The sequence below is a fragment of the Nyctereutes procyonoides genome, unplaced genomic scaffold (genome assembly GCF_905146905.1).
Source record: "Nyctereutes procyonoides isolate TBG_1078 unplaced genomic scaffold, NYPRO_anot_genome, whole genome shotgun sequence".
Lineage (NCBI taxonomy): Eukaryota > Metazoa > Chordata > Mammalia > Carnivora > Canidae > Nyctereutes > Nyctereutes procyonoides.
In genome coordinates, this window is record NW_026575146.1 from 81,438,184 (window position 1) to 81,646,519 (window position 208,336).

Genomic DNA, 208,336 nt, shown 5'->3' on the forward strand with positions numbered 1-208,336 from the left:
GGCATTTGCAAATGTTTTCTCCCATTCTATGGGCTTTTTTTTTAGTTTTGTTAATTGCTTTGCTTTGCAGAAGTTTTATTTTAATGAAGTCCCAAAGTTCACTTTTGTTTTTGTTTCTCTTGCCTCCAGTGATGTATCTAGTAAGAAGTTGCTACGGCCAAGGTCAAAGAGGTTGCTGCCTATGTTCTCTAGGATTTTGATGGTTTCCTGTCTCACATTTATGTCTTTCATCCATTTTTAATATATTTTTGTGTATTGCATAAGAAAGTGGTCCAGTTTCATTCTTTTGCATGTTGCTTTCTAGTTTTCCCAACACCATTTGTTGAAGAGACTTTTTTTTCCATTGAATATTCTTTCCTGCTTTGTTGAAGATTAGTTGACCAGATAGTTGTGGGTCCATTTTTGGGTTCTTTATTCTGTACCATTGATCTAGGTGTTGTTTTTGTGTCAATACTATACGCTCTTGATGACTTTGTAATATAGCCTGAAGTCCAGAATTATGATGCCTCCAGTTTTGTTTTTCTTTTTCAGGATTGCTTTGAGCATTCAGAGTCTTTTGTAGTTCCATACAAATTGTAGGATTGGGGGATCCCTGAGTGGCTCAGCGGTTTGGCGCCTGCCTTCAGCCCAGGGCGTGATCCTGGAAGTCCCTGGATCGGGTCCCATGTCGGGCTCCCTGCATGGAGCCTGCTTTTCCCTGTGTCTCTGCCTCTCTCTCTCTCTCTCTCTCTCTCTCTCTCTCACTGTGTGAGAATAAATGTCTCATGAATGAATAAATACAATCTTTAAAAAAAAATTATAGGATTGTTCTAGCTCTGTGAAAAATGCTGGTGGTATTTAATAGGGGTTACATTAAATGTGTAGATTGCTTTGGGCAGTATAGACATCTTCACGATATTTGTTCTTCCAATCCATGAACATGGAATGTTTTTCCATTTTGTTGTGTCCTCTTCAATTTATTTTTTAAAATATATTTTTAAAAGATTTTATGCATTTATTCATGAGAGACACAGAGACAGAGAGAGAGGCAGAGACACAGGCAGAGGGAGAAGCAGGCCCCATGCAGGGAGCCTGACATGGGACTCGATCCCGGGTCTCCAGGATCACACCCTGGGCTGAAGGCAGCACTAAACCGCTGAGCCACCGGGGGTGCCCTCCTCTTCAATTTCTTTCATAAGTGTTAGTTTTTAGAGTATAGATCTATTACCTCTTCAGTTAGGTTTATTCCTAAGTATCTGATTGTTTTTGGTGCAATTGCCAATGGGACTGATTCCTTTTTCTACTGCTTCATTATCAGTATATAGAAATGCAACAGATTTTTGCATGTTTATTTTATATCCTGAGACTTTGCTGAATTCATGTATTAGTTCTAGCAATTTTTTGGTGGAGTCTTGGGTTTTCTACATAAAATATCATGTATCTGGGAATAGTTAAAGTTTGACTTCTTCCTTGCTGATTTGGATGCCTTTTATTTCTTGTTGTTGTCTGATGGCTGAGGCTAAGACTTTCAGTACTATGTTAAATAGTGATGGTGAGAGTGGACATCCTTGTCTTGTTCCTGACCATAGGGGAAAGGCTCTTAATTCTTCCCCATTGAGGGTGATATTAGCTGTGGGTCTTTCATATATGGCCTTTATGATGTTAAGGTATGTTGCATCTGTCCCTACTTTGTTGAGGGTTTTTCTCAAGAATGGATGCTATGATCCAGAAAAGTATCCAGATGCTTTTTCTGGATCTGTTGACAGGATCATATGGTTCTTTTTTTTTTTAATTTTTATTTATTTATGATAGTTACACAGAGAGAGGAGTGAGAGGCAGAGACACAGGCAGAGGGAGAAGCAGGCTCCATGCACCGGGAGCCCGACGTGGGATTTGATCCCGGGTCTCCAGGATCGCGCCCTGGGCCAAAGGCAGGCGCTAAACCGCTGCGCCACCCAGGGATCCCGGATCATATGGTTCTTATCCTTTCTTTTATTAATGAGATGTATCATGTTGATTGATTTGCAAATACTGAATACCCCTGCAGCCCAGGAATAAATCCCACTTAATCCTGGTGAATAATTCTTTTAATGTACTGTTGAATTTGATTTGCTAGTATTTTGAGAATTTTTGCATCCATGTTTATCAGGCCATGATATTGGCCTGTAATTCTCCTTTTTAAGTAAGGTCTTTGGCTTTAGAATCAAGGTAATGCTGACTTCATAGAATGAATTTGGAAGTTTTCCTTCTGTTTCTATGTTTTAGAATAATGAGAAGAATAGATATTAACTCTTCTTTAAATGTCTGGTAGAATTCCCCTGGGAAGCCATCTGGCTTAAGAATTTTGTTTGTTGGGAGATTTTTGATTACTGATTCAGTTTCTTTGCTGGTTATGAGTCTGCCCAAATTTTCTATTGCTTCCTGTTTCAGTTTTTGTAGTTTTTAAGTTTCTAAGAATGTGTCCATTTTTTCCCATATTGCCCAGTTTGTTGGCATATGATTTTCATAGTATTTTCTTATAATTGTTCATATTTCTATAGTGTTTTGATCTCTTCTCTTTCTTTCTTATTTATTTATTTATTTATATTTATTTATTTTATTTTATTTTTTTGATCTCTTTCATTCATGATTTTATCTCTTTGGGTCCTTTCTCTTTTCTTTTTGTAAGTTGGCTAGGGGTTTATCAATTTTATTAATTCTTTTGAAGAACCAGCTCTTAGTTTTGTTGATCTGTTCTGGCTTTTGTGTTGTTTTTTCTATGTCATTTACTTCTGCTCTAATCTTTATTATTTCCCTTCTTTTGCTGGCTTTAGGCTTTATTTGCTGTTCCTTTTCTAGCTTCTTTAGGTATAAGGTTAGGTTGTGTATTGGAGACGTTTCTCATTTCTTGAGGTAGGCCTGGATTGCAATATACTTCCCTCTTAGGACTGCCTTTGCAGCCCAAAGGTTTTGGAGTGTCATGTATTCATTTTCATTTGCCTCCATGTACTTTTTAATTTCTTCTTTAATTTCCTGGTTAATCAATTGATTCTTCAGTAGATGTTCTTTAACCTCCAGGTATTTGTGGTCTTTCCAAATTTTTTCTTGTGGTTGACTTCAAGTTTCATGGCATTGTGGCCTGAGAATATGCATGGTAAGATCTTGATTTCTTTTTTTTTTTTTTGTACTTGTTGGCAGCTGATTTGTGACCCAGTATGTGATCTATTCTGAAGAATGTTCTGAGTGCACTCGAGAAGAATGTGTATTCTACTGCTTTAGGATAAAATGTTCTGAATATATCTGTTAAGTCCAGTTTGTCATTCACAGCCAGTTTCCTTGTTGATTTTCTGCTAAGGTATCTGTCTACTGCTGTAAGTTGGATGTTAAAGTCCCCTACTCTTATTGTATTATTATCCATGAGTTTCTTTATATTTGTTCATTTATATAGTTAGGTGCTGCCAAGTTGGGGACATAAATATTTACAATAGTTAGATCTCCTTGGATGGATAGACCACTTAGTTATGATATAATGCTCTTCATCTCTTATTATAGTCTTTGTTTTAAAATATAATTTGTCGGGATGCCTAGGTGGCTCAGCAGTTGAGTGTCTGCCTTTGGCTCAGGGTGTGATCCCGGGGTTCCGGGATCAAGTCCCACATTTGGGCTCCCTGCATGGAGCCTGCTTCTCCCTCTGGCCTGGGTATCTGCTTCTCTCTCTTTCTGTGTCTCTCATGAATAAATAAATAAAATCTTAAGAAATATAGTTTGTCTGATATGAATATGACTACTCTGGCTTTCTTTTGATGTCCTTTAGCATGATAGATAGTTTTCCATCTCCTCACTTACAATCTGAAGTTGTCTTTAGGTCTAAAATGAGTCTCTTATAGGCAGCATATAGTTAGTTTGGTCATTGTGTTACCTGTAGAGTTGGTGTTTCTTCTGATGTTCTCTGGTCCTTTCTAGTTTCTGTTGCTTTTCTTTTTTTTCTTACTCAGAATCTCCCTTAATATTTCTTGTGGGGCTGGTTTAGTGGTCTGAACTCCTTTAATTTTTGTTTGAGAAATTCTTTATCTCTCTATTCTGAATGACAGTCCTGTTGGAGAAAGTATTGTTGGCTGCATATTTTTCCCATTTAGCACACTGAATATATCCTGTCACTCTCTTCTGCCCAGCCAGGTTTCTGTGTACAGATCAGCTATGAACCTGATTGGTCTTCCCTTGTAGGTTAAAGACTACCCCCCCTTCCTGCTTTCAGGATTCTTTCCTTGTCTGTGTATTTTGTGAATTTGACTATGATATGCTTTGATGATGGTTGGCTTTTTCTGAATTTAATGTGAGTTCTCTGTACTTCTGGATTTTGATGTCTGTGTCCCTTCCCAGATTAGGGAAGTTTTCAGATATAATTTGGTCAAGTAAACCTACTGTCCTGTTTTCTCTCTCTTCTTTTTCTGGGACTCCTGTGATATGAATGTTATTCTATTTTAATAAGCTGCTGGGTTCCCTAAGTCTGCCTGCATGATCTATTACCTCTTTTCAGCTTTATTGTTTTGATAATTTTATCTTCGATATCACTGATTTATTCCTCTCCTTTGCCCATCCTCATTTTTATGGCATCCACTTGAATGCCAAAAATTTTCATCTCAGTTATAGCATTTTTAATTTTAGCCCGACTAGGTTTTAGTTCTTTTATCTTGGTGTCACTAGGGATTCTCTAGTGTCTTCTATGCTTTTTTCAAGCCCACCTAGTATCCTTATAATTGTTGTTTTAAATTATCGTTCAGGCATCTTACATGCATCTGTTTTAATTAAATCTCTGGCTATTATTTCTTCCTGTTCTTTGTTTTGGGCTAAATTCCCTATCTTGTCATTTTTTTTGGGGGGGGGGAAGCAAAATTAAAAAGGAAGCTAGATTCTAGGTGTGTTTTGGTCTGCTTGTTACAAGAAACTTGATAGAAAAAAGGTAGAAGGGGCAAGAGGGTGGCTCAGTGGTTGAGCATCTGCCTTTGGCTTAGGTCATGATCCTGAGGTCCTGGGATCGAGTCCCATATCAGACTCCCCAGAGGGAGCCTGCTTCTCCCTCTGCCTGTGTCTCTGCCTCTCTCTGTGTCTCTCATGAATAAATAAATAAAATCTTTTAAAAAAGGTAGAAAAAGAAAAACAAGTAAGCATTTTAAAATATGTAAAATAAAATTAAAAAATAAAAAACTGCTCTTTCTTTATAAAAACAAAGACAAAAATAAAACGAAACAAGCCCTTTATCTGATAGGTCATTTGCAAATATCTTCTCCCATTCTGTAGGTTGTCTTTTAGTTTTGTTGACTGTTTCTTTTGCTGTGTATAAGCTTTTTATCTTAATGAAGTCCCAATAATTCATTTTTGCTTTTGTTTCCCTTGCCTTCATGGATGTATCTTGCAAGAAGTTGCTGTGGCCAAGTTCAAAAAGGGTGTTGCCTGTGTTCTCTAGGATTTTGATGGATTCTTGACTCACATTTAGATCTTTCATCCATTTTGAGTTTATCTTTGTGTATGGTGTAAGAGAATCGTCTAGTTTCATTCTTCTGCATGTGGATTTCCAATTTTCCCAGCACCATTTATTGAAGAGACTGTCCTTTTTCCAGAGGATAGTCTTTCCTGCTTTGTCGAATATTAGTTGACCAGTGAGAATGGTGAAAATTAATAAGACAGGAAACAATAAGTGTTGGAGAGGATGTGGAGAAAGGGGAACCCTCTTGCACTGTTGGTGGGAATGTGAACTGGTGCAGCCACTCTGGAAAACTGTGTGGCAGTTCCTCAAAGAGTTAAAAATAGACCTGCCCTACGACCCAGCAATTGCACTGCTGGAGATTTACCCAAAGATATAGATGCAGTGAGACACCGGAACACCTGCACCCCAATGTTTATAGCAGCAATGTCCATAATAGCCAAACTGTGGAAAGAGCCTTGGTGTCCATTGAAAGATAAATGGATAAAGATGTGGTACATGTATACAATGGAATATTACTCAGCCATTAGAAATGACAAATACCCACCATTTGCTTCGACGTGGATGGAACTGGAGGGTATTATGCTGAGTGAGTAAGTCAGTCGGAGAAGGACAAACATTATATGGTCTCATTCATTTGGGGAATATAAAAATTAGTGGAAGGGAATAAAGGGGAAAGGAGAGAAAATGAGTGAAAATATCAGTGAGGGTGACAAAACATGAGACACACATAACTCTGGGAAACGAACAAGGGGTAGTGGACAGGCAGGTGGGTGGGGGCTGGGGTGACTGGGTGATGGGCACTGAGGGGGAGGCACTTGGTGGGATGAACACTGGGTGTTATGCTATATGTTGGCAAATTGAACTCCAATTAAAAAAAACTAAAAAGAAAAGAAACAGGCCAACCCAAAGGAAGCTAGATCCTGTTTCCCCTAGAGCTGAAGCTTTGTAGCCTTCTATGATCAGTAGACTTGATGTGGGTGAAGGGTTTGTACTCTTCTGGGGGAGACACCCTTTTCTCTGATTCTAAGGTGGAATTGCCCTAGTGGAAATCTGACTGCAGGGGGCGGGCGGGGGGGGGGGGGTCGTGGTGGTGGCACACGACCTTTGTGTAGCAGCTCTGTTCTCCACTTGGTGGTGCTGTTTAGCTCACTGAGGTCGTTCAAGCTGGTGGGTGCTGGGAGAAAATGACTGCCCAATTCTCTCCAGAGTGGGAAATGCCTGCCACCCTCCTCAGGAAGCCCTCACAGAAGTGCAAACAGTGACCTCTCCTGTGTCCCTGGTTTCTGTCAGATTCCTGCTTCCACCCTGTGTCCTAGCTGTCTGCCTGCCAAATGGCACAGCACTCCTATGTTTTATCTTAGGCACAGTTGTGTTTCAAAACCCCAGAGTTCAGAGACCCCTGTGGTGTGGACTGGTATGATCCTCTGGGGTAGGATCTCCCTGTGCTGTGGCCAGTGCTGGCTTGTCCCAGAAAACAGTTGCACCACCATGCAGCAGTTCAGTTTCTGGTAAATCACAACTTAGACCTGACACCAGGGATTGACGCCTTCAGCAGGTGTCTTTGTTCCTATACTGGTGAGCGGGGGTGGGGCCCGCAGGGTCCTTTGCCTGTGGAGAGGCCATATCTTCTCTCCCAAATCCACTCCAAACAGTAGAACCACTTCTCCCCATGTGATCTGGGGATCCTCAGGCTGCCCACCCTGGGGCTCCACCCTGCTTCCTCACTGGAGCACGACTCAGCTCCCCAGGACTGGTGCTGGCGACGTCACAGACCTCCAGAAACTCAGACTTGGCACTCTATAAAAAACTGGCGTTGTAACCATCACCTTTTTTCCCTGGCAATGGTTTGGGGGATAGTCTTCTTGAGCAGTCCCATGCATGTGTTTTCACTTTTTTTCCCCCTTTTCCACACTTTCTCTCCCTCTCCTCCTCTTTTGCTACTCCCTCCCTGATCATGGCTCCGTCCCCTGTGCAGCAGTCACGCTTTTATCCCCTGAATCAACTCTACAGTTCCTATCTTCCACAGATCGTTTTTCTAGTTTATTGAGATGTGCAGTTTTATTCTCTAAGACTTCCCATGGATTTCTTGGGTGTTCAGAATGACTTGATATTTATCTAGCTGTGTTCAAGGGAGGAGGCAAGCTTAGGGTCGCCCTACTCCTCTACCATCTTGACTCTTTCCCCATATACATCTTCTTTATCCATTCATCAGTCAATGGACACTTGGGCTTTTTCCATAATTTGACTATTGAAAATAATGTTGCTATAATCATCAGGGTACATGTATCCCTTTGAATTAATATTTTTGTATTCTTTGTATACTGCATCTTTTTTATCCATTCATCTGTTGGTGGACATTGAGGTTGCTTCCATATCTTGGCTATTGTAAATAATGCTGCAATAAACATAGGGGTTCATATATCTTTTTGAATTAATGTTTTTGTTTTCTTCAGGTAAATATCCAGAAATGGAATTACTAGGTCATATGGTATTTCTCTTTTTAATTTTTTGAAGAACCTCCACACCATTTTCCATAGTGGCCAAACCAATTTACATTCCCACCAACAATGTACAAGGGCACCTCCTTTTCCTCCACATTCTCACCAACACTTGATATTTCTTGTCTTTTTGATAAATTTTAAAGAATTTATTTATTATATTAAAATATTTTATTATATTAAAATATTTTATTAAATATTATATTTATATTATATTAAAATATTTTATTATATTAAAAATATTTTATTATATTAAAATATTTTATTGGGACACCTGGGTGGCTCAGCACCTGAGCCTTTGGCTCAGGGCGTGATTCCAGTTCTGGGATCAAGTCCCACATCAGGCTTCCTGTGAGGAGCCTGCTTCTCCCTCTGCCTATGTCTCTGCCTCTCTGTGTCTTTCATGAATGTATCTGTGAAGAGACACAGAGAGGCAGAGACATAGGCAGAGGGAGAAGCAGGCTCTCTGTGGGGAGCCCCTGTGGGATGCAGTCTCAGGACCCCGGGATCATGACCTGAGGCAAAGTCAGATGCTCAACCACTAAGCCACCAGGTGCTCCAAAGATGTATTTATTTATTTTAGAGAAAGAGATAAAGAGAGAAAGCATGCAGGAGCAGAGGGGAGCAGCAGAATGAGAGGGAGTATCTCAGGCAGACTCCCCACTGTGCATAGAGGCTGTCATGGAGCTCTGATTAAAATCAGATTCTTTTTGGTGTTAAAACTTTTTTTCACCCAGGAAAACCATGTCTTGTTCTTTTATTTTAACTGCTCCATAATATTCCATCTTTATTTGCTCATTACCTGAGTGACAGATAGTAGATTGCCTCTTAACCCACCACCAAACACCACTCCTTCAACAACACAACAAAGAAGACTCTGATTAAAATTCTTATATATCTCTCTTACGGAAATGTAAAAATTTCTCTCGGTTATTTACTTGGGAATGGGATTGCTCTCTCATAGGGTTCACTTGTACTTAATTTGACTACGAATTGTCAGGTTACCCTCCAGAAGGGTTGTATGTTCCTGCTAGTAGTGTAAATGAGTTCCTTTTATCCACACTATTACTAACATCTGGCCTTATCTAGCTTTCTAACTTTTCACAATCAGGCTGGTATAATTGGTATCTTGTTTAAATTTTATTTATCTGACTACTGAAAAGTTTGAATATTGTTTGTTTAACTTGTTAACTGGTTTCTCATCATGCAAATTGACTTTTCATATCTTATATTTTTTATTTTTATTTTTTTAAAGATTTTATTTATTTATTCATGAGATACACAGAGAGAGGGAGAGAGAGGCAGAGACACAGGCAGAGGGAGAAGCAGGCTCCACCCAGGGAGCCTGATGTGGGACTCGATCCTGGGACTCCAGGATCACGCCCTGGGCCGAAGGGAGGCTCTAAACCACTGAGCCACTCAGGGATTCCCCCGTATACCTTTTTTTTTTTTTAAGATTTTATTTATTTATTCATGAGAGACACAGGGCGGGGCGGGGGGGCGGGCAGAAACAGGCAGAGGGAGACACAGGCTCCATGCAGGAAGCCCGATATGGGACTCGATCCCAGGACTCCAGGATCATGCCCCCCGCCAAAGGCAGGCACCAAACTGCTGAGCCACTCAGGGATCCCCCGTATATCTTATATTTTTTAACTGGTATATTTATCTTTTTCTTTTTGGTTTGCATGACTTAGTTGTGTATTCTACTTGATAGTCTAGGTGATAGTTATATTAGTATTAGATGTTACAAATATCTTCTCTCAGCCTGTCATTTTTTTTTTCTGGTAATTTTAGGGTCCTTTGCTTAATAAACGTTAATTTTGGTGTAGTAAAAACCATTGATTTCTTTATTACTTATTTTTTAGCCTTCTTGGATCTGTTTTAAGGTCTCCCCAATTTATTTATTAATTTGTTATTATTATTTTTAAAAACTTTATTTATATGAGAGAGAGAACATAGGAGGAGGAGGGGCAGAGGGAGAAGCAGACTCCCCACTAAGCAGGGAGTCTGACGTGAGGATGAGCCAAAGGTAGATGCTTAACTGTCTGAGCCACGCAGGTGCCCTTCCTGATACTATTTTCTAAAAGTTTATTATTTCCTCACTACTAAAGAGTGTGTATATATTTATTCCATTCCACTGGTTTATGTTAAAGTATTGGTTCTCAACCTTTGTAGTTCCTCAGGTGAAATTCGAAACTGGCTCCCATATGCACAGGGCAAGGAGGGACTGAAGAAAGAGGCAGACCACTCCAGATTGGGTAGGTGGCAGTTTCAGTAAGCAAGCGAACTTACATTTGAGGCTTGTCTTGTACACCATCCAGATGGTCTCAGAAACACATTATTCTCTCACTTGTCTTTGAAGTGGTTTCTAATATGGGAAGAGTGGTGGAACATACATTACAAGGGCAGGGAGGAGGTAAGGAGCCTTCAGTTATCTGGGTCCACTCATGGGTCAGCTGGCAGTCACACTGTCTCCATTGATTGTGCATGTGGTAGATCTCCATTTCTTGTCTCCATCCCCTCCAGAGACAGACTAACACCACATGCTCAGAACTCCCACTCTCAATCACACCTATCCTAAGTTATCTAAAGCCCCTAAACATGTCCTACCATGCATGACATTTAAAGGTATGTTGAGAAGCTGGAACTAGTGTATTGAATGAAGAACATGTAGATTATGACCTGATGAATGAGGGGGCATAAGCTACCCACATGAGATCAGTAGGTAGTTCTCTAGGCACTCAAGTTCCTCCTTTGGGGAAATGAGACCCATGGGGTCATTTGATTGAAGGTATAGTTTCAGTACCCCCACATAAAGGTTTATTATCAAGTCACAAGGTTTATTATCAGAGTCACAAGGTTTATTATCACTTATGGATCCCAGAAGTGAAGGAGTGAAATTGAGCCAGGGGGAAGGGCAGTCCTCTACTTCAGGTTACAAGCAAACAGGAGATCATGAACAGAGTAGCAAGCACTTATTACTTAAAAGGTGGTTGGGGAGGAGGTCCCTGACTTTTCACAGGCTTATCTCGAAGTGGCTATATAAAAAAGTGCCACAGAAAAGTAAAGTGGGAACTTCTGTTTGGCTTCCTAATCTCAAATCCTTATCTAAATATTTAGACTCTGGATGTGAGCAGGATTATCATAGTGTAAAATGCATAGGCAACACTGTAGAAAAACAAAGGTGTTTTCCTCAAAGGTTTTCTTATTACACAAAGTCCTAGAGACTAACTCCTAGAAGCCAAGAGAAAAGGCCACAACTTTTTTGGGGCAAGGTTAAATTCTTTACTACACAGTCTGTTTGTCTGATCTTGTGCCTGCACAATGTCATTTTCATTACTTCAGCTTTGTAGTTTGTTTTTAATCTGGTAAGGCAAGTCACTTTTTTAAAAAAGATTTTTAAAATTTATTTATTCATGAAAGACACACAGAGAAAAAGGCAGAGACATAGGCAGAGGGAGAAGCAGGCTCCAGGCAGGGAGCCCAGTGTGGGACTCGTTCCTGAAACTGTGGATCATGCCCTGAGCCAACTGCTGAGCCACCAGGCGTCCTGGCAAGTCACTTCTTGATATTCTTTTCCACAGCTGACTTAACTTTTCATGGATTTTATTCTTCTAAATAGATTTTAGAATAAGATTTTAAGATAGATCAAAAAATTCCATTGGAATCTTACTGAATTTACGTATTAATTTGGAGAGAATTGGTATCTTTATTTTGTTAAGTCATCTCATTCAAGAACATAGAATATCTTTATTATTATATTTATTCAAAATTTCTCCTTTAACAGTTAAAAAGCTTTCCCATAGAAGTTTGTGTGTTCTGTGTTAGTTCCTAGATACTGATTGCTCATGTAGGGAAACGCCATTGTTTCTAATAAATAATCTTGAATCTAGCAAACTAGCTAAATTCTCTTGTCAAATAGTTTGCATGTTGACTTAGTTGGATTTTCTAGGTAGATGATCTTAATTTCTTCAAACATTGACAGTTTTCTCCCTTCTTTCTAGTCCTTCCACACCTTACTGTCTTAGAGCATTGTTCAGGAATTCTAGTAATGTCGCAGTACTAGTAGTAGTGGTCATTCTTGTGCTGTATTTATGTTTAAAAGAACTGGCTCCAAAGTTTCTTCATTACAAACTACAATTTGCCATGGGATTTTGGTGTGTAAGTTGCATTTACGTTATCAAAGATCTCTTTTAGCTATAATTTGTTAGAGGTTGTTTTGTTTTCATTTTCAGTGACTTGTTTTTGAATGAAATCAATTCAGTGTTCACCTATTGAGATAATTACATTTTTACCCTTTTACCCCACTAATGTGGGGGAATTATTGGGGTTGACTTTTGATATGCTGAACCATTCTTACAGTCCTAGAACAAAATTTACCTGAATGGGAAATAGGCTTTGATTATTGTTTAAATTCCTTTAAAGGTTATTGATACATTCTAGTGTTCTATTTCCTCTTGTGCATAGCTTGTTTTTTTTTAATGGGTAATACATTAAATATTACAATAAATATGGTGATTTACCTTGAGAAAGACCTGAAGTTTTCTTGTGGGTGTGGGCATCTATGCTTCCAGTGGCCAGCCATTTCAGCTTTCACTCCTGCCACTGCTTGTGCAAGAAGTAAATCAAAGAGAGAATAACAGTAAGAGAAAAGACAGAAAGGACACAGAGGGAAATAGATTGAGAGTAAAGAAGGGGAAATGAAAGGGAGGTATGAGGCTAAAGGCCAGGAGGACCATCTTGTGAGTTATTGTGAAGTGGCGGGAGGATGGTTATCTGAAATGGGACAGAAAAGTTTAACACGTGAATGGGTGTGGCTCATTGTTCTTATGAGGTGTGTGTCTATATGTGGTTATTATTTTCCTACATAGCTTGATTCAGCTGAGTGGATTTTTTTGCATTCACTTAGTGTTTCTCAAATGAAATTACACTTAAGCAAATCAAAATCCATCTTATGTTCAAGTTATTTCTAATGTATAATCATGTTAATTCATACTCACTTTTAAAAGCGAGGTAGGGGCACATTGGTGGCTCAGTTGGTTGAACGTCTGCCTTTGGCTCAGGTCATGATCCCCAGGGTCCTCGAATGAAGCCCTGCATTGGGCTCCCTGATCAGCAGGGAGTCTGCTTCCCCCTCTCCTCCCTACTTGTACTCTCTCTCTCAAATCATCAATCTTAAAAAAATAATAAAAGCAAGGATTATTACAGAACTGACTATATTTGAAATATTTGCCCATTTTTTCTCCTTACTTGTTCTCCTTATCCATGTGAGTTAATTCCTACGGTTACTTTATGTGGTTTCAGGAGGAAGACATGGTCAACTTATTATGCTTAACCAGAAATCCTAAAATCACTGTTCTTAAAATCCTAGTTTTGTATCTTGCTAGCTGAGGTATGGAATTAACACCCATTGATCTTTGGTTCTTTATTTGTAAAAGGAAGGCAGTAACTTAATCTAATTATATACTTTTGAGATTAAAATGCACGTATCTGATGTAGAATACTAGGAGGAACTGAAAAGTTACAGATGCTATTTTTATTTTTTAAGAAGATTTTACTCATTTATTTGAGAGAGAGTGAGAGTGCCCAAACGGGAGGAGAGGCAGTAGGAGAAGCTGACTCCCCGCTGAGCAGGGAGCGTGATGCAGAGCTCATCTCAGGACTCTGGGATCATGACCTGAGCTGAAGGCAGACACTTAACCTACGGAGCCACCCAGGACTCCCACAGATGCTATTTTTATAATTGTCAATTTCTTTATGGAAAATGTAGAACTTATAGCCATTCAGTAAGAATTATGTTTTTTATAGTTTTGAAATATCTTTATTGTAGTATAATTAACAAATATTAAACTACACATATTTAAATTGTACAGGTTGATATATCTTGACATATATATACACATGTGAAACTATCATCACAATCAAGATTGCTAATATGAGGCACCTGGGTACCTTGGTTAAGTGTCAGACTCTTGGTTTTGCCTCAGGTCATGATCTCAGGGTCATGAGATCAAGCCCTACATCAGGCTCTGTGTTAGGCAGGGAGTCTGCTTGAGACTCTCTTTCTCCCTCTTCCCCTCCCCCCTTTCTTGCACTCATGCACTCTCTCTCAAATCTTTTTTTTAAAAAGGATTGCTAACATATCTGTCATCCCCCAAAGTTTTCTCATGCTCTTTTGTAATCCTGTACCTCCTCCCAGATCTTCACTCTCTCCCTATAGATTAGTTTGCATTTCCTAAAGTTGTCTATAAATGGACTCATAATATATACTCTCCTTTTATCTGGCTTCTTTTACTAAGCATGATTATTCTGAGATCCATCCATGTGGCAATAATCCATTCTTTTTTATTGATGAATAGAATTCCACTGTGTGGATACTACAGTTTATCCATTTACCTATTGATGCAATTTTTTTTTTTTCTGAGGACCTGGCTATTATAAATATAGCTGTTTTGCACATTTGTAGAGGTCTTGGTATGGACATCTGCTTTCATTTCTCTTGGTAAAGATTTAGGAGTAGAATGCTTCAGTCATGATAGTTATATGTTTAAAAATATTTTACAAACTAAACTGTTTTCCAAGGTGGTCATATCATTTTATATTCCCAAAAGTAGTGCATGAGAGAACCAGTTCCTCCATGTCCTTGCTAACATATGGTATGGTCATTCTTTTTAATTGTACATTATAGTAGGTATATAGTGTATCTCATGTGGTTCTAATTTGCACTTCCCTAATAGCTGATGATATTATGATGTTGAGCATCTTTTTACGCTTATTTGACATGTGTATATATTCTTTGATAAAATATCTGCTCAAATATTTTGATTTTTTGTGTTTACATTAAATTTATAGTTGACATGTAATGTTAGAGTGTACAATATAGTGATTCAACAACTCTGTTATGCTATGAGTGTACCATCTGTCACCACAGAACGCTATTACAGTACCATTGACTGTACCTTTTGCTGTACTGTCCTGATGCTGTACCTTTTATTCCTGTGACTAATTCATTCCACAGTTGGAAGCCTGTATCTCCTACTCCCCTTCAATTACTTTGCCCCTCCATCCTTCCTTCCCCCTCCCCTCTGGCAATCATCGTTTCGTTCTTTGTTATTTAATCTATCCATTGATGTAAGTGGAGTATTAAAGTCCCCTCCTATTCTAGTACTACCAATATATATCCCTTTACATCTGTTAATCTTTGCTTTATATATTTAGTGTTCCAATGTTGGATTTTTTGTTGGATTGATCCTTTTACTATTACGCTTTGTTTTAAAGTCTATTTTATCTGATAATAATTATTACTACCTTAGTTTTTGTTTTGCCTCCATTTGCATGGTAGATGTTTTTCCATCCCTTTACTTTTTTTTTTTAATTTATGATAGTCACAGAGAGAGAGAGAGAGAGAGCCAGAGACACAGGCAGAGAGAGAAGCAGGCTCCATGCACCGGGAGCCCGACGTGGGATTCGATCCCGGGTCTCCAGGATCGCGCCCTGGGCCAAAGGCAGGCGCCAAACCGCTGCGCCACCCAGGGATCCCCTCTCTTTACTTTTAGTGTGGATGTTTCTTTATGTCTGAAGTGATTCTCTTATAGATAGCATATAGATGGGTCTTTTTTTTCCTTTTTTTTTTTAAAGATTTTATTTATTCATGATAGAGACACAGGCAGAGGGAGAAGCAGGCTCCATGCAGGGAGCCTGACACGGGAATTGATTCCGGGTCTCCAGGATCACACACTGGGTCAAAGGCAGGCGCTAAACCGCTGAGCCACCCAGGGATCCTTTTTTTTTTTTTTCCTTTTAATGCATTCTGCCACCCTGTGTCTTTTGAGTGGAACATTTAGGCCGTCTACATTTACAGTAATTATTGAGAAGTATGTGCTTATTGCTGTTTTTTTTTTTAAATTTTTATTTATTTATGATAGTCACACACAGGCAGAGACATAGGCAGAGGGAGAAGCAGGCTCCATGCACCGGGAGCCCGATGTGGGATTCGATCCCGGGTCTCCAGGATCGCGCCCTGGGCCAAAGGCAGGCGCTAAACCACTGCGCCACCCAGGGATCCCCTGCTTATTGCTGTTTTGTTGATTGTTTTCTTGTGTTTGTAGTTATTCCGTGTTCCTTTCTTTTTTCTCTCTTTCTTTGTAATGAGTTTCTGTAGTATTATTTTTGGCTTTCTTTTTGTTTTTTTGTATCACAAGTTTTTGAGTTTGTAGTTATCACAAGATTCATATATAACATTCTTGGCAGCATATGCTAAGTTGATGGTCATTTTTTTTTAAGATTTTATTTATTTATTCATGAGAGACACAGAGAGGGGTGGGCAGAGACACAGGCAGAGGGAGATGCAGGCTCCATGCAGGGAGCCTGATGTGGGACTCGATCCCAGGTCTTCCGGATCACGCCCTGGACTGAAGGTGGCGCTAAACTGCTGAACCACCCAGGCCACCCAGTTGATGGTCATTTAATGTTGAACACATTCTTTAAAATCAACATTTTAAAATTATTTATTTTTTTTAAAAGATTTTATTTATTCATGAGAGAGAGAGAGAGAGACAGACAGACAGGCAGAGGGAGAAGCAGGCTCCACGCAGGGAGCCCGACATGGGACTTGATCCCCGGTCTCCAGGATCAGGCCCTGGGCTGGGAAGGTGGCACTAAACCGCTGAGCCACTGGGCTGCCCTCAAATTTTTTTTTTAAAAAGATTTATTTATTCATGAGAAAGAGAGAGACAAAGACAGGCAGAGGGAGAAGCAGGCTCCATGCAGGGAGCCTGATGTGGGACTCGATCCCGGGTCTCCAGGACCACGCCCTGGGCTGAAGGCGGCACTAAACTGCTGAGCCACCGGGCTGCCCAACATTTTTTTTTAAATCAACATTTTTTATTTCCTCCTCCAGGTTTTATGTATATGCTGTCATATTTTATACTTTTTGTTCATAATTTTCTTATCTATAATTATGGCCATTTCTTTTCCCCTTAAAAAAGTCCCTTTAAGCGGACCTGGGTAGCTCAGTTAAGCATCTGCCTTCAGCTCAGGTCATAATCCCAATGTCCTGAGATTGAGTCCCACGTCAGGCTCCCTGCTTTGTGGGGAGCCTACATCTCCCTCTCCCTCTGTCTGCCACTCCCCCTGCTTGTGCTCTCTTTCTGTCAAATAAATAAATAAAATCTTTTTTTGTTTTTGTTTTTTAAAGAAGTCCCTTATCTGTAAGGACAGTTTGGCTGTGATAAACTCCTTTAATGTCTTATCTGTCTGGTAAACTATCTCTCCTTCAAAAATGAATGATAATTTTCCTGGGTAGGAGTTATTAGTTGTAGGTTTTTTCCTTTTAGCACTTTGAATATATCACACCATTCAATTCTTGTCTGCAAAGTTCCTACTGAAAAATCAGCTGATGCCCTTAGAAGGTTTCCCTTCTTACATAATGTTTTGCTTTAACCTTTTGACTATTACGGTGTGGACTTCCTTGGTTGGGTTCATCTTATTTGGAACTCTGTGCTTCACAAACCCAGTTATAAATTTCTTTTCCTAGGTTAGGGAAGTTTTCAGCTATTATTTCTTCAAATACGTTTTCTAACCCTTTCTCTCTTCTAGGACTACTATAATGTGAATTTTTTTTTTTATTTGATGTTGTTCAAGAGATCTCTTAACCTACCCTCATTTTTAAAAATTCTTTTTTCTTTTTGCTGTTCAGCTTTGGTGATTCTCATTATCCTGTCTTCCAGATTGCTGATCCGTTCTTCTGCATCCTCTCTCTAATCTACTGTTGATTCCCTTTAGTGTATTTTTCATTTTAGTTACTGTATTCTTCAACTGTGATTGGTTCTTTTTTGTTTTCTCTTTTTTGAATGTAATTACAAAAAAAAGGACTTTATTTTTTAAGAAAGATTTTATCCATTCACGAAACACACAGAGGCAGAGACATAGGCAGAAGGAGAAGCAGGCTCCTTGCGGGGAGACCAACGTGGGACTTGATCCCAGGACCACGCCCTGAACCAAAAGCAGACCCTCAACTGCTGAGAGACCTAGGCATCCCAAAAGATTTCATTTATGAGAGAGAAAGCACAAGCAGGGGAGGGGGCAGAGGGAGAGCAGCTGAGCAGGGAGTCTGATGCAGGTCTTGATCCCAGGACCCTGGGACCTATGACCCCAGCCAAAGGCATAGCCTTTACCAACTGAGCCACCAAGGCATCCCTTTTTTGAAAGTCTCATTAAGTTCTTTTATTCTTCTCTCCAGCCCAGTGAACATCTTCACAATCATTACTTTAAATTCTGTCAGGCATATTGCTCATCTCTGATTCATTTAGTTCTTTTTCTAAGGTTTTATCATATTGTTTCTTTTGGAATTCCTCTGGCTCCACTCTGCTTGACTGTTTGCTTGTTTCTACGAATTAGGCAGCATAGCCACTTCTGAACTTGAAGGAATGGTCTCATGTATAGTCATCCCCTGTGTAGACTTTGTGTCTGTCTGTCTGGAGCTGTGGCTTGCATGGGCTGGGGGTTGTGAGGTACTCTGTGCTGGGACTGCCCAGCAGGATGGCTGGGGTTGAAGTGGACACACACTGGGGTGGCCCTGAGGCATTGCATGTAGAGGGTTCCCTGGCAGGAATGCTGATGCTGATATAAGTGCCAGGTGAGGTTCCTGATATATTTAGACACTCCACCCAACAGATACACATTCTTCTTGAGTGCACATGAAGATTCTCCAGTATAGCTAAAGCAATCGAGACTACAAAGTATCTTCTCTGACCACTAGAATGAATCTCAGCATCAATAATAGAAGGAAAACTAAATTTCACAAATATGTGGGAATTAACACACTCTTAACTGGTTAGTCAAAGAAACCACTGTGTTTACTAGAAAATACTTTGAGATGAAGTATAATAAAAACACAATATACCGAAATTTATGAGGCAATGAAAGCAAAGCTCAGAAGGAAATTTCCAGCAGTAAATGCCTACTTAAGAAAACAAAATCTCAATCTAACTTTACATCTTCATGAATTAGAAAATCAGAAGCAAACTAAACCCACAACTGAAGGAAGGAAGAAAATGGATTATAACAGAAATAAACAATATACAGAATTTAAAAATGTAGAGAATCAATGGAACCAAAGTTGGTTCTTTGAAATGATCAACAAAACTGACAACTTTAGATAAACTGTTTAAGAAAAAGAGACGATGCAAATAATTAAAATCGGATGTGAAAGTGAGAACATTACCATCCTTACAAAAACTTAAAAGGACTTTAGTTGAATAATAAACAATTGTACATCAACAAACAATGTAGATTAAATGTATACAACTCTACATACACAGAAATTACCAAAATTGACTAAAAAACCCCAGAAAATCCAAAGTGACCTATAACAAAAGAGTGAATCAGTAGCTCAAGACCTCCAAAAGTCAAGAACTAGATGGAATCCTCAGTGAATTTAAACATTTTAGGAAAATTTAACAGCAGTCCTGCTTAACTCTTCCAAAAGAAGAGGGATTGCTTTCTAACATTCTGTGAGGCCAGCATTATCCTGATACCAAAGTCAGACAAAAATACTACTAGAAATGAAAACTACAGGGCAGCCCTAGTGGTGCAGCAGTTTAGCGCCGCCTGAAGCCCGGGGTGTCCTGGAGACCCGGGATCGAGTCCCACGTCGGGCTCCCTGCATGGAGCCTGCTTCTCCCTCTGCCTGTGTCTCTGCCCCTCTCTCTCTCTCTCTCTCTCTCTCTCTCTCTCTCATAAATAAATAAATAAATAAATAAATAAATAAATAAATAAATAAATAAATAAATAAATTATCTTTAAAAAAAGAAAGAAATGAAAACTACAGATGAATATCTCTCATGGCCATATATACAAAAATCTGAACAAAATTAGCAAATCATGTCCAATAACACATTAAAGGGATTATATGGCATGATCAAGTGGGATTTATGCCGGAATGCAAGGTGGTTCAACATATGAAAATAAATCTACATAACACATTACATTAATAGAACAATGGGGGAAAAAACCTCGCATCATCCTCTAACTTGATATAGAAGAAACAGTTGAAAAAAGTCAACACCTTTTCAGGATAACTGCTCAGTAGACTATGAATAGAAGGGAATTTCCTTAACATATATGCATTTATGAAAAAGTCACAGCTAACATCATCCCCAAGAGTAAATGACTGAAATATTTCTCCCTAACATCAGGATCAAAACAAGAATGTCAGCTTTTACCACTCAGACTCAATTTGGTATTGAAAGTCATAGCCAGAAAAAATTAGTCAAGAAAAATAAATAAAAAGCATCCCATTTGGAAAGGATGAGGGAAAACTACTTGTAGATGACATGATTCTAAATATAGAAAAGCCTAAGATATCCACACAAGAAAACTACTAGAGTTAATAAACTGAGCAAAATTATAGCATACAGAATCAGCACATAAAAATAAATGGTGGGGGAATCCCTGGGTGGCTCAGTGGTTTAGTGCTTGCCTTCGGCCCAGGGCATGATCCTGGGGTCCCAGGATCGAGTCCCACATCAGGCTCCCTGCATGGAGCCTGCTTCTCCCTCTGCCCGTGTCTCTGCCTCTCTCTGTCTGTCTCTAATGAATAAATAAATTTTTAAAATCTTAAAAAAATTGTGCTGAGACCACTGGCTAAGTACATGTACAAGAATTAAAGTGGACCCTTAACTGACTCCATATACAAAAATCAACTTGAAATTAATCAATGACTCAAATTTAAGAGCTAAAAGTAGGATGGTTCAAGATGGCAGCATGGGAAGATCCTGACCTTATTTCTTCCAATGAACACAACAAATTTAATGACTATAGATGGAAATAACTCATTCTGAATTAGGAACTTGATAAGCTGAGATGGGGAGAATAAACACAAATATAGTCCTGCTAAGGGAGAAAAAATACATCCCAAGTGTGGTGTTCCATGGTTTGGAGGTATCTCAAAGGTACAGAACTTTTATCTGAGAAACAAGAGATTCAGGAGAGATAAGCCCCCAAAGACCTTGTTTTGAAAACCAATATGAATATGTCCAGGAAAACTATAGAAAATGTAGAGGAAGGAAAACTTGCTCCTAAATAAGAGCTTACACAGATTCACTTGGCCTGGAAACCAGTAGAAAAACACCTGCTTGCCAGCATGCCTACAGCAGTTTCAGCCAGACTGAGGGCCAGCCTACCTACCAGCACATATACAGTAACACCCCATCAGAACAAGAGGGTGCACACAGCCCACACACTAGATACCCCTGGAGCACTTGGCACTAGTGACCAGAGAGGATTGCACTTTAGGGCCCCACAGGGCATCTCTGTGGAAGGCCATTCCTTCAAGTCTGGGAGATGTAGCTGAACTACCTATTAAATAGAAACAAAGAGGCAAAGTGAGGAGATAGAAAAATATGTTTCAAATGAAAGAATAAGAGAAAACCTCATAAAAATAGCTGAATGAAATGGAGATAAACAGTCAACTTAATGAGTTCAAAGTACTAGTCATAAAGATGGTTTTTGTACATGGGAGAAGAATTGGTGAGAACACAGTGAGGACTTCAAGAGATAGAAAATATAAGGAAGTACCAATCAGAGTTAAAGAATACAATAAAAAATTGAAAATAGAAGGAATAAACAGCAGATGATACAGGATAGATCAGCAATCTGGAAGACAGGATAGAGGAAATCATGCAAACTGAACAGCAAAGAGAAAAAAATAATTTTTTAAATTGAGGATTATTTAAGGAACCTATAGGACAGTATCAAATATAGCATTATATGGGTCCCAGGAGAAGAGAGAGAGAAAGGGCAGAAACCATATTTGAAGAAATAATAGCTGAAAACTAACCTGGCAAATGAAACAGATATCTGAGTCCAGGAAGCATAAAAAGTTTCAAACAAGATGAATGCAAAGAGATCCACTCCAGGACACATAATTAAAATGTCAAAAATGGAAGATAAAGAGAATCTTAAAAACAGCAAGAGAACAGCAGCTAATTATGTATAGGAGTAGATTATCAACTTTTTTTTCAGGCCAGAGGAATAGGACAATGTATTTGAAGTGCTGAAAGGAAAAAAAAGTACAACCAACTATACAATACCTAGCAAGTTTATCATTCAAAACTGAAGGGGAGGGTTCTGGTCCAAGAGGTGAGGTAAGACCTTGACCTCCCCCTCCTCCATAGAACACACCAAATTACACTTTTTATAGAGATGTTCCAACTAAAGAAGAACTGAGGGCTGACTGAACAGCTTCTACACAACAAAATATAAAATGGCAAAACAGAAGAGCAAGAGAGATGGAGACATGGTAATATATGAAACCCCTACCCCTACTGCTGTGATTTGCAGTGGGGAGGGATAGTATTGAAGGAGTGGGAACAGATTCATCTGTCCTTAGGCGCAGGGAAAAAAAAAACAACAACAGATTTAAGAGAGCAACTAGTTTATAAAAGAGTCAGTCCCAGAACTCTGTCAAATGGCAGAAAAAGCTGTCAGAACAGTTGGGGGGTACAGGGTCGAGGCACTGGAGGGTGTCATGGCTTACACTCCTTCCTCCACCTTGAAAGTGCAGATAGGAGCCAAGTTTGGACACCATAGCTGGCCTGCAACTTCAGGCCAGGTCCCTTAGCTCACACTAGCCCTGGATGCACTGTGTTACATAAAAAAAAACCCACACAGTTTGAAAGAGCAACTAGTATATAAAAGAGCCCTAGAACTTACCAAATGCTGGTGGTGGTGGTGGAACTGCTGGAAAACTCTAAAGGTGGGAGGGACTTGGGGACTTGGTTTATACTTCTCCTCCAGCTTAATTTCATAAACAGGAGTAGAGCCTGTGCACCCTAACTGGCATGCTGCTTCAGTGAACACTGAGAATCCCTAGCCCACAACAGCCCTGGGTGCACTGAGGCACAGATAAAAAAAATCTCTGGCTTGAAAGAATAAGCAGCATAGGACAGAGCCACCTCTAGAACTCCACCAAATAACAAGGGAGCTGCTGGAACTTTCTCCAGGTGGGAGGGGCTGACAGACATGGTCTGTGCTCCCCCTCCACACTGAAAGCACAGACCAGTCAATGCTCCACGTATATTAACCAGCCTGTACCCTGATGCCTCAGTAAGCCATAGGCTCCTGGCCCACAATGGTCCAAGTCATCCCACCAAGGCAGCCACAGGGTAGTGCACACCAGGATACCCCTGGTTAGCTTGCACTGAAGCCCCAGCCTTGCACTGGATGATGTAGATGGCCTAAATGTTCCACTCAAAAGATATATGGTGATGGAATGCATTAAAAAAAGACCCATCTATATACTATTTGCAAGAGACTCACTTCAGACATAAACACACAGGCTAAAAAGTAAAGGAATGGAAAAACATACCATGCAAATAGAAGTGAAACAAAAACAAAAATTAAAAAATAGACTTTAAAACAAAGCATACTGATAAAGGGATCAATCCAACAAAAAACTGGAGCACTAAATATATAAAGCAAATATTAACAGACACAGAGTGAGACATTGATAGTATATCATTCCATCCAAAAAGAAGAGAGTACACAATGTTTTTCAACTGCACATGAAATATGCTCCTTGAGAGATTACATGTTAGTTCACAATCAACACTATAGGAACTCAGCAGTCACAAAAAGAACAAGAGAGGAAGGAAAGAGTAGAGAAGAACTACAAAAACAAGAAAAAAAATTAAGAAAATGGCAATAAGCACATATCTATCAATAATTACTTTAAATGTGAATGGCCTAAGTACTCCACTCAAAAGACATAGGATGGCAGAATGGATTAAAATAAAACAAGTACTACTTATGTAATGCTTACAAGATGCTCAGCTCAGATCTTAAAGACACCTCCCAATTGAAAATGAAGGGATGGAAAAACATTTACCATGTGAACAGAAATTTAAAAATCCATAATATGATACTAATATCAGACAAAATAAACTTTAAAACAAAGACTGTAACAAAAGGAAGGTCATGACATAATGATAAAGGGATGAGTCCAATAAGAGGATATAAGAATTGTAAATATGTATACATCTAACATTTGAGCACTTAAGTACATAAAGCAAATATTAATGGACATAAAGAGAAATTGCTGGTAATTCGATAATAGGAGGGGACTTTAATACCTCCTCCACTTACATCAATGAATAGGTCATCCATGCAGAAAATTAATTACAATATCAGTGTCTGACACATTCCACCCCAAAAAACAATACATATTCTTTTCAAGTGCATATGGAACATTCTCCAGAGTACATTTGCATGTTAGGCCAAAACACAAGTATCAAGAAATTTAAGAATATTGAAATCATACCATACATCTTTTCTGATCACAATGTTATGAACTAGAAATCACAAGAAAAAACAAAACTGGAAAAAACTTGAACGCATGGAGGCTAAACAACATGCCATTTAACAACCAACTGGCCAAGGAAGAAATTTTAAAAATACATGAAAACAAGTAAAAATGAAAACACAGTGATTCAAAATCTTTGGGATACAGTGAATGCAGTTTGGAGATATACAGGGATACAGGCCTACTTCAAGAAACAAGAAAAATCTCAAATAAGGAATCTAATCTAACACCTAAAGGAATAAGAAAAAGAATAAGCAAAGCCCAGGTGAGTAGAGGGGAGGGAATAAATAAAGATAGAACAGAAATAAAGGATGTAGAAACTAAAAAGAAAAAAAAATCAATTAAACCAAGAGCTGGTTCTTTGAAATGAAACAAAATTGATAAACTTTAGCCAGACTCATCAAGACAAAAAGAGAAAGTACTCAAATACCCCAAAGAAACCAAAACCAAACAAATCCCAAAACAAGAGTCAAGATCTCTGATGAACATAGATGCACAAAAATCCTCAGTGAAATATTAGTAAACCACATTCAACAATACATTAAAAGGATCATTCTCCATGAAGTGGGAGTTATTCCAGGGATGCAAGGATGGTTCAATGTTTGCCAGTTAATCAATGTGATACACCATATCAACAAAATGAAGGATGAAAATCATATGATCATTACAATAGATGCAGAAAATATATTTGGCAAAATTGAACATGCATGATAAAAATGCTCAAGAAAGTAGGTTTATAGGGAACATACCACAACATGGTGAAGGCCATATATGAAAAATCCACAGCTAACATCATATGCAATGGTGAAAATAGAGCTTTCCTTCTAGGGTTAGGTACAAGACAAGGATGTCCACTCTCACCACTTTTATTCTACATAGTACTGGAACTCAAAGCAATGAAAGAAGAATAAGAAATAAAAGACATACATTTTGGAAAGAATTTAAGCTATCACTACTTGCAAATGATGTGATAGTGTACATGAAAACCCTAAGGATGCTCCCACACACACACACAACTACTAGAATAAATGAATTCAGTGAAGTTTAATACAAAGTTTATTTTTTTTAATACAAAGTTTAATACCTGGAAATTGGTTGTGTGTCTATATGGTCATAACAAAATAGCAGAATGAAAAATTAAGACAATAATCTTGTCTACAATTGTACCAAAAAGGGACACCTGGGTGACTCAGTGGTTGAGTGTCTGCCTTTGGCTCAGGTCGTGGTCCTGGGGTCAAGTCCTACATTGGGCTCACCACGGGGAGCCTGCTTCTCACTCTGCCTATGTCTCTGCCTCTCTCTGTGTGTCTCTCATGAATAAATAAATAAAATCTTTTAAAAAACCATGGTTATACCAAAAAGAATAAAATACCTAGGAATAAACTTAACTAGGAAGGTCAAAGACCTATACTCTGAAAACTCTAAAACACTGATAAAATAATTTGAAAATGACACAAACGGAAAACTATTCTATGCTCAAGGGTTGGAAGAATATTGTTACAAAGCAATCTACAGATTCAATGTCATCCCTATAAAAATACCAACAGCATTTTTCACAGATCTAGGACAAATGCTAAAATTTGCATGGAACCACAAAAGACAGAATAGTCAAAGCAATCTTGAAAAGGAAGAACAAAGCTGAAGATATTACAATCCCAGATTTCAAGATATACTACAAAGCTATAATAATCAAACAGCATGAAACTGGCACAGAAATTGATCACTGGAACAAAGAGCCCAGAAATAAACTGACACTTAAATGGCCAACTAATCTATGATGAAGGAGGCAAGAATTTACAATGGGGGAAAAGATAGTCTCTTCAATAAATGATGCTGGTAAAACTGGACAACTATTGTAAAAGAATGTACCTGGACCACTTTCTAAAACCATAAACAAAAATAAACTCAAAATGGGTTAAGGACCTAAATGTAAGACTGTGAACCACAAAAATTCTAGAAAAGTATATAGGCAGTAATTTCTCTGATATTGGGTACAGTACAAATTCTCTAGATATATCTAAGAGATATATAAGGCAAGGGAAAGAAAAAGCAAACATTTGGGAGCACACTAAATAAAAGTTTTGAGGGATCCCTGGGTGGCGCAGCGGTTTGGCGCCTGCCTTTGGCCCAGGGTGCGATCCTGGAGACCCGGGATCGAATCCCACGTCGGGCTCCCGGTGCATGGGGCCTGCTTCTCCCTCTGCCTATGTCTCTGCCTCTCTCTCTCTCTCTCTGTGTGACTATCATAAATAAATAAAAAAAATTAAAAAAAATAAGTAAAAGTTTTGAACAGCAAAGTAAATCATTAACAAGAGAAAAGGCAACATAATGAATTGGAGAAGGTATTTGCAAATGATATATCTGATAAGGGGTTTATACCCAAAACATATAAAAAAACTTACAAAACTCAACAACCTAATAAAAATGTAATCTGATGAAAAAATGGGCAAATTACCTGAAAGATATTTTTCAAAAGAATACACAGATGGCCAACAGACACATGAGAAGATGCTCATCATCACTAATTATCAAAACTCAAACTCACAATAAGCTATCATCTTACACCTGTCAGGATGGCTAAAATAAAAAAGACAAAAAATAACAAGTATTGGTAAAGATGTGGAGAAAAATGAACCCTCATGCACTGCTGGTGGGAATGGAAATTAGTACAGCTGCTGTGGAAAACAATATCAGGGTTCCTTGAAAAATTAAAAATTTTTGATCCAATATTTCCACTATTGAGTATTTACTGAAAGAAAATGAAAACACTAATTTGAAAAGATATATTCATCCCTATATTTATGGCAGCACATTATTTAGAACAGCTAAAACATGGAAGCAAGTGTTTATCAATAGATAGATAAGGAAGATATGGTACAATGCAATAATACAATGGAATATTATGTGGTCACAAAAGGTTAGATCTTGCCACTTACAACAACACAGATGGACCTAAAAGGTATTATGATGTGAAATAAATCAACGAACTAACATAAATATCATATGATTTCTCACATGTGGAATCTAAAAAAAAGAAATAAAAATGGAATCATACCTATAAATAGAGAACAAGGTGTTGGGTTGCCAGAGGGGAGATGGGTACAGTGGGTGAAGGGGAGTGGTGGAAGATACAGGGTTTCACTTATGGAATGAATAAATCATGGGATTAAAAAACATAGTATAGGCAATCTAGTCAGTGATCATGTAATACCATTGTATGGTGCCAGATGGTAGCTCTGTTTGTGGTGAGCATAGCATAACACAGAGAAGTTGAATCACTATGTTGTACACCTAAACACAATGTAACATTGTGTGTCAACTATAGTTAATAAGAAAAGTATAAAAGCAATTGTAGAGGCAATAATGAGTTTCCCAGATATGTAAAAGCTAAAGGAATTGTCTGCCACTGAATGAGCTTCATAAAAAATATTAAAGGGACTTTTTAATTAGGAAAGGCCATAACTGGATATAAGAAAATATATGAAAAAGAAAATCTCATTGTCAAAGGTGATCATATAGGTGAACCATCCATTTATAAAGCTGCTATTGAAGTTAAAAGACAAAAGTGGTAATATGGATCATATCTACAATTATTTAAGGGACACACACATGTCAAATATGACCAAAAAAACCCTATGACATGGGGGGTGGGGTACAGTGGTGAAAAAAATGTGCTTTTAGAAGGTGTTTGAACTTAAGGGATCACCAAGCTAAAACAGATTCAAATATACAAAGATTGCTATATATGAACCTCATGGTAATCACAAACCAAAAATATATGCTAGATCTACAAAAATAGAGAGAAAGGAATCCAAACATGACACTAAAAAAGTCATTAAATCACAGGGGAAAGAGGGAGAAGAAATGATCTATAACAATAAAAAGCAAAATGGCAATAAATACATATATAACTACTTTAAATGTAAATAGAATAAATGCTCCAATCAAAAGATAGCATGGCTGAATGGATTACAAATTAAGAACCTATAGCCTACAAGAGATTCATTCCAGATCTAAAGATACAGAATAAGGCAGAATGGATGGGAAAAGATTCTATGCAAATAGAAACAAAAATAATATGGGATAGCAATACTTACCTAACAAAATAATTTTTAAAACCAAGGTGTAACAAGAGACAAATGCATTACATAATACAACAAGATATAATACTTGTGTATATTTGTGTTCAACATTGTAGTACCTAAATATATAAAGCTAGTATTAACAGACACAATGGAAGAAATTGACAGTCATACAATAATAGTAGGGGTCTTTCCTTGTATCAGTGGGTAGGTCATCCATACAGAAAATTAATTAAAAAAGCTTTGGCCTTAAACACATTAGAACAGATGGATTTAACAGAGATATACAGAACATTCCATTCCAGAATAAACATTCTTCTCAAGTAGACATGGAATTTTCTCCAGGATAAATAATGTGTTAGGGCAGAAAACAAGTCTCAATAAATTTAAAGGATTGAAGTCATATCAAGCATCTTTACCAACCACAATGTATGCAACTAGGAATCAGGTGTAAGAAGAAAGCTAGAAAAACACAAATATGTCTCCACAAAACAACATGCCACCAACCAACGGATTAATGAAGAAATCAAAGAGGAAATTAAAATCTTGAATCAAATAAAAATGAACACAATATTCAAAATCTATAGGATGCAGCAAAAATTGTTCTGGGAAGTTTATACCAATACAGTCTCATGTCAAGAAACAAAAATAAAAGCTTCCAAACTCATTCTGAGGCTAGCATTACACTGATACCTAAACCAGACATACACAAAAGAAGGGGAGGGAGGAATGGTGGGGGGGGGGAGGAAGGAAGAAAAGAAGGAAGATGATAGATGATAGATAGATAGATGATAAATAGATAGATAGATAGATAGATAGATAGATAGATAGATAGATAGAAGCAGTTATCCCTAATGAAATGAATGCTAAAATCTTCAACAAAATGCTGGCAAACTGAAGTTAAAAATCAGTTAAAAGTCTTATACTGGGGCACCTGGATGGCTCAGTGGTTGAGCATCTGCCTTTGGCTCAGGTCGTGATCCTGGGGTCCTGGATCGAGTCCAGCATCAGGCTGCCCACAGGGAGCCTGCTTCTCCTTCTGCCTATGTCTCTGCCTCTGTCTCTCTCATTAATAAAATCTTTTTTAAAATTTTTATTTACTTATGATAGTCACAGAGAGAGAGAGGGGCAGAGACATAGGCAGAGGGAGAAGCAGGCTCCATGCACCGGGAGCCCGACGTGGGATTCGATCCCGGGTCTCCAGGATCACACCCTGGGCCAAAGGCAGGCGCTAAACTGCTGCGCCACCCAGGGATCCCTCATTAATAAAATCTTTAAAAAAAAAAAAAAAGATGCTCAAGATCACTTAACCATCAGGGAAATGCAAATAAAAACCACAATGTGATATTACCTCCTATCTATCAGAATGGATTTTATAAAAACATATGTTGGTGAGGATGTGGAGAAAGGGGAGGCCTCGTGCAGTTGGTGGGACTATAAATTAGTATAATCACTATGGGAAATAGTGTGTAGGTACTCTAAAAATTTAAAATAGAACTACCATAGAATCCAGTAATTCTACTTCTAAGTATTTATCTGAAGAAAATGAAAATACAATTCAAAGACATATGCAACCCTAGGCTCATCACAGAATTATTTATCCATGATATGGAAGCAAACGAAATATCTGGATAGATGAATGGACAAAGACGACAGGACATGTATACAATAGAATATTACTCAGCCATAAAAAAAGAACAAAATGTTGCCAATTGCAACAACATGGATGAACCTAGAGGATATTATACTAAGTGAAGTCAGACAAAAAGACAAATACTGTATAATTTCACTTATATGTGACATCTAAACAGATGAGAAAACAGAAATAGACACTCAGATACAGAGAACAAATGGATGGTTGAGGGGGAGCAGGTGGTTTGGACAAAATAGTGAAGGGTCTTAAGAGGTACAATCTTTCAGTTGTAAGATACAGGATGTAATGTATAGCATAGGGAATATAGTCAATATACTGTAAGCATTTTGTTGTTTTTCTTTCTTGTTGTTTTAAATTTTTATTTATTTATGATAGTCAGAGAGAGAGAGAGAGAGAGAGAGAGAGAGGCAGAGACATAGGCAGATGGAGAAGCAGGCTCCATGCACCGGGAGCCCGACATGGGATTCGATCCCGGGTCTCCAGGATCGTGCCCTGGACCAAAGGCAGGCGCCAAACCGCTGCGCCACCCAGGGATCCCACTGTAAGCATTTTGTATAGTGTCAGTAACTGCATTATTGTGACTACTTTGGTATGTATATAAATATTGAATCACTATGTTGTATATCTACAACTAATATTGTATGTCATGTTTTCTTCAATTTATTAAGAAGGAAAAAAGTGAACGTGTAAAACTTAGAAAACACAGGGGTAAATCTTTCTGACGTTGGATTTGTTCAAGGACAAATCCTTGGATTTTTAGATTTCACACTAAAGCAAGAGAAAAATAAAGACAAAATGGAGCTTATAAAAATCATAATCTATTCTCTATGAAAGGAGCTTATCAAAAAAGTGAAAAGACAACTCACAGAATGGGGAGAAAATGTTTGCAAATCATATATTTTTTATTCTGGTTGGCTTTTTATTTGATTTTGGTAAAGAAAGAATAGGGAAGTGAAGTTGATTTAAAAATATCTACTGCTTCAAAAAAAAAAAAATCTACTGAGGGGATCCCTGGGTGGTTCAGTGGTTTAGCGCCTGCCTTCGGCCCAGGGTGTGATCCTGGAGTCCTGGGATCAAGTCCCATATCGAGCTCCCAGCATGGAGCCTGCTTCTCCTTCTGCCTGTGTCTCTGCCTCTCTCTCTCTCTCACGAATAAATAAATAAAAATCTTTAAAAAAATCTACTGAAAATATTTACATTTACCCAGAAATTAACTAGAAAACTAGAATTCTTACCTCTCCCATATTTATTGAAATATAATAAACACATTTCACTGCGTCTTTATTTTTTTTTTAAATGTTTTTAATTTTTATTTATTTATGATAGTCACACAGAGAGAGAGAGAGAGGCAGAGACACAGGCAGAGGGAGAAGCAGGCTCCATGCACCGGGAGCCCGACGTGGGATTCGATCCCGGGTCTCCAGGATCGCGCCCTGGGCCAAAGGCAGGCGCCAAACCGCTGCGCCACCCAGGGATCCCTTCACTGCGTCTTTAGGGTGTAAAACATAACAATCTGACTTAAATATATTGTGAAATCCAAAACTGTATAGATACACACAAAAAAACTTGTGATGAGAACTTTTAGGATCTACTCTTTAAAATACACCATATAGCGAGTTAACCATGGTCATCGGATGCACATTACATCCCTAGCACTTATAATTGTAAATTTGTACCTTTTGGCCATCTTTATTCAATTCCACCTCCACTTGTCTCTGGTAACCATAAAACTGATCTTTTTCTGAGTCAGTTGTTTTTATTTTTTAGATTCCACATATAAGTAAGATCATATGGTACTTGTCTTCTCATTTGACTTCACTTAGCATAATGCCCTCAAGGTACATCCATGTTGTCATAAATGGTGGGATTTCCTTTTTTTATGGCTGAATTGTGTGTATGTGTGCACATGACACAAATTATCCATTCATCCATTGATAGACAGCTTGCTCCCTTTATCTTAGCTATTGTAAATTATCTTGCCATGAACATGAAAGGGCAGATACCTCTTAAACATAGTGTTTTTGTTTCCTTTGGATATATTCCCAGAAATAGAATTGCTGGATTATATGATATTTTGTTTTTTGTTTGTTTTAGGAATCTTCATACTACTTTCCAGAGTGGCTTGCACCAATTTACAGTACCTCCAACGATGCACAAGTGCTCCCCTTTCTCCACATCCTTACTAGCATTTATCTTTTGTCTTTTTGATGATAGCAATTTTAACAAGAGTGAAGTGTTAGCTCATTGTGGTTTTGATTTGATCTAGAGTCTCAGCACACGATACACAAAATGTCCATGATAGGAATGAAAATCACTCATCATATCAAAAACAGGAAAAGCTCAAACTTAATGAGTAGATAATCAAGAGACATCAACACCCAAGTGATTGGAGTTATTTGGCAAGGAATTTAAAGCATCAATCATAAAAAATAAAAATAAAAGTGCTCTAGTGAAAAAATTATGTACATACTTGAACCAAATGAAGAAAAAAACTAAGAAAAATATAAAGAACATGAGATATTCTGAAATGAAAAATACTGTAACTAAAACAAAAGACTCAGTGGATGTACTCAAGAGCTGAATGGAGAATAGAGAGGACAGGGTCAATGAAATTCAAGACAGAACAAGATAAACTGTTCAATATGAACAACAGAGAGGGAAAGTATGCTAAATCTTACAAGGGAAGAATGAAAAGTGTGAGGCTGAAAAAGCATTCAAAGAAATAATGACAGAAAATTCCCCAAGTGTGGCAATAAATAGAAGCCTACAGACTCATGAAGCAGAGCAAAACCCTAAACAGTGGAAACCCAAAGGAATTCATGCCAAAATACTTGATAATCAGACAAGAAAACTAAAGATATAAACAATTCTTGAAAGCAGCTAGAGAGGAACAACTCATTACCTATAGAAGAATGCTTCAAATGAGAGTTCTTTGCAGAAAACGTAGAGGCCAAAATGAAATGGCACTTTTATCCAGTGCTGAAACAATGGTCAACCAGAATTTTTCACCAGCAAAAAAATATTCTTTGGTAATGAAGGTGAAATGAAAACATATTCATATGATGGAAGACTACGATAATTTGTTGCCAGGAGACCTCCACTAAAGAGTGGCTACAAGAAGTTATTTCAGCAGAAAAGAAATGAAGGAAACATGGAACATGTGGAATAAGGAAAGAACAGAAAAAGTAAAGACATGAGTACACTTAATAGACTATCTTTCTCTTGTGGAGCTTCCTAAATTATGCTAGACAGTTAAAGCAAAAATGGTAATACTGTCTCATATAGTTGTTAACTTGTTCAGAGGAAATATTTGATACAATTATATAATAAAGCAGGCAATTAAAGAATCTCAGTTAAGATTTTGAACTGGTTAAATGTTTACACACATGGAGTATGGAAATTATGTATGTATGATGTAATACCTAGAGCAACTACTAAAAAATCTATAATCAAGAACTCTAAAGTAGAATTCTAAAAAATACTAAAGTAACCCACAGTAAGGCATGAAAAGTGACGGGAACAAAACCACCAATAAAATGGCAGATGAATGTTCACAGCAGATTTGTGTATTAACCAAAATTTTTAAACTCAAATGTCTTTCAAAGGCTCAATGGTTAGAGAAACTATGGTATATCCATAAAGGGAAAACTGAGAAATTTAAAAAACAAAAATTATTGTCTCTGGAACAGCTGGGATTTATCTCAAGGGAATCATGTTGAATGAAAGACACCAATCTCAAAAGGTTATATAGTGTATGATTCCATTTATTTTTTAAGATTTGAGGCAGAACGTGAGTGGGGGGAGAAGCAGAAGGGGAGGGACAGGGGGGAAAGAATCTTAAGCAGACTCTGCACTCAGCATAGAGTCTGATGTGGGGCCTAATCTCAAGACTCTGAGATCGTGACCTGAGCTGAGATCAAGAGTCAGATGCTTAACTGATTGAGCCATCCAGGTGCCCGATTCCACTTATATTTTTAAAAGGGGGAGCATGTGTGTGCAGGGCAGGAGGGGCAGAGAGAGAAGGAGAGATGCCCAAGCAGGCTCCATGCCCAGTGTGGAGCCCAACACAAGGCTCAATTTTACAACCCCTGGGCTCATGACCTGAGAAAATCAAGAGTCAGATTCTTAACTGACTGAGCCACTCAGGAGCTCCTATAAAATACTCTTGATATGACAAGATTATAGGAGAGATTACTGTTGCCAAAGATTAGGAGTGGGAAGCAGGGAGAGGAAGGGGTTACAGGTGTGACAACAAAGGGACAGAGCAAGGGATCCTTGTGATGGTGGAAGTTCTGTATTTGATTGTGGTGGTAGAGAAATCTACACAAGATAAAACTGTATGTAATAACTACATGGACAACACACAAGCCCATGTACAACCAGTGAAATCTGATAACATGTACAGATTCTGCCAGTGTCAGTTTTGATATTGTACTATAATTATGTAAGATGTTAATTTTAGGGGAAACAGGATGTAGGGTACACAAACTACTCAGCACTACAGGGTATTATTCTTGCAACCTCCTATAAATCTGCAATTATTTCTAAATAAAAACTTTTAAAAACTATTTGAGAGTGGGGTAGGGGTGGAGGGGCAAAGGGAGAATCTCAAGCAGACTCCCCACTGACTACAGAGCACACTGCAGAGCTCGATCCCAGGACCAAGGGATCACGATCTGAGCTGAAGTGAAACCAAGAGTCAGATGCTCAACCAACTGCACCTCAGAGGTACGCCAATAAAAACATCTTTTGAAAGTCCCAGTAGAAAACAAAAAGACAAAATATATGAATGAGCTTTTCAAAAGAAAAGGAAATTTGAGTTCTGTAAGTATTTGAAGGGTTTAAATATAAAACATTTTAGATGTGGTACAAGGAAGTGAGATTTCACATCCACTGGGCACATACCTCACACGTCTAAAATCGTCAGCATCTGCATCCTCACTTAAGGATTTGGAAACCATATAAAGCTTTGTTGAGATATGCTAAAATTCCTTCTGCTCTGATGCAGGCATCTATCCTTGGCTTGACATTAATCACGTTTTATAGTAGGTATGAATGGTCTCTCCTCTGAAACCAAGCCAAATGTTGGTGGATTTTTTTTTTTTTTTAACAAATAGCCAATTATCTCAAGAACTGACTATTTCTTTAGTTTCTTCACTGCTTCCAGTTAGAGGAAAATTTGTGTTTGAAATAAAGATAAATTTTTTAATTGGTATCAAGTAAATGCTATGTATATACTGATGATTTTTATTATCTGAATTAACTTCAGATAATAATTCATCTTAATTCAGTTTGTGTATTAGCAAAGATAATTTTCTATAAATGTATTTGATAATACACAACTTTTAAGTTGTTTCTATAGGTCATGTCCTTCACCCATTTGATTATTATGTTAGAGAAACAGGAAAATAAGGCAAGAAAGAATACAAAAGATAGCAACATAATCTTAACCAGATTTGTTGGCACCATTATTTTTGCTTTCATTCTTTTATTAAAAAAATGTTACAGATAAATATAACAATTCCATCTAACCCTCTCCCACTTCCTGAAAGGCAACCAATGTCATATATGGATCTATAAGCAATACACAGTAGTGTTCTTTGCATTATTTTTATTAAACTTATACAAATGTTACATTTTTTCATTGTACATTTTGCTTTTTTCCTCTCAGTATTATATATTGTGATCTGTGTAACTATACGTCAAATTTGTATCTTCTTTCTAAATACTGTATTCTATCATAGCAATAACATGGTAATAATCTATCCTACTAATGAAAATTTGTTATGTCCAATTTAGTGTCATACAAACCACAATGCAGTGATGAACATAGAGATGTGTATCTGTGTGCCCATATGTGCATGCCTCCGAAGGCAATACACCAAAATAGAAATGACTATAACATATTTGTGTTCTTAGAGTTATCCTGTTACTCTAAAGTAATAAATCTAGTTTATTTTCATCATAGTTTCAGACATTTGCTTTTTGTATTCTGATCTTCAGTCTTTCTAGATTTTATTGTTGTATATGGAATAAAATAGAGACATCATTTTTTGTTCATATGACTCTTCCATTTACTGAATGGGCCATTCTTTGTCCAATGACTTCAAGAGCAACATAATTCACAAAATTCCCATATCTCCTTTCTTCATCCTTGTTTCCCCTGATTTATCAAGAATACATTGTTTAGACACAGCTTTATTTTATTATTTTTTTTTAGACACAGCTTTAAATAAATTATGTGATACTATCTGCTATACTGTTTCTACTCTTTTGTCTTCTACTTGTTTCAGCTATTTGTGGTCCTTTATATTCCCATATAAAATTTTATATCAGTTTGTGACATTCTTAGAATTTAGTGAAAACTTTGAATGGAAGTTCCTTAGAGGTTTATGAATTTATATGTTTAAAAATGTGTTTTCAGACTCATTTTCCTCAAAATTTCAGGTGTTCTTTTGTGCCCTTCAAAATGTTTTGTAACTTTATAAATGTGAGTCTTACAATTAATGTGTTTATCCTTAGACATTTTATATCAACACATTTTCAAATTAACTAATTCTTGTATAAGAGAACATTTTTATAGTTTCTCTCTTTTCCCCCAATCTTCTTTTTCTTGCTTAATACATTGGCCAGGCTAGGAGCTCAAATATATTGTTGATATGCTGGTAGCAGGAATCATTTCATATTTAATAAGAATGCTAAATAAATAATAGAGGTCTATGAAGGTTTTACAATTTATTCGTTTTGCAATTTATCATACTTGTAAGAATTGTTACACAATTGTGTGACTTCTTTAAAAGGCTTTCCACATCATAGTTTTCTGTTCTAGAAATGTAAAAGGAGGTGCTAATTCTTTCTGAAGGTGTCTCCATCTTCACGATATACATAGTGTTTCTATTTCTATTGAGTATGAATCCTCTGGTGTCTAACAAGGTGTGACTTTTGGCTGAAAGCCTTACCACACTCATTACAATGATAAGGCTTCTCACCTGTATGTTTTCTCATATGAAGTGTAAGAGATGAGATTTGAGAGAAGGCTTTCCCACATTTACTACAATCAAAGGGTTTCTCACCTGTATGACCTCGTATATGTATAGTAAGGGATGAGCTTTGGGAGAAGGCTTTTCCACATTTATTACATTCATAGGGTTTCTCACCTGTATGACCTCTCATGTGCACAATAAGAGAAGTTCTTTGAGAGAAAGCTTTTCCACATTCATTACATACATAGGGCTTCTCACCAGTATGACTTCTCATATGTAAATTGAGCAATGAGCACTGAGAGAAGGCTTTCCCACATTTATCACATTCATAAGGCTTTTCTCCTGTGTGACTTCTCAGATGAAGAGTAAGGGATGCAATTTGAGAAAAGGCTTTACCACATTCATTACAATCATAAGGTTTCTCTCCAGTGTGAACTTTCTGATGTGTAATAAAGTTTTGCTTTTGGCTGAAGGCTTTACCACATTCATTACATTCATAGGGCTTTTCTCCAGAATGAATTTTTTCATGGGCAATGAGATTTGATTTCTGGCTAAAGGCTTTGCCACATTCCTTACATATGTAGGGTTTTTCTCCAGTGTGAATTCTCTGGTGTCTAACAAGATTTGACATCTGAATGAAAGCTTTCCCACATTCATTACATTCATAAGGTTTCTCTCTAGTATGAATCTTCTGGTGTGTAATGAAGTTTTTCTTGTGGCTGAAGGCTTTTCTACATTCCTTACATTCATAAGGTTTTTCACCAGTATGACTTCTCATATGTACAGTAAGAGCTGAACTTTGAGAGAAGGATTTTCCGCATTCATTACATTCATAGGGCTTCTCACCCGTATGAATTCTTACATGTATAATAAGCATGGAAAACTGAGAGAAGGCTTTTCCACATTTATCACATTTATAAGGTTTTTCTCCTGTATGACTTCTCATATGAAGAGCAAGGGATGCAATTCGAGGGAAGGCTTTACCACATTCATTACATGCATAAGGTTTCTCCCCGGTATGAACTTTCTGATGTGCAGTGAGGCTTTGCTTCTGGCTGAATGCTTTCCCACACTCATTACATTCATAAGGTTTCTCTCCAGTATGAATTTTTTCATGATCAATGAGATTTGATTTCTGGCTGAAGGATTTCCCACATTCCTTACATGCATAGGGTTTCTCCCCAGTATGAATTCTTTGATGTCTAATGAGATTTGACATTTTAATGAAAGCTTTCCCACATTCATTACATTCATAAGACTGCTCCCTACTATGAATTTTATGATGTTTAATGAGTTTTTCCTTGTGGCTGAAAGCTTTTCTACATTTTTTACATTCGTAAGGTTTCTCTCCAGTATGAATTCTCAGGTGTCTGATGAGGTCCAAGGTTTGACTGAATCCTTTCCCACAGTGATTACACTTGAAGGGGGTTACTACAAGATGGGATGGGCTAATGCAAAATGATTTCATAGCTTCATTATATTCAGAATGTTCCTTTCTTAAAAGAATTCTATCATTATTATGACAGTTAAAATTATTATATTCTAAACACTTTCCAAATAAGTCATATTCATAGAAATTGTGACTGGAAGGAAAAAAGTCCGGGTTAAGAGGAAATGCATTTGCAAATTTCTTACGACATTCATTGACTTTTTCTTCAGTCAGTGTTTTTGTGAATTTATCTTCAAAATGTGTCAAAAGTCTGTCCTGGATTTTCTGATGCTCATCAATTCCCCACATATCTCCTAAAACAGATTGCAAATAAATATCACTTGAACAATTTTCCAAATTGTAAAATGAAGAAAATTTCAGAAAGTATGCCATCATGGGATTGATTCTTGGCTTACAGCCTAGTTTCCCATTATAAAGTAAATTTCATGTGCATAGATTTCCTATTTTCTTTTCTTTCTTTCTTTTTTTATCTCCTATTTTCTAAGCTTAAGGAGAGTCCAGGAAAAAATATTAGTAGAGGAAGATAGGAATACAAGTAGCTTTGTGTTTAAAAATGGGATCTGAAAGAAAAAGATAAACTGTGGGGTAAATAAAAGGGAGAATACAGAATGTACAAATAAAGTAAGAAGAAATGATGGAGAAACAAAAATAGGAAGTTAAAAAAATCATAAAGCTATTTTGTAGGACTCTTAAAATAAGCTTTTATAAACTGCTTGACATAAACAATTTTCTGGAAATTGAAAATTACCAAAATTGAACCTGTAAGAGGTAGAAAACCCTTATGAACCAACTTCTACAAAATAACAGAAAAATATGAAAAAGCAATTCTCAAATCAAAAAGGTTAAGAGAGATTCACATGGGAATTTGAACATTTAGGGGACATTTGCTTTCAGGATCTGCAAAATGTTATATAAGAAAAAAAAAGAATTAAAAAAAAAGAAAAAAAGAATTTTTAATTTATTGTGTGAAACGAAGATAATATTAAAACCAAAATCTCAAGAAAGATGACAACCAAAAAAGCAAACTATATACCAATTTTACTTATGAATATCAATGTAAAAATTCTACCTAAAATATCAAAATAATCCAGAAGGAAAGAAAAGTGATCTAGAGCACTTTAAATACAAGACATATCATACTTAAGTAGATTTTTTCCAAGTATATTTTACTATTAGAAAAATCTACTTCTATAAGCAAATACATTAAAAGGTCAAAATAAAAAATCAAGTAATTATTTTCAAAGCTATTTTTAAAAATTATAAAACCAAACATTTTCCATAAATAAACCTTCATAAAAAGGGAATACAATATTTAACTTGAGAAAAAAAGTACAGTACAACTTAAGCATTAATTTAATATTTAATAAGAAAAATTCCTCCCCCTTCCATGGCCAAAGAAAAAGAAAAGAAAAATCCCAAAGCACTGACATAGTAAGTACTATCACTATTATTATTATAGTTCTGGATAGTGCATTAAGTAAGAGAAAGAAATCAGAGGTATAAACACTTGGAAAGGAAAGATAAGGTTAACATTTTTGTCAACAATAAAACAATTTACCTGGAAAATCAAAAGTGAAAATTATAAAAACATTAAATTCACTATACGTTGGAAGTTAATAGTTTTAATAACATTTATATATGCAAACAACTATTTAGAAAAGAACAGAAGACTATACTGTCACAACAAAAATATGAAAAATATGGGAATTTAATATGTCCCAAGATTTTCAGAAAACTAAAATGCACACAGATTTGACCAAATGGGAAGGTGCTATGGGTTGAGTTGCCTGTACTGCAAAAAAGACATGTTGAAATCCTAATTACCAGTATTCAGAATGTGAAGTTACTTGGAAAATGGGTCACTGCAGATGCAATTAGTTAAAATGAGGTCATACGGAGTAGGGTAACTCCTAATCTAACTGGTCTTCTTATAAAAAGTATGCAACATGAACAGACAGAAACACACAGGAGACCACCATATGAAAATAAAGACAAGATCGGATTACAAGCCAAGGAATGTCTAGGGCTATTAGAAACTGAAAGAGGGATAGAAGGGTCCTTCTACAGGTTTCAGAGGGAGTATGGCCTGCCAACACCTTGCTTTAGTATTTATAGTCTCCAGAACTGTGAGAATAAATTCCTGTTATTCTAAGCCACCCAGTTTGTGGTATTTTGTTACAGTAGCCCTAGGCAACTAAAAAAGAAGGCATATCACATTGCTGGAAAAGAATGTTTGACAGCAAAAATGACACAAGCTAATCTATTAAAGTAATTTTAATAAAAATGTTTGAAAACACAGGTAATAGCTCAAAGGAAAACAATGCTAGGGGTTGCCACCTTCAATAGGAAATGTGTGAAAGAAGAGCTACTTTTCAGTATGTATCCTTTTTTACTTTAGAGGTTTTATACCATCAGCGTGTATTGTGTATTTTAAAAAGTAAATAAAATTGTTCTGAATACTGCAGTAATAAAATGAGAACAAACAATGGGCAGGTAAAAATTGGATCAAAACTGGAACACAAAATTGGAAGAGCCTACTTAGCATATCTGGATAGGGAGTAAGTACTGTGATCAGGAGAGAAAACAAAAAGGGAGAAATTTAGCGTAAATATGGTATAATAAATACATGAATTTATTTCATCCCACCCAAAATCACACCAATCTGAGATAAAGAAAAAATACATAAACTAACAAAGACTACTTTAGAGGAGATGGAAGATCACTCTCTTAAGAAATAGAAGCAGAAATGCTGTTGAGTCATGTCGAGACATGAGGTAGAGTATACAAAATAAGGGACACCTGGCTCAAGCATAGAGTAAGTGCAAGCCTACATACTAAAGGATAACATTCAGTTCCCTGTTGCTGCTTAGCTCCAAAACTGGAAATGGAGATTTTTCTCCCTCTCTGCCAGACAGATAATAAAGAAAGGGAAAATTCCTATGCAACTGTAAAGCAGGTACAGAGACTTGGTTGCAGATTACAAACATAGAAATGGTGGCAGTGTACTAACTTCCTGGGTCACTTAGAGTAAAAAGAGAAGATCCATTAAGCAAATGATGTTGAAGAAGCTAAGATTAGCTTGCCAAAGTACCATCAAAACAGAAGTGAAAAAGAATTTCCAGGGCAAGATTAAATTGTCAGATGTGACACAAGACTCCATGTTTTAAAATGGTGGAATGGAAAAGGCTCTGATCTCTTTTTGTCTCTACAAACAATGGGAATGAATTTTCACTAATTCTTGAATGATCCTAGGGGTGGCTGTAACCCCAATTATAATAAATGAGTTAGTGTTGACAAATACAGTGAAGGCTAGAACAGGGGAAGAAGGATTCTAAAGGACAGGTATTCATGCTGATCTTGGGTAGTCCAAGAAGAGCAAGAAGCTGAGAGTCAAATGGATATTACACCCTGAAGGGCAGAGTTAATTATCCTATGGTTACAACAACGAAATTTGGGAATGCAGACTGGTTACAGAAGACTTGTTATCCCCACATATCCCAGCAGGACTTAACACGGAAGCATTGAAACATTTACTTTTTTAGGAAGAAGTCTGTTGGGGTGAGACTGTAATATTAAGAGTTATGAGAAATCTTTTAGATGGAAAAAAAAAAAGCCTAAACATACTTCTACACATACAACCTTGTAGAATAAAGGGCTTCAAAATAAAGCACAGATGCATTCATGTCCATCAAGAATTGGTAAACTTTTTCTTAAAGTGTCAGATAGTAATTAGTGGGTCACACAATCTTTGAGGCAAATGTGAAAGCAATCAAACACAAGACATAAATTACTGGGTGTGGCTATGTTTTAATAAAACTTTATTTTCAAAAATAAGTGGCAGGCCTATAAGCCATAGTTTACTAATGACCCCTGTTCTAGATCAGAGTACTCATTTTATTTCCCCAACATTAACTTTTCTTAAAAAGCATGTCAAGGAAGAACTAGCCTACTCCTAAAAAGGAGAAGGTGCTGGAACCAGATCTATAAAAAGTATTAGAGCTAGAACAATTATGGCACAAAGTAAATAAAATTGAATTATCACATAAAGTAAATGAAAATGTTGACTATTTCCATGAATGAAAAAGCTTAATGAAAATAAATCTTTAAATCAAGAGCTCAAAATATAAATGTAATTTGTATGGGATGGTGAAAAAAAATGGCAGAACCAAGGAAAGAAATGGAAGAGAAAAATAAAACCAGGCAAAATGAAGAATATCATGCAAGTGGGGTTGAAAAGAGACTAGATAGTAATTTTAGTATTGAAATTATGGTAGAGTAATTAGGTAATTAGGTAACTGAAAAATAAGATAATGGGTTATACAAATTTTTGATGCATCACTGGACTTATAGAAGGCATGTATTTCCAAGAACATAGTACTCTCCACCAACCATACCTGAACACCACACAATAAAAAATGAATAAAACAAAAATAAAGTGTTAGCTGAAATCATGCCTGTGGGTGGGATTTAGAAAGCAAGCTGGAAGATGGATCTGACTTGACTACCTATGCAAATGAAAGCTCTATTAACTGAAGCATAAGCCCTGGGACAGGAATAAGAGAAAGAAGCTCAACTGAGGTTCCTACAAAAACCCAAGACATTCTAAAAATGCTCAACTGGTCTTCACTTGGTAACGCTTGTTGGCACCTACCAGAAGCACACGCAAATTATCTTAAGAATGCAACCCCGATTTAAGACAATAAGATTATTGCAATAAGGTTTAAAAATGCTAAACTCAAAAAAAAAATGCTAAACTCACAATCAGCAGTCATCAAGCATGTGAAGAATCAAGTACAATAAATAATCAAAAACAAGATATTTAAACCTAAGGACTTAAAATATTAGAATTGTCAGATACAAAAAACAGAAGAGTGGGACACCTGGGTGGCTCAGCAGTTGAGCATCTGCCTTTGGTTCAAGGCATGATCCTGGAGTCCAGGGATCGAGTCCTACATTGGGCTCCCTGCATGGAGCCTACTTCTCCCTCTGCCTATGTCTCTGCCTCTCTCTCTGTGTGTCTCTCATGAATAAATAAATAAAATATTAAAAAAGAAAAGAAGTGCTACATAGAGTATTTTTAAAGAAGCAAAGAATAAAAACACAGACTTGAAGCAGCCACAGAAATCAATAGAGTCAGAAAGACATAGGGGGTAAAAGGCCAAAAAACCAAAAAGAAAAAAAAATTTTTTTCTAGAAATACCAAATAGTATTGAATTTTTTTAAGCATATGAGATAAAAGATCAATAAACACAGCTGAAGAGAGAATGAGTAAACTTGATGATATACTTGAGAAGTCAACATAGAAAGATAGAAAATAGTAAAGGAAATGAAAACACAATATAGTGGAAAAAAGATTTAGCCTCTACCTTTAGGAGTCTCAGAAGGAGAGTGTAAAGAAAATGAAGGAAGCCAATATCTGATGATGTTGGCTGAGAAATCTGCAGAATTAATGACAAAAGTAAGAGACAAAAGTAATGACCTACAGATTAGAAAATACAGATGAAACAAGTTTTTAAACATAAAAGACTACCCTGGAACATCAGTGTATGGTAAACCTTTACAGATACAAGAGCAAACAAATATTTATGGAAATTACATTGTACAACTCTGTGAAAATTAATTTGAAAAACAGAATTAAGAGGGTAGTTTTTTAGAACATTATAACCTATTACCAAAAACAAATGCCAAAAGAGACAAAATATCTGCACAGAATAGTTGTAATGATAAAAGATATCAAAGCACTTTCCTTCGATAATCCACAAAGTCCAAATAGGTGAACAGGTAAGATAAACCAGAATTTTAAGGGAGTTATATGCCAATGCTATATTGTAAGTATTTCAGAAGAAGAAATGGTTCGCCAGGACACCTGCACCCCAATGTTTATAGCAGCAATGTCCACAATAGCCAAACTGTGGAAGGAGCCTTGGTGTCCATCGAAGGATGAATGGATAAAGAAGATGTGGTTTATGTATACAATGGAATATTCCTCAGCCATTAGAAACGACAAATACCCACCATTTGCTTCATCGTGGATGGAATTGGAGTGTATTATGCTGAGTGAAGTAAGTCAATCGGAGAAGGACAAAGTGTATGTTCTCATTCATTTGGGGAATATAAACAATAGTGAAAGGGAATATAAGGGAAGGGAGAAGAAATGTGTGGGAAATATCAGAAAGGGAGACAGAACATAAAGACTCCTAACTCTGGGAAACGAACTAGGGGTGGTGGAAGGGGAGGAGGGTGGGGGGTGGGGGGGAATGGGTGACAGGCACTGAGGGGGGCACTTGACAGGATGAGCACTGGGTGTTATTCTGTATGTTGGTAAATTGAACACCAATAAAAAATAAATTTATTTTTTTTAAAAAAAGAAGAAGAAATGGTTCCAAATTCTATTTATGAAACTAGAGTAACAATGACTTCAAAACCTGAAAAAAGTGGAACAATCATTTAAATTTATGATGAAATTGTGAGGATGAGTAATAGTACTAAGAAATACATAGACATAATTCAACTATATACTACATAAAGGAAAAAATAATATGATCTCTTGTAAGAAAAGATTATTTTAACTACATAAGCATTAAAAAAACTTAAGGTGGCAAAAAGTACTTCAAAGAGGAATAACCAACTATGAAAAAATACTGGAAAAACATACAACAGATAAAAGACTAATCACATCAATACATTCACATTAAAAATTCAATAGAAAAAAGGGCTAAAGATGTAAACCATTTACAGAGAAATATAGACAGAATTTAAACATGTGAAAATATCCTTGACTTCACTCATAATAAAGGAAATACAAACTCAAAACAAAATGAATTGCTTTTCACCTATCAAATTGGCAAAGTTTTTAAAACTGCGAAGACTATGCTGGCAGAAATAGCTGATAGAAGTAAAAATGTTATAGTTGCTTTGGAGGGCAAAAAAATCTTGGCAATATCTACCAAGTTAGAAATATATGTGAATGTATACATGTATATATATGTTATCTATATGTATATAAATGTATATATATGTATATAGGTATAAATGTATGTATAAATACCTGTGCAGACAACTGTGTGCACAAATACATGACAAATGTAGCAGAAAATGGAAGCTACCAGAGAAATATCACTGACTTTAAAACTTATTGAGTAAAACAGCTGTAGTCATTACTGAAGTATGAGAGTAAAGCTAAAAATACAGTGGGAAATATGACTATGAGTACAAAATAAAATGCTAAGGCATTTATAATGGAAGGAAAAAGAGAAAGTAGAAAGAACTATAAATGTCAACAGTTTATTTGAACAATGCGAATTATGTGAATATCTGAATGTAAAAGGAAGGGATCCTATGTAACAAGGTGGGAAGAGAGGCTGAAGATACTAGTAATAGAATGATTGTCAAAGTAAAGCTGGAAATGAATTAGGAAATGTTGGTATCTAGCACACAGGTAAAAAGGCCAACTAGTCCTTTAAGTTCTGTGGAAAGAAGAATGTTATCTAGAAAAGACATCTTAGGTTAATAAAGAATTCACACAAATTATCACTTAAAAGTCTCCAGTCTTTAGGAAAATATCTTTGAAGAACATTTCACAGGGGTCAACGAGTCAGGGATTAACCATTAAAGAGTCCTGGCCCCTCCTCACCTGTCTGTTCCCTCCCTAACTAACCTGGACAGTGTCTCCTTAACACTTCTTCCTCCACCACCCAAGGTTCTTCTTCTTGCTCCAACTTGAAAATCACATCAGGTTTGGTGAATGGACAGCCTGTCAAAGGAAAGTAACATAAGATTTGGGCATAAATTATCAGGAACAAAAAAAAATCATTCAAGAATTGATGTTGGCTCAGGGAAACCAGGCTTTCTGAGGACAAGGACTTGGTTTCTGGGGATGCTGCCCCTGAAACATAAGCAAAAATGACCTTTTGTTTTGAAAGCTACAGCATGCACATTCATGTTAGCAGAGGCACTGACAGGTCAAACTCATTCTAACATTAAAAGGTTCTGCACATTTCAGAAATTTTGGGGAAAAAAGGTACTTTACTTCCAGAATTTGAGTTATACAAGAAACTACCCTTACCCACTGTGATTAAGTTGTTATAGTTTTCTAGCATCACATTCCGGTACAGATTCCTTTGAGCAGGATCCAACTGCTGCCACTCTTCCTGGGTGAAGTCAATAGCCACATCTTTGAATGTCACTGTTCCCTGTAACAACATACTCCTACTCAATCTGAAGTCATCCATTTTAAATGATGTGGACAAAACATACTGAATCATGTTCTCATAGTATCCAAAGGTAAGAAGTTATTTAAAAATTTACCCGGTTTTGTTATTTTCTAAAAACAAAACAAAACAAACCCAAAACATTAGCAACATTCTGTCAGCTTATGTTCATTCACAGAATTAGCAAGCACATATCTTTAATACCTACCATGGATTAAAGAGATCTTGGGCACCAATTTATACTGAGTGTGGAAAATGGGGGGGGGGATATAAAACTTTACTCAACTGGTTTGGGAACTCACTAGATGCCTGTGACTCACTGAAGCAGGAGTAAATGAAAAATGGATTTGGATGGAAGCAGAAGCAGGGAGAGAATGATATACACAATTTGAATCAGTGGCAGTTAGATGTATTGTTCATTAGATCAGGAGAAATCTAGAAAAATGAGGATGTATTGTTCATAAGCCCTATGTCTGCAGCCATGAAAATGGGATATGACTGCTAACAAAGTTCGCATATATTGAAGAAAGAGAATAACAAACAGCACTATAGAAATAACAGATAAAAAAGATTCATTAACAAAGTTTTTAAAGTGGTCTGAATTAGAATTATAACTAGAACCATGAGAAGAGAGTATCAAGAAAGCTCTAGAATAAGTTCCAGAAATAAGATGCTGGTGATAAGTATCATGACAGCAATATGATTTGTATGTAGAAATATAATGCAATATTCCTAGTTAAACTAAAATGTTCAAAAGAGTATAGACATAAGAAAAAATCTTCAACAGAAAAAGAACAAAGAGAGCTGTCCAAATTTTCTGCCTTTTGAGGAATTTCTATGAGAGACTGGGTGAGATAAAAAGAAATCACAATCCATGTTTCTAATAATTTACTTCTAGGTCTATGAATATGAACATCTACTAACACAAAGGGTTCAGAGTAGGCTGTGGGCTTGATAGGAGATCCTCTTTTGGAATCCTTTCTGATAAAGATTAAGGCCATTGAAATAAACTGGTTTAAGAAACCAAAGTTCATATGCCTTAATAAGACATCCTTCATTTGTTTCCCTGCCTCAACAATTTGGTTTCCATCTATGGGCAAAAGTGCCTTTGTGGGAACTATCGGACAAAAGCATCATACATCAAGAGACTCAGAGGGAGACTAGCCTACTCATGCCTTAGGTAAAAGGCATATAAGACCTCAACCCCAGGTGTAGACTCTGTAGTGATCCATGAACCAACTCTACTCCTCTTAGTTGTGGTCCAGGACCCTTAGAAAAAAACTGTCTTAGACAATCACCCATGGACAAGAGAACTTTTATGGAAATCCAGTCTATAGAAAAGAAGTTCCAGAACACTGCTGGGAGCAAAAAATATGAGTTTAGACTTATCACAGAGGGTAAGAGGAACAGTTTGACTACTTACATCACCTATTCCCCAAGGCAGCACAACTTAGGACCATGGGGAATGTTCTTGGCCAATGAATTTATCTATGGAGGAAAGTGAGAGTGTATGAGTGAGCACTCAGTTTCCTAGCTATGTGGGACAGTGTCAAAGTGGCTCATTTCTCTCTGCAGTTCTGAGCTGCATGACTGGAGGGGAGAAAGACTTTGAGAGAATAGCAGATAGGAGTCTTATAAGGCATTAAAGGGATACAGATTTTACTGTATTGCAAACCCCACTAAGAACTTGCTCACGAGCTGCTCCATGTACTTTGCCTACAGATCCCCCTACCTCATGGGCAGCCTCAGAGTTCTGCAGGCCTCACCCCCACACCATCCCACCCTGCAGCAGAGAGCCAGTCTGAATGCAGGCCAGGGAGAGGCCATAACATAAGCTTCAGTGCTGCCTTTGGAAAAACAAAAAGAGGCTGTCAGCAAGCAGCCTGATGTGCTGCAGGACCAAGAGAAGGCATACAAGCTTAAGAATTCTGTCACAAGAGAGGGCAGGAATAGTGGGGCAGGTAATTAATAGAAGTTCTGAGAAAGCCTCAGAATCCCTAGCAGTACAGATGAAAGTTACTTCTGTCCTGAAGTAGTTAATGACTGGAGGAGGTGACTGCTACTTTAAATATGAAGATAGCAATGCAAAACTTCAAGGAACATGAAAAAAATCATGGAAACATGATCTTACAAAAGATCATAATAATCTACCAGTACCTGATCTCAAAGACATGGAAATGTAATTTTCCCAATAAAGAACTTAAAATAGCTGTTTTAAGGATATTCAAGAGCTGTAAAAAAACACAGAAACATAATTTGATGATATCCGGAAACATACATGAACGAAATGTTAAATTTCACAGAGAAATCATAAAAAAGAAATTCTGGAGAAGAATACAATAAATGAAAATGCATTGAAAAGCATCAACAGCACAATGGATTAGATAGAAGAAAGAATGTGAGTTAGAAGACAGGCATTGTAAATTATCTACTCAGAGGACAGAAAGAGTAAATAAAGTCTATATGAATTATGGTGCATTACCAAATGAATCAATATCCACCTTATGAGAATCTCAGAATGTGAAGAGTAAGAAAAAGGGCAGAAAGCCTATTTAAAGAAATAATGTCTAAAAACTTCCAAGTCTGAAGAGATTTTTGATATCCAAGTTCATGAAGCTCAAAGGTCACCAAACAAACTCAATTCTAAAAAATCCTCTCCAAGACATATTAAAAAAAAAACTGTCAGAAATCAAAAACAAATAGAATCTTAAAAATATCAAGAAAAAGAAGCTTGTAAATTACAGAGAACCCCCATGAGACTAACAGATTTTTCATCAGAAATCTTACAGGCCAGGAGAGAAGAGGATGATGTACTCAAAGAACTGGAGGAAAAAGCCACAAACCAAGAATACACTATCCACCAAAGTTGTCCTTCAGAAATGAAGGAAAAAGAAAGACTTTTCTCCATTAAACAAGAGTTGAGGGAGTTCATCACCACAAGAACTACTTCCCAAGAAATGCTAAAAGAAGTTCTTCAAGTTGAAATGAGACACTAATTAGTAATATGAAGACAAAGGTATATAATACACTGGTAGAAGTAAATATATAGATGAATTCAGAAAACTTTAATACTGTAACATAGTAGTGTGTTAAACATTTAACTCTAGTATAAAGGACAAGAACGTCAAAAATAACTATAGCTATAATAGCTTGTATATGAATACAAAACTGTGACATCAAAAAAATTAAAAAGGGGAGTAAAAAGTAGAGTATTTTTGTCTCTGATCAAAGTTAAGTTGTCAAAAAAAAAAAAAAACCAACAAAGTTGTCACCAGCAAAAAACAGAATATCAATAAAGTGTTTTATGTAAGCTTCATGGTAACCATAAAGCAAAACCTACAGCAGATAAAGATAAAAAGAAGGGAACCAGAGCATACCATTACATAAAATCATTCACAAAAGTGGCAAGAGATGAAGAAAACAACAGTGGAACCACAGAACAGCCAGAAAACTATGAATGCAATTACATAAGTCCTTACCTATATAATAATTAATGCAAATGTGTATGAACTTTTCAGATGTCACAGTGTTTGGATGGATAAAAAATAAGACCCGAGGATCCCTGGGTGGTTTGGCGGTTTGGCGCCTGTCTTTGGCCCATGGTGTGATCCTGGAGTCCCGGGATCAAATCCCACATCGGGCTCCTTGCATGAAGCCTGCTTCTCCCTCTGCCTGCCTGCCTGCCTGCCTGTCTCTCTCTCTCATGAATAAATGAATAAAATCCTTAAAAAAAATAAGACCCAACTACATGCTGTGTATAAGAGACCTACTTAAGTTTTAAGGACATACATGGCTTCAAAGAAAAGGTATGATAAAAGATATACCACACATGTGGAAACCTAGAGAGCAGAGGTAGCTATACTTGTATCAGACAAAACAGACTTTAAGCCAAAAACTGTAATAAGAGCACAGAAGGTCATAAAATGATTAAAAAGTCAAGTCAGCAAGAGGATCTAGCAATCATAAATACATATATACACAATGTTGGCGCACCAAAACATTAAGCAAATATTAACATCTGAAGAGGGAACTAGAAAATAATGTAAGAATTGTACGGGGCTTCACTTTTAATCATGGATATATCATCCAGACAAAAAAATCAAATAACGGCAGCCCTCGTGGCCCAGCAATTTAGCGCTGTCTTAGGCCTGGGGTGTGATCCTGGAGACCTGGGATCAAGTCCCATGTCAGGTTCCCTGCATGGAGCCTGCTTCTCCCTCTACCCCCCCCCTCTCTCTTGCTCGCTCTCGCTCTATCTCTATCTCTGTCATGAATAAATAAAATCTTAAAAAAAATCAAATAAGGAAAACACTGAATTTCAACTATACTTTAAACCAAATGGACCTAAAAGACATATACAGAATATTCCATCCAAAAGCACCAGAATACATATTCTTTTCAAGTGTACACTTAACATTCTCTAGGACAGATCTTTTAATTTTTTCTTTTTATTTATTTTATGATAGTCACAGAGAGAGAGAGAGAGAGAGAGAGAGAGAGGCAGAGACATAGGCAGAGGGAGAAGCAGGCTCCATGCACCGGGAGCCCGACGTGGGATTCGATCCGGGGTCTCCAGAATCGTGCCCTGGGCCAAAGGCAGGCGCCAAACCGCTGCGCCACCCAGGGATCCCAAGGACAGATCTTTTGATAGGTTAGAAAATAAGTCTTAGTAAATCAAAGAAGAGTGAAATCATATGAGGCATCTTTTCTGACCAAAACAGAATGAAACTAGGAAACAATAGCAGGAGGAGAGCTGGAAAAATCACAAATATGTAGAAATTAAACATCACACTCCAACAATCATTGAGTTAAGAAAGAAATCAGAAGGAAAATTAAAATATATCTGAAATGAAAATGGAAACACAACATATCAAAACCTATGGGATACAGTAAATTAGTACTAAAAGAAAGTAAATAGGAATAAATACCCACATTAAGAAAAAAAGATCACAAATAAACATAACTGTTCTCTTGAAGGAACTACGGAAAAGAACAAACCAAGTAAAAAGTTAGCAGAAGTAAAGAAATAAAGACTAGGGCAGAAACAAATTAAACATAAACCAGGAAAACAATAGAAAAGAAATAGAAAAACTAAGGGCTAGTATTTTTCTGACAAACATAAAAAAAAATTAGAAGAGTCAAATAAAATCAGAACTGAAAGAGGAGACATTACAATTCCTACCACAGAAATACAAAGGATAATCAGAGACTACTATGAACAATTAATAAAACACCAACAGATTGGATAACTAGAAGAAATGGATAAATTCCTTAAAACACCATTTACCAAGATTGAATCATGAAGAAACAACATCTGAATGGACTCATAACAAGAAAAGAGATTAAATCAGTAATCAAAAATCTCCCAAAAGAGAAGAGCCCAGGATTAGATGGTTTTCCTGCTGAATTCCAACAAACATTTAAGAACTGGCAAAATTTTTTTCTGAAATTCTTCTAAAAATTGAAGAACAGGGCAGCCCCAGTGGTGCAGCGGTTTGGTGCCGCCTGCAGCCCAGGGTGTGATCCTGGAGACCCGGGATCGAGTCCCGCGACGGGCTTCCTGCATGGAGTCTGCTTCTCCCTCTGCCTGTGTCTCTGCCTCTCTCTCTTGCTCTCTCTGAATGAATAAATAAATCTTTAAAAAAATAAAATAAATAAAAATTGAAGAACAGTCCCAACCTCATTTTTTGAGACCAGCCATACCCTGTTACCAAAGCATATAAGGACATTAGAAGAGAAAACTACAGGCCAATATAATAGCAAACCAAATATATTACCACTGTACTAACAAACCAATATATTAACAAACAAAATTCAACAGCTAAAAGGATCATACGTTGTCATCAAGTTGGACTCTTATTCCTAGGATGCAAGAATGGATCAACATATGCAAATCAATAAATGGGATATATATATTATCAGAATAAATGATAAAACCATATGATCATCTCAACAGATACAGGAAAAAGAAGATAGAGAAAAACAGCATTTTACAATAATTCTCAAGAAAGTGAGTATGGAAATAAAATATCTCAACATAATAAATGACATAAATGACAAGCCTACAGGTAACATCATATTTAATGGTAAAAGGTCAATAACAAGATGAAGGTGTCCATTCTCACCACTCCTATCCAACATAGTCCTGGAAGTCCTAGCAGGACTTAGGCAAGAAAAAGAAATAGAAGGTACCCAAATAGAAAAGAAAGCAGTAAAAACAGTCTTTGTTTACAGATGATATGATCTTACATATAAAAAAATATCCTAAAGACACCACCAAAAATTGTTAAAACTAATCAGTGAATTCAGTGAAGTTGCAGGATATGAAATCAAAATATAGATATCAGTTAAATCTATACACTACCAACAAATTATCTGTAAAAATAGAAAATAGGGAAAATCCCATTCATAATACCATCACAAACAATAAAATACTTTGGAATAAATTTAACCAAGGACATGAAAGAGCTGTACAGTATTACACTTTGATGAAAGAAGCGGGAGAGAAGACACAATCAAATGCAAAGATACCCTGTATTCATGGATCAGAAGAATTAATATTGTTAAAATGTCCATACTTCCCAAAACCATCTATTGATTCAATGAAATCCCTATCAAAATTCCAATGGTTTTTTTCCCCATAGAAATAGGGAAAAAAACCCAAACATTAAAATCTGTATGGACCACACAAGATCCCACATACCTTAAGCAATCCTGAGAAAGAACAAAGTTGGAGGCATCACCTTTTCTGGTTTCAAACTATAATACCAAGTTACAATAATCAAAATAGTATGGTACTGGCATAAAAATAGATGTAAAGGCTAATCAATGTCAAGAGTACAGAAATAAACCCATACACACAAGGTCATTTAATATATATTAAGATTTTATTTATTTATTCATGACAGACACAGAGAGAGAGAGAAAGAGGCAGAGACACAGGCAGAGGGAGAAGCAGGCTCCATGCAGGGAACCCTATGTGGGACTCGATCCCGGGTCTCCAGGATCACGCCCAAGGCTGAAGGTGGCACTAAACTGCTGAGCCACCGGGGCTGCCTGGTCAATTAATATTTAATAAGGGAATCAAAAATACTCATGGGGAAAAGATAGTCTGTTCAATAAATGGTGCTGGGAAAACTGGATAATCGCATGTAGAAGAATGAAATTGAATCCCTAGTACAACATTCACTAAAATTGACTCAAAATGGGTTACTAACTTAAACATAATACTTGAAATTGTAAATCTCCTAAAAGAAAACACAGGGGAAAAGCTCCTTGACATTAGTTTTGGCAATGATTTTTTGGATATGATATCAAAAGCATAAAAAACAAAAAGCAAAAATAAAGGGGGACAACAGCAAACTAAGGCTTCTACACAACAAAGCAAACAATAAAGTATAAACGTGATCAATATAGAGAAATTATTTGCAAAATATGTATCTGACATGGGGTTAATATCCAAAATATACTATCAACTCATACAACTCAATAGTAAAACATCAGTCTCATTAAAAACTGACTGGAAAAAAAAAAAACTGACTGGAGACCTGAGCAGACTTTTTCCAAAGAAAACCTACAAATGGCCAAAAGGTATATAAAAAGATATATGACATCACTAGTCATAAGGGAAATAATGATTTCCTCAACTAGAAGGAGGTATCAAATCTGTTACAATGGCTGTCATCAAAAAGACAACAGATAAGAGTTGATGAGGACGTGGAGAAAAGGGAACCCTTGTGCACTGTCAGTGATATAGCTGCTATGGAAAAGAGTATGGAGGTTCCTTAAAAAAGTAAAACTAGAATTGCTGGGGATCCCTGGGTGGCACAGCGGTTTGGCGCCTGCCTTTGGCCCAGGGCGCGATCCTGGAGACCCGGGATCGAATCCCACATCAGGCTCCCGTGCACGGAGCCTGCTTCTCCTTCTGCCTGTGTCTCTGCCTCTCTCTCTCTCTCTCTGTGTGACTATCATAAATAAATAAAAATTAAAAAAAAAACTAGAATTGCTGTATGATCCAGCAATTCTGTTCTGGGTATATATCCAAAGGAAGTGAAATCATCTTGAAAAAATATCTGCACTCCCACGTTCACTGTAGCATTATTTACAATAGCCAAGATATGGAAACAACCTAAATGTCTATGATTGAATAAATAAAAAGAAGATATGGTATGTACACACACAGAAGCACACACATACACACAATAGAGTATTATTCAGCCATGAGGAAAGGAAATCCTGCCATCTGCAATATGGGTAGACCCTGAGGATATTATGCTAAGTGAAATAAGTGAGAGAGAGAAAGACAAATACCCTATGATCTCACTTGTGTGAAATCTTAGAAAGCCAAATTCTTAGAGTAGAGTGGTGGTACCAGGGTTTGGGAAGTGGGGGAAACGGGGAGATGTCAGTCAATGGGTATAAACTTCTAATTATAAGGTGAATAATTTCTAGGGATTTAACTTACGGAACAAGGTGATTACAGTTAAGAATACTGTATTATATACTTGGAATTTGCTAAGAGAGTAGGTCTTAAATGTTCTGAACATAAAAAAAAAAGATGGAAATTATGTGACAAGATGGAGATGTTAGCTGATCCTGTGGAGGTAATGATTTTGTAATATACAAGTATCTCAAATCAAAACCTTTTATTATTTTTTTAAGTAAGCTCTATGTCCAATGTGAAGGTCAAACTCACAACTCTGAGAACAAGAGTTGCATGTTCTACTGATTCAGACAACGAGGTACCCCACCACTGTACATTTTAAACTAACACAGTATTCTATGTAAAGTATCTCAATAAAGCTAAAGAAAAAAATTTGTTAAAAAAGAAAGCAAAGTGTCATATTTTTAAGACCCTGAAATTCTGGGAGTTGTTGAAAATTCCCCTTAACTGGGATAAAGACCAAACTAAGCTTGGACAAAGCACTTAGTTAAGAAGTAGAGCTGAGGGGGGAAAAAAAAAGTAGAGCTGAGGAGAAAACATAATGGAGAAAGCTGGTCCTTGTATAATGGTTTCACTAATCACAGTGAAGGACAGGAACATATAAGATGAATTCTTGGGGTGCCTGGGTGGCTCAGTCAGTTGAGCATCTGCCTTTGGCTCAGGTCACGGTCCCAGGGTTCTGGGATTGAGCCCCATGTTGGGCTCCCTACTCAGCAGGGAGCCTAGCTTCTCCCTCTCCCTCTGCTATTTCCCCTGCTTGTGCTCTTTCACTCTCTCTGTGTCAAATAAGTAAAATCTTTTTAAAAAAATAGATGAATTCTCTTCATAATACTGCCTCAGCCTCAGATTTCTCCTCAGAAAGATGGACCAATAAACTAGTAAATAAAACTTAAAAACCAACACGGCAGATTTGGTAAGAAAATCCTAACTGCACCCAGGCTCAAGACTGAGAGAATTCAAAAAGAAAATGAATAATTTCAAAGGTAATATGGGAAGAAGGAGGAAAGATGGCAGAGTAGGGTGATCCTGAGCTCACCACCTCATCCTACTGAGGAAACAGCTACATCTAAGCCACTAAGTGAAAATAATGTGAAGACTGGTAGAACAGGCCTTCCACGGCCAATTATAGAGAGAAGGCCTTTGAAAGGGTAAGAGAAACGGACATGTGGTTGAGAACCAAACCCCTGGTATGAATGACTAACCATAAACTTGAGGGACATCACAAGCATGGAGAAGTGATAGGATCAGACCCCATACCAAGCACCCCAGGTACTGGAGATCTGCACTGGGAAGAGTCCCCATAAATCCTAGCCTTGAAAACCAGCAGGGCTTAACTTCAGGAGCTTTAAAAATCAGTGGGATTAGCTCCAGGAGAGATGGAGGGCAGTAGGAAGCTGCCCTTGAAAGAGCCAGAATACTAATTGGCCTGAGACATAGCACAGAAACAGTAGTGCTTGGAGTATATGTGAAGATTATTGACTAATCTTAGAAAGTGTGCTGGAGGGACAGGGAACAAAAATGCTGGTAAGAGCCATTTCTCTTCCCCTCCCCCAACCCAGATAACCAGAGGCTTGTGAAAGCCAACACTAACCCTCTCTATCTACCCTGCTAGTACTGCGCCCCAACCTGAGGTCCCCCTGTCAACCTTCCCCATCCACCTCATCCACCTCAGTAGGCATCCCTCTGAAACAGCTCCTACCTCCTCACCCTGGGAGACAGCTCTGGACAGACTTGTGCCACTCCTAACTGACTCTTGCCCTGGGGAGGAGGACCAATAACCCCACACACCAGTGCACATGCAGTTCCTGCAGAAGGATCTCTTAGCTGTTGTGCAGGCAGCAAACCCTGCCCTTCAGTTTACCTGCAGATGTGACAGGCTAATTGTAGACAGGCAGGCTAAAAGTTTGCCCTACTCAGCAACAAGCCCATGTTGGTGGCAGCCAGGTCCCTCAACAATTCAGGGAGAAAATCCTGCTCAGTGTGCCCACAAGCAAAGCAGGTCATTGCAAATAGCTTGGCTGAAGGCAAATACAGCTCAGGCACAAGAGGAGGGAGCATGAAGCCTACAGAGAGGACACCACTGGAGCACCTTGGTCCTGCTCACCAGTAAGGGTTGCATTATAGGGAACCAGACTACTTCTTTTTTTTTTTTTAACATTTTATTTATTTATTCATAGAGACACACACAGAGAGAGAGGCAGAGACACAGGCAGAGGGAGAAGCAGGCTCCATGCAGGGAGCCTGACGTGGGATTCGATCCCCAGTCTCCGGGATCATGCCCTGAAGGCAGTGCTAAACCGCTGAGCCACAAGGGCTGCCCGGAACCAGACTACTTCTACAGTAGTCCTCAACTTTCAAGACCAAGAGATGTAGCTGACCTACTTAATATATACACAAAAAGTACACAGAAAGTTAGAAATGAGACAGAAGAATATGTCCCAAATGAAAGTACAAGACAAAATCAGAGTAAAAAAGTGAAACTAAATGGAGATAAGCAATAAACTTGATAAAGAATCCAAAGTAATGATCATAAAGATTCTGACTGGACATGAGAAAAGGGTGGATGATCTCAGAAGTCAATGAAGGGATAAAAAGTATGAAAAAGAACCAGTCAGGGCAGCCTGGGTGGCTCAGCAGTTTGGCACCTGCCTTCAGTCCAGGGCTTGATCCCGGAGTCCCGGGATCTAGTCCTGTGTCGTGTTCCCTGCATGGAGCCTGCTTCTCCCTCTGCCTTTGTCTTTGTCTCTCTCTCTCTCTCTCTCTCTCTCTCTCTCTCTCTGCCTCTCATGAATAAATGGATACAATCTTTTTTTAAAAAAAGGGAAAAATGGATAAATAATACAATAGTAGTAAAAGGTTTAAATCCACTTACAACAATGGACAGATCATTCAGAGAGAATCAACTAGGAAACAGCGGCTCCGAATGACACATTAGACAAAATGGACCTAACAGATATATACAACATGACTTTCAAAAACAGCAGAGTAGGGGATCCCTGAGTGGCTCAGTGGTTAAGCACCTGCCTTTGGCCCAGGGCGTGATCCTGGAGTCCCAGGATCGAGTCCCGCGTCGGGCTCCCGGCATGGAGCCTGCTTCTCCCTCCTCCTGTGTCTCTGCCTCTCTCTCTCTCTCTCTCTCTCTCTCTCTCTCTTTCTCATAAATAAATAAATAAATAAATAAATAAATAAATCTATCTTAAAAAAAACCAGCAGAGTACATCTTATGTTGAAGTGCACATGGAAAATTCTCTAGGACAGATCACATTTAGGCTTCAAAAGAAGTCTCAATAAATTTAAGAAGACTGAAATCATATTAAGCATATTTTCCAACTCAACAGTATGAAAATAGAAAAAAAGCTGAGAAAAAGAAAACTGAGAAAAAGAAACAGATGTATGCTAAACAACAAACATGTTTACAACAACCATGTTAAAACAACCAATGGGTCCACAAAGAAATCAGTGAGGAAATTAAAAAATATTTGAAGACAAATGAAGATGAAAACACAACAGTCCAAAATTTGGGGAAATGTTGCAAAAGCTGTTAGAAGAGAGAAGTTTATAGTGATTCAGGCCTACCTCAAGAATCAAGAAAAATCTCAAATAAACAACCTAATCTTACACTTCAAGGAGTTAGAAAAAGAACAAATGAAGCCTAAAGCCAGCAGAAGAAAGGAAATGATAAAGATAAGAAAAATAAAAAGGAAAAAAAAAGAAAAATAAAAAGGATATAGAAACTAAAAAAAAAACAGCAGAAAAGATCACTAAAACTAGGAGTTATATCTTTGAAAAAAATTAATAGAATTGATAAACCTTTAGCCAGACTTATCAAAAAGAGATTTCCCAAATAAATAAAATCACAAATGAGAGAGAAGTAACAACCAATACCACAGAAATACAAATAATTATGAGTATTATGAAAAATTATATGCCAAAAAATTGGAGAACCTGTAAGAATTGGATAAATTCCTCCAACATATAAACAACCAAAACTGAAACAAGAATAGAAAATCTGAACAGATTAAAAAAAAATCCAGCAAAGAAATGGAATCAGTAATCAAAAAACTCCCAACAAACAAAAATCCGGACCACATGGCTTCATGGTGAATTTTACCAGACATTTAAAGAAGAGTTAATACTTATTCTTCTCAAACGATTCCAAAAAGTAGAAAAGGAAGGAAACTTTCAAATTCACTCTATGAGACCAGATTACCCTGATACCAAAATCAGATAAAGACATTACTAAAAAAAGAGAACTACAGGCCAATATCCCTGATGAACATAGATACAAAAAATCTCAATAAAATACTAACCGAATCCAATAATACATTTAAAATATTCATCACAGTCAATTGGGATTTATTACTGTGTTGCAAGGGTGGTTCAATATTCACAAATCAATCAACATGATACTTTACATTAATAAAAGAACAGATAACATGATCTGTTAAGAACTTATCTTATCTGTAAGATAAGAACATGATCATTTCAGTAGATGCAGAAAAAGCATCTGACAAGTACAACATCCATTCACTCTACAAACCCTCAAAAAAGTAGGATTAGAGGGAACGTATCAACATAATAAAGGCCAAATATGAAAAACCCACAACAAATATTCTATATGAGGAAAAACAGAGCTTTTCCTCTACTGTCAGGAACAAGACAGGAATGTCCACTCTCAACAGTTTTATTTAACATAGTACTGGAAATCTTACCCACAGCAATCAGACAACAAAAAGAAATAAAAGGCATTCAAATCAGCAAAGAGAAAGTAAAACTTTTACTATTTACAGATAACATGATATTATATATAGAAAACCCAAAAGACTACACAAAAAAAACCCCTGCTAGAACTGATAAACTAATTCAGTAAAGCCACAGGATACAAAAATCAATCTACAGAACTCTGTTGCATTTCTATATTCCAATAATGAAGCAGCAGAAAGAGAAATCAAGTCATCAATCCCACTTAAAACTGTCCCCAAAACAGTAAGATGCCTAGGAATAAACCTATCCAAAGAGGCAGAAGACATGTACTCTGAAAACTATAAAACACTGATAAAAGAAATTAAAGATGACACAAAGAAATAGAAAGATATTCCATGCTCATGGATTGGAAGAACAAATATTGCTAAAATGTCTGTGCTACTCAAAGCAATCTACACATTTAATACAATTGCTAGCAAAAAATATCAACAGCATTTTTCATAGAAATAGAGCAAACAATCCTAAAATTTGTATGGAACCACAAAAGACTCAGAATAGAAAAGCAACTGAAAAAAAAAGTTGGAGGCATCATATTCTGGACTTCAAGTTGCATATTATAAAGATGCAATAATCAAAACAGTATAGTTAGTACTGCACAAAAACATATAGATCAGAGGAAAAGAAAACCCAGAAACGAACCCTCAACTATATGGTCAATTAATCTTTGACAAAGCAGAAAAGAATATCTAAATGGGAAAAATATCTTTTCAACAAATGGTGTTGGGACGGCAAAACATAAAATGAAAACACTAATTCAAAAAGATACATACACCCCTATGTCTACTGTAGCCTTCTTTATAATAGCCAAGATATGGAAGCAACCCTAGTGTCTACTGATAGATGAATGGATAAGGAAAACATGATATACATACATATATATACACATTATACACACATACATATATATACACACACATATATATGTGATGGAATATTACTCAGCCATAAAAAATGAGATCTTTTTAAAAAATGAGATCTTGCCATTTCAACTGATGGATCCAGAGGGTATTATGCTTAGTGAAATAAGCCAGAGAAGGAAAGACAAATATCAGCTGATTTCACTTCTATGTGAAATCTGAAATACAGGGACTCCTGGGTGGCTCAGTGGTTGAGCATCTGCGCTTGGCTCAGGGTGTGACCTGGGGTCCCAGGATCAAGCTCTGCATCAGGCTCCCCATGGGGAACCTGCTTCTCCCTCTGCCTGTGTCTCTGCCTCTCTCTCTGGGTCTCTCATGAATAAATAAAATCTTTAAACAAAAAAAGAAATCTAAAAGATCAAATACAGAGAACTGTTGGTTGCCAGAGGGTAGGCAGGTGGGTAGAATGAGCAAAATAAAGAGGACTAAGAGGTATAACCTTCCAGTTATAATAAAATAAATAAATAAAAGGAAATATGAAATCTACATGATCTAAAATGAAAAAAAGAAATCTGTAACAGTATGCTACTGTATCACAGAATATTGCTCTTGCATCCCAGTATATATACTCTATCCCTTTTCCAAATTTTGGCTAGGCTCATGGGCTCCTGGATTATTCTTCAATTCCCTGGAATCTAGGTATTTTTATATAAGCATATTCTGGATCATGAGATGAAAGTAGAAATATAATGTGCAACTACTGGAGAGGTTAAAGGAATGAGGTCATACTTTTTCTGTCTTCCTCCTTCCTGTGGAACAGTAAGGAAATGAGATAGCCAGGCAAATCTAGTCATTTGGGTTAATGAAGCAGAAGCCAACTATTAGAGGATAAGACAGAGCAATGAATACAAGGATTCTGGTTCCCTATTCCTTGGAGATAGAGGACTAGATCTGTTTGTTGGTACCTGAACTTCTACATAAGGGACAAATAAAATTCTGTCCTGTTTAAGCATCTGTTATCTAGGATTGCTGCCACAAGCCGTCAATAGGGTGAATCTCTAGAGACATAAAAATGCTCATGCCAGGAAGAGAGCAGTTCAAAGTACTATTTTTGCAGCAACCACGTAGGTATGTTCTTAGATCCCCTTCAAGAGAACTAGTTTTGATAAGCATAGTTGGTGAACATCCTCTAGCTATTCCATCCTTGCTTCCACTATTGAGTTCATGCTGAGACCATGATCTATCTTCCCAAGCTATTCCCAGCCAAGACTAACAGTGAGGGTATTAGAGTCTAGATCATTTCTACCTGATGTGAGACTCATGGGAAAGCTCTGGTCAGCTGGCTAAGTCTTTGAAACTGTTGTATGGTGATCTGAGTTAGCAGAAGAATCAATGAGCTTAAAGAGAAACAGATCAATAGAAACTATGCAATCTGAAGAAGAGAAAGAAAAAATTTTTTAAATAAACACACACTTAGAGAAATGTGAAACAGCAATAAGCATATCAACATCTGCATATATGAACATCAGGAGAGAAAAAGACAGAAAAATATTGAAAGAAATGGCTAAAAAAATGCCTAGATTTGATTTTTAAAACCACCCTAATACACAAATCCAAGACACTCAATGAACCCTAAGCAGGATAAAATATGGAGATACAAACCTAAACACATAACTAAAATGCTGAAAGTAGACTTCCAGGGAAGATGGTGGAGCAGGAGAACCTAAGCTCACCTGTCCCACAAATACAACTAGATAATATTCACATCAGTGTAAGTAACCCAGAAAATTACCTTAAGACTGTCAGAACAACTCTCCACAGCTAAATAAAGGGAAGAGGCACCATCAAAGAAGGCAGGAAGGGTGGAGATATGGTCAGGAACTAAACAGACTCAAGGGACCATATTTGGGAGGGAAGGGTGCTGCTGGCACAGAGAGGGGAGAGAAACAGATTTTCTCACTGGGGAGCCCAGTGAAATGAATCCCCAGAACATTGGCTTTGAAAACCAGAGTGGGGGATCCCTGGGTGGCTCAGTGGTTGGGCGCCTGCCTTCAGCCCAGGCCGTGATCCTGAAGTCCCGGGATCGAGTCCCACGTTGGGCTCCCTGCATGGAGCCTGCTTCTCCCTCTGCCTGTGTCTCTGCTTCTCTCTCTCTCTCTGTAGCTCTCATGAATAAATAAATAAAATCTTTAGAAAAAAAAAAAAGAAAGAAAACCAGAGGGGTTGAGATTCATGAGTTCTTACAATAAGTGGGACTCAAATCCTGGAACTTTAAAAATCAGCAGGTTCAGCTCTGGGAGAGCTAGGAGGTTGAGAGGAAACTGAGCCACCCCACAAAAAGCACAAAAAAGCCCCACAGAAGTACAACACAGAAACGGCAGTTTGAAAAACTCCAGGGGGATATGGGAGGGACATTTGTTTACTAATCTCAGAGCGTGTACTAGAGGGGCAGGGATCCTTAGAAGAACTTCTCCAGGATTAGCAATATCCAGTATAGTGCCTACCTAACTTGCTAACAGTATGTCCTGCTCCTTAAATTCCTCTGTGGACACACCCCTTCCATCCAGGCCTCAGCTCTAGGTTTCCTTACACAGCGGAACTTGCTTACAGCATACATCCTGTACGGCCCCCACCTGCTCTGGTGGATTTGGCCCCTGCTCAGGGCATAATCCTGGAGTCCTGGGATGGAGTCCCACATCGGGCTCCCTGCATGGAGCCTGCTTCTCTCTCTGCCTGTGTCTCTGTCTCTGTGTGTGTCCCTCATGAATAAATAAAATCTTTTAAAAAAATAAGAAAAGTGTTTGATGAAACTTAACACCAATTTATGACACTCTTAGCAGGCTAGGAATAAAAGGAAATTCCCCTTCAATAAGAAGAGTATTTACAAAAATACCTACACCAAATTATCATACTTACTCATGTATTACTGAATCTATACCTCTAAGGCGAAAATGGCACAAAGATAACTTTCACATATCTAGTTAACATTATACTCTGTTTAGCAATCAAAATTAGGCAAGAAAAAAGGGGGCATGAGGATTTAAAATGAAGAAAACTTTTCATTTGCAGATAATATATTTGTAAACATAATTTAATTCAATGTCAAAATCTCAGCAGTTTTAATTGTGGAAATAGAATAATTCTAAGATTTATAAGGAAATAGAAATAGCTACACATGGCTTAGGAAATGATAAAGAACAAAGATGGAGGATTCATTTATATTATCAGATCAAGATTTATTATAATATAGATATGGTAAGTGAGATAGAGTGGGATTGACCCTGGAAATCAAAACAACGGAAAAGGGCATAAAGCCAGAAATACATATATTAACATGAATAGTTCTGAAAACACAATGTGGAGTAAAAAAAAGGTGAGTTGCAGGACTGTAGGTCCATTAGGTTCCCTGTTATTTAAAAATCTAAAACAAAGAGCAACATTCGGTAGTGTTCACATATACAAATTTATGCAGTAAAAATATAAACACATAAACTCTATGGATATAGATGATATTTATGAAAGTGACTGCCTCTGGGACAAAGTATAATATTCTAATTATTTTGTTGAAAAAATCCTGAGGCAAAAATGACAAAATATTAAAACATGCTAATTCAGGGAGCTGGGTATGTTGGCTGCTTATTCTACTTCTCCCTCCCTCTTCCTAGATTTTAAAATAATGAAGAAAAGAAAAAAAAAAGACAGAAGAAGCAGCAGCTCTTTGTTAGTTCCACTATCTGGGCTTTTTCTAACTCACTGACTTGAATTTTATTCTTACCAATTCCTTTTAAAATTTTCTCATTTTGTTTCTAATTACTAGAACTGTGTTATTTTGTTCATTTACTTTATGTTTATTAACATTTTTTCAGCCTAAAGGTTTTCTTTTGTGCATTATTTTATTTTTAAGATGTTCTATAACATAAATTTTTATGTCCATATTGATCTGGGTTGCTTATGCTAGTTTAAAAATTCCCATGTGAATGTTTTTCTTTTTGAATTTTTTATTATTAGCTTCATATTTAATTGCATTGTGGAACTATCACATGTATAGTTTCTACTTTAGAAATTTACTGAATTTTATTCATGCCTAATACATGTTGAGTTTTTAGGTTATTTCATATCCAAATAAGGGATAGTAACTGCAGGCTATAAGCTATCTTAATCTATTAGCTCTATCAAATTATTATTGGTAGATACTTTTTTTTTTTTTGTCTAGCTCATCTAGCATGAGCTAAGACAAATCAATGAAAGTTTCCTACTGATATGTGTCTTCTTATTTTCAGTGTTCCTTATAATAACTTTGCTGCAGGTTATTTGATAAGGAAGCAGTCCTAAACCACTCATCTTTATTATCTATTGCACTCACTTTAAAACACTGGTTTTTTGTTTGTTTAAAGCTTATTGTTTTGACTTTTGACCTGATATTAACATATAGACTTTTCCATTATTTATTTATTTATTTATTTATTTATTCATTCATTCATTCATTCATTCATTCATTCATGAAAGACACGCAGAGACATAGGCAGAGGGAGAAGCAGGCTCCATGCAAGGAACCCGATGTGGGACTTGATCCCGGATTCAGGGATCACACCCTGAGCCAAAGGCAGACGCCCAACCACTGAGCCACCCAGGCGTCCCACTATCCTTTCTTTCAAAGTGAAATTTTGGACAACCACTTTGGAAAACTTGTTTGGCAGTATCAATAAAAGGTAACCTATATACATGACCTATAACTCAGCAATTCTACTTTTGGTTTATATACAAAAGAATATGTATATGTGTGCAACAAAAGATATCTATAAGAAAGTTTATAGGAACAATATTTGTAATTGTCCTCAAAATCTACCTAAATGGCAATCAATAATAGAATGGATAAATAAAACTGTAGTTTATTCATATAATTGAATAATATAGAGCAATGAAATTAACCAAACTAGAACTACATGCAATAATTCAACATGAATCTGACAAACACAGTATTAGGCGAAAGAAGCCAGACACAGAGTATATATATTAATATGGTTCAAACTTTGGCAAAAAATAATCTATAGTGATAGAAGCTGAATAGTGGTTATCCCTGGGGTAGGGGTGATGACCTTGGAAAGGTGCAGAAGGAATCTCATGGTTATTAGAGTAATATTCTAATTCCTGATCTATTGCTTTTGCAGGTTACATAGTGTGTTCACTTTGAAAACTGAGTTTGAAGAAAAAACTGGATATATAGAGAAGCTGCCAGATAGGGACACACAAAGAAAAGTATATCTCAATATTTCTCAGGTATAGGCAAGCTATGAGCTGAGGGTGAAAGGGCAGTAAAGTAAGATATGCTAATAGCTAAGAGTGCAGGATAAATCTGAAAGAGAAGGGTTCCAAAGGAAGTATGAAGGCTGAAGTTCTGAGGAAAAGGAATTATCCTTGAAGAGGAGGCAGACATCACTTATTCTAAGAGTAAAATAAAGAACAAGGAACCATGGATTCAATTCATTAAAACCACAAATATTCACAAAAATTATGTATATCAGGCATCAGTAAACCAAATGAAACATATTCTCTGTTCACATTTCAGTGGACTAAAATTATAATAATTTACCAGAAATTACTAGACTGTAGTCCAATCTATACCAACTACCCATTGAAAAATATAATTATGTAGGGTCATTTGAGAGACACACCTCATCTACCTCATCTATTTCTTCAGATATTCTAGTGTTAATTAGAATTATGTATGACACATATACAATAAATGGTAAAATGCACTAACATTTTTTTAAGATTTTATTTTTAAGTAATCTCTGCACCCAATGTTGTCGGACTTGAACTCAAAACTCTGAGATCAAGTGCCACCTGCTCTACTGACTGAGCCAGCCAAGCATCCCTAAAATGCACTAATCTTAGGAGTACAAACTGATGTATTTTTATACATTTATATATTTGTGTAATCAGGTCAAAATAAGAATATTTTCAGCACTCCAAAAGATACTCTCATATCCTAGGTAATATCCTCTTAGGAGTAACTACCATTCTGATATCTATCACAAGAGATTAGTTTTCCCAGCTTTCAAACTGCATATAAATGGAAACATATCTTTTGTTTCTGGCTTCTCTCACTCCAATGTTTGTAAAATTTATTTATATTGTTGTGAGTAACAAGTATCTGCCATTTTTTAAAATTGTTGTGTGGTCTTTCATTGTATGAAAATACTAATTTATCCCTTTTTCTGACAGTCTTCATTTGCATTCTTTTCAATGCTAGCTATTTTAATATACGTTCTTTGTTTTATCCTTTATCAAAACAGACCATCAAAATAGCTGGCTTTATCAACTACAAAAGATCACACTATAAATATATTCATTGACCTAGGTGCCTTGAAAAGCTTGCTTCTCCTAAGAAATGTTCATTTTAATCTTTATTTACAATGCAAATTGTGTAATGAATTTTTGCTCTGGTTTGTTTCACCTATAATAATGAAATTAAAAACTGAAGCCCAACTTTTAATCTCTCTGAATGAATACTCTTCTGCGTTACCGTATTTTAACTCTTCCCTGGTCTTAATCTTCGAACTCTACTTCCTCTGAAAATGCTTCATCTGTATAGGATTTTCCAAACTACTGTATGGATTGCTGTAATCCTTTTGAACTACACTGTAGAATAAAGCAGAGAACAAATATAATGCTTAAAATTTACCTGGGACTCGGTCATTTTCTCTTCTTTCTGGTAATGGGCAGGGCTTGAGAAGGCAGAGCTGGGAAAGAGAAGAAAAGTCCTTAGACCAGTCATGCTTTGTGGTATTAGGAATTTGCATCCATAAGGTGGACTAAAGGCTACCCAATAGTAAAATGATTCTTGGATCCATTAGAAAGGCCAAGAATATTCACATCAGAGGAGCTGACAGGTATAAGGATGACTGGTATGGTCGTGTATGGCTTAGGCATAAGGTGGATAAGAATGGGAGTTCAGGGCAGCCCCGGTGGTGCAGCGGTTTAGTGCCGCCTGCAGCCCAGGGTGTGATCCTGGAGACCCAGGATCGAGTCCCACATCAGGCTTCCGGCATGGAGCCTGCTTCTCCCTCTGCCTCTCTCTTTGCTCTCTCTGAATGAATAAATAAATAAATCTTTTTTTTAAAAAAAAAAGAACATGCGACTCTTGATCTTGGTGTCATGAGTTTGAGCCCCATATTAAAAAAAAAAAAAAAGAATGGGAGTTCATATGTGGGAGATGTCCCATGAATTTTTTAATAGCTCTGTATCAGAAAAAAAAAAGTTAGCAAGGAACAGGAAGATACATAGTTCATGAGAGAACATAACCAAGAAAATTATGAAATTGATAAAACACCTAAGGTATTTTAATGTACTGAGAGATTACCAACTAAATCGGAATTTAACCAAAATGGTAATAAAATTATATTTCAAGAAAGGAGTAATTATCACTCACTTCCTTTCAAGGAGTGAGTGATATGTATCAGAGATATAGGTGGTGGTAAGACAGTTAAATTCTTATTTGCCACAGTAATATATATATATTATATATATAATACATATATATAATATACATATACAAATCTGAAGTGTCAAATAATAGCAAGGTTATAGCAAGATAAATATGTGATTTGGAAAAACTTAAATATAAGAAATAACAAGAGCTGAAAGTGGTTCTCTTTGGGAACAGGAATTAGGGATGGGGGAAAAAAGAAACGGTATTGTTTTTCATATTAAACTAATAGCACCATTTGATTTTTTAAAATAAAATTGATATTCTAGGGCAGCCCTGTGGCTCAGCAGTTTAGAGCCACCTTGGCCCAGGGAGTGATCCTGGAGACCTGGGGTCGAGTCCCACATTGGGCTCCCTGCATGAAGCCTGCTTCTCCCTCCTCCCTCTGCCTGTGTCTCTACCTCTCTGTCTCTCTGTTTCTCATGAATAAATAAATAAAATATTTTTTTTAAAAATTGACATACTATTTTCCCCCAAATAAAATTTAATCAAAAATACCACTGCAATCAATTCAAGCACTACTACAGGGTATAATGAAGACCACAGATGTCCTCCCCCATTCCCATGCACACTCCCTTTCCCAGTTTTAGTTTGATTAAGGAAAATTAATCTATTATTTTATTCAGTAAAATTTTTTTGGTTGCTGTTGGCTTGTAATTTATTTTGTCACTCATTTGCAGGTTTTTTAAAGGATCTTTTATTTTCTTTTAAACTTTTTTTTTTTAAGATTTTATTTATTTATTCATGAGAGACACAGAGAGAAAGAGAGGCAGAGACACAGGCAGAGGGAGAAGCAGGCTCCATGCAGGGAGCCCAAAACTCGATCCTGGGTCTCCAGGATCAGGCCCTGGGCTGAAGGCAGCACTAAACCGCTGAGCCACCTGGGCTGCCCTTTAAAGGATCTTTTAAAACTTTACGACAGATGAATTATAGTAGGAAAGAACAGTGTCCTGGGGGCACAGTGGTCTCTCTGCCACTAATAAGCACTGTGACCCTGGAATCCCACATTCTTAGAACCATTATAATCAACCTTTAAAAGAGGATAGCTGAATAAGAGGGGTGTCTCAGTAGTTCCCCAGCACCAACAGTGCAAAATTCTGTAAAGAAAACTTGATACCTTGTTAAGGATAGAAAACCAGTATAGGGATCCCTGGGTGGCGCAGCGGTTTGGCGCCTGCCTTTGGCCCGGGGCGCGATCCTGGAGACCCGGGATCGAATCCCACATCGAGCTCCCGGTGCATGGAGCCTGCTTCTCCCTCTGCCTATGCCTCTCTCTCTCTCTCTTTCTCTTTCTCTCTCTCTGTGACTATCATAAATAAAAAAAAAAATTTAAAAAAAAAAAGAAAACCGGTATATTCCAAAAGGCCATATGTGGTAGATAATGTTACTAACAACATCCAATGCCCTCATCTTATTTCTTGAAAACTAAACCTTAATTTTTTCACATGACAATATACCTTCTCCCAAGGATGAATCATGATTGGTCTAGCCAAGGAAGGTAATCCTATTCCCCTTTTCCACTTATTCACATTGCCAGCATCTCTTGCAGCTATGAGTTACTTTGTGACACAATACTGGCTAACAGGAGTTAAGATATTTACTAGGGAAGAAGGGTTACAGAAAAATGTATGATATTTTATTTATTTATTTTCTGCATATTATCTCCTACACATAGCAGCCCCTTGGGCCTGGGGGTGCACACAAGCAGATTCTGTTGTCAGTATTTCAGCTGTAGTAGTGGGCAAGAGTCTATGTGGGCACAGATTAAAACAGGAATTATATTAAAAGCAATTGCTTAAGGTGAACTGAAGTCCTCAACTAGCTGAAGAGTGGACACCAAACAAGACTCCCCCTACCTACTCTCTTTCCTCTTTCCCTGAATCATCAAATTTCTCAAGGCAAGAAATAGAAAGTGGGGGAAAAATGACTCCATAATTTCCTTGAGGCACCTAATGATGGGTTTTATCACAAGATTGCTAATGTAGCTCAGTTGGTTAAGCGTGTGACTTCAACTCAGGTCATAATCTCAGGGTCCTGGGACTGAGCCCTCCATTGGGCTCACACTCAGTGGGGAGTCTGCTTGGGATTTTCTCTCTCCGTCTCTGCCCCTCAACCTTCCTCCTCCTTTCCCTCTCCTTTCCGTGCTCATGCTCTGTCTCTCTCTCTCAAATAAATATTTTTTTTTAAAAAAAGATTTACTTATTTATTCATTCATTCATTCATTCATTCATTCATGACAGAGAGAGAAAGAGAGATTTTGAGGCAGAAACACAGGCAGAGACATAGGCAGAGGGAGAAGCAAGCTCCATGCAGGGAGCCCAATGTGGGACTCAATCCCAGGACTCCAGGATCACGCCCTGGGCTGAAGGCAGGCGCTAAACCACTGAGCCACCCAGGGATCCCCCAAAAAAGAATTTCTAATAGCAGCATTGGATGGATGGTTCAACAAAAATGACTTTATATTTTGTTAAGGACTTACAAATGATGAAAATAAACGAGAGCTCTTATTTAAAGAGTTTCTTCCCTGTCACTTTCAATGCAGTTATGTTACACATTTACATAATATTACAGGTAAATAAATTTGTCTCATTGTGCCTTCCATTTTGGGTTCCACCTCCATTCTCACTGATACCTATAAAAAAGTTTGCTAGGAATGTGATTGGTAATGCATTAATCTATAGATCAAATTATTTTTTAATTTTTTTATTCATTTATGATAGTCACACAGAGAGAGAGAGAGAGAGAGGCACAGAGACACAGGCAGAGGGAGAAGTAGGCTCCATGCACCGGGAGCCCGACGTGGGATTCGATCCCGGGTCTCCAGGATCGCGCCCTGGGCCAAAGGCAGGCGCCAAACCGCTGCGCCACCCAGGGATCCCTATAGATCCAATTAAAGAGAAATGAAAACATGAGTCTTCCAATCCATGAAAATAGTATATTTCTCCACTTATTTTTTATTTCTTTCAGTTTTTTTCACTTTCAGCATACAGTACCTATATGTATTCTATGAGATTTCTTAAGTACTTTATTTTGGGGCATGCTAGTAAATTTATTTCAAACTCCACTTGTTCATTTCTGGAATATAAAAATGATTTAACTTTATATACTGATTATGTATCCTACAACCACACTAAATTCATTTAAGAGGCCTAGGAGCTTTTTTATAGATTATTTGAGGTTTTCTATCTAGATAATCATGTTGTCTGCAATAGAAACAGTTTTATTTCTTCCTTTATGATTTGTATGTCCTTGTCTTTCTCTTGCTTCTTTGCACTGGCTAAGACTTTCAATAAAATGCTGAATAATGGTGACAGAGGACATCTTCACTTTGTAGCCAATCTTAGAGGTAAAGCATTATCTCACCACTAAGTATGTTTTTTTTTTTTTTAGATTTTATTTTATTTATTTATTCATGAGAGATACAACAAAGAGAGAGAGGCAGAGACACAGGCAGAGGTTGAGAGGCGGGCTCCATGCAGGGAGCCTGATGTGGGACTTGATCCCAGATCTCTGGGATCATGCCCTGGGCTGAAGGCAGTGCTAAATCACTAAAGCCACCCCGGGCTACCCTTTTGTTCTTTTTAAGATTTTATTTATTTACTCATGAGAAACACAGAAAGAGAGAGGCAGAGACACAGGCAGAGGGAGAAGCAGGCTCCATGCAGGGAGCCCCATGTGGGACTCAATCCTGAGACTCCAGGATCACACCCTGAGCCAAAGGCAGACACTCAACTGCTGAGCCACCCAGGCCTCCCTGTTTTTGTATTTTAATGACCTTTAGTAAAGAACATTCCCTTCTGCTCTTAATTTGCTGAGAATTATTTTTTCATGAGTAAATGTTGAATTTTGTCAAGTGCTTTTTCTGCATCTATCAAGATGATCATACGATTCTTCTTCAGTCTCTTCTGGTGAATTACAGAAAATAATTTTCAAATAACTTAAAATTTATCTTGGGGCGCCTGCATGCCTTAGTTGGTTAAGTGGCCAACTCTTGATTTTAGCTCAGGTCACGTTCTCAGGGTCCTGGGTCTGAGCCCCAAGTTGGGCTCTCCACTTAGTGGGGAGTCTCCTTGAGGATTCTCTCTCCCTCTGCCCCTCCCCGTGCTCTCTCTCTCTAAAATAAATAAACAAATCTTTTAAAAAATTATCTTGTATTTCCAAAATAAGCCCCTTTGGTCATGTTATAGTTATCATTTTTATATTGCTACATTCAATTTTTCTTTTTTTTTTTTAATATATCTTTTTTTTTTCTTTTTTTTATGAGTATTTTTTTAATTTTTTTTGTTTTTTATTTATTTATGATAGTCACAGTGAGAGAGAGAGAGGCAGAGACACAGGCAGAGGGAGAAGCAGGCTCCATACACCAGGAGCCCGACGTGGGATTCGATCCCGGGTCTCCAGGATCGCGCCCTGGGCCAAAGGCAGGCGCCAAACCGCTGCGCCACCCAGGGATCCCTACATTCAATTTTTCAATTCAATGTTGAAGATTTTTATTTCTAAGTACATGAAAAATACTGGTCTACAGTTTTCTTGTAATGTCTCTATCTAGTTTTGGTATCAGGATAAGGGTGGTCTCATAAAATGAATTGGAAAGTGTTCCACTTCTATTTCTGGAAAAGTTTACATATAATTGTTATGATATCTCCCTTAGACGTTTGCTGTTTCATTTGAGAAATTATCTGGGTGTGTGTAGTTTCCTTTTTAGAAAGTTTGTTTTTATTAAGGTATAACTGACATATGGCATTATATAGGTTTCAGATGTACAATATAATGATTCAATATTTGAGTACATTGTGAAAGGATCACCAAAATAATTCTAGTTAACATCTATCACCTTACACAGTTACAAGAATTTTTGTATTGCGATAAAAACTTTTAAAATCTACTCTCTTAGCAACTTTCACATATGCAATACAGTACTGTTACTATAACCACCATGCTGTACCTTACATCCCCAGGTCTTATAACCAGAAGTTTGTACCTTTTGAACACTTTCACCCCTTTCTCCCATCCCCTACCCTACCCCCTGTCTCTGGCAACTGCCTATCTGTTCTCTCTTTATCTATAAGCTTGGTATTTTGGGGTGGCATTTGTTTTTTCATTTTTTTAGATTTCACATATGAGCGAGATCATATAGTACTTCTCTCTGTCTGATTTATTTCACTGAGCATAATGCCCTTGATGTCCGTCCATGTTGTCATAAATGGCAAAATTTCATTCTTTCTTACGGCTGAATAATGTCCCATAGTACATATCTATGTATGCACACGTGCGTGCACGTGCACACACACACACACGTTTTCTTTACCTATTTATCAATGGGACACTTAAGTTACACCCGTATCTTGGCTATTGTAAATAATGCTGCAACGAACACAGGGGTACATATATCTTTCTAAATTAGTGTTTTTGTTTCCTTCAGATAAATACCAAGAAGTGATACTGCTGGATCATATGGTATTTTTATTTTTAATTTATTGAGGAACCTCTATACTATTTTCCATAGTGGTTCTACCAGTTTACATTCCAATCAACAATGTATAAGTGTTTCCTTTTCTCCCCATCCTTGCCAACATTTGTTATTTCAATAATAGCTATTCTAAGAGGTATGACAGGATACCTCATTGTGGCTTTGATTTGCATTTCTCTGATGATTAGTGATGACATCACTAATCTCTGAAGATCACTTTATCTTTTTATGTATCTGTTGGCCATATGTAATGTCTTTTTTGGAAAAAAATGCCTATTCAGATCTCCTGCCCATTTTAAAAATTGGATTGTTTGGGGTTTTTTGCTATTGCGTTATTTGAGTTCTTTATATATTTTTGAATATCAACTCCTTATCAGGTATGTGATTTGCAAATATTTTCTTCCATTTAGTAGATTGCCTTTTCATTTTGTTGGTTTCCTTCCTTTTAATTTTGTTGCTTTTGCTTTTGGTATTATAGATTTTTAAACATAAATTCAATTTCATTAATAAATATACAATTCAGGGATCCCTGGGTGGCACAGCGGTTTGGCGCCTGCCTTTGGCCCAGGGCGCGATCCTGGAGACCCGGGATCGAATCCCATGTCGGGCTCCCGGTGCATGGAGCCTGCTTCTCCCTCTGCCTGTGTCTCTGCCCCCCCCCTCTGTGTGACTATCATAAATAAATAAAATTTAAAAATATATATACAATTCAGGTTATTCCTTATTGAGTAGTTTGTGTCTTTCAAAAAAAGTACTAATTTATCTAACACAGTTGTTGAAAAGACTTTCTTTTTTCCATTGGATATTCTTTCCTGCTTTGTTGAAGAGTAGTTTTCCATATAGTTGTGGGTCCACTAGAGGATTTACGGATTTTGAGTATTTGTAGTATTTCTTTACTGTCTTTTCAAGGTCTTTTGGGTGAGTGTGATAACCCTGTCTTGCAATTCTAATATTGGCAATTTGTGTTTTGTCTCTTTTTATTCATGGTCATACAATCCAAAGGTTTAATGATTTTATTGATCTTTTCAAAGGACTAGTTTTGGTTCACTGATTTTTTCCCATTATTTGGGTTTTATTTTTTTCAATTTTATTGCATTCTGCTCTTGTCTTTAATATCCATTTCTTCTAATTTGCTATGGGCTTAATTTGCTCCTTTTCTCCCATAGTTTTTCAAGTGGAGGTAAGTATTAATTTCAGCTTTTTAAAATTACTTACAGCATGTTAGTGCTATGAATTTCCCTGTAAGTCATGAGTTAGCTGTCCCACGTTATAATATGTTGCATTTTCATTCAAAATATTTTAGTTTCTTGTGAGATTTCCTCTTTGAGTCATGAGCTATTTAGAAGTATATTGTTTAATTTCCAAGTGTTTGAAGATTACCCGGATAGCTTTCTGTTCTTGACTTCTAGTTTTATTCTGGTATGGTCTGAGAACATACTTGAAATGACTTCAATTGCTCTGAAATTGTTAAAGTTTGTTTTATGCCCCAGAGTATGATCTACTTTGGTGAATGTTCACGTGTATTTAAGGAAGACACGATTTTGCTCTTGTTGGGGACAGTGCTCTATAAATATCACTAACATTTGAACACCAAAAAATTGACTAAATACTTGAATGTTGGCTGATAAATGTTTTCAGGTCTTCTATAACCTTATTGACCTTTTGCCTACTTTTTTCATTAATTACTGAGATAGGAACTTTAAAGTCCCCAATTATAACTGTGTATTTGTCTATTTCTCCTTTTAGCTCAAGTTTTGCTTCATTTGTTAGCTACACCTACATTTTGTAACTGTTATGTCCTTTTGGAAAACTGACCCTTTTATCATGATATAATGTCTCTCTTTATTCCTGATAATATTGTTTTGAAGTATACTTGTCTAATATTAAAATTGCTACTCTGTTTTCCTTTTGGTTTATATATCTGTGATATATTTTTTTCTATCATTTCCTCTCAATGCATCAATCTTTATATTTAAAATGGGTTTCTTGTAAACAGCATTTAAGAGATCTTTTATCCAATTTTGCTAAACATCTTTATCTTTTAACTAGTGTGTTTAGATCCATGATATTTAATAAGATCTATCATCTTCTAGCTATTTTCTGTTTGTTCCACTTGTTCTGTTTCTTTGATCCCACCTTTTCTGCTTTGGCTTGGTTTAATTGAGCACTTTTTATTATTCCATTTTTTCCTCCTATACTGAATTATTATTTGTACCTCTTTTAAAAAAATATTAGTGGTTTCCCTAGGTTTTACAATATACTACACTGCTTTACTTGTACTAGAGGAAATTTATAATAACCCATTCCAAATTCCTCACTCCCATCCTCTGTGCTATAGTTATCATAACATCTTAGACTAGATGTTCTATTCATTGCAAACATTATCTTTCTTCCCCTTTTAGAAAGAACTTACTTTGATATATACCAATTTATTCAATTTCTGAAATATTGTGCATTATGACCTCCTAAAATGAGCTCCAATACAGTTAAAATACACACAACAACTTAGGCATCTCCACCACCGCCATCACCATTATCATCTACGCCTGCGTGAATCCAAATTTTGCCAGATACCCCAAAATTGAGAGCCCTACCCCTGGCTACATTTACACAGCAGTTCTCTAGATAACCTGAGCTGACTTACACACTGGAGATACGGCTTCATGGTGAATAACTGAGTATTTTCTTTCCACCACCAACCCAACTCTTTCCCAGTCTTCTCTTCACTACTTTCATGTGTCTATGGATTCTAGATCCTACTACCTCATTTGTCAACAAATGTTTAAATCACATGCAGGATGTGCCATTTATAATTATGTGTCTTTCTTTAAAAGCAGAGAGAACTTGTCAACTATACTCACATTAAAAAAAAATTTTTTTAAGCCAAAAGAAAGAGCACTTGGGGATCCCTGGGTGGCTCAGCGGTTTGGCACCTGCCTTTGGCCCAGGGCGCAATCCTGGAGTCCCGGGATCGAGTCCCATGTCGGGCTCCTGGCACGGAGCCTGCTTCTCCCTCTGCCTGTGTCTCTCCCTGACTCTCTCTCTCTCTCTCTCTCTCTATCATAAATAAATAAATAAATCTTAAAAAAAAGAATTCATTTAAAAAAGAAAGAGCACTTGTTCTCTTGAAAGCCACTGTATATCATTTCCCAGATGAAAACCATCTCTTTATTACGATCAGCTCCATCATTATTAGACCAATTCCTTTTGGCCTTAAGTCAAATTAGGAACTACTTTATCCCTTGACTGAGATATTCCTCTATCTGAACCTATTTTACTCCCATATTCAGGATGCTCACAAAACACCAAGCAGGGTAAATACCAAAAATCCACACATAGGTATATTATACCGAAATTAAAGAAAACCAAAGAGAGAGAGGGAGAGAGAATGAAAGAGAGTCTTCAAAAAAAAAAAAAGCCAGAGAAAAAGAACAACTTATGGACAAAGGCACAAGGATAAGAATTACAGCAGAATTATCATCAGAAACCATATAAATAAAACAAGGGTGGGGGACACCTGGGTGGCTCAGTGGTTGAGCATCTGCCTTTGGCTCTCAGGGTGTGATCTCAGAGTCCCACAACAGGCTCCTTGCATGGAGCTTGCTTCTCCTCCCTGTGCCTCTCCATCTCTCATGAATAAAGAAATCTTTTTAAAAAATTATTTAAAAAAGTGAAAGAGAAATAAAGACTTTCTCAAATGAACAAAAACTGAAGGAATTCCATCATCAGTAGACCTACCTTGCAAAAAATGTTACAAGTTCTTCAGGCAGAAGAAAAATGATATAGGTCAGAAACTTGGACCTACATAAAGAAAAGCAGCACATCAGAGAAGGGATAATGAAAATAAAAGATTTTCTGGTTCTTTCATTCTTAATTTATCTAAAAGATAATATTTATGGGGTGGCTTGGGGAGACTCAGTCAGTTAAGTGTCTGCCGTTAGCTCAGGTCATGATCCCAGGATCCTAGGACTGAGCCCTGCATCAGACTCCCTGAATATGGAAATTATAAGCTAAAATTTATCTGAGAGGGATGGCATGAATATATATACATTAAGCATATTTGCTCATATTAAAAAATGGATTATAACCCTCCAAATACTAAAAAATTTTTAAAAGTTACTAGTAAGAGTAAAGAGAAACAAGATGGTAGAGGCACAAATAGAATATAAACAAGACTCCTCTGCCTTTTATGACCACAATACTATGAAACTAGAAGTCGATTACAAGAAAAAATTCTGGAAAGACCAAAAATACATGGAGGTTAAACAACATGCTACTAAACAATGAATGGGTCAACCAGGAAATCAAAGAATAAATTTAAAAAAACACATGGAAACAAATGGAAATGAAAACATGACAGTTCAAAACCTCTGGGATGCAGCAAAAACAATCCTAAGAGGGAAGTATATAGCAATACAGGCCTACCTTAAGAGGCAAGAAAAATCTCAAACAACCAACCTAATCTTATACCTAAAGGAGCTAGAAAAAGAACAACACGAAGCTTAAAAGCAGTAGAAGGAAGGAAATACTAAAGAGCAGAGCAAAAATAAGTGACACAGAAACTAAAAAAGCAATAGAAGAGATCAATGAAGCCAGGAGCTATTTCTTTGAAAAAAATAAAAAAATTGATACTCCTCTAGCCAGACTTATTGGGGGGGAAAGAGAAACAACTTGAATAAATAAAATCACAAATAAGAGAGGAGAAATAACAACTACACAAATTAAAACATGGATAGATAGATGAGCAAATAAAATATTCAAAAATTAAATCAAAGTAAACTGGGTATGTCTAAATTTTTAAAATTGGAAATAGCAATATGAACTCATGAAGTCCATTCTGTTAAGAATAGATATCTTGCTACAAAATTAACGAACACCGAAAACATGCCAAGTAAAGGAAGCCAGTCACAAAAGACGACATATTCTATGATTTCATTTATATGAAATGTCTGGAATGGGCAAGTTTGTAGAGACAGAAAGTTGATTAGTGGTTGATTAAATTGGGATGAGGGAGGGGAATAGAAGATTGACTGTTAATGGGTATTTCTTTTAGTAGGGACAAAAATGCTCTAAAATTGTATTATGGTAATGGGTATATTTGTGAATATTTTTTTAAACATTGAATTGTACAACTTAAATGAATAAAATATAACAAGCTGTTAATAAATAAAGAGGGGGTACCTGGGTGATTCAGTTGGTTGCGTGTCCAACTCTTGCTTTCAGCTCAGGTCATGATCTCAGGGTGGTGGAATCAAGCTCTAAGGCTCTATGCTCAGCAGAGTCTGCTTATCCTTCTCCCTCTGTTCCTCCCCCACCCTCTCTAAAGTAAATAAATAAAATCTTGAAAAAAATCCTTAAAAAAGAATAAGAAGAACATATTTCCTAGCTTGGTCCACCAAGAAAAAAAAAGTCTAGAAACAATGACCATGTCAGTAACAATAAGCACTATAACTGTGGTCTCAAAATATCATTTCCCAATAAAAGGAATCAGGGCACCATAAAGAAATGCTTGATACCATGCCTAGGGGCAGGAAATGTTCAAAATGATCTTGGGCCAATACCAAAAATGTAGGACGCTCTCAAAGACTTCTAGAGATGTGTTAAGACTTAGAAGGCATCTCAAAGAGGTAACTAAAGATGGGAAAATTTGAGCTTCACAAAGTAAATAACCACAATGGTTTGAATCATACCAAATATGTTAAAATCTATGCGTATAACAGTAAAATAATAACTCACTGGGAAATCCTAAAGTACCAATTCAGTAGCCTGAAAATCTATGAAGGAAAAGAATTAATTTATTCTGCCTTTCCTGTAAAAACTTTCCTCAAGGTAACCAAAGAGTTAATGACAGAAATTTTTTCTTTGGAAAAATATTCCAGTTGGTAAATGAAGAAGGAATGTAGAACTCAAATACCATCATTTTGTAACCTCTACTGAAATACAGCTGATAATCTTCTATGTTTTCTTAAACTGGTATGATGGTAAAAAGAGGGATTTTTCTATTTTGAAAACATTTGACAACTAAAGGGAAAAATATCCTCCGATCTCTCCACCTTACTTCCTCTAGTATTTCAACCCAACAATTCTTCAACCCTATCAGGAACTTCCATTCCTTCATTCTACCAATTTTCCACTGTCACTCACCTCTTTCTTATCCTGACTTTTCTACTTACTGGCCTAAAATTCACAATCAATATAATTAATTCCTGCCAACTTAGATACCTTTGCCTCTCACATTATTCTTAATTAGTTCATGAAACCAACACTCTGGTTAAATTTAACTCCATCTTCCCCTCCATTTCCCTCCTTCTTCCATTTTTTTTTAAATTTTTATTTATTTATGATAGAGAGAGAGAGAGAGAGAGAAAGAGAGAGAGAGAGAGAGGCAGAGACATAGGCAGAGGGAGAAGCAGGCTCCATGCACCGGGAGCCCGACATGGGATTCGATCCTGGGTCTCCAGGATCGTGCCCTGGGCCAAAGGCAGGCGCTAAACTGCTGCGCCACCCAGGGATCCCCTTCCTTTTTTTTTTTTTTTTAAAGATTTTATTCATTTCACGGGAGACACAGAGAGAGCCAGAGACACAGGCAGAGGGAGAAACAGGCCCCATGCAGGGAGCCCGATGTCCCAGGACTCCAAGACCATGCCCTTGGCCAAAGGCAGGCACTAAACTGCTGAGCCACCTAGGGATCCCCTCTCTTTCATTTAAAGAAAAACTTGAAAAGTTGTCTATACTTGATATCTCCAATGTTTTTCCTTCATTTCTCTCTTTAGCCCATATTCCACTGAAACTGCTCTTCAGGGTCACCAATGACTTTCACGTTGCAAGTCACCATTTCTTTCTCAGTCCTCATTTTGTCTGGCCTATCAGCAGCACTGACACAGTTCTTATTAACACATATTTTTCCTTTGGTTTCCAGAATATCAAACTCACCTAGCTTCCCTCCCGCCATTCTAGTTAGTCCCTGTCAGTCCTTTTTGCTGGTTCCTCATTTCCCAGACTTTGTTGGAGTGACCCAGAGGTTAAGTCCTTTACCTCTATCTTTTTCTATTTACCCTACCCTCTAACTGATTTCCTTCAGTCCATTTGCTTTATTTTTTTTAAATATATATATATTTTTTTTTTATTTATGATAGTCACAGAGAGAGAGAGAGAGAGGCAGAGACACAGGCAGAGGGAGAAGCAGGCTCCATGCACCGGGAGCCTGATGTGGGATTCGATCCCGGGTCTCCAGGGTCGCGCCCTGGGCCAAAGGCAGGCGCCAAACCGCTGCGCCACCCAGGGATCCCTCCATTTGCTTTAAATATCATCTATATACTGATAATTCTCAAATTTATGTCTTCAGCCTAGATCTTAGATCCTTCTTTTGAACTTCAGACCCATATATCCCACTGCCAACTTAATTATCTTCACTTGAATGTCTAATGGGCATCTCATGCCCTTCATATACTATATTCATATACTATATTCCAAACTGAAATCTCACCATCTCCCTATCCCCCAAGTGAGTTTTTCCTACTTTCTTTCCTTTCTCAGTTAACAGTAACTTCATTCTTCAAGTTGCTCAGATTAAAAAATACTGCATCATCTTATCACACATGTCTACTCCACATCAGTCTGTCAGCGAACTATACTAGTTTTATCTTTAAATTATATCTAACACATGATGACTTCTCACTATTTTTACTACTCTGGTCCATGTCACTGACATCTTTTCCCTAGATTACTGTAATGGTTTCCTAATTGGTCTCTCTGCTTCTGCATTTGACCCTTATTCCATCTTTTCTCCTCCTGTAGTTCTCTTATCAGAGCCGGCAAAGTGATCCTCTTACACTGTAAGCAGGTAATATCACTCCCATGATCAAAAGTCTCCAACAGCTTCCCACCTCTTTCATAGTGAAAACCAAAATTATAATATGGCTCATAAGATCCAACCTGATCTGCCCTCCTTTCCTCCATCTACCTTCTCTCATTTCTCACTAGTCTTCTTCTCATTTGCTCTATTTCGGCCACACCAGCCTCTTTGCTATAACAGGAATATTCCCACTTCAGGGCTTTTGTAACTGTTGTTCACACTGCCTGGAATAACTTTTCCTCAATTATATGCATAAATAGCTCCTTTACCTCCTCCAAATCTTTATTATTATCTTTTCAGGATGCCTTCTCTGGCTACCGTATCTAAAATTCTAATTCCCTTCTCTAATTCTACATGTCCTTCTGTTTTATTTTTTCTCTTAACATTTTCACTACTGAATATATGTTATATCTCACTCACTCACCTCATTTATTATCTCATCCACGACAATATAAGTACCATGACAGCAGTTTCTCCTGTTTTCAACACTATATCTGAAACATCTAGAGTTGTTCCTATCACACAGACAGCATTCAACAAGTGATGTGTTGATAAATGAATACCTGAAGAATCTAGAAAATAAATGTGAAAATGGAATCCCGCTTTAGAAAAATATTTTAGAAAATACATAGTTCACACACAAAATATATTTTTTAAATGCATGACCAGTAGTTACCAAACAACTGCAAATTAAAGAAATTTTACATCTATGAAGTTACAAAGATTACAAATAGTAGATAACCACTGTTATCAAGGGTGTATGAAAACAGGCAACCTTATACTATGCCGATAATACTGTAAATTATTGGAACCTTACAGGAGAATAATTGGATAAACTTAGGGAGTCTTTAATAAGCACACATTTTGACCTAACCATTCCACCTTTAGGAGCTTGCCCCACCCCCCCGCAAAATTAGGAAAGTGTCCTATAACACGACACCTAGTTGCTGATAAACACACTGCTTATAATGGCAAGAAGTTGGAAAAAACAAATTACCCATCAACAGGGGTAAATATATGAAAATGTATATAGCATGAAAAACTTTAAAATGATGATATAAATCTACAATTGTTTAAATAGAAAAATGTTGTGTATTGTTATATGACAAAGGTAGGTGACAGAACTGTATTTTTGGTACCAATTTCCAAGCCATCATGTACCTATGTATTCATATATGAGTGCATGCGTATGTATTCACAGGAAGGTGAAAAGATGGGAAGTAAATTTTGATAGTTGCTGGCAAAATTATGAACGATTTTTGTTTTCTTTGAGCTTCTCCGTATTTTGCGATTTGGGGTGGGTAGTCGGGAGGGGCAAGGAGCATGAAGTTAGTATGCACACAAAACAACGTGGCCAATTACACAAAAATAAAATTCAAGATAAATAAATAAATACTAAAGTATTGGGGCTATTGTATCTCTCATTAAAACCTATTTCCAATCACCACAAAGCAAAGAAACGAAGCCCTCGTACAAACAGTCGCACAAATCTACACACACACAACCGTGCTCTACCTTCTATCCACGGAGTTTCTCATTCACTCGCGATCCCACACCACGCACGTTCGCATCCACGTTCCTCCCGAGACATAAAAGGAAAAGCACATCCACACAATCGGCTTGCACACACGTCCTCACGGCCACACTCAGTCACAGACACACGTCCGGCACACGTCCCATCGCGCCACACGCACAGTCCTCCACGCGCCGCTCCCCCGGCCTCAGGGAAGCTCCGGCACCGACACAGCCCTGCGGGCATCCTCCCCCAACAACACAGGCACCGGGTCCGCAGGCCCCTACTCCCAAGCAGCACAAAGGGTCCCAGACTCAGAGCTCGCGGCCTCCCGAAGACTCACCCGCGAGCCCGCGGACACAGGCCCAGTTCCACACCTCAACGCCGCCCAAGTGGCGCAGCGGGTGCGGGCCGAGTCTGAGGAACCTCTAAGGTCAGCGCCGGCAGCGGCTGAGGGCAGCACGAGCCTCGGTCCGTTAGACGCCGGACAACACTTCCCAGAGGCCCCCGCGGCTGGCGGGGGCGGGTCGGCTTTCCTGCGGGCGAGTAGCGGGAATCGTCCGCCGCTGCGTGCAAGGGCTCCCAGGGCTGCCGAGGAGGTTCAGCTGCGTTCTGCTGGAGCTGCTTCAGGTGAGCCCGGCACTCCCCACGGAAACCAGGAGTACAACTTGGTGTTGAGAAGAATCTGAAAAGGTTCGCAACTTTTCGGCTACAGACTACATTTCCCAGAGGCCTTCACGGCCGAGTCTATTTTTCTGCAAAAAGAATCTTCCTCGGTGTGGGTTGGTTGGGTCTCCCGGGGTTATGGTACATGATCCGTGAAGGAAGCACTGCTGAGTCGGTTTAGTTCCGTCTGGTCCGAGGCCCACCCGGATTTCAGGGTGAAAGTGGGGGAAAAAATCAGGGGTCCGGGGGCGGCAGGACCGGCCCGGCTAGCTTGAGCCTCAGGCTCCTGGCGGCAGTCAGAAAAGAGGAGTGGCGTTGTGTGACCGTGTGTGGGAGATACCGGCCGTGGAACTTGGGGTAGGGTGTCTATGGAGTCGGGAGACTTTGAGGTCCAGGGACTTTGGGGGTCGTGCGAGTTCGCGACCCCTTGTGTGAGACTAGGGTCACGTTGTATGTTCTATGTGACCCTTTGATTCCGACCCTGCAAGTTTTTTTCAGAGACAGTGTGCTTGTGTTAATTCTTTGTGTGTTTCTGATTTTCTGAGTGGCCCCTGTTACAATACTGAAACGTAAAGGTGACGCCAATAAACCACAGTCACCAAGACATGAAATGGGAGGAATTTGGGAGGTTTATGAATCCATATGACAGAAAAACCCATGCTTTTTAAATCTGTGTTACTTCACAGTGGGTGTGTGTCATATGGACAGAGGTGATACTCGTAATATAGAAGAGTATTGTAAAAGAGGGCAAAGACAGTTGAGCCGTCAAATGCAAGGTCATGTCTGGAATCCTAAGCAGCCACGACATTGGGAGTGAAAAGTGTACGGGAGAAAATAGAGAAATAACCAGGAGCAAAAACCTAAAAATCTAGCAAACCAGACTATGTCACTTCTGCCCTAAAGATCTCATTCTTTTTTTTCCAGCATTTCATGTGGGTTTGGCTCTGACTTCAGAAGAATTAAACAATCAACAATGACAGTTGAATTCTCTGCCATAATTTTGCAGTAGAGACAAAAATGGAGAAAATGTCTGTGAAAACACTAGCCCAATGCTTTTCTGCTATGGTATGTTGACAAAGAACAAAATGCTGCAAACTAGGGCACCCCTGGTGGCTCAGCGGTTTAGCGCCGCCTTCGACGCAGGGCCTGATCCTCAACACCTGGGATCGAGTCCTGCGTTGGGCTCCCTGCGTGGAGCCTGCTTCTCCCTCCGCCTGTGTCTCTGCCTCTCTCTCTCTCTCTCTCTCTCTCTCTCTGTCTCTCATGAATAAATAAATAAAATATTTTTTTTTAAATGCTGCAGACTACAGCATGCTAAATATCAGGAACTTGTGGTTTTTGAAGGTGTCAGAGAGGCTTCTGACTCATAACCTTACCATGAAACTATGTGAAGGCCACATGACTAGGTTACGATTAGGATGCAGTAGAAGAGAGTCTATTTTTCACTAGATGATAATGGGCACTATTTCAGAGTAGTGTGAATCTATGTTTGGGAAAGGACAAGGGATTCCCAAACACTACATAAGAAAGAACATATCCTCCAAATAAATTTTTTAAAAGATTCATTCATTCATTCATTCTTGAGACACACAGAGAGGCCGGCAGAGACAGGCAGAGGGAGAAGCAGGCTCTGTGTGGGGAGCCAACTGCTGGACTCAATCCCAGGACCCCTGGATGAGCCCTGAGCCAAAGGCAGACGCTCAACCACTTGAGCCACCCAGGCATCCCTCCTCCAAATAAGTTTTGTTTGTCTTTTGTCTCTACCAATAGTAATTTTTTTCTGTCTACTGTAAGAATTACTTTTGTTTATCATTTTGTTAAGAGATGGTAAAAGAACAGAGTTGGTTGTTCTATGTACAGCTTCCTGATTTTTTTATACTTGTAAATTTGTCTATTTCTCCTTGTATTTTCTGTGAAGTTTGTTTTACATATTTTGAAGTTATCCTATTGGATGATACATATATCTTAAGTTGTGATAACTTTCTGTTGGATTAATCCAAGAAGCTATTATGGAATTTACTCTATATTTATAATTGCTTTCTTGTCTTAGTCTATTCTGATATTATTACTGTAGTTTCACCATCCTTCTTTTGGTTAGTGCATGGTTTATCTCTTTCCACCTGTTTGTTTTTAACCTGTTTTATTTTTAAAGTGTGTCTGTTATTAAACAGCATTATTTTAAATATAAATAATGACAATCTTACTCTTTATTTTGACATATTTAGTAAACTTATATTTAATGTAGTTGGGTTTTGGTCTGCCACTTTAGAATTTTTTTTGGCCTAGCTTTTTTTTAATTTGATATAATTCTAGATATGCATGCAGTTGTAAGAAATAATTCAAGAGATCCTGTGTGCCCTTTACCCAGTTTCTCCCAATGGTAACATCTTCCAAAACTGTATATAATATCACAACCTGGATATTGACATTCATACAGTCATGATTTAGAATATTTCAGTCATCACAAAGATAATGTGTCCTTTTGTAGCCACACCCACTTCCTTTTTACTCACAGCCCCTTCTTTAAGGCCAGGTAACCCTAATCTGTTCTCCCATCTCCATAATTTTACCTTTCAAGAATATTTGATAAACGGAATGATAAAATATGTAAGTTAGGCATTGGTTTTTCATGTAGCTTAGTTCCCTGGAGATTCATATATGTTATTACATGTGTAAGTAATTCATTACTTTTTATTGCTGAATAGTATTCCATGTGGATGTACTATGTTTAGTCAGTCACTCATTGAAGGACATGAGATGTTTCCAAGTTTTGGCCATTATAACTAAGCTGCTGTATACATTCATGTATAGTTTTGTATGTGAACATAAATTTTCATTTCTTTTAGGTAAACACCTAGGAAAGGTTTTAGAGGGAATTTGTCAATTTATACCAAAAACAGAAATGAAAAAAAAGAAACCTATCTGGAATTTTGATTGAGATTGTGTTGAAAATACTGATGAAAAAAAAAAAAGAAAATACAGATGAATTTGGGAAGAACTGACATCTCAGAATGGTGAATCTTGTAACCCATGAACACAATATATACCCATTTATTTAGTTCTTCTTTTTTCTCAGTAATATTTTGTAGTTTTTGACAGAAAGGTAATGAAATCTTTTGTTAGATTTACCCCTAAGTATTTCAGTTTTTGATGCTGTTTTAAAGTACATTATAAAAATTTCAATTTTCAGTTGTTCCTTGCCAGTTATAGAAATACAGTTGATTTTTGTACATTGATCTTGTAGTCTGTCACTTTGCTAAAGCCACTTAGTGTGTCTACTAGAATTTTGGACGTTCCATTGGATTTCCTACAGAGATGATCATGTCACTTGTGAAAAAAGACATTGGTACCTATTCCTAGCTGCTAAGAATAGTGATACCCATTTCTTTTCCAATCTGCAGGTACCACCCACAAAATTATGGTTGGGATGTTGAGATTGATGATGGCACACACACACATACACCAAGAGGGTATGAAAAGTTTTATCACTCACATAATGAAGCTTCCTAGAAAAGCAAGGCAGGCTTCCCAGGAAAGTCTGTAATTGGTTTGGAAAAGCAAGGAAAGGAAATTGGCAGGAAGATTTTATGGTGGAGGCTTGTGTGGTTTAAATCTGCAAGTGTCACAGGAGGGAACACCTGAGCTTGTGGGGCACAAGAGAAAAGAGGAGGAGTGAGGCTTAAAAGCCAGGAGGAGGCAGCCCGGGTGGCTCAGTGGTTTAGCACCGCCTTTAACCCAGGGTGTGGTCCTGGAGACCCAGGATTGAGTCCCACGTTGGGCTCCCTGCATGGAGCCTGCTTCTCTTTCTCTTTCTCTCTCTCTCATGAATAAATAAAATCTTAAAAAAAAAAAAAAAAGCCAGAAGGTTCCACCACTCCTGGTGCTGCTTGTGTGCTCTTGTGGTGCACACCTGGTGAAGCAGCAGCTGAGGAGGCTCCAGACCTCACCGCAGCTGGCAAACAGCCCACGGAAGGAGTCAAGACTGAGAACAATGATCCTATTCATTTGGAGGTGGCAGAACAGGATGGTCCTGTGGTGCAGATTTGAGATTAAGAGGGCATACAATACTTAGTAATCTAACAAAAGCCTGTTGTGAACAATAGAATTTGTTAATGAGGTGAATTAGATTCTGATTTGACAGGAAGCCAATGAAACAGACTCATCTGTACAGCTGAAAATGGGGGATTAAGATACAGTTGATGTGTTCAAGCCACAGACAGGAGGTACCTACTAAAAAGGGATCTGCTACATTACTCCAGAACTCTGCTCCTCCAGACAAAGAAGACCTTCTCAATTAGAAAAATGCAATTTGGTTCCACCCCACCACATCTTAACTATCACAGTATGGTTTTCTCTAGTCTTTCCTTTTCCTCTTCCCCATTCTTTTACCGTACATAAAGTAACTGGTGTATGTGCATGAGCATACTGCTTTAAAAAAAAAAAAAAACCTAAATGACTGGTGGTATGTTTTCATTAACATCAAATGGAGTTGGAATGGGGAAAAATATTGGTTCTGTGAAACCCTCTTTCCATTAGTGGTATACTCATTCAGCTTTTATCTTTATATTCTCTAAGTTATTTTGCTCTGTTTAACAAAAACAAAAATCCTTGTGTACTGTGTTTGGATAATTTTATTGTTTTTCATTTATCATTGTTAAACCAACAATTTTACAACTTCTTTATACATAGCTGTTACATGTAAGGCAATCTGTCTTTAAGTTAGGGTAAATTACTCTAAAAGAAATGAATCCTAGATAGTTTTCTCCCATATCAAGTGTCTTGTTTAAATTGGTAGGTTTTTTTTTTTTAGAGCTATGAGCAGTCAAACATCAAAAAATGGAATTAGACTCATTACCTTGTCAAATATGTATGCTGTTTATTTTCTTTTCACGATTTCACTGGCAAAAACTTTTAATACAACATTGTATCTGATCTTAGAGGGAAAGTATTCAATTGTTTTGTTAGGTGAAATGGTAGCTGAAAGGTTTTTGCTAGATGGCCTTCATTTTGAAAGGTTACTTCATATTCTCATAAGTGTATTTATTCGAGAATGGATGCTGATTTTTGTCAAATGCTTTTTCTGCATCTATTGAGATGATAATATTGATTTTTTTCTTTTAGTTCATTAATATGCTGAATTACACTGGGCATCAAATCTTTTTTTTTAAGATTTTATTTATTTATTCATGAGAGATACAGAGAGAGAGAGAGAGGCAGAGACACAGGCAGAGGGAGAAGCAGGCTCCATGCAGGGAGCCCGACATGGGACTCGATCCTGGGTCTCCAGGATCATGCCCTGGACCAAAGGCAGCACCACACAGCTGGGCCACCCAGGCTGCCCTGGGCTTCAAATCTTAAAACAATCTTAGATTCCTGGGATAGACACCACCTGGCCATTGTGCATTATCATTCTAACAAATCGTTGGATTCAGTTTGCTAAAGTTTTATTAACAAGTTTATGAGGAATGTTGGTCTGTAGTTTTTTGGGGGTAATATTTTGACTAGATAACTCCTAGAGTGGGAAGATTTTCCCTCTTTTTTAGTATCCTGAAGGAGTATACATAGAATTATCATTTTTTCCTTGAATGCTTAAGAGAATTTTAAATGTTTACTAGAAATTAAAATGAAATAGAAATGTGTAATAGAATTTTTCAGTGAAGCTACCTGGGACTGGTATTTCTTTTTCTTTCTTTTTTTTTTTTTTAGGAAGGTTTTTAATTACAAATACAATTTATTTAAATAGATAGAAGGCTATTCAGGTTAACTACTTTCTTTAATAATGTTTCTATTTCATCTAAATTGTTTATTGGATTAAAGTTGCTATGAGGGGCACCTGGGTGGCTAATTCCATTAAGTGTCTGTCTTCTACTTAGGTCACACGATCCCAGGGTCCTAGGCCACACATCATCTGACTCCCTGCTCAGTGGGGAGCCTGCTTCTCTCTCTCCCACTGCTGCTCCCCCTTCTAGTGCTCTCTCTCTGTCAAATAAATAAATAAAATCTTAAAAAAATAAAGTTGCTATTATATACTGCGCTGTCCTTTTAATAGTTGTAGAATCTGTAGTGATGTCACCTCTCTCATTCCTGGTATGGGTAGCTTGCTATTTCCTTCTTTCCTGATTAGTCTGGCTAGTTTTATCACATTTATTACTCAAAGAATTATCTTTTAGTTCTATTGATTTATTTTTTTTCAGTTTTCTATCTCATTGATTTCTGCTCTGATCTTTATTATTTCCTTTTACCTACATTGTGTTTAATTTGTTCTTCTTTTTCTAGTATGTTAAAATAGAAAATGAAGTCATTGAGATTAATTTCTCTGCTAATACAGTATTTGGTTCTATAAATTTCCTTCTGAATACTGCTTCAGTGGCATCCCATAATTTTTATATTTTTTCACTTTCAGGCTAAACTACTTTCTAATTTCTTCTTTAATCCATGAGTTATTTAGAAATGTATATGTTTCCAAATATCAGAGAATTATCCATGTATTTCTCAGTTTTTGATTTCTAATTCAGTTTCATTGTGGAAAGAGGCTTGTTTTTTGGTCCAGAATATGTTCTGTCTTTGTAGATGCTCCATGTGCACTTGAAACTTTTTTTTTTTTTTTGCTGCTGTTGGTTGTAGTGCTCTGTAAATATCAATTAGCTCAAATGACAGTGTTTTTCAAATTTTATGTTTTAGCTTATTTTCTGTCTACTTGCTCTATCAATTACTGACAGTGGTATTGGAATATCTGACATTGTGGAATATCTGACATTGTGGATTTTTCTTTCTTCCAGTTTAATCAGTTGTTTCATGTATTTTGAAACTATTGTTAGGTGAATAAACATTTTTGATTGTTATTTCCCCCTGATGAACTGACCATATTATTATTAGAAATTATTTTTGTTTTGTTCTGAAATCTACTTTGTAGACATTAATACAGTTAGTCCAGTTTTCTTTTTTTTGACAGCTTTATTGAGCTATAACTCACATGTCCTACAATTCACCTATTTAAAGTGTACAATTCAATTTTTGGTGTATTACATTATTTAAATTTTATGTTACTATAAAATGTGTAACAAAACTTGCCATTTTAACAATTTTTAAGTCTATAATTCAATGGCATTAAGTGCATTTGGAGTATTACACAATCACCAACATTATCTATTTTCAAAGTTTTTGTCACCCAAAATGGAAACTGTAATCACTAAGCATGCTGGGCAATCAACTCTCAATTTCTTTCCAAAGCCCCTGGTAACCTCTATTTTCTTTCTCTATGAATTTGCCTAATCCAAATATTTCATATAAGCAGAATACAATATTTGTTCTCTGTGTATACGACTTATTTTAGTTTGCTAATTTTTTCGAGGTTTATCCATGTAGTAGCATATTATCAGAACTTTATTCCTTTTTATGGCTGAATAGCATTTTATTCTATGTACATACCACATTTTATTTATAATGCTATACTGAACACTGGAATACAAGTATCTGTTCAAGTCCTTGCTTTCAATTACTTTGGGAGTAGAATTGCTGGGTCATGTGGTAAATCTATGTTAAACTTTTGAAGAATTACGAAACTGTTTTCCATAGCATCTGCACCATTTTATATTCTCACCATCATTGTACAAAGATTTCAAGTTCTACATGTCCTCATCAACATTTGTTATTTTGATACCAATCCTAGTAGGTGTATAAAGTGGTATTTCATAGTTTTATTTGCATTTCCTTAACTGCTAATAATATTAAGCATCTTTGTATATGTTTATTGGTCATTTTTGTCTTCTTTAGAGAAATATATATTCAAGTATTTTGCTCATCTTTTAATTGGGTTGTCTTGTTAAGCTTTAGGAGTTATTTTTCTGATATTAAATGCTTGTCAAACACATGCTTTACAAATATTTATACCCATTCTGTAGGCTGTCTTTTCACATTCTTGATAATGTCCTTTCCTGATAATGTTTTTAGTTTTGATGAAGTCCAATATATCTATTTTTTTTCTTGGTTGCTTGTGCTTTTGGTGTCATATCTAAGAATCCATTGCCAAATCCAAGGTCATTCTGGCTTTCTCTACACAGCATTAGCATGATTATCTTTTTCCATCCTTGTACTTTTAACATATTGATAGAGTTATATTTAATTTCTCGTAGGCACCATATAGTTGAGTCATGCTTTATGCCATCTGAAATGCTGTTTCTCTTAATTGAATGTTCAGATAAATTATATTTAATCTGATTATTGGTATAATCAGATTCTCCCATCTTGCAATTTGTTTCCCATCTGTTTTTTTTCCCTTCTTTTTCTGACTTATTTTGGATTGCATAATTTATGTAATTTGATTCCATTGTATCTCCCTTGTTGGATTATTAGCTATAACTTTTTATTTTGTTAGGTTAGTGGTTGCTATAGGGCTTCGAGTGTACATCTTTCACTTATTATAGTGTTTATTCAAGTGATATTATATTACTTCACATAGAATGTAGGAGCCTTAGGGGCACCTGGAATGGCTCAGCTGGTTAAGCATCTCACTCTTGATTTCACTCAGCTGAGTTCAAGACGCACATTGGGCTCCACACTCAGCGGAAGTCTGCTTATCCTTCTCCCTCTGCTCTTCCCTCCTGCTCCTGCATATGCTCTCTCTGTCAAGTGAATAAATCTTAAAAAAAAAAAAAAAGAATGTAGGAAACTTACTGTAGTTTATTTCCATTTACTTCTCCTGGCCTTTGTGCTATTGTTGTCATAAGATTTGCATATATATCCAAAGCTACATTGTTTTGTTTAAACAGTAATTTAGGGATCCCTGGGTGGCGCAGCAGTTTAGCTCCGCCTTTGGCCCAGGGAGCGATCCTGGAGACCCAGGATCGAATCCCACTTCGGGCTCCCGGTGCATGGAGCCTGCTTCTCCCTCTGCCTATGTCTCTGCCTCTCTCCCTCTCTCTCTCTCTGTGTGTGTGTGTGACTATCATAAATAAATAAATAAATTAAAAAAATAAACAGTAATTTATCCTTTAGTGAGATTTACTTAATAAAAAGGTCTTACATATTTACCCTGTTGTTACCATGTCTGATGCTCTTTATTCCCTTGTGTAGGTCCAGACTTCTATTTGTTATTCAATTATACATATATTTAGCCTCTAGAGGTTTCCTTTCTGCTCAGTAGTATTCTATTTGCGATTTTTAAAAGTTTATTTTGTCTGTGTATATCCCAGCACCCTGAAGAGCATCTGGCACACAGTAGGTTCTTTCTAATCAGATATCACAAGCCATCCACATGCATTAGATTAGTTCTCAGAATCTGTCACACACACTATCCTATTACACTCCTACTCCACTCTTACCAGTGTCTTTTCTATTATAACACATTTTCACAGGTAACATCACAAATGTCACACAATAACATTCTTACACATGGTCAAAGAAAACCAGCATGCCCACCCTAACACCCATAGTTTTACAGAGAAACAATGACAGAATCATGCACCAACTCACAAAATTACAGTCGGGACAGAACTTGTGGGGAGACAATAAATAAAAACTTAAGAGCAGACCTGGTGGCGCAGCGGTTTGGCGCCGCCTGCAGCCTGGGGTGTGGTCCTGGAGACCTGGGATCGAGTCCCACGTCTGGCTCCCTGCGTGGAGCCTCCTTCTCTCTCTGCCTCTCTCTCTCTCTCTGTGTGTGTCTCTATGAATAAGCAAATAAAATCTTTAAGAAAAAAAAACTTAAAATATAAACACTGTTGTTCCAAGGGAGTATAGATCAGATGAAGGCGGTCAGAGAGGTGTGATAGAAGGCCTTTTTGGAGATGTGACATTTGTATCTGAAAGGACAGGATAAAGGAACTTTGCAGATACCCAGCAGAAGAGCTATTTTAGGAAGGGGGCACACATTCACAGCCACAATCACCAAATCAGAAATACAAGAACCGTATGCAAAGGGTGACTCTCTACGCTGACTCCTCCTCTCGGCTCTTCAAGGTAACTCACTCCCCAAGCAAAAAAAAAAAAAAAAAAAAAAAACGCTCTAGGGAAGGCGGGACTGGGTGGAAGTATAATGCACCTGCGCACTCCCCTCTCTGTTCCACACTTTTTCGGGTACCCCAGCTCAATTGTAGGAGCTCGCCTCTCGCCCCGTTTGTGTGGACGCACAAACACGAACCGCTCCCCCTGCGGCTACTCGGTGCCCTAAATTCTCTGCCCCGTTACAAAGGGAGGTGGACCAAGCACTTGTGCCCGAGCACTTCAATCTCAATCCGTCTAGTTGACGCTCGACCTCCTTTCTCTGGCGGACCCTGTCTCGGAGGTGAGATTGGGGCTTCCTCTGTAAGGCCGGCGTGGGAGGACCTTGGGCGGAGGGGGCGGTGTTACGAGCCCCCAGCGGAGTCGCGCCAGTGCAGTCGGACTCTGCGGCGCCGCTTTTTCTGATCAGGACTACATTTCCCAGTGGCCCCCGCGAGCACTGGGCCGGCGGCCCCTTTGTGTCCTCCGGAGGCCCAGTCGCTCCATTCCCGGCCCGCAGGGGTGGGTTCCCATTAGACTCTTAGGGCAGGAGGTGGGCCGGAGTAGATTGCCCGAGCCTTCGGGGCGGGGACGGGATCTTCCCGCAGTTCACTTCTGCAGGTAGGGAAAGGGCTGAGGAATGGCCTGTGGGTCCCCCGGACGTCGGTTCGGTTCTCGGGGCCCTCGGTGTGACTCCAGGTGCGAGACGGTGGTTGGTTGTCACAGAGTGTGAGACTGTCATTCGAGGTGCCTGTGCACGTCCTGTCTGTGACTGGGTGCGAGCGAGTCGATGGTTGGTGCTACAGTGTGAGACGGAGTGGGGGTGGGAGGGTATTGTGTCCCCGTTGTTCCAGTACGCTCGGCCTCTTTGTGCCTGGGGTTGTGTGCGTAAATGTGGGTTGTGATACCCTCGTGTTTGAGACTTGGGGCTACGGAAGAGTGTGACGGTGTGAAACTGCCCACACACCCGGGGCCGCGGATTGTTGTGTGTGTGAGAGTGGTTGGTACTGTAGTTTTTAAGAGTATGTGGGGGACTAGTGAGACTGTGTGCCACCAATATCTTTTGAAGCTGCTGATGCCAAGTTTCAGAACCACTAGTCTGTTGGAGAGGAGAAAGACTGTGGAGTCAGGAAGACCTTTATTTGATCTTGGTACTGTTATTCATTGATTGTGTCTTTATGCAAATGATCACATTCCTTGGAGTCCTTATTTGTAAAAATCTATTGCTAAAATAATAAATTAGGAAGTGATTTAGGCATGGGTTAAATTGTATGCAAACAAATTTCTTAGGTCTCCAGTATGCTTTCTCTCTGTTGGAAGGAAGGGTGCAACAGGAGGGAAGAGAAACTGAAAAATTATAGGCTGGTGTTTCTAGATGCTGCAAGAAAATCCTAGTTTTTCATCTCAGTCATCTAAGGACACTGCCATTTCCCACGAGAAGAGCCAAGAGGAGGAAAGAATGGCTGTTGGACTTCTTAAAGCCATGTACCAGGTGAGTTGATGTGTCTATTTCCTGAAATATTTTCAAACCAAGCAGACATTAACTTTGCTTTTGCTGATACTTTTCTGGGTCGCTAATCATGTCACTTAAAACACTCCAGTAGTCGATTCCTACCTCATTCAGAATAAATTCTGAAGTCCTTGCCTTAGCCTACAAGGCCAAACATATTCTGGTCCCTGCCTATCTTTCTGAGCTCACCTAATCACTCTGTTTGTAACCACTCACTCAGTTCTAGGCACACTAGCTTCCTTCTAGTGAGCTGAGTACATTCTTTTTTTTTTTTTTTTTTAATTTTTATTTATTTATGATAGTCACAGAGAGAGAGAGAGAGAGGCAGAGACACAGGCAGAGGGAGAAGCAGGCTCCATGCACCGGGAGCCCGACGTGGGATTCGATCCCGGGTCTCCAGGATCGCGCCCTGGGCCAAAGGCAGGCGCCAAACCGCTGCGCCACCCAGGGATCCCAGCTGAGTACATTCTTAACTCATAGCCTTGCCCTTGCTGTTCCCTCTGTCTGGAATGCTGTTCCCCAAGATACAGACTAACTTTTTCATTATAATCTCTATCCAAATGTTCAGATACTCAACAAATTTTTATTGAATACCTGTCAAGAAAGAAGGCTTAGTCCTTGATCCTCTTCTCTATCTGTACTCCCTCGTTTGGTCATCTCATTCTTTCTCCTGACTTTAAATGCCATCTGTGTGCCAGCAACCACTAAATTATATATAGTCCCAGCCTCTCTCCTGAAATTCAAACTTGTACATCCAATTCTCTGCTTAGCATCTTCATTCAGTTGTATAATGATACCTCAAACTCAAACATCTCAAACTTAGTGAAACAAGCCATTGGAAGTTTAGGAGCATAGAAATGACATGATCTAATTCTCATTTAATAGAATCACTCTGGCTGCTATTGAGAATAAACTGAATGGGACAAGGATAGAAACAGGGAAACCAATTAGGAAACTTACATATTTCCCTGTCTCAGATGCTCAAGCTAAAAGTCTTCCATCATGAAGTTCTATTTGTTCTACATTCAAAGTATATCCAGAAGTTGACCACTTATACTACCAACACGGCATCCATTCTGGTTCAAACTGTCATCTCTCACCTACATTATTGCTATACTTTCCTAACTTTTCGGTCTACTTGCATCCTTCCTCTCTTTTAGTCTATTCTCAACAGAGCAGTCAAAGTGATTCTGTTACACATGTCATATTATATGATTCTTCATAGCAGGAATATAAATAATAGAAAGTATAAACAACTGTTTCAAATAATTTAGCTATAAGGGAATAAGAGAAAGGGTGGTGACTGAAGGATAAACTGTGGTCAGCAAGGTTTTTTAAAGATGGATGATCTAACAGTTCCATACATTACTCAGTGTTCATCAAGACATGCGCATTCCTAATCACCTGTTTCATCTATCTGCCCCCCATCTCCCCTCTGGGAACCATCTGTTTGTTCTCTACAGTTAAGAATCTGTTTTTTGGTTTATCTCTCTTTCCCCCACCCTTTGTTCATTTGCTTTGTTTCTTAAATTCCACATATGAATGAAATCACATGGTATTTGTTTTTCTCTGACTGGCTTATTTTGCTTAGCATAATACCCTCTAGTTTCGTCCACGTTGTTGCAAATGGCAAGATTTCACTCTTTTTTTTTTTTATTTCACTCTTTTTGATGACTAATATGTCATTGTATGTGTGTGTGTGTGTGTGTGTGTGTATATATATATATATATATAGAGAGAGAGAGGTGTCAGATATTTTAAGAGACCATTTGTTAGAAGTCAGATATTTTAAAGTAATAATTTAAGCTCATTATCTTGACATTGTCATTATTTTAATTAACTTTCATTAAAAGAATCATTGAAAAATGTGTGCCATATGTTAAAAATATTTATACATTTATTATATATATTTACATAAGTTAAGGAAAACATTTTTGGAAGCATATATGGTATATGAACCAAACTCTTAACAGGAACATTTCTACAACATATAAGGGACATTATTGGTAGGACAGAGATGAAACTCAAAAACTACATCATATAATTAAATAAGAAAAATTTACTGAGTGTTGTAAAACACTTTAATAATTTTTATTCTGTAGACAGTTTAACTATGACAAAATTGTATCAAGTGCCCAGTAAATGTTTTCTTGCCTTGACAGATTCACCTCTTCTAATTTTGTAAAAAAATTTACACACATATGTATGTGTGTGTATGTATATATAAATATATACACACACATAAACATGTATGTTAGTTTTCATCAGCATGTGGTCACATTATAGAAACCTAGAACCCAGCTGAATCACAGTTAGCTCCAAGTTTTTAAGAACTTTGCCTAGCCCCTATAGGCAGAAGCAATATTCTAAGCAGAACACCCATTTCTTTACACAAAACTTTAAGTACTCTGGATTAAAGTTTTAATAGAATTGATGATTTTCTCTCTTTGGTCTAGCACAATTTTCAGAGATATAGCAAGCACTGTCTGGTCTCATTTTTCTTTAAGGATTTATTTGAGGGATCCCTGGGTGGCGCAGCGGTTTGGCGCCTGCCTTTGGCCCAGGGCGCGATCCTGGAGACCCGGGATCGAATCCCACGTCGGGCTCCCAGTGCATGGAGCCCGCTTCTCCCTCTGCCTATGTCTCTGCCTCTCTCTCTCTCTCTGTGTGTGTGTGACTATCATAAATAATAAAATAAAATAAAATAAAATAAAATAAAATAAAATAAAATAAAATAAAATAAGGATTTATTTGAGAGAGCGCATGCGAGTGTGTGAATACAGGGAAAGGAGCAAAGGGAAAGGGAGAGAGACTCCCAAGCAGACTATGCACTGAGTGCAGAGCCTGAGTTGGGGGGCCCTGTCTCAGGACCCTGAAATCACAACCTGAGTATAAACCAATAGTGGGACACTTAATTGACTGTGCCACTCAAGCACCTCAGCACCTTCTGGTCCCATTTTTTATCCTCTCATAGTTTCTTGAGCTTGTCAAACCATTCATTCATTAATTCAATTTATTCAGCAAATACCTGAATGCCTCATGTGTGCCACATACTATGTGCCACATAGTTCTATAACTAGGGATGTAGCAGTGAGCAAATCAAAAACATACTCTGCCCTCATGAACTTCACAGTTTAGTGAAGGTTGGGAGCAGATGATAATAAAATAATTAAGTGCCATGGAGAAAAATAAAGGAGGGTTAGGGAAATAGGGAACAGAGGAAGAGCTTGCTATTTTTATACAGAATAATCTGACAAGTATAAAAGGCTTGAGGGGGAACATACTTGACATATTTGATTTGAGGATGTAATATCAGGGAAAGCCCAGTATGCCTGGGGTATAACAAGGTGAATATGTTAAGAGATGAAATTATTTCATTCACTTATTTATTTCATTTCAGGAGTTGGTGACCTTCAGAGATGTGGCTGTAGACTTCTCCCAAGAGGAATGGGATTGTCTAAATTCTTCTCAAAGGCATCTGTACAGTAATGTGATGTTGGAGAATTATAGAATCTTGGTGTCCTTAGGTAAGAATATCTTGAGTCCTCACAAAATTGAGCTCCTATTCATAAAGACCTCTTTGCTACCACTGTTGTGAATCTTTGGATAGCGTCTTCAGTGCGTGGCCAAATGTCTTTTGCTGTGCAAAGTAATGGTTTAATATTTGTGGAGTTGCTGGGCGACAGATCTCTTACTAATCTGTGTTGCAAGCTTTAGCTTTCCTATATTTTGAATATACATCCTTTACACTTTTATCTCTGGCTTACTGTAAATTCCCTCTTCCTTGTTGATCAAAGGATTATGAGTTCTGGGGTATCCACAGCATGACCAAATTGTTTCTTTTCATACATGCAGGACTCTGCTTTTCCAAGCCAAGTGTGATATTATTGTTGGAACAAGGGAAAGAGCCCTGGATGGTGAAGAGAGAGCTGGCAAAAGGTTTGTGCTCAGGTGAGTGAAGAGGAAATAGGCAGGCAAAAACCTCTGGAGGTGAAGGCTCAGCTTGTCCTAGAGGTATCACCTCCTTACTCTTCTTTGTTGGCATGTTCTAGGTCTTATTAGAAATGTGGGGTCTTTTAGAGTGTTCCCCCAAATTTGTTATTCTTCACTGTGTCTCCCTTAATACTTTGCTCCCTCCTTTCTAAGAACTCATTTATCTATTCTCTGAGTCGCATTCCTTCCCACGTTCATAAGTTTCTTCTAGTCTTTTAAAAAATCTTTTCCTGATCTGATAAACTTTTGAGCTGTACAGACAGCTACAACTAAAGTGTCAGGTTCAAGTCTTGACTCTTATATGCAGTAAAATTTGGGGCAAATTACTTAACTTCTCTGTACTTTTATTGTCTGTAAAATGGGATATACTTTTAAAGTGCTTTAACAGTTTCTTTTTCATATTGTGAACTCAGACTGTTAGTTACTATTATTGTAGTAGTAGATCTCCAAATGCCTCATTTTTCTCTTGGTCAGTTCATTCATTCTTTCATTCCTTTCATAAACATTTACTGAATTTTTAAATAGTACATGAAAGATGCTAAGGCGCTACATATTTGTAGAAGTTATCAAACAATTGATGGGCTAGTAGCAGAGATATAGTATTAGCTATAAATGGCATATGTGAAAAGAAAGCTGACACAAGGAAGTGCAGAGAAAGAGGTGAGAGGCCAAGGAGTCCAGGTAACTGAGAAGGTGATGGTCTCTAACAAAAACACAGGTGAGAAGCTAAAAAATATTTGAGAGAAAAGAAATTAAGAGTTTAGGTTTGTGGCATAGGAAGGATTTTTAGATAGACATAGGAAGCACTGGGCAGCCCAGGTGGCTCAGCAGTTTAGCGCCACTTTCAGCCCAGGGCATGATCCTGGAGACCTGGGATCGAGTCCCATGTCTGGCTCCCTGCATGAAGTCTGCTTCTCCCTTGGCCTGTGTCTCTGCCTCTCTCTCTCTCTCTCATGTCTTTCATGAATAAATAAATAAAATCTTTAAAAAAAAAAAAGACATAGGAAGCATTGAGGTAAAATGGAAGACTAAAGTTCAAAAGAAAATGCGAGTCACTGTAAATAGCTCTGTTGATACCACTCTGCAACTCACCCACCCCCAGTGCTTTTCTCCAGTATTTTATGTCCTTGTTCAGCTTTTTAAGAACAGTGTTTGATGTGGGACTATAGTGTCAAAGAATATATGGTTAAATTTTATTTATTAATTATTATTAATCACACACATGAATGTATATTAGCATATATACATCATTTAAATAATAATAGAACAAAACCCATGTACCTATCTCTTAGCTTAAGATATAGAATATTGTAAGGTGCCTGGCTGGCCCACCTGGTAGAACATGCTCCATGTTGGGTATATAGATTACTTAAAAAAAAAAAAGGCGCAGCCTTGGTGGCTCAGCGGTTTAGTGCTGCCTTTGGCCCAGGGTGTGATCCTGGAGACCCGGGATTGAGTCCCATGTCAGGCTCCCTGCGTGGAGCCTGTTTCTCCCTCTGCCTGTGTCTCTGCCTCTCTGTGTGTGTGTGTGTGTGTGTGTCTCTTGTGGATAAAGAAATAAAATCTTAAAAGAAAAAAAAGAAAGAATAGAAAATTGTCTATGCCATTATGGGCCTTTGAGGGCCCCACCTAAAGATGCACCATTCCCCACCCATGGCTTGTCCCCACTCATTTTTTTTTTAGTCTCCACCCATTATTGAGGATACCATTATTCTACAAATTCTGCTTATTTTTTCTTGACTTTTCTTAATAGTTGTGCCATATACCCTTTAAAAATATTATATTTGTGTATTTTCAACTTTTTACATGTGAAAATATATGGTGCATGTAATTCTGACTTTTTCTCATCTCAAAATTATATTTCTGAGGGGCACCTGGGTGGCTCAGTTGGTTAAGCATCTGACTCTTGATTTTGGCTCAGTCATGACCTCAAGGTTGTGAGATCGAGCCCTAAGTCCGGCCCTATGATGGGTGTGGTGCCTGCTTGAGATTCTCTCCCTCTGTCCTTCCCCTTGCCCTACTCTCTCCCTCTCTCTCTCTAAAAAGAATTATATTCCTGAGATTCATCCATGTTAATTTTAGTAGCTATTTTTTATCTGCTGAAATGTAATGTATTCCACAAACCACAGTTTGCCTATTGAAGGTCATTTGAGTTGTTTCCATTTTGTGCTATTATAAATGTTAACTGCTGTGAACCTTAAACATGACTGTAGGTGCACATGCTTATATATGGAATATAGCCAGAAATTCACTAGATAATGTTATTTACTTTCCAAAGTGCTTGTATTAACTTACATTTCTTTTTTTCTTTATTAACTTAACATTTCCAGCAGCTGTGTATGAGAGTACTCATTGCTCTACACTCAGAATTGACAAGTTTAAAAATTTTTTTGCCAATTTGGTGGGTGTGAAATATTATCTTATACTGCCATCACTTGATTACAAAATAAATTAGATATCTTATTTTGTATTTATAATGGCCATTTGGATTTCCTCCTTTGTGAAATGCCTGCTCACAATCTTTTGCTCATTTTGGGGAAGGTTGTCTTCTGTATATATGTTTGTAATTTATATTTTTGATTTGACATTTTGTTTAAAATTTTTTTTTGTATTCTAAAGTCATATAGATATTCTCAAATTGTTTTCTAAAGATTTTCCTTTTGTATTTAGGGCTATAATCCAATCGAAATTGATTTTTGAGATTGAAGTAAAAATTTAATTTCTGTGCCTTATGGAAAACCAAATGTCCTAGACTTTTTGAAGAAATGAGCTCTTTTTGCTCAATGTTCAGAATGTTATATCTTAATATATTAAGTTATAGTATATATGGGGGTCTGATTTTGAGCTCCATGTCATTGATCTCTTTTTTTCTTATGCCGGCACCACACTGTCTTAATTAAAATACTTCATTGTAAGACAGAGTGTCTGTTAGGGCAAGTCCCTTACACCTTGTTTATTTCTTCATAATTTCTTGTTTGCTTATTAGCCATCTGAATAAAGTTTAGAGCCAGCTTATTAGTTTCCACCAGAAAACAACAAAAAAAGCGGTTGGCTTTTGATTGAAATTTACTTATTCTGTATATCAATTTTATAAATTTTTCTCTTTTTTTAAAAAGATTTATTTATTTATTCATGAGAGACACAGACTGAGAGAGAGAGGCAGAGACATAGGCAGAAGGAGAAGCCGGCTCCCCGCAGGGAGCCGGATGCAGGACTCAATCCCAGATCCCGGGATAATGACCTGAGACAAAGGCAGGTGCTCAACCACTGAGCCACCCAGGCGTCCCTATACATTTTTCTTTTTATAATTTTTTTTATTCTGTGGTTCCTCTCTGCATTTACTGAGCTTATAAAACTTTCCTTTAGTATGTTTTATAATTTTCTCCATAAAGGCCACATACATCTTCTGTTAGATTCATTCCTGGGCATCATAGTTTTATTACTTTGTTAAATGTTGTGTATATTTTCTATTTGCTACTCATGTATTGAAATGAACTTAACTTTTATACATTGACCTTATATCCAGTAATGTTGCCATGCTCTCCCATTAATGCTAATAGTTTTTAGATTTCTTTGGATTTTTTTCTCTGGGCAGGCGTATCTGTGAATAATGGTGGTTTCATTTTAAATTCTTAAACCTTTAATTTCTTTTTTCTGTTGCCCTTAGATATTCAGTACAATAGGAACTGAAGTAGTGATAGCAGGCATTCTTTTTTTTTTTAAGTTTTAATTTTAATTCCAGTTAGTTAAGGTGTATTATGTTATATTAGTTTCAGGTATACTATAGTGATTCAGCAATTCCATACATCACCCACTGCACATCACAAGTGTACTCCTTAATTTCCATCATGTATTTAACCCATCCCCCTTGATAACTCCCTTCCTCTCTGATAACCCTCAGATTTCTGTAATTAAATCTGTTTCTTGGTTTGTCTTTATCTCTTTTCCCCTTTGCTTGTTTGTTTCTTAAATTCCACATACGAGTGCAATCATATGTTGTCTTTCTCTGACATTTTTCACTTAGCATAATACTCTCTAATTCTATCCATCTCATTGCAAATGGCAAAATTTCATTCTTTTTTATGGCTGAATAATATTTAGTGTGTGTATATATATGTGTATATCAATTTAGTGTATTTACGCTGCTTCCATAATTTGGCAATTGTAAATAATGCTGCTATAAACATAGGGTGGCATGTATCCCTTTGAATGAGTGTTTTTGTATTTTTTAGGTAAATATCCAGTACTGCAATTACTGGATCGTAGGGTAGTTCTGTTTTTAACTTTTTGAGTAACCTCCATACTCTTTTCCACAGTGGCTGCACAGTTTGTATTCCTAACAGTTCACGAAGGTTTCTTTTTCTCCACATCTTTGCCAACACCTGTTCTTTCTTGTGCTATTTATTTTAACCATCCTGACAAGTTTGAGAGGTGATATTTCATTGTAATTTCGATTGCCATTTCCCTAATCATGAGTGATGATGAGTATCTTTTTATGTATCTGTTGGTCATCTGTATGTCTTCTTTAGATAAATGTCTGTTCATGTCTTCTGCCCATTTTTTAATCGGATTATTTGTTTTCTGGCTGTTGAATTGTATAAGTTCTTTATATATTTTGGATATTAACTCTTTATCAGATATGTCATTTGCAGATATCTTCTCCCATTCTATAGGTTGCCTTTTAGTTTTCTTGATTGTTTCCTTTGCTGTGCAGAAGCTTTTTATTTTGATGAAGTTCCAATAGTTTATTTTTGTTTTTATTTCCCTTCCCTCAAGGGAGCTATCTAGAAAAATGTTGCTATGGCCAATGTCAGAGAAATTACTATCTGTGTTCTACTCTAGGATTTTTATGGTTTCAAGTCTCACATTTAGGTTTTTAATCTACTTTGAGGATTTTTTTTTTGGTATGTGTATGGTGTAAGAAAGTGGTCCAGTTTCATTCTTTTACATGTTGCTGTCCAGTTTTCCCAACTCCATTTGTTGAAAAGACTTTTTTCCATTGGATAGTCGTCCCTGGTTTGTTGAAGATTAATTGACCATATAATTGTGGTTTTATTTCTGGATTTTCTATTCTGTTCCATTGATCTATGTGTCTATTTTTGTGCCGATACCATACTGTTGTTTTTTTTTTTCATACTGTTTTGTTAAAATTTTATTTTTAAGTAATCTCTATACCCAATCTTGAGATCAAGAGTTGCCCACTCCACCGACTAAGCCAGCTTGGGTGGCCCCTGGTATCATATGTTTTGATTATTACAGCTTTGTAATATCACTCAAATCCAGAATTGTGATGCCTGCAGCTTTGCTTTGTTTTTTCAAGATTGCTTTGGCTATTTGGGGTCTTTTGTGGCTCCATGTACATTTTAGGATTATCTGCTCTATTTCTGTGAAAAATGCTGTTGTCATTTTGATAGGGATTGTATTAAATATGTAGATTGCTTTGGGCAATGTAGACACTTTAACAGTAGTTCTTCCAGCCCATGGGTATGGATGTTTTTCCATTTCTTCATCTCATCTTCAATTTCTTTCATCAGTGTTTTATAGTTTTCAGAGGACAGTTCCTTCACCTCTTTGGTTAAGTTTATTCCTAGGTATCTTATTATTTTTGGTGCAATTATAAATAGGGTTGTTTTCTTAATTTCACTTTCTGCTGTTTCATTATTGGTATATAAAAATGCAACATTTCTGTACATTGATTTTGTATCCTGCAATGTTACCAAATTTATTTGTTTTAGCAATTTTTGATGGAGTCTTTTGCATTTTCTATATATAGTGTCAAGTCATCTAATAGTGAAGATTTTACTTCTTCCTTATTGATTTTGATGCCTTTTATTTCATTTTGTTGTATGATGTATGATTTTTGGTCTTAATGACAGTGCTTTCATATTTTGTTATTAATAATTCTGCTATTTAAATGTTTTGGTAGATACCTTTTTGTTCCTTTTTGCTAGAGTTTCATTGTGGAAAGATATTGAGTTTTACCAAACATTTTTCTGTCTCTATTGATGATTAGATGGTTTTTAGTTTTTCATCTCTTAATGTGGTGATTTACCTATTACATTTTTAATATTGAACCGACTTTGTAGTCCTGAGGCAAAACCATCTTTATATCTTTTTTCATTCATGGCTACTTACTGTTTGCTAATATATTGTTTAGGTTTTTTGTACCTATGTTAATCAATGAAGTTGATGTTCAATTTTCCCTTTGAGTACTCTTGTAAGATTTTGGAATCAAGATACTAGTCTCATAAAATTTATTGATGAGTATTCCTTTTTTTTCTTCCTTAGACTAATTTGTATAAAATCAAAATTCTTTGTTTTTTGAATTTTTTTTTTAATTTTTATTTATATATGATAGTCACACACAGAGAGAGAGAGAGAGGGGCAGAGACACAGGCAGAGGGAGAAGCAGGCTCCATGCACCGGGAGCCCGACGTGGGATTCGATCCCGGGTCTCCAGGATCGCGCCCTGGGCCAAAGGCAGGCACCAAACCGCTGCGCCACCCAGAGATCCCTGTTTTTTGAATTTTTGATAGAAATTTGTTCATCTTGGCTTGTGATTTTTTTGTGTGTGAAAAGAATTTAAACTATTAATTCAATTTGTTATAAGACCCTGTTTTTCCTATAATCATGGAGTTATACTATTTTTTCTAGGAATTTTTACATCCTATGTAAATATTCAATTTATTAAAGTTCTCCATTATTTTCTCTTATCTAAAGTTGGCAATGTATGTTATTATGACCTCTTTTTTCTTCCAAAAAGGGAGAAAGATTTTTTCCATTTTTTTTATCGTCTTTGTATTTTCAGACTTTTTTTTCACTTCACTGATCCTCTCTAATTTATCTTTTTAAAAATTTCACGTATTTCTCTTCTTTATTATTTAATTCTTTCTACATTTGTTTATGCTATTCTTTTTTTAACTTTTAAAGTTAGATAATTCATTGTTTTTGAGGATTTTTCTTTTCTGTTATAAGCACTTGACATATTAAGGAATAGGGGTACCTGACTGGCTCACTTGTTAGAGCATGTGACTCTTGATCTTGGAGTTGTGAGTTCAAGCCCTACCCTGGGTGTAGAGATAACTTAAAAATACAATTTTTTTTTGACGACTGTATTAGGAATGTATTCCACATGTTTTGATAGGTTGTATTTTTGCTATCATATATATCTAAGCATTTTCTAATTTCCATTGATTTTTTTTTTCTGGATCCATGAATTACCTGGAATTTTTAGGTTCCATATTAAAGTTTTTTGTTTCTTTAACTGCACTGTGGTTAGAAAATATGGTCTACTTAATTTAAATTCTTTGAAATTTATTTTATGTCTTAGTAGTTAATTTTGGTAAATAATGTGTCCTAGAAAATATTATGTTTCTGGTTGTGCAGTATACAGCATTTGATATATGTTCATTGGATTAAGCTCATTATTTTTGCTGATCAAATCTGTGTCTTTATTGACTTAAAAAAATCTGAAAAGTCAATTATCAAAGACATGTTTAAAAACTCTGATGGTGTGGGCAGCCCGGGTTGCTCCGCGGTTTAGCGCCACCTACAGCTCAGGGCGTGATCTTGGAGACCTGGGATCAAGTCCCACGTCCTGCTCCCTGCGTGGAACCTGCTTCTCCCCCTGCTTGTGTCTCTGCCTCTCTCTCTCTGTGTCTCTCATGAATAAATAAATAAAATTTTAAAAAAAACTCTGATGGTGAATACATAGATTTTTAAAATTTATGACAACAGGTTTTCTATATTTTGGAAGTATTTTATTAGGTCATATATTTTCAGAATTGTTTTATCTTTCTGGCAAATTCTTCCATATATTATTGTTACCTCTTTAAATGATTGTTACCCTCTTTAAACTAGTGATGATTTTTCCCTTAACTAATATGCTTGATATTAGTATAGCTACATTAGCCTTCTTTTGTTAGTATTTCCTTAGCATAGTTTTTCTATCCCTTTACTCCATTACTTTGGTATCTCTCCTTTGGAAAAAGGTCTATTCAAGTCTTTTGCCTAGTTTTGAATTGTGTTCTTGTTGAATTGTAGGAGTTCTTAATAAACGCTTAATATATATATGCTTTTCAGGTGCATAATTTGCAGATGTTTTCTCCCATTCTGTGGCTTGCCTTTTTACCTTGTTGATTATAATCTTTGATGTATAAAAGTTTTTAATTTTCATGAAATTTAGTTTTTCTTTTCCCTTGATGGCTATGCTTTATGATATCATAACCAAGAAATCATTGTTAAATTCAATGTCATGAGGATTTTTAGTTTGCAACTAAAAGTATTTTATATTTAGGTCTTACATTTAGGTCTTTGATCCACTTGGGGTTAACTTTTGTATTTAATGTAAAGGAAGAACCCAGCTTTATTGTTTTGGATGTGGATATCCAGTTTTCTCAGCACCATTTGTTGTAAAACCTATCCTTTCCCCATGGAATGATCCTGGCACCCTTATCATCTGTATGTCTTCTTTGGGAAAATATCTTTTCCTGTCTTCTGCCCATTTCTTAACTGGATTATTTGGTTTTTGGGTTTGAGTTTGATATATTCTTTATAGATTTTTTTTAAAAAAGATTTTATTTATTCATGAAAGACACAGAGAGAGAGAGAGAGGCAGAGGCACAGGCAGAGGGAGAAACAGGCTCCACTGCAGGGAGCCTGACGTGGGACTTGATCCCGAGTTTCCAGGATGAGGCCCTGGGCTGAAGGCGGCGATAAACCGCTGAGCCACCTGGGCTGCCCTCTTTATAGATTTTTGATATTAACCCTTTACCGGGTAGGTCATTTGAAAATATCTTCTCCGATTCAGTAGGTTGCCTTTTAGTTTTGTTGACTTTACTTCGCTGTGCAGAAGCTTTTTATTTTGATGAAATCCCAGTAATTTTTGCTTTTGTTTCCTTTGCCTCAGGAGACCTTTCTAGTAAGAAGTTGCTATGGCTGATGTCAAAGAGGTTACTGCTTATGTTGTCCTCTAGTATTTTGATGGTTTCCTGTCTCATAATTAGGCCTTTCCTCCATTTTGAATTTATTTTTGTGTATGATATAAGAAGGTGATCCAGTTTTCCCAACACCATTTGTTGAAGAGACTTTTTTCCACTGGATATTCTTTCCTGCATTGTCGAAGATCAATTGACTATATGGTAATGGTTTCATTTCTATATTTTTTATTCTATTTTTGGTATGTCTGTTTTTGTGCCAGTACCATACTTTCTTGATCATTACACTTTGTAATATATCTTGAAATCCAGAATTGTGATGCCTCCAGCATTGCTTTGCTTTTTCAAGATTGCTTTGTCTATTCAGGGTCTTATGTGGTTCCATATAAATTGTAGGATTGTTTGTTCTAGCTCTGTGAAAAATACTGTTGGTATTTTGATAGGTATTGTATTAAATGTGTAGATTGCTCTGAGTAATATAGACATTTTAACGATATTCTTTTAATCCATAAGGATGGAATATTTTTCCATTTCTTTTTTTTTTAAGATTTTATTTACTTATTCATGAGAGAAGAGAAACAGAGGCAGAGACATAGACAGAGGGAGAAGCAGGGAGCCTGACGTGGGACTTGATCCCAGGACCCTGGTATCACAACCTGAACCAAAGGCAGATGCTCCACCATTGAGCCACCCAGGTGCCCCTGTTTTTCCATTTATTTGTGTCATCTTCATTTTCCTTTATCAGTGCTGTATAGTTTTCAGAGTACAGGTCTTTCACCTCTTTGGTTAGGTTTATTCCTAGATATCTTCTGGGTTTTGGTACAATTGTAAAAGGGATTGAGTCCTTGATTTCTCTTTCTGTTGCTTCATTATAGGTGTATAGAAATGGAACATATTTTTTTTTCTTCCAAGATTCTACTTAAATTTGAGTTAGTTAACATATAGTGTAGTATTACTTTTAGGAGTAGAATTTAATGATTCATCACTTATATATAACATTCAGTGCTCGTCACAGCAAGTGTCTTCCTTAATGACCATCACCCATTAGCCCATCGCTCCCCTCTCTGATCTTCCTTCTAGCAAACCTCAATGCTCAATGTGTTCTCTATAGTTAAGAGTCTCCTGGTGTACCTAGGTGGATCAATTGTTTGAGCATCTGACTCTTGATCTCAGCTCAGGTCTTGATCTCACAGACGTGGGTTCAAGCCCTACATTGGGTTTCATGCTGGGCATGGAGCCTACTCAAAAGAGAGAGTCTCTTATGGTTTGCCTCCCTTTCTGTTTTTATCTTATTTTACTTTCCCTTCCATTTCCCTTTCTTCATCTTTTTTTCCTTAAATTGTACATTTGAGTAAAATCATATGGTATTTGTCTTTCTCTGACTTATTTCACTTAGCATAATACACTTTAGTTTCATCCTCATCATTGCAAATAGCAAGATTTCATTCTTTTTGATGGCTGAGTAATATTACACACCTTCTTTATCCATTCATTAGTTGACGCACATGTGGTCTCTTTCCATAATTTGGCTATTGTTGATAGTATTGCTATAAACATTGGGGTGCTTGTATTTATCCTTTGGATAAATACCTAATAGTGCAATTGCTGGGTCATAAGGCAGTTCAGTTTTTAACTTTTTGAGGAACCTCCATACTGTTTTCCAGAGTGGCTGTACCAGTTTACATTCCCACAAACAATGAAATTTTCCACATCCTTGCCAACATCTGTTGTTTCCTGAATTGCTAGTTTTAGCCATTCTGACAGTATGAGGTGGTATCTCATTGTGGTTGATTTGTCTTTCCCTGATGATGAGTGATGTTGAACTTTTTTTTTTCATGTGTCTGTTAGCCATTAATGCAACAATTTTCTATACATAGATTTTTGTCCAGAGGCTATACTGAATTCATGTATCAATTTTAGGAAGTTTTTGGAATCTTTTAGATTTTCTATATAGAGTATCATGTCATCTACAAATAGTGAAAGTTTGACTTCTTCCTAATGATTTGGATATCTTTTTTTCCCTTTGTGTTGTCTGATTGCTGTGGCTAGGACTTCCAGTACTATGTTAAATAACAGTGGTGAGAGGGGCATCTGGATGGCACTATCAGTTAGGCTTTTGGTTTTGTCTCAGGTCGTGATCTCAGGGTTGTGAGAGTACTGTGTTGGGCTTAGCATTCATTGCAGAGTCTACTTAAGTTTATCGCTTCTTCTCCCTCTGCTGATCCCATTCATGCTCTCTCTCTCTTTCACTCAAATAAATAAATAAATCTTAAAAAAAACAATAGTGGTGAGAGTGGACATCCCTGTCTTGTTCCTAACTGTAGTGGAAGAGCACTCAGTTTTTCCCTATTGGGGATGATAATAGCTGTGGGTCTTTTATATATGTTGGCACCCTTATCCAAAGTCATTTGATCATATACATGAGGTTTTATTTTGGGGCTTTCAATTTTCTACTCTATTATTTTGTATGTCTGTCTTTATGCCAGTACCACATTGTTTTGATTACTATACTTTGTAGAACGTTCTGAAATCAGGGAGTGTGAGACTTTGTTCTTCCTTTTCTAGATTTGTTCTGGAACTTTGTTCTTCATCTTTAAGATTATTTTCACTATTTGGGGTCCATTGAGATTCCATATGAATTTTAGAATTAATTTTTCTTATTTCTGAAAAAAATCATTGGGATTTGATAGGGATTGCACTGAATCTGTGGATACTTTAAGTAGTATGGACATCTTAGCAATATTAAAGTTATAATCCATGAATTCAGAATATCTCCATTTACTTATATTTTATTTGATTTCTTTCCACAATGTTTTGTAGTTTTCATTGTACAAATCTTTCACCTCCTTGATTAGTTCTTATTTTATTCTTTTTTATGCTATTGTAAATAGAGTGGTTTTCTTAATGTCCTTTTCAGATTGTTCATTGTTCATGTACAGAAATGCAATTAGTGTATTGACTTTGTACCCTGCTACTTTGCTGAACTTGTTTATTAGTTCTTTTTTTTGTTTGTTTTGTTTATTAGTTCTAATGTGGGGGGGGGCATGTGGAGTCTGTATTGTTTTTACATATAAGAGTATGTCATCTACAAACCCATAATTTTACTTCTGTATAATTTGGATTTTTAAAATTTATTTTTCTTAGCTAATCACTCTGGCTAGAATATCCAGTATGTATCACTTTGATTGATTTCAAAATGTTGAACCAACATTGAAGCCCAGGAATAAATGCAACTTGGTCATGGTGAATAATCCTTTTTAATGTACGGGTGGGTCCTATTAGCTAGCATTTTGGTGAATATTTTGGCATCCATGTGCACTATTGACTAGAAGTAGTGAAAGTGGGCATTCTTGTCTTGTTCCTGGAAATTTTAGAGGAAAACTTTCAGTCTTTCACCTTGAATGTGATGTTAGCTGTGGGCTTTTCATATATGGCTTATATTATGTGGAAGTAGTTTCCTTCCATTGCCAGTTTGTTGAGTGTTTTTATCATGAAAGGGTGTTGGATTTTGTCAGATGCTTTTTCTGCACCAATTGGAATGATGCTTTTTCCTTCATTCTGTTAATGTATGTTACATTAATTTTTTTTCTGAACCATCCTTGCATTCCAGAAATAAATTCCACTTGGTCATGGTGTATAATCCTTATAATATGCTGTTGAATTCGGTTTGCTAGTATTTGTTGATGATTTTTATTTACATAAGCTCATAGAGTATATTGATCCCTAGTTTTCTTATAATATTCTTACTCTGGCTTTGGTATCAGAGTAATGCTGGCCTCAAAGAATGAGTTTGGAAGTCTTTACTCCTCTTCATGTCTTTGGAAGAGTTTGAGGAGGAGTTGTGCAAATTCTTTAAATGTTTGGTAGAATTCACCACAGGCACTATCAGGTTCTAGGCCTTTTCTTGTTGGAAGGTTTTGGATGGATTACTGATTTAGTAGACTTATTAGCTATGGGTCTGTTCAGATTTTATATTTCTTTGTTATTCAGTCTGGTAGGTTGTGTATTTCTTAGAATTTGTCCATTTTATCCAGTTTATTAGCCCATTTGTTGGCATGCAGTTGTTCACAGAACTCTCTTATAATCCTTTTTACTCCTGTATACTTGGTAATAATGTGGCACATTTTATTTCTGATTTTAGTTACTGGAGTCTTCTTTTATTTTTCTTAGTCAATCCAAATAAAAGTTTGTCAGTTTTGTTGATCTTTTTCAATGACTCTTGGTTTTGTTGATTCTATTATTTTGTTTATCTCTGCTCTAATCTTTCTTATTTTCTTCTTTCTCCTAGCTTTGGGTTTAGTTTGCTCTTTTTCTAGTTTATTAAGATATAATGTTAGCTTGCTGAACTCTTTCTTCTTTTTTAATGTAAGCATCAATGATATACATTTCCCTTGTAGCACAGCTTTGCTGTATCTTGTAAGTTTTGGAATGTTGTATTTTTATTCCCATGGGTTTCAAGATAACTTGCAATTTCTTCTCTGACCCATTGGTTAAGAAGAAATTTCTTAACTTCCACATATTTGTGGATTTTTTCCAGTTTTCATTTTACTATTGATTTCTAACTTCATTATGATTAGGAAAGATAATTTGTATGATTTCAGTCTTTAAATTTATTAATGCATATTTTATGGACAACGCATAGTCTATCCTAGACACATGTTTACTTTTCTAATATACTTTAGGATTTAAAAAAAATTCTTAAGGTCAGTTTGCCAAACTGCATAATCTAAGAGAGCAGTGCTACACAAGACTGCTTATTTCAGACACCAGCTGAAAGCTTAGGGATCTTCAAGGCCACTCTGTTTTCTGATCAGCCGGGTACAGAGAACAGGATACCTGTAATCACCCTCAGGTTTTATGATACACAACAGTGGCTCACAGAGGTTATATTATGATTACAGTTTTGTTTTTAACAAAAGGTACAAAGAACCAGCCAGAAGTAGAGGGCACAAAGGGCAAGGTCTGGGAGTGCTGCAAACATGAAGGGGCCCTCCAGACATCTTAGTATTCAAAAGAATAAGCTCTCAAGAGAGCATCAGTGTATAGGGTTATTTATTTTTTTGGATTTTGGTTTCATTATGGAGGCATGATTGAGTGAGTCGTTGCCCAGTGCCCAACATGATTCAATCTCCAGCCTCCTTCCCCTCCCAGAAGTCAGACTGATATCATGAGGGTTCAAAGTACCAACCCTTTAGTCACATGGTGGTTCTTTCTGGCATGGCTAGCCTCCATCCTAAATCATCACATTAGCAAAAACTATAAAGGGGCAATTTGTGAGTCATAAACTATAGTTATGAGCTATCAGGTATGGTTCCAAGGGCTCACTATGAATAACAATGACACTCCTTCCAGGAATATAGAGGGTTTAGAGTGTTACCACTTGGTAGCCATAGACAAAGTCCTGCCAAAATCTTTATTACACAATTAAAAAAATTTACAATGAAGTTCTGATTGTGAATTTAGAATTAATGGCTATACATAGTTGGTTCTTCATATAGAAAAGCAAAGTATGCATCTTCTCCCTTTATGCAAATTTATGGGGGGCAGTGGGTCCCTCGTTAGAATTATAAAGCTTTTGCTCATTTCTTGTAAAGTATTTTTAGGATATTTTCCCTCATCATTGTTGTTGTCAATGGTAGTTACCTTCTGAGGTTATTTTTTTGTGCTTTCTTTTTTTTAAAGATTTTATTTATTAATTCATGAGAGAGAGAGAGAGAGAGAGAGGCAGAGATGTAGGGAGAGGGAGAAGCAGGCTCCATGTTAGGAGCTCGATGTGGGACTCAATCCCCGGACCGCCAGATATGACCTGAGCCAAAGGCAGATGCTCAACTGCAGAGCCACCCAGGCGTTCCTCTTTTATTGCTTTTTAAATTGATTCTAAAATTGCAAAATGAGGGGCACCTGGGTGGCTCAGTAGGTTAAGCATCTGCCTTTGGCTCAGGTCATGATCTCAGGGCCCTGGAATTGAGTCCTGCATCAGGCTCCCTGCTCAGCAGAAAGTCTGCTTCTCCCTCTCCCTCTGACCCTCTGCCCTGCTTCGCATGCACACTCTCTGTCTCAAATAAATAAAATCTTCTAAAACATTGCAAAATGATACATTCTTACTTGAAAAAATAAGTATACCAGTAATCTCCTTTCTACATAGCTTCTACATTCTTTTATGCACCTTTTTTAATGTAATGATTCATTTCTGGTGTTTTGCAAGTAACAACATACACATAATTCTTTTTAATGGTCACTATGGTTAGCTGTTATTTTTATTACTTTTGTGACATTTCTTGACTAATTTTCCAGGTTTTTTATTCTTTTATTTTATTCTTTTTCAGCATAAGTATTCTTTTTCAGTATAAATCATTGAACAAGTTGATTTTCATTACAATCTTCAATTTAATATCAGGTTGTATTAATGTTCTCAGACATGATTTTTTTTAACATTTATTCCTTCTTAATCTCTTGGTTCTCTTTTCCCAAATATCTTACTTAATGTTAGAGTGCTCTAGGGTTCATTACTTGCTCCTTTCTCTTATCTTCTCTTTATCTACACTCATTCTCTTGGTAATGTAGTCTCTTTAACTACCATGTATATGCTGTCAATTCCTAATTTAAAATCTCTAGTCCAGACCTCTGTCTTAAACTCAGTCTCATGGGTCCCGTCTGCCTTTTCAACATTTCAATGTCTAAAAAACACTTTATTATTTTCAAAACTGAATTCCAGATCTTCCATGTCTTTCCACTTAAACCTGCTGTGCCCATGGCCTTCCCCATCACTTTTTTTTTTAAAGATTATTTATTTATTTATTTATTTATTTATTTATTTATTTATTTATTCACAAGAGACACAGAGAAAGAGGCAGAGACATAGGCAGAGGGAGAAGCAAGCTCCCCACAGGGAGCCTGATGTGGGGCTTGATTCCAGAACCCTGGGATCATGTCCTGAGTTAGAGGCAGACACTCAACCACTGAGCCACCCAAGTGCCTCCCCCATCACTGTTGATGCTAATCCATCCTGCCATTGCTCAGATCATAAACTTTGAATGCTTCTTTGTCTCATTTTTCTGTTAAGTTTCATAACCAATCTATCAGGATATTGTCCTGGCATTTCCTACAAAACATACCTAGAATCTGACCATCTCAGTATACCTCCATTGCTAGCTTTCTGGTCTAGACCCTCATTGTCTTCACCTGGATTACTACAATCATAGGTCCCCTTGCTTCTTCTCTGTTCGCCACCTTTCAATATTTTTATTAAACTGTAAATGGATATCACTCCTCTACTCCACAAACACTTCAGTAGTTCTCTGTCCCACTCAGGAAATCATATAAAGTTTAAGTATTCTTATCTTTTATCTCTTGACCTCATCTCTTCCTACACTCACCTTCCTGCTATTCCTCAAACATGGAAACATGTTTCTACTTTTAGGCTGTTTCCTTTGCCCAAAATGCTCTTTCTCCATATATCTAAGTGACTAACTTCTTCACTTCCTTCAGATCTTTGCTTAAATGTTAACTTGCTATTTATTCCTACCTCTAACGTTGCCAACATTCCTAATCTCTTTTACCCTGCTTTTCCTTTTCTGTAGCTCTTAGTACTTTCTAATATACAATAAAATTACTCATTTGGCATTTATTTCCTATCTCCCCAAAGAATATAAGGTCCACAAAAGTAAGGGTCTTTGTTTTGTTTACTATAATATTAAAAGCATTTAGAAGAGTATATGGCACAAGGTTCAATGAATATTCTTGAAAAAAGCAACTATAAGAATGGAGGTTATTTCAGTGCCTATATTTATGCATACATACATAAAATTATAGCCACGTCCATCCACCTCCATAATTCTTTATTTACTGGAGATTTACCTTACTGACTTTCTTATAATTCTAGTCATTCCTTCTCAAGTTTCTTTGTGACCTATTTTGTTTCTCACAAACATCAGAACTTAAAAAGCCAATGTTCTTGTGGGTTTTATCTATTAAATTCACATACTCCATTTTTTGAATGCACTTTCATAAATGTTCCTTGTGGTACATGAGAGAGGAGACCGTTTTTTAATTATTATTTTTCAGGCTGGGAATCTATGTGTGAGACTGAAGAACTAACTTCAAAGCAGGACATCTATGAAGCACAATCATCACAAAAGATAATAGAAAAACTTACAAGCTATAGCCTTGAGTATTCTAGTTTAAGAGAAGAATGGAAATGTGAGGGCCATTTTGAGAGACAGCCAGTAAGTGAGAAGGCATGTTTCAAGGAAGAGACAATCACTGATGAAGAAGCCCGTATTAATAGAAGAGCACAAGAATATAACAAATCTTGGGGAAGTTTCCATCCAAACACATTGCTTCATACACAACAGATAATCACCAAAGAGGAGAAAGTACATAAACATAATACACATAAGAAAAGCTTTAAAAGAAATTTAATGGCCGTTAAGCCCAAGAGTATCTATACAGAGAAGAAACTTTTGAAATGTAATGACTGTGAAAAAGTCTTTAGCCAGAGCTCATCTCTTACTCTTCATCAAAGAATTCATACTGGAGAGAAACCATATAAATGTATAGAATGTGGAAAAGCCTTCAGCCAGCGATCAAATCTTGTTCAACATCAGAGGATTCATACTGGAGAGAAACCCTATGAATGTAAGGAATGTAGGAAAGCCTTCAGTCAGAATGCACATCTTGTTCAACATCTGAGAGTTCATACCGGAGAAAAACCTTATGAATGCAAGGTATGTAGGAAAGCCTTTAGCCAGTTTGCTTACCTTGCTCAACATCAGAGAGTTCATACTGGGGAGAAACCTTATGAATGTATTGAATGTGGGAAAGCATTTAGCAATCGATCATCCATTGCTCAACACCAGAGAGTTCATACTGGTGAGAAGCCTTATGAATGTAATGTCTGTGGGAAAGCATTTAGCCTTCGTGCATACCTTACTGTACACCAGAGAATACATACTGGAGAGAGACCCTATGAATGTAAGGAATGTGGAAAGGCTTTCAGCCAGAATTCACATCTTGCTCAACATCAGAGAATTCATACTGGAGAAAAACCTTATAAATGTCAAGAATGTAGGAAAGCATTCAGCCAGATTGCCTACCTTGCCCAACATCAAAGAGTTCATACTGGAGAGAAACCCTATGAATGTATTAAATGTGGGAAGGCTTTTAGCAATGACTCATCCCTTACTCAACATCAGAGAGTTCATACTGGAGAGAAGCCTTATGAATGTAACGTTTGTGGAAAGGCTTTTAGTTACTGTGGATCCCTTGCCCAACATCAGAGAATTCATACTGGAGAGAGACCCTATGAATGTAAGGAATGCAAGAAAACTTTCAGGCAGCATGCACACCTTGCTCATCATCAGAGAATCCATCTTGGGGAGTCACTCTCACCACCCAATCCAGTCAATCACCAAGTCCTCTAGACACTATCTCATAAATATTTCCAGAATTTATACTCTTTTCTCTCTCTCTAATGTTGTTGCCCTAGTCTAAGATTTATCTCATTTGGATCACCATGCTGTAGCTTTCTAACAGGTCTTCCTATATCAACTTTGGTCCCCTTAAATTCATTTCCCACCATACCCCGAACTTATTTTTTTCTTTTTGAGTATAAGAATACATCACTGCCTCCATTTAAAACTTTTTTTTTTTTTTTTGGTTTACTGTTGTTCTTAAGCTAATATCCACAGTCTGAAAATTGTCTATGAGGCACTTCATTATATGATTCTTATATACCTTTTGGCCTTATTTTATTCCAGTCTCCTTATCTGAGCACTAGGCACTTCCCAGGACTAAGAGCTTCGATTCTGGAAAATCATAGCTCTACCACTACTGTGGCATTGTGTGACTTTGAGTAATTTGTTTGACTTGTATAAACCTCAGGGTTTTCTTTAATTCTTAAGATAGGGATAATAAAGGATACTGTATTGTAGAAATGTGATTATTAAATGAAATAGTGTCTGTTGTAGATTGATACATATTAAGTAGTAAATTTGCATGTAAAGTGCTTCACATAGCACATCAAATATAGCAGATATCCAATAAATCGTAATGGCTAACATGTATTGAGTGTGTACTATGCATCAGGCACTGTTCTACATACTCAACATATATTAGCTCACTCCTCTCACAACTAGAAGAAAATTCCTAGGGGGACAAAGTAGAACATCCCTGAGAGGCAGCAGGTCAGAATTGAGAAAAACCCCAAAATTTTAGAAACATAAGTGGAGTCTTCATACTCTAGATAAGTAACCAATATAGACACATGTAATAGAACTATTCACACCCTCAGCCAGTTTCAGGAAGTTTCTAAAGAGAGTTGGATAAACTAATCAACATAAAGAAAATGAGGATTCACTGAGAAGAATACAGAACTCACATTTACATCAAGAAAAAAATAGAGTATCACAACTAACTGCAAAAAAAACAATAAATATAGAAATTCATACTATTCCATAAAAAGGCAGGCAATTGTGGGGTGAATTTAGGTAAATTTAAAAAGCATTTAAATTGCTTCATACCACAGAAAAATTATAAAGTTTGTAAATTTTTAAGTAGTGGTTGTAAAATTGAAACCAAAAGCGAACTGAAGGAAAAAAGTTAGACAAATATATATAGGCTTTCATATATTTTATATATTTCAAATATATATATATATATATATGCTTCCACTCATTCAGTGAATATTGAGTAGCTACTGTTTGTTGGAAACTGTTTTATATATGAGGAGACAATGATCCATACTAAGATTATGTCCTCATAGAGTTAAATTGAAGTTCAAAGGCTGAAATTGTTTATACTTAAATATAAAACAATCGATTTTCTAGACCCAGCAAAATGAAGAATAATAAACTGAGGAGTATCATATAGTCCAGGCTCAAGAGACTCAGGATAATAAAGTTATTACCAATTCACAAATTCACTGCAGTTAGAACCAAAATTCCTCAGGTCTTTTTGCCCTTTAATTTCACAGCTTTGTTCTGAAATTCATGAAGTGTGAATTCTTAAGAGCAAGAAAATTGTTGAATCTGACCTATTTGTAGAAGTTCTGCATATGATAAACATGATTTATCCCTATAGAGAATGGATGGAGTTGGAGCTATTAGAATATTTGTTTATATCCATCACAGTAAGGGATATGCAAATAAAACCACAGTGAACTCTTTCAAAATCATCACTTTGCCAAAAGCATCACAGAGCCAATTACTGGAAACATGTGGAGCAGTAGGAATGTTCATACAGTGCTATTGGAAGTAGTTGTATTTAGGATAATTTAGCAATATCTAGTAAAGTTGAAAATGTGGATACTCTCTGACCCAGCAGTTCCATACTTAAACCTCTTCTAGTCTTTCCTCGTGTGTTTAGGGTGATGTACATGAAAGTCTATTTCAGCATTATTTGAGAATGAAAAGCTTAAAGCAATCAAAATAACCATTAGGGTGGATATAAGCTATAGCCCAAGTTAAAACGAATGAAGTAGAGCTACTTCTATTAACATGGATAAATCTTAATATTAATGAAATTGAACTAGTGAGTATTTTGTATGAGATGGTACCACTTATATCAATTTTAAAAATATGCAAATTGATGATATGTGTATTTTCCATGGCTAAATATCATAGATTTATTGTTACAACAGTCACGGAAATAATAATTAAGTCCAAAACAGTGGTGACATCTGGAGGGGGAGAAAAATGAGACTGAGAAAAGGAGGCAAAAGGGAGATACCTTTTAATCATTTCTTTCTTTAAAAAATAAGCAAATATGGCCAATTCTTATAAATTGATAAAGCTGGTTGTTGGTTTATAGGTAGGTTCTTATTCTCTGTATCAGTTTCATAATAAAAAATAAAGAACAGTTAAATATTTGCTTTTGTCAGGTTATTTCCTTACTATATACTTCAGGCATGCCACTGCTGTTTGCATCCCTATACATCATCCTCTTCAAAGAGAAGCTGACACATAATTGATTTCAGATGCAATCACTGTTAGCAATTTGGTGTATCAGTGTTTTGACAATGACTATATATTGCCTACTTACTACGTGTTTTTCCCACAACAGTGTTTTTCTCCCTCCCCAGCTTTATTGAGGTATGACTGACAGATTAAGATGGTATATATGTCAGGTGTTCAATGTGATGTTTTGACATACACTGTGAAATGATGACCACAACCAAGCTAATTAACTGTCACCTCATATAGTTATTTGTGTGTGTGTGTATGTGTGTGTGTGTGTGTATGTGTGTGTGGTGAGAATACTTGAGCTCTCTGCAAATTTCGAGTACACATTATTATTAACTATAGTTACCAGGTTTTACATTAGGTCTTCAGAATTTACCCTTATAATTGAAAGTTTGTACCTCTTGATGAAAAATCCTTTCCCCCAGTCCCCAGCCTCTTGTCCACCATTCTATGTTACTGTGAGTTAAACTTATTTTTTACAGTCTGTGCATGAGATCATATGGTATTTGTTTTTCTGTGTCTAGCTTATTTCATTTATCATTATGCTCTCCATGTTCATCCATGTTTTTGTAAACAGCAAGATTTCCTTTGTTTTTAAGGCTGAATAATATCCCAGTGTGTGTGTGTGTGTGTGTGTGTGTGTGTTTTCCTTTATCCATCTGTCTGTAGACACTAAGGGTTTTTTTTCCATATCTTGGCTACTGTAAGTAATGCAATGAAGATGGACATGCACATAAGTTTCAGATCCTGACAGCATTTCCTTTGAATATATACCCAGAATCCGTGTTATGTAGTAGTTCTATTTTTAATTTTTTGAGGATCCTACATACTGTATTCCATAATGCCTATACCAATTTACATTCCTACCAAAAGTTTACAAGGGTTGCCTTTTCTCCACATCCTCACCAATAGTTGTTATCTTTTGACTTTTTGATAATAGCCATCTAATAGGTATGAGGTAATACCTCTTTGACATTTCTGTGGGTTTGGTTAGCATTTCCCTTATAATTAGTGATGTTGAGCATCTTTTCATTTACCTATTGGCCATTTGTGTATCTTCTTTTGCAAAACATTTGGGTCCTTTGCCCATTTTTGTTATGCACTTTTTTTTGCCATTAAGTTATATTAGTTCCTTATATATTTTGTATATATGGAATACAGAATCATATTTCACATATCTGTTAAGGGGTTCATGTTTTCTCCTATTTCATAGATTGTCTTTTTATTGATTGATTCCTTTGCTTTGCAGAAACTTTGTAGTTCCATTGGTTTATTTTTACTTTATGTTGCCTGTTCTTTGGGTATCAAATACAAAAAATCATTGCGAAGACAAATTTCAATGAGCTTCTTCCCTATGTTTTCTTATAGGAGTTTTGTGGTTTCAGATCCACATTAAAGTCTAATACATTGGGCATCAATTTTTGTGTATGGTGTAAGAAAAGGTGTAATTTTAATAATTTACATGTGGATAACAAGCTTTCTCAACAACATTTATTAAAGAGATTATCCTGTCCCCATTGTATTCTTGGTGCCTTTGTCAAAAACCAGTTGATTGTATATGCAGAAATAAATCCATCATTTTTAACATTTACAGAGCACTATTTTGTATGCCCCATGATTTACTAATTTCCTGTTGTTTCCAGCTTAAGTGTCTAGAATTTTCATAGGCCAGTTACTATCCTTTCAGAACTTTTTCTCAGATGTGAAAAGGAGATAATTCTACTTTTGTCATAGAGTTGTATGAATTTATCACCACATATATTAAATGCCTAATGTTAGCTCAATGCTTAATGTTAGCTGTTATTATTATTCTATAAAATGTATGGGATCAGCAGAAAGGGAACTGGAAAAGGGAAATGGTGTGAGATCATTACTGTAGAAACAGGAGAGGGATCCCTGGGTGGCGCAGCGGTTTAGCGCCTGCCTTTGGCCCAGGGCGCAGTCCTGGAGACCCGGGATCGAGTCCCACATCAGGCTCCCGGTGCATGGAGCCTGCTTCTCCCTCTGCTTGTGTCTCTGCCTCTCTCTCTGTGACTATCATAAATAAATAAAAATTAAAAAAAAAAGAAACAGGAGACTGAAATTCACTTAAGTTAGTATGTAGCATACAGGAACAAAGACATGTAGTAGCTCCAGATTAAAAGATCTATGCCTAAATTAACTTAGTCATTATGTTTATAATCAATATCCAGCAGAATTTTTATTTCTTAGTTTTTGTAAAGATTTTATTTATTTATTCATAAGAGACAGAGAGAGAGGGAGAGACATAGGCAGAGGAATGAAGCAGGCTCCTCATAGGGAGCCCTATGCAGGACTCAATCCCAGAATCCCGGGATCATGCCCTGAGCCAAAGACAGATGCTCAATGCTGAGCCACTCAGGCATCCCAGAATTTTTATTTTTGATGGTTTACAGTTTTTTTCACTATATTTTTCTTATTTATAAGTCAAATGGAAACAGAAGGAATTAAAATATGAAAGATATTCTTTACCACTGTCAGAACTCTATGCCTGCATGATTGAGAATGTTAACAGTAAACAGGATGGCAAAATGAAGAACTTATCCATCACACTCCAACACAGGGAGCGAAAGTTAGTAAAAACAGTAAAAAAAAGTTATTACCCTCCCCTCATTTCTGTTACCTCATTAACAGCCTTTAGATAGAGATGCATAACTGCATCCCCATATTTTTATTAAAAAATTTTCAGGGGGATCCCTGGGTGGCTCAGCGGTTTAGCGCCTGCCTTTGGCCCAGGGCGCGATCCTGGACTCCCGGGATGGAGTCTGCTTCTCCCTCTGCCTGTGTCTCTGCCTCTCCCTCCTCTCTCTCTCTCTATGTTTATAACGAATGAATGAATGAATGAATCTTTAAAAAAATTTTCATAACTGTATTTTCCAACTTATTAGGGTTTTTCATATATTCTTTTATTGTATATATCTTTACTTTATCTCATTGTGTCTCTAGTTGGCCCTTGACCCTTCTGTGTAGTTGGAAATCTCTTGTATATAATTTTTGACTCTCCAAAAACTTAATTATTAATAGTCCTACTATTGACCAGAAGCCTTACTGATAGCATAATCAACCATTACATATTTTGTATGTTACATATATTACATACTATATTCTTACCATGAAGGAAACTAAAGAGAAAAATGTTAAGAAAATCATAAGAAGGAGAAAGTATATTAACAGTACTCTACTATATTTATCCAAAAAAACTGTAAGTGAACCCATGTAGTTTGAACCCATTTTGTTCAAGGGGCAACTGTGCTTCATTAGTCCCTTAATGAATTAGCTTTTGTCTGGATTAATCTATTCTTGTATATATGCTTTCTTTTTAGTTCATTAATTTTTAAACTTAATTTTATCTCCTTTCTTCTATTTTAAGTTTTCTTTAGCTCTTTGGGAAGGACACTTCTGTCAATTCTGAATGGGCTGTTGTCTATATCTAGGTGTGTTTGTGAACAGATGCATACACTGAGGTCAGCAGGCTTGGACACTGCTGCTGCGCTTTCCAAACTAATCCATCCCTTGATTATGGATTGAGTCATCTCCTACTTCAGCTTCCACTAATTCTGGTTATTGAATACTCTTAAGGGTGTTAATACACTGTGATGGCTGAAAGTCTGAGCTGCCATTTACCTCTTTAATTTTTTTATTAATTCAATCTCTCAAAGATTTGTGAGTAGTGATATTTAGCTTCTTGTTTTTGAGCATAATTCTATTTCCAACCACTGCCCTTCACTTTCTCAATCTAGTTTTACTTTCTGACCAGTTACTATTCTATTTTTCTAACTACTTGTTATTCCACTATTTATTGTACATTATATTTGTTTCCTTCAGAGCACTTCAAAAGTTGTATTTTAGTATCTATTTCTTTATGAGGCAGCTGGTCTGAAATTGAAGCCTTCTCTCTCCCTCTCTTTCTCTCACACAGAAAAAGACGTTTGTGTAATCATTAAATCCATAGGCTTCTCACTCCAAGGTGATTTTTAAATTTTAAATAAGGGTAAATCACAGTTTAAAACTTCCAGTAGGTGGAAGTTGGTTGAGCATCTGCCATCGGCTCAGAGCATGATCTGAGAGTCTTGGGATTGAGTCCTGAGATGGAGCCCTACATCAGGCTCCCCCCTGGGGAGTCTGCTTCTCCCTCTGCCTATGTCTTTGCCTCTTTCTGTGTGTCTCTAATGAATAAAATAAAACCTTAAAAAATATAAATAATAAAAAAATAAAACCTCCAGTAAATGACTATCAATATATTTCTCCTGATCTCAATAGATTCTCATAAAGAACCCATACACTGAAAATTGCCCATACTCGAACACACAGACAATTATATATGGGTTATAATACTAGTCTGATAAACCAGTGGGGCAAAGGAAGGGATGTGCAATTACTAGTCAGATTCCTGAGTTTCAATGGTTTGGTGCCATGAAGAAGAGATAGGCAAATTCATTTTCTTTTTTTTTTTTAATTTTTATTTATTTATGACAGTCACAGAGAGAGAGTGAGAGAGGCAGAGACACAGGCAGAGGGAGAAGCAGGCTCCATGCACCGGGAGCCCGATGTGGGATTCGATCCGAGTCTCCAGGATCGCGCCCCGGGCCAAAGACAGGCGCCAAACCACTGCGCCACCCAGGGATCCCGGCAAATTCATTTTCTCATTTAATATTATAATAATGCTGTGAGAAAGGGATTTCACCTCCCTATGATACAGATAAAGAAAAATCTGAGGCTCAAAGGTGTTCATAAAACTTTAAGATCAATCGTCAAAATGAAATACCAGAAGTCTGGTGGAAAATACAGTAACAAAATTATTTTACTGCTACCATTATTTTTTTTTTTGAGTATGATAGGATTATGTCAAGGATACCAGAGGATATTGGAATAAGGACAAAGAATTATACAATTCTTTGACCTGTATTCTTATAAATGGGTAATCAGCGAACTGGTATAAGATTTGTAAATGATTCACACTGTTTTCTTCTTATCTACTTTTATTAAGATATAATTCACAGGGCAGCCAGGGTGGCTCAGCGGTTTAGCGCCACCTTCAGCCCAGGGCGTGATCCTGGAGACCCGGGATGGAGTCCCATGTCTGGCTCCCTGCATGGAGCCTGCTTCTCCCTATGCCTGTGTCTCTGCCTCTCTCTGTGTGTGTCTCATGAATAAATAAATAAAATCTTAAAAAAAGATATAATTCACATTCCATAAAATTTGCCCTTTAAAGAATCCAATTCAGCATTTTAAACACAGACACACACACACACACACACACACACACACACACACACACAGTTCTGCAACCAGACCTTGGCTATTACTAATCTACTTTCTGCCTCTATGAACTTACCTATTCTGGATATAAGTGGAATCACAGAATATTATCTTTTATGATTAGCTTCTTTCTACTAGTATAATGTATTTATGCTGTACCATGTAGCATGTAAATTCATTTTCCTTTTTTTAAAAAAACAAACTTCGGGATCCCTGGGTGGCGCAGCGGTTTAGCGCCTGCCTTTGGCCCAGGGCGCGATCCTGGAGACCCGGGATCGAATCCCACGTCGGGCTCCCGGTACATGGAGCCTGCTTCTCCCTCTGCCTGTGTCTCTGCCCCCCTCTCTCTCTCTCTCTCTGTGTGTGTGTGTGTGACTATCATAAATAAAAATTTTAAAAAAATCTTAAAAAAATAAAAATAAATTAAAAAAACTTCATTTTTTAGAGAAGTTTTAGGTCCACAGCAAAACTGAAAGGTAAAACTGAGTATCCCATATATCCCCTATCCTCCCACATATGCAGCCTCTCCCATTATCAATATCCCCCCATTACCAATATCCCCCCATTAGAGTGGTACATTTGTTACAGTTAATGAATCTTTACTGACCTATCATCACCCAAAGTACATTAATTTACATTAAGGTTCACATTTGATTTTGTTCTATGTGTTTGAATAAATTTATGATGACATGTTTTTACCATTATAATATTAAAAAGAGTAGTTTCAGTGCCCTAAAAGTTCCCTGTGTTCCCTTTATTTATCCCATGCAAATTCATATATCAAATCCTAATGCTCAATGTGATGGTAGTTGGAAGTGGGGCCTTTGGGAAATGATTAGGTCATGAGGGCAGAGCTTTCAGGAATGAAATTAGTGCCCTTAGAAAGGAGGCTCTAGAGTGATCCCTTGCCTCTTCTGCCATATGAGGACAGAATAAAAAGACATTTTTCTATGAACCAGAAAGTGGGCCCTACTAGACACATACAACCTGCTAACAACTTGATCTTGGATCTCCCAGCCTCCGGAACTACAAGAAACAAATTTCTGTTGTTTATAAGCCACCCAGCTATGGTAATTCTTATAGCAGCCCAAGAGGACTAAGACAAATCTCTTATCAAATGTGTTCTTTGCAAACATCTCCTATTTTATAGGCTGTCTCTTCAATTTCTCGATGATGCTCTTTGAAGCAAAAAAAAAATTAATTTTGAAGAATTCTAATATATCTATTTTTTCTTTTGTTGTGCATTTGGTATTAGATCAAGGAAACCATTAATTAGTCATAAAGATTTACACCTGTTTCATTCTGAGATTTAGAGTTTTTGCTCTGACATATTTCTGTATCAATCGATATGATCATATAGTTTTTGTCTTCATTCTTTTAATGTAGCACATTACATCGATTTTTTTTTAGTAGGTTCCACACCCAGAATGGAACCCAATGCAGGGCTTGAACTCATGACCCTGAGATCAAGACCTGAGCTGAGACCAAGAGTTAGATGTCTTACCAACTGAACCACCCAGATGCCCCAAATTATATTGGTTATTATAGATTGCAACCCTCACAGGACTGGGATAAATTCCATTTGGTCATAGTGTATGACTCTTTTAATAGGTTGCTGAATTCACTAGCATATTAGTATTGCTAGTATTGTGTTGAGGATCTTTGCATCTATATTCATAAGGGATGCTGGCCTGTAGTTTGTTTTTTTTTCCTTGTATTGTCCTTTTTTTTTTTTTTTTTGGCTTTAGTAACCTCATAGAATGTGTTTGTAAGTGATCCATCTAATTCGAGTTTTGGCAAGAGTTTGAAGAGTATTGGTATTCTTTCTATAAATGTTTATGAGAATTCACCAGTGAAACCATCTGAACCCGGGCTTTTCCTTGTTCCGAGGTTTTTGCTCACTGATTTAATTTTCTTTTTTTGTTATAGGTCTGTTTGAATTTTTATATTTCGTCTTCGGTTGTTTTGTAGTTTGTGTATTTCCAGGGGTATATTTCTTTTTGTTTATTAAATATTTTATTTATGTATTCATGAAAGACACACACAGACGGGCAGCCTGGGTGGCTCAGCGGTTTGGCGCCTGCCTTTGGCCCAGGGCGTGATCCTGGAGACCCAGGATCGAGTCCCGCGTTGGGCTCCCTGCATGGAGCCTGCTTCTCTCTCTGTGTGTCTCTCATGAATAAATAAATAAAATCTTAAAAAAAAAAAACAGACACACACAGGCAGAGAGAGAAGCAGGCTCCATGCAGGGAGCCTGACATGGGACTTGATTCCGGGACTCCAGGATCAGGCCCTGGGCTGAAGGTGGCGCTAAACCGCTGAGCCACCCGGGCTGCCCCCCAGGGGTATATTTCTAAGAGTGTTTCCATTTCATCAAGGTTATCAGATTGCTTAGCCTATAATTGTTTATAGTATTCTCTTATAATCCTTTTAATTTCTATAAAATTGGTAAAGTCCCTACTTTCACTTCTGATTTTAGTAATTTTATTTTTCTGTCTCTTGTCTGTTTTAATGGTCAATCTAGCCAAAAGTTTGTCAATTTTGCTGTTATTTTCAAGGAACAAACTCCTGGGTTTGTTTTGTTTTGTTTATCTGTGCTCTAATTGTTATTATTTCCATTCTTCTGACAGCTTTGGGTTTAAATTGCTCTTTTTTTCTGATTCCATATGATGTAAAGTTAGGTTATTGATTTGAGATCTTTCTTTTTTTAATGTAAATGTTTACAGTTATAAATTTCTCTTAGCATGGATTTGGATGCATTCTGTTAAGTGTTGGTACGTTATGTTTTTCAGTTTGTCTCAAGATCTTTGGTGAGTTCCCTTGTGATTTATTCGTTGATGCATTGGTTAAAAGTCTTTAATTTCCACGTATTTGTGGATTTTCCAATTCTCCTCCTGCTATTGATTTCTAGTTTCATTCTAATGGGCTCACTACATCCTATGTTTTGGCATGTTGTGTTTTCATTTTCATTCATCCCAATTTATTTTATAATTTCATTTTTGGATTTCTTATTTAATCTAGTGTTTCTTGTTGTTGTTGTTTTTAAAGAGTGTGTTGTTTCAAAAAACCCCGGGCTCTTACATACAGAAAACAAATGGTGTTTGCTTAGAGGGGAGGTTGGTATAAGGATGGGGAATGGGTGAAATAGATAAAGGGAATTAAAAGGTACAAATTTAAAATAAAAGGTACAAATTTTCAGGTATAAAATAAATAAGTCACAGAAATGAAAAATATAACATAAGGATTATTATTATAGTAATGTTGTATGCTTACTACAGTACTGTGGTGGACATTGATCTAATGTATAGAATTGTTGAATCCATATGTTATACACCTGAAATGAATGCAACTAATTGCATTTTAATTATACTTCAAGAAGTGTGTTGTTTAATTTCCATGTATATGTGAATTTTACCATCATCCTGTTATTTCTAGTTTCATTCCACTCTGATTGGTAAAGATGTGCAGTATATTTTCAGTCTCTTAAAATGTATTGAGACTTGTTTTGTGGCTAATCATATGATCTATCCTGAAGGATGTTTAACATGCACTTAAGACAAGATCAGGGTTCTGCTGTTAATGGGTTGAGTATTCTGTATGTCTGTTGACTTATAGTGTTGTTAAAGTCCTCTATTTCTTTATTGATCTTCTATCTCATTGTTTTATTCATTATTTTGTTTTGTTTTCAAGTTTTTATTTAAATTTCAGTTAGTTAACATAGAGTGTAATATTAGTTTCAGGTATAGAATTTAGTGAGTCATTGTTTTATTCATTATTGAAAGTGCAGTATTCAAGGCTCCAGGTACTATTATATAACTATTTGTATGTTCAATAATGTCATTTTTTTTGCTTCATGTATTCTGTAGGTCTGTTGTTATATACATATAATAGACTGAATGTTTGTCTCCAAAATTCATATGTTGAAGCCTTAACTCTATTGTAATGGTATTTAGAGATGGGGCCTTTGGAAGATAATTAGGGTTGGATAAAGTCATGAGGGACAAACCTTCATGATAATATTAATGCACTTGTAAGAAAAGACACCAGACTGCTTATTCACTCCTTCTCTGCACTAGGACAAAAAAGTGGTCATGTGAGCACACAGCAAAATAGCAGCCATCTGCAATCTAATAAAAGAGCTCTCATTAAAAAAAAAGGAGAGAGCTCCCACCAGAAACTGACCATGTTGGGAACCTGATCTCCAAATTCTAGCCTCTAGCACCATAAGAAAATTAATTTCCTTTGCTTAAGACACCAAGTCTATGGTATTGTTTTACAGAAGTTCAAGCTAAGACAGTGCATATAATTTTTATATTTTCTTATATTGAAGTTTTAATCAATATTTCTGCCAGATCTCAGAGATAATGTAACAGAAACTTCAGTGAGGATACATAACATGGAATACACACTTTGCAAAACTAGTCTAGAGGAGTCACAAAATAAATAGATGGCTGCAGTCTTAAACAAACAAAAATGAGCAATCCCCATGGAGGGAAAGAACCTGATTTCCAGACTTACATTATACTACTCAAAATGTCTACACCTCAACAACAACAACAACAAAAAAAAACAGGAAAGTGTGTCCCATTTACATATAAAAAAGAATCTGATAGAAACTATCACTGAGGAAATGCAGACATTGAAATTACTAGTCAAATACATTAAATGAGCTATCCAAAAATGCTAAATGAACTCAGTAAAACACTGGACAAAAAACTAAAGTAAATCAAGAAAATAATGTATGAACAAAAATGAATATTGATCAAAAGATAGAAAGTATAAAAAGGAACCATAAAGAAATTCTGGAGCTGAAAAAGTACAATAGCTGAAATGAAAAATTCACTAGAGGAATCCAATGGCAGATTTGAGAAGGTAAAAAACATAGTCAACTTAAAGATAAAGCAATTGAAATGATCTAGTCTGAAGAGTAGGAACAAAAATAGTGGGGAAAAAAGAGGGCCTGCGAGAGCTATGTGACACCATCAAGTATATCAATAAATGCATAATAGGAGACCAGAAGGAGGAAGAAAAACTATTTGAAAAAATGACTGCCAAAATCTTCTCAGACTTGATGAAAACATGAAATATACACTTTAAAGACCCTCAATCAACTGCAAACATGATAAACTCAAAAGGAGCAACAGTGAAACATTAAATTACTGAAAAGCTAAGACAGTCTTGAAAGCAGTAGGAGGCAATCAATTTACTACATAGAAAGGTACTTCAATAAAAGTAACAGCTGATTCCTCATCAGAAACTATGGAAGACATAAGAAAATCAAATTATATATTTAACATACCAAGAGAAAAAAACCCTGACAGATGTTCTATATCTAGCAAAACTACCCTCAAATTGAAAGAGAAATTTAGATATTCCAGGTAAACAAAAGCTGAGGGAGTTGTTACTAGCACACCTCTGTTTTAATTTTGTTAAACTAGTATTTGTAAAATAGAGCACCATAATGTTGGATGGTGAGTTGGGGTTCAACAAAATGCCAAAAAGGAAATGAAATAGAGTTTATTACTCACAGGTCCAGGAGGAGGTACACAGCATGCTTCCAGGGGTCACACAGGTAGATCCAGGCAGAATGCAGACAGAAAATGCACCAGGACCTAGGGCACATGCTTTTATTAGGGTCTGTAGGTAGTCTGTTTTAGGATTCTAATACTTAAGGACAGATTGGTTAATTCAAATAAAAAAGAGTGGGGTTAATACAAGCTTCATGGAGGCCACACAGGGGAAGGCTCTGGGAAACAGGGGCAACTGTTTATTACAAGGGCCATTTGGGTATGTCCTATCAGGAACTTACTTGTGAATCTATGGGCTGTGATATAGGGTATGCACCAATGGGAAAGACTCGGGTTACTTTGAGGCCCTGGTTTCACTGATTTCTTCTGTTTGTTTAGTTTCTATTTATTTCTGCTCAAGTATTATTATTTCCTTCCTTCTACGGGTTTGGGGTTTGGTTTGTTCTTTTTTTCCAACTCCTTTAGGTGGAAGGTTAGGGTGTTTGAAACTTTTCTTGCTTCCTGAGGTAGCCTTGTGTTGCTATAATCCTCCCTCTTAGAAAAGCTTTTGATGCATCTCAAAGATTTGGGGCTCTTGTGTTTTCATTTTCACTTGTCTCCATGCATCTTTTTTATTTCCTCTTTAATTTCTTGGTTGGCTCATCCATTGTTCAGTAGCATGTTATTTACCCTTCATGTATCTGTGCTCTTTCCAGATTTTTTTTCTTATGGTTGACTTCTAGTTTCACGGTGGCATAACCAGAAAAGATACATGGTATGACTTCAATGTTTTTTAATTTGTTGAGACTTTTTAAATGGCTTAATATGTGGTTTATTCTGGAGAACGTTCCTTGTGCACTTGAAAAGAATGTGTATTCTGCTGTTTTAGGGCGGAATGTTCTGAATATATCTGTAGAACCTTCTGGTCCAATGTGTCTTTCAGTCACTGTTTCCTTGTTGATTTTCTGTTTGGATTATCTATCCATTGATCTAAGTGCTGTGTTAAAGTCCCCTACTATTAATGTTGTGACTCATTGGTGTCCCAAAGGTTTATTTCCGGCTTGCTTAAAAGTACAGATTAGCTCTAGCCTTGGCACCCCACTAAAATTCCCCACCATTCAGTTGGGCTGAAACCATAGTTCTTTTTTTTTATATTTTATTTATTTATTTATGAGAGAGAGAGAGAGAGAGTGAGAGGGAGAGAGAGAGGCAGAGACACAGGCAGAGGGAGAAGCAGGCTCCATGCAGGGATCCTGATGTGGGACTCGATCCTGGGTCTGCAGGATCACACCTTGAAGCCAAAGGCAGGTGCTTAACCACTGAGCCACCCAGGTGTCCCTGAAACCATATTTCTATGATGAAATCTGAACCCCAGACTTAGAGATGAGGCCTATCTTCAAAACTTATCCTTCCTTGGATACTCTCCTTTAGTCTTTGGGTACTCTTCAGAGTGCTTTTACATCTTATAGTTTGTTTCTCTTTTACTATAGCTTCATATTACTTTATTCTCCATTTTGGTCCAGAACCAGAAGTAAAATATATTCTTAATAACCATATTAAATATGTATACTAACTTACTTAATAATGTATTAGGAGTTATTTCTGTACTCTTATGGAAAATTTTTAAAAATTTGTTTATTGGGGGGGATGGGCAAAAGGAGAGGAACAGACAGAATCTCAAGCAAATTCTGCTGAATGTGGAGCCTGATGTGGGGCTCAGTCTCACAAGCCTGGGATCATTACCTGAGCCAAAATCAAGAGTCAGATGCTTACCTGACTGAGGCACCCAAGTCCCCTACTCTTATGGAAGTTTTTGAGCAAATGAGAGCAAAACTATGTATCACTTATGATAATGTTTCATTTAGTCACAAGGTCACAACTGGCAAGGGAGAATGGGAAATTTGGTACTTAGCAAGGCAGTCAAGAACCCAAGGAAAAAAAAGGAAAATTCTGGCAGTCTGCCAAAATTATGGTAGATCACTAAAAGAATATATTGCTATAACAATAATATGCCACCTTAAAATGAGTTAGTTTCATGTAGGAGATGATCCCTGGAACAGAATATATTTTCCAAAAAGGCCCAGCAAAATATAATCCTACCCCATATGTTCTACTTACAATGTGACACTCTTCCATCAAGATGTAGCTGCCTGAACAAATAGAGAATGGCAGAAGTGAGATTATGTAACTTCCCAGGCCAGATATGGAAGATCTTTATGGCATATTGGGTATTCCAAACAGGGCCACAATATATCCTATCCTATAAGCTCTTCTTACAATGTGACACTTCTTTCATAGAGCAGTAACTGCCTCAACCAATGGAGTATGACACAAGTGAAGTTATGTGATTTCTGAGGCTAGATCACAAAAATAACATGCACGTCTACCTTGTTCTTTAGGGCATTCTCTTGGAACCCAAGACACCATGCTAAGCAGTGACATAGAGATATCACATGCAGGTATTCTGGACCCTATCTAATGTCCAGTTGACAGCTAGAATCAACTGCCAGACATGTGAACATGTGAGTCTTTGAATGATTCCAGCCTTCAGCCATCAAGTTTTCAAGCCACCACATCTGAGGCTATGTTGATCAGAGAGATAAGCTGTTGCTGCCAAGCCCTGTCCAAAATTTTGTAGATGTGTGAGCTAAATAAATTATTATTGTATCTTAAGCCAAGTTTGGAATGGTGGTTATGCAGCAATATCAACTGGAATGACTGCCAAAATACGTAAGTGAAAAAGCAAGGCAGGTTTTAAAACATACAACTTACATATTTTTAAAAAGCAAATGAAAAAACAGAAACTACATTCTAACTACATATAGGTGTATGTATATATAGCTATAAATATACACACACATACAGACATATATTGCTTTTGATCTCTGCTAGTAGCCTATACAGCTAGACATACACAGTTTCATATATATCCTTGGAAAAATTACATAAATGGGTCATTGTTTGGGGGATTTGAGTCATAGGCTGTTGCAACTTAGGATTGGGTTTCATTAACAGTAATACATTTCCCTCAAAAACTCAATAGTTTTTGTTACTGTTTAATTACAATGTCAAAGATCTAGTGTGAATGTAGTTTTAAGTCTTTTTTCTTTTGCTTACTGGCACCTTTTTGCGTTCATTTTTCTATCCCTTTATTGTTGCTAGGCAATCAGAATTTGCATTAAATGCGTTGCTTAAGTGACTATTTCATATCTCTTTCCTTTTGGATCCCAAACTTCTGATTCCTCATATGTTCAGTTTACTACTCATGGAATCACTGAAGGAATCAGAATACTTCCTAAAACTTCTCCCACTTTATCCCCTTCTTCCTAGCACCCCATATTCTGTCATACTATTGTCAGGAATAAACTTTCCATGATTCCCCAAAACCACCCCTCCATCTCCTAAACCATATCCCCTCTCACTGACATAAGGTCATTGCTCCAATAATTCTTATTTGTTATGAATTACTCCCCCATCTGGATTATTCCAACCAGCATACAGAATTGCTATTATTTCTCCAATCCTAGAGGCACATTTTCATTCCTGTTGCCACACTAATTATTGACCACTTTTTTTTTTTTGCTCCAGTTGGCAGCAAAAACCTCCAAGCAGTTGTCTCTATATTATCTCCAATTTCTATTTTTCAACAGGTTCTTAATTCAACCATTCCACAACAAAAAGACCCCTACTGTTCTCAAGATCAACAGTAACATTTATGTTGATAAGTTCAAGTCAATTTGAAAGCCTAGTATTACAGATCTAATAGTATTTATAACCACTGATCATCTTTCCTTTGATTCACTTTCATTTAGCTTCTGTAATGCCACACTATCTTGGTTTTCCTTCCATCTCACTGGTCCTTCTTAGCATCCTTTGCTAGTCTGTCCTTTATCCTTGAACTCTTAATGTTAGAAGGCACTATGGATTAGTCTTTCTGTTCTTTTCTCTATCTAAACCCAAGTCCTTAATGATATTATTCTGCCTCATGGTTTTATGTGTATAGGCAATACTTACCAAATTAATAAATCTCTAGAAGAGTACAAGGTAAAACATCCAAGTGCCTAATCAATATTATCATTTTGTCTAAAAGACATTTCAAACTCAGTAAGTTCAAAATTGAACTCCCAATCTTCCCCAACAAAAACTGCATCTTCCCCCATCTCAGCTGCTGGGAGTATCATCTTTCCATTTGTTTGAGACCAAAATCTGTGAGTCAAAGTCACCCCAGACCCCACTCTCTCTCACTGGACATCTAACCCTTAAACAAGTCTTGTTTGATCACATATACCCTATATCTAGAGTCCAACCACTTCTCACTGTTACGACCATGGTGTGAGCCACCATCATCTTTCATCTAAATTAAGAGACCATAGCCTCTTGCTCACTTTTTTTTTTAACAACACATAGCAGCTTGTCAAATCATATCCTCTGTTCAGAACACTCCAGTGGCTGCAAATTTTCCTCAGAATATAAAATGCCTCCAATGACTTACAAGGCCTTACAAGATGAGGCCCTGTTCTCTCTCCATCCTCCTCTATTTTTTAAAAAAGATATTATTTATTCATGAGAGACAGAGAAAGGCAGAGACATGGACAGAAGGAGAAGCAGGCTCCTCACAGGGAGCCCAATGCAGGGCTCAGTCCCTGGACCAGGATCATGCCCTGAGCCAAAGGCAGACACTCAACTGCTGAGGCACCCAGGCATCCCACCGTCCTCCTCTATTAATCACTCCCTTGCATAAATCTCTAAATAGCTTCCTTGATGTTCCTCAAGTACACCAGCATCACCCCAGTGTAGGGCATATGTTATAGCTTTTTCCTGTCTGCAGTGCTCTTCCCTTAGATAACAACTGACTTAATCATTCATATCTTCAAATCTTGACTTGAGTTTTCCCTTATCTATTGTCTATTTCATAAACTTTCATATTGCTCTTAACTAGTTTTGAATGACCTTTTCTCCACAACACTAATGTTCTAACATACTCTACAATGGTTCTATTATTATCCTATCTCCTCCTGCTAGAGTTGCTCATTGATATATCCCAAACACCTAAAAACAGTGGCTGGAATATAGCAATATATGAATTTACTATCAACTAGGATGGAGTGCCTGTAGGCAGAGATAGTATCTCTTAACAAAGCAGTATCACTTTCAATCTCTGCTAGTAGCCTCTGCAGCTAACTCTACACCAAACTTATCTTTATTGGGACATTACCAACACACATTCTGAATCACTCCTACCATTTCTACTAACATTACAGCCTTAACTGGTGAGAGATCTGCCTTGTAAGATAGACTGGGAGTCTAACCAAATGTCCTGTCTTTTTTTTTTATTTTTTTTAATTTTTATTTATTTATGATAGTCAGAGAGAGAGAAAGAGAGAGAGGCAGAGGCAGAAGCAGGCTCCATGCACAGGGAGCCCAATGTGGGATTCGATCCCGGGTCTCCAGGATCGTGCCCTGGGCCAAAGGCAGGCGCCAAACCGCTGCGCCACCCAGGGATCCCCCAAATGTCCTGTCTAAAAAAGCAAAAACTCCTTAGTTTTCTAGCCTGAAGTGGGTTAATTCTCATTCATGATGGCACAAAGTCAATACCAATTTTATAACTGTAATACATTTTAGCGTCAATAACAAAATGACAACAGCATCAACAAATAAGTTTATTTTAATTTTATATAAAGAAATACAGGAGGCAGGCAGACCAGAATTGGTACAGCTGTTCCATAAAATTAGTACAGGTATACACTCATTCTGTATTTCTACTCCATCATCCTTAGTACCCAGATACCATTTTCAAACTCCCCATAAAATCACCAAAGCTATAAGCTAAATGTCCACATTTTAGGCAAGGAAACAAAGAAATGCAGAGAGAAAAAAGATATTCTTAGATGTCCTACGTGTACAAGTACCACTTCCATCTTCTTGACCTACAAGAGGGGCTGAGATGATTTTTCAGCCAAGAATTATAACGGAAAACTGGATATTGGGTAGGGAAACAGCAGTCTCTGACAGACTGTCATCAGGTTTCACTGAAAAATAGTAATGTCAATTTATTTTTAGTTTAATTCAAAAGCTATACATTCAAGTTTTTAGAAATTTCCCAGTAGGAAAATTTATTTTGGCTATCCATATTTTTCATTTCTAAATAATATTCTTGAATTGTGGTAAAAAAAATGATAGGAAATAGGAGTTTTTGGACTTTGTTACAATTCACTTCACCCCTCTTCAACAGGCCACTGATTAAATCTACAAAGTTTTGTGGGTTTTTTCGACAGTATGAATTTTCTTTTTTTTTAGCATATGGGATGAGATGTGAGTAAAAGCTTTCTCATATTCATTACAGCATACAGTATCCCCTACTTAAATATTCAGGGTCAAGTGTTAATGAAAGATTTCTCAATATTCATTATACTCCTAAGGTCCTCTTCTCATGCAAATTCTCTAAAATAATACTAGTAATAATGATAGCTAATACTTGTGATATGCTATGTTCAAGGCACGCTCTAAGAACTTTACATGAAACGTCTCACATAATACTTCCAAGAATCTTACAAGGAAGGTATTATTCTTAGGCCTATCTTACAAATGATTAAACCAAAGCAGACATTAATTATGATAAATGTCATGAAGGAAAGTAGCTGGTAGAGTCAAGATAAGGTTGAAAAGGACATATTCTATAGCTAAAAGCCTTGATATATTTACTATATTAACAGAATTATTCTCTATTATAATTTGCTAATGTTTAATAGGTTTCCAGTAATGATAGGTTTTTCTACATGGATTACATTAACAATATCTTTCCCTCAACAGAATTCACTGATGCTGAATTTTGTGAGGCAAATATGCTCCCATATTCACATTTTAGGAATTCTTTGATGATAATGGATTAGTTCATATATAAACTTGTGAGCTATGACTGAAGTCTATCTCACATTCCTTATATTCAAAAGATGTATCACTGATGTGAATTCTCTGATGTTGAGTTAGTTGTGAACCACGAGTAAAGGCCTTCCCACATTCCTTACATTGATAGGGTTTCTCACCAGTATGAACTCTCTGATGTCGAGAAAGATGTGAGCTCTGAGTAAATGCTTTTCTGCATTCTTTGCATTCATAGGGCTTTTCACCAGTATGAATTCTCTGATGTAGAGTAAGTTGAGAGCCATGACTAAAGGCCTTCCCACATTCCTTGCATTCATAGGGCTTTTCTCCAGTGTGAATTCGCTGATGTTGGGTAAGCTGTGAACCACGAATAAAGGCCTTCCCACATTCCTTACACTGATATGGTTTCTCACCTGTATGAATTCTCTGATGCTGTATAAGTAGTAAGCCACGGGCAAAGGCCTTCCCACATTCATTACATACATAGGGTTTCTCACCAGTATGAAGTCTCTGATGTTGTGAAAGATGTGAACTTTGAGTAAAGGCCATTCTACATTCTTTACATTCATATGGTTTCTCACCAGTATGAATTCTCTGATGTTGAGTAAGCTGTGAGCCACGAATAAAAGACTTCCCACATTCCTTACATTCATAGGGTTTCTCACCAGTGTGAATCCTCTCATGTTGAGTCAGTTCTGAGCCACGACTAAAAGTCTTTCCACATTCTTTACATTCATAGGGTTTTTCACCTGTATGAATCCTTTGATGTCGAGTAAGGAGTGAGCCACGATTAAAAGCCTTTCCACATTCCTTACATTGATAGGGTTTCTCACCAGTATGAATTCTCTGATGTTGAGTAAGTTGTGAGCCATGACTAAAGGTCTTTCCACATTCCTTACATTCATAGGGCTTCTCATTGGTATGAATTCTCTGGTGTTGAGTAAGTTGTGAGCCACGGATAAAGGCTTTCCCACATTCTTCACATTTATAGGGCTTTTCACCAGTATGAATCCTCTGATGTTGCATAAGCAATGAGCCACGAATAAATGCTTTTCCACATTCCTTACATTCATATGGCTTTTCCCCATTGTGAATTTTCTGATGTTGAGAAAGCTGTGAACCACAAATAAAAGCTTTCCCACATTCCTTACATTCATAGGGTTTTTCACCGGTGTGAATTCTCTTATGCAGAATAAGTTGTGAGAGCTGAGTAAAGACCTTCCTACATTCTTTACATTCATAGAGTTTCTCACCAGTATGAAGTCTCTGGTGTAGAGTAAGTTGTGAATTCTGAGTAAAGGCCTTCCCACATTCTTTACATTCATAAGGCTTCTCACCAGTATGGACTTTTTGATGTCGAGTGAGTTGTGAGCTACGAATAAAGGCTTTCCCACATTCTTCACATTTATATGGTTTTTCACCAGTATGAATTCGATGATGTAAAATAAGTTGTGAGCTCTGAGTAAAGGCCTTCCCACATTCCTTGCATGCATAGGGTTTCTCACCAGTATGAAGTCTCTGATGAAGAATGAGCTGTGAATCACGACTAAAGGCCTTCCCACATTGCTTACATTCATATGGTTTTTCACCAGTATGAATACTATGATGTTGAGTTAGGTGTGAGGCTCGTCTAAAGGCCTTCCCGCATTCCTTACATTTGTAGGGTTTCTCAGTAGAGTGACACCTAGGGTGTTGAGACAGGTAAGTATGCTGGTTGAAAATGGACATTTTTTCATATATAATCATCCCTTGCCTGTAATATTTCTCCTGGTTTTCTTGTTGCTTTTCCAATGTGCCTCTGACTTCCAAATAATCTCTGGAACTGGACTCCTCAAAATCACAGTTTTGATGCCTGGCACTCATTTGCCATTGGGATAATTCTGTTTCATAAATGTCTTTTTTTGGAGATAAGTCCTTATTTACACTCCTCGAAGGCAAGTCTGAAAGATAAGAGAACATCAAAAATTCCTGTCATCATTTCAGGAGAACCCATAGTAGAAAAGACTCTACATGAAAATATATACAGATGGTAACTGATTTATGATGGTTCAACTTAAATTTTTTTTATTTTATGAAAGTACAAAAGCAACATAAATTCAGTAGAAACTGTACTTCAAATTCTGAATTTTGATAACGTCTGAGCTAGCAATATGCAGTACAATACTATATGACCTTGAGCAGTGGCAGCAAGCTACACCTCCCAGTCAGCCACATGTTTATGAGGGTAAACAACTGATATACTTACAACCACTCTGTACACACACAGCCATTGTCTTTTCTGTTTCAGTATAGAATTTAAAAATTTACATGAGTTATTCAATACTTTATTATAAAATAGGCTTTATGTTAGATAATTTTGTTGAACTTTAGCCTAATATAAGTGTTATGAGCATGTTTAAGGCAGGACAGGCTAAGCTATGCTTGGTACGTGTATTAAACTTACAAAAATTTTGACTAGGGATCCCTGGGTGGCGCAGCGGTTTAGCGCCTGCCTTTGGCCCAGGGCGCGATCCTGGAGACCCGGGATCGAATCCCACGTCGGGCTCCTGGTGCATGGAGCCTGCTTCTCCCTCTGCCTGTGTCTCTGCCTCTCTCTCTCTCTCACTGTGTGCCTATCATAAATAAATAAAAATTAAAAAAAATTTTTTTGACTAACAATGGTATTATTAGGACAGGAGTTGTCAGTTGAATAAAATCTGATATAGGTAACTAATACCCACAAGAAATAACTGGCCTACATCAGTGTTTTCAGGTATTATTTACCATGACCTATAGTAAAACTTATCTTTCACATCACAACCTGACCCATACAGTTTCATTAAACAATATCTACCCTGTTTTTTTTTCTATGCTATTCTATCTTCTCTGTCACACACACACATACACACACACACAAATAGTCAAATAGTCAAAACCCACTAAACTGATAGTCAAAACCCACTAAACTGATTTCATGCTGCATAGGGCAATATGATGCTGCCTAGGGTTTCAAAAAAATATTAGCACAGAATGATCTTATATGCTAACATATAAAAACACCAGCGATTAGAGAATAATACAAATCTACTGAGAAAGTAAAAGAAAACATTTTTAAGCCATTGGTTCTCAAACTGGTGGGGATCAAAATCACCCGGGATGTTGGTAAAATTAAAGATGCCCATCTACCACACCAACCAACAAATCTACTGCAAATCTACTGCATCAGAAAAAGAGTGTGGAGATGTCTAGTTTTAATACTCTCTACAAACTGATCCTGATTCAGATCATGATTTGCTATCTCTGCCGAAAACTTTTAAATAGCTTCTAAATTAAACTTAGAATAAAATCCAAATGTGAAGAAATCTGGACTAAAGTAATTTAAGATTGTTTGCCACAAAGCATACTAAAATCTTCACTGAAGATTCACAAGGTTTCAAATTATTTTCGTAATTTTTCTTTACAATGTCTAGCACTCAATAAAAAATAACCAAGTAAATAATGGTACAGGACTTAACTGAAAAGGAGGAGAATGAAGACAAAAGAAATCTATAATGGTTCAAGCTATGTATCTATCACAGAAGTGATAATACAACACTTCTATCACTTCTAAATACTCTTGTGCTGTCCCTGTGTAGTAAATCTCTCCTAACCTTAAGTGTAGATGCCTGGAAACTACTGATCTGTGAATTTCCCAACACCTCCTTACAAACTGAAACAAAAGTACATCTATACTAAATCTAAGATTAAAATGGAAAAAGGATCATACTTCTCCAATTGCTTTCTCTTTCAATACTGCTTCCTAGGTACTAGCCATGGATATCTTCACTAGTTCTTCCTCTCCTTTTCACCCAAGTTACCTTTTTGAAAACAATATTTTATTTATTTATTCTTGAGTGACAGAGACAGAGAGAGAGAGAGAGAGAGAGAGAGAGGCAGAGACACAGGCAGAGGGAGGAGCAGGCTCCATGCAGGGAGCCAGACGTGGGACTTGATACCAGGACTCTAGGATCACGCCCTGGGCCAAAGGTGGTGCTAATTGCTGAGCCACCCAGGCTGCCCCCTTTTTTACTTATCTTTACTTCAGTTTGATTTCATTATGCCCTGCTTTATGTGTTCTCATACTTATTCTTCTATCCAAGGCAAATACCAGAATAATATCTCTATAATTTCTTGGGCATTGATAAAGGTCAAAGACATGATGAAAGATTTCTGTAAACTTATGGGATACTAGGGATTTTGGAGAGAGAAAAAAAAAATATTACTGAATATAAGGAAAGGAGTCTGGAGTAATAAAGTTCCAGGAATTCTACAGATAAATAGTATGCTGCATGGCAATAAGATCCAGAAAAAGGAACACCAAAAAATCTCATACACTGCTAATGAAAATGTAAAACAGCACAACCATGATGAAAGAGTTTGGTTGTTTTATATAACACTAAACATACACTTAGCATATAATCCAGCATTCGTTCTTGTACGTATTTACACTTATGCCCAAACATCTGTACACCGAGGATTATAGCAGCTTTATTCACAATTTCTATAATATCAGAAACCCAAAGATATATTCACACTGGTAAAGAAACAGTTAAACTGTATTTGCAGATGGCATAAAAAGTTTTAAGGACTCCACTAAAAATCTACTAGAAGTAAAAAATGAATCCAGTAAAGTTGTAGGATTAAAAAAAATTATACCCAGAAATCAGTAGTGTTTCTATACTGTCATAATAAAGTAGCAGAAAGACAATCCCATTTACAATTGCATTAAAAGAATAAAATACCTAGGAATAAACTTAACCAAACAGGCAAAAGACCTGCACTCTGAAAACTATAAAACATTGATGAAAGAAACTCAAGATGATATAAACAAGTGGGAAAATAATTCCGTGTTCATAGATCAGAAGAATAAATGTTAAAGTGTCCATACTACCCAGAGCAATCTACAGATAGATTTAATGTAATCCTTATCAAAATACAAAATTTTTCACAGTACTAGAACAGATAATCCTAAAATTTGTACTGTATCACAAAACATCCCAAATAGCCAGAGCAATCATGAGAAAGACAAACAGAGCTGGAGGTATCACAATTACAGATTTCTCGATATGCTACAAAGCTGTAATAATCAAAAACGAGTATGGTACTGGCACAGACACATCTATCAATAAAGCAAATTAAAGAAACCAGAAGTAAACCTATATTTTTATAGTCAATTAATCTATGGCAAAGAAAGTAAGAATATAATATGGGAAAAAGTCTCTTCATCAAATTGCTGGGAAAATTGGACAGCTATATGCAAAAGAATGAAACTGGATGGCCTTTTAACACCATATGCAAAAACAAACTCAAAATGGAATAAAGGACTAAATGTGAGCTCTGAATCCAAAAAAATCCTAGAAGAGAATACAGGCAGTAATTTCTCTGACATTGTCCATGCCAACATTTTTTATCTTTTTTAGATATGCCTCCTAAGGCAAAAGAAACAAAAAGCAAAAATTAACTTTTGAGACTATATCAAAATAGGTTTTTCTCAACAAAGGAAACCATTAATACAAAAAGGCAACCTACTGAATGGGAGAAGATATTTGCAAATAATATACCCAATAAAAGGTTAATATCCAAAACATATAAATTACTTATATAACTCTGCACAAAAAGCAATCTGATTTAAAAAATAGGGAAAGGACTTGAATAGACATTTTTTCCAAAAAAGACATACACATGGCCAACAGACACATGAAAAGATGCCCAACACCATTCACCATCAAGAAAATGCAAACCAAAACAGAACAAGCTATCATCATTGCACCTGCTAGGATGCTAAAATCAAAAAGACATGAAATAACAGTGTTGGCAAACAACCCTCATACACTGCTGATAGGTATGTAAACTGGTGCAACCACTGTGAAAAACAGTATGGAAGTTACTCAAAAAATAAAAATACAGAGTGGGGGAAAATGGCAGCAGAGGAGGAGAACCCTTGGCTCACCTTGTCCCACAAATATAACCAGATAACTATCAAATTATTTTCAGTACCTTTAGATGCTCTACATCTAAAGGTAGAGAAAAGGCCACATCAAAGGAGTCAGAAAGTGTGCAGATGTACCTCTACATCTGGGAGAGAAATGAATTGTGTTCATTGTTGTGGGGAGGGAGATGCAGTCCCAGAGAAGGGCAAGAGAGACTAGTACACAGGAAGCACACAGGGAAAACAAATCTCCATAGCAATTGGCTTGAAAAGTGAGAGGCCCAAATTTAAGAGTTCTTGGAACCAGCAGAGATTAATGCTTGGAGTCTAAAAGGTCAGTATGTGTAGCTCTTGGGGAGCTTAGAGGGCACTGGGGCTGCTGTTGGAGAAAAGGCAGGGCAAAGAGCTGTGTACATACAGCATAGAAAAAGCAATCTGAAGAGCACCTTCACACACAGTGGGGAGGTTAGTTGAAAGGCAGTAAACATAGAGAGCCCCCTCCAGGAACAAAGGAACTAGCAGGTGCTACTCTCCTCCCCCATCCCACAGTATAAACAGAGCCACCTGTGGGAACCAGCAAAGTGATGACACTTGCTACTCAACTTGCTTACACCAAGTCCCAAACCCACCAACCTACAGTGGAACCACTCTTCTCAGGAACACCTGCCTCACTCTCCCTTGGTGGGTTCCCTAGCCCCAGAAGACTGGATCAAACCCCTGCCAACACTACGTCTTCTATCCTGGGAGTTTTGTGAGACCTCAGTCCCAATGACAGTGGTGACAGGTCTCATTTCACAAGCAGACCAAAGCACACCTAGTTAAAATGCACCCTATTCAAGCCAGGGACCAAACACTACCCACAACAGGTCAAGAGAGCCTTTGCAGAGGACTAGCCTGAAGGATAAGCTGGAAGGATATTACAACAAAGCATATGCAGCACATTTTGGAGAAACTCTCTAAAGCACCAGGCCTTGTGGAATAGGGACACTATAGTGCAGGACACAACAGAAACTCTTCTTTGTAAGTCTACTACTCTCAAGAACAGGAGATGTAGCTGAATTTCCTAACACAGAGAAACAGGCATAGAAACATACAAAATTAGAAGACAGAGGAATAAAAAAAAAAAAAAGAAGACAGAGGAATCTGTTCTAAATGAAAGAACAAGACAAGGTCACAGCCAGAGATCCAAGCAAAACAGACGTAAGTAACATGCTTGATGGAGAATTTAAACTCATGATCATAAGGATACTCAATGGAAATAGCAAAAGAGAGGAACACATCACTGAGACCATTAACAGAGATAAGGAGTAACGTAACAAGAAGGGCTCAATAAATGAAATGAGAAACACAGTTAGTTTAATGAACAGGAGGCCAGATGAAGCAGAGGAACAAATTAATGACCTAGATGACAGAATAATGTTAAATAATCAAGCTGAACGAAAGAGAGAAAAAAGAATTATGGAAAATGACAAGAGACTTGGGGAACTCAGTGACTCCATCAAATGTAATAACATTCACATTATAAGAGTCCAAGAAGAAGAGAGAGAAAAATTTATTGAAGAAATTATAGTTGAAAACTTCCCTAATCTGAGGAAGGAAAGATATAGCCAGATCCAAAAGGCATAGAGAACCCCCAACAAAACCAACAAAAGGAGACCCATACCCACACATACTGTAACTAAAATGGCAAAACAGTGAAAAAGAAAAAAAATATCAAAAGCAGCAAGACACAGTTACATACAATGAAATCCTATAAGTCTAGAAGCAGATTTTTCAGCAGAAATTTTCTAAGTCAGAAAGAAGTGGCATGATATATTCAAAGTGCTGAATTGAGAGGAACCTCCAGCTGAGAATACTTTATCCAGGCATACTCAGAATAGGAGATAGAGAGTTTTCTAGACAAAAACTAAAAAATATTAAGGGGGAGCTCTTTGGATAGGAAAGACCAAAAACGACAGTATTAAGGTAGGAAACACAAAAGCAGTAAAAATGAATATTTCTGTAAAACTCAGCCAAAGAACATACAGCATTAAAGGATGTAAAATATACACTATGTACCTAAAACATGAGGAGGAGAGGAGTAAAGGCTGAATTCAAACTTAAAAGACCATCAACTTAATATACACTGCTACATGCAGAAGATGTTATAGACAACCTTAACAGTACCCTGAAACCAAGTCTCTAATAATTATGAAAATAAAAAGAAATTTAAAAAATCACTAAAGAAAACCAGCAAATCATGAAAAAGTGAAAGACCAGAGAAAATCTTCAAAAACACCAAGAAACAATAATAAAATGGCAATAAATGCATATCTATCAACAATCATTTTGAATGTAAATGGACTAAACATTCCAATTAAAAGACAGAGGGTGAAAGAATGGATAAAAAACAAACAAAAAAAAAAACACAAGATCCATCTATATGCCACCTACAAGAGACTTATTTTAGACCTAAAGACACATGGAGTTTGAAATTGAAGGGATGGGGAAACATTTATCATACAAATGGATGATGCCAAAAGAAAGCTGGAGTAGTGGGACACCTGGGGGGCTCAGTGGTTGAGCATCTACCTTTGGCACAGGTGTGATCCCGGGATTATGGAATTGAGTCCCACATCAGGCTCCTGGCGGAAAGGCTGCTTCTCCCTCTGCTTGGGTCTCTGTCTCTCCCATGAATAAATAAATATATTTTTTTAAAAAAAGGAAGATGGAGGGCAGCCCCGGTGGCTTAGCTGTTTAGCGCCACCATCAGCCTAGGGTGTGATCATGGAGACCCAGGATCAGAGTCCGGTGTTGGGCTCCCTGCAAGGAGCCTGCTTCCCCCTCTGCCTCTCTTTCTCTCTGTCTCAAATAAATAAAATCTTAAAAAACAAAAGGAAGATGGAATAGCAATACTTCTATCAGACAAAATAGACTTTAAAACAAAGACTGTAGGGGGCAGGGCAAGATGGTGGAAGAGTAGGGGGGGGTCAACTCACTTGGTCCTGCCAACTTACCTAGATAACTTTCAAATTATCCTGAACACCTACAAATTTGACCTGAGATTTAAAGAGAGAACAGCTGGAATGCTATAGAGAGAAGGGTTTTTGCTTCTAGCAAGGTAGGAAGGCAAAAAAAAAATAAAAAAGAATCAGGTGGGGGAGGGGCACCACAAGGAGCCCGGCTAAAGCTGGACATAGAAAGCCTCAGGGACAGGAAAGTCCAGCCTTGGAGAAGTGAGAACTTCAAAAATCCACACCACATTTTTCCTGGATGGAAAAGTGCTTAGCAGGGAAACCGGGCAGAATCACAGGAGGGGCAATGAAGCCTCCAGTCTCCTGGAGTCACTAATAGAGGAAGTGCACCCAGGGGAAAGTGCACCAAAAACTTTGGACTGATCTCTGTAAAGGGCTGGAATAGTGGGGCATTTGGGAGAAGCAAGTCGGTTAGGCAGGCCAGCTCCAGATGGAGGCATCTATACCATGCTTCCTTTGGGAGCTGCACGCCCCTGGGAGCCTGATTGCAGCAGCTCAGGGCTCTGGATTTTTCACTTTAGTGGCCCTTTTGCTTTATTTTGTTCTGATCTTTGTTTTCATTTTCTGGTCTCTGACCTTGTCAGAATCATCTAGGGTGAAATTTACTTAGGTAATGGTCAATATTCTTGACTCAGCCCGCTAATACAGCCACTCTACACTGAGCAAAATGACTAAAAGGAAGAACTCACCACAAAAGAAAGAAGCAGAAAACAATACTGTCTGCCACAGAGTAACAGAATATGGATTACAATTCAATGTCAGAAAGCCAATATAGAAGCACAATTACAAAGCTATTGGTGGCTCTGGAAAAAAAGCATAAAGGATTCAAAGGACTTCATGACTGCAGAATCTAGATCTAATCAGGCCAAAATTAAAACTCAATTAAATGAGATGCAATCCAAACTGGAGGCCCTAACAATGAGGGTTAATAAAGTAGAAGAAAGAGTGAGCAACATAGAAGACAAGTGGGTGGCAAGGAAGGAAGCTGAGGAAAAAAGAGAAAAACAATTAAAAGACCACGAGGAAAGGTTAAAGGAAATAAATGATAGCCTCAGAAGGGAGAATCTAGGTACAGCTGGGGTTCCAGAAAGCACTGAGAGGGCCAGGGCCAGAGAGCATATTTGAACAAATCATAGCTGAGAACTTCCCTAATTTGGGGAGGGAAACAGGGATTCAGATTCAGGAGGTAGAGAGGTTCCCCCCCCCCAAATCAATAAAAAACGTTCAACACCTCAACTTTTAATAGTGAAACTGCAAATTCCAAAATAAAGAGCAAATCCTTAAAGCAGTGAGAGACAAGAGATTCCTAAATTTTATGGGGAGAATATTAGATTAACAGAAGACCTCTCCGCAGAGACCTGGCAGGCCAGAAAGGGCTGGCAGGATATATTCAGGGTCCTAAATGAGAAGAACATGCAGCCAAGAATACTTTATCCAGCAAGCTCTCATTCAGAATAGAAGAAGAGATAAAGAGCTTCCAAGAGAGGCAGAAATTGAAAGAATATGTGATCACCAAACCAGCTCTGTGAGAAATATTAAGGGGTCCCTGTAAAAGAAAGAGGAAGCCCGGGGATCCCTGGGTGGCGCAGTGGTTTAGCGCCTGCCTTTGGCCCAGGGCGCGATCCTGGCGACCCGGGATCGAGTCCCACGTCGGGCTCCCGATGCATGGAGCCTGCTTCTCCCTCTGCCTGTGTCTCTGCCTCTCTCTCTCTCTCTGTGACTATCATAAATAAATTTAAAAAAATTAAAAAAAAAAAGAAAGAGGAAGCCCAAAGAAATAGTCCACAAAAACAGGAACTGAATAGGTTTTACGATGACGCTAAACTCATATCTTTCAATAGTTACTCTGAACGTGAATGGGCTAAATGATCCCATCAGAAGACACAGGGTTCTCTCTATGTCTATCATAAATAAATAAAAATAAATCTTTAAAAAAAAAGGGTGGGGGATCCCTGGGTGGCTCAGCGGTTTGGCGCCTGCCTTTGGCCCAGGGGGCGATCCTGGAGTCCCGGGATCAAGTCCCACGTCAGGCCCCCAGCATGGAGCCTGCTTCTCTCTCCTCCTGTGTCTCTGTCTCTCTCTCTATGTCTATCATAAATAAATGAATAAAAATAAATCTTAAAAAAAAAGACACAGGGTTTCGGACCAGATTAAAAAGCAAGACCCACCTATTTGCTGTCTACAAGGTACTCATTTTAGACCTAAGGACACCTCCAGCCTGAAAATGAAAGGTTGGAGAACCATTTACTATTCAAATGGTCCTCAAAAGAAAGCTGGGGTAGCAATCCTCATATAAGATAAAGTTTATCCCATGGACTGTATGTAATAAGAGATGAAAAAGGACACTGTATCATACTTAAAGGGTCTATCCAACAAGAAGACCTAACAATCATGAATATTTATGCCCCTACTGTGGGAGCTGCCAAGTATATCAATCAATTAACAACCAAAGTAAAGACATACTTAGATAATAATACACTAATAGGAGGAGACTTCAACACGGCACTTTTCTGCAAATGACAGATGTTCTAAGCACAACATCACCAAAGAAACAAGGGCCTTAAATGATACATTGGACCAGATGATTTCACAGATGTATACAGAACTTTCCATTTGAACACAACTGAATACACGTTCTTCTCAAGGACACATAGAACTTTCTTCAGAATAGACCATAAACTAGGTCACAAATTAGGTCTCAACTGATACCAAAAGATTGGGATTGTCCCCTGCATATTTTCAGACGACAATGCTTTGAAACTAGGACTCAATCACAAGAAGAAATTTGGAAGAAACTCAAACATGTGGAGGTTAATGAGCATCCTACTAAAAGATGAATGAGTCAACCAGGAAATTAAAGAAGAATTAAAAAGATTCATGGAAACTAATGAAAATGAAGATATAACCGTTCAAAATCTTTAGGATATAGCAAAAGCAGTCCTAGGAGGGAAATATATCAGAATACAAGCATTTCTCAAAAAATTGGGAAAAACTCAATTACACAAGTTAACCTCGCACCTAAAGGAACTGCAGAAAGAACAGCAAATAAAACCTACATCAAGCAGAAGAGAGATAATAAAGATTCAAACAGAACACAATGAAATAGAGACCAGAAGAACTGTAGAACAGATCAACAAAACTAGGAGTTGGTTCTTTGAAAGAATTAATAAGATAGATAAACCATTAGCCAGCATTATTAAAAAGAAAAGAGGAAAGACTCAAATTAATTAAATCATGAATGAAAAAAATAAATAAAATCATGAATGGAAGAGGAGAGATCACAACCAATACCAAGGAAATACAAACTATTTAAAAAACGTATTATGAACAGCTACACATCAATAAATTAGGCGATCTAGAAGAAATGGATGCATTTCTGGAAAACCACAAATTACCAAAACTGGAACAGGAAGAAATATGAAACCTGAACAGACGAATAACCAGGGATGAAATTGAAACAGTTATCAAAAACGTCCAAAGACACAAAAGTCCATGACCAGATGGCTTCCCAGGGGAATTCTATCAAACGTTTAAAGAAGAAATAATACCTATTCTACTAAAGCTGTTCGGAAAGATAGAAAGGGACGGAATACGTCCAAACTCGTTCTATGAGGCCAGCATCACCTTAATTCCAAAACCAGATAAAGACCCCACCAAAAAGGAGAATTATAGACCAATATCCCTTAGGAACACATATGCAAAAATTCTCAAAAAGATACTAGCAAATAGGATCCAACAATACATTAAGAAGATTATTCACCATGACCAAGTGGGATTTATCCCCAGAATGCAACGGTGGTTCAAAACTTGTAAAACACTCAACGTGATAGACCACATCAATGAGAAAAAAAACAAGAATCATATGATCCTCTCAATAGATGCAGAGAAAGCATTTGACAAAATACAGCATCCATTCCTGATCAAAACTCTTGAGAGTGTAGGGATAGTGGGAACATTCCTCAACATCTTAAAAGCCATCTATGAAAAGCCCGCAGCAAATATCATTCTCAATGGGGAAACACTGGGACCCTTTCCCTAAGATCAGGAACACGACAGGGATGTCCACTCTCACCAATGCTATCACAATAGTACTAGAAGTCCTAACCTCAGCAATCAGGCAACAAAAATAAATAAAAGGCATTCAAACTGGCAAAGAAGTCAAAATCTCCCTCTTCATGTATGACATGATACTGTAGATAGAAAACCCAAAAGACTTCTACCCCAAAATTGCTAGAACTCCTACAGCCTTTTGGCAATGTGGCATGATAGAAAATCAATGCCCAGAAATCAGTGGCATTTCTATACACTAACAATGCGACTGAAGAAAGAGAAATTAAGGAGTCAATCCATTTACAATTGCACCCAAAAGCATAAGATACCTAGGAATAAACTTGACCAAAGAGGTAAAGGATCTATACCCTAAAAGAAAAAAAGAACACTTCTGAAAGAAATTGAGGAAGACACAAAGAGATGGAAAAATATTCCATGCTCATGGATAGGAAGAATTAATATTGTGAAAATGTCTAGGCTACCCAGGGCAATTTACATGTTCAATGCAATCCCTATCAAAATACCATGGACTTTCTTCAGAGAGTTGGAACAAATCATCTTAAGCTTTGTGTGGAATCAGAAAAGACCCTGAATAGCCAGGGGAATATTGAAAAAGAAAGCCAGAGCTGGGGGCTTCACAATGCCAGATTTCAAGATGTACTACAAAGCTGTGATCATCAAGACAGTGTGGTACTGGCACAAAATCAGATACATGGATCAATGGAACAGACTAGAGAATCCAGAAATGGATCCTCAACTCTATGGTCAACTAATATTCAACAAAGGAGGAAAGACTATCCACTGGAAAAAGGACAGTCTCTTCAATAAATGGTGCTGGGAAAATTGGACAGCCATGTGCAGAAGAATAATACAGGACCATTCTCTTACACCATACACAAAGATAAAGTGGATGAAAGATCTAAATGTGAGACAAGATTCCATCAAAATCATAGAGGAGAACACACCCTTTCTGAACTTGGCCACAGCAACTTCTTGCAAGATACATCTATAAAGGCAAGGGAAACAAAAGCAAAAATGAACTACTGGAACTTAATCAAGATAAAAAGCTTCTGTACAGCAAAAGAAACAGTCAACAAAACTAAAAGACAACCTACAGAACGGGAGAAAATATTTGCAAATATTAGATAAAGGGCTAGTATCCAAGATCTATAAAGAACTTATTAAACTCAACGCCAAAGAAACAAACAATCCAATCATGAAATGGGCAAAAGACATGAACAGAAATTTCAGAGGAAGACACAGACATGGCCAACAAGCACATGAGAAAATGCTCCACATCACTAGCCATCAGGGAAATACAAATTAAAAAACCTGCAATGAGATACCGCCTCACACCAGTGAGAATGGTGAAAATTAACAAGACAGGAAATAACAAATGTTGGAGAGGATGTGGAGAAAGGGGAACCGTCTTACACTATTGGTGGGAGTGTGAACTGGTGAAGCCACTCTGGAAAACGGTGTGGAGGTTCCTCTGAGAGTTAAAAATAGAGCTACCCTACCACCCAGCAATTGTACTACTGGGGATTTACCCCAAAGATACAGATACAGTGGAATGCCGAGACACCTGCACCCCAATGCTTATAGTAGCGATATCTACTATAGCCAAGGTGTGGAAGGAGCCTCGGTGTCCATCGAAAGATGAATGGATAAAGAAGATGTGGTCTATGTATACAGTGGAATATTACTCAGCCATTAGAAAGGACAAATACCCATTATTTGCTTCAATGTGCATGGAACTGAAGGGTAGTATGCTGAGTGAAGTTAAGTGAATCAGAGAAGGACAATCATTATATGGTTTCACTCATAAGGGGAATATGAAAAATAGTGAAAGGGATTATAGGGAAAAGGAGAGAAAATGAGTGGGAAAAATCAGAGAGTGTGACAAAATATGAGACTCCTAACTCTAAGAAATGAACAGGGGTAATGGAAGGGGAGGTGGGCAGAGGGACTGGGTGACTGGGTGATGGGCACTGAGGGGGGCATTTCACGGGATGAGCACTGGGTGTTATAGTATATGTTGGCAAATCGAACTCCAATAAAAAAATACAGAAAAAAATTTAAAAAGTAAGTAAAACAAAGACTGTAATAACAAAGGAGGACACTATATAATAGTAGAGAGGACAAGAAGAGTTTTAAATATACATGTACCAAACACAGGAGCACCCAAATATATTAAACAATTAGTAATAAACATAATGAAAAAATAAACAGAAAGAAGCTAATGAATAATAATACACTAATAGTAGAGGACTTTAACACACTACTTACACCAATGGACATATCACCCAAACTGAAAATCAACAAGGAAACAATGGCTTTGAAAATACACTGGACTAGATGGATTTAAAGATTTTATTTATTTGTTTGTTTGTTTTGTTTATTCATGACAGACAGAGAGACACACACACACAGAGAGGCAGCAACACAGGCAAAGGGAGAAGCAGGCTCCATGCAGGGAGCCCGACATAGGACTTGATCCTAGGTCTCCAGGATCAGGTCCTGGGGTGAAGGCAGCGCTAAACCACTGAGCTACCCGGGCTGCCCTGGACTAGATGGATTTAACAGATACATTCAAAACATTCCATCCTAAAATAGCAGAATACACATTCTTTTCAAGTGCACAAGAAACATTCTCCAGAACAGATCACATATCACATAGTACCACAGGAATAAACCTAAGCAAAGAGGTCAAACACCTGTACTCTGAAAACTATAAAATACTGATGAAAGAAACTGACGACTCAAAGAAATGGAAAGATATTCCATGTTCATGGATTGAAAGAACAAATATTGTTAAAAATGTCTATACTACCCAAAGCAATCTAAACTGTTAATGCAATTCCTATCAAAATACCAAAAGCATTTTTCAGAGGACTAGAGCAGATAATCCTAAAATTTGTATGGAACCACAAAAGATCCTGAATAGCCCCTAAATAGCCAAAGCAACCCTGAGAGAGAAAAGCAAAGCTGGAGGCATCACCATTCCAGAATTCAAGTTATATTACAAAGCTACAGTAATCAAAACAGTATGCAGCCATCAAAACAGACACACAGATCAATAGAATAGAACAAATAATATATAAATAAACCCACAATTATATGGTCAATCAATCTCTGACAAAGCAGGAAAGAATATCTAGTATGAAAAAGACAGTCTCTTCAACGAATGGTGTTGGGAAAACTGGACAGCTGCACCCAAAAGAATGAAACTGGACCACTTTCTTATACCATATGCAAAAATAAATTCAAAAGGATTAAAGATCTAAATGTGAGACCTAAAACCATTAAAATCCTAGAAAAGAGCACAGGCAGTAATTTTTTTGACACTAGCTGTAGCAACTTTCTTCTAGATGAGTCCTCTGTGGCAAGAAGCAAATGCAAAATGAACTATTAGGACCTCATCAAAATAAAAAGCTTCTGCACAGCAAAGGAATCGATTACAAAACTAAAAAGCAGCCTCTGGAATGGGAGAAGATATTTGCAAATGATATATCCAATAAAGAGTTAGTATCCAAAATATGTTAAGAATTTATTTAGTTCAATAACCCAAAACTAAATAATCCAATTAAAAAATGGGCAGAAGACATGAACAGACATTTCTCCAAAGACACAGAGATGGCCAACAGACACAGGAAAAGGTACTCAACATCACTTAACATTAGGGAAATGCAAACCAAAACCATAATAAGATATCACCTAACATTTGTCAGAATGGCTGAAAACAACAACACAAGAAACAATAGGTGTTGGCGAGGACGTGTAGAAAAAGGAATCCTTGTCTGCTGTAGGTAGGAATGCAAACTGGTACAGCCACTGTGTAAAGCAGTATGGAAATTCCTCAAAAAATTAAAAATAGAACTACCTTATGATCCAGAAATCCCACTACTGTGTGTCTACCCAAACAATATAAAAACACTAATTAAAAGGGACATATGCTCCCAATTATAGCAGCATTATTTACAATAGCCAAGATATGGAAGCAGCTGTGTCCATCAAAAAGTGAATGAATAAAGAGGTGATATATATACACACACATATATATATATGTATACACACATATACACACACACGTATATAAACATATATATAATAGAATATCATGCAGCCATTAAAGGAGGAGATTGTGGCATTTGCAACAATCTCGGTGCATGGAATCCTAAGAAAAAAATTAATAAACAAACAAAAAACAGAATCAGACCTATATATACAGAGAACAAACTGATGGTTACCAGAGGTGAGGAAGTGAAGGGTTGGGCAACCTAGGGGAAGGTGAATGGAAGACACAGGCTTCCAGTTAATGGAATAAGTCATGTGACTCAAAAGTACAACATAAGGAATATATTAATGATATCTGTGATAGGGATGCATCAGCTCCCAACTTGTGATGAACAGCATAACATATAAAGTTGTCATATCACTATGTTGTACACCTGAAACCGATAGAACATTGTGCATCAATAATATGCAAATTTAAAAAAAAACTGGAAACCCAGATGTCCCTCAAAAGCAAATAAATCAACAAACTTTGAAATTTCCATACAGGGATCCCTGGGTGGCGCAGCGGTTTGGCGCCTGCCTTTGGCCCAGGGCGCGATCCTGGAGACCCGGGATCGAATCCCACATCGGGCTCCCTGCATGGAGCCTGCTTCTCCCTCTGCCTGTGTCTCTGCCTCTCTCTCTCTCTTTTTGTGACTATCATAAATAAATAAAAATTTTTAAAAAATTTCCATACAATGGAACACTACTCAGAAATAAAAAGTACTCTCACATGGAATAGTATGGATAAATCTCAAATATATTTTAGTAAGTAAAAAAAGCCAGACCTGAAAGGCTATATTTATTCCATTTATATAATATTGTGGAAAAGACAAATTTGTAGGGATAGAAAATAGGTCACTGGTTGTCATAAGGGACATCATGAGGCAATTTTTTTTAAAAGATTTATTTTAGAGAGAGAGCATGAGCTGTGGGAGGAGAGAGGGAAAAGGAAAGGAAGAGAATCTCAAGTAGGCTGTGCATGGAGTGCAGAGCCCCACGCAGGGCCTGATCTCATGACCCTGAGATGACTGAGGTTTTTGGTTTTGCCAAAAGTTGGATGCCTAACTGACTGAGCTGCAGTCACCCCCAGCATGAGGAAATTTGAGGTTGTACGTTATGACTGTGACAGTAAATGGTGAATCAGATTTCCTGAAGAACACCAATACGTATTGAATAAAACATGAGAAACAACCTCCTAAAAGTATGCCAAGCTTAAAAGAAAGTAAAGAAGATCCAAATCCACAGAGTCTACAATGAAGAACCAGAAACTAGAAAGGTAAACATACTTTGAAGCCACAGCTACCTTGGGACATTTGCTGTCCCCAATTGCCTACATATGAAACTTAATAGTCTAAAAAATCTGAGATAGGGCCTTGGATTGACAATGTCAAATTAGTAATAAACCTCTTCAGAAAATTGTAACCATCCAGTGTCCAATTCAAATGGATGGGGAAAAATTCCCTGGCTTCAAAGGAAAATGACAAGGAAATCTTAGCTTTAGCCACTTAATATTGATTTTTATTCTGAGATGGGGAGCCACTGGAGGGTTGTGAGAATCAGCATGACAATATGACTTTTGTTTAAATATGAATAATTCTGGTTGTTTAAACAACAAGATAGTTGGATGCCTGCATGGCTCAGTCAGTTGGTCAGCCATCTCTCGATTCTGGCTCAGGTCATGGTCCTTTGGGTTGTGGGACTGAGCCCCAAGTCGGGCTCCTCAGTGAGTAGTCTGCTTGGGGATCATCTCCCCCTGCCCTTCCCCTCACTCACACTTTCTTCTCACCCTCTCAAGTAAATTTTTAAAAATCTTTAAAAAGAACAGAAAGTTAATGGGAAAATACAGAAGCTGGGTGCATAGAAGCTAAGCGGCTATAGCAATAATCCACATGTCTTGTACCAGATGATTCTGGAGGATGGGGTAGAGAAAGTGAGATGTCATTAGATTCTGGATATATTTTGAAAGTGATGAAGAGGATCTGATGATCAATTGGGCATGTACTATGACAGAAGTCAAAGAAAACTCGTGTTTTTGCTTGGGCATCCAGAACAGCAGAAATGTGATTTACTGAGAACTTCTCATTGTAGTAGGAGCAGGTTTGAGAGAGAATATCAAGATTGGTTTTGAACTATTAGATATTGTAAAGAAGATGTTGAGTAGGAAGGCATATGTACAAGTATGGAGTTCTGGGGAGATATTTATATTAGAAATATAAATTTGAGAATTATCGTTAAGTAGATGAAATTTAAAGCTATGGGAGTTGATGAGATCACCCAGGGAAAGTCTTTGGATATAAAAGATAATGAGAAGGGAAGAGAAGAAAAGAAAAAAAGAAGTTTGAGGATTGAGACCTGGGACACTTGAACATTTAAAGGTCAGGTAGATGAGAAGTAACCAGCAAAGGAGACTAAAAGAAGTAGCCAATGAGGAAAGAAAAAAATTAGGAGTGTGTGGAATCCTAGAAGTGAAGAAAATGTTTTAAATAGGAATAATCAATTTTGTCAAATGTTGAGCAAGAATGTAAATGGTGACTTCTAATTTAACAAAGGCTTTAACAATATAGAGGTTACTACTGATCTTCACAAGATAGTTTTGGTGGAATAATGGGAATAAGTTCTGACTGACGCAGTTTTAAGGGATGACCTAGAAATATGGAGCATGGAAAATTCTTTTGAGTTTTGTTATAAAAAGTAGCAGAGAGGGATCCCTGGGTGGCTCAGGGGTTTAGTGCCTGCCTTCAGCCCAGGGCATGATCCTGGAGTCCAGGGATCAAGTCCCACATCGGGCTCCCTGCATGAAGCCTGCTTCTCCTTCTGCCTGTGTCTCTGCCTCTTTCTCTCTCTGTGTGTCCCTCATGAATAAATAAATAAAATCTTTTTTTAAAAAAAGTAGCAGAGAAATGAGATCATATCAAGAGGAAAAAATATATATGTTGAGACATGTTTCTGTTGTTTATCCATTAAAGATTGAGAAATTACATGTTTGTGTAGATGAAAATGATTATAACATATACTGACACGCTGATGTTGTAAGAGACTAACAGAGAACACTGCTCCAACAATGTCCATAAAGATATGAGGAGTGCCACTTAGTACAAAAGTGGAGGTATTAGCCTTAGATAAAAGCACATAAAGTTTATCTATCATAATAGGAAAAGAGGCAATGAGTATAGAGCAGGGAGATAGATCAATGAGGAAGCAGAAGCTTGTAGAAATTCTCCTCTGATTACTTCTGTTACCTTAGTGAAATCAGCTAAGGGCAATAATCTTAAAGTCATGCAAGAGATATAAGAAGTCATGATTATGCAAGTGACAATTTAGCTCTGAAGTAAATAAACAAGAACTGATAGACATAGAAAAAGGAACTAGTAAATCCAAAATCATAGTAGAGAAATGTGATATTGTGAAACAATAAGAAATAATATATTTGGTCTTTATTCCTGATTTCTGGCACAAAGCTCCAAAAACTCTCAGAATTCTCTGAGTAATAAAGGTAAAAGCAATGTCTTCTGTTATTTAAGTCCCTTTCAAAAAAAAAAAAAAGTCCCTTTCAACCACACCTGAGCTTACACTAAGGAAGTGACTTTTGGAAAGCCTGTAAGGATGGTGGGCTGGTTGCCACAGGAACTAACCATGTTTTCAGTGGGTTGGAAATTTCAGCCAATCTCCCTACCTATGGAGGGCAGAGAGGCTGGACATGTTACTAATGCCCAGTGATTTCATCAATCATGCCTACATAATGAAGCCTCCGTGAAAAACCCTAATTGAGGTTCAGAGAGCTTCTGGTTAATAAACACAAGTGCTGGAGGGTGGTGTGCCAGGAGACAGCATGGAAGCTCCATATCCCTTCTCCATACCTTGCTAGAGTGTACATCCTGACAGGTTTTGGATTTTGTTTGTAATGTGAGTGCCTGACTTAAGCTTTGATTGCTGATGCATCCACTTCAAAGAGGCATCCATTTCAAAGATGACTAGCTCAAATATATTACAAGTCATAGTAGATAAAGAGCCATGCTGCCTCTCCTACTGAGACTCCTAAAGAGCTTGGTTGATTTAGCAACTAACCATTTGGACCACTTGTTGTTTTCTCTTGCCACCCTTTACGCCCTCACTTTTACTTTAAATTCAACAATCAAGAGCCCAGAAACCATAGGCCCTCACTCTCAACCTCAATAGAAGCAGAAACCTAGGCTTGTGCACTCTCTCTCTACCCATGACATGACTGTGTATCCCACAGTATACTGTGTAATTTCCAGGCCTTCTAAGTCATAAATCTTTACTTTTTCAACATGTCCAGATGGTTATTGCTAAAGGGCATCTTGTAATCATAATAAAGAGCCAAAGACCAGGTCCAGCCACAACCAGTGGTTACTGAGGAAGACACCAGCATAAAAACATTTGCACTGCGCATCTCTTCTATTTGGCTGTTCCTGAGTTGTATATTTTGTAATAAACTGATAAATGTTTCTCTTAAGTTCTCTGAGCCATTCTAGCAAATTATTAAACCTGAAGAGGGTGTTGTGGGGTTTCTAATTTACAGCCAGTCATAGAGGTGACAGCTTGTGACTTACAACTGGCCTCTGAGGTAAGAGGCAGTGCTGTAGGACTGAGCCCTTAACCAGTGGAGTCTGTTCTAACTTTGGGTAATTAGTGTCAGAATTAAGTTAAATTGTAGGACACCATGTTGGTTCTACCAAGAACTAGAGAACTGCTTGGTGTGGGAAAATCCACATAACTGGTTTCAGAAGTGTTGTGTGAGTAAAAAGAAATAGTTTTTTTCTTTTCCTTTTTAGGACAGTAATATAAACAAATTGAGAAAAAAATATGGATTGGGAAGACAGAAGCATAATTAATAAGATAGGCAGACAGATAAAGCTAATAACATGTTATCACATTATAACAAAATTAGAAATTGCAAAAACAAAGAAAACCAATATATAATCCTACAATTAACTAATTAAGATACTCCTATATAATGTTTGTCATAAAAGGAATTAAAAATTAAACAATATTTAGAACTAAATTCCAAGACTAACTTAGTGTGAAATCCTGAGATGTGGTTTATATATCCACAGAAAACTTAAATGCTTTAAATGCCTTTATTTAAAAACAAGAAATCATTAAAAACAAAAGAATTAAGATTTCACCAAGAAGAGGGAGGCATAAACAAAACAAAACAAAATTAGCTAGCTAAAAATGAGAAAGTGAGTAAACCAGAATTTAGAAAGAACAGAAAAGAATACAAATCTATTCGTTCTTTTGAAATCAAATAAATGATACAAAAAATATGACATGTTGGGGGAAAAAAATCAGATTGGGCACAAATCCAAAATATTTAAAAGGAAAAAGAACAATATTAATCCCAAAAATAAAAAAAAGTGCTTATGAAAAAAACCTATACATAATTCAACAGTAAATTAGAAAAACTAGATGAAATGTATTACAAAATAATAAAAATATGATCCATGAAAAAATCTGAGAATACATCAATAACCACGTAAGAATTTTAAACTTGTTTTTTTTTTTAAGATTTTATTTATTTATTCATGACAGACACACACACACACACACACAGAGAGGCAGAGACAAAGACAGAGGGAGAAGCAGGCTCCATATAGGGAGCCCAACATGGGACTCGATCCTGGGTCTCCAGGATCACACCCTGGGCTGAAGGTGGCGCTAAATCACTGAGCCACCCGGGCTGCCCAAGAATTTTAAATTTGAGTTAAATCTTTATGCTCCTAAGTTAAGGCCACTGATATCATTGATTGATGGTATTACTGACAAAATTAACCAAACCATTAAAGAATACACAATTCTAATCATATATAATTGTTGTTGAACATAGAAAAGTTTGGAAATCCACCCAAGTCACTTACATAAACTAAAATAACAAACTTAAACAATGAGAAGAACTCATAAAAATTAAGTCAATTTCATGAACCACATTAGGTAAAATTTAAAAATAAACATTAGCAATGTAGAATCTAGCTCTGTATTTAAGGACTAATAATATATCATGATTAAATAAGGTTTATCCTACAAATGCAGGAGTAATTCAACATCAGAAAATCTACTTGAGGGGCCTGGGTGGCTCAGTCAGTTAAGCATCTGCCTCCGGCTCAGGTCATGATCCCAGGGTCCTGGGATTGAGCCCTGCATCAGGCGCTCTACTCAGTGGGGAGTTGGCTTCTCCATCTCCCTCTGCCTTGTGCTCACTCCTTCTTTCTATCTCAAATATATAAAATCTTAAAAAAAAAAAATTCCTGTATTAAAAACTCTCTAAAACCAGACTGGCTCCTTTTTAACCTAATTAATTAAGAGTATTTACCAAAAACCTATAGAATCATATTTAGTAAGCAAACATTAGTACTTCCAAGAAAGTCTGAAAAAAGGTAAGAATTGTTTTAAAATTGTGAAATATCAAATACTCAGCTCCTACTGCTTACAGTTTTTAAAAACTAGTACAAATAGAAAAGGAAGAAATAAGACTTACATAAAACTCAAAATTATCTACCTAGAAATCCAATATTACCCACTGGAAAATTGTTGGATATTTCTGTAAGATAATTATCAATTTACAGAAATCAACACTTTATTATCCGTATGTGTGTGTATTGTGCATGTGTGTATATATAGTTTTATTAAACATTTAGAAAATCCATACAACAAAATATTCCTATGCATAATATCAACATTTATAAAGTACTGAGAAAATTACTTAACAAGAAATACAAAAGACCTTTTAAGAAAAAAAAACAATGAAATTTACAGGACATAAAAAGTAGATATAGCATGTTTAAAGACAGAAGGATCCACAATTATAAATATGTGAATGGTGCATCAGGTTTCCTGAAAACACCTTAAAATACTGGGTAACATCTGACATACATTAAGAAGTATACCATGCTAAAAAAAAAAAAAAAAAAAAAAAAAAAAAAAAAAAAAAGTAAAGAGGATCCAAAGGAGGCACAATTAAGTGAGAAACTAGAGGTAAACATGCCCTGAAGTCACAGCTATCCTCGTGACATTTACTAGCTTTAATTGCCAAACGGTTTGTATCTATCTTAAAGGCCTGATATAATCCAAGAGACGAAGCTATGGACCCAGAAAATGTCAGCGATTAGCACGAACCTCTTCATAAAAACAGAACTAAACAAGGCTTATAGTTCAAGGGGGGGAAAAAGCCATGTGACCTCAAAGGAAATGACAAAAAAAACACTTCAGTCTTTGCCTAGACTCTCAATGAAAAGGAAGAAAAAAATGACAATTCATCATCACACAAAAGCCCACCTGAATGTAAGAAGCTGCAGAATTAGACCTGTTCTCTACAATCGCTAAATGTTGAATGATATATACATGTATATAATATAAATGCTTGAAACATATGAAAATGTAAAATATAAAGTCAAAACCATGAGAAAAGAACTGAATAGAAGTAAAAAAAAAAGTGAGATCTACAGGAGGAAGAAAATATCAAAGTTCTAGAAATAAAACAACATAATCAATTATATAAAATCTTAAGAAAAAAATCTTAAAAGCAGCCAGAGAGAAAATACAGATTACTTACAAAAGGAACAATAATGAGACAGAAGGCAGACTTCTCAAGAGCACAATAGAAGCCAGAAGACAGTGGAATAATTTCTTCAGAGTGCTGAGAAAAAAATAATTGTCAGTATAGAATTCTATACCCAGTTAAGTCATCAGACAGGAATGAAAGTGAAACAACGGTTACTTTGCAACAACAAAAATAAAAACAGAGCATTTACTAACAATAGGACTTGCCTAATATATTTCATGACAAAATGATCTCAGTGGGAAAGTATAATGGAGGAGGAATAATGTGTAAATAAAAAGATAATCATGTGAATAAATCCACAAACACTGTCATCTTAAAACAAAAATAATGCCTATTTGGGGGTTTAAAAAGAAAACAATTGAAACATGCCAGATAACATAATAGATGGGAAAGATTAATCAAAGTTAAAGTATCCTAAGACCTTTCATCTATCCTTTATATTGTTCTGGGATGAAGGAGACATTAACTTTAGCCTTTGTTATGTATTTGTTAAGTGACACAAACAATAATGATTAAAGGACCAAAACAGGCAGCCATATTCCCAAAATATTTTAACTCACCAGTAATCACAGGTATGTAGTGTTGATAAAAGTATAGAAAAAGAGTACACACGGATGGTTTCCTCCTGATAAAAATTTTGACAATGTCATAGGAGATGTCAGTATCTTATCTCTTTATAGAAACAATTCACTGTCACAATAGCTTCCAATTTATTTTGAGGTGGACACAATCCTTACTGTTTTTCAACTGGTTAGCCTTGAAATCCCAGGTGTGAGCCTGGGGCAAATAGTTTATTCAAGACTTCTGTCTTTCTGTGTTGTTAATTTTAGCCATTCTGACTGGTGTGAGGGGATATCTCATTGTAGCTTTGATTTTTATTTGATGATGAGTGATGTTGAGCATCTTTTCATGGGTTTATTACCCATCTGTATGTCTTCTTTGGAAAAATGTCTATTTGTATCTTCTGCCCATATCTTAACAGATTGATTTTTGGGTGTTGATTTTGATAAGTCCTTTAGATATTTTTGGATATTAACCCCCTTATCAGATATGTCATTTGCAAATATCTTCTCCCATTTGTAGGTTGCTTTTTAGTTTTGTTGATTATTTCCTTCACTGTGTAGGTTTTTACTTTGATGAAGTACCAATAGCTTATGTTTTGCTTTTGTTTTCCTTGCTTCAGGGAGCTGCTACAGCTGATGTCAAAGAGGTTATTGCCTATGTTCTCCTCTAGGATTTTGATGGTTTCCTGTCTCACATTTAAGTCTCTAGTTCATTTTGAATTTATTTTTGTGTATAATGTAAGAAAGTGGTCTAGTTTCATTCTTTTGCAATACGGCTGTCCAGTTTTCCCAACAACACGTGTTGGCAAGGATATGGAGAAAGGAGAATCCTTGTGCACTCTTGGCGAGAATGCAAAGTGGTGCAGCCACTCTGGAAAAACCTATGGAAATTCCTCAAAAAGTTAAAAAAAAGAACTAGCCTATGATCCAGTAATTGCACTACTAGGTATTTACCCATAAGATACAGAAATATTAATCAAAGGGAATACATGCACCTGATATTTACAGCAATGTTAGCAACAACAGCCAAATTATGGAAACTGCCCAATGTCCATCAACTGATGAATGGATAAAGATGTGGGGTGTGTGTGTGTATGTATATAGAATATTACTCTGCCATCAAATAGAATGAAATCTTGCCATTTGCAATGATGTGGAAGGAGCTAGAGTGTATTATGCTGAGAAAAGTCAGAGAAAGACAAATGCCATATGATTTCACTCATATGTGGAATTTAAGAAACAAATGAACCAAGAAACAGACACTTAACTATAGAGAACAAACTGATCGTTTCTGGAGGGGAGGTGGGCAGGGGGATGAGTTAAACAGGTGATGGGTATTAAGGAGGGCATTTCTTGTAATGACTCCCAGAGGTATATGTAGGTGATGAATCACTAAATTCTACATGTGAAACTAGTGTTGCACTGTATATTAACTGAAATTTAAATAAAAACTTGGAAAAAAAAAACCACTTCTGCAAAGCAGCATACAAATACTGAATGTGGATTGAATGAGTACCTTAATATTAATATATTTAATAATAAAATATTCCATTTTCATTAAATATGTATATTTTTCAAATATCATTGCAATTAATAAAAACAAAACTGCAGTTGCATTAAAAGAAATACAGTATATGTGATAAAAAAATTAGAGTTAACCACAAAAGGCATATAAATAGTATACATCTTCCAAATTAAACAAAGGGGAAATGGAGTTAAAAAAACAAAAACAAAAAGCTTTATTGATCTTGATTAAGGAAAGGTAAAAAAGGAACACAGAAGAGTAAAAGAATAAACAAAGTAAACATAAAATAGGGGAGAAATAAATCTAGGAATATTGGCAATAACAAGTAACTGGAGTAAACCTTCAAATAAAAAAAATAAATTTTCAGATAATATATTGTAGTGCTTACCAAACACAGGTGAATATTTGAACAACCTAAAAAGCTTCAAAAAATAATATTTGTGTCCTATACCCAGAGATTGTGATTTAATTGATCTGGAGTGTGGCCAGGGATCTGAAATTTTTTAAAGAACCAGCTATGCATATAAATTTGGAAATCATTTCCACTCTTTTTTCAAAGTGGTTACGTCAATTGATAGTGCCATCAGTAAAAAACAAACAGATCTGTTCAAATATAATTCACATACCAACAGTATATTTTAAATACATTCACAGAACTGTGCAACAATCACCACAATTTAGTTTTATATTTTTATCATCTCAAAAAGAAACCTATGCCTATTAGTAGTCCTTTCCAATTTCCCTACTTTCATTCTCCAGTTCACCTTCATCTGCCACCCCAAATGCACTCGGCAACCACTAATTTACTTCCAGTCTCTACAGATCATTATAGACATTTCATATAAATGGAATCATGTAATATTATAGTCTTTGTATCTGGCTTCTTTCATGTACCATGTTTTCAAGGTTGATCTCCAAAGTAGGCATGTATCAGTACTCCTTTTTTTATTGCTAAATAATATTCTACCTTAAACTAAATTTTATTAATCCTTTCACCAGTTGATAAGCATTTGTTGACACATGGGTACTGTATTGCTGAATAACTGTAAAATTATACCAAATTTTATTCATTCATTCATCAGTCAACAGACATTTGGGTCATTTTTCACTTTCTGACTATGGTGAAAATGAGGTATATAGCTCTTCTGCCACCATAAGTTGTGAACACTTAATACTACCACTTAATTTTTGCCCCTCTAGGGTATCTGAAATAATTATCTCACTGTGGTTTAAGTGTGTATTTCCTGATTGCTAATGATGATGAGCACTTTTGCATGTCTATTGGCTATTTGTACTTTTTTTTAAAACAACAGTGATTTTTTTTTTTACAGATTGTATTTATTCATTCATGAGAGACAGAGAGAGGCAAAGACATAGGCAGAGGGAGAAGCAGGCTTCTCGTGGGGTGCCCAATATGGGACTCAATCCCAGGACCCCAGGATCATACCGACCCGAAGGCAGATCCTCAACCACTGAGCCACCCAGGCGTCCCCAACATAGTATTAACCCCTTATCAGATACATCACTTGTAAATATCTTCTCCCATTGAGTAGGTTCTTTTTCATTTTGTTCAATTATTTCCTTTGATGTACAAAAGCATTTAATTTGATCTAGTCCCAATAGTTTATTTTTGCTTTTGTATCCCTTGCCTAAGGAGACATATCCATAAATATGTTGGTAAGAGTGACATCCAAGAGACTACTGCTTATGTATTCTTTTAGTTTTATGATTTCAGGTCTCACATTTAGACCTTAATCCATTTTGAGTTTATTTTTGTGAGGGGTAAGAAAGTGCTGTAGATTTTGTTCTTTTGCATGTACCTGTCGAGTTTTTCTAGAACCATTTATTCAAGAGACTCAATTTTCCTCAACTGGATATTCTTGCCACCTTTGCTGTAGATTAATTGATGATATATGTGTGGGTTTATTTTTATTTTTTTAAAAGAATTTATTTATTCACGAGACAGAGAAAGACAGAGAGAGGCAGAGACACAGGCAGAGGGAGAAGCAGGCTCCATGCAGGGAACCTGACGTGGGACTCGATCCTGGGTCTCCAGATCACGCCCTGGGCTGAAAGCTGCGCTAAACCGCTGAGCCACCCAGGCCGCCCATATGTGTGGGTTTAATTCTGCAATCTATTCCATTGATTTATGTGTCTATTTTGTGCCAGTACATATTTTGTTAACTATAGTTTTGTAGTATAACTTGAAATCTGAAACTGGTATAATACCTCCAGTTTTGTTCTTTCTTGAGATTCTGTTGGCTTCTCAGGGACTTTTGTGGTTCCATACAAATTTTAGGATAATATTTGTTTTAGTTTTGTGAAAAATACTATTGGTATTTTGTTAGGTATTACATTGAATCTGTGGTTTGCTGTGGGTAGTATGGACATTTTAATAATTATTAATTTTTCCAATCCATGAGCAGGGAATATCTTTCCATTTGTGTCATCCTGAACTTCTTTCATCAGTGTTTTATAGTTTTCAGAGTATAAGCTGTTCACCTCCTTGATTTACTATTTCCTTTTCTTTGAACTGCCTATGAATGTCTTTTACCCAATTTTTCAAAAAAATTTATTTATCTTATTTATCTTTTTCTTTACCTATAAATGCCTTTTATATTCATAGTAATTTCACTGTTGTCAATATGAACTGCAAATATATGTACCCAACTCAAGGCCTGTGTTTTACTTTCTCTGTTGTTTTATAAAGAAAACAATTTTATGCCCATTTATCAATCTATTAATGATTATTTTTAAGAAAGATTTAACCAGAACCTTTTGGAATGTCCTATCTGATTCTCCTTCAATACTTCAAATCAGATCCCTTATGAAAATCTCTTATTGCTTATCATTTTTGTGACTTAGCTTATTTCTTAAATATTTCACCACCAACTACATATATGTACACACACACACACACACACACACATACATATATATCACCAACATTTTACATTTAGATCTAATAATATCAATATCTGAAATCATTTGCCTGGTAATCTATTGCTTCTTTAGATTATCTGTTCCTCACCTATGACCTATTTCCTTGTGGGTTTGATGACCTTTGTTACCTCATCTTTTGTTGATCTTAAGTTTTGAGAATTCTAAAGCCTTCTTGCTTTCCTTCAGAGAGGATACTCATTTTCTTTGGCTAGAAGTGAGAGAGCACCACCTCAAAAAATAAAATTTGAACTCCTTTTCTGGAGTTGCTTAACTATATTTATTACTGTATCATTCACTCTTCTTTAATTATATTTTTTCTGTTCCTCCTCCTAAGTAAATACCCACCCTAAAACCTTTATACTTACTACTTCATCTGCCTAGAATAGTGTTCCCCCATAGATCGGTCTAACTCATACCCTTACATCAGTCAAGTCATTGCTCAGATACTGCCTCCTTGGAGGGATTTTAAAAAATCTTCCTATCTCCAGGCACCTGGATGGCTAAGTCAGATAAGCATCCAATTCTTGATTTTGGCTCAGGTCATGATCTCAGGGTTATGAAATTGAGCCCTGTGTCAGGGTCCACAATGGGGGTAGAGCCTGCTTAAGATTCTCTTTCTCCCCCTCTGTTTGTCCCTCCCCCCTGGTGGCTCATACTCTCCCAAAAAAAATTTTTTTAAAGAAATTTACCTATCTAAAATAACCCACCCTTATTCACCAGTTAGTTCATTTGCCTACTCTCCTTTACCTTTATTCATATTCCTTATTACTACTTGCAACTGTCATATTTATTAAATAAATGCATGTATATACATATATATGAATACAAATACACATATATTTTTACTTCCTTATTTACTTTTTATTTCTCCCATGAGAATGTAGCAGAATACAAACCTTATCTACATCATTTCTCCAATGCCTGCTACAGTTGTTGGCAAAGAATTGTCTCTCAGTAAATGTATTTTTAATGAATGAGCACATTTTAAAGAAGAGAAAAAATGATATAAGTCTAAATATTAAAAAAAAAATCTAGAAAGAAATTGACTCCCAAGTTTACATAAAAGAGTTATCACTGGAGAAAAGGAAGAGCCCTCCTTTGAACGTGGGAAGGACTATCCTAAAAGACCAAAAAGGAGAAGTAGTGATTAGGTGGGATTCCTTAGAGAGATTGTACTGAAAAGCCCTTGCTTTTCTTCTCAAATCAGAAGTCTTTTTTTCCACATGAAAGGAAAGTATACCAACCAATAACTTCATAAAACATTCAGAGGAATGGGCAAGAGACAGTTACATTTCAGGGACTTGAAGAGTCCAAAAAAATAAAGTGATCATTTAGGTTGGAAAATCATTTGTTAAAGTTTTAACTGACATAAAGAGTCTCATATTGATACAGGAAAAAAAAAAAAACAAAAACAAAAAAAAAAAAAAACAGGACAGCCCCTGTGGTGCAGCAGTTTGGCGCTGCCTGCAGCCTGGGGTGTGATCCTGGAGACCTAGGATCTAGTCCCACATCGGGCTCCCTGCATGGAGCCTGCTTCTCCCTCTGCCTGTGTCTCTGCCTCTCTCTCTCTCTCTCTGTGTCTATGAATAAACAAATAAAATCTTAAAAAAAAAAATTCTAGAATTCCCCAACTGATGTCACATCCACATTTGGAAATTGGGTTCAGAACACTTTTAAAGTGCCCATGGAATAAATACCAAGATAGGCTACATCCTACACCAAAAACTAAACCTCAACAAATTAAAAACAAAACAAAACAAAACAAAAAAAAAAAAAAACAATAAACTTTCTTAGATAATCACATGTTCTTCCTGAGCTCTTTTCCAATAAAAGATGTTCTGGTGCATTCATTCAATGTAAAATACAAAGTTCTTAAAATGTAATATTCAATTACAAAACACATATAAGAGAATATATTCGTTGTAATGGATTATGTTGACCTGACTTGATCTACCTATTACTACATAAATAATATAAGCTCTTCTGTTGTCAGAAAAAGCATACATATCTACATCTTTTTTTTTTTTTAATATTTTGAGCACCTTTAGCCAATCTAAATTATAACAATGGGGGAATCCCTGGGTGGCTCAGCAGTTCAGTGCCTGCCTTTGGCCCAGGGCATGATCCTGGAGTCCGGGGATTGAGTCCCGCATCAGGCTCCCTGTGTGGAGCCTGCTTCTCCCTCTGCCTCTTTCTCTCTCATGAATAAATACATAAGTAAAATCTTTTTAAAAAATAAAATTAAAAATAAATAAATTGTAACAATGCATAGCCTGATTTTTCCGACAATATTGCAAGTGTCTCAGAATTCAAATCTAGCCCCTTGATTATTAAGACAGGAAGGAAGCCAGAAAGACAGATGATACTTGCAGAGTGGAGAAGACAAATGTGCTCTGAAATACCGCTATTTCCAGTAATTTAAAACTGGAATAATGAGAGAATAATAAGAGAATAAGAATAAGAGAATTCTTTGAGAATAATAAGAGGCAATTTAGTTAATTACTTAAAAACAATCAGAGAAAGCAGCCATTCCAAAGGTAAATCCTGAAATACTAGGGGTACATTTTCTTACCTACTAGTGACACCAAGTTACTATAGTTCTCCAACATCACATCTCTATACAAATCCCTTTGAGCAGAGTCCAGGTATTCCCACTCTTCCTGAGAGAAGTCAATGGCAACATCCCTGAACATCACTGATCTCTGAAACAACAAATATAATACTAATTGTGGAAATAAAGAAAATATTTTTTTCAATGGAGGGGAGATGATGGGGAGCTCAGAGCGAACAGCAAAAAGCCATTGACATAAATGAGACACTATAAAATCAATGCTTCTGAAGTGCCAACATGTTCCTTATTATTTCTGTTGCTGTAGATATTTCCTGCATATAGAACATCTCATTATACAGATAAGTCTGGAACTTAAAGAAGACACAATTAAAAGAAAAAGCATACAGAGGCAACCTGTACAATAAATACTCTATCATTCACTCTTTAATTATGCTTGTATCTTGTATATCATACATTCTCAATAAATGCAAATTTCTCTTATTCTCTAATAAGAAAAATAACAGGAAGTTTTTCCACAAAGTCTTATAAAATCTGTATAAATTTGCATAAATTTTTTTTAAAATTTATTTATTTATGATAGTCACAGAGAGAGAGAGAGAGAGGCAGAGACACAGGCAGAGGGAGAAGCAGGCTCCATGCACCGGGAGCCCAACGTGGGACTCGATCCCGGGTCTCCAGGATCACGCCCTGGGCCAAAGGCAGGCGCCAAACCGCTGCACCACCCAGGGATCCCAAAATTTGCATAAAATTAAAGAAATTATTGAAATCTCAGTTCATCATCATACCAGAATATTACATAAGCACTTTCCTCCTTATCAGTAATTTAATGCATATTTATAATAGGCTGCAAAATAGCCCCATATAATGAATATGCCTGACTTACAAGTGTGCATGTTTGAACATTTTACATTTTGGTTACACAAAAATCTCATAAGCATTTCTCACTTTTGGGAGTTTATAATTTTCAGCAACTTTTGCATGTGAATGATGATCTTTCTTACTATTATTTATCACCTATAAATGTACCCTTCCCTTGTTCTAAGGAAAAGAAAAGATAATCTAAACTTATGCATACAAGATTAACTAATAATGTTGACTCTTAAAATTATCTGTATTATTGCTTTATGTCAATTATGGATTTCCAGGGAAGATCTCTGATCTCTCAATCTCTAATCATGCTCCTAATCAATCTTAAAAGCTCACAAAACATAAGCTCTTACCGGGTAGGGAGACTGAATCCAGGCAAAAGTAATGATCTTGTCTAACCAGAAAACTTACATCTAAAGAAAAGTTCAATTTTCCCATGTGTGGTGCAATTTAACAAACTTCCTTATCTTCTAAAATCAGGGAATCTGCTTTTGTCATATCTCCTAGTCAGAGATGCCCAAACTATTTTTGAGTAATTATGTAAATATAGGCTAGATGAAAAACACAAACTTAGGGATGGAATGCCGAGGAGCACATTCCTGAGTGGGGTCAGTTAGGAAGGAAATTTCAGAAATAAGGAAAGCAAACATACACATACTCTGTAAAAAAGTGGCTTCTTAAAGAGAGCACCAAAAAACACCAATTTACCTGATCCATGGTTTTTAGCACTGCAAGAAATGATCCATCCTCCTCTGGATTCCTAGCTTAGAGAAGCACAGAGTCTCAAAAAGGCAGAGCTGGAGAGAAGAAAACAGAACCATGAGACCACGCTTTTTGCAAAGTTCCAAATAAGTAAATTAGAATTATCTTTCTTGCTCTCTTCCTTTCTCTTGCTTCCATCACCAAAAGATACTAAATGGAAGACATACAAGTGGCGGTTATTACCCTGATCAAACTCAATGCTCTCTATATACAAAAAGACAATATTTACAACAACTTCTCTACCATTTCTGAAATAAAATTTATAGATAATATGACACAATTATATACATTATGCCAAAAATAGAGATAATGATCAACTGTTATACAAATTAAAAGGCACAATTAAATGCTTACACTTATAACTACTTGAACAAATTCAGATTTATAAGATCATAATATTCAGCTAAGCATTTTTTTTTAAGATTTTATTTATTTATTCATGAGAAACACAGAGAAGGAGGCAAAGACACAGGCAGAGGGGGAAGCAGGCTCCATGCAGGGAGGGAGCCCAATGTGGGACTCGATCCCGGGACTCCAGGATCACACCCTGGGCCGAAGGCAGGCGCTAAATCACTGAGCTACCCAGGGATCCCTGAGGTAAGAATTTTTAAAAGTACTGTTCAAAAAAATTTTAATTCCAGTATAGTTAACATACAGTGTTATATTAGTTTCAGGTGTACAATATATACTGATTAAACAATTCTATAGGGATGCCTGGGTGGCTCAGCAGTTGAGCCTCTGCCTTGAGCTCAGGGCGTGATCCCAGATTCTGGGATCAGTCCTACATCGGGCTCCCTGTGGGGAGCCTGTTCCTCCCTCTGCCTATGTCTCTGCCTTCTGTCTCTCATGAATAAATAAATTATTAAAAAAAATTCTATACATTACTCAGTGCTCATCATGGTAAGTGTACTCTTAATCCTCTTCCTCCCTTCTATTAACCAACAGTTTGTTTTCTATAGTTAAGAACCTGTTTCTTGGTTTGTCTTTTTTTTTTTTTTTTTGGTTTGTCTCTTTTTTCATTCTTTGTTTCCTAAATTCCACATGAGTGAAATCATATGGCATTTGTCCTTTTCTAATTTCATTTAGCTTTATACTCTCTAAATCCATCCGTGTTATTGTAAATGGCAGTATTTCATTTTTTTAAATGGCTGAGTAATATTCCATTATATATACCACCTCTTCTTTATCCATTCATCTATCAGTGGACACTTGGGCTGTTTCCATAATTTGGCCATTATTAATAATGCTGCAATTAACATAGGGGTGCATATATCTTGTCAAATTAGAGTTTTCATATTTTTGGGTAAATACCAATAGTGGAATTACTGGATTATATGGTAATATCTTGGCTATTCTAAATAATGCTGCTATAAATATAAGGGTATATGTATCCCTTTGAATTAGTGTATTGGTATCCTTTGGGTAAATACCCAGTTGTGCAATTGCTGGGTTGCAGGGTAGTTCTCTTTGTAACTTTTTAAGGAACCTCTATACTGTTTTCCACAGTGGCTGCACCAGTTTGCATTCCCACCAACAGTGCACAAGGGTTCCTTTTTCTCCACATCCTTGCCAACACTTGTCTCTTGCATTTTTTATTTTAGCTATCCTGACAAGTGTGAGTTGATCTCAGTGTGGTTTTGACTTGGAATTCCCTGATGATGAGTGATGCTGAGCATCTCTTCATGTGTCTGTTGGCCATCTTTAAGTCCTCTTCAGAGGAATGTCTGTTCATGTCTTCAGATCATTTTTAAATCAGATTATTGTTTTTTTGCTGAATTGTATAAATTCTTTATACATTTTGGATACTAACCCTTTATTGGATTTGTCATTTGCAAATATCTTCTCATATTCAGCAGTCTTTTAGTTTTGGTGTTTCCTTTGCTGTGCAAAAGCTTTTTATTCTGAAAAAATCTCAATATTTTATTTTTGGTTTTGCTTCCCCCTGCCTCAGGAGACATATTCAAAATGGGCTGCTATGGCTGATGTCAGAGTAATTACTGTCTGTGCTCACAATTTTTTTTTTTTTTTTTTTTTTTAGTTTCAGGTATCACATTTAGGTTAGCTGATTTTTAAATTCTTGCATATTGGTATAAGACAGTGGTCCAGTTTAATTCTTTTGTATGTAGCTGTCCAGGTTTCCAAACATCATTTGTTAAACTATTTCCATTGCATATCCATGCCTCTTCTGTAAAAGACTAACTGACCATATAATCATGGGTTTATATCTGGGCTCTCTATTTTGTTCCACTGATCTGTTTTTCTGCCAGTACTGCACTATATAGATTACTATAGGTTTGTGGTATATATTGAAATCTGGAATTGTGGTATCTCCAGCTCTGTTCTTTCTCAAGATTGCTTTGGCTAATGGAAGTCTTTGGTGGTTCCATATAAATTTGAGGATTATCTGCTCTAGTTCTGTGAAAAATGCTGTTGATATTTTGATAAGGATTCTATGAAAACTGTAGATTGGGGACACCTCAGTGGCTCAGTTGGTTGAGGGTCCGACTCTTGATTTTGGCTCAGGTCATGATTTCAGGGTCCTGATATCAAGCCCCATATCACATACCATGCTCAGAGGGGAATCTGCTTGATGATTCTCTCTTCCTCTCCCTCTGCCCCACTGAGCTCATGCACTCTCTCTCAAAAAAATTTAAAAAAAAATCATCTTAAGAATCCGTACATTGCTTTGGATGGTATGGACATTTTAATATTTGTTCTCACAATTTATGAGCATGAAGTATCTTTCCATTTGTGTTGTCTTCAATTTCTTTCATCAATTTTAAAGTGTTCAGAGTACAGATCTATCACCTCCTTGGTCAAGTTTTCCTAGATCTTATATTCTTTTTGTTGCAATTTTAAATGGGACTGTTTTCTTCTCTTTCTGCTGCTTCATTATTAGTGTGTCAAAATGCAACAGATTTCTGTATATTGATTTTGTATCCTGTGACTTAACTAAATTCATGTATCAGTTCTAGTAGTTTTTTGGTAGAGTCTTCCAGGTTATATATATATATATATATATATATATATATATATATATATATATATATAATCATTTGTTAAAGAAATATATATATTTATATACATATTTATATTTATATATAATGTCACCTGTAAAAAGTGAATGTCTTCATTCTTGCCAATCTGGATGTCCTTTATTTCTTTTTGTTGTCTGACTGCTGTGTCTAGGACTTGCAGTACTATGTTGAATAAAAATGGAGAGAGTGGACATCCTTGTTTTGTTCCTGATCTTAGGAGAAAAGCTCCCAGGTTTTGCCACTGAGTATGATGTTAGGTGTGGCTTTTCCACATTTGGCCTTTATGTTAAGGATTGTTCCCTCTAAACCTACTTTGTTGAGGGTTTGTATCATGAATGGGTATTGTACTTTGTCACATGCTTTTTTCTGCATCTACTGAAATGATTATATGGTGTTTATTCTTGGTCATATTGATGTAATATAGGACATTGATTAATTTGTGAATACTGAACAACCCTTGAATCCTGGGAATAAATCTCACTTGATCATGGAGAATGATTTTATAAATGTATACAGTTTTCTAGTATTTTGTTGAAGAATTTTGCATGAATGTTCAACAGGGATATGAACCAGTAGTTCTCTTTTTTTTTTTAAATGGTGCCTTTATCTGGTTTTGGTATCAGGGTAATGCTGGCCTCAGAGAATGAATTTGGAAGTTTTACTTTCTCTTCTGTGTTTTGGAATAGTTTGAGAATAGGTATTAACTGTTCTTTAAATGTTTGGTATAATTTACCTATGAAGCATTCTGGTCCTGGACTTTTATTGGAATTTATTACTGATTCAATTTCACTGCTGGTAATCAGTCTATTCAAATTTTGTTTCTTCCTTTTTTTATATATATATGGATTTTTAAAAATTTTTTATTGATTTATGATAGTCACACAGAGAGAGAGAGAGGCAGAGACACAGGCAGAGAGAGAAGCAGGCTCCATGCACCAGGAGCCCGACGTGGGATTCGATCCTGGGTTTCCAGGATCGCGCCCTGGGCCAAAGGCAGGCGCTAAACCACTGCGCCACCCAGGGATCCCCAAATTTTGTTTCTTCCTGATTCAGTTTTGGGAAGTTTTATGTTTTTAGGAATTTCTCAATTTCCTCTAGGCTGTCCAATTTGTTGGCATGTAATTTTTCATAATATTCTCTTGTAATTCTTTGTATTTCTGTGGTGTCAGTTATATCTCCTCCATTTCTGACTTCGTTTGGAGTCTTCTCATTTTTTTTTCTTTTTGATGAGTCTAAAAGTTATTAGTTTTGTTGAGCTTTTCAGAGAACCAGCTCCTGGTTTTGCTGATCTATTCCATTGTTTTTTTGTTTCTATTCCATTTATTTGTGCTCTAATCTTTAATATTTCCTTCCTTCTACTGGTTTGGGGTTTTTGTTGTTGTTGTTGTTCTTCCTTTTCTAGCTGCATTAAGTGTAACTTTGGGTTTTTTTATTTAAGACTTTTTTGCATCTTGAGTTAGGCCTGTATTGCTATCAACTTCCCTCTTAGAACAGCTTTTGCTCCATCCCAAAGATTTTGGATCATTGTGTTTTCATTTTCATTTGTCCTCATGTGTTTTTTGATTTCCTCTTTGATTTCTTGCACTACACATTTGGGTTGTTCAGTAGCATGTTATCTAACTTCCATGTATTTCTGGTCTTTCCAGATTTTTCCCTATGGTTGATACCTAGTTTAACAGCATTGTGGTTGGAAAAATCCCATGGTATGACTTCAGTCTTTTTAATTTGTTGAGACTTTTTTGGGGGGCCAAATATGTGATCTATTTCTGGAGAAAGTTCCTTGTGCATTTGAAAAGAATGTGTATTCTGTTGCTTTAGAATAGAGTGTTCTAAATATATCTGTAGATCTATCTGGTCCAATGTGTCTTTCAAAGCCACTGTTTCCTTGTTGATTTTCTTTGGGATGATCTATTGATTTAAGTGAAATGGTAAAACCTCCTATTACTGTATTACTATCAATTACTTCATTTTCCATTATGTTTGTTATTAGCTGCTTTATGTATTTGGGTGCCCCCATGTTTGTTGCAGAAGTATTTACAACTGGTATATATTCTTGTTGGATTATTCCTTTTATCGTTAGTGTCCTTTGTCTCCTGTTACACTTTTTGTTGCTTTAACGTCTATTTTGTTCTGTGTATTACTATCCCAATGTTCTTTTCACTTCCATTTACATAACTGATTTTCTATCCCTTCACTTTAAAATATATGCATATATTTTATTTATTTTAGAGACACAGTGTGCACCTTCACAAGAGTGAGTGAGTAAAGGGAGAGGCAGAAGGGCGGAGAGGGAGAAGAGGGACTAGCAGACTCCACATTGAGCATGGAGACCAACACAGGCTCAATCCCACAACCCTGAGATCATGACCAGCCAAAACCAAGAGTCAGGATGCTCAAGCAACTGAACCAACCAGGTGCCCCTCTATCCCTTCACTTTCAATCTGCATGTGTCTTTAGGTCTGAAATGAGTCTCCTGTGAGCACATATAGATGGGTCTTGCTTTTTTATCCATTCCATCACCCTATTCCTTTTGATTGCAGCATTTAGTACATGTACATTCAAAGCAACTATTGATCAGTATGTCCTTATTGCCTTTTCATTACTTGTTTTATGGTTGTTTTCAAAGGTCTTTTCTGTTCCTTTCTTCTCGTGCTCTCTTCTCTCATTGTTGGCTTTCTTTAGTGATATGCTTGGATTCCTTCCTCTTTATTTTTGCATGTTTATTACTGGTTTTTGGTTTTTGTAAACATTAGCTTTGTATATGACATCTTTTGAATATAGTAGTCTATATTAAGTTGATGGTTACTTAAGTTTGAACCCATTCTTTACTCCTTCCCCTCTCCCTGATTTAGGTATGTCATACTTTACATCCTTTTGGTTTTTAAAAATATTTATTTATTTATTTATTTATTTATTTATTCATTCATTCATTCATTCATTCATTCATTCATGAGAGATACAGAGAGAGAGAGGCAGAGACACAGGTAAAGGGAGAAGCAGGCTCCCTGCAAAGGGCCCGATGCAGGACTTGATCCCAGCACCCTGGGATCACGACCCGAGCCCAAGGCAGATGCTCAACCCCTGAGCTACCCAGGTGTCCCTACATCCTTTTCTTTTGCGAATTCTTTGACTGATTTTACAGATATACTTATTTTTACTGTTTTTGCTCTTCCTAGTTTCTTATTCCTACTTATAGTCTTTCCTTTCCATTTAAAGAGTCCCTTTTAACATTCCACATAGGGCTGGTTTAGTGGTCATGAATTTCTTTAACTTTTGTCTGGGAAACTCTTTATCTCTTCTTCTATTGTGAACAATAGCTTTGCCAGACAGAATATTCTTGGCTGCAGGGTTTTCATTTAGGACTCAGTATATATCACAGTACTCTCTCCTTCTGCCTGCCCCACCCCCAATTCTTCACCCATTTTTACTTATTTTTATTTTTAAAAATATTTTATTTAAATTCAATTTGCCAACATAGCATAACGCCCAGTGCTCATCTCATCATGACAGCACTCCCTTCTTGCCTGCTAAATTTCTGCTGAAAAATCAGCTGATAGCCTTGTGGGTTGGACTGGGATATGTGGTTATCTTCCCTTCTCCTCCAGGCAGGAGTCACATTAGAGTGGTTGCTGGGCCATGTTTAGAATGCTTGCACACTGCCACACTTGTGGCACCACTTTAGATAAGCTCTAGCCTGGCATATTGGAGGAGCAGGTCTGTAGGAGTATTCAGGTATGGGTTGCAGGGTGTTAGCAAAGTCTGTAGCTGTGGGAAGAGACCCAGAGTAGAGGCCTGGCTGTAAGATGCAGAGCCGCAGAAGTATTCAGGGGCAGGGCCACCATTAGCAAGTTATGTAGCAAATACTGGTATTGCACTGTTTCCTATAGGCATCTATGTGTCTAGGCTAGGGGATGGGGAAAGAAAATGGTGCCTGCGAGCTCTTTTATTCTTAGAGATGTTTCCCAATGATCCCTACTCTTCCAGCACAAGCTCTGAGATCAGTAGACAAATCTCTCTCCCACATACCCCAGGTATTTTTCAAACTGCTAACTCTATGCTGTATCTCCATGAGGCTGCTGTTTGTTGTGCTATCTCTTTAAGGGCAGGGACTTAGTTTTCTCTCACCCTTCCAACTCTCCCAGAGACACGCCAACTGATTTTTAAAGTTCCAGGTGTTACACCCTGCTGTTTGCAAAGACTCATGAAATCTAGCCGCTCTCATTTTCAAAGCCAAATACCAAGGGGATTCATCTCCCCGTGTGGGCACCCATACATGGGATGCTTGGTGTAGGGATTTGTTTGTTTTCCCCCTACATGCCTGCAGTATCCCTCCTTCCTGCAGACAGTCCTATTGGTCCATTTAGCTCTCAACTGTATCCCTATCTGCCTACCCTCTTCAAATGTGGCCTGTTACATTTAGCTGTGGAGGGTCTGTTCTCTCAGTCTTCAGGTCATTTTTCTGGGTTATTTACACTAATGTGGGTGTTATCTAGTTTGTGTCCATGGGACGAGATGAGCTTAGGGTCCTCATACTCTTGCATCTTACCCAGAAGTCTTCAAGTTAGTACTGTTGATAACTTTTATTAACATTTGACATTTTGAAAGTCTATGTATGTGTATGTATATGTATGCATATATATGTATGTGTGTGATGTGTTCATGTATCTATAGACTCAATGAAATTTATTATCTACAAATGTAGGCTTCTACAAGTATGTGGTAGTGGTAAGGAAAATATCACAAGCAGTGTTGCCATCAGTGCTGTGACCTTTTTAAAAATGTCATAGTATTTCCAAATAAAACAAAGTAGAGTCTTTTCTCAATCATTCTCAAGCATTCCTGGAATATTTAGCTAATAGTAAAATCATGCAATAATAGTAACATAAACTCAGCAGTGTGTAAAATATCATGCAAAAATAATGCTTTATGTGAGAAGTTCTAGACCAAGATTATTATAAACACATTTTTTTCCCAGCTTTGGTCTGCATTTTGCAGGTCACTCTGCTGTATACTGCAGAGTATCTAGATTAGAAGTTAGCAAACTACTGCCCACCAAAAAACTGTTTTTGTAAATAAAGCTTTATTGGAACACATCTACACTCAACTGTTTATAAATTGTCTTTGGCTACTTTCACACTCCAGTAGCAGAGTCAGATAACTGCAATAGAGACCATCTGGCCCAGAAATCTTAAAGTATTTACTACATACCTTTTTATAAAAAAGTCATCTACTCTACAACCCAGATCCATGGCTTCAGTCCTTCAAAAGCCAGAAGACTTCACCCTCAACTCAGTTATTTTAACATTCAAAAGCACACAGATGTATTTCTAAAACATCCTCTAGGGAGAACCACTGCCCTTACAGTAATCAATGATATAGATATTCAATAAACATTTAATTAAAAATTCTACTTCTTCCAGATGCAGAAAGCTCAATAGATAATTGTGCCCATTTAACAACCAAAAATACTTCAGATAAGATTTTTAAAAATCATAGTTTCTTTTAAATTTATCACAGAGCTAAAGACACAGGGAAATTTAAATAAACTAACTGTAAAATGTGCCAAATGCTTATTTAGAGATATTTGGGGAGCTCCTGTCCACAGCAGGGATTAAAATAAATTGTGATTCCCTTTCTGGTAAATAGTCCAACTACTCCCATTAAAAGACAATGTCACATGCTAAATACTTTGCATTCACTGAGGCAGATCTTATTACCTTAAGTTCTTAGAAACCACTGTGCTACATACAGACTAAAGGACAATGTATTTAGGGTACTCCACATCTACCCAACTCCTTGGATGAATTCCCCTGTATGGGTTTCTCTGTACTTTGTTTTACTCAATATGCTATTATAGACATTTATTTTTTTTTATTATAGACATTTAATCATGAAAATAATCTTTAAAAATAAAAAAAATAAAAAAGAGACAATGTCAAGACAAAAGAAAAAAGCAAATTTCAAAGAAATACACTTTAAGTATGAAGACACAGGTGGGTTGAAAGTAAAGTTGTGTAAGAAAATTTACCATACAAATACTAAGCATAAGAAAGCCTGTGTACTTGTTTTAATATAAGACAAGAGAGACATGAAAAGATGCTCAGTATCACTGATCATCAGGCAAACACAAATCAAAACTACAATGACATATCACCTCATCCCTGTGAGAATGACCAAAATCAATAATACAAGAAACAACAGGTGTTGGCTAGGATGTGGTTAAAGGAGAACCCTTGTGCACTGTTGGTGGGAATCCAAACTGGTGCAGCCACTGTGGAAAACAGTATGGAGGTTCCCCAGAAAGTTAAAAATAGAACTATTTGGGATGCCTGGGTAGCTCAGTGGTTGAGTGTCTGCCTTTGGCTCAGGGCATGATCCCGGATCTGGGGATCAAGTCCCACATCAGGCTCCCTGTGAGCAGCCTGCTTCTCCCTCTGTCTATGTCTCTGCCTCTGTGTGTCTCTCATGAATAAATAAATAAAATCTTCAAAAAAAAAAATAGAGCTACCCAGCAATTGCATTACTAGGTATTTACCCTAAGAATACAAAAATACTAATTCAAAGGGATAAATGCACTCTGATGTTTTTAAAACAGCATTATCAACAGTAGCTGAATTATGGAAACAGCCCAAGTATCCATCAATTGATGGATAAAGAAGATGTGGCATATATACACAATGGAATATTACTCAGCCATAAAAAGAATGAAATCTTGCCATTTGCAAGGACACAGATGGAGCTAGAGAGTATTAGATGAAACAAAATAAGAGAAAGACAAATACCATATGATTTCACTCATATATGGAATTTTAAGCACAAAACAAAAAACAAAGTGGAACAAAAAGAAGGAGGCAAACCAAGAAAGACTCTTAATTATAAAGAACAAACTGATGGTTACCAGAGGAGAAGTGGGTGGGGAGACTGATAAAATAGGTGATGAGGATTAAGGAGGGCACTTGCTGAAATGAGCATTGGGTGTTGAGTCACTATACTATACACCTGAAATTACTATTACATTGTATGTTAACTAATGGGAATTTAAATAAAAACTTTAAAAAAAAAGGAGAAAGTAATATGATGGAAGAAGATCTACCACAAAAATACTAAGGATAAGAAAGCCTATGCACTCATATTAATAATATAAGACAAAAAAGAGATCAAGACAAAGACTAATACAAAAGATAAAGAGGACAAATTCATCAAGAAGACGCAGAAATCCTAAATGTGTAGAGATATAACAAAGCACCAAATATATGAAGCAAAAACTAACAGAACTAAAGGAAGAAATGGACAAATCCACAATGAGATTTGGAAATTTTAATATTTTTCAGCAACTATCAGAACAAGTAGATAAAAATGAGATTAATGAGATAGAGTATTTACATACAACACTATCAAGTACCTTGACAAAATTGACACCACACTCAACTGTCAAGAATACCACACCAAACTGTCAAAAGCTGAGCTGAAAAGAGCTGAACTGCCAAGTTGTCAGAAAAACTAAGACAACAACCCAAAATGAAAGTAACAGTCAGCTTTTAATCACTTACTAATCTCTAAGTACAAAAAGAGGCTAACCCAAAGAAAGCACTGGCTCCCCAGCTGTTTTATATTTCTCCATGGAACAGTACCTCAGACAGTCAGATGGATCAGCACAGATGTAGGGAATCTTTTCATTGCCAACAGGGTACGAGACAAAAGGCTTTTCCTACTTCAAGGACCAGAGCCACAGAATCCTAAAGGAGCCAAATCGGAGTAAAGAGGATCCCATAAACAAAGATGAACAATCTGAGTATTAATAAAAACAATAACTGCTATGGACTGAAACATATCAAATATATTTAAATCTGCAAGTTCGGGGATCCCTGGGTGGCACAGCGGTTTGGCGCCTGCCTTTGGCCCAGGGCGCGATCCTGGAGACCCGGGATCGAATCCCACATCGGGCTCCCGGTGCATGGAGCCTGCTTCTCCCTCTGCCTGTGTCTCTGCCTCCCTCTCTCTCTCTGTGACTATCCTAAGTAAATAAAAATAAAAATAAAAATAAATAAAAAAATTAAAAAAAAATAAATCTGCAAGTTCATGGTAATAATTTAAAAGGAAAACATAGGATAAACTTTGGAAGATGCTGAGAAATCATGAGCAAAAGCAAGCTTTTATCCTGATTTGTTTTACATAAGCTATACCTCAGAGTAACCAAGACATTGATGAGAGGATAGTTCCCTTTAGGGAAGTATTCCAACTAATAAATGCAGAAGAAATAAAAGAATTAGAATATCTTGTAACACTGATAAAATAATAAATTCCGAAATAACCAATAGCTGTTAATATCACATAAAGAAAAGCAACCAAATGTTATGCAGCACACACCATTATGTATGAAGAATTAGTGCAAAGCAAACAAGCAAAACCACAAAAAAAATGTAAACCTGATCAAGTCTCTAGAATTAAATGCTAGTTTAGAATACAGGAACATGTAAAATGACACCACACATGTGCAACCAATAAAATCCAGAATATGGGTTACTCTATAAGAAAACTGTTGCTGGAACAAATAAACTGCAAGAAAAGAGAAAGAAAGATTAAGATCAAGATTAAGAAACATATCACACTATTATACTAAATGGACATTGTTTGGATCTTAATTCTACAAGTATTTATGGACAATGGGAGAAATCTGAACACTAACTTGCTTTTTCATAATATTAATAAGGTATTAAAGGTGGGGTTCTTTATAGTGATGATATTGTGGTTATGTTTTTTAAAGATTTTATTTCTTGAGAAAGAGAGAGAATGAATGGGAGGGGAGAGGGAAAAGAGAATCTGAAGCAGACTCCACGTTGAGCTCAGAGCTTGATGCAGGGCTCAATCACACGGCTGCCAGATCATGACCTGAACCAAAACCAAGAGTCAGACACTTAATCAACTGAGCCATTCAGATGTCCTGTGATTATGTTTTTTAAGTATAAAGTTCTTATCTTTTAGAAACACATATTAAAATATTTGTGGATGAAATTACATATCTGGGATTTACTCCAAGATAATCCATTTTTTGGTCAGGAGAAGGAGTGGTGGATCTATAGATGAAACATGTTTAATTATAAATTGTATTTGCTAAAGCTTAGTGATGGGGAGGGTACATGGGGATATACTACATTTTACTTTTTAGTTTCATACATGTTTAAATTTTTCTATAATTATTTTTTTTAATTTTTATTTATTTATTTGTGATAGTCACACACACACACAGAGAGAGAGAGAGAGAGGCAGAGACATAGGCAGAGGAGCAGGCTCCATGCACCGGGAGCCCAACGTGGGATTCGATCCCAGGTCTCCAGGATCGCGCCCTGGGCCAAAGGCAGGCGCTAAACCACTGCGCCACCCAGGGATCCCAATTTTTCTATAATTAAAAGTTAAAAAAAAAAGACTTGAATGTAGATTCAAAATATGAACTATGATTCATTCTAAAAGAGACTTTTTGAATATTTGTTATTTTCTTATTTCTTTTTGTATTTTCTAAGTCATACCAACAAACATGTACTGCTTTCATATCAGAAAACTACTTTGATATCAGGAAATAATAGCTTTGTAAAAATTTTTTAAAAGGATATGCAATGGTTAAAAAAAAAGGCTCAATATATTCTGAGAAAAAGAATATTTAACAGTAAAAAAACCTCTAAGACTTTTTTAAACTTGGGTAATGGAGAAAAAGATGGGGAAGGGGAAAAATAAGGAAATGTATCCATTTTATTATTATTCAAGAGTTGTGATTCAGGTAGAATTTATGTCAAAAACATTAAAATAAACTTAGGCCACTTCTAGAAATTTGCCCCAAAGATAAACCTCTACAAATAGAAACCATACGCACTGTTATTGATTGCTATATTAATAATGGAAAAATATTGGGGAAAAAAAAAACAAATGCCCACTCACAGATGACTGGGTGAGTAAATTATTACACTCACACAACAGAATAGGTAATTACAATATAGAATAAGAAAGATCTCTGTGGGCCGCTAAGAATGACCTCCAGGATACATTAAACATGTGAGGAAAACAAAATGTAGTGTATAGAATACTCCTTTTTTAATTAAGAATGGTGATGTAAAAAATAAATGTGTCCATGTATGGATACATATGTATACATACAAACACATACACATAAACATAGGCCATTTTTTAAAAATTGAAGAATACACCAAAGAGAATAGGTAGTTATCTACACAGGGAAAAAGGAAACAGAGTGAAGGGGACAGGAATGAACACTGGACTTCTCTGCATTCACCTTGTTCTGTAGTTTTGATTTTGAAAATAAGTATATACTTTATATAATTTTAAAATAAAATTAAAGTGGGGAATAACAATCACTAAAAGTAGAAAGCAAGATGAAACAAATGAGCCTAACTATAGAATACATAATATCCTATTGAACTCCCAAGAAGTCTTGTTTTTCTGTATTCAGATAGTTAAAATATGGCTATTGTTAGTTTGAAACTCTCCCAATTTAAAAGGCAGCAGAAAAGAAAGAAAAGGGAGTAGGGAACAGACGGGATAAAATGATGCATTTGACAAAACCACATCAATGATCACACTAAATAATATACATAATTATAAGACAGAAATTGTTGGGGATCCCTGGGTGGTTTAGCGGTTTAGCGCCTGCCTTCAGCCCAGAGCATGATCCTGGGGTCCTGGGATCAAGTTCCACATCAGGCTCCCTGCCTGGAGCCTGCTTCTCTCTCTGCCTGTGTCTCTGCCTCGCTCTCTCTCTCTGTATCTTTCATGAATAAATAAATAAAATCTTAAAAAAAAAAAAGCCAGATATCGTCAAACTGGATAAAATCACAAGATCCAACTAAATGCAGCCAACAAGAAATGTGCTTCAACATCAGAACACAAACAGGTAAAAAATAAAGGGATAGAAAAATATATTTCATGCTAACATAAATTAAAAGAAAGCGAGAGTGGCAACATTAAATATCAAAGTAGATGCTCAGAGCAAAGACCACTACCAGGGATAAAGAAGACCATTTCATAATGATAAAGAGATCAATTCACCAACAGGATGTATTATGGAAAACTTTTGTGAATCTAACAGACCTTCAAAATATTTTTTTTATTTTTATTGGAATTCAATTTGCCAACATATAGCATAACACCCAGTGCAGAGCTTCAAAATACATGAAGGAGAAACTAATAGAAATTACGAGAAAGAAAAAACAGACAAAATCAGTAAAGATACAGAGGATTTAAACAACACTATCAACCTGAGTTACCTAGCTGACATTTATGGAACTCTTCACCCAACAGCAGAATATAGTCTTTTCAAGTGCACACATTCTGGGTCACAAAACTATTCTTAATAAATTTTAAAGGATTCACATCATAAAACGTATATTCTCTGAACACACTGAAATGAAATTAGAAATCAGTAACAAAAAGATCTCTGCGAGATCCTCATAATACCTAAAAAGAAGATTTTCTAAATAACCCATAAGTCCAAGAAGAAATCAAAAGGCAAATTAGAAAGGATTTCAAACCAAAGGCAGAATAAATAAGATTGGCAAGTGGTAACTTTTGAGCTGGGCCTATGATGATTCATCATACTTTTGTGTATGTTTGAAAATTACCAACAGGGGCACCTGGGGTGGCTTAGTTGGTTAAGTGTCAGACTCTTGATTTTGGCTCAGGTTGGGAGAGCGAACCCTGCCTCCAGCTTGGCGCTAGGCGTGGAGCCTGCTTAAGATTCTCTCTCTCCCTCTTCTCCCTCCCCATCCCTCTCTCTTAAAAAAGGGGGGGGGAATAGTAATAATAGCACCAAACAAAAAGTTTTTTTAAAAAATGCTGCTGTGTCCGAAATCACATTATCTCCTTCATAAATTTATGAGTCTCACATCCATTCTTCCTCAATTTACCCACTATTGGGAAATATCTATCACAACTAACTGTAGATAGTCTTGCTCTCAATCTACAGAAAATTGCCTTGCCACTTCTATCATTTGAGAAAGCTTAACTAGGAAATTTCGAAGAGAAAACAAAGATTTCTATATCCTGAAAAAAATAAAGGCATTTAGGGAAACAAAGAGGAAACATGTACTCACCTTGGACTTTGCTTTTGAATGTATAACAGCCATTTTTTTCCTCCTCTGGGCTCTACTCTCAGGAAAAGAAAATGGAATCATGAGATAGTAGACCTTTCTTGGAATATACTCTAAATTAGAACACATACTCTTACTCACCCAATTCCCCAATCTACCTTTCATCTAAAATGAAAGAAAGTCAGGAGAGTAGAACAGTTCTGCCCTTTGTTTTAGAAAGATGGTCCAAGGGATCCCTGGGTGGCGCAGCGGTTTGGCGCCTGCCTTTGGCCCAGGGCGCAATCCTGGAGACCCGGGATCGAATCCCACGTCAGGCTCCCGGTGCATGGGGCCTGCTTCTCCCTCTGCCTATGTCTCTGCCCCTCTCTCTCTCTCTCTCTCTGTGACTATCATAAATTAAAAAAAAAAAAGAAAGAAAGAAAGATGGTCCAAGATCACAGCTGTCTCGGACTAGAATTTATTTCTGGATTCAAAATTGTCTACTGGAGACAAAGCCCCGCAGTGAAGTACTTCCAGGTTCTAAAGTGTGTGACTGGCTCCTCTGGCACATTCTCTAGAAGTATTCCCACTCCTGGAACCCCATTACATTTCCAAATGGCCTGTTTTGAAGGTGCTATCAGCTCTAATCTTGTCAGACACAGGTCTGTGGCTTAGAAATAACTTACAGTCTTCATTCAGGGGCTCAAATTTCTGACTTCTTTCCTTTCTGTCACCTTTCTGCATTCAACATCCTTAAGGCTGTAAGGTGAGAGAACACCTGGAAGCCAAAAGGAAACCTACATCTGCAATGCTAACAAAGAATGGATACAGAAATGAAGCAATATAGGCCATGTATGAAGGGGGATGACAGAGGGTCACTGAGATTCAGAAGAGAAAGAAGTCAAGTTTTGTGAGGACAAAACCACGTGAGACTCATGATAAACAGGCAGACTCAGACCAGAATGAACCTCCAAAATACAAAAATCCAATTTTATCTCTGTACTTCATTAAATTCTCTTAAGATCACAGGCTATAAAAATATACAAATGACTAAACAAAGTCACACACATTTCCATGGTCACACTGACAGAGTCACAATCTCCAAATTAATATTACATCCTCAGACCACCTTTCACCTTAAACAAAATCCAATCATAAGCAGTGCATACACACAATCACTCAAGCACATCCAAGCACCCTGTCGGGGATACACACGGCCAAAAACACACCTACAAGGCAGCACTCTCTTCACAGTCATGAAAGCAGCACGCTCACAGTCCCAACAGTCACACATGGCATTCACACAGCCATCCAATCACACAGAAAAATATGACCAACTACCAGGTCAAAGAAACAAGTGGTCACAAACACCGTGTCACAAAAACACTCTCATAACTCCTCAAAGTCACGGACAAACCCCAGGAATACACACAATACACAGTCGCATACACAACCTCAAAGTGATCCAAAAACATCCAAACACCCTGTCACAACAGCAGAGTCGCACGGCTCACAGTCACAAGCAAACCCCCAGTCACATACGACGTTCGCACAATCACACTGTCACACAAGCACATTCCCAGTTAGTTAAGCACGCGGTCACACACACAATGTCACAGCGGTATTACTACACCCTCAGAGTCACAACTCTCTCTCACACAAACGCTTATTCACAAAACCACCCTCGCACACGTTCATTCGCCCACACCAAGACCAGGCAGGCTGTCTCACCACACAAAACGGCAGGAGACCGCCACACACGCTGCTTTCCAGCGACGCTTCCGCCCCGGCATTCCGGACAATCCTCACCTCGACAGAGGGTGCAGTTCAGGATCCAGGATCTGGAGCCCGGGGTCCAAGCCCCGATTTCAGGTTCGCCCGCCCAGCCGGAGCCGGGCCAAGCTCCTCCACAAGCGCTGCCCTCCCCTCGCGAGGTCCCCAAATCGCGCGAACAAACGGAAATGAAGCCGCACTTGGGGACGCGGTGGCTCTGGGAAATGTAGTCCAACGCCGGGAGGGCTGTGGTTGACCCGTCCGGACGCTAGGAATCCCAGTTCACTAAACCCTCCTCCAGGTTCCTGGACTCCGCAGCTAAAACCCGCTGGCGCAGCGGCGGCGCTGCGGGTGTTTCTGGGAGTGCCCTCGTGCGCAGGCGTCCGGCGCGATCTGCTGGGGCAGTTGGGCCTGAGACTGCCAGGGTTGGGTGGTTCCAGAGTCTTACCGAATCCGGAGAAGGTGGGACCCTCGGGCGGGCAGGTGCAGCGGAAGAGCTGGAGCTGAGGGGGGGACCAGCCGGACCCTCAGTCTCGCAGAGACCCTCCCTGTGCCTTGCCAGGCCCTTCGGTGTGTGTGAGACAACGCGAGATGTTGTTGGGCGAACTGAGAGACCCTCGGCGACTGGGTGTGTGGTTGTATTTCTCCCTGTGTGTGATTCTACACGCCGTCGGGTGTGAGGTGGTTCATACTTGAAGCTGCGTGGGAATGGCATAACAGTGTGGGACTGTGTGATGGAAGAAGGGACCTCTGCTGTCGTGGTTTGTTTTGTGTTCATAATTGAGAGTGGTTGCATGACTGGTGGTGATTCGTGTTATGCAAATGTGCTTTTCTCATGCCTTTATTTCTTGGTGTCTGTAGGAGTTTGACTCCCAAAAGAGCATGTGTGTGACTGACGGTCAGGTTATTTCTTTCTTGAACACTGATTTGATCTGGGGAAATAAAGGTTATCAGTTTATCTGACAAATAATTTAAACACGATTTTTCTATTGGATCAAATTACGTGTTATGGGGAAGAAGGCAAAATCAACAGTGTTGTTTTCAAGAAACATGATTTCAAAGCCAGTCCTAGCTTAACTGCTTTTTTCCTCTGGCACAGGCCCGCGAGGTGGGTACTCATTCCCTTGTGCTATTATGGGGACGTTATTGGGTAAGGTTGAGAGGCCATCGATTAAAAAAAATAATTACATAACTTTATACTTAAGATTTTACCTTGGCTCAGGGAGAGAAAATAAAGCTGTGTATGCTTTGTGGGTAAGCCTGAATTGTCTCATGGCCTTTTTTTCTTTCTTTTTTTAATCACAAACTTGAACTTCCAGTACAAAATCTAAAAGAGCAAAACAAAACAAACCCATACTGAGGTTATTAAAAAAAAGAAAAAGATTCCAGTCCAGTTGGGAAAATGGAGTCCACTTCAGTATGACTTACCAAAATAATTTAGCTTTCATTCCCTCTTTTAATTTGTAGTTTTCAATGATAGTTTTTTTAAAGGTTTCTATTAAATAGAGTAGTTACAAAAGTTTATGAAATGTATGTAAAGTATAATAGTCATTCCCAATGTAACAAAAACCTGTATACCTACTACCTATTCTAAGAAAGAGAACATTACTGTTAACTTTGAAGATACCTAGACATTTATCCCCATTCCTATTCCTTTTAAACCTTTCCTCTCAAATACAATAATTATCTGGGGTTTTGTGTTAAAATTCTGTCACTTTTCTTTATAGTGTCAGCTACAGTTTGAACCAAAATATGTTGTTTAGCTATGCATATTTTTGAGTTTTATATAAATATTTTATATTCTGTGACTTGTCTCTTTTTTTTTTGTCAATATAAGATCCTGAGATTTAGCTATAGCTATAATTCACTTTCACTGTTGTATGGTGTCCTATTGTATTTTACCAGTTTTTAACCCATTCTCAATAGAAATAGAAGTTGTTTCAAAGTTTGATAATGCAGTGCTGCTATAAACGTTCTTGTACATGTTCACTAATGGATATGCAGACATTGCTGTAGGGCAGAGGTTGGAAAACTTTCTGTAAGAGGAAATACAAGAAATATTTTAAGCTTTGTAGGCCATACCATCTCTGTCACAGCTACTCAATTCTACTATTGTAGCAGGAAAGCACCCCTGGACAGTAGGTAAAGGAATAGGTAAAAGAATGAGTGTAGCTGTCTTCCAATAAAACTTTATTGACAAAGACAGGCAGCAGGATTTAGGCCGTCGCTAGAATTTACCAGCCACTGTTTTAGGATATATTTTAGGAATATTGTATTACTGAACGTAGGGTATTTGGAACATGCATATGCCTTCAACTTTACTAGGAAATGTGCAGTATTTTCCACAGGAGATTTTCCAGTTTATATTCTTTACTAACATTTGAAATTGTCAGAATTTTGGGTTTAGGACAATCTGGTAGATGGATATGAAAATAGCACCTATTTCTGGTTTTATTTTCCATTTCCCTGATTGAGGTTGAGCTTTTTTTTTTTTCTTTTCTTTTTAAACATATGTTTACTGGCCATTCCTCTTCTGTGAAATGCCTATTAAAGTCTTGTGCTCAGGGGCCTGAGTGGCTCAGTTAAGTGTCTGCCTTCTGCTCAGGTCATGATCCCAAAGTCATGGGATTGAGTCCTGAGTAGGGCTCCCTGCTCAGTCTGCTTCTCCCTCTGCCCTTCCCCCGGCTCGTGATCTCTGTCTCTAATAAATAAATAAAATCTTAAAAATAAAGTCTTGTGTTCATTTTTTCTTGGGTTATCTTTTATTATTAGTTTTAGAAATTTATTTTAAAAATTGTTTAGGTGTTTATGATTGAACATGCCTTCTAGTTTATAGTTTGTTTTTTTCATTATTTAGTAATCTTTTAATAAGTAGAAGTACTCTTTTAATGTCAGGTTTATTTATTCTTTATGGCTTGTAATTGTTTGCATTTTGTTTAAGAAATTCTTCTCTAGGAGCACCTGGTGGGTGCCTTTGTTGGGTAACCGGCTATTGGTTTCAGCTCAGGTCATGATTTCATGGGTTGGGGGATTGAGACCTGTCTCCATGGGGAGTCTGCTTGAGGATTCTCTCCCTCTGCCCCTCCCTGACTCAGGTGCAGCAGGGTGTGCACATACTCTTTTTTTTTTTTTTTGTACATACTCCTAAAATCTTTTTAAAAATTCTTCTCTTATACCAAGGTCATAATTTTAGTTTTCTGTCTTAAAGCTTTATAGTTTTGCCTTACACATTTTTTTTTCTCATAAAACCTCTTGGAATCGATCTCTTTCTGTAAGACAAAGGAGGGGTACAATTTGTGTGTGTGTTTGTATACCAGTTGTCTTGCATTATGAAAAGGCTACCCTTTCCCCTCTTACTGACAGTCATAAATTAGGTTATCATATATTTATATATGTATATGATAGATATAGATAGATAGATAGAACTGTTAGGGGGTTCTTTATTCAATTTTGTTGGTCATTTTTTTGTTCTTGGTCATTTTTATTATCTGCACTATATACATGCTTTTAACATAGTGTTATAATAATTTTTGGTACATGATAACACTAAAACCTATTTGGGGCCTTATTAATCTTTTTGATTAACTTTTACCATTCCCTTTATTTTGTATTCTTTATTTTTTCTTTACTTTCTTTCCATTTATTCTGCCATTTTTTTTCTCACATTTTAAGTTGGATACTTAGGTAACTAATTTTTTATACTTCTAACATAAATTCTTAAGGTTATAAGAAGGCAGATACTTGACGAAGCCACCCAGGCACCCCTGTTCTTGATCTTTTTATAACAATGCTTTTATTTAAAGTCTATTTTATCCAATATTAATATATCTACGTCACCTTTCTTTTGCTTAGTATTTTGACTAATTTTTTTTGTTCCCTCATTTTCAGCCTTTCTGTATAATTATGTAACTTTGATGTTTTCATTTCCCTCCTTTGTTCCTTTATTTTTTTATTATTACTTTTTAAATATTTATTTATTCATGAGAGACACACAGAGAGAGAGAGTGGCAGAGACACAGGCAGAGGGAGAAGCGGGCTCCATGCAGGGAGCCCGATGTGGGACTCAATCCTGGGACTCCAGGATCACGCTCTGGGCCAAAGGCAGGCACTAAACCACTGAGCCACCCAGGGATTCCCTCCTTTGTTCGTTTAGATTGTTCCCCTCTCCCTTCTTTTATTTCCTCCTCTTTTGGAAGGTATATATTATATTTGCATTATTCTGGTGCTTCTGCTAAAACTTTAATTTAGTAGGACATGCTTAAGTTATCACAATCTAAACATTTTTCCTGCCCAACAGTGTAATGATGTTGGAATACTTTATACCAGTCATTGCTTCCACCAACTTAAATGCCATCATTGTGGTATGTTTTAGTTACATGTGTATATGTGCACATACATCCATGCACACATGTGCATGTATGTATACTTTTATTTCCATTCACTTTATATTGAATTTATTCCCAGGCCATAAGTTTTTGTTTCTTCCATTTCTTCTGGGATATTTTTTCTTCTGTACAACCTCTCCTTTTGATTTAGGAACAATCTCTTCTCTTTCGGTAAGGATCATCTCAGTGTGGCAGGGAGTTCATGTATGGATTAATCTGACCACGAGTTCTATAATTTCTGCACTGCATCTAGTGCTTAATGACCAGAGAAGCTACATTTAAATCCTTAAGTCCATCATTATTCTCTGCATTTTTAAGCATGTACAATAATTCAGCACCAACCCTGTGTCCAACCACACTGTTTGGCCTAGGCACACTTACCAACTCCACCACTGTCATGACAGAATGGCACAAGTTGCTTCTGTAAAGTGATATCCTTCAGACTTGGTGGCTTTTTCAGATATGCATACAATAGCTTTGGCAGTTTCACAAGTGTTCTTAATATGAACATGAAGATTTGAATTCTTGATTTGCATGATTTTGTGGGGTTTTCTGGGTCAAGTGAGTAGATAAACATTTTCAGAGATCCCCTAATTCTTAGAAGATATTTTCATTGTATACAAAATTATGGATTGGCAGTTATTTTTTGTATATGTATTCACCAACATTTTCTTACGAAAATTTCCAAACATAGAAAACAAAGATTTATATAGTAAATATCTAAGTATTCACCACCTGGACACTACAATTAATACTTTGCTATATTTGCTTTATCCTATAGTTAGCTATCCATCTAGCCGTGTATTTATCCATGAGTTGGTCAATTTTTTATGTGTTTCAAATTAAGTTACAGACATCAGTATATTTTACTCTTAAACACTTTAGCATGCATATTACTAATTAAAGTTCAATATTTTGTTACAGATTTTTAGGTAAAATGTGTATGCAGTGAACCACCCTTATCTTAAATTTATCATTTGAAGAACATTGACAAATTCATACACTTGTGCAAACCAAAATCCTATCAAAGAGTTCCCTCGTGCTCCTTCCAGTCAGTTCCCCAGTATAGCATTGTTAAAATTTATCCATGTTGTGGTGTGTGTGTGTATCTAAATAGTTCTTATTACAGAGTTGGATTTCATTGACTACATCAGTTTCTTTATCCATTCTCCTATTGATAGATTCCTGGGATGTTTCCAGGTGTTTTGCTATTATAATGCTGTTATAAACATTCTTTTTATGAATGTATTTTTTCATTTTTTGGAAAGATTTTATTTATTTGAGAGCAAGAGCATGAGCACAACTGGCAGGGGTGTGGGCAGAGGAAGAAGCAGATTCCCTGCTGAGCAGGAAGCCTGACACAGGGCTGATCCCAAGACCCCGAGATCATGACCCAAGCTGAAGGAAGATGCTTAACTGACTGAGCCACCCAGGTGCCTCTATTTTTTCATTTCTTTTGAATAAACACCTAGGAGTATAATTGTTTGGATATAGTGTGTAGGTGTAAGTTCAGCTTTAAAGTTTCTGCTAGAACTTTATCCAAAATAGTTGTACCAGTTTACACTCCCAACAATAATGTATGAGAGTTCTAGTTGCCCTATATTTTCACCAACATTTAGTGCTATCATTCTGGATATGTATCTCATTGGTGTTCTGTAGTGTCTCATGGTGTTTTATTTTTTTTTAATTTTTTTAAATTTATTTATGATAGTTACACACACACAGAGAGAGAGAGAGAGAGAGAGAGAGAGAGAGGCAGAGACACAAGCAGAGGGAGAAGCAGGGTCCATGCACCGGGAGCCCGACCTGGGATTCAATCCCGCGTCTCCAGGGTCGCGCCCTGGGCCAAAGGCAGGCACCAAACCACTGCGCCACCCAGGGATCCCCCTCTCATGGTGTTTTAATTGGCCTTTCCCTAATGACTGTTGAGGCTGACCACTTTTTTTATGTACTTAATAACTATTTGAACATTTCCTCTGCTCATATTTTCTGTCCATTTTTAACTGATCACATTTTCATTGTTGAGTTATATAAGTTCTAATATATACTAGATACCAGGCCTCTATAAGACAAATGCTTTATGAATATTTTTTGTACTCTTGGGATTTCCTAGTTATTTTTAATAGTGTCTTTTGATGAGCAAAAGGCTTTATTACAAAGTTTAATTTATCAACGTTTTTCTTTGATAGCTATTACTCTCTGTGACTTAAGAAACTTGTCTACTGCCACATTTTAAAAATATTTAAATAGTTACCTATGTTTTTTCTGAATACTTTATAATTGTTTTTTAAGGCTAATCTTGAAGTAATTTTTGTTCATGGTGTCAGATGGGGGGTGAGGTTTGTTTTTTGTTTTTTTTTTTCTATAGAGGTATCAAGTTGTTTCAGTATCATGTTATAAATGGTATTTTCAACAGTAGAGGTGGAGCCTGTGGTGGAAATTAAATGACCATTATATTAGTCTTCCCTTGCTGCTGTAACCAATTCCCACAATTTAGTGACTTGAAAAAATACAAATTTATTATCTTACAGTTTTGTAGGCCAGAAGTCCAGTATGAGTCTCACCACACTAAAATCAAATATCAGCAGGGCTGTGTTATTTTCTGGAGGCCTTAGGGGAGAAGCTGTTTCCTGCTTATTTGGGTTATTGGCAGAATTTAGTTACTTATATCTGAAGATCTGAATCTTCATTTTTTTGTTGGCTATAAGGTGAGAACTGTTACCAGCCTAGAAGCTGCCACATGCCTTAGCTCATGGCCTGCTCCCTCCATCTTTAAAGTCAACAACAGTAGGTTTAGTCCTTTTCACATCACGTCTCTCTGACCTACCTGGGAAAGATTCTTTACTTTTCATTCTCTTCCTAGCAATTTAATCCTAAAGCTATTAGGTGGAACTGAGCAAGGTAGGCATATATGTCAGTAAAGCCACGATAGCTCTATAGAACTGTGCAAGAGCCTGAGCATGGTGAGGAGTATCTGTCCAGGGAGAGTATGGCAGTTGCAATGGGGTATTGATTACTTCCAGGAAGATACATCACATATAACTATATATTCAAGGATAATGAACATTTTTTTTTGTCAGGGAAGGGAGTTACACATATGGAAAAGCAAACAACTAGAACTGAGTGGTTTTAGATTAGAATTTTATTAGTGCAAACTTATTTTCATTATAGATACATAGATATAAAAATAAGTATGGCTATAAGTGTGTGTATGCAATCTGTGTGTGTATTCATATTTATTAGCTTTGTCCACTGAGGGGGCCTGGTAACAGTGACACTGCAGTAGCAAATAAGCATGCTAGCACCCAGAGCATGGCCTCCAAATACCATTTTCTTCACTAATAGGAACAAGGGCTCTTTTAAGAAATGATTGATTCTAGGGATGTCTGGGTGGCTCAGCGGTTGAGCATCTGCCTTTGTTGCAGGGTGTGATCCCAGAGTTCTGGGATTGAGTCCCACAATGGGCTTCCTGTAGGGAGCCTGCTTCTCCCTCTGCTTATGTCTCTGCTTCTCTCTCTAATGTCTCTCATGAATACATCAATAAAATCTTTAAAAAAAAAAGAAATGATTGATTCCAGTATTGGGGCAGAGCAAATAAAGGATGGAACATCCTGTTTGTGAAAGTGAGGATGTGCTCAAAAAATGATAGGGACTGATTACTAAAAGGCCACAGCAGGGTACCTGGGTGGGTCAGTTGGTTAAGCGTCTGGCTCTTGATTTTGGCTTAAGTCATGATGTGAAGGTCATGAGATCAAGCGCTGTTGGAGATTCTTCCTCTGTCCCTCTGCCCACTCATGCTCTCTCTTCTCTCCCTGTCTTTCTCTCTCTCTAAAATAAAATCTGGGACAAACCCAATACTAATATAAATAATAAAAGTAATAGAATATAAGCTTTGAATGAAATAGGAAATCACAAGTCCATGCTGATATAAATTAATAAATTGAAATTTTTGCTGAAGGATGAGATATTTATGTGGTCTCAGAATACCTCCTCCTGTAAAATCCTTACTAATTACAAAGGGAAAAAGAGTAATTTTACAGTGGAGAAGACTGGCAGGTATACCTTATTAATTGATTAAAAGACTATCACCAGTAATGGGACAAATTGTCATCATGTGCCTACCTATACGACTTGAGAAGAATGCAGCATCACTTCTGTTGGCATTCCTTCCAAAATGCATAAGCTGATCATGAGGAAACATAAAAAAAAAATGAGAGACGTTCTCCACAGACTAACGTAGAGTCATCAAAAATGTCAAGATTATAAAAGTCAGGGCAAGACAAGACCTTTCAGACTAAAGGAGATTAAAGAGACATGACATTTCAACACAATGTGTGATTCTGAACTGGATCCTTTAGTGCAAATGACATTATTGGTACACTTGGTGAGACTTGGATGGGAACTAATATAAATGATAGTAATGTATTAATGTTAATTTCTTGATTCTGGTCATTATATTGTGGTTATGTAAGGACATGTCCTTGTTTGTAGGAAATTCACAGCATCTTCAGGGGTGATGTGGCATTAGGTCAGCAATTTACTTTAATATGGTTCAGGGGAAAAAGTTCTTTATACTAACAACTTTTCTCTAAGTTTGAAATTGGATAAATGGATTTTTTAAAAGTATGGGGTTGTCTTTAAAAATACCTAGTTATACTTACAATCTTAAAGTAAGTTTTAAAATTCACATTGAAGCTCCATAGGCTTTTGTCAGTCATGCTTGTATATATTGGTGCCTCCAAACTGTGGTTAATCTTGGCTTTTGATGGATCTTAAGATTGTTCCCCCACAAGGTAATTGACCTTATTTACCTGAATATTTCTAGCATGACTTGTCTGGAGCTACTCAGCCTGACTTTTCATGGATCTTTTTCACCCATCGCCCATCTTAGCCACTTCAGGATTCTGTTCTCTCCCATTATTCCGTCAGTTAATACTTAAATATATCAAATCATTTTTTATTGCCTCATTCCATTTTTGTTTTTTGTTTTTTACTTTTGTCACTTGGGATATCCTGGGATATATCCCCATTAGTTAATACTGATAGTTAATGTCCCCATTAGTTAATTCTGATAGTAAATGCACAGACTTTAGAGGTAAAGAAGTTTCAGTCCTGGCTCCATCACTTTATGTACCAGGAGCAAGTACTTAAACTGTCACTACCTCAGTTTTATCACCTAAAGATGAGACCAAATCCTTACTTAGTTGCTGGTTTTTTGAGAATGAGTAGTTACATGTAACTGGTTTAGAGGAGTGATTGGTACTATTAAGTGTTCAATTAATGTTTGCCTAATTTCCTTGTCAGAAACAGTACTGACTTAGGTCTTGATGATATCTTTCTATCTCATCCCATTTGTATTATTTTTTGTAGGAAAGTCTTCAAAGTATGGAAATTTTACAAAACTAAAAAATAGATTCTAGAACACTTTGTAAGGTAGAAAGCACTCAAGATTAAAATTATGCTGATATAGTTTATTCATTCTCTAAATTATAAATGAGATAAATATGAGTTTTCTTGCGACAAAAGGTCTTATTGTGTCCTTAGTATGTCCAGAGATGACGCATTGGATATAACAATTAGCATTTGGGTACTATCTTCTATCCAGCTTCCTTTTCAAGGGGAATAGGCTAAAAAGTTCTTCTTTTCATGAGGAAAGAGGTAAAAAAGTGATAGATTCATGATCATTTGGGACTTTGTCAGTACAGGATAGTATTAGCTCTGTGTAATGCTCTTTGAGATAACATGGCAACTAAAAATACTATATTTCATTAACCTAACAATAGCTAAACCTGCATTTTATGTAATTGAATTTTTGGATTCCATTTATGGCAGGGTTTTATTGGATTAATTTGTAATAATGCAATTTAGCACATGGCTAAAAATTCAAGGTTTTTTGGTAAAGGAATGAGTATGATAGTTTCTTAATACATATATATGTGTACACATGTATCAAAATATGATTGACATTTTTTAATAATTAAAAAGTATTTAAGATTAGACATAAGTCCTTTCTGTTAGAAATTATAGTCAAACTTTTCCTATATTTAATGAGATATATAGTCTGTAAAACTAATTGGTTATGCAGCTAGTGTATAATTTTATTATGTCTTTATGGTTATGTGTTTTTTTCTTAGCTATGTTCATCTGTGGTTTTAACCACAGAAAAAAGTAAAGTAAGCAATGAAAATCAAGGGTTTTAATAATGGACCACAATTTAAATAGAGAAGTGAGGATGTGAGAGGGTGAAGGACAGGGACAAAATTATAAAATTCAATGTGTCATAAGGAATTTACATAACTCAGCACCCAGAAAACAATCCAATTTAAAAATGGGCAGAAGACATGGACATTTCTCAAAGAAGACCTACAGATGGCCAAAAGACACATAAAAAGATGTTTATCATCAGGGAAATGCAAAGCAAAACTACAATGAATATCACCTCACAATTGTCAGCTAAAATCACATCACAAGAAACAATAGGTGTTGGTGAGGATGTGGAGAAAAGGAACCCTTGTACGCTGTTGGTGGGAATCCAAACTGGTGCAGCCACTGTGGAAAACAGTATGGAGTTTCCTCAGAAAGTTAAAAAATAATAATAATAATAAATAAAAATTTTAAAAAAAGTTAAAAATATAACTGCCTTATGATCTAGCAATTGCACTACTGGGTATTTCCTGAAAGAATACAAAAACACTAATTCAAAGAGATACATGCACCCCTATGTTCATAGTAGCATTATTTACAAGTGTCCATCAACTGATAAATGGATAAAGAAGATGTGGTATATTTATATATATATATATATAGAGAGAGAGACAGAGAGATATTGGAATATTATTCAGCCATAAAATGAAATCTTACCCCTTCCTTCCTACATGGATGAAGGTAGAGAGTATAATGTTAAGTGAAATAAATCAGAGAAAGACAAATACCATATGATTTTACTTGTTTAGTTTAAAAAAGGAACAAAAGGGAAAAAAGAGAGACAAACCAAGAAACAGACTTTCAACTGTAGAGAACAAACCATGTTTACCAGAGTGGATAGGGGTGGGTGATGGCTAAATAGGTGATGGGGTTTAAGGAGTGCACCTGTGATGAGCACTAGGTGATTATGAAATTGTTGAATCACTATGCTGTACACCCAAAACTAATGTAGCACTGTATATTAACTAATTGGAATTTAAATTTTTAAAAAATGTTTTTAAAAGATTTTATTTATTTATTCATGAGAGATACACCAAGAGAGGCAGAGACACAGGGGAGCCTAATGCGGGACTCAATCCCAGGACGCTGGGATCATGACCTGAGCTAAAGGCAGATGCTCAACCACTGAGCCACCCAGGCGCCCCTTTAAAAAACTTTAAAATTTTTTAAAAAAATTCAGTGGAATGTAGATCTATGTGAGATTCATGAATTTTTGGAATTTGGAGAGTTTTAGAGCAAGTGTGCTAACAATATGGAGTTGATGTCCAAAGAGTTGTATAGTTGAAATTGAATTGATGGAGGCATTGATAATGTTCAGATAAAGGTATTAATCTGGGAATGACTCACTAAGGTAAAAACACTGGAGAATAGGAGGTCACATAACTGAAAGAAAAGGCTTTTGGATAGATCATGTATATTAAAATGACAGGAGTAATGTTGAAAAGACTAGGAGTGAACCAAAGGCTTAAATCCTTAGTGAATTTGTGAGAAGACTCATGGGCATTAATAGATGTTAGCATCTGATGTCTTGAGAGTCAAGCTGGGCAATTTTAAAAAGTAATATTTTAAATATCATTTGTAAGCAAAAGTGAGTAGCAAGAGAGCCAGTTCCCTGTACCCCCAAGGCCCACTGTCATGATCAATGTGAAAAGAAAATGGCCACTGTCCAGGTAGGATACAGTAGAAGCAGTCTTCAGGGAATGATATTAGCCAGGTTTCAGTTAGGGCAAGAGAGAAAGAGAAATTGTTGAGGTCATGGGTAATTATGTTGATAGCAGTGTAAGTACCAAAAAGTATAGGGTTTCTAGAGTTGGACAAGGGAGGAAAACGGAGTAAATAGGGCTATAGAGTGCCATGTGAGTTAAAGTCTGAGGGGTTAGGGATGACCTAGGAGTCCTTGGATATTTGTGGTGATAGCAAAAAATAGGAATAGGAGGGGATCCCTGGGTGGCGCAGCGGTTTGACGCCTGCCTTTGGCCCAGGGCGTGATCCTGGAGACCCGGGATTGAATCCCACGTCAGGCTCCCAGTGCATGGAGCCTGCTTCTCCCTCTGCCTGTGTCTCTGCCTCTCTCTCTCTCTCTCTCTGTATGACTATCGTAAATAAATAAAAAAAAATAGGAATAGGAAATATCAGTCTTACGAGTGTTGGGATGTAAAGGACTGGGAGTTGCTCATTGAGATGGTACTTCCAATTACTGACATACAGATGGTGAGCTTGCATGGACTGCTGGCTCCTTCCAGAAAAATCAATTCTCAAGACACCCTGAACTGAAAGTAAAACAAGATCTGAGGTATAATAGCAAAAATAACAAAAACCTCTGAGATTGACTAGTGTATTTATGTGGGAGAAGAGGAAGTGGAGGGCTTGGCAACATGGGTTAGAGACTTTTGTTTAGTGAAGTATGGGAACAGATTTGGAAAGCTTCAAATTCTGCTGTTGTCTCTTGTTCACACTACTTTGGGATTATCATTACTTGCCCTATTGCCACAGATATCAACTGCAACAATCCAGGCGGCTCTCCGTTAGTGCCATTAACTACAGGGCATGAAAACATTGACTAAATCAGCTACTTTCATTTATCCCCTTTCATTTCAAATCCCCAAAGATGGTTAACTGGTTGCTGCTTTCAATGAGTCTAAAGGAGGCTTACCTGGAAAAAGCAGCAGCAAATTTATAGTTGTTGTGTGGATATTAACATTCTATATCCAGAGGTTCAGCTCCTCCTTTCTTTAAAGTGTCTGGTTTGGGATCTTCCTCAGCACATATGATTAGGTAGGATAGCTAGTACCGTGTAGAAAAATAACTCACAGTCCAAGATAATGAAATATCTAAAAAGTATAGATACTATAATAGATAAACAGAACAAGATATGACAAATGAAGAAGAATTATTGGTTCAGATGAAATAATTTAAAACATATGTAAATCATCTAAAAGAAGGGAAGATAATTGTAATACTTAACAAGTAACAAAAGTCATTAAAAGTAAAAATATTAAGAAAAATATAATAGTTTAAAAGTACAATAGGGGGTACCTGGGTGGCTCAGTGGTTGATCTGCCATTGGCTCAGGTCATGATCCCGGGATCCTGGGATCAAGTCCCACATCAGGCTCCCTACAGGGAGCCTGCTTCTCCTTCTGCCTATGTCTCTGCCTCTCTCTGTGTGTCTCTCATGAAAATTCTTTTTGAAAAAGTACAATAGATTGGAATAGACAGGATTACTACAAAAATTAATATTTCCTTAGAAATATAACAAAAAATTTAAAAGAACAAGTTAAAACATAAATATGGAGAACAGAGGTAGATCTACTAGATTCTCAAAATGGTAGTATCAAAAAAAAATTACCAAAAAAAATGATGGTAGTGACAGTTCTGATTGAAGAGATTATGAGAGTCTTGATCAGATGCTTATTTAGGAAAACATTTTATAAGCCAGTTTTGTGATAATTTGGGAACTTATGGAATTATTTTTAACTTTCTAATGTCATGCTCTTATAATTAAAACAATTTCCTTATTTTTAGATTATGCATGATGGATCTAGGAGTGAAATGTAACATTAATAAAATGTGGCAGGATGTTAACAACCAAGTCAGTCTAGGATGTGATGGATGTTTTTTGTTTCACTATTATTTTAGCTTGTTTTAGAAAAATCTTCAGTATAAAAAGTTGGTGGGAAAATTTAGCTAAAAAAATTTTTTAAATACAAAAAATATTAGAAGATATTTTGGAATATGTGAATAATTTTGAGGTGTAGGAAACATTCTATGTAGATTATATTTGATTCTATAAAAGTAAAAACAAAATCTATATGACACAGGATATATTAAAAATACAAGATAGAGTGAAAAATTATTTATATAACCCTTATGATTAATAGCCATAAACACAAAAAAACTTCTACAAATTAAAGAGAAAAATACAATAGAATTATACCTATCCACAGGTAATTTACCTAAAATTCAAATGGCTGGTAAGCAAATCTCAATATTTAAACAAATTCAGATTAAAGCAATGACATTATTTTTCATTAGAAAGACTGACAAAGAGCACTAAGTGCTGTTAAATTGTGGGAAAAAGTGCAACTCAAACAGTTGAGGACACCAAATGTGCTATATCTGGAAAGTAATGTTACTAGCAATTACAATTTTAAAAGTGCGGGGGGGCATCGGGGTGGCTGATGGGTGGTCAGTTGAGTTCCAAATCTTGATTTCAGCTCAGGTCATGATCAGCTCAGGTCAGGGTTCTGGGATTGAGCCCCATGAAAGGCTCCTGGAGCAGTAGAGAGTCTGCTGGAGGATTCTCTCTCACTCTGCCCCTCTCCCTGCTGTTCTCAAATAAATAAATAAATAAATAAATAAATAATAAATAAATAGATAGATAGATAGATAAATAAATAAATATTTTTAAGAATATACATCCTGTTTAACAAATCTGATATAAAAATCTATCTTACAGAAATCAAAACATTCGTATGCAAGTATTTATGTATAAAGACGTTTATTGACAATTGTTTTAAACAGCAAGGAAGTGGAAACAACGTGTTCATCAACAGAGAAACGACTTGAACATATAATGCCTCTCCATGTGTAGAATTCTGCAGCTAACAACATTAAAATGAGTTAGATTTATATGTACCTGGAAACATGTCCGTGATGTATTTTACAGGAAAAGTTGCAGACTGATGTCCCATACAGTGATCCTGCTTATATAAATATCCACAAACAACCAAGAAAAAAAAAACATGTATAAACGTGTACATTTAAACATAAAGAAAGCTACAGAAGAGGACTCATGAGGCTCTCGTTAGTTTAGGAAGTCATATTTTCTTGTTCTTATAGGTATATTTGCTATAATTTCTTGTTTTGGAGGTAAATGCAATATGTAATTTCAGAAAAGCAACTCAGTCAAATATGAAAAGAAAAACTAAAAATATATTTAATTTTAATATTTCTTTTGAGAATAAGTAAGAAACTGTTAGAAGTAGAGAACAAAGTAATGGCATAATGACCCATTTGACTATCTTTATTCTTCTACTTGTTATAAAACTCACCTTAGAAAATAATCTCCAATTCTGAGAACTTGATTTATGGACTAAATATATCAATGATAAAGCCATTTATTTCACTGCCACACCTTTAAAATTCCAAACCTGTTTTCTTGTTTGCTTTTTGTTTGTTTCTAATATCTCTTTAAGTTGAACTAAGAATTGGAGTAGAGAGAAGAGTAAGAAGAGACTGTGAAGAAAGATCATTACATCCAGGAATTTCCCTTTTTTAAGAGGACAAGGGTTCTATATGTAGAAAAAGAAAGTGATTAGTTTGCAGAGAAAGTAACTTGCTCTCTCATAAACTTAGTTGGCCACCAGCTATAATGTTTTATTAGAGTTTCCACCTTTGAAGTTATTTCATTTAGCCAGAGCAGCATTTACAAAAATAATTCACATGCAAAAGATATCAACAGGTATTGTAAGAAGGGATTCATGGTCAAGTAAGTTTGGTGCATGATAGATTAAAATTTTTTTAAATGGCTTTACTACAATATTTATTATAGTCCTGATGAAATAAAATTAACTTACTGCTCCAAAAAGTGATGTGAAACATGCCATGATTTACAGGCTTGTTTGACAGAATCTTTTTTTCTAATATCTTCTGAGTTATAGTATTAGTTGAAAGTACTACAGGAAATTTTAAACTAACATATTATCTATGGAATTCAATTAACACAGAGATATGGTCCTAAGTAAAAGAATTCAAAACAAAAAATTTTAAGATAGCACATGGTACATTACTGTTACATATCATCATGAAAATATTTTTCTGTGAGACAATCATGCAATCCACTGGGTGGTGAAAGGTTTATGTGATGTAATAAATTACAAAACCTGAGCAAAACGGGATGGTAGCACAGGTAACAATGCAGGGCTTTTGTGACTCCATAGCAATATTGCTAAATATGCATGAATTATGATTCTCTAATATTTATTTGGTATGTAATGACCAACCTTCCAACTCAATTGGCAAGTTACACATAGTGTATTTAAGTTGTAGATATCAATAATTTATTAAACAATAAGACACATAACAATAATATTAGGAGAATGTATCTTCACTAGATGACTTTAGGAAGAACTTCATGCCTTTTCAGAGTCAATGAATTTATAATACAAATAACAAAAGGCAAATTAATAAATTAGATAATTGAAATCTTTGTAGAACTATTGGGATACTGGCATTGATAATTTGAACATCTAAAAAATTAAATATAATTCTCAGTGTTATTTTAATTTCACCTTGGCTATTATCTCCACAAAAAGTCCTACTTGGGAATTCTCATATGAATTAAATAAAACATCTCAAAATTTCATGATGAAAAAAATCCCTGAAATCATTTAACAAAATCATTTAAAAAAAATTTAAATTGAGATTTTCTGAATGCCAGAAGGTGATCCTCTCCTACTGCATTGGTCTTAAAGCAAATATTAATTTTAAAACTTGGCTATTAAGCATTCAGCCAAAATGTGTTTTCAATGAACTTCTGTAGGTAATAATACTGTATAAGTTTTTTAATTTAAATTTTGTGCATAAGGCCATGTAAATTCTGTATCTGCAATTGGGCCACCCTCAAAAACCTTGAAAAACACATATTTCAAAACCATTCACTGAGAGAATTAAAATGGCTTGAGACTGCATCAAATCATTTTTCCATCATAATCATCTCTTGGAAATATAATTTCTAAACCCTTGAAACGTAATTAATCTACAAATTAAATCGTGGACATTCTTGAGGAATGGTATTCCTTTTATTCTTTTAATTGGTAGATATTATATTTTATTTAGAATATTTATATTTATCATTATAAAGGAATATGAGCTTGTTTAATTTTGACACTTGATCTGTTACCAGCCTCAGAAAATGAGCTTCAAAAATTTTATTGGTGAAAGAGGCTGGAAAATTTTAAGTGTAAGACTACTTACACTTACTTAGTCTTATATCTAATCTAAATTTTCAAAAATAAAAATAAAATAAATTTTCAAAAATACACAAGCGGGGGATCCCTGGGTGGCGCAGCGGTTTGGCGCCTGCCTTTGGCCCAGGGCGCGATCCTGGAGACCCGGGATCGAATCCCACGTCAGGCTCCCGGTGCATGGAGCCTGCTTCTCCCTCCTCCTGTGTCTCTGCCTCTCTCTCTCTCTCTCTCTCTCTCTCTCTCTCTCTCTCTCTGTCTCTCATGAATAAATAAATGAAATCTTAAAAAAAAATACACAAGCTACCAAATCTCAACTACAATGAAGTAGATATACCAAATAGCCATATAACTGGAAAACCATTAAAGAAACTGAATTTATAATTGTAAATCTCCCTGAAAATCCTCAGGACAATGCCTCTAATTGCAAATTTTCACAAACATCTGAAAAATGAACACATATTTTATACAACTTCTTTCAGAAAATAGGAAAAAAAAAAACACTTCCCAAGTCATTTTATGAAGCCAATATTATATGATAAAAAATGACACAAAGACTGAAAGAGAGAGAAAGAGAGAGAGAGAGAGAAAGAAATAAAGAAAGAAATCCTTCATATTCTTAGAAAAATCCTCAACAAAATACTAGCATATCAATTCCAATGAGGAATTATAAAACATGACTATACATGGGATTTATTACAGGTATGCAAAACTGGTTCTACATTCAAAAAATCAATGTAATACAACATATAGACAGGTTGAAGGAAAAAATCATATAATCATATCATGTGTCTTGATAAAATACAATATGCATTCATGATATTTTCAAAAAGCCTCTCAAGTTAGGAGCAGAGGGAAACTTCTTCAATTTCAAAAAGAGCATCTGCACAGAAATCAGTTGCATTTCTATACACAAACCGTGAGGCTGAAGAAGGAGAAATTAAGGAATTGAACCCATTTACTACTGCACCAAAAGCCATAAGATACCTAGAATAAACCTAACCAAAGAGGTAAAGAATCTGACTCTATAGAACACTTATGAAAGAAATTGAGGAAGACACAAAGAGATGGAAAAACATTCCATGCTCATGGATTGGAAAATATTGCTAAAATGTCTATGCTATCCAGAGCAATCTACACATTCAATGAAATCCCTATGAAAATACACTGGACATTTTTCACAGAGTCGGAACAAATAATCCTAAAATTTGTATGGAACCAGAAAAGACACTGAATAGCGAGAGGAATGTAGAAAAAGAAAACCAAACTTGGGGGCATCACAATGCCTGACTTCAAGCTGCATTACAAAGCTGCAATCATCAAGACAGTGCAGTATTGGCACAAAAAGAGACACATAGATCAATGGAACAGAATAGAGAACCCAGAAATGGACCATCAACTCTATGAGCAATTAATTTTCGACAAAACAAGAAAAAAGATCCAATGGAAAAAAGATGGTCTCTTCAATAAATGGTGTTGTGAAAATTAACAGCCACATCCAGAAGAATAAAACTAGACCATTTTCTTATACCATACACAAAGATAAACTCAAAATGGAGAAAAGATCTAAATGTGAGGCAGGAATCCATCAGCAGACAGCAACAACCTTTTTGACCTTGTCTGCAGCAACTTCTTGCAAGGCGTGTCTCTAAAGGCAAGAAAAAAGCAAAAATGAACTATTGGGACTTCATTAAGATAAGAAGCTTCTGCACAGCAAAGGAAACAGCCAATAGGACTAAAAGGCAACCTACAGAATGGGAGAAGATATTCGCAAATGACATCAAATGAGGGGCTAGTGTCCAAGATCTATAAAGAACTTATCAAACTCAACATCCAAAAAGCAAACAATCCAGCCAAGAAATGGGCAGAAGGCATGAACAGACATTTCTCCAAAGAAGATCTACACATCCAATAAGCACATGAAAAAATGTTCCACATTACTTGCCATCAGGGAAATACAAATCAAAATCACAATGAGATACCACTTTATCTCTTTACACTTTACAACTTTAGTCAGATGGCTAAAACCAACAATACAGGAAACAACAAATGTTGGTGAGGATATGGAGAAAGGGGAACCTTCTTGTACTGTTGGTGAGAATGTAACCTGGTGCAGCCACTCTGGAAAACAGTATGGAGGTTCTCAAGAAGTTAAAAATAGAGCTACCCTATGACCCAGCAACTGCACTACTGGGTATTTACCCCAAAGATACAGATGTAGTAAAATGAAG

General features: G+C 36.8%; 2 protein-coding genes and 1 pseudogene across 9 annotated transcripts; 2 read left to right on the top strand and 1 right to left on the bottom strand.

Moving 5' to 3' along the window:
- Positions 1 to 36,762: 36,762 nt before the first annotated feature.
- Positions 36,763 to 188,728, bottom strand: LOC129500331 (zinc finger protein 569-like). The gene is given in 11 exon segments (XM_055310637.1): positions 36,763 to 37,206; positions 37,208 to 38,766; positions 46,131 to 46,226; positions 46,539 to 46,665; positions 67,433 to 67,490; positions 130,923 to 131,006; positions 139,537 to 139,723; positions 170,036 to 170,165; positions 171,611 to 171,699; positions 186,801 to 186,852; positions 188,586 to 188,728. Coding segments are annotated over 9 exon segments (2,415 nt in total). The 5' UTR covers positions 171,620 to 171,699; positions 186,801 to 186,852; positions 188,586 to 188,728; the 3' UTR covers positions 36,763 to 37,041.
- Positions 86,213 to 87,974, top strand: LOC129499753 (small ubiquitin-related modifier 2-like; annotated as a pseudogene).
- ZNF570 (zinc finger protein 570) lies at positions 93,884 to 133,542 on the top strand. 8 transcript variants are annotated; one of them, XM_055310672.1, is made up of 5 exons: positions 93,884 to 94,022; positions 95,043 to 95,210; positions 98,629 to 98,755; positions 99,084 to 99,179; positions 116,222 to 118,097. In XM_055310672.1, the coding sequence occupies exons 2-5, from the start codon at positions 95,094 to 95,096 to the stop codon at positions 117,577 to 117,579; spliced, it is 1,698 nt and encodes a 565-aa protein (XP_055166647.1). In that variant the 5' UTR covers positions 93,884 to 94,022; positions 95,043 to 95,093; the 3' UTR covers positions 117,580 to 118,097. The 8 variants fall into 8 exon arrangements, with proteins under 8 accessions (XP_055166647.1, XP_055166644.1, XP_055166643.1 ...); XM_055310669.1 differs by having other exon boundaries at positions 93,971 to 94,022; positions 95,009 to 95,210; XM_055310668.1 differs by lacking the exon at positions 93,884 to 94,022 and adding an exon at positions 94,197 to 94,339 and having other exon boundaries at positions 95,009 to 95,210.
- Positions 188,729 to 208,336: the final 19,608 nt, after the last annotated feature.

What these genes read in the sequence shown, in the direction of transcription:
- ZNF570 (XM_055310672.1), top strand. Translation starts at nt 95,094, where the DNA reads ATGCTGCAAGAAAATCCTAGTTTTTCATCTCAGTCATCTAAGGACACT. An exon ending in TTCTTAAAGCCATGTACCAG is followed by an intron (nt 95,211 to 98,628) that starts GTGAGTTGATGT and finishes ATTTCATTTCAG; the next exon opens with GAGTTGGTGACCTTCAGAGA. An exon ending in TAGAATCTTGGTGTCCTTAG is followed by an intron (nt 98,756 to 99,083) that starts GTAAGAATATCT and finishes TCATACATGCAG; the next exon opens with GACTCTGCTTTTCCAAGCCA.